This window comes from Cyprinodon tularosa, unplaced genomic scaffold, assembly GCF_016077235.1.
Source record: "Cyprinodon tularosa strain WSP-4 unplaced genomic scaffold, ASM1607723v1 ctg37, whole genome shotgun sequence".
NCBI classification, from domain to species: Eukaryota; Metazoa; Chordata; class Actinopteri; order Cyprinodontiformes; family Cyprinodontidae; genus Cyprinodon; species Cyprinodon tularosa.
Genome location: NW_024039085.1, coordinates 3,446,578 through 3,648,692, shown reverse-complemented (window position 1 = coordinate 3,648,692; position 202,115 = coordinate 3,446,578). Strand labels below are relative to the sequence as shown.

Sequence of the window (202,115 nt, the reverse complement as noted above, 5' to 3'; positions counted from 1 at the left end):
TTTAAAGCAAGCGCTCATGCTTATGATTTTTGGTATGGCATCAAAAACTCTGATCTGGATAGGAGGAGTGAAGAAGATCTAGCTTATAAATGATTTTCACTGTAGATGAAACATTTTGAGGCAGTTAAAACTTAAAAGGTATTGTGGAGGATTTTCGGATTTTTTTAAATACCCTACTTTGTCTTAGTGCACAGACCTCGTCAGGAAACATAAAGCTGAATTTAGATAGATATGCATGAACAGGAGTAAAGAACAGGACTGTTTCCCCCAGGCCTGAAACTGGTGGTTGAGTGGAGATAGATGAAGTTGGTCAGTCTGTAGACTGCTGGTTAGTGAGACGGTATGCTGAGATTTATGGGGAGATCCAGTGGACTGCGTGAGCTGATTCTAGCGCTTCACTCAGGGAAGATGAAAGTCTAGCTTGGATAACACAGGTTGAGAGAACCTGCCCATGATTAGCAAGCATCAAGCGACAATGGAGAGGAAAAACTCCCCATTGGGAAGAAACCCATGGCAGAACCAGACTCAACATGGTGGTCTTCTGCCGGACTGGTTGAGAGTAGACAGGGAATGCAGTAAGAGCAGTCATCTGATGAAGTCCCACAGCGCAACCTCCTGCCTGCGCACAGGAGCAGACGAGTTGCGGATCGGAGGCCTTTTAGGATGAACTTTGGTTTGAACTTTGGTTGCCGATTGGCTTTCGTGGAGGTGTGGTTAAAAGCTGATTGGCTGTGTCGCAGATGGATGTAGGAGAGCAATTAGTTTCTTCAGTTGAACTTCTGCCCAGGCTCCATTTCAATGTGAAAAACTCACAAGAAGATAAAAGACAATTAGAAGAAATTTATTTAAACGATTACTTTATCTTTAGCGCTCAGACCTTGACAGAAAACATAGCGCTTAATTTTGATAGATATGCATGAACAGGAGCAAAGAATATGGTCCAAAATTGCAGAGGTTGAGGCCCGATAAGATAGCATGCTAGAAGGCAGAGACTGAATTGAAAGCTAAAAAAAAGTAGAACGGCAGGAGGAGTAACAGAGGAGATGAGCCGCGAAGGCTTACTAAAAGGCCAGTGCCGCGAGGGCTTATCAAAAGAGGACCAGGGCCAGTTGCCGCGTAGGCCTACCAAAAGGGGGCCAGTTGCCGTGAAGAATGAATGATGGAATGGAGCCTGGTATAAAACCATGGCATGATGAATTACAGGATAGATATGAGTGATGAGAATGGGTTATAAACACAACTGAAATAATCATTCTGATCTGATGAAGAATGCGAATGAGTTTTGAAACCACCACCAGTATTTGTAGGTAGCTTACCCTTAAAGACTGAGAGAAAGTTGAACAGTTCGGATGAATGAATGCGTGATCAGGGCGGATATATGAGGCAAAGGCTGAAGACCATGAGCCTCGCTGCTGAGAAACTCAAGGAGACATCTCTGACCACTCTTGTGGCTGCTCCATTCTGAATTAGAGGCCCGGCAACGCAAGCTACAGCTAATGGGTAAATCTCACTGAGCAGAGAATTAGAATTGATGAGAGGTGCATGCCATGAACTGCGAACCAACTATTTGAAAGAACCCCCCAAAACCTATGGATGGGGCATCATCCGTAAAAGTGAAGCATGGCTGCACACAGAATGATGAGTAATGATTATAGTAGAAAGATTGCCGATCCAATCGGGAAGCAGTCTAGACCAAAAGAAAAGTCAGAAGGCAGCCCTTAAACGGTGAACCTGGACAAGGAGGAAGGAAATCCAATAGCCAGATCAAGCAGCCTGGAAATGAAAGAGCAACACTGGGATGATGAGCAATGGCAAAATTGTTGACCAGCAAGGAGACACTGTCACTTGAAACTAACAATGTGGTGATGACTGTGGTGATAACAGCAATGATAGGCTGTGGGTGAGCGCTCTGGTTGCCACAACCACAGATGAGCTTTACATAGTGATGAGCTGAGGGTGCAAGGAGAGAGAACACAGCAATGAGCTGGGGACATGATACGCGAGCCATGATGAACTGAGAAAGAGAGATGGAGATGCGATGATCTAGGCTAACCTGCAGGCTCTGATGACCAAAGACGAACCAGCAAGCCACGATGGTTAAGCGTGATGTTTCAGTTGAGATACATATGCCACGATGTGCTAAGGGGTCTGAAGCGAAGCGCCTTCGTGATGCAAATGCATGGATGGGTTTGGGTGCGATTCGTCTGGAGGAATAAGCTGACGGGATATAATACACCTGCTGCAATGAAAAGAGAGCGCTGCTGTGATGGGTTAAAAGCAAGAAGCGCCTGTGGCAAAGTGCTTGGGCCGTAATGCACTGGCTGTGATGGAAAAAGGGCGCCATGAAGTGTTGCGGCAATGATAAAGTGGGATGCGTCTGCCGCAATGGGTACCGGCGGCATGGAGCGCCTGCCGCTATGCTAGAAGGCTGTATAAAATGCCAGCCACAAAGTTGCCGCCATAAACGCCCAGAATAAATGCCGCCATGAGGTGCACGCTGCAAAGATGGAAAGCGCGATGATGGAAGGCGCCATAATCGCATATAGTGCTGAATGAGGGCGCATAATTGCCTGTAGCGATTGAGAAAGGATGCCAAAAATGATGATTATGTGATTAGCTGACGTTGAGACATGCAGTTGATGATGATCTGAAACTAGAAGAGACTAATGAATGCAGTGGACTACATTATCAACCAGACAGCATGTGCAGCAGACACATAGGCTTCCTACAGGGTCACTAAATGACAGTAAAACATGGTGAACTGCCAAAAGCAAATCTGCAACAACTTTGAGAGGTTTGAAAATGTCCATGATTTAGTTTAAAAGTGATTAAAAATTGAGTGTTTGCTAGGGGATCAATACATCCCAACGCGCCGACGGAGAAGATAAGCCGATAGGCTCTGTAAAGAGAAGGATGCAGCTTAACTTCTCCTTAAGAGTGAGGAGACATCCACTAGGAAATTCACCCCATCTATGCGGTGAAGTGAACACTTGATTGAATGTTACGTGATAAGCCATACCTATAAGAAAGTGTTTTTCTTTATATGTTTTTTTTTTAATATATATATATATATATATATAATAAAGACACAGAGTAGCCTGGTGAAATTAAATTAGTTCACAGATTTATTGAGTCCGATTAAGGGATTCGGGTTCCAGTAATTTAAGATTTATTCATCTAATATATGGATAATGTGGGATAACAGTGTTGCTGATTGACTGGCAGGATAGTTTTCATGCAGTTAGACCTAAGCATTGTTAAATATTAGGTTGAAGATTTAATTAAAGTCAGTGGCAATATAAAATAACTACTTTCCACAAAACTTCAGTGTCTAAATTCAGGCTCTCATAAAACTGAAATCTGCGACAAAGCATGAGTTGAAATCGAAACAGACTGAAAGAAACGCAGGAACGACGGGATTTATCCATCAAAATCAGTGCACAATCTGCTGGTTAAAACGCCATGACATAATTTACAGAGAAAATTTTATAAAAAAAACAGCAGGGGACCTTGAAAGGCAAGATCAGAGGACTGATGTAAATTAACGATAACCCTAACCCTGTGGGCTGGAGAAGCATGCAATATTATTTTATTTATTTTAAATAGCGAAAATAGCTGAAAGTATGAATTAGGAAACACTAAAGCCTTGAAGCGATACGTCTCACCTACAGAGAATCAGTGTCAGCAAGCTGAACGCAGAGCAATCCAGCTGGCTGATGGCTGAAACACAGAAATGTTTGGAGACGGGGTAACAGGGCGTGGCCGGAGCCGCGAATCTCTGCAGAATTACGTGGATCAACAGGTGTGTCAGACGATAGGATCTGAGCAGCAGCCAGAGTGGAGGATCCAAAGCTCACTTCGAGTTTAAACGCAATCATCTGAATGAAGTCACACAAAGCAACCACTGCCTGCGCACAGGAGTAGACGAGTTGCGGATAGGAGGCCTTTTAGATGAACTTTGGATGCCGATTGGCTTTCGTGGAGGTGTGGTTCAAAGCTGATTGGCTGTGTCGCAGGTCGATATAGGAGAGCAATTTGTTTCTCCAGTTGAACTTCTGCCAAGGCTCCATTTAACTCAGTTAACTGACCGTTCGGACTGATGATCATTACTTTTTACTCCCCGCTGGTCATGTAATTCTACTTCAACTGCGCAGTGCTTGTGCCATCTTTGTTATTAGTCGCTGTTGTCAGGTGGTGACAGCGGCTCGCTGTGACAGCAAATTCAATTATGCTTTGTGAGGAGAGCTCTCCACACAAAGTAGGGCTGGGCGATATAGAAAAAAAGCTTATCGATAAAAGAAAATGCATATTGATCGATATCGATAATTATTGAAAAGAATTGAAACCATATTTTATGTGCAGCTCTGCCTGGACTTTTTATAATATTGCTAAATGATTTAATTTTAATAAAGAACACAAACAAAGACTTCCAATTAAATATTTATTTAACCAACTTTTTTAACCATAACAGAATTGTTTTAAAGAAAAATAACTTAAAAGACCTGAGTTATGTTATTAAATACTGACAAAGAATAAACTAAAGTGACCAGAAAAGTAACCAAAATAAATATAACAAATAAATAAATAGAATACCCTATTTGGGTGGGAATAGTACACCACCAGCTTGTGGTAATTAAAAGATTGTAGGACTAAGCTACAATGTAAACTCCACTTAACAAAAACAAAAACCCAAATCAACTCACCCTTTAGCCTAGCATTTCTATGGGGTATTTTTTCTCACCCCTATTCTTCTAGAGGTGCTACTGGCACCTCGTTATGGTTCAGCTTAGTTTCCTGCTTTAACCTGAGTTATTACTTTGAAGTTGCTTGCCCCTCAGCATTTTTCTCTCAATTGTTAGAACTACGTGGGAAACAGCCCAGAACATATATATATATATATATATATATATATATATATATATATATATATATATATATATATATATATATATATATATATATATATATATATATTGTTAAAGAAAAATGATTATTTTTTAGACTTTAATACAGTTAATCTTATGGCATGTGTAAACACTCTCACTTGAACATATTTCTTAATTTTGAACAAGGCTGTGTTAATGATTTAAAACTACTAATGGGTAAGTATTTAGAGCACAGGCCATGAAATGAGTATCTCCTGGGGGGTGAATAACAGTTAAGCCTGCAGGAGAGATTTCTGCTTGGTTTACAGAAGGTCAAAAGTGAGGCCCCCCGCATTCCACAAGCTGTCTGTGAGAGCTTATCTTGTGTTTTATGACCCTGAGAGTTCTAGATGACAGGACAAGCTTTCCGCCTTTTCTTGTTAAAACAAAGAAGCAAATGACCCCAGATGTTTGCAGTAAATTAGGTGAAGCTCAGTGTCAGAGATGGCTCTGGTTGGAGGACCGAGGGCCAGCCCTTTTTGAATGGATTAGATACAAGAGGATAAAGCTTTCTAAATAGAAGTTACAGATCAGATTTTGCTCTTGCAAACTCTCCAAAGATGTCTTGTACGTCTTTGCTTTATTTCCTTCTCTCCATTCATGTCAGGTAATGGAATGTATGTCTCTGTTGTTCTGCAGTTTCTGGTGTAGGTTTGTGCATTGTCTTATTTCTAAGTGTATGCATTGTCTTATATTGGATTAAACTCTGTAATTCTGTGATGTCAACATGCCTTGCTGATTTTCATAGTGACCACACGCAGCTCGCCGAGTGGACCTGGGGAAGGGAAGAAAATGAAAAGCCAACCTTTTTCCAAAGTTAACTATGTTAGAATATTTTCTTCCTTTACAATATATATTCCCCCCCCCGAAATTCCCAAAGATTCCTCGGAGGAGAACCGCGTCGGGGCCTACACAGCTCGTACTCCTGCGGGTGTGAGCGGCTGAGATGATATAAAAAAAGTTGGTTGTGTTATCAGACTTCGTTTTCACTGGTTCCCTACACATTTTACAGATGACTGTGATTTGTTTTTTGTCCGACTTGCCATGACCGAAATACTGCCAAACTGGCGAACTACAAAAACCCTTCTTTGGAACAATTTCCTCCACCACTCCTTGCTGCGACATCTGTGCTCTGTGTTGTGGTTTGAGAGGGCGGCGCTTTGTGACGGCGTGCCTGGGTCCGCGATTGCGATTGGTTAGGAGGAAGTACTGACTAGCATAAACCTACATGATAGGCTACAATGAGAAGGAAGGAAAACTGCGTTTCTTTATCAAACTTTTATCGACCCTCTTTTTTTCTATTGCGCCACATGTCAATCAATCGATATATATCGTTATTGAATTATCGCCCAGCCCTAACACAAAGCATTCTTGGATATATCTGGGGCCTTTCTTTTCTTCTCATACACTTCGTCAACACTTTTTATCTTATGACCCTTGGCCATTTTAAAAGAACATCGGTGCGAAAGGTGAGCTTCAATGACTGGCTGAAACCGTAGCTCACCACAATAATATGCCTCAAAGTGTGCATGTGCAGAAAAAACAGCTAACGAGACGAGTAGGACGGCCTTACGTAAACATATCACCAGAATGGTTGACAATTAGGAAGACCACTTTTTAGATGATCCACATGGAAATAAAAGATTTTCCTCTTCACCTTTAAGATGCAAACAAAGTTGAACAAAATCCAGCTGCCCATCCTTTGGGCCTTTGTCTATAGAGAGATTGGAGGAAATGTTTTTAAATAAAGGCAACCAGGACTGTCTAAAATAAGGTAGAGATTAAAGTAGATTCCTGGAAGAATGATAGACCACTGTAACTATCGTCCTGGGCCTCTGTAACCATCATCCATCTCACTGTTCTCCAGGAAGAGGGACTGAAATGTATTTTATGGTGCAGGCCAAAAACATGCTTGGGACTCCTCTAAATTTTTACTCTATTGTGAATTCAAAACTTAAATTTTATTTTAACATAGCTTTGCTCTTAAGAAAAAGAAAACTTTTGTCTAAAACTAAAAATAATTCTCATATTTACTATGGCTAAAGCTTTATTAAGATGGGTGATTTTAGAGTGCCATCGACAAAAAAAAAAAAAAGCAAAACAAATTTGAAGTAATTTCCTAAATCTGTTCCTTGGTTTAAAGTCTTCAGGCATCTCCTTTCAAAAGGAGCTGCTTGCCTCACCTCTCAGTCTGGCCTCAGTGAAGACAAGTGATGCGGGATCAATGTCATTATGTTTATTCAGTGTTTGGAGGCACAAAGCAGCTTCACCTCTTTGCTCTGATCAGGCTGTGTGAAGCGCCAATCTCCACTCAATGAAAACATGTCCAACAGGCTTGTCAGCATGTCCATGTTCTATTTGCAAACAGCTAAACAGATCTTTTACAAAAACAACCCATTTGCAGGAGAACATTTTTTTTTCTGCATTGCTATATATACAAATTATTTTAAAACAAAAATGCATAAAAAGAATAAATGTTTTTATTAAAAAACATAAAGGGGACATTATTTATATATTTTTTTTAATTCACTACTTTTTTGATTATGCAATATACTGATCACTTAAGTTATGTTTTTCCATAGGTTTTATTGTCTTTTTGATTTTGACAAATAAGAATAAACACTCGAGAAAAAGCTAGATTTATCTTTTTTGTTTGCAACAGAGAAGTGTAGGAGTATTGCACAGTAATGCAAAACATCCAGTATAGGAGGGCCTGAGGTATGTTGTTCTTTTCATTCTTTAAAGCCGATAACCTCAGTCATCTTGTTTGATGCATGGCATCCCATTTCTAAGCTTTTCTGAGGTTTTGAAAAGCCTTGGTGCAGGTAGCTAGAGCATCCACAGTCATCAGTTTAATAACCCTTTTAAATGTTTCCACAAAGTGAGAAAATGAAACAAAACACTTGCTACATTCATGTCTCGGATATTGTTGTGGTTAACAATTTCCCAAGTATTCTGTAACACCCTGTAGAACAGAAAGTTATAAATTAATATGGCAAATGCTTTAAAAGTGTAACCTTGCTGCTGATTCCTAATAAAAGCTGAAGGCAACATAAATATTCTCAAACTGCTGAAGGTCATAGTTCTATACGTAATTTGAATAGTAGTAGTTGGGTAAAAAGTGTTCCATGGTACCTGATGTACCTGTATTTCTCATTTAAACATCTATTGTTTTGTACAACCATAACCTTCAACATTTTTTATTTTGAATTTGTGTAATTGGCCAAGACTAAGCTGTGCTTAATTTTGAATTAAAGGATAACCATACTTAAATTTTTAAAACTTTTTCAGTAATAATAGATAGATTTTATATAGATAGATTTTATTTGTTTATAGATGTTGGAGATCGGCCTGTTTTCCGGTGTGGTCCTGTTTCTCTGACCGTGACTGAGTGGATGTGCTCTCTTCGTCCTCTGGCATGGGAGCTGCCTTGGAGCTCGTCTGCCTGCCTGTGTGTTTCCTGGACGGGGCCGCCTTCTACAGCTGCTTTTTGTATCTCTGCTTCTGTCTCCTTGAACCCCAGTCGGCCTTGGCAGATGGACGCTCACACTGAGCCTGGTTCTGCTGGAGGTTTCTTCCTGTTAAAAGGGAGTTTTTCCTCTCCACTGTCGCTACAAGCATGCTTAGTGTGAGGGATTGTATTTGAGTCAATGAGTCAATGCAATCAACTGGTTTTCCTTAGATAGAAAACTTTGTATCAATTTGACTGTATGATCTGGTTGAACTGTAAAGTGCTTTAAGAGGACATGTGTTGTGAATTGGAGCTATGTAAATAAACTGAATTGAATTGAATTTCAATTACAATTGTTCTTTTAACCCTGGCTTACCCTTAAACTTCAAAGTAAAATCTGAAGTTTTCTTTCTAAAACAACACATTTATTTATTATATTTTTAGATGTTTGTGTCAAATTTAATGTCACTTTAGAATACAGGTGTGTGGACACCCCAGCCGTTTGAAACTGAATTATAGTGAACAAAGATCTAAAGGATCACTGAGCAAGGTCAAGAATAAAGTTCCCAGTTCTACTATCAAACTGTCCATTCCAATGCTTTGAACAACGCATAGGGCAATGTTGAATCCACATTATGAAAACAATAATAAATTGGTACAAGTGTTAACCTGACAAGATGTTTATCTAAACTGATCTTCTTACCGCCCTGCGATAGACTGGTGACCTGCCCAGGGTGTACTCCTACATTGACGGCTGGAGATGGGCACCAGCACCCCTCGAGACCCCAGCAGTGATGAAAAATGGATGGATGGATGGATCTTCTTATCTAAACAAGAAGATCAGCTGAGAAGTGACCAAAACGGTCATGCTGACTCTGGAGAAGCTATCAAGACCTGCAGCCAAGTTAGGACAAACTGTTGAGCACCCCAAAATTTACTGAGCAATAGGCATTAGTGTGCCTATATAATGTTGACCCTACAATTAAAAGTCAGTTCAGACACCATTTGGCAGAAAGAGCAGACAAAGCCATCTTTCATCCATCTACCTACTGTAAAACATGGTTCTGACACCACCATTATTGAATCATAAAATATTATTTGTAATAGGATACCATATTAAAGTAAAAGAAATGTGGGATTTAAAAAATAAACTTTTCCCTGGTTAACCGTGAAAGAAAGGACTATCCCACCTTAGCTCACAGGTCAGAAAAAACGCTGCCATTTTCATATTAATCATGAAAAGCTTTGAATATCTTATCGCTACGCTAAATAGATAGATCCCTGGCATCTGGTTAGGATGCCTCCTGGACGTCTCCCTGGTGAGGCGTTCTGGGCATGTCCCACTGGAAGGAGGCCCAGGGGGAGACCCAGAACACGCTGGAGGGACTATGCTTCTCGGGTGGCATGGGAGTGCTGGAGGAGCTGGCCCAAGTGGCTAAAGAGAGGGACGCCTGGGTCTCCCTGCTGAAGCTGCTACCCCCGCAACCCGATAAACAACCCAGATAAACAGAAGAAGATGGATGGATAAAAATATACAGCTTTTTTTTTTCTTTTTTTAGCTTTACTGCAGGTTTTTTATGCTAATTAGGCTCTATATGAACTCCAAACCTGTTACTATCAAATTCATTATTTGTTACAAATTAGCCAATGTGATTGTTCTGCTGCTATGGCTCAAACAGCATGACCAACTGGTCCAAAGAGCCTAATCAGCTGAGGGGGCCAGTCATCTATCATTCCTTGGTCCCCCTTCTGCCATTTACAAACCTCCTGTGGCACCACTGGGTTTCCACACCCACGACTGGCAGAACCTGGTTCCTATTTCACTGCCTTTAGGAATCACCTTAAAGCCTGTTCCACCTCCACCATGCTCTCCTGATCTAACATCTTAAAAAACTAATTGGGTAACTAACAAACACCCTTTCTGTAAATCTTCATGTGCAGGTCTGTATGACATAAGCCTAAACCACAGTATTCCCTCTTAATACCATTTTTTTAAATAGTTTTTTTAAACTTAGCTTGAACTTTCCATTTCTTCTTACCCCTCTCAATGAAGTGTTTTGGCTTTAACACTTTGTCATGTATTCATTGTGCCAATGCACAACAGCACACATATTTTCAAAAATGTTATGGTCATTGGTCAAAACACTTATAAACTACACTGTAAGACACACAAAGTACAACAAGACAACAGGGCACCATAAATAAATAAAAATCGGACACCTTTAACAGTCGTGTGTGTATAGAGTAATTACTGTACACCAATTATGCATTTTGTCTAAATTAAAATGCTCTCTAAATGCAGACATAATTTTACTAACGAGCTCTGTTTTTCACTTTTTTTAGTGTAGACAATGTGTGAGCAGTCCAAAGTCTTGATTTCAGCCCACTAGGGATTGTTCTGTTTCTTCATCTTTTCCTTGTTCTCCCCTGAAGATGTCACTCCTCCTCCCCCTCCTGCTTGATCTTGACCCCCCTCTACTCGGTGGACCCCTCTATCTCAGATGGAGAGAAGAGCACAGACCTTCCACTCTCACTGAAAAATTGCACAGAGCAGCAGACAAAACAAACAAGATTTCCTCTAAGCTCTGGCAGCTCCCTGCCATTAGTGCTCTGTCTGTGTGGACCTGCCTGTCTGAGGAAACTGATCTTATCATGAGAATCCTCAGGAGAGACAGAAACATATTAGGAGTGGAAATGTTTCCCAGCCACATTTGGAAATTTAATATAGATGGACTGTTGAGGAGACAAAACACAGCAAACCTTTGGCTGTAGTGGGAAGGTGTAAGCCATTTGCTCAACTAAAGAGTCATTATTAATACAGATGACTTATAAGGCACTCTTGACCACTTTTTTAATTATTCCATAGGTTCACAAGTTAAACAGAACCTTATTTAGTTTTTAAATCCAGACTTTTCACAATAATTTATTTTCAATGGGACGTTTTCTTTGAAAGATAGTTCTATAGATTTGTGGTTGTAGGCTATAAACACCTTACCTACAGTAGTTAACCCTCTATAGCATCTTCATGTGGTTGTTTATTCAAATTGGTTAGAATGAAGCTAACATTTTAATGTGGGATAGGCAAAAACAAGTAGCCTGTTAACATGAGTTTTATAAAACCTTAAAACAATATCACTTTCACATTGGACCGTTAATTATAAAGAAGCTTACGATTACTTAAACAGAAAATGGGTGGAGGTGCAACACCTACTGTATGATCTTCTTCAGTGAAACATGTGTTAAGAGAGCAAATTTAAAATTAGCATTTTAAGATCAGCTGATTCGTATTGATTAATAAACAAGTGTGGGTCCTAGGAATATGGCATTAATGATAATCTTCTTTCTTATGGATGAGATCTTGTTACTTTGGTTTTAAGTTTAAAAAAGTGTGATCCAAAAAGTGTATGTATATATATATATATATATATATATATATATATATATATATATATATATATACACACACACATACATACATACATATATTCATAGATAAATTAATTATAGATGAACACTTTTTTGTTAGGTTATTTAATGGTCGAATATTTTTTATAAAGAAAATACTTTTCAACGGAAAATGTTTCAAAGACTTTGTTGTTATTGATGCGAGAACATCAATTATGTCATATATTTTTCTCAAATTGTTCTTTGGATCTTTGTACTGAAATCACTATTTGATGTTTTAATGAAGAAAATATTTTCCCCAAAAAAGTTATTAAGATTCAGTTGGAAATCCTCCTGTCCTTGTTTGATGTTCATTTACTGCCAAAGTGCATCATATTGTGTTTCAGCTGAATAGAAAAATGATTCAGCAGATCTGAGTCATGAATCAAATTGAATCTAATCGGTGCTTACCGCTCATGTAACTCTAATTTATTGGATTGTTGACAGTGCATTGAGATCTGTTGTATTGGCTTTGCCTGCAAATGTTTCAAATGTTCCATTCAGTATGTTTCACACAGGGAGGTGTTTTTTTTTTAAAACCTTTATCTTATGTGCAAAAACCTTCCTTGCATAATTTGCAGATGGTTCAAAGGTTTGTAAAATAGCAGGCTGATGATACCTTTAAAAGTCGTTTTAAGCCATCAGACATCCTCTTTGGTCTTAAATGGACAAAATAGTCTGGAATTACCACTAAATGTAAAAAATGTGTACAGCATCTAGTTTCTGCATACAGCCTTACATCAGAACATCATTTTACAACCTTTGAACTAACCCTGTAACCATTAAGTCCCATTTTCTTCAACAGTTATCATTAGATATAATTTATATTCTTGCTCCATCAGAGTGAGTAATGCATTTGACAACAAACACACAACATAAACTTGACACGACCTCTGAAGCAGTACGAACATATTTCCTCTTTTATTTACATTCCTTTTCAAATGTTAACATTTTTCGCTATAACTTCTGGTCAGGTTGGCATTTTTTTTTTTTTACCTCATAAAATAAATTGGCACAAGTAAAACATATGTAGACAAAAGTTTATTTACACCGTACAACATTTTTTTAAATATTTTATACAGAGCTGCAGATGAGAGAGCTTGCTGGGATCCTTCAAGCAGATTCTGCAGTATTAAAGTTGTGAAATATATTATTTATATAAAAGTGAGTATTATCTTTATTGCATTTAAAGCAATGAAGAATGTAGCTTGACAAACATTCATTTTAATATGACAGAAAAATCCTCTTTGCCTCCCATGTTTTATATTATAAAGTAAAAAGTGTAGTAATGGCCAAACGGACTGTTATAAACTTTTTAAAAACTGCATAAATATATACATTGTGCTCCCAGGTCCAGTTTTAGGAAATCAAAACTAGACCCGATGAAGCTGGGACGACATGGCATGTCATTTGCTTTGTGAGGTTTCATTAAGAGAGTTTTTTTTTCAGCCAATTCCTCCACAGATAATTGGTAACACAGGATGGTAAATATTGTACACCAGGCTGCCCCACACTAAGTACACTAGTGAGAATACAAAAAGTAACACTGATGTTTTTATCCCTTTTTATTTTTCTTTTTTTTCCTCTCTCACCGGTCCATATATTGTATTGGCACATTTTGTCCCTGCCACGCTCGTAAGTTCCAGATATGTTTGCCAAGGCTGTTAGAAAAGTCTGTTGCTTTAATCAGTGCAAAATACATCCCCTTCTCCTCCTTTCCAAGTTTGCATTTTTTCTCCACCTTCTTGACTCTTTACACTTCTGTCTGGAAGTCTCCTTCCTGGACATCTAAGGGTAAGTTGACACACTTCTCCCATTCTGCAGGCGTCATCTCCAGCGAGTCCTTGGTGTCAGAATCTAGTACATTCATAGTGGCGTAGTTCTGGTACTCACAGGCTGGATTGTAGCTCTCCCACGGGTTCTGTTTTGGCATTGCCTTGTCCTGCGAACACGGCCAACAGCAGGTCATGTTAGTAGCGTGACTTCCTTAGTAGGTTAAACAGCTACTTTTTATTCTAAACAGACTTTTTCAGTGAGGTCAGTACAATCAGGAGGGCATTTCATGAGCTTCTAGCATTGCTGATTAAAAATAATGAATTAATGCTGAGAGAAGCATCAAATAACAAAAAGAAAATGGTAGTGTATTAAATGAGAACATGCTTTCTAATAACATGGAGCAGATCTCTCCTTTCTTCAGCTCAGAAACTAGAGCACTGGATGTGCTGCATGTGTGAGCCATTTGTTCTTCTGAATGTGCTCTCATTGACAGTCCCAAAGACATTAGTGCAAATAAGGGAAAGAAGCTGCTCCCCATCAGGGAATATAAAATGAATACTAATGTTTGCTGCCAGCTCTGCAATAGAATCATTTAGGGGAAAAAAGTAAAATAGGGGAAGTAAGAAACTCGTTTTCGACAAAAAAAGGGTACTTGCACGGTAACTAGGCAACAGTTCTGCAGCTGCATGTACTGCAGAGGTGAGTGGAACTGGTGGTGCAATTCAAAGGCTAATATTTACAGTGCTGCAAAGTTTTGATACAGATACTTTTTCCCGTTTTTGTCACACCTGAATGACAGATAGCTCTCCAGGCCACACTGACCCTATATGATATATAATATAGACATTTTCAGAGAAAGGGCAAGTTATAATGATATGTAATATATATTTTTTGAAAAGTAGGGGCTTGGGGGGCACCAGACGAGTGATGAGCGCTATGACGCACAAGATCTTCAGGCTGCATCCATAATCTCTTTAAAGTATTTAGGAGCTTTTGCATGTGTATGTGGGAGGTTAACATCAGAGCTGCACGGTGGGGCAGTGGGTGGTCCGGGGTCTTTTTGCATGGAGTTTGCATGATCTCCTTGTGCATGCGTGGGCTCTCTCTGGGTACTCCGGCTTCCTCCCACAGTCCAAAAACACGACTGTTATCCTATTCTTAGATCGAAGCCTTCCCTGTGGTTCACTTGTGTCTAAAGACCAAAAAAATACTATCTAAAAATGTCTTAAAATAAGTGTATTTACAGATCATTTGAGCAGGTAGAGAAGATTATCTGCCAATGGAATAAGTATTTTAACCCTTATTATAAGATCAATAGATATATATTGCATATAATGTTAGTTATGTCTTTTCTGTTGGCAAAGTGTCTAACTTACCTGGTTAATTCAAGAAAAATTGCACTTCTTTTAATAAGATAAAACTTAGATTTAAATTTTTTGCAATGCTAACAAAAAAAAGGGGAATATTCTAACTTCGCAGCACTGCATCTAAGATATGTTTGAAAAAAGAATCCACCCAGTTCATCTGAGACAGATGGGTTTAGTGTGATGTCCCCATTGTCTACACATCCAGTCAGGAGTGGAGACAGATGGTGAGCCTTTTGGTTTGTGGCAAGGTCATGAGGTATTGCATAAATACCCTGACTTTTTAATGAAGTCGAGTTCTACCTCTCACATAGTTTCAGAGAGAGACTGGCCTTATTGGGCTAATACATACATGCTGATATAATAAATAATCTGCCATGCATTAATGAATAAAAAAATGATGGATTTGCTAAGAAGATAAATATGCATGTAAATAAAAGTGCATTTATGGCCTTGCATTGGAATTGATGCACTCCACTGTAGCAAAATTGCCAAAGGTTCTCATTTTATTTTGATATTCTTGAGATTCGCCTAGAGAAGACAAAGTTTTGTTGCTTTCAAGAGGCAGCCCCTATAATGATTATTAAATGCAGAAAGGCAAACTTTTGCTACATAAAAACTCATTTGCACAATAATACATAAATGTATCCTGCACCAAATGCCTAAATAGATTATTTGGATGTTGAATCTTTAACTAGCTGACAGCCACCCCCCTGGGTTTCCTGTTACTCACCATGCTGCCCATATTTGGTATGTCTCGAAATCGGTCCAGGGTTTGAAATTTCTGATTCAGTTCCTGGAACAGCTCCATGTGTCTTTTCCTGGTGTGCATGACTTTCTGCAATGGCAAGGGTTTTTGCTTTGGTATTGACAGCCAATAATGGAAATGCATCTTCCTCTCCACCCCCTCCACCTCTGATCAATTTGTTAGTGTCATGGTAGTTTTCTTAGAGGCCAAGTCTTAGAAAAAAAATGCTTTCCTCTGCATATACAACAATGACTGTCAAAATAAAGGAAACAGTGATAATTAAAGTTAAGTTTATGGGACACATGATGACTAAACATAGGTCATTTTTGCTATCATTTCTCATTTAGGGTTCTGTTGATGTAAAGGAGTCCTGGTGATCAAAATCTTGGCACAGCTCTTTCATTTAAAGTGTTTGTGTGCATCTAAGCTAAAACAAAATGCAACCAGAGCCAAAATAGCTGCCAGAAGCAACATGTTTCCCATGTTTTGACAGAGATTACAAAATATATATGCAGTAAAGCTTTGACAGTGCAAAAAGAAATATAAAAAATCTGCCAAAGGGGGGTTTGATTATGTACCTGCAAGCCAATATTCATTGCTGACCAATGATAAAATCAGATGTGAAATGTGCAAATGACTTTAAAAGCATACAGTTTGAAAATCAACATATAGCTAATGGATGAAGGAGATGGAGGAGGATAAAATGTTGATGAGAGCTACTGCCCTGTTTGTCAGCTGACAGCCTTGCTTTTACCTTAACTACACAGAAAGTCTATAAATCCTGATGAGTCAAGGCTGTACTACTCCAATAAGCTAAAGAGGCACAACGGACACTAGTAAATCAAATGACTAACACAACAGCAAAAACAGCCTTTTATGCATAAATAGCTGAGCACAACTTCAGAATAAATCTTTTTTTTTCTTACATACCTCAAAGTCCAGATCAGAGTATCTTGACTTTCTTCTCTGTCAGGACAAAAAAAAAGGGATTCAACTAATTAAATCATCTGCATATTTTACCAAAAAGATAAATACTTGACAAGTTGACACTCTGTTCTCTTTATGCTTAATCTAGTGAAAGTATATACCTCCAGGGAGCTCATTGATATTGTTGAGCCAGTGTCACTCCGAGAAAGGCCCCCGCTTTCCTCCATCTCTGCAAGGAAGTTCTTAACAGCTGTGCGAGGTTCAAAGGGCAGGGTTTGCATCTGCTCTGGAGCACTAGGATACTGGTGCTCCAGGTTCACATTCATGTGGTCCATGCCTGACGGGTTGATATTGAAGTCAGGACTTATCTTGTAATGCTTTAGCCTCTCATGGGGAAGCGTATCCATCCCAGCACTCATCTTGGGCTCCTCCTTAATGAGAGTAGGCAGTGTGACTGACCCAGACACTGCACCTGCAGAGGCACGAGGCATCACTATGTAGTCCGTCTCCATCATTTGACCCTGAACCGGATGGCCCTCCATGTCGTGACCGCCCATGTCGTGGTCACTCTGGCGCATGCCGTCATCTGTGCAAAGGTACACTGTACGCCTCATGTCCGCATTGCTCTCAGACATGCATTGGTCTTTCAGCTCCCCCATCCCTACTGGGATGTGCAGAGCTGAAGGCTGCTGGATTATCACTTTGGAGATGATGTTGCCTGGCAACGTGGAGTAGTTGAGGCCCTCAGGCACTTTCTCATCCTCCTCATCATTGAGGGAAATGCGGGAGAGGGTACCTGTTATGGTGGCTGCACGACACGAGCCCATATCCTTGTGGAGTGCTGGAGGGCAGAGCAATACAGGTATTAGTTAGTCTTCTTAATGAAAGGACCTTTAATGTTTTAAACATTGTAGAATAAGAACAAAGAACAAGACAATTTAAACACATTCAAACAATCCTCAAGGGAGGTTGTTCTGTTGAGTGGAAACTGTAATCATAGAATGAGTAACTGTGAAAATACTCAGAGTGTGACATAACACTAAATACAAAAGAATGCAACAGCAAACAGTGAAGTCTTAAGAGACTTCTGCTGTAAAAAAAAAAAGACAGCATGGTTTTAATCTCTCCCAGAAATCCCCTTATCTGCAAAAAGGTAACTTAGTGATTGGAGATGAATGCTATAAATTATTTTCCTGCAAACGCACCTATGATATATGATAGACAGACAGACAGACAGACAGACAGACAGACAGACAGACAGACAGACAGACCAACCAATAGATATATGTTAGTTTTAAGACTTTTATATAAACAACTAAAAATGTAACAGCCTTTTATTCAGCCCCGGTAAATCAATACTCTATAACACAAGATTTTACTCCAAATGCCACAGCAACTCTTTTGTGTTTGTATATCAGCTTATAGAATGTGGCCTTAGTCTATTTTTTCATTTGGAAAAGCTCGGCTTAGTCCAAATCAATGGAAAGCATATCTGAACATCAATTGTAAAATCTTGCAATAGATTTACTTTTGGACTTAGGCCTGAACTTTAGCTGGGCCATTCAAACATGAATACGTTTTGATCTAAATCAGGTGATTACGAATTTGGCTGGGTCAGCAGGGTCAGTCTGCAGAAAAGTGCACCTGTGTCCCAATCTCAAATCTTCAGCAGCTTGTAAAGGTTTTACTCCTAAAACTCTGACCAGCTTTTCTTGTCCCTTCTAAAGAAATACATCCGCCCAATGGGATGCTGCCATGACCATATTTCATTGTGGGTATATTACATTTAGTACACTGAAGTGTTAAATTTCATCCTCACAAAACATTCTGAATGTAAGTCTAACAAAGATTTTATGCAAACTATTTATTTTACCATTAAATGTAAATTATGATTAATAATAATAAGACAATGTTCTTTTACTAGAGTTGAGGGTTTCTGTAGCTCCTTGCTCGGATGAATCTTCTCCAAGTCTACAGCCATGTCTTGGTGGATTTGCAGTTGTGCCAACCCCCCCCATCTATTTTTAGCTAATGGATTGAACAGTGGGTGGCATGTTGGTGTAATTTGTATCACTGTTGCCTTGCAGCAACAAGGTCCTGCATTCAAATCCTATTCTAGGATATTTTTGCACATAGTTTGCATGTTCTCCCCATGCATGTGTCCAAAAAATATTACTCTCAAGTTAACTGTTTACTCTAAATTGCTCTTAGGTTTATGTGTATGGTTGTGTGTCTCTATGCTGCATGTCTAAGGTGTGGCATGCCTTTTGCCCATACTGTATATTTCAGTAGATAGACGAACCTGATGAACAAGCGTGAAAGACAGATTGATATTCCAAAGCTTAGGTTTTAACATATCCTTGCTATACATTTCTCTGCAAACTTAGCTCTGAGCTGTCTGCTGTGTTCCTTGTCTTTCATGATGTTTATTAACTAATGTACCCCTTAACCTCTTAAACTTTGCATAACAAAGAAAAACTTTTGAAAGGAGTTGACTAGAGTGGATATGCCTAGATTTATGAGACCAAAGAATGCTGAATACCTATAGATGTTTATGTCTGTCACATTAAATCCAAATGTATGTATTGAGAATATCTGAAAATCCAAGGGGCACTAATTCATTCAGCCTTCCATAACCATTCAAGTAACACATTTTATTCTGAAAGATACAATTGTTATCTCTATATATAACGATAGAGATACATCCTGCAGACTGAGTGACTTATCTGAACAATTGACTTCTTTTTGACATATTTCCTTTGGTCTCAGATTTAGTCATGATTTATAAATGACACCTGTCAGCTCAGCCCTTTGCTACCAGGTACGTTGCTTCCACTTTAGCTTGCAAGACGGTATGGTGTAATCAAAGCAGACAGCTTCTTTAGTTTCTGTGTCTCTCTGGGCTTTGAATAATGGTCAGTTTAGTAATTCATTTAAGATCCATTTTGGATGTGCCCTTCAAAGGTTTAGAGGAGGCTGCAGACAGACAAAGCTTTAGTCCAGTGAAAGCTGCTATTCCTGCTAATGTTATGTTATTTTCAACAGTTATATCATGTATCCCTTTTCTATGACATACAAATGAAATGACATCAATAATCTCCAAAATTATAGAAGTACTGAAAAAATGTGCAGCTCTTTCTCTGATGTTTTTATCTCATGTATTCAGAACTGTGAACAGTTGCTGTTGGGTATGTTGTTTTTTTGTTTTTTAATCAGAGTTACTTTATGTTATTTTTTATACTGTTTATATCTTTTTTTAACTGGAGTAAGGGAAATTGTGTTATTAGGAAACCATATGTTCCGTACCTGATCGGCAGGCGATGTCCACATCTTTCTCAAAGTCTGTCTGTAGAAACAGGAAAGTTAGTTTTACATTTCACCTCATATGTTGTAGTTTTTGTAAACAGTGTCTATGCAATTATTTTAACATAATTTATAATGCTTTACATTAAATGTATATTTATGCAAAGAATTTGGAAAAAAAAACTGTGACATTAAAATGTTGGCTCATTATCAAAGCACATTACAGAAAAATCAAAAACAAAAACTGCTCCCAATATAAAAATTAAATTAAAGCATTCATTAAATAAATTGAATCGTGTTCAGTTAAACTTTTCCTCCTTTTAAAATAACATTTGAGCCTTTGAGGTACAGTATAAGCTGATAGCCTGCTGTTCTTTTCTGTAAAACATTTTTTCTTTTCTTTTCAGGAGAATATTACTAAAAACTGACCCTGAGAAACCAATAAGATCTGTGTTATTATCGTTTTCTTTATCTTTTATTTAATCATAAACCCAAAAATGAACATTTTTAGGACCCTTAGCTGAACACAAAAATGTTTCCATAGATAGGCAGTATGTAAATGCAATGCACACAGGATTTTGAATTGTTTATATAGGCTAAAAATGACCTGGTTGGCAGGACAAGGTGGAGATAGTCATGCTCTCTTTTTTCATGTTACAGATAGCCAAACTAATAAAACTAGAGGTTTTTATTTTTTATTTTGGTGCGGTAAATCAATATAGATGTTGTTTCAAATGGGGGATAAAAAAACATGTAGCTTTTCTGCTATATATCAACAAAAATAGGAAAGACAACAAATGCTGCTAAAGCAGCTGCAAATATTTCACGCTTACTGTTACCAAACTGGATGTACCCTGCCACTACACCACTCTGCTAATGTGAAAACTGTTCCACAGCGGGATATGAGAATCCTAATGGCAGATCATTGCTTTGAGTCGCCAGTGGCAGGACTGAACAACATGAAAATACTGGTGTCCTATTTCAAAGGCCAGGCAGGTAGCAGACCCCTGTTAGTCCATGAAAAGAAAACAGAGCTGTTCTATAGAAAGGAACGTTAAATAAAAAAAATAGGAACAATTGGGACTTGGGGTCTTTAAAAAGAAAAAAAACTAACACCTTTTAATCAGATGTTCAGAGATTTTATGTTGTATGGTACTTTGGGTTGTAAAAAGGTTGGTTTAGTTAAATCTAAGGGAAATAATACTCTGTGTCAAGTTAAAACTCAAAGAAATTACCACAATAATACAATAGAAGTACAAAACTAAAGTACCGGTAGGCTAAACGAAGATTTGTAAAGAGCGTAAGGAACAGTTTATGAGTTTTCTTGAAAAAAAAAACAAAAAAAAAACCAAGGGAATCATTTGTCTGGCTCAAATATCTAATTTCTAGTTTCTAATGAGAGAGGTAACAGGGTGACTATGCCTACCATTATCTGAGCATGCCCATTAGGGAAGGTTCCTGTTGCATCACCACTGATTGGATCTTGACAGTTTCTAAGCCGACATCTAAAAGCATCTTGGACCTAAACACAAGAGGAATTTCAATTTGTATTAAATGTTATAAATAGTTTCATGAGGTAAGGGGGGGGGGGGGTTGAAAGGGGGCTCTACCTCTCTCCGCAAGATACAGTGCACCATGACAATGACAAAACCCTGCAAGGAGTCAAAGACGGCAAATAGGATCTGGAAAAGGATAGAGCGCTTGTCCGTCATGGCGAGCACGGCAGACATCCAGGTCAAAGCCAGCAGAGGTAGGACGACACAGGAGCTCCACAACGATGCCCTGGAAGAAGAGAGAAAGGATTTTGTGCCAGAGACAAACTACAGTAGATAAGGTCTGGAGAGTTGAGTTAAATCTCCATGACGACCTCTTTCCTCCAGAATGATGGCGAGGCTTTGCTCGGCATACTGATGTTTATGTAAGCTCATTTCAAAAGCCCTTCCACACTAGTTCTGATGTACCATGGATGCATTTGGAAACTGAATTTACCCTACAGTGGATACCCTGTACATAAAGAAACTCCTGCAGCATTGTTTTATTGATTCACAGGCACTGACAGGCACTTACATCGCATTGCTAGCTGTTGTTGCTGATAAAGCAGTTGTTGATACAACACCGCATTTGGCACACTTGAGAGTTAATCCTGTATGCGGCTCACTCATCTGTCTGTGGGACACAAGAGACATTGGGACAACATCATGACAAACAATGCCAACATCCACCTGACTGCACATTTCCTCCATCATGCTAACAACAGGGACTATGACAAAGTGGTTGTTAATATCGTTTTCATTTTTATCCTGGACTCATTCTGACAAAGATATAAAACTAAATTTTCCTCCCAAGAGAGAGCTAACCTCCTTATGCCTCTGTTTCTTAACATTTTTTTTTTTACATAAAAAGTAGGTGCAGATTTGCATGTGTACATGAAATATATCCACGCATACTGAATGCAGTCATATTAAAAATAGAAAACATATAATCATTTATTTAGGCCTTTATTCCTGAAAATCGAGATGACTTTCTGATTAAATCCAATAAAATATAGATTTTTATTGGAATATTACATCAGATTAATAAAAATAAATTAAATGGAAATTATATTTAAACCTGCATGAAGGTTGCTATTTTCAACTGGTTATTTTTATCTGGCAATCCTCATATTAACACATGTTTATTTTTTTTAATATGACTGCACTTTGCAAAATAATCATATTGAAAAATGAAGAAGAAAATCAGGTACTAACAAGGATGTGCTGTCATACCCTGCACGATGCTTCAGCTTCTTGTCCAGGATTCCATCTCTGGACACTAACTTATTAAACACCAATATACCAATCACCATGTTGACCTGTTGACAGAGGGGATAGCAGAAAATTCAGATTAAAAAAAATATCCCACTCTAAAAGATCTCCCTGTCATTTTGAGCAAATGACACCCACAAACTCCCATGTATTTCGGTCAAATTTTACTGATAAGATAAACACAAAGCAGAACATAGTTTTGAAAGAAAATCTAAATTAGACATAAATATGTAATCATCTCTCTAAGAATTTGCCTTAAAATTTGCATCATTTAAATTTGGTCATTCAACTTGAGGTGATTCCAGCTTTCCTGTGAAGGCCTTTGCTATTGAATGCATCACCAAGAAGACAGAAAAAAAAACAATGCTAAAGATGTGGAGAGGGCTCAGCAGGGTAATGTATTCCAAGTATTGGGAAAAAAAAATCATGCATCAATTTTAGATCATCATTTGAAAATTAAAATAGTATGTCATGACCTCAGTCAATCATTGTAAACTGAAAGGTCAGGTACAGGTGCTGGTCATAAAATTAGAATATCATGAAAAAGTAGATTGATTTCAGTAATTCCATTTAAAAAGTGAAACTTGTATATTATATTCATATATTACATACAAACTCATATATTTCAGATGTTTATTTTGTTTAATTTTGATGATTACAAATGACAACAAATGAAAATCTCAAATTCATCATATCAGAAAATTAGAATATTACTGAAGACCAATAAAAACAAAGGATTTATAGAAATGTTGGCCAACTGAAAAGTATGAACATGAAAAGTATGAGCATGTACAGCACTCAGTATTTAGTTGGGCCTCCTTTGGCCTGTATTACTGCAGCAATGCGGCGTGGCATGGAGTCGATCAGTCTGTGGCACTGCTCAGGTGTTATGATAGCCCAGGTTGCTCTAATAGTGGCTTTTAGCTCTTCTGAATTGTTGGGTCTAGTGTATTGCATCTTCTTCTTCACAATACCCCATAGATTTTCTATGGGGTTAAGGTCAGGAGAGTTTGCTGGCCAATTAAGAACAGGGATACCATGGTCCTTCAACCAGGTACTGGTAGCTTTGGCACTATGTGCAGGTGCCAAGTCCTGTTGGAAAATGAAATCTGCATCTCCAAAAAGTTGGTCAGCTGCAGGAAGCATGAAGTGCTCTAAAACTTCCTGGTATGTGGCTGCGTTGACCCTGGACCTCAGAAAACACAATGGACCAACACCAGCAGATGACATGGCACCCCAAACCATCACTGACTGTGGAAACTTTACACTGGACTTCAAGCAACGTGGATGAAGTGCATCTCTTCTTTTCCTCCAGACTCTGGGACCTTGATTTCCAAAGGAAATGCAAAATTTACTTTCATCAGAGAACATGACTTTGGACCACTCACCAGCAGTCCAGTCCTGTTTCTCTTTAGCCCAGGCAAGACGCTTCTGACGCTGTCTGTGGTTCAAGAGTGGCTTGACACAAGGAATGCGACAGCAGAAACCCATGTCTTTCATACGTCTGTGTGTGGTGGTTCTTGAAGCACTCACTCCAGCTGCAGTCCACTCTTTGTGAATCTCCCCCACATTTTTGAATGGGTTTTGTTTCACAATCCTCTCCAGGGTGCGGTTATCTCTCTTGCTTGTACACTTTTTTCGACCACATCTTTTCCTTCCCTTCGCCTCTTTATTAATGTGCTTGGACACTGAGCTCTGTGAACAGCCAGCCTCTTTAGCGATGACCTTTTGTGTCTTGCCCTCCTTGTGCAAGGTGTCGATGGTCGTCTTTTGGACAACTGTCAAGTCAGCAGTCTTCCCCATGATTGTGTAGCCTATAGAACTAGACTGAAAGACCATTTAAAGGCTTTTGCAGGTGGTTTGAGTTAATTAGCTGATTAGAGTGTGGCACCAGGGGCCATCAATTTTGAACCTTTTCACAATATTCTAATTTTCTGATATGATGAATTTGAGATTTTCATTTGTTGTCATTTGTAATCATCAAAATTAAACAAAATAAACATCTGAAATATATGAGTTTGTATGTAATGTATGAATATAATATACAAGTTTCACTTTTTAAATGGAATTACTGAAATCAATCTACTTTTTCATGATATTCTAATTTTATGACCAGCACCTGTAAAGATATTCATAAAGGCAGAAATGAAACCCATGGATACTCTAGAGCAACTGAAGTTGCTGAAGTGGGAAGTTTTTGCCACCCTAAGGTGTGGCAAAAAGATCATTTTGTTGAAAGAAATTCAAAGTCATGAGTAACCTTTTGCCAGAACCCTTATAGAGTGCATGCTACGCGCTGTAGTCAGAATCCGTTTAGCCTGTGTGTAAATCAACACAGGTGGTTAGAAACTTAAGATGGTGCATCAATATGAACACATCAGGTTATAGGATAGGAAAACGGACTCAACAAACTTAAGGCAAATAAATATTACGCCTTGTAGCAAGACAGCTGCCCGAAACCTACAAAGGTGAAACTGAATATTTAGATCAAAGCACATTCGGATGTTAGCATGACCCAAACAAAGTTCAGACCTGAACTGAACTGAGAGTCTTTGAAAAAACTTGAAAACATTTTATGGCTGGACTTCAGCTAGTTTGCAGACAATAAACCCAAAATAGTTCTAACACTAAACCGAAATCTTCATTGAAAAGGGATTTGAAAAATCTTTGAACCAGGGAGGCAAAACCAACTGTGCTTTACTTTTCTTTTTCTTTTTTTTTTTATTTGCAATACCTTTAAATGCTGAGTAAAATGTTACCTCACCTTCACAATGATGCTCTGCTTTGTGGTAATCTAAAAATATACTGCTTATGGTTGGAACATGAAAAAATCTGAAAAAAGGTATGAATACGTTTTCATTCTTCTAAAAGGCAATATGTTCCGACATATTAACAGAGATGCCAATTATTTTAAATATTTGACAATAAAATAAAGTCAGTATGAATTATTAGGAATATTGGATTTGGCTGCTGGAAGAAGAAATGGAATTAAATTATCAGTACTGCTATAACTTGATAACTGTATGGCATGATATTCTCACTACAGATGGTCAAACGGGAGCTTGTGTCCTTCTAACGTTCATCACAAAGAAAAGTACAGCCAAACAAAAACTTCAGGGATTTTTTTTTTTTTACTTGTAACTAGAATAATTTAGTTATTTTCATATTCCGTAAAAGAATGGAGAGCCGACGGTGAAAAATGCCATTACGAATCTGCTGTCTTGGTGATTTAGCAATCTGGATAATGACCAGACTTCTGGGAATTTCCTAATTACCAGTCTGCAAATATAGAGCAATTACATTTCCATCCTATATAATATGCTGGGCAAATCTAAATTATAAATACTTAATAATTCTCATAGTTACATGAAAGACTATCATGTGATAAATACAAATGGATTATTTGAGCCTGATGGGATGCTTATTACTTAAACTTTGAAAAAAAAAACATACTGTAGCTAAAAAGCATCATATTAAATCTTGATTTAATATGATGCATCATTGCAAACGATAATGCTTTTCATTGCTAATTAAATTATTCATGAAGTATTACATTTTTTTCTTACATTTTAGATACACTGTATCGTATAAAAGAGAAGTGTGGGATAAAAAGTAGACATCGGTAACCAAGACATACCAAAACAACAGCTGCTGCAGGTCCAACGAAGGCATACAGGAGCCCACCCTCTAAGGAGAGCCAACAGCTGTGGGGGAAACAAGGAAAAAAACAATTAACTCCCACAACAGCATTAACTTCTACGTTAATGGTGCACAAACACACTATTGTTATTTTGCCCAATTGTCAGAGGAGAGGTGCCATATGCTGTTACTCCACACCCAAAGTTTCACAGAGCAATAAAATGCTAAGGAGATTTTAAGCAGTGTTTATGCGTTTGGTTTCCAGCAGAGTGGCAGCTCACATGAAATTGGGGTCTTGCTGTGCTATTTTGAAATTTGATGAAGTTAATGGAGTTTAGTTTATGGCTTTATTTAGAATAAGTAAGCAAATGTAGAAGAATTTGATCATTATTCTTAAAGGGGCATTGCCATTTTATATGTCAATACAAAAAAGTCCAAAAACGTGTTTTGATAGTTCTTTGTGAGCCTAAATAGAATTTCAACACTAGTTGCAATGAGCAGACATAAACAGATATGTGCACTATCTGCTGGTAGTACTGTGGGGCTACCAAAAAAGCTAGATGGTGACAACTGATGCTGCTAATTAATAGAGCTGACTTGCAGAAAGGCAATGTTTTTTTGTGGTCGAAGATCACCCAATATAGATTTATATAATAAGCTAACCTACAGCATCACTAAGATCTAGTGAGTCCTTTCCAGAGCCTCATATCACAATATTGAGGAAAATGAAATATCCTGTTCGTACCAAATGCAAACAGATACAAAGCATCAAAGTAGGACAGTTCAATAAAAAATAAGTAATTGGATAAGACATATGACTATGTATGTACTGGGGAAATAGCATTTCCCCAGTTTGAATTATTGATGAGCCCTCCACTCCTAAAACTCCACTCCTTGCTCTATTCATTTAACTCAATTAATCAATCTTTGTTCATAATGTTCATAATATTGTTTGTACAGTAGAGACTAAGAATAGCATTGCTATGAGTAGTATCAGTATTAATAAGGATGTCTACTCATACATCTGCAGTGACATCTGAATGCTACAGCTTTAGCTTAAGCTTCAGTCAAACTGAGCAGGAGCAAAACGTAACACTCAGAAAAAACAAATGATATGCCAGCAGAACACAGTCTATACAGGCAAACCTTTATGTATGTGTTGGAGTGAGCTACTGGCATATGAACTAAAAAAATATTATATAACATGACTAAGCCGCTTTGAGTGTTTCCATGAACCCAGGGTGTTGGTGTGCAGAATTTTAAAGAAACATGGAAATAAAAAACAAAAACTTACTATAAGGGCGTCCCGTAGCCCTTTGTTTTAGTGAATCCCATTGAAATTGCGACAACTAAAGCTGGTAACCCTTTAAAAGACAAAACATTTAATAGTTACTTAAGCAGTTAAGGTCACAACAACAAATAAACTCTGAAAAAAGAACAAAGTCTATGTACCTTCCATTCATTAAACAAAGTTTAGCTAAAGTAATTCCTTCAGAGACCACAGCCTGAGGCTATGCAGACATCTGAGAGTATGTGATCAGCTATACTGCATATTTCATCATTTAACTTGTGTAGTAAAAAGTTCCATTCAGAGGGGATGAAAAAATAGCTGCATGGTGCTTTAACAAAATGGCAGCAGAGCATTGCAAACAGGAAGCCATGTACAGTAGCTATATTTCATCACTGTCTTGTGAATCGCCCCCCACACACACACAAAAGCACACACACACAGTAGGAATAGAGCTTTTTTGCTATGTGGCTCCTCATTATAGATCAGTGTAATTGATTCAGTCTTCACTATTGTGTGCTCTGAATATTAAAGCGTTTCCTCCCTGAGTGGCGCGGGCAGGTGCTATTGATGTAATCAGTTTCCTGGAGGCACGAGCCAAAGACCCCGAGGCCATCCTGTGCCTCTCTGCAGTGCTGAAGAGGTAAAGTGTGCTGAGTGCTCACAAGCACACTATAAATCAAAAGGTAGCAACAGCTCGGTGCGGGTTGCTGTACTGAAGCCGGCTGAATTAAGATTCCAACGTAAATCTTTGGGCAGCATGTTGCTTCATAGATCAGCTGTGTTCATATCAGGTTCACCTGGTTTATTTCATTCAAAAAAATGTTTTACTTTCTAGAAACTGTATTTGCATGCATTCATTTTTTTCATGTTTTCTCAATTTTTACTTGCATATGAGTTGTTTATTGACAAAATGACTGCTATGGTTTTAAACAAGAGAAATGCAAGTTATAGTGGAACAGCCTTTGTCCATGTTTTCCAGCAAGCAGTGGCACTGCAATGACTAAGAGAGCCTTGTTTGTTGCTAGGTAACAAGAAGAATGAGAGTGGGCTCTTCATAATCAGATTGATTTTTTTTTCTTTTAAGTAGAGATTTCTCTTATAGTCTGAAAGAAGCAGCTAATCGGACATAGGATTCAGACTGACATTGATCACATGAAGGAGAAATCTTGCATTTTGATGCAGAGGATTTGGAATTATTAATACATGTATGTGTGTGCTGGTATTTTGCATATCATTATTTTATCATTTTCTGCCATATTGTCCTTTTTGAACAACAGCATTTATTTTATCAAATGTAAATCATAAATAAGAAAATTTACCCCATACTTAATCCTGCTTTAACATTCGCTTTTTATACCTTTTATATGTTTCAACCCCAAACTTTATTTTGCTCCAATATACTGCAACTTATTGGTTACACAACAAATATTTTACAAGAAATAAAGGTAGAAGAAAACGGCTATATATCCCCTCCCAAACACGTTACACTCTCTGCCCAAGGCCGGTCTATTTATCCAGTCCTCAGAGAGCTTGACTGATGCACAAAAGAATCTCAACAAAGAGGCTGACAGAATGAAGATCCAGCCACCCTATAGAAACGACGAGAGCAGCAAACTGAAAAGATGTACAGTTTGCTGTGTAAAGACACCTTGCCGAGAGCTACTTTGAGAAAATGGCAGCTGCGAAAAGTGACGGGAGCAGTTTGCTGAATCGAGCCACTCACTCACCCCAGCCAAGACACAGGAAACGCTTCCGGATGAGCCTGGTGCGAACCTTCCCTGTCACTGCCATGTATGACTGCCAGGCTTCTGTGAGGACCCAGCAGAAGGATGCCAGAAAGAAGAAGTGCAGGAAGGCAGTTGTCATGATGCACACACCCTGTTGATCGAAGAGGAAAAAAAGAGTCAGATTTTTTTTTTTATGATTGTGGAATACCCCTAATTGCGTCCATATATGCACACTATAATGCAACTCAGACATTGCTGAAACTTTAAAAGTTGATACCTTCCTCAAATATACATGTAAACCAAGACATTCCTTCCAAATATATGGCAAAAATATACTATATGGCACAATGATATCCCTTCCCCTCATGGATGAGGATTTATAGCCGTGGTAAATTTGGTATAGTGATGTCATTTGACTACAGAGTATGTTCAGGTTTTGGATGGCATATTCAAAGCTTGGTTGGGTGATCTTTTTTCTGCTGTCTCTGGTTTTACTTTTAGCAATACCCCAGAGACTGTGGGATGTAAATCATGCAGTTTCCTGGTCAAAACAACATGGTGATACCATGGCAATTCAGTATGGCTACTGTTGGCAGTGTGCGCAGTTGCCAAGTCCTGCTAGAAAATGAAGTCAAGGTTATCAGCAAGTATTTCAGCAGAAGAGGGAATGGCATGCTCCTATATTTATTGGTGGACAGCTGTGCTGACTTTGGACTAAAGAAATCATGGTGTGCCAACACCAGTTACTGGCATGACCCCACATAGTACCACAGGCTCTGGAAACATCCCTCTGGATCCAAAGCAACTTAGAATCTCTGCCCTTCCTCCTTATCTCCACCCTCTGGGGCCCAGCCTTTCAAATGTAACCCGAAATCTATTTTCATCTAAAAAGAGGACTATGCACACAGGAGCAAAAGTCATTTCTGCCTCTAGACCCAGGCAAGACAACATTGGCATTGTTTCTGCTTAGGAAGTGTCCGCACATAAAGAATACAACATATCTTTGCTATGGCCTGGTTATGACCCCAGATGCAGACTATACTTGTTACTCTAAAACTGGCTTTAAAACCATCTCAAGAATGTTTCTCTCTTGTTTTTCTCTGTTATTTGTTTTTACCATTTATTTGTGGGTTCGTAGGTTCATCCATATTTCCATCCAAAATGTCTGTTAATGGCTGCCCGTTGGACAGCTGTCAAGTGGGCAACATTCCTTTATATTATGCTGGCCTCAAAATACAATCTTTGAATTGAAAAACCTTTTTATTACTCTCAAGAGATTCTCTCAGAATCTGAGCACTAGTGAGGCAACGGAGGCAGTTTTACTCAAATCCCAACAAGATCAGCTGGCATAAGGAATAGCATAGCATTCTTTTGCACTAACACTCATTAGTATGCTAAGGATTCCACCTGGAGGCATGTGAGCCAAGGTCAAGTATTTCACACTGACATGAGGTGGGGCTACAACAATGCTAAAAAGAAAAAGAGTATGTGCCTTAAGTGAAAGATCCATTACTTGACAATATAGCAAGGCTATCTATGAGTGAGTAGGACCAAAATGTGTATATAAACTTGTAAAGAACATTGGGTAGGATTAATGACTAAGCAAAAAACTTACAAAGCAATAAAGATGGAGAAAGGGGAGGAACCAATAATGAAAGAAGAAAACCAGAGAGGTGGAATGCAGAGGAAAGCGTTGGGGATTGATAATGGATGCAGGTGTGCTTTATAGTGAACAGCTGTGAACAAGCAAAACAAGGACACCAAGGGAAGGTAAACACTTTAACAGAGAAGGACATTATCTATAGAGGAAGAACTATTTTAATTCTCACTTTTTAGTAAAACTGGAGTATAAAAAAGAAAGGGAATACTTTTTTGTTTATGCTTTATGAAAAAAATACACTTGAAAAGTGCACAGTAGCATTCATCTGTTTAAATTCCCCTTTGATCACACAGAATGTAGGATTTTAATAAACTTGGAAAACATTGTATTGCTTTATTTTAACTCTACAGCTATGCTCAATTTTGGGTTCATCTATCAAATGTTTGACTTGCTCATCAGACTTGGCAAAGTTTTTATTCTGAACTTCCTTCCTGCCAAAACCTGGATTCTAACCCAGGCCAGTCCCATTCATGGTAGTCAGAGACTTAAAGCACAGCACCATGGCTGCCACTGTGAGATTATCAAATGTTAGGGGGGCCAAAATAATATACACTATATTGCCAAAAGTATTTGCTCACCTGCCTTGACTCACATATGAGCTTAAGTGACATCCCGTTCCTAATCCATAGGGTTCAATATGACGTCGGTCCACCCTTTGCAGCTAGAACAGCTTCAACTCTTCTGGGAAGGCTGTCCACAAGGTTTAGGAGTGTGTTTATGGGAATTTTTGACCATTCTTCCAGAAGCGCATTTGTGAGGTTGCACACTGATGTTGGACGAGAAGGCCTGGCTCTCAGTCTCCGCTCTAATTCATCCCAAAGGTGTTCTATCGGGTTGAGGTCAGGACTCTGTGCAGGCCAGTCAAGTTCATCCACACCAGACTCTGTCATCCATGTCTTTATGGACCTTGCTTTGTGCACTGGTGCACAGTCATGTTGGAAGAGGAAGGGGCCAGCTCCAAACTGTTCCCACAAAGTTGGGAGCATGGAATTGTCCAAAATGTCTTGGGATGCTGAAGCATTCAGAGTTCCTTTCACTGGAACTAAGGGGCCAAGCCCAGCTCCTGAAAAACAACCCCACACCATAATCCCCCCTCCAACAAACTTTACACTTGGCACAATGCAGTCAGACAAGTACCGTTCTCCTGGCAACCGCCAAACCCAGACCCGTCCATCAGATTGCCAGATGGAGAAGCGCGATTCGTCACTCCAGAGAACGCGTCTCCACTGCTCTAGAGTCCAGTGGCGGCGTGCTTTACACCACCGCATCCGACGCTTTGCATTGCACTTGGTGATGTATGGCTTGGATGCAGCTGCTCGACCATGGAAACCCATTCCATGAAGCTCTCTGCGCACTGTTCTTGAGCTAATCTGAAGGCCACATGAAGTTTGGAGGTCTGTAGTGATTGACTCTGCAGAAAGTTGGCGACCTCTTCGCACTATGCGCGTCAGCATCCGCTGACCCCGCTCCGTCAGTTTACGTGGCCTACCACTTCGTGGCTGAGTTGCTGTCGTTCCCAAACACTTCCATTTTCTTATAATACAGCTGACAGTTGACTGTGGAATATTTAGGAGCGAGGAAATTTCACGACTGGATTTGTTGCACAGGTGGCATCCTATCACAGTTCCACGCTGGAATTCACTGAGCTCCTGAGAGCGACCCATTCTTTCACAAATGTTTGTAAAAACAGTCTGCATGCCTAGGTGCTTGAATTTATACACCTGTGGCCATGGAAGTGATTGGAACACCTGATTCCAATAATTTGGATGGGTGAGCAAATACTTTTGGCAATATAGTGTATAAACAAAGATTGAAAGGGGTAGGAAAGACACCTTGCTACTGTTCGTTTCATTTGTTGTCATTTTGGATATACAAATACTCGCCTTTGTAATCTATAAATACCAATACACCTAAACTAACAAACATGCTTTTGTAATTATTATGCTATATTTAAGGATATGTAAATTCTGGAATATACAAAAATTCTATTTGTGTATATTTTTAGCTTGGTGAACTCCAAAAACTATATATTTTAAAAATATGTTAAATGATGAGCCCCAATAACAACAGATCCATCATGGTATTGCATATTCCCTAAATGTAGGGACATCATCTCCATAAACAAGAAGTCCAAAACAGCCTTTATTAGAAATAAAGATTATGAAGTTATCACCAATCAGGTCCAGTAAGAAAAACCCTGAAAAATGTGATGTCATCTTTCTGTTTGTTGATTTTTGGGTAACAAACAGACAAAAGGAAGTGAGACCTTGTTTGGTTTGGTTACTATTCTCCCTGCAGACTTACCCCTATAGCTACACTATATTGCCAAAAGTATTTGCTCACCCATCCAAATTATTGGAATCAGGTGTTCCAATCACTTCCATGGCCACAGGTGTATAAATTCAAGCACCTAGGCATGCAGACTGTTTTTACAAACATTTGTGAAAGAATGGGTCGCTCTCAGGAGCTCAGTGAATTCCAGCGTGGAACTGTGATAGGATGCCACCTGTGCAACAAATCCAGTCGTGAAATTTCCTCGCTCCTAAATATTCCACAGTCAACTGTCAGCTGTATTATAAGAAAATGGAAGTGTTTGGGAACGACAGCAACTCAGCCACGAAGTGGTAGGCCACGTAAACTGACGGAGCGGGGTCAGCGGATGCTGACGCGCATAGTGCGAAGAGGTCGCCAACTTTCTGCAGAGTCAATCACTACAGACCTCCAAACTTCATGTGGCCTTCAGATTAGCTCAAGAACAGTGCGCAGAGAGCTTCATGGAATGGGTTTCCATGGTCGAGCAGCTGCATCCAAGCCATACATCACCAAGTGCAATGCAAAGCGTCGGATGCGGTGGTGTAAAGCACGCCGCCACTGGACTCTAGAGCAGTGGAGACGCGTTCTCTGGAGTGACGAATCGCGCTTCTCCATCTGGCAATCTGATGGACGGGTCTGGGTTTGGCGGTTGCCAGGAGAACGGTACTTGTCTGACTGCATTGTGCCAAGTGTAAAGTTTGTTGGAGGGGGGATTATGGTGTGGGGTTGTTTTTCAGGAGCTGGGCTTGGCCCCTTAGTTCCAGTGAAAGGAACTCTGAATGCTTCAGCATCCCAAGACATTTTGGACAATTCCATGCTCCCAACTTTGTGGGAACAGTTTGGAGCTGGCCCCTTCCTCTTCCAACATGACTGTGCACCAGTGCACAAAGCAAGGTCCATAAAGACATGGATGACAGAGTCTGGTGTGGATGAACTTGACTGGCCTGCACAGAGTCCTGACCTCAACCCGATAGAACACCTTTGGGATGAATTAGAGCGGAGACTGAGAGCCAGGCCTTCTCGTCCAACATCAGTGTGCAACCTCACAAATGCGCTTCTGGAAGAATGGTCAAAAATTCCCATAAACACACTCCTAAACCTTGTGGACAGCCTTCCCAGAAGAGTTGAAGCTGTTCTAGCTGCAAAGGGTGGACCGACGTCATATTGAACCCTATGGATTAGGAACGGGATGTCACTTAAGCTCATATGTGAGTCAAGGCAGGTGAGCAAATACTTTTGGCAATATAGTGTATCTCAGATGTAACTGCTGCTTGTGTGCTGTCCAAAGTGCTGAAAATAGAGCCTGCCTTGTTACTTGGAAACAGGTCATTTGCAACTGTTATGTTTCACGATTCACTTGGATGCCATTATTATCAAGCCTCGTTTTTTCCAAGACAATAAAAAATGTTTTAGGAAGAGTGAGAATGATCCTATATGACCACATCGTCTAAGGACAGACTGGGCAGAGGCAGCATTACACAAAAAAAGGTTCAAACCTTGAATTTAGTTTGCCCTTTTCAAAGGCAAATGCTGGGGGATGTTGTGCACACTATGTTGGTATCCATGGAAACAAAGGCACTGAGGAAAGGCCCATATTAAAACGTGGCAGAGCTGATAGACGCGGAGGTGAGGAGAGGCGGTGACAGGGTGTCTTCAGGCCAGGTTGGCAATGGCAGTTTTAGATGAGGGGGGGAAATATGAGGAATTTCCCTTCTGTGGCCTCAACAAACTAAAGGTTTGGCTAAGACCTTTTAGTCTCTATCTAGCTGAAGGTATATTGTCAAGACTTTCAAAAAAAATAGCAGTGATGTATTACTGCAGCAAAATACAGACAGAGATTACAGTTTTTATTAGAACAGCAGTACTGAACAGTTGGTTGATTTAAGTTGTGTTATTAGATTCTGCTAGTTAAAAACAAACAAGATGAAGATGAGGAAGTCCTAAATTCAGTGTCTACTAGGGTGCACATATCAACAAGAAAACCACATAAGACATAAGAAGTCCAAAACAACCAAAATAACCAGATTTTCATCACATAGGAAATAGTTCAAACTCAGATCTGTCAAGCAATGACTGAGCAACTGAACTAACAGATCAAGCATGGAGAGGATTAATCAGCAAAGCAGCCAAGGGGTCCACGATAGGCATGGAGAACCTGCATAGATCCAATGATCAAGTTGGAAGAAAAAAATTCTGTGGTCAGGGGACCAAAAAATTTACATATTTATCTACAGGGCAAAGACCTAAAACTGGGCACTTTTACCTAAACTTATAACCATTAAGCATTGCTAACAGAGTTCCTACTGTCTATAAAATGAATGAAAGGACGTAAAAACAGGGAAATCCAGGGAGAAAACATGCAGAGGACTCAACAGACCTCAGACTGAGCAGAAGTTCACCTTCCAGAACTAAATACTGAACAGAATGATGTGTTGATCAAAGTCTCTTCATAAACAACATGTTCCAATCCAAGTCCACAACTTAGTCAAGTGGCAAAGCCTGAAAAGCTGAAAAAAAATCTTCCTTAAACTGAATGAGCTTGAGCTACTGTTTTGCAAAGAGAAAAGCTTGACCTTTTGCTGGACATCACTTGTAGAGGTAAAGTCTCCAAATAATGACAGTTGCATTGAAATGTGGATCCACACATTGTTGGAGCAGGTGAGCTAAATACATATCTGTGCCACATTTGTAGTTTTATTTGTCAAACCTTTAAAAACAATAAGTATTTTTCATTCCTTTCATAAAATACATTGGAACCTCGAATTATTATTTTACCAAACATAAAAACGTCCAAGCTGTATTTATGGTACTAAAAATTCTAATATTTTATCAGGGGGGTTAAGAACCAATTAGAAACTGTTAATAGTACTTATATACTGAATGATTTACAGATGTAAAAACTAGCTGTTAAATGGTAAATTACAGCAATGCTGGATGTTAGATGTTTTAAATGTATCACATTAAGATTTTCTTACTTGGGAGGAAATGGCAACTCAATTTTAGGACATGCAACCTTAACTAAAATGCTTTAGAGTTATCTGAACCAACTTCTTTAACTTTACTTAAATATTCGAATTTTTTTTGTCTCGATGTAGGTTGAAGAGGCTGGTTCTTCTTTTGGCTAAAGCACACTCCCTTAGTGCCTCAAAGAATAGTTGTTTGGGTGGTAACCTAAAAAAAACAACTTAGGTAGCAATAGTATAAAATGTTGTTAACAGGAAAAATGCAAATATGAACAAAATATTTAGCATTACTATTTAAATATTTAAATATTTAGTCCCTCATAACTTCCTCATTACCTAATTGAATATGTAACACTCCAAAGTTATACACAATGAGTTGAACTACAGTAAATATAGATGAAGGATTTCTGTTTAAGATTTATGCAGTTATAGAAATACTTCTAACCTCTAAAGGAGTAGATAAAACATAGAATAAAGTCAGGATTGAGGCATTTTTAATGCGATAGACAATAAAAATTAGATTTTACAAGACTCAGTCATAAAGTTATATAGTAATTATGAATTCTCTTTTGAGATGAAAGAAACATTATTTTGTTTTAAATCTTATCAAAAATGGCCATAAATGTTGTTCAATTTTTCATTTGACCACAGATACTGTATCAGAAAACAGATCTGTCCAATGTACTTAAGATGGCTAGATTCTTTAGTTTGGCAACTCTTACCAAATTTAATAAGCCATTACATACTAAATATTACTTGCAATTTAGTTGAAATAAGGTTCTCCTTTTTGTTCTTTTTAGAATTTAATTGCTTTCTGTGTATTTGCCAGTTATAGCAATTTTAAGGGATCATCCTAATGCCCGCTGTTAAATCTCAAAGCTAAATGAACAAGGATGGGACAGCAGAACAGTGAAAACGCACACGCATGTGACTCACTGACTTCCTGCTCACAGTGGACACCTCCACAAAGAAGAGAAGATTTCTATTAGATGACGAGTAACTCAGAATCCACAAACAGAGGAGCCAATTACATGCATATCTTGCAGGAGATGGAGGAAAAACAAGTGAAGCAATGTTAGGCACTGTGGCAATTAAACCCACACAGGGACTGTTTTCTCCTGCTGGCCCACCGCTGAAACATTGAGCTTGACTGTATGTTTGATCAAACAGATCAAATATTTCTCAAATATTTTTGTAGCTGGATTTTCAACATGGAGCAAAAGAGGATGTGCTGATGAGTTCAACGCCCTGGAAGTTATTTTCCCATAGCACAGTTACAGCTAAATAGATATGCCATATTAAGCTACTTTTTACAAAATAAAAGGATTCTTTAACTTTTTGAAACTGTCAGAATTTAAGAAATATTTTTTTTTAAACATAAATTGGAAAAATGTTTTACTTAGCAGAAAACATCAGCCTAAACAGAAAGAAAGGTATATAAATAAATAAAAAAGCCAAGACTAAATGTGATGGTGTAGCATAATGCTATGAGGATAATTTACATTGTAAAGGACAGAAAATATAGTTACACTTAGAGCTATAGTAGAAGACGTTCTTTTTCCGTGTGGATATTCTAAATAAGTGGTCCTCCTATTTGCCAATCATTCTGGTGATATGTTTACGTAAGGCCGTCTTATGTACTCGTCCACATTTTCACTTACCGGTGGTGAGTCTGACATAGTGCAAAAATTGCAAATCTTCTTTTGGAAAGTAAATAATAAATAATAAATGGTAAATAAATAAATAAAACACAATTGAAGCTCCAAAAGCCTCTATACTAGAGTGAGGGTAAACCTTCTAGCACAAAATCAAATCTGAACATAAAGTCAAGAGCCACAATGGTGGTTTTAGGTTTAGGTCAAAGCAAAGCCAACTCAAAGTCTCTTCTAAATCCAACTAAATATCAATTTACTGAAACAATTATCGATGTCTCACGTATTCTGTTGTCACTATATCTATTGATGCAAATATACCATGCTTGCATGTTATACATGTCAATATTTAATCTTAACACAGTTTGCCCATTTCAAGTCACTTGAATTTATTGAGAGTGCATCAGCACCTAAACCGTTCTAGTATGACATTTAAAATTCCAAAAAGTGTGTCATCCTTTTCTTGATTTTATAGACAGATATCAAATTAGAAGCATGCAGAGTAAGTATTCCATGTTAAGCACTGTTTCTTATAATCAACAAAAGGTGGATGAATGAAGGCCTGATTAAATCTGACAAGGCTTCAAATCAGTTCAGCTTTAAAACAAATGCCCTAAGGGCTTCCACATTCATGGAATATGCTGCAACTGTGTGCCAGTTATACAAGGGCCAGCAAGTAAGCAGATGATCTCATACAGTTTCTGATATTTTGATTGGCATGAAATGAGTCATTTTGTTTCAAGCAAATACTAATATGAATTGTGTCACATTTAATGTACTGTGTTGAAATAAAAATGTACGATTCACCAAAGGTTTTTTTTATGTTTACTTCTTATTTTAAGTCAGTTACTGATGGAAAAATCAGCAATATTGTCTGTATTAAGTTATCAAAGTGCTCTTGAGTCTATCAAACACATCTGGAACCAGAAGAGTTGCACATTCCCTCAAATTTCGATCATCACAGTATTTCTTTCTGCAATATTGAAAATGACTGCTTTGACACAACAGTGATAGGCTACTAGGGTTGTCAAAAGTATCGAAACTCAAAAAAGTATCGATACTGAAATGTTGTATCCGGATACAATACTCGTTTTTAAAAGTATCGATACAGTGCCGTCACCAGTGGCACCTAAGAAGTCATTCATCTAAAGTGCAGAATAGTGGAAAATGCACTTTCAGAACACTGTGTGATTGAATAATTCTGTGCTCTTTTCAGTTTCAGACGGGTTTTTTTTGTAACAGGTGCAGCTGCTGAGAATTATTTTTGTTTCTTAACTGGTTTGGCTAGTGTCATTATGTGTGCAAAGCATAGCCAAGGAAGGAACACTTAATTTGAATTTTATAAGTTTTTTTATCAAGCTTGCTTAATATTGTGCACAGCATACAACATCAAAATATTGTTTTTATTGTTTATTGTATTTATTTATTGTATTTTGTGTATTAATGAAAATATTTCTGTAGAATTTTGGAGTCTTTGTTTTTATCATTGTGGTATCGAAAATGGTATCGAGTATCGAATATTTTCCTTAGTATCGATATCGAGTTGAAAAGTTTAGTATCGTGACAACCCTATAGGCTACTATCATTTACTGAGAGTTTAATTAATTGCATCATTTTTAGTATTGTGCATCCTTAAAAAGAATACAGTACATGCAACCATAAAATCTTTTGTTTTTAAATAAAATTACCACACAGAGTAACTTGCTTAAAAGCTAAAATGATTGCACTGTAACAAAGTCCAAACAGTAACAAAAACCAACTTGCTAACAGAGCAAAACACTAAGGCCCAGAGATTAATACAAAGAACCTTCAATATGATAAAAAAACAGAATTCAAAAAGCATTTTTTAAAAGGTAAAACCACACAGAGAGAAGTGTTATACAAGGATAAGTTAGACAATCCAGCTTTCTGTAGTGCTGCTAGATGGCTGAGAAGGGCATCTGTGTGGGCAGTTTGTGAATTCAAACAAATTCTCTCTGACTGATATAAAACAATCTTTTATATCAGTCATTTGTTTACTGGCTGGTTACAGTACTGGAAACTGGTAGTGAGATAGTTTAGTAAGGGATGTCATTGAATTATGGAGCACCAGATGTCTCTATGTTAACACTATATTTGAATCCATCCTTGCTATTGCTGTCATTGACATGGCTAAGAGCATGAGTTTTTATTTTTTTAATAGGTTTTATAGATGAATAAGTTTTACTTGCCGTTGAATCATTCTTTCAATAAACATACATTGGATTCATAAAGTTTGCCAAAGGGCAATTGTGTTGAACAAATTGGTGTGATTTCAAGGCTTTAGAACAGTCCTGCTTTTGTTGTAATTCTAAAAAAGAAATACTTGCAAAAAGGAGAAACTGTCATAAAATCTATGTAACTGCAGTCTCCTCTCCTACTCTCAAGGATCACATTTTAAAGCAGCTACCAAGTAATAAAGTGGAGTGATCAGACATTTTGAAAGTACCAACAGGGTTTTAATGTAACTTTTACTTCAAAAACTCACAGTAAAATTAAATAATTTATATATTTTATATTTATCTGGAGTTTAAGCAATGAACTTGATTTTTTTCAGAAACTTTTTACATTTCCTGCTTTGAACAATATCGTTGTACAATCTACAGTCTGAGGTTTGTTACTTGGTTTGTTTGAATCATTCTACAGCATGAAAAAAAAACAAAAAAGAAAAAAAAAACCAGCATGATTATAGCAGGGGTTTTCAACCTGTGGCTCTAGAGCCACATTTTTTCATTCTTTCTACACATATTTTTGTCCCTTTAGACTCTTACATAGTGAGCAACAATATCTGAAAAGTAGTGATTTTAGTTATAAAAGCACTTGAAAGGAGCCGATTTGGCAGTTTTTCTATATGGTTTTATAAACACCACAAGGAACTTCAAATTCAGCATTACAGTAATGCTACAACATTTTTTTTTGTTGTTTTTTTTTATGGTATTAACACCAAAACCAGATATTCCATCTCTTAAAGTGGGGTAAATGTTTTGGATAAATACAGACAGAACTTAAGAACTTGGTATTATTCTACATAAGATATCCATTTAATAGTTAAATGTTTTTTTGTGCAAGAAAAAATTTCAAATAGAAAAACAAAGCATGTGTTTTCACTGTAAAGTACACTGCATATATAGGCATGTAAATATATACAAGATGTTTTTTGGTTATACACAATTTATATTTTGTAGCTGCAAGAGACAAAGGACTTGGAATTGGTGAACCCTAAATTATATGTTAAAACCATAGAATTTACAGAAAGTGCACCTTTTTTTTGCCATACTTGGCCAATTAATAGAGGAACGTGTTCCTTGAAGATTTCTTTCAATAAGCAATATAAGCTTAAAAGTTAACAAGATAGACTAAAACAGAATTCGGTGATGAAACAATTAGAGATGCAGTGATCTTGTCTTTTCCCATCCAGTCCGACATCAATACCTGGGCTGAGCATATTGGTTGATATCTAACACCAATCTGATTCAACTATTGAATGAAGGGATTTTATATGTAGCCATGTGAAGGCTTTAGCCTTGACATGAACATTGTTCAAACAGGTAACAAATTAACAAGGATATAAATATTCTATTTGTTATTTACTAAGGAATAAGTAGCAAAAAGACAGAAATAACAGATCCAAGTTAAGTGGATTGGATTTCTGATATCCAATAACAAATCATCCACATCTGATCTAGCTAATTAATCAATATTGGAGCTGATATCCATTCCAGGTATCGGATTGGTGCATTTTAAACAAAAAATACTCTTAAATCTTTCAAAAGGGTCACTATTCTCTTTTAAATAAAAATAACACAGACCTGTTAAAACTGTCAAACTGTTCCATAATATGAGTGGGACTTACCACATTGTGGGTCTGTGTTTGTCCAACAAGGATTAGTATGTTTGAGCAGACTATAGAAAGGCAGAAGTTCAGCAGAATAATGGATCGTTCAGATCGGATATATCTAAACAAACAAACAAACAAACAAAAAACAAGTGATGTAAGCAAGTATACTTGTGCACTTTTTGATGGCATGTTTTATTAAAAGACAATAATGTTTAGTATTACAGCATTAAATATGTCGAAAGCACACAACTTTAACTTTGAGGGTTGCATTTACCTCCATAAGACAATGTAGATGACTGCCAGTGTAATCAAGGCGAGGCAAGACAAACCACAGCCAACTATCAGAGTCACAGATGGGACCCCTGAGTACTCCATAGTCTGTGGAGAAGACACATACAAACAGAGACAAGCCAGTTGGTGGGAGGCTGTCTTTGTGGTATATACAGGACAGTAAATCTTTATTATAGCCTGAAGTGGAGAAGCAATCAAAACAACCACCACCAATCTAAAAACCTATGCACAATGGGCTCCTTAATTAACTAAGAGGGTTGAGATGCATGTGGGGGCTTTGGATAAAGAGCAAAAAACTTTGCACGCTATGATAGCAAGAGATTAATTAAATTCACAATAAAATCCCACGAGTAGCACAACATTGCCAATTGAATTCTGCATACTTGCATCTCAAATTAAGGAAGGCAAAGTTAACAAATGAATGATTACACATTTATATCTATTGTATCTGCGAATGCTTGAGGCCTGCAGAAAAAAAAAGCCTGTAACATATTTTATTGTTGCAGTAGCTCACATCAAGGTCCCCATGTATTCAATATTGGTTAATTTCTCTTGAAATGACAATTTTTCTGCTTTCATTGATGTTGATGGGAAATGTTTTGCTGTGCAACATTTTTGTATTCGTCCCTAAACAAATTTGATTGATGGGAAGCAAAACGTGCCTCAAGGGCCTTAGCATGATCACACCCTTACCCACATCCATGTTCCTACAGTAGCCTATGAAAACCTGAGCAGAAACTATAAAATATCCCCACACAGTCTCCATGCACTGCTGAATTACTATTTAAGGGGATTAGCACGCCAAAGATTCAATTTTCGGTAGTCACCATTCCTCTCTCTCTTTCTCTCTCCAACACACGCACGGATGCACGCACGCACAAACACGCAGGTTTTCACCTTTACATTAGCCCATCAAACCCACACTGAATAACAAATCAATATGCTACTTACTATTCCTCTCGGTTGTTGAGCCAAAATGGCGAAGGTAGATACACGATCACACGAGCATTTTGTATGGGATGCATCTGTGAGCACCGTTTTGCATCCTTTCGCGGACCAGGCTCCCCAAGAATCGTTCCTGCGAGGAGGAGGCAAAGGCAGTTAGAAATTTCTTCTTTCAGTTCCTCTTTTTTTTCTAGCGGTGGTGGCACGACTACTTCACAGGACTCACTGGCATCTAGCTTAAGCGTTTCTAAGAAGGAGATAAAATAAAGCACAGAAGATCCGCAGAGATCGAGAGGACAAGCGAGGAAAAAAAGGAAAGAAAGGGAGAGCCGAGCAGACAAGACACGGCTCGTTGTGCGGCTCCGAGCAGCGTTTCAGCTGGAGCGGATAGAGAGAGGCAGAGATACGGGGGAGGAGGAGGGAGGAAGCGCGGAGCTGTCCAAGCAGACCGGTGCTGATTGATTCGCTATACGCGCATAAATACCAACTGGCCTTCTGATATCAAAACACTAACCCCGCATACTGCTCAAGCTGAAAACAATTACAATTACCTTAAATTTCCATTCCTATAGATATTTTTCTTTAATTCAAACGACAGTTTTCTTTTTCTCTCCCTCAATTTTCTTATCACTTCTGTTTTTTTTTCTTCCCTTGACTGTTTTAATTTGTCGCTTTTGAAAGCTTGGGGAGGAGGGGTGGTGGGGGTCACCCTGGAAACGGTGGACAGCATCCGATTGGTGGTATAATTTCGACCTTTTTAAGAGCAGGAATTTATAATTTATAAATGCTCATTAAACTCATCGCATATAAAAGTTGTCAAAATCCAGAAACAAACCACTGCAGAAGGCAGACCACCCCGCAGAGACGGAGTAAGTGGTTGCAGCCAATCACACTTTACAGCGCTTGATAGAGAAAAGAAAGGAGCTTGTTGATCTGGCGGATTTCAAGCCCTCCAGTATACACCACTACGATAAGATAAGCTTATTTTATATACAAAAAGGGTGATCTGAGTGAATGAGGTATCAGGTATATTTACTGCAGCCTGTTTATAGCTACTAACACCTGTTGTCAGGGGATACTCCAGAAAGTTTTGCAAGAGGTGGTTGGATTGGAGCCACTAACAATTTCAGGTTGGCAAACCAAATGGTTTAATTTAAGCAAAATTAACTTTAAAATTTGCATTTCAATAAACATGATTTAAGTTAAAGTGTGAAAGCAATTGCTATAGCATTTTATAGTGCAGCCTTCATGTTTGAACAGCCCCACACATAGCATTGACTTCATACACTAAAAAGTGAAACAAAGTTTTTGGTCTCCTTAAAGGGGAACGCCGTTTTTTATTTTTTTATTTTTATTTTTTTTTTATTTTCTTTAAATTGGGCCCTTGATTTGACTTATTACAACGCCAAACTGGAGTTGTCACAGGCGGCTACGCTCTACCCCTTCTATTCATTTGGCGAGCTAATCTGAATCGTTCAATTCCATTTCGAGAGCGAGATCATCTGTGGTAGTAGCACTACACATCTTCCAGGCATGTGAGTAAAACTAGCAGCAGTTCAGGGAACAGGATGAATGATCGGTAGACGGCGTGTGCGGATGACGTCATACACACTCCGCTTTGTTTAAAAAATATATAAATATAAAAAATATAACCGCAGATGTCTGGGGGACAGTGATTAGCCTACATGTTATGAATGCTCGCGTACCATAAAGAACACATTATGAACAGTTTTAGTTTGTGTCTTCAAGTCGTTGCCCATAGACTTACTTGGATATAACCTAACCAAATATCTCCAGAACAGCTCCAAATGACACAAAACTCATATGGGTGAGTAGAACATGATGTAATAACGTAAAACCAAGGGCCCAATGTAAAAAAAAAACAGCGTTCTCCTTTAACTACGATAGAGACCACCTAAGGGGGGCATCCGGGAGTGCCGGCCTAGTGGTTAAGGCATAGAGCTTGGAATCCTGAGATTCTGAGTTTGAGCCCCACTCCCACAGACTGCCACTCTGGCACTCTGAGCAAGACCCTTAAACCTACACTGCTCCCCAGGTGCCCCACGATGGCAGCCCACTGCTCTCCAAGGGATTGGGTTAAATACAGAGATACATTTCTCCACTGTGAGATCAATAAAATTTAATTATTATTCATTAATATCATTATTAATGCAACTTGGCTAAATAAAAAAGTTATAAGACTATTGCTTAACTGTTTGATGTCCTGTTTCCAGTAAAATGCTAAAAGATGAAAGTAAAGGAGCCTTATGTGTTTTATCAGAACCAAAGTGGTTGAAGTGCAGCCATGCACTTTATGGCGATGCTGATTTCATTTTCCAAGAGGACTTGATTTAATCTAACACTGTCGAAAGTACTCATAAAATATTATCACTGTGGTTAATTAAAAAACTTTATTGACTTTTACTCCAGTGATTTTGTAAAAACAATGTCAATACATTTTAGCAGAATGGGTTTTATTTACTGATGTTTTGATATCTTACTGTGCTTTTGTAAAAAAAAAACTTTTTCAGTCTTTAAAGGAGATCTTTGATCTCAAGAATTCTTACTCCAGTTAAATAAAGGTTTATGATAATAATGATGGCTGAGAATATATAATTTTTTATTAAAAAGAAAACAATATATAGAGTCAACAATGCAGCTAAGATGAAGTTGCTATTAAAGCAAGCTAGGCTTCCTTAATGCCTTCAGAGAGCTACAGAATATAATCTTTATATTCAATTTAGATCTAAACACCAAACCCAAACTGGTATTATTAGAAGGTAATGCCAGAAGTAAGTAAGACATATTTAAAGTGAAGGACAAAAGAAAAAAGGATACTGGAAAAAAGAAATTAATATAAAAAAATGTATATTCAGTATATGCATTTTTCTATAATGTTTCTAAGGACACACTAGAAATGGTTTGTATATTAAAATTTGTTCTCCAGATGCGGTGGTGGAAGATGGCCAGCAGCTTAATAGGTATGGCCATTACCCTTCTGCCCCCCACACACACGCAGCTGGTAGCAACACCGACTGTCGTCTTGTAAAACATCTGACTGTGTCTCTACTCTGCTCTGCATTCAAACCTTTTTTATAACAAAAAAGTCAAAACAAGATGCATGCGCCTGATTTACAATGACAGAGAACATACTGCATGTTGATTTGTTGGAGCAGTGCGGTGAAAGGCAATCCTGCTTTGTCATTTGATCAATATGGCAGCAGTATTTATTATTCCTGGAAGGAACCCTGGGATTGGTTGCAAATTTCAAATCCTTGCTAGGGGTTTAAAGCCATAAATGTGCACACACTTCCACCCATTACCACTATCCTTTACTAAACTGTGTGGCCGACTGATACATATTTTAACCCAGACTGGATACAAACAGCAAGCAAATACCTTTTAGTTTATATCTTCAATTTGACAGAATCGTAAAGACATTTTAGGAGGACATTTGTTTAATTAGACATTAGACTTAATGACTATAAGCAGTAAGTAAATTAAATACACTAAATTCTCTAAATGTCTTGTTTGAAATGCACTTTATTATCCATGCATAATCAAGTTAATTTATGAGGCCCATCTCTACTGACAAAGTGGAGGAATAATTTCACAGAGGAGAAATCAAGAGCTATAATCCATGAAATAAAAGCTATCAGAATTTCAAAGATTGAAGATTTAGGTGATATTAACTGTTTAAATTACCTTATCCATTGTATTACACACAGAATATAACAGAGATATAGCAATATCTGTGTCTATTTAGAAACAACAGATCTAAATATAGCTTACATGAGAAATATGGGGGGAAATGAGAAGGGCAAGGGGTTGTGTGTAAGCCATTCAAAAAGCAAAAATGTGTAAAAATAAATATAATTTTCAAATAATACAATAGATAAAATATGCATATTTGGACTCAGAAGTATTTTATTTAATAATAAAATGCTTGATCATGTTTTTCAGAGGCTTGAAATCTTAACAGTCATATGTGAATATATCTCTAGCTCTGCATGAGAGAGTGACATATTTGATACCTCTTTGTCTTTTAGATGTAAACTTATCTCCCCTGCTAAATAGTCTCCATATAAATTTTGACTTGTTAAATAATAGCTTCCCCTTTGTTCACCCCACAGGAAAAACTGACAGGAGAGTGGTTCCTGACTAGGGACCTTTCTGCAGGCGACTTTTGATGTGTTGCATGACCTTATGAGGGCTCAGTGGCCTCCAGAATATAAAATCTCCCCAAGAGACCGTGTCAGTGTTGATGTTAACCAAAGTGAAACTGATGACATGACATTCATGATATACACTTTGCTGACTGCATTTCTATGTATTTACTCAGTGATGCATATAAAGCTGTATGTCAAAACCTATTAGACTTGGAAACTGCAAAGAAACTGAGTAATTCTTAATTGTTTTTGAATTTATTAGAAGATAAGATAGCAGTAAAGAAATATTTTGATTCATTGTAACCATTAAATTGTAATTTGTTTATCTGGGTTATGTTGATATACGTAAAACCAGTGTATAACAAAAATGAGGAAGTGAAAGGAAGTGGAAACAAGAATGATGCATTGATTTCAAACATAGTTTTCTAATCAAATCTGAAGTGTAAAGCAAATTTGCTTGGTACCATCCCAATTCTATACTTTCTTGAAACAACTGCCGCAGTAATAACCACTTCAAATGGTTTGGTCTGTCCTTTCAGGTTTAAATGGATTATTTTTTCTCATTGCAAAACAGCTCAAGATTAATCAAATATGGCAATCTATAAACATCTATGTTCCAAATGTTGTTGTTGTTGAAATTTTGATGTGTCCCCCCCTATTCTAACACATTTATGTACTCTTTGATGCCTACCATTTCTTTGTAGCCCTACCGATAAGTTTTAGGGTGTCCCCTGACTTCATCCCCAGAATCATTGTTTTTCCAGTCTCTAACAGGTCTTCTTTCCACATTATCTTATAAATATCTTCATCAATCATCTCATCAATTCTTAGCAGTTCCCCTGTCCATTCTGTAGAAAAGACTCCTAACAGCCTGATACTGCCACTACCATGTATCACTGTGGGGATATGTTGGGATAAAAATTTGGATTAAGGTTAAAATTTAACAAACCTTTTACTATAGGTTCTGCTTGAAGGCATGAGTGTTTTTCAGCATTAAATCCCGCAAAAAGTAGAATTAATTGCAGTTTATTTCCAAGAATTGTATCTTTTTCTGAAAATGGATTCCACTTACAAGGCATGTTCACTGCCAAAGCTAATGTCTGTTTAGCTTATGAGTGGTGTAGGAGCAAATCTAAATGAACAGACTAAGCAGCAATCCCTTACTCTGCCTCTCCAACAGCACATGAGCACTACTCCCCACATACTGCATACTTTCAGGCTTGTAAAAACATCTTTGAATTCCTTCCATGCCCACATCATATTATCCAGACACTAAGGTGGGGGGCTTGGAGAGTGCTTCCAGCTATCTTCTTCTTAAGGCAATTTTATAAATTCTTGAAAGGCTGACACATGATGGTAGGCAGAGGGGGGTAAGGAGCCAATGCTGAAAAAATGATTCCATCCATCTTGGATATCTTGATGATGGGCAATTTATATTAGCCTGTGAGCCACTCTGAGTGTTTTAACTGGAAGGGTAAAATGAAAAATTAGGGTGAATTTCCATGTAGCAGAAAAGATTTTATTAATTCAAAGTGAGAGAGAGCTCTGATGATGTAGCAGACATATAATAAAATCTACAGTTTGAATATTTAGAGGAAAGCCTATTGGGTGTGCAATTATAGCAGTTGGTCTGCAGCACTCTTTTCACTTACCGTAATATAAATCTAAATAAGCTTTTCTCCAAATGTAATAAAATGTTGATCATTTTTGTTGAGTGAAAGTTCTCAGTTAATTACATTAATTCAATTTGAAATGTCAACAAAACATGTTATGCTGAATTGAACTGGTGGATAAAATATAAATATAGGGTACACAAACTTTGTTTAACTCATGATGCTTTGACACACAACAAGATACATTTATTTGTCACAACAAGGGTGACGCTTATTATAACAATCAACATAATTAATTTATTTAGCATACCCTCTTTCCCATGTAAAGAAAATTCAGCATAATACTGTATATAACAAACATTTTTTTTTTTATCTTAATATCTGCATTTCTCTTTGTCAAAAAATAAATAAATAAAAGGATCCAAATTTTTTTAACCTAAACTGATGAAGCAGAGTATCTAAAACAGTGTTTATTTCAAGTGAAAAAGTGGCAGTGTAAATAATACTATTTTTTATTCTTGGCTCAGTTTTAAGAACTTTAATCAGTGTCACATGCAGGTATGAGTCAGTTACCAACAATAAGCTATGTCAAGGTATCAAAAAGTTATGTTTTAAAGCTGCTTTCCTCCATACCATTTCTTCAGTTTAAAGTGATTTTAATGAGATGAGAGAGATGTGGATACAGGTTTTGTGGAGCAATGACTAAGACTCTCTCTGGCACTTTTTGCTGTATATTGTTGGGAATTAAGCTGAATGAGGAGATTCTTTTACATATAAAAAATATTAATTAGAATATTTGAAAACATTTAAAGTGAAAAATCTAGGGTAGACCTAGGACCACTGTTTGATATTGTCTGAAATTACAGCTTGTAACCTAAGGGCAGTATGTCTATAAAGTGCTGTAGCAGACATTTTTTGAATGTATTTTATTTCTCTTTAACAATTTTTTCACCTCTGTTTTTAGTGAAGTTGTTTAGTCTTTTTTGGGAAAAACATTTAATTTCGTATTTGTCCTGAATGTTATCAGCACATGATTATCTCCTACTGGCACTTGACTCAGTATTTGGACTAAAATGAATTATTTGAAGTAATGAAGCAATCATTAATATAGAACAATTGAAGTAAGGGTTCAAAAGAAAATAAAGCATGACTAGGTGATGTCAGTGTAGCTACTTTCTGTTAATATTTGAAGCTTTTTCAGGGTTATAAAACTACAATCTTTCTTTGATGCAGTTAAAGCTTCAAGCTCCTTATTGGCGTGAATGCATATTCTAAATATACTATTAGGTCGGAATTTGAATATCATTTTATCAAAATGAGAATAACGTGTTGTGACCTGTTTGGATCAAGTCCAAGATCTCCAGATGTTTGGGGAACCTGACGCTGAGACTGCTGCTTTCACTTCTTGCAATATTAATGACTAACAGGATTTGATTTCTCAAGAAGAAAATAGCAGTGAAGCATACATTACATTTTTTTTTCTTGTATAAAAACGATCAGTTTTTCAATGTCACCTTTTTTGTACCTTATTTTTGTTTTGTTTTCCTGCATGATGATCATGGTTTCTTTTTTATGGTTTCTGTGCATCTTGGTTTTCTATTTTATTCCCAGTTGTTCATTCTCTGTCATGCCTTATTATGATTAGTTATTTTCTGGGTTTATGGTCCATCATCCTTTCTACAAACTCAATTCACCTCATAAATCTTTAGCACCTGCCTGTTTCTCATCAGTTGTCAAGTATTAAAATACTTAGATGATTTTTCTGTTTCTAGCCAGGATTTCATGCCTCCTCTACTGTTTTTTTTTTTTCCTTTGTGCTTTGAATATTTTTATTTAATTATGTTGAAGTGTTAGATATATTCACAGTAGTATATTTTCTTTTATTTTTTTCAACTGTTGTTTTGCTTTACCTGCAAGTTTTTATTTGTCTCATGATCTCCTGAGCAGTTCTATTATTTAACTGTCTTTTTCCATCTAATATTTGATCATGATGGCTTATTGTATAATATAAAGAAATTTTGAAAGGAAAGTTTTCATTTATGAACTATATGACCACTGAAAGTGAGGCAAGGCAGGTTTATTCATAAAGCACCTTTTAGTGGTTGTCCATGAGAAAAAAAGAAAAAGAGAGGTACACTGCATTGGGATAGAGGAAAATACATACATAAAGAGAATAAAAAAGAATAATTCAGATGAGATGATTATATTGCAAAAAAAATAAATGATTGATACAAAAACTGAAAGTTGGATTGAAACCTAACTAATTACGTTTAGGTAGAAATGTCAAAGGCCCCTCTAAACATATCAGTATAATCTCTATTGAAAGCAATTTAAGGTTTCACCGCTTTTACAGGTTTCCAGGAGTTTATTTCAGAGTAGTAGAGCATAAAACATAAAAGCTGCTTCTCTATGTTTGTTCTGATTCTGGGTTTGCAGAGACATAAGATATCTAGGGGTTCATAGACTGACAAGTCTGTAATGTAATTTGGTGCTAAGACATTCAGTGATTTATAGAGCAAGTATTTTAAAGTGTATTTAAAAATATGAGGGGACCATATTACGATTTTTCGAACTTGGGTGATGTGCTCTACTTTCTTAGTTTTGGTGAGGATATGGGCAGCAGCATTCTGGATCAACTGCAGCTGTCTGACTGACGTTTTAGGCAGACCTTTGAAAACCCTGTTGCAATAATCAAGGATGAACGTCTGACAGTCTGTTTATTCTAAAAATTAGAAAATGTATGTCTTCAATCTTTTTTCCCTTTATCATAAACTAATGCATACTGTATATTTAAAAAACATTAAAGATAGAAAACATGTGGCATAGAGAAATATGTTATTGGAAGAAGAGGTTGTTCAAAGGCTAACTTTTACACACAAAATGGATTTTAGCACCATTCTCTCAATGTGGCATTTAACTAGAAGACTAGAAGACAATTTTTTTTTCCTTTGGTGTTATATGCTTTGTTAAAATCTAAATCTTCACAGCTGTAGCATTTAAGGTGATATGATTTTTTCTTTTATGGTCACGTTTTGGTTTATTTTGTTTTTATTTCCTCCGGCATGACTCTTAAAATGGCTTGAGAGCTAAAAACATTGACATTTAAACATGTAATAAAAGGTTGTTTATTTGTAGTGTTGACTTAGGGGGATATTAAAAAACAAAGGGGATGTCTCAGGTTAATCCATAAGCTTTCTCATAGTCGCCATCTAGGAAAGCATATAGATGAGACCAATCAAAATATTTAAACATGTTTCATAGCTATTTTTAATTTTTTTTTTACAAAAAGGAAAAAGATATACAGCCTAATTTTTTTTAGGATTTATCGTAATATGTAGAATAATAAAGAAAATAGCTGCAGTTTGCATTTTTCTACCTCATACATACCTATACCAATAAAAGCAATCATTATTACTTATGTTTTTGAGGAGCTTTATCGCTGCAGTGTGCTCTTACACTCAATAAGGACATTGCTTACATAAAATCGATGAATAACAAAAAAAGTAAAATAAATAAAGATGATAAATCTGTATCTTTCAGGATCCTACAATTGTCCAGCATTTCTGAGTAGGTAACGTCTGATTGCGGTCTTATTAGTAATAGCTTATTAATTAAGTAATTTCCAAACTTTTTTATATTCAAGTCTAAATAAAATTGATCATTGTTAGGCTGATCCACTACCTGCGTTTGGTTTGGTTTACTTTACTTTTCTAATTGTTCCAAAGAGCACCCTGATATGATTTAAACCAAAGTATTTGACAGATGGTACATTGTCCCATCATTGGGTCTTGAGAGCGTTTGCTATTGGGTAATGAGGAGTGCCAAATGTTTGAAATGAAGATGATTACAGTCCTGTGGAGTCTTTCAGCGCTCTGATTAGAATGACTTATTGTAGATCAGAAAAAAAAGCTGATCTGAAAGCATATGGTCCGGGAGTCATAAAAAGAACGGAGACGAATTGTCCTAGTTGTACCTTTGCGGTTCAAAAATAGACTAGTTGCCCTCAAATACTGCAAGAGAGAACAAAGCAGGCTGAATTCAGATGCTGCTTGAAGATGTAGTTTACATTATCAGCTATAAAATATGTTACACAAATAATATGAAATTTAAACCCTTTTGTTCTACCAGGTTCTACAATCTATTGATGAATTATTCAATTCTTAATACAAACTTACTGTGGTATTCTATAATATAAAATTGCTTTTCCTCTGAAGGCAGGTAATTCCCTATAAAGAGAAGTTTTAGAATAATCAAACCTTGTATGTATCAATCTAAATTTGAGATAACTATAAAAATATGATTTAATTTAGTATTGAGGCAGCAACAAATACTTTTTTGTATTTCTAGTCTACTGAGGGGAAATAACATTTTAACAATACATGAATGCAATGCAGTTTGCTATACCACTACAATGCTGCAGGTATTGAATTTAAATCATTATTCCTCAACCTAATTGAATGTACGTCTACTTAACATTTTCAGCGTAATCTACCTCAATATTGTAACTTTCCAGGGAAGATACGTTTATTTATTTTGTAATTTGCATTGTTAGTAGTTATAGGTAATTATCAAAAGGTGGCCACAGTTTTTTATTTACCCTGCACATTTCAACTTGGGCACACACACATAAAAGCATGTCATGCTATATATAAATATGGGTGAGATGAAATCCATCCGAGCGACCGTCTTATCATTGTGTCCCCGCACCTTCTCGATGAGAAATGGGCTCGTGCATGCTCTCACACACGTTCAATAGGCGTTCCTTTCGGGAGCATGTATGGGGTTGTGCATGTGCATATTTTTGCGAAAATCCTCCACCATACCTTTGAGTCTAGATTTTGAGTTTTTTTGTAGCAGATTAAGAATGACTCAAGTGTAAGTTGTGGGTATAATCATTAAACAACAGTTAGCTGAAACTGAAAAACAGTTTGCATTGCAGTCACCATTTATTGCAAGTTTTCTAGTTTGGTTTGAAGTGTCTTTCAGTATCCAGGTTCATTTCTATTTTTCCAGGACATTAAACTGATTGAGGGTAATATTTTGACAGTCATTTAATTGGTGACCAAGTCCAGCTACCATTCTGCACTTTTTAGATGCATCCCGTCTCGAACAAACTTCAATCAATTCAAATAGACACAACACAAAAAAGGAACCAGCAAAATACCACAACTTTTAGTTGAATGCATCATGCAGTATTTTCAACAAAACATCAAATTAAAATATGAATTCATGTGAAAAGAAATAGGTGAACTACCTCTTCGTCAATAGGTACAACAGTAGTCTTAGGCTGTGTCTGAACGTCCACCCAAATCCCTTTATAGGGCACTATATAGTGATTACACCATTTTTGATGAGTATCCAGACTATAGGATGAAAAATTCGTGGACTCAAAATTTTCCACTATGCTCTTAGAAAAGTATGCTGATGAAGGTTCTCAGTCATCCAGGTCATCGTCATTCCGTAAAAATAAAAAAAATATCCACTGGACAATTTGAAGACGTTTCGCCACCTCTCCAGGAAGCTTTCTCAATTCAAATCGGTTACCATTTGCATGTTTCCAAGCGATACAAGGCTTTGTCTATATAAGACTCAAACTCACTGCGGATCCAGACATTTGAATTGAGAAAGCTTCCTGGAGAGGTGGCGAAACGTCTTCAAATCTTGGAAACCAAGTCCAGTGGATATTTTTTGAATTTTTACGGAATCTTAGAAAAGTAGTGTACATTCATGGTCACTAGACGAGCAGATATATCCCAGAATGATTTGTAAGAGCTCAACTCGCAAAGCATCATATGAGTTTTTGTGGCGCCAACAAATAAAAATGATGGTACAGGCATTGATCATCTCTCTGAATGGTAAGTTAACTGGGTTACCATTAAGTCTACTATATAGACCCCACTCTTTACAGTGATTGAGGGATTTAGGGGTTAGTGCGGACATTCAGATACGGCATCAGTGATCATAAAAATAATTTGCTTAACTTTATATCTGTTTAATTTATTGTTGGTCTTCAGAAAGGCTATTAATCACATGCTTTTGAACACATACACCAGTTGATTTATTTTGTTGATGATATGCTTTTTGATTAAGATGCTATTAATTTCAATCAAATACATATAGACCTGTAATTAACTTGCTAGAAAATTTTTATCTAGTCCCACCACTTATAATATATATATATATATATATATACATACACACACACACACACACACACACACACACACACACACACACACACACACACACACACACATGGATTAAATCATTACATGCCCACTTACATTATGTTGCTGTCCCAGAGTGCACAGTACGGCTTCAATGTTCCCTGGAATACAAGAAGAGGGTAACAAATCTCAATAAATCACAATGATGACATTATTTTTATCCTCACAACCTTCATTATTATCACATAATTGCGTGTTTGTCCAGTGTTGATCTTGTGAACATGTGTTCCATGGATCAAGAAAACTATAAATTAAAGCATGGACAGCATTATCACAGCACTGCAAAGCCAGACACATTTCATGATCATTTCATGATCAGATTTACATGCTCTGTATCTCTAAGATGCATAAAAAGGGGATGGATCACAGAAACAGATTTGTCTTTGTAATTAATTGACAGAGCTCCTGCCATTCGGTGCTTGCAAATTATTTATCAAGCCAATTAACCAACACTCTCTCTTAAAGGAAGAGGATAGAAACTGTGATCTTTGTAGAAGATTAAATAAACAAAATAAAAAGTCAATTTACATAACACCGGGTACATGCATGACATTTTGGAAATGAAATTAGAATGTTAGCAACAACAGATCCAAACTGTGCAAATAATTTATCATTTGTCTTCTAGCTATAGCGGTGGTAAAAGTTTTACACCTGGGCATAAAAGTTATATTAGCTTTTAGCCTTAAAGAATAGTAAAGTTTGCAAGTTGGATTAAATGCCCATCAAACTGCTATAATGGTCTAAAAAAAAACATTACTTGGTTGCAAAAATGTTATTTGTCTGCATCTTGTCTGTATCAAAATAATACAGACAAACTCAAATATATATATAGGCCAGCAATAATTCTGGTTGGGTATTTGATCATTCTTCTTATAAACAACATTTTAATAGGGTGTCCCCTGGTATATTCAAGCAAGTTACCAAGGGAGCTAAAGAGCTCCGTTGATAACACCGAATTGTGTTAAAGTTTCAACTCATAATCATACTTGAACCCATTCTAAGACCGGCTCACAGAGACAGCAGACTCAGCAGAGGTTTCCAGACTTTCTTCTCCCAAGAAACCTGGTCTAGCTCTACAAGGGAAAGTCCCCAGTTCCCAGCACAGCCAATGGGCATAAACCTTCACTTGGCCACATCAGGGTGGGACATGCCTGGAGCACCTTCTGAGAGAGCCTTTCAGGGGGCATCCAAAACAGATTTTAGAGCCACCTTTGACGAGTTCCCTTGATCAGAAGGAGAATCAACTCTACTCCAAGCCCCTCCCATATGACCATTTATCAAGGGGAGTGTCCGGCCACCCTGAAGAGAAAGCTTGTTTGAGCGGATTGTATCTTATTGTCTGTAGGCACCAAACAGTTTGCCACAATTGCTTGCAGGGTGACCAACAGTCTTTGTTGATGGTCTCTCCGAAACTCCTCCCAGGCCTGTTTTTGTCTCTGTAACTCACTGGGCAGCTGCATGCTTGGCCTGACGGTATTCGGTTGTTGCCCACCAGCCAACGATGCTACTGTAGATAAGATTCCTTCTTCAGCTTAACAGCATCCCTTACTGCTGGTAGTCAACTACTAGATTTAGGAACTGCCCCATTACAAGTACCGCAGACCTTAAGGCCATAGCTACAGGTTGCTATATTGACAACAGAGGCAGAGAATATGATTAACAGAGTCCATGACCCCTGCCTCCCCTTGGAATCTGAGAGAAGCTCTGTCTGCGGTGGGAGTTTAAGGTCTTTTAGTCTTTTAGGTCTACAATGTCTTTCCAGTTTTCTCTTCTTCCAATATATCCAACACAGTACCAGGTTGTGACTGGTTGACAACCCTCTCTTCACCCAAGTATGAAGGACATGCAGCCAGTGATAAGGATGTCATGGTGCCAACCAATATGCTTGAACATGGATTTCATTATGGGCATATGATTGGGACAGAAGTCCAAAAATGAAACACAACTTAGGTTCAGACCTCGGGGCCCGTATCTTCCTGTTGTTTCCCACATAGACAATGAAGACCCCCAGCAGAATTATGGAATTTCCAGAAGCACCAGGGGTGCTAAGAAGGACTGTCAGAGACCTCTGCCTACTCAAATGCAAAGGGATGCAATCTGAGCTGGATTCCAGAGCCCAGGCTATGCACGGAGGTGAGTCCAACCATTTCTAGCCTGTATTGCACCATTCCCTCTAGGCTCCACCTCCAGGACGTGGGCCCACTGGGTGATGGCCTTGCGTCACTCGGCTAACTTGGCAGAGACAGGTCCAGTGAGGAGGAACCTGACCACCAGGTGCCCACCGACCAGCCCCAGTTTTTTTTATTTCAACTGTCTGACTCGCACTGTACTACAGAGATGAAAATAATAATAACTTTGAATGTACAGAAATAACTAAGGAGTCAGCTTCACTCAATCTGACTACATACCAGAAGATGCTACAATCTCAGTGTGACTGTCCACATATAGGATTGTTTTACATCACAATAGACTATGTTATAAACCTTTACAGGAATTTGCTGAAGGAACACTTTCTCAGGTAAAGTCTGAGAGAAAGATTGAAGGACTTGTTCAGAATGAAAAGAGGTAGGAAGAGTCAAGGTCAGGATTTCTAAACCTTTAAAAACAATATCAAGACTTTATTCCACACTAAACATGGAGAGAAAGACAGTTAAGAAGATTTAGAATATCTGGTGCTTACATTTGCCAGGTGAGCCAATTCAATCTCAAGGTGGGAGTCTGTTGACTTGTACTCAGGTCTCACGGTCACAGCGATAACCTTGGAGTTCACAGCGGTGTGATTCCTGCGTAAAATACACAATTGGTAATTGCTGTTAGCACTGCATGAAAAGTGGGATTTTCGTCAATATACGGCACTGTAGATTGTCGTGGAACTTCAGGTTAGCGGCAGTATACGGCAATTTGCAGGCTTCGACGAAAACTCCCGTAAATTGTCAGAAATTGACGTGGAATTTCTTAGGCAGTGTTCCCCCCATGCCTCCCCCCCATGGAATTCTAGGGGAGGCTTTAACATGTAAATGAACATGCTGTGAGCTATACAAATGCAAACCAGGGTTGCAGGGGGGGGTTTTACCCCCCCCCCCCCCCCCCTGCAACCCTGGGTAAGAAAATCTCTGATACAAAGAGATCAGGTATAGCCTCTTACATTTTAGCTTGAATTGATTTATTTAATTAAAGTATAGAGACCAAAACAGATCTTTAGCTGACAGAGCAATACATTTAGAGCAGTAATTATTTTTTTTTAAATTTGCATTTAAGATAAAAAATAAAATGTTGTCTGTCAATATGCTCAATTCACAATTACTTAAGTGGAAAAGTTTCATGAAATGATTCTGAGATGATTCACTTTATAACATGGCGCATTATCCTGTTGGAAGTAGCCATCAGAAGATTGGTACACTGTGGTCATAAGGACATAGGTCAGCATGCTAAATTGGTTTTAAGTGGCCCAAAGTGTGGCAATAAATATCCCCCAAATAGATGGTAGAAATAGATCAGGCTCAGTATAGCCTAATTATAGACTCTTACATTTTAGCTTGAATTGATTTATTTAATTAAAGTACGCTAGATTACTGTGTATGCAAATGTTATGTAAAAAAATACACAAAATAATTTACTTCAAAAATTAGTTTTAATCAGAATCAGTTGGCTGTAATGGTTAATTTTTTTTTTTTAGATTTCCACTTTTTTTTTTTTTTTATTGAATATATAAGAAAACAATAACAATCTCAAATAACAAGTCAATAACAAATATTTCAATACAAGAAGAAATATCACAACTCCTGCTTTTGAAAAATAAAATTAAATGCACAGGCTGGAACAAAGTATAAAATAAAATAAAATAAAATAAATAAAAATAAATAAAATAATAATAGTAGTTAAAGTAAATTAATCAGTGGGGACTACCAACTGAAATTCTTCAATTAACTCAAACAATTTAATTGCATTTAAATTCTGCATCTTTCTCAGACATCTTTTGAAAAGGTAAAGTTCATTTTTGAGAGCAGAGATTGAGAGGGAGCATTTTGCATAGCGACATTTATGGATATAATACTTTGTTACAATTATTAGAATATTGATTAAAAATTCCAAATTTTTTTTTCTTTAATGGATAAATCGAATTGAATGTTTTGCCAGGAAATAAAATCTAAATTTATTGTTTTAGTTTTTGGGAATATATACAAACTATGCTCTAATTTCTAGATACCGATCTGTTTTTACTATAATTTAATTTGACAAACCGGGTCTTCTCTACATTCTTTTTTCTGTTTGGTGCGATTGCAATAGCGGGTCTTGATCTGGACGGACCGGAGGGGAGCAAAAAATAGCTCAGCTCCGTATTTTGACGGTGAAGGACGGAGAAGACGTACGTGGGCGGTGACGAGCGGAGGATGTGGAACAGCTCTCATTGATTTACATGACAGACAAGTAATACAGATAGTAGGATGGACATTTTATTAGAAATAAATCATACACTGTTCAGAATACGAAACATGGGGCTGATAGTTACATTTGTGTTGGTTCCAGCACATATTGGGGTGGAAGGAAACGAGAGGGCAGATAAAATGGCAAAAAGGGCAATTAAACATTCTATTAGTTTTATAGTTAAAATAAGTAAATCAGAAGGAAAGAGTATTATTAAAGAGAAACTTATGGAAATTTGGCAAAAAAGGTGGGATGAAGATAAAACAGGAAGATGGTTTTATAAAATTCAGAAGATGGTAGGAGAAAGAAGAAATGGAAGAAGAAATAGAAAGGATGAAAGAGTGATAACAAGGTTAAGATTTGGTCATACAGGACTTAATCATACACTTTTTAAAATACAAAAACATAAAACGGGCAAATGTGATTTCTGTGATAAATATGAAACCATAGAACATGTTATATTAGAATGTCATAAATATGAAAGAGAGAGAAGATATATGAGAAGAGAGTTTGAAGACATTAAGGAAAAGGTTAATTTATTAGATTTACTGAGGAAAAATTTAGGGAGTAAACACATACAAATAATTATTCGATTTCTAAAGAAAACGAAATTATTCCATAGAATTTAATTATAATAAGTGTGTTTGTGAGTGAAGGAATGATATACAAAGCTGTGCACAAATATGTTTATATTTTTAAGTGTGAATGTGTGAATGTATGTTTAGAAGAAGTTAGGGTAGAATGTATCAGGATCAATATTTAAACCATCACGAACCACACTCCATACCAGTAAGTGGCGGTAATGCTACTAACAGTTTGTTGCCAACCGCCATAAAACTCGACAAGAAGAAGAAGAAGACAGACAAGTACTCCGTACGTGAGCGGGGCGGAGCGCTGACGGAGTATGTGGAATCTGGGGGTAAAGGAGGACAAATACACGTCCGGCTGGGTGCAGCGCCGGACAGTGCAATGAAAATCCGGACTGTCCGCCCTAAAGCCGGACATCTGGCCACCCTATCTGCAGTCGAGCAACTTTGCGGGATATACGAACTCGAGGAAGAGAAGACGGGTGCACAACGCCACGCTAGCGGTAAATATATGTTCGATTACTGGTAGCTATGCTAAAAGCAGCCTAGCTTAGCTAGGCAAGCTAAAGACAGCCTAGCCTAGCTAGGTAAGCTAAAAGCAGCCTAGCCTAAAGCTTTACTAAAGTGTATTTTTTGTGATTCACAGGAAGCATTATGCCGTCTTAACAACTCGGAGACTAATTGCAGGCGCTATGAACCGGCAGGGGTAAGGTTTAAAGAATATGCTTTCATTCTGCGGTAAAAGGACATGGATACGGATGGATACCGACCATAGCTGTACTTTTTTTTTTTTTCACAGACTACAGTCGCCTCACAATGAGGCGGTGACCTCCTATTTGCTCGGATTTGCACGATGTTGATAAAGACGACATTGTGTGTAAGTGACTTGTTTTAATGTTTTCTCCTTCCTTGTTACTGTGACTTGCGTTTGATTTTTTTTATTTTTTTATTCATACCACTCTCATTTAATTGTTTTCCAGCTGCCTGTAAGACGTATTATGAGACGGTATGCAGGAGCTTCAGATACACGCTGCTAGCCAGCACGCTGCGTGCGGAGGCCGCCAGGCTATCTGCTCGGAGTCGGGCCAGACGAAAGAGGGTAAGACTTTATTTGGTGACTATTTTTCAGGTGCATTGATAGATGTGTTGTGTCCATATGCAGTGCGCTGATTCATGTTTTTTTTTTTTTTTCAGCTGCTGAAGGCGAGGCAGAGTGTGCTGGCAGATGAGGAAGTGGAACTCTGTAAGTCCGCCACCGTCGACCTCATGTCCGACGAAGAAGATGGCGTCGTCGGCGGTGTCTCTGGATGGATTGTACGGTCGCCGCCATTTCGTAGGCCGGATCTCACTGAACTCTGTGTTAAGCTGCAGTCCCGGTTAGAAGCAATGCCGAAGTACAGGGCCACGCACAGTAGGCCTCTGCACATCGGACCTGCCTCGGAGGGAATGCTGCCAGTTACCTCCAACCCCGAGGAAGCAAACGGACCGTTCACGGAGTTGTAATTTTTAGATACGCATGTGTTTGGATACGCGTTGTATATAGTTGTGTGTGTTTTAATAAAGCTCTTTCTTTGCATAAACAGCTTCCTGGCAAATCTTCATTTCCTGTATAAATTCATTCATGTCCTTGATGGTAGCATAATAATTGTGTAGTAGTGTAGGATAACATAAATACACAGCATATGAATGAATAAATATATGAATGAATAAATATATGAATATATATATATATGAATGAATAAATATATATATATATGAATAAATATATATATATGTAAATATATACAGGTGCTGGTCATAAAATTAGAATATCATGAAAAAGTAGATTGATTTCAGTAATTCCATTTAAAAAGTGAAACTTGTATATTATATTCATACATTACATACAAACTCATATATTTCAGATGTTTATTTTGTTTAATTTTGATGATTACAAATGACAACAAATGAAAATCTCAAATTCATTATATCAGAAAATTAGAATATTGTGAAAAGGTTCAAAATTGATGGCCCCTGGTGCCACACTCTAATCAGCTAATTAACTCAAACCACCTGCAAAAGCCTTTAAATGGTCTTTCAGTCTAGTTCTATAGGCTACACAATCATGGGGAAGACTGCTGACTTGACAGTTGTCCAAAAGACGACCATCGACACCTTGCACAAGGAGGGCAAGACACAAAAGGTCATCGCTAAAGAGGCTGGCTGTTCACAGAGCTCAGTGTCCAAGCACATTAATAGAGAGGCGAAGGGAAGGAAAAGATGTGGTCGAAAAAAGTGTACAAGCAAGAGAGATAACCGCACCCTGGAGAGGATTGTGAAACAAAACCCATTCAAAAATGTGGGGGAGATTCACAAAGAGTGGACTGCAGCTGGAGTGAGTGCTTCAAGAACCACCACACACAGACGTATGAAAGACATGGGTTTCTGCTGTCGCATTCCTTGTGTCAAGCCACTCTTGAACCACAGACAGCGTCAGAAGCGTCTAAAGAGAAACAGGACTGGACTGCTGGTGAGTGGTCCAAAGTCATGTTCTCTGATGAAAGTAAATTTTGCATTTCCTTTGGAAATCAAGGTCCCAGAGTCTGGAGGAAAAGAAGAGAGGCACTTCATCCACGTTGCTTGAAGTCCAGTGTAAAGTTTCCACAGTCAGTGATGGTTTGGGGTGCCATGTCATCTGCTGGTGTTGGTCCATTGTGTTTTCTGAGGTCCAGGGTCAACGCAGCCACATACCAGGAAGTTTTAGAGCACTTCATGCTTCCTGCAGCTGACCAACTTTTTGGAGATGCAGATTTCATTTTCCAACAGGACTTGGCACCTGCACACAGTGCCAAAGCTACCAGTACCTGGTTGAAGGACCATGGTATCCCTGTTCTTAATTGGCCAGCAAACTCTCCTGACCTTAACCCCATAGAAAATCTATGGGGTATTGTGAAGAAGAAGATGCAATACACCAGACCCAACAATTCAGAAGAGCTAAAAGCCACTATTAGAGCAACCTGGGCTATCATAACACCTGAGCAGTGCCACAGACTGATCGACTCCATGCCACGCCGCATTGCTGCAGTAATACAGGCCAAAGGAGGCCCAACTAAATACTGAGTGCTGTACATGCTCATACTTTTCATGTTCATACTTTTCAGTTGGCCAACATTTCTATAAATCCTTTGTTTTTATTGGTCTTCAGTAATATTCTAATTTTCTGATATGATGAATTTGAAATTTTCATTTGTTGTCATTTGTAATCATCAAAATTAAACAAAATAAACATCTGAAATATATGAGTTTGTATGTAATGTATGAATATAATATACAAGTTTCACTTTTTAAATGGAATTACTGAAATCAATCTACTTTTTCATGATATTCTAATTTTATGACCAGCACCTGTATATATGCCAACCAATCACGAGCGACTTTACTTGTTTAAAAAGAAGTGGTTCCGTCCAATACTCAGTAAGAAAATTAAAGCCTGGCGTGGCCACGTGTGGTTTTGCTGCCAATCACGAGCGATTTCATTTGTTTGAGAATAGTGGTTTCAGCCAATACTGAGTAGGTTATTCAAGCCAGACCTGGCCAGCCGCGCGGGTTTGCTGCATTCATATGCTAATTAGGGCCATTAGTACAGCTGATCGCTCTCCACCTACGTCACTGTCCGTTTCCGACAATTTGTGGCACGACAAACGCGGACAAGCACGGGTTGCAAATTGTCGGAAACTGACGAAAATCAGGCAGATCTGCGGGAGTTTACGGGGGTTTACGGGGACGAAAATCTCACTTTTCATGCAGTGTAGGAAATCTGTCCCACCGTGTTTTTGTTAAACTTGTTTAATACAAAACATATACATTTACTTACATTTATGCAAGTTACAATATTGCTACAGTTAAGAAAAAATACAATTTTCTAAGGTGAAAAAAAATCACAAAACACAAGGCTTCTAGAAAACTTTCCACTGAGAATAAAACTGCCAGCTGCTGAAAGAAGAATGAAGCAGAACAGCTTGATATAAAAAAAAAATATAGTTTTGCTTCTGCTTCTTCAAAGCTCTAGGCTTTAAATTATAAATAAATTATATGCTATGATTTAAAATTTGAAATTGATAGGCTCCATACAAAATACATGTAAAACTTTGACATTTACTGACATTAAAGTGAGGTTTTTTTTGTCAAAGTTTGCACACTGAAAAAGTGTCAAAATGAACATTATTTTTGCGATAGGCTTTTTTCACGTCATTCTGAAAAGGGCAATCTGTAGAGTCCCATTATGATTTTGTTTCCATACAGGCACCTAGGGCTTCTGCTGATGCTTTTGCTGCACAGCTTGCCTGACATGTCCTGGAATCACCACTCTGTCCTTGGATATCAGTGCCAGAGTCTTGTTGACTTGCAGCAGACATCTGCGGTTCTTTGGGCCATTCCACGGAGCATTTCAGACACTTATGTCGGTCTAAATTAACAGCATACTCAATGCTACTGTGATTGTATTTAAATTCCTAAATCAGTGCCAATGAAGTCCCCAAAGGCTTTTGGACAATGCACAACAAACAAGATGTTAGTTCTTTCCACAAAGTTTTCCCTCTATCACCTGGAGAACATTTCCTGGATTAAAGGGCTGATGTGCCAGCATGATCTTAAAACAGTCATTTCCATATCATTAGTTTTAATGAGTATTGCAATGTGTCTAAATAGGTGCCTATAATAAATCTCACCCTAAGGTCTTATGAAGTGACACTCATAAGACCTGTTTAGATTTAAGTCAGACTCTTACCCAGTGACTGTGTAATTAATCAATATGATGGTCTTCACTTAGTGAATTAGGTTCAAATTAGGTTAGGGACTTCAAATGAACTTTTCAATAATATCTAATGGTGTCATGACTCTGCACTTTTGGGTTCTGTTTAAGTTTTCTTTTGAAGTTTTCAGTTATACTTAGATTCATGTCTTTCTGTGTGTTCTAGTTTATTGGTTTAATTTCCATTTTGTGTTATTCTAGTTGTTGTTGGTTATATTTTTGAGTTCTTATGTATTTCTTTTTTACCCTCTGTTGCATTCTCCTTCTCCTAACTCCCTTCTAAACTCTTCTGTTTACACCTGCTTCCAATCTGCTGATACAACTCATGTTCAGTCACTGTTTCCTGGTTCCTCATGTGTGTTTTCCTGGATATCTCCTAGATTTTGGTTTTCTGCATTTGCTTCAGTTGCCACTTTTTTGGACATTAAACCTACAAGAACTCATCTCTGCCTCCCTAATCTCTGCATTTGGGTCCTCTAAAACCTGACAAATGATAAACAATTATTGAATATGCATGACTGTGCATAGTTAATAGCAGGACTTCAAACTGTATTCTTGATTTATGAAACTTCTACTTATGAAAACATAAATTTCCCCAAAAATATAGTCAAAATCTTCTCTTATTTTACTCTTGTAAGTCAAAAATTATATGAAATCCTGTCTCATGAGCTGGATGTAGTGTAACACTCCTAGATCTAACTATTAGTCTATTACAGTTTGCAGCCTACTTTATCTCCAACAGAATAAGGTTCTTGGGGGCCATGAATTAAGTGCTCACAATGCAAAAAAAAAAAAAAAGGTTTTTAAAATAGCCTCATCCAACCTCTTACAAATTTCAGCTCTATAGTATGTTTCCTTTTTTGTCTTTGTTTGTTAGGGGTAAAACATGAGGTGAGACAAAACCTTTAAAATGACTTAAACCTAAGAGCCAAATGTAAGAGAGGAAGAAAAATGTTAGCCTTACTTTGGTGAAGGTAGCATGAGTCCAAGAGTTTTGTAGAGAACAGTTCCCAAAATGAACACAGGCGACCCCTCCATGTCTGAAAAAGGAAATTGTTTTACAGGATGATGAATTTAATAAAAGAAAATAATTGATCAATTTCCCTGCAATTAGAACATTTTTGAAACATGACTCCTTTATTACTACCATAGAGTCTGACTTACAGTCTATCCCAAGGCAATTGGCATTACATATGCCTCCATTTTGATAAGTAACTTCCTTTATTAGCATGGTTTATAACAGATAAGGCTGATTTAACCAGTTAAAAAATTTGCCTAGGATTAGAATATTAAACGTACACTGCATTTTTTTAAACACATAATATAAAAAGAAAATGATTTAATGATTGAAATAGCAAAGAAATTTCATTTTTTCGTGCATTTTCAAAAAATGCCTATAACATAAAAAAACACAACAACTTAAATAACGTAAATCTGTCATAAAGTTATTTAAAACTTTACTATTACTATGCGATTTTAAGGTTTGATAAATGATCAATTTTACCCATAAAGTTTGTCTGTGCAAATTTGAGTCTTGCAGAAAAAAACTTATTTGGACAGGGTGATGTGGCTTCATGAAATACTGGACTTGCTCAGTGATATACCTGCTGACTGGGAAACAAAGAGTCCCTTTGGGATGACCACTTTATCTTCTGAGTTCCTGGCCCACTCGACCATGCCTTTACGACCTTTCATGGGGAAGTTGATGTCAGTCATCACAGACACTGCTGGAAGTCTCTGGATGCTGGCCACTGCAAAAACCAATATGAAATATAGATTACAGATGTACTCCTGGGTATATATGAGTCAGAAGATCATTACATGAGCAGCTGAAGCAGATAAAAAGAGAAGGACTAAAAACATGCCAGTCTATTTTGCTTTAAGATTTTAAATATAGAATAGAAGAAGCAGGCAAATCTAATTAAATACTCTATATACTGTACTATGAACAAAGATTTGGATTTAGATAAACCTACATATCCACAAGAAAATGTGAATTATACCTAAAGCTGGCCAATCACAGCACAAAGACTGGTAATTTCCCTAATCACCTTAAAAAAACAAAACAGTGTTTACTGTGGCATTAACAAGAAAAATATACCTAGGATTAACAAAAATAGAAGCCCTAAATTTGCAAGAGGGAGGACAAATCTGTGCTGTTCTCAACCTGCTATCATATCAGGCCCCTGTCAGGAGGTGGCTCAGCAAAGGGGAATTTCCAGATAATCCTAGTATTGATGTAAAAACTCCATTGTTCATTGTACTGCTCTGGTAGTACAATTTATATCCTGGCAAGACTCCATGACTGAGGGAAATCTGTGACAGCGGAGGTGTGCCTGTGTGTTTGGGATGATCCAATAGAAAGCGTGAAATCAGCAAGCACCAGCAGGCTTGTTCCCAGTGCCAGATGTTAAGAGCAGCAGTGGTTAGAGCATGTTTATTTTGGCTTGTAGTTTAAGTCACAGGGCATCAATTGAAAAATCACAAATTCCTAGGATATAGTTCAATTTCAGGATTTTTTCTAAGGCAATTTTGTAGGTTTATATAATTTCTCATCTCTCACTGAGTTTGAAAAGTAATTAAAACAGTCAGAATATTCTACATTCAGTATTTTTGAGACAATATAATAACTGCTTTACTTATACCCAAACAAATCTTGATAAAAAAAGTACTTATTACTGATTTTCCTTTGTAAATGACATTATTACCCACATTTTTTTTTATCTACAAAGGTCATCTTGACAAAAAAATTCAAAGTCAATCTGATTTTAAATGCATACTAAGTTTAGCATTTAATTTTCTAAGATGTTATATCTTTTTATGTGTCCTCTAAAGGAGTGTGCATATGTTTCTGGATTGGAAAGCCTTTTGCAATTAAGGTTATTTACCTAAAAGTAGCAGGGCAGAAGACAGTGCAGGAGTGACAGTCACTATTTATCCAGGTGTCAAGAGACCCCCATAAATAAGTGACAAAAAGATGCAGCAATTTCTTACTCAGCCAGATTTTTTCCCCCATTTGGCTTCCACCAATGGCCTACAAAACTCTCCATTGCTCTAATCAAAAGTGCTATGTCATCAAGGAGATAAATATGTTTGGGTCGAAATTAACATGACAAGTATGCAGGAACCCAAAGTTTACTTCCCTAGACACTATACTCGGTATGTTTTATGAATTCACATGATACGTTTATGTAGAATACATGCTAGATAAAGTCCCATACAAAGTTATTACTGAGACATTTTTTTTTAAATCAACCACTATAGTACTATAGTACTGAACGGTTTTGTCATAAATCAAAATTTTAATCAAACTAATGCAATTTGTGGGGGGGGGGGGGGGGGGGGGGATTTTCCTTTGCACTAATCACAAACATCTAAATGTTTACTTTCAGGGTTTCAGTTTTTTAAGCTTGCTTGTCTAGTGTCCATTGTTGCAGGACTTTACTGTAACCTCCTGTGAAAAAGTGTTTACTTCAATTTGCATGGCTGGATTTACATGCTAGCTTCAATGCTTTTCCACACTGTGTGGTGAGAAACCCACTGTAAGCATATTACAAATATCTAAATGGCTGAAGCGACACATGTAATGTCTTTCTTTAGTTAATTGTAATCTGACCAAACTGAGTGCATTTGAGATTTGAAAATTGCATGTTGATAATTTGTGGTTATATTGCAAAGGCAAATAATTGCCCAGCCCTGTATAGTACAACAAAAAACATCAGTGAATTGTATTGGAATTTTATTGTTATGAACTCTCTTGTTTATGGGGAGGATGGTGTGTACAGTGATGTGTAGTGTTTGTTTCCTGCCATCTATGCTGCAAACTTCAATTTGGTGTCATTTGTTTGTGATGAATTTGAACAGAACATTTTTTGACTTTGATTTAAAAGCTGATTATGTTATGCTAGTTTTTTAGTTGTTTTTTTTTTCCACATTTTCTAATGATGAAGTCAACAACTGTTCTGTTAGATTTTCAAATAAGAAAGGGAGGAAGAGCGTTTCATAACCTAACAATGCCTTGAGCTGCTCCACAGTTTTGTTCCCCCCTTAAAATCCTGTGTTGCCTGTTCTTCGTGATTCTGTTTTTTTAGTGATTTTTTGTGTACTGAAATTGAATTTTAAAATTTTTATGTTGAAAAAAAATTTAAACTTTTGGCTATTTAGTTAGTAGTCAAATTCTGAAGACAGTTGTCGACACCGAATTTTATCACGGGTTGTAGAGTGGCTGAGTTAAATATTTGTTTTAGTGGTCGTTTTGAATCAAAATGAAAACACTGAAATGTGGGAAACTGTATCTTTTCCTTGTGCTTCTTGTGTTCCTCGTACTGCTTGTGTTGGTGTATTATAAAAAATCTTCAGTGTTGTGGTTGCCTTATTATATCATTTTTGACAGTCTACAGGGTAAGGTACAATTTCAATGTCTCATACCAGAGCAGATGTTCAATATGCAAAGATATACAAAACAAAAAGATTATTTCTGACAAATGCATGAGAATTTTCACCCATAAATGTTTACATTTCTATCCAAAACTGCCGTGATCTTGCCACTGATGACTGTCTTGATTGCTCATTTCATTCATCTGTGCAATTCCTCATCACTGCTCATCATATCTACCTGTCCCAGCTTCTATTTAAACGACTGGCTCCCAGTCATCAGTGCCAGATTTTTCTCGAGCCCTTGGAGAGAGTATTTCTAGCCATAATTATTGTGTTATGATTGCCTGATCCTGACCTGTTTCTGTCTATGGACCCTTGAGCCTGCCTGCCACTGTTCTGATCTGTTTGCCTGACCTGTCTTCGGATTCTTTTGGATTATACTTTGGACTGAACCTGGATCTGCCTCCTTCACCCTCTGGATTATCATGGCTTCCTTAGTCTGTTTGGATTTGATCTCCTGCCAGTTCTGTGTTCAGTTACCTGCCTCGGGCACCCTAGCCGCTGCTGCTGCAAATCAGCAAATGTTCTGTTTTTAAATGAATGCTTTTGAAGTTATCCCACTGTCTGTGTAGTCTGAATACTGGGTCCCTCTGTTCTGAGTCATTACAAAAACCCCAAATCTAAATAATGGCCTGCATTTGTTTATTCTAAAAATTCTTCATACCATATTCCTAATATTTACATATTTTTGTAAGAGAGCTTTACATAATACCAACAAGAATTTGAGACGCAGACTAGACTTAATCTTTACAGCTTTTAGATTATGCAAAATTTTTTACATTTATAGTATTTTATTTACTTTTCTTAAGCTTATTTTAAGCTTTTAAAATTGTATTTTGAATGTAGAGTATATTCAATGCAGAATAGACTCTTTATAATAACCCCTCACAATATAATTTTCTTATTTGTTATCGGATAAGACCAATAGAAGCTTGTAAACAAAATAAAGTCCTCCTCCACGGGAAGATGAACATCGTATATCTTTAAAATCGGATTAGAAAAAAAGTTGCATCACAGAAGACACTGTATTACATATGCGCTGTGAACCTGCCACAGAATCACACCCAAACCACTGACTGAACACTGGACATGAACAGACAGCTCATTCGAAGTAAATACAGCAACATAAAGGTGAAGAGGCACATGTGGGTTACAAAGGTAGCTGATGCTACAAGGTCATCACTAAAAAAAGATGCAGTTTTGTGTATACAGACAAAACCAAACATGAAGCGGCTTTCTATGATTTTTACCAATCTGGTCCCTAATATTAAAAGGACTGTTTACGCTCCCCCATAAAGCTGACTCCATGTGGATACACAGCCTGAAGGACAAAATATCTTTGTGGTTACATCAAATCTCTTTTCAGAGTGCATAGAGTTAAGTTTCATTGTTTAGATCCCATACCTGACAGAAATCTTTTAGAGTGATGTTTGCATTTCTCCCAATGTATTACTGATTATCTTTGGATCCTCTACCCCTTTTGCCCTTGATTAAAAACATGTATTGATTGCATTTTTCACAAGAAACTAAATTACAACTGAGGTTTCTAAGCAGGTAAAGGCTTTTTTCTGTGTTCACTCTGTAACTGACCAGTTATATACCCAGGTAGTGGCCAAGAAACAGGGCAGAAAAATAATTATTTCCAAAAGTTTTTTTAAGACAGTTTTACTTTCACGTTTTCAAAGCTTTGCTTGAATAACAGCAGCTCCTTCAAAATATTTACTTTTCAGTTCACAATTTACACAGTGGAAATAATTGCTGGAAAGTAGGTTAAATGTTGGCTATTGTTTGGAATCCAAGTGAGAATCCACCCTCTTGAAGCCAAACAGTATACAGTATGTACCCATTTACATGCATGAATGAGTTAAGAACACAGTTCTTCTATTCCATGGCACTGAGACACCATTCACTGAAGAAAAAGAGAAATGAAATGAGACCGCAGGGACCTTAGATCATGCACGGTGCTATGCAATAGAAATTAAAAAGAACACAAAGGAACTCAAAAGGAAGGAAATATTGCATAAACTATGTAGTTAGACTCTAGAGACCAACAAGGGGATATGTTAAATAGACAAAAATCAGTGTAGCAGAAAAGCTCATTAAAGCTGCAAAGAATAACTTTCCCAATTTCTCTTTCAATTTAACGGCCTTTGATCAGTAACTTGCATAGTATGTTTCTTCAAGAATGTGGCAAGGAATTGACAAAGTCTTTTTTGTGATGCTGTGCTACAGCAAAAACATCCTTCAGGGTACACATGAGCTTCATTGTGTAAAATGTGTCACAGGCGGGCCTGTGTTCCTATTGGCTAGTCTCAACAGATTTGACAGCCGATTGGTGATAGTTTGTGGAAAGGTGGTTACGCCCCCGCTTGTCTAGACTGCCTAGACTCACCAGGTGCATTCGAGATTAGCAGTGCCACACCTGGAATGTGGGCGACAGAGAAGGCAGACGTTTGTGTCATCTAATTTAATGGTGGAAAATAAACAATAAATACTTATTAACACAATAAGTTGCATAGGACCAATGTGGTGCCAGCCATCCCGTTCAGTTGTCACCTTGTTCAGTTACACACAACTCTTTCCCACTTTTTAACAGGCTGTTAACCCCGCCCAACAGCACAGTCCTAAGCACTAAGTATCACCACTCAGCTGTCTTTTCTGTTGAGACTGGCCAATAGGAGCACAGGCCCTCCCATGACACATTTTTCACACCAAGAGAAAAATCCTGACGCAGGAGCAAAGACTTTCGAGAGAGAAAAGACAAATATTTTAAGAGAGAAATCTATTTTTGAGAAAGAAATGTTATTAGCCTCACGGCAAAAAAAGAAAAACCAAAGTTTATTTTTAAGAGCTGTTTGTCCTTTGGAAATCATCTTCCAAATGTCAATTAATCTTTTATTTATCCTATGACAAAATGTTTTCCCTCAAAACTTTTTCTTTCTTCTCAAATAACATCCGTTTTTGCTATCAGTGTGAAAATTTGTAATCTTCATATATATTTATTTTACTTTTACAATTATTTTCCCATTTAAGATCGATTTTTTCTTGTATTTAATAAAAACACAAAAATAACTCCATATACACAATGCTTGTTAAATCTCACTCAATACGTAGAATAATGGGTCATGTCCGACAGAATCAATTTTAAATGCACAATTAATATTTTGTTCACCTTGATATAAGCATTGAAAATAAGGCATTTACATAAAAAGCCATTTAAGTAATTTTTTCGAATGTGGAATATTTGGTGCCAGGAAATTAGCACATTGAGACCAAAAGATCAGTTTTAATTAAGAATATTGATTTGCCATAATTTTACTCCCCTCAACCTTACATCCACCATTTCTCCTAATTTAATTATTGTGGGGAAATTGAATCAGAGAGACAGCAGAGTGCTGGGATTAAGTGTCTACGGCGAGAAGAGATAAGTGGTTAAACAAACTCAAAAGGCAGTGGGGCTGGGATAGGGAAAAGGAATATGATCCTTACCTAAGTTTCCAGTCATTAGATAGGCATTGTGAAAATCCTTCATGCCCAGTCCAACAATATGGATGAACTCCTCTATGACCTGCATGAGTTCCACTGCTGCAGGATAGATCTAAAAAAGATAATGACAAAATCTCATTAAAGATTCCTACATTATATTACAACACATCATTGGTAAAGTTGGTGTAGAGATCATGAGGATCAATAAGCAAAATGAGCAAAATTTGGATTTGAAAGTCTTACTTCACATGATAAAGGAATGATTTTACAAACTGCCAAGTGTACAGGTAAAGGTAATTTCCAAAGCACCTTGCTAGTAGTACAGTGGGATTTTTTGTGTCACTCCCTGCTATCTTGTTTTATTGAAAATAAAATTCAAAGTACATTGATTTAAGCATTTAAACTTGTGTTTGTTGACTTTTTCTAGTAACAGGTGTGGAAAGTGGAATTTTGTAAAACAAAATTTAATTCATAACCTTGTAAAAGCAGACACATTATTGTAATATTCTTCATAGCTTAAATCTTTATCAGTAAAACAAAAAATACCAAAATTATAAGACCTCTAAAAATGAGAACAAAAAAATAAGCTACAACTGGGATTAAACATTAATGTCACATAAGCACCAGAACTGTATTTAGCATCTTTTCCAGCACAGTTGCTGGCTGGTTTACTATTTTAAAGACCCAGCCAAGTTAAGGGCTGTTGCCTTTATCCATGTGCCACCCGACGTGCATTGGCAGTAAGCGAATGTCTGCAACATGGACAGGGATATGGGATGACCTGTAGCAGGACTGGTCCAGTCAGCTCTGCTTGACAAATACAAAAAATTAAAGAATGTTATTATAAGAGAGGTTTTAAATAACTGGACCTCTGTTCTCAAAGAATGAGGGTTTGTAAATAGTCCAGTTTAAATGCAGATGTGCTGTGCCTGAATATGCCACCAACCCCCATAAGCACAAAACGGTGATGTAATATAAGCAATTTTTAGACGAGGTACATTTTAAGCTGAGGAAATATTAGTGCATGACTTCAACAGATGTGTGAGGACACCCTCATGATGCCATGAGGTTTAAAAAGCCTTTGAGTGGCAATTAGCAATTTACACCCCGGTCTAAGGTGATACCGTGCAAACACCTGAGGTAGGTATTTCAGTCCTTTCTCTGTATCACCTTGTGCACCATGTATAAGCACGTGCCTCCACATGATCTGCCGTTAAGCCAGCTAAGTTGTTCAGAGATGCTGATGTCAAAGCCTCTGACAGAGCAGAGCGAAAGCCATACTGGGATTGTGGGGAGGGGGGCATCACATCGCCCCTTCCGGCACGTCTGACGCAGAGTGCAGTCATGCTCATTCGGCTCGTCTCTATGGTAACCTTAGAATGTGAAGGCGGCATGGGGAAATGGCTGCAGTGGAGGTTGTGTAGAAAGAGCTCTTCCTTTGCTTGCCATGGTAACAGTGACAGGAGGTGAATATATAGTGATCTCTGCACAGAGCCAACCCTGCAGCTAGTAAAAGCTCATAGTGAGGTGTTTCATGTAAGAGGAGTTTTAAATGTCCACAGTGTGCAGAGCGTGTGTGGGGGCTGTGGAAACCAAGCTCATTAATGCAAAACCCACAAGTGAGAAGAACATTTAGCCGTGAAGTCATAGCGTCGTCTGTTGAAATCAGGCAACGTCGCTGTCCAAACGCTGAGGTGATGAAGCCAGACAGGGACATTAATCACTAAAGAAATCATTTATCTTGCCACATCTACATACTCACTGCTCAATCAACCAAAATCATTTCCATAGTCTACGTTTTTATAATCTTTCTGTACGCTTATTTGATGCATTCTAACTAATACAACCACTTGTTTATTAGCTTTTCTTTCAGACAACACTTCGATCTGTGATGATAAACAGAATCTCCAGTATGTAAACACCTAATTACTACCTGCATCAACAGCAAAGGCAGGCTTTCTGCGCAGTGCTTAAAACTGCTTTTAATTTTAGCTGAAGTAGTATGATCTACAGCCAATCTGGGAGTAAATGCAGTGGAGATGTTGCATATTTTAGCTGATTAAATTCTTTTTATGCTTCAGAGCAGGTGACGTCCTGCTTCAGTCAGTTTACCACAGAAAGTGACACCTGAGCAGATGCCCTTTGCAGACCTGCGGTCATCGCAGATGGCATCTCTGTTAGAGTCTGGATATGTGTGATGCTAGAGTGGATGCCTCAGAAACCAGGAGCAGTTTTCAAAAGATATGCCACCTCTCCAAATGGGAGTGGATTTGCAGGGGTACCAAGCAAAATACAGATGCATCTCCATTCATTTCTAGGCAAATTACTGTTTTATGTTACTGGCTTGCAGTACCAATGTCACACAAGTCAGACAGGAATTTGAGATGTGGATGTTGTGCCTTAAGCAATAAAATATCTGAATTGAGCGTGCATTTATTAAAATTCAACTTAAGTACTACTCTTATCACATGATGATCTGTGTGGGCTAAACCAATGTGCATGCAGGAGGAAAAAATTCTGCAGTGTTAATGGCTGAACAGTTTCTGTGACTGTGTTGCTGCCATCAAGTGGAGGTCTGGGGTACTGTATTATTCTTTTTAAATGAGGCCAGATGTCAAGGCAGCTGAATGACCTTGCATTCATGCAGGAAATACATTTTTACAGTACATCTGACTTTTATTTATCTGTTGTTGATTTTTGCTTTATCCACAGAGTTCAGATGTCATGAACACAACTTGTCTAACTCAATATTAATGCAGAAATCTAGATTATTTAAGGAGCAGTGCACATTTGCTTACCTTTTGTGCATCTTCCCATTTCTCCTTATTTTCCTCCTCCAAGAGGTTGCTGATGATTTGAAAAAAGTTCTGTGGAAAAATGATGAAAGGGGAAAATACATAACTCACCCACGCAAAAGTATTACAGGCACTGCAGCAGCCTTGCTTTTTAAGCTCATGACATTAGCACCATGCACTTAAAAGAACTGCTCTGAATAATATACAGATATTTGAGAATGTGAGATGGCAAAACAGGTATTTCTATAAGGGGATAATGATGGTCCCTGCAGGGCTCAATAACACTGTAAAAATGTGCAACTGGAACCATGTGGGTAAACAAATGGGGGAAAGATGAAATTTGAGTTTTGGCCACAGCAGAGAGAAAAAAAAACCTTCCAATCTCCTGCAGCTTGCAGAGAACACTTATTGCTACAGGAGACAAGCACAAGCTGCAATAAAAAAAAGAACAAGAAAAGATGAAAGCGAATGTTTGAGCAGCTGTGCAGATTGTCTTCTTTGGCAGGGAAAAGCAGGGCCTGCCCGGGGTGCATGCCTACAGTAGTAATAGGACCCCTGTCTGATCTTTCGCCTTGTTATTTTGTCTGGTCTACAATATGCCTGAGGGAGTGGCGCTCTCTCTCTCGCTCTCTCTCTTGACACAGGCTATCTTGTTTTCTACTTGAATGCTTATGCTCCCTCTGGTGGTAATGTGCCCACTTTAACACTGCATTAGCGCACAGGCACATAGAGGGGTTGGGCTGTCTGACTGCTGTCCCGCCTGCCCACACATATACACACTACGGAGCTCCTCTAATAGCAAGAGATAGGATGCTCTCCTCATCTCATGGCTTTTCCAAAGCATCAGGAGAATTGGCTGAATAGGGCCAGGTTCCCCATCCATGGTCAGGACATTAAGGTTTTATTTCCACAGAAACTAATAGGCAAAGCATTTCTTACAATGGAGAAAGTGTGTTGATTAAACAGAAGCCTTTACAGTGTATTATTAATCTGCAACTAGCAAATTTTACAGTGCAACCACTCCAAACTTGAATGCATTTTTAAATGTATTATCTGCCTGACAAAAATTTGGATATAACGTTGAAGTGTGTCTTTTGTTTAAATTAGAGTGAGAAACAATAAGAAAATGTCACGTTTTAAATAGATTCAATTTCTATGTGATTTTTACCTTATTATCAATTTTAGGTTTTTGTCCAGATAACTAACCCACCAGAGAGGCTAGGGATAAAGTTTTGGTGTCATGATTTGTAAGACCTTGGTTTTATCTTCCACAATTTGCATTCCATGGAAAGGCCCCTTTAAGATACTACAGTAGTACCTTTCTCCAATGGTTAATATGTCAGTGAAGAGGAAACCCCAGATATTATTGGAGTGTTATTACAAGGAAATGGTAACACACACAGAAACATACATGCAAGCACACACTCTTAACTGAAATTTGGAAATAAACTATTGATTTAGCCTATGATAGTTAAAGTCCAGGTTGATGAATACAGAAGAATTCTTAAAGAAAATGTGAAAACTTGATCAACTTTGCAGTATAATAAGGATTTAAAATTAAAGCTGTGATGACATGGTTTACCCCAAAAAAATAATTATTTATCAAAAAATACTGCTACTTCAATATTTTGCCAAAGAAAATAAGCAAGAATGAGCAAACATTCTCCAAATCCCAAATTCATTAGATACATAATGAAACCTAAAAACAGTGCAGCTCTATTTGCAGCAAAATGGGACTTTACAAAGAATTTGCCCAAGGAGGAATTTAACCACACATTATCTTTAATGTCAACTATTCCATTTCTTTTTACATAATTAAGCACTACATTAACTTTAACTACATAGTGTGAAAAATGCATTAAAGTGTGTGACTGTAATGTGAACAACTGCAAAAAAAAAAATAGGGACAAGAATACTGTGCAAGAAGGTAACTGCCTACATCTAAACCTGAAATAGAAGTTTTCTTTACATTACTTTCAACACTTGAAGCTCCCCAGTTCTGGTATAACATAAAACTAACATGTATCACTTATAACCTAATATATTGCATATTTTTAAATAAATTATAAAGACTGCGATGGGAGATCAAGGACTGTGTAATACAGGGCTGTGATATCTAGTTCTAAAATATTTGACCATGAATTATTTCTACACTTAAAAAAGAAAAAAAAACTCCAGAAAACCTTGTGATTTCATTCTCTCTCACATCTCTATGGGGAACAATAGCATTAAAAAACTTTCCAATACAACAAAGTTAGATAAGAACCCCATAAAAAGGAAGGCTAAGAAGAAATGAATTCCCTGATTTACACACATTCATTTCTACGCAAAATTTGCTTTCTTCTACCAACATATATAGGATAATTATCTCTTTTCCTCTGAAATTTCTCCTTGATAATAAAATACTATTATACATCTCAAGGTGTTCAACAAAGCATGTACAAACTGCAAAATATATTCAGCCAGTAAGGGGCCTGAAAAGCATGTGTCTGAAAATGCTACAGCATTTAGGGCATAAATGATCTTATTGGAGATGGGGGTGGAGCTTTAGCTATAATCTCCATCATCCTATTGACAAAAAGAGGATCAGACTGCAGTTAACCCCAACATAATGAGATGAAATAGATTAGAATGTATCAAGATCTCTTGATATGATAAAGCCACAAGGGGTATTTGTGAGCCTTTGTGTTATTTCTGACATATTAGAAAATGCTTTATCTAATGCCAGGATTTTAAGGCTGGGAATTCTTTACTTTTCATGTTAAATTGAAGTTCCTGAAGCACTTACTTGAACATCATCTGAGGAAGGCTCGTAGCTTGCCCTCCTGAAGGTCTCTGTCACATTGCGAAGGATCTCCACTGATGAGAGAAGGTCACCAGCGTAAAAGTTCCTGCGCTGGGTGAGATCCAGGAGGTTCTTGGTAACCTGGGACATCCCATCACCCGCCAGCATCCTCTGGCCCTTTGCAAGATGACCCTGAACCTCCAAGAACAGCAGAAGAAAGAACTTGGGGCATCAGTGTCCTCTAGCCAGTTTGTTAGATACATATCAGGCTTCACATTTGGAGTCAATGGAGTGCAAAAAAAACTCCATATTGCTATTTGACACCTATATCCAAGTGGTTTGTGCTTCATGGATGTTTTGAAATGAACATATCTGAATTAAAGGAGGTTACTAGAGCAGGAGATACATATTTACGCAGAGACTGCATGTTGAAATGACATTTCACATCATTGCACTGGAATTATGTCTATAAATACACATTCACATGTGCAACACCATAAGGAAACATAGAACCACCACCCAGGTGGAGGAAATACCGTAGAGCTACTACATCAGGTTATAAAATTAATACTTTTTTGATGATACACTTTTTAAGTTTTTAAATTTATTGCATTTATTTGTCAAAGATAAATTTTGAGGGTTAACAACATTTAACATAAAATTTTGGGTAACCTTTTGGCCTTTTAAATATAGGCCTTTTGCATCCTTGGTTAACACTGTATGGATCTAGATTTCATCACAGTACCCTGTGTGACTACAGAACCCTCCTAAACGCAGTTAAGGTGGTGCAGATTGAATTCACATACAGCACATCCAATTGATAAATCAGAAAGGTCGCCACTTCAATCAGATCACTTATTCTTTCCAACATCAAAATCTCTATAACTTAATCCAAGTGTTATATAAGAATTTTAAAAGATAAAAAATTGTCCCAAATAATTTTTTTAACTGTTATGAACATATTTTTGTTATAAGGAAAACACACTGTACAGTATATTTATTTGCAACTATAAAAGGTGATATTTTTTTAACAAGAAAATGTCATCATTGATACAATATGACATTAACTTTGAAGTGTTATCAGTGTCACCTCAATATAGTATTTTACATTAGTACATATAGATATCTTTTTAAATAAGGAGCTAAGAATGCATATTGTAAATGAAATGACAGTATAGTGTACAAAATTTAGAAGTGTTCTCTTAGAAAAGTGAAGTTTTTATGTTATATGATACAGCTTTACATTTATTTTGCCTGGTGGACATCTCTTTGCTTTTTAAGGTAGGTTCTATTTTAGCCTTTGAAAATTATTATTATGTTTTTAACACTGAGAGGGAAGGTAGAAGAAATAAAGGATGTACTGCTGTATTCCAGGCTATTTCAGCTAGAACAATATAAGATTATAAGGTTTAAAAAACAAAATATTGAATGTGGGAAAGGAAAACAATGGTTCATTGTCCATATTTCTTAAGCTTAAACGCTTGTCTTAAAGTTAAAAACATGCAGTTATTTTCTTTTAGCAGATTATATTCTGCAAAGAATAGAATCTGCCTGTTTGGGGGAGTTTAGCATTAGAACAATAGCACAGATAAGAACATGCCAAAAAACAATAAATCAAACAGATTGTTGCCCGGACATTAAAAAGAGTATGTATTTTAATTTGTCTCACTATTGAAAGTGGTTAATCTTTGGCTACCTCATGATGAAGTAACAGGGGCGGGAAAACACTGGGGAGGTAATTTATGATCTATTGGACACAGAGGCTGTGAGAGGAAGCTGACTTTGCACCTACTGATTGCTGCAAGTATCTGAATTCATTTGTTATGCATCGAGCGTAGCTTGGCTGCTCCCAAAAGGCCATGCCGCGTTGATCCAAAGAGCAGCGTCGACTAGTGGTGCCTGCAAGAGTGGAGGGGGACAGCGACAGATTTGGAGAGGGGAATCAGTGAACAAGGGATGAGAGTAGAAATGAGTAAGCACAGAGAACATAAGGAGAGGTAGGGTATTAGGAGCAAAGTAGAGGAAGTAAAAAAGGCAGTAGACAATGGTAGAATGAAATGGGGAGAGACAAAAAGAACAGAAACAAAACAGTTTTTGTGAGAGAATTCATTTTACAACGTCTTATTTGCACAGAACTCAACATAGAGGTACCATGTTTCATAGGATGTGTGCAAAAAGGAGAACAGGTGATCTCCTAAAATAGTAATCACATGTATGAAAAATATTACAATAAAAGACACTATAATGCTATTGCTTTTATTTTGTACTTTTCAAGGTGTGTTAATACAGCTGCTTAGAGCCAAACATCATGAGAGTTATCAATATACTGGTAATAATAATAAAAAATCGCTCGCCTATAATAAATTAACAGTATCCCGTGTAGACAAATGTATTTAGAAAACAATCATAGGAAATGAAAAAAATATATTTCAGAAAATATATCTACACATCTGCATACCAAAACTTAAAATACAGTAAAATATGCTACACTGTTAAAAAATTATTATATATTTTTTTATTATCTGTAATGACATTATGTTTACAGTAGGAAGTGGCAGAACCTGTTGCAGAATTTAGAACATCTGTTACCCTCTTTGTTTATGATAAAGCACCTGAGTTAGCTTTATGTCAGACATCAGTCGATCTAGGATGGGTGATAGTAACTAGCATTAAATGTAATTCATTTCAGGGCCCCCCCAAATACACTGCTTGTCCTGCATTTACATGTAAGCAATGATAAAATAACAAAAGAGATACCTAGTGCACAACTAACATAGGGGTCCACTATTACTTAGTATAGTTTACAGTTCATCTTACTGCTTCAGCACAGATGGTTGATAAACAAAAGTGAAACTTCCATGTTACAAACATTTCCCTGGGCAGAGACACTTCACTCTCTCCTCTCCTTCCACACACAGGCAAAAAGAGATCCAAACCACATGGAATACACACACTCTTCTCTGCAGTCACAACTTGGAGATATGTCTGAAGGTTTGAGCACACAAAACACTGTTACATCCTGAGATCACCCATGCAGCACCATGAGCCTGCCCAGAGGGCAGCATCACATGCCTGCTGCTTTACACTGGGTTGAGCATCTGTCTCCCTCAAAACTGGCTTCTCCTGGGTGCTTCATGTCACATTCGCAGTCATCAAAAGAATACTCTGAGGCTCCATGGCTCAATGAAGCCACCAGAGGTATATCATATCACAACTAGATACCTGGAAATTAGGCATTTATTTAGTTGTAGTCTGACATTATTGAATTTAACAGCTTACTAAGAGAGACAAAATGCTATTCTCTGTGACAATTGTCAAAAAAAATAAGAGTCAAACTGTTGAATTCAGTCTGTTTTTCACTTAAAACATAAGTTTAAATGAATAATAAAAATTGGTATAATATGTACTATTGTAAAAAATAAATCAACTTTTTAAATCATTGCTGTTACTATTTCACTGTTTTTTTTTAACAAATCCTAAGCTGTAAGATGCAGAATTTTAAATATGATTTCCACAATAATAGATTGAACATTATTACTATTTTGAATTACTTTAATTTTTTTAATAGGACAAACTGGTATACAAATCACATATAAAAGCTTTGCAGACAAAATAGTATGTATAAAAGCATATAAATAACCTTTTAGCACATATTTGCATTGCATTACGTATGGCAGTGCATTGTCTGCATTACTGACAGTGGATGAGGATACGTTTTTTTTTTCACTTATGCAAAAATACATCTATTTTCTTTTAATCTTTTTCATGGTCGATAGAGAAAAATTGCTCATTGGTGGAGCATGTACAGTCGCTTGTATATGCATTATATGTTACAGAAGATGTGCTTGATCAAATGCAAGGCTGCACTATACATACATGTAGACACTGATCTCTCATTCTCTTCAGCATTGGTCTTATTAGGGGACCTTTTGTATAAACAGCCTCTTCTAAAGATGAAAAGCTCAGTCAGAATTTATTAACAGAATAGGGGGAAAGAGACCAGTCACATTTACACTCTGCTTTACAAAAACCTATATACTGTATATTGCCATACAAGTATAATCCATAAACCTTAAATTTCTTTTTTTTTTTGAATAAAACTATAAACTATAAATTTCAGTAAAATTATCTGAGACTGAAGTAGAAGCAATTTTAGGAAGTGAAAGGAAACTTCATTCTTCTATTTTTGTTTACAGAAAATAAAAAAAAATTGGGAAACAATCTAAAATTATAGCAATCATTTGTATTCAGTCTCCTAAGGTCAATACATGTAATTAAAATCTGAGGTAAAGATGTGGCTCAGAAGTCAAGAAATAGGTAACAGAAAGAATTTTTGTACAACTTAATTGCTGCATGGAAAGAGCTATTCTATGAAGGGATCTGAGGTTTTTAAGTGATGTGAAGAAGGTTTAAGTTTTTAATGGAACAATGTTTTGAAGTTTAAAGTGATTACTTTAGTTTAGAAAAATACATCTCATGCTTTGAACATTTAACTGTGAAGTGTTAAGTCATCATCAAAAAATAAAAAATTGTATAGTAAAACTATAAATATATTACAACGATGTTTACATAACGCTCTCCTTTAGTTAGGAGAGCATTAATTACAGAAAAAGTCAAAAGGCCCATGGTAAAAATCTGTTGACAACAAAACCTTAATTGTGCAATATAATAATCTGAAGATTTGTCGAAAGGTAATCAAAATAAGTTCAGCGGGGAGTCTTATGTAAAGCCTTTTAGGAGCCACAAAAAAACGTACTGTATAATGTGGAAAGGGTGCTTAGGTCAGATAAGACCGAACAGAACATGATGGTGTTGATGCAAAATGTTTTGTGTGGAAGATCATAGTTATTAAACAATCTGCTAATATTTTGTTGTTCATATTGTGCGTATGATATTTCCTAACTGTTAATGTATAGAGTGGTGGCAGTATCATGCTGTGGGGAGGTGACTTTTAAAAGGAAACAGTTGAACTTAAGGTGGGAAGAGCTAAATACAGCACAATATTAGAAGAACATTTTGTAGCTGCTAAAAATTGGAAACTGAAGTAGAGGTTAAACTTCATTAGGAAAATGATTAAAATGGCCTAGTCAACTTTCAGGTAGCTACATCTACCTGTAAAGACAGGAGAATGAAAACCTGAATCTTCCGCTGCACATGGGGTCAGACAATCACTCTAGAATATGAAATTAATATAGAAGTGGTCTCATGAATGTCAACAAAGGAATATGCTTCAGTCTGCAGGTAGAGTCTAACTTTGAATCTCTGTCATCCTAAAGACAGGCCTCTCTGTGAAAGCTATCATCAGTGTGTAAACCCTGGATTGGGGCTAACAAGCTCAGCAGTTTCTGTCAGGTATCTATTGTGTAACTTTCCTATATTAAGTAATGATTAGAATGGGTCCAATAGATATCGTTGTGCTGTTTAAAATTTGCTTGAGTCTGATTCGACTGCCAGGCTCGTTCACAACAGCACCTGCAGGATCAGGCTGGAGGTGAGCAGACATTAAGCAAAAGAAGATAATGTTGTTGAACATCAACCTCTAAAAAAAAAAAAAAAAAAAAACAGTTCTGAACATAAATCCACACTTCACACAATCAGAGGTCTATAAATAAAAACTATTGGGCTGCATCAATATGGAAAGCAAAAAGTGCTATAAATTCAATCCATTGAAAATTGAAAATATTTCTTAAGAAAAATCATTGTAATTTGAGATGTATGTGTCAAAGTGATTAAAATATTTTTTTCATCACAAATAAATAATAGTTTCAATTTAAATTAATATTTTTATTTAAACTATTAGTAATCATCTAATAATAATTATTCTATAATAATGTATATAATAATATTACAATTATTCTAGTGATTCATTCTAGTAATAGTTAAAATAATTACTTGATTGCTATGGCCTGGTTAGTAAAAAAAAAAAAGTATCATAATTGGTAGAGGCCCATACCCATATATTCTGTCCCAGGCCCATTCAAGGCTGTCAGCTGTCATGTCCTATATCTATTCTTGTATAACCAATGTTAACATGTCATTAACTGCAAAATATAGATAGATACAGTATTTCTTTTTCATTATGATTTACCAAAAAGAAAGCAACTTTAGTTAATTTTTAAGGTTTATTGATCCAATATATAACATAGCACATGAATATCAATTGAAATGTGTATGCCACATCTTGTTTTTCTTTCAAATTTTGTTTTTGCTTTATGTTTCACTTGTCTGTGTATTTCTCATCGTACCTCTGTTTATCTCACATAAGTTGATCCAGGCTGGAATTAAATTTTCTATAGCAAGCTTTTTAGTAATATTTGTTCAAGGGGCTCAACACAAACAAATATCTGTTTCATGTTTAATTCCTCACATTTTGTCCTTACCTCCTGTCTCCAAAAGCTGTCATCTATTATCACCCAGGCAGCACTGATGGCCCTGCACTCGTCCTGTGATGACCTTGATGATCCTACAGTCAGCGGCTGAGGATGTGCTAAAGCCCCTAAACATATTTGTTCTACATTCACTTGTTCATTTTTTACACTTCAGTTGTTATGCTTGTTAAGTCATGTTCTCAGCAGCCATCAGAAAAGGTCAAAGGTGGTGTTTTTCTTTTATGGATTCACAATGAGGACCCGTGTGAAAACCTGCTGAGACTGCAGGTGTAATTACTGGCTTTACAAATAAATATGACCTGAACTCAGCTTTAGTTAGGTATGATATTTTTTATGTTGTGATGTGCCAGCCTTGAAGACCAGAGGCGCTGTGCTTAAATATTAAACATGTCTGCCTTCAGTACAATACAATACTTCTCAGAGATGGCATAGCTCTTTGTCAAAGAGAAATCCTAATATTTAGAGCTATTTTTTGTTTTCTTTTTGTACCGTGCAAAAAAAAAAAGAAAAAAAAGAAAAAAGTTAGCATGATTTTAAACAAATTTAGCATCAATTTTCATATTCATTTCTCTAAAGACGCAAATCATAATGCTCCTCAGAACTTTCAGATCAAAACGAGGGAGGGAGGGGGGGAAGGAAGGAAGGAAGGAAGGAAGGAAGGAAGGAAGGAAGGAAGGAAGGAAGGAAGGAAGGAAGGAAGGAAGGAAGGAAGGAAGGAACAAGCGAAGGAACAAACAGGAACGAAGGAAAGAATGAAGGAACAAAGGAAGGAACATAGTAAGGAATGAAGGAAGGAATCCTTTCTTATATAATTGTAATATTTTCAGAAGAATAAAAGCTGCTAAACAAAATAACACTTAAGTGTCATATCTTGTCTAAACTTGGTTAATTTTTTTTTTCAAACAAAGCTTTAGTTTTCCTTCAAAATATCACCAATAAGTAAAAGCAAACACACATACACATCCATAGCCTTTGCAAGCACAGTGTCAAGCAGTTATTGACCATAAAGCTAATGTCAAGCCTGAAAGTTAATGTCATTCTAGTAAATCTTCCTGTGCTTAACTTTGCCGCAGGTGAGCCATCTGTGAATAACAGCGGGTTTGCAACAAGTCTGCCAGAGTGCCATTTCATTCCAACAAAATAAATGTCATGTAGGAACACAAGAGTAACAGCTCAAACATTTAACCTCAGTATTCATTCCTCCCCTCATTGCTCTGTTGCATGTTTGTTAGCAGTTTGACCTTCAGCATGAACAAAAGTAACCTGCATCACAGTACTATTATCAGAGGTCACATTTCTTCTTATCATTTCATTTCTTCCCCCTCTCCTCTTCCTTTTATGCTCTTCAATTTCTCACATTCAAAACATGCTTTGCCTCCTCGCTGCCTGCTTCATGTTTGATAAGACATCTCAGTGTGGCTTTCCTCAACCTTTAACAATGCCTTTGGGATTAAAGTTAACCATTTTAGCCATTCAGTGCTCCACACAGGCTGTGGAATGACAGGGGCAGCCATGGAATAACCCTGTTGTACAGGGATAAAGAATGGATGAATAAGTGCTCTTTTCTCAGATGAGGAAACATGTTCTGGTATATAACCACAGGGATACTATGCACTTTTAGCTTTAACTATAGAGAAGCTTCCAAGTGAGTTCTTTCTTAAAGATGGGGATAACAATTAGGAAAGTTGGTCATTTTCATCAATAACTGAAATTGACAAATTGTCCTTCAAAGTAAATAAAAGTGACTTTTATATAGTGACTAAATCCCATGCATATTTAAACTGTAACGGAATAAGATATGTAGTAATTTTAGCAGTGAGCTTTAGGCGGGGTTGATGCAATATTTTAAAGTTTGTTAACATTCTTTCTGTGCTTTATAGTAGACTTTCAGTTCTTACCTGTGGCATTGGGTGGGCATCTATTAAAGGCAAGCTCTCCCGACGGGGTCCGTCTCCAAACCATCGACATTGCATAGTCCTCTGGACAAATCTCATATGGCGCTGGAAAGCAACATGATACAAGTGATGCTACAGTAATTCAAAGAGCTTTTTTAGGATTTCCAAAATGATGCAATAATTTCTTCATACTTCATGCAAGAATGTATGGAGACATAAGGGATCAAAGCTATGACAATGTCTGTGAATTTCAGGATGTAATTTAGTGATTATAATATAACAGGTGCTGCTTAAATGATTCATTTCTTGCAAAAGTGGGCACTACAATGTTTACATGGTTTCAATGTAAGTGTTCTTCAAATTTTTTGTGTCTTTCATCAGAATGGTTGCACTAACATTTTTTCTGCAGACTGCAGTGCAGAAAGACAGAATGCCAGCTGATGATTATTCTGTCTCTCATTCTGTCCTTAATGCATGAAAGCATACATATTCATACTCCGTTATGCACGACACTTTATCTCCATCTCTTTTTGATTCTGCTTTATCTTATCTTGTATAACAAGACGCGTCACTCAATCTGTTCAGATAATTATCAACCTGCATTCCCTTTAGCTTCACTCTGACTCCTCAGACTTAAGGCTTATTATCCTCTGACTCACCTGGGCAGCGTTGGTCACTACACTTTCGTACTTCCTCTCCTGTTCCATCGCACTGCTGCCCGGTCACTGCAACCCCCTGACACACCCTGGTACGCCTCTGCCATCCTCCATCACAGGACTTAGAGCAGCCGCTCCACAGGCCCCAGGGATTCCACTGGCCATTAGCTAAAACAGAATCAATAGTGAAAAACTGATACTTATAGGAAAGAAGAAGAGAGAATGCAAAGCCAAAGATACAGTGCTTTAGGGTATATTATTATTTTTTAGCCTTGATTTCACATTTGGAACATATTTGATCTATATTTTCAAATTAAATATTATTTTTGGAATTAATGGCAATTTTTCAAAAGCATTGGAAAGCTAATGTGTGTCTTTGTAGAGATATTTATACTGTTGTATTCACATTTTTTCCTTAAAATTCAATTACTTTTGGGGGGATTTATGATAGTTCAACATTTAGTACATCATTGTGGAGTGGAAAGAAGGTTAAACATATTAAAAAGAGGAAAATCTAAAACATTTAAAATGAAATTTAATCAGTTCCATTCCCAATTACCTCCCTGCATTTCTAGATAGATAAACAGATAAAAACATGTACCTTTTTCCTCCTAGTTAACAATTAAACACTACTTTGTTGGTCCATAGATTAAAATCCCAATGTAGAAGTATGTGGAAGTCACATGACATAATGACCAAAACATTTTTGCTTTGTTCCTCAGATATCTTTGACAATTATCATGCAGAAAATTCTCTGTTCTTGTGGACAATGCTGTTAAACAACAAAAACTCCTTCCCTTCAGCAATGCGTTCAATAGCATGCCCTTGTCTGAAAAGAGGCAGAGCAACCTGCAAGCAGGAAACATGCTCTGCTTTTATTTTGACCTCCACTTATTTCTTATTTAACACATTTGAACACATTTCATGTCCTACCACTAACCTATGTCAGAAAGGCTTCCAGATGAGACAAAGAAGCAACCCTTGTGACCTCTGGGCCAAAGTTCTTCACGGACATACATAGGGAATGAGATCCAGATACCTACTTGTGGGTCAGTCCACACAGGAGTGATCGACTCCTCACACAGATACATGCTCATGTACGAAAAGAGTTCATTGTTGCAGCAGTTCAAACTTTTTTTTCTTGTATATTCAATAGACTATTAATGCCAGATCTGGCTGAGTCCTAAGTTTGGGAGTTGTTTCCTGAAATGGTCTCTTTCTTAATACAGTAATTACTGGGTTCTACATAATTTGCAATTAATATCTAAAGACTAATTAAAAATAAGGATTTTAATTACAAATAATATTTGAGAAAATGTAAGAATTGTTACACAGACCCATTGTATATGAGTAAATAGTGCAATTGTTGATTTGTTCAGAGGCCCAACATTCTAAGCATAAATAAAAGGTAAGAATCCTTGAGTGTTAATATCTACTGGGTCGAAAGGAGAACAAGGTCAGCCGGCTGGTAACGAATTTTAGACTGACAGTCAGAAATAGAGAGATGAACACGTCGTAGACATAGACACACAAACGCATTCCAGTGAAACACAGCACTGAAACCTCTGTGTTTTACGTTGGCTCAGGGAAAATTGCATCAGGAGATTATGGGAGCGCTCAGACCCTTCACATGATCAGACAATTCAAAGCCTGATCGAGCCTATTAAGCTGACTTCTTTGAGCGTCTAATACATCCACAATGTTGACAGTTTGGCAGCTAACCCTGAATTATGTGAAATGCGTGCCGTCTATCTGAGAGGATATTTTCAAATTCAATTGATAGAGCAAGGTCTTAAACATTTTTCTTGATTTGTACGACACAGCTCTAATTCATGCTATTTAGGGTTTTTTTTCTGAGCAAAGTAGTGCATAAGCTAGGTAAAAGCAGGTTAAAATTCTATCCAAACTCTATTGTTATGATACAACTACTTCTTAATGATTCCATTCAGTATTAGCCTACACAAGACAGGCATGTTGACTCTGCTTGTGATCATTTCAAATTTAGACATTAAAGTGGATAAAGAATTAGGAGGCTCAGGATTTTTACCTGTGCAGTCAGGATTATGGCACTCTCTGCTTTCTGCCCAGTGACCGCGACACTCAGATCCCCCATGGGCGGCTGCTGAGCACTGCCTGGTCCTCTGCTGAGTGCCATTGGCACAGGTCACCGAGCAATCGCTCCAAGAGCTCCACTCCTGCCACTGTCCGTCCACTGATTCACCAACCACAACCCAACAAGCATGTCCCAAGCGAGGGGAAAAAGAGGGCAGACAGAAACGGGGAGATATTCAGAATTTTGTCTCCTCTCTCAGATTGAAAGCCAATAAAACAGATCTCAAGCACTGAGCAAACTGTTACATAAATACTTGTCTCTTTCAAGAATTGTGCAGACTGGGATTCTGTTCCGCAATGCCTTGCAAAGGAAAAATAGATTTTGAACATTTTTGCATTTGAACTCACTAAAGAATATGTTTTCTTCCATCTTTTAATAGTGCACAACGTTTATTACATTAAGAGATGATTATTATTATTTTTACTCTTTGTCAGAAAAAAAATGCAAAACTTGCTGTGTGCAAGTACATTTAGCCAGGCCTTTTTGCCACAGTTACACCTGTAAGTCTTTTAGAGGACATTAAATGCCCTCTTCTGTCTTTTTTTTCTCCATAGTTTGTAAATAGATAAAAAATAAATAAATAAATAAATATATATATATATATATATATATATATATATATATATATATATATATATATATATATATATATATATATATATATATATATATATATATATATATATATATATATATATAAATATAAAATAGAATTAAAAAAAGAAAGAGTGATTGCAGTACCACAGATTAGATCTGGAATTTCACTGGGCGATGCTAACTCGTACAATGTTTAGATGGAAGGTAAACCTCTGTTTCAGTCTTCACTTCTTGCAGTTTGCTGTTTGTTTTTTTCCTGTATTTAGGTCCATTCATGTTCTCATCACCCGCAACAATGCCAATATAATAAAGCATCCCCACAGTGTCATGCTGACACCACCATGTGTCAACCATGGGATGCTCTGTTTAGGGGGATGTGCGTAGATAATTCATCGCATATAACATTCTGCATGTAGTTTTGGTTTTATCAGATCCATGCATCTTGTTTTTCACATGTCTAGTACATGAATAATGACAATTGAAATTTAAAATGTTTGAATATTTTTGCAAGGCATTGTGGTTATTTTTGTTAACTTGATTGAATCTGAATTAGCCTTTGGGAAATTTTACTCAAACATGATAATGATAACATTTTTTGAACTATTCCTCATATCAAAACTTATCTTATGAGGATTAATAGATTTCTGGTAGCTGTTTCCAGAAAAAGAGCTTTAGAAATGGAAGAATATGCACAGAATCTGCTTCCAGTGCACATTTAACATTCACTATGTGAAAAAAGTAATCATCACTAATCTGCTTACCATTTTCTGTCAATTTCAACTAAGTGATTTTGATGTCGGTTACAGTCTACAGTCTTCAATCTCAACAGGGTTCCTTAAGCTGTATCATTGTGCAAGAAAGCCTGAATGCAGCACAAGTCCTCTATGCAATTCTTCTGACTTACCTTAATAGTATTTCATTATTAAAGATGGCACAGCTCAAACTGTGTAATTCAGATGAACTGACCTATTGAAAGAAGCTTTTCAATGTTTTTAAAGCCCATTTTGTGTCTTTAAAGAATTTAGTTAAACTTGTAAGATATAAACATATTTAGATGGCGGACAGATGGTACCTGGGCACAGGGCAATGTTGCAAAGTTTAGTCTGGGTCTCAGGTCCATCACAGGCCCTGCCACCGTGCTGGGGAGGAGCACACATCCTAGTCCTAGTGCGGTGACCCCGGCCACATGTGAATGAGCAAAGGCTCCACGGTGACCACTCCTCCCATACACCATGTACTGCGGGCACAGAAAGGGCGTCAGGCCTAATCAATGTCTATGTCTCTTTTACAGCATACAGAAACCACTCAAACCTCACTGAGCCAGAAAAGAAAAGAAAAATCAATCACAGAATTTAGCCACATGTTAGTAAAACACGCAACACACAGTGCTGGATTCGCTAAACTCTGCCAGGGGTATCCATCTTCTCTGCTCTATCTGGTATTTGCAAAACCACAGAAAATGAAATAATATGAAGAATAAAGGAAGTAAATCCTGCATGGTTGTTCTACACACATCTAGGACTTAGCCTATCTCTTTTAGCTTGAGGCTACTGGTTAGACAGGGAAAATAAAAGCTGTGGATAAATGTGACTAGATGATGGTTCAAGGAATCTGTCAAGACACCACAATAAATATCCTGGGGTTCCCTCACAAGTCAAAATATGGCTATATTTTAGAGCTTTTCAAGTAGTAACCTTTCCAGCAAATTATCATGTGAAATCTATTTTATATTTATTCTAAATTCTAAAGCATTATGTGTTTCTATTTTTAGACTCTTATGGCATACCGATCAACCCCATGATATATGAGGTTAGAAGAATCTATAACAATAAAAATAAGAACCTTTATATCTCTTATTCTAACATGTACATTTGCCACAACTAATCTAAAGCTGTTTCCTGTTATTTGATGAAGTTTTACCCAATAACTGAATATCAAATGTAATATTTAAACTTTAAAAGCAAATAAATAATTTTACTAGGTAAACATAACTGGTATGTCTTTTTCATAGACCATTTTTTCTAACTATTTTTTGCATAAAACAACCTTTTTATGAACAGCAGCCACTGAAATGCAGCATCACTGTGGAGTGTTGAAACTTAACCATCTCTCAGTTGAAATATGGAAATATGGTTATTTTTTCTGTGCTTTAAACAATTTTTTCACAGGATATATTTTCTATTTGTGGAAACCAAAACATGGGAATCTGAAAGGCATAAATATGCAGCCTCCTGTTTTGCCTGACGCTTCGAATAATTAAATACACTTCTTGTTAAATGTTTGAAGATCCAGCAGACTTATTAATGGAACTCAAAAATGCGTTCACAGATAAAAACTGAACTACAAAAAATATTTTACTTTTGCATATCACTCAATTGTAACTCAATAGAAATAAAAGGAATGTATTGATCCAGCTGTGTAAATAAAAAAAAATATATATATATTTTCAGATCCGAAAGATAAAAAGCATCTTAGTTGTGCAATTTTAGGAAGGTTGAAACTACATATATCCAGGATCTCCATTGGCCTTTTTCATCTTTTAACTGGTAATAGGTTTTTCTCCATAGGGAATGGATTATTGCTCCTCAGAAGGGTCACTATCCATAAAGCACAAATCTTGGGATCAGTGTGATAGTTGGGAGGCATGCTATCATCTGTCCCTGCCTCCAGGTAATGCTTTGATGCTCTAAGCTAAGATTCCCCTTGTGGTTAATGCGTTTACTTTGAAAATTTAGGGTTCAAAGCGGCCATTCAACACAACCTGATGAAACAGGTTTCAGTCTCTGTCTTTTTTTTTCTTTTTTTTCTTACTACAACCACTATTATGGCAAAAAGTAACAATGTTGTGAAAACCATAAGTGCAAATTTTAAACCATATTAAGACCAGGGTCAAAACATTTACAAAACATAATGTAATATTTTTGCATTTAACATGAATATTTTGAAATCAAATAGATTTTGCACAGACTTCTCAGCGAGCTACGACCCTGTTACCTTGTTATCTTGGAGTCAGACAACAGGGATTTCTAAATCAAATACCTTTTTGCCTTCATAACTTTCTTTTTTATTGGCAACAAAAATGCTCTTTGCATTACAGTCTGGGAATTTATTTATGTACATAATCCACTTCAGAATGGAACAATAGTTGTTGATGATTTTGATCATAGTTATGATTTTGATTATCATCAACATTAGAATATGATGCCTCTGGTTATGGTTTAAATTTGCAATATAAACTTTACACAATGTTATAAAGTATCCTGAATCTGGATTACAGGTTCAAGGCTACTGTTAGAAGATTTAAGCTTAAAAATGAACAAAACCTCCAAAGTTTACTACGTGTGGGTGTTGTGTGGGTTGGTTTCTGATGTAAAATATATCATAGGTTTAAAAACTCACAGGTTCCAAACCACCAAAACTGTCCATTATACTATTTCTGTAGTTTACATTTTGGTTGAAGTGATAATATAACCACCGCTCAGCATTTTCTAGCCATTCTTCTATTTGTGACCATTTGGCTGCTCCTTTAATCAGGAACATCTATGCATTATGACTTGCTCATTAGACTTACCAAAGGTTTTCTGCTGGATAAACTTCCTTCTATAAGCAGGAATCAAACCTGTGTTCCTCCAAAATGACAAGCAGATACTTAAACCACTGCACCATGAGGGACTTCTTTCTGGCCATATGTAGCTTAGAGTAAAACTGGGTTCCTTATTGTGTGGGTATAGACTATCATAACATAAATCTTTTACTCGTTAAAGACAATATAGTAACTTAAAATAACATTGAGCAGTGCTAGGAAATTATCAGGAAAATAATTGAAATGTATTGCTGCTGAAACCGACATATTAATATTAATGTTATGTCGCCAGGACTGCGTGCACAGCTGTCTACTGTAGTGAGGAACAGTTGTCTACTGTTCCTCACCTTTCTATTGTGTGTTTCTATGTTAGTATTCTAAAATTGACAGCAATAATGACATTTTTTTTATTTCTTGTAGAATGATTGCTACTTTGCTGTATGTTCTAGCATTAATGTGGAAGGGGGTAGAGATAATCTTTAAATATATTAGGCTTACATTAGTCTACAGCATCTCTTAGTCCTTTAACATTTTTTGATATGGCACATTGTGTGGCAGCACCACCCTACCTGCAAAAAGTTTAGTTTTGAATGTTTTTTCAGATGTAAACAGCAGAGGCCATCAGTGTTCAGTGCATTTATGTTTTTGAGATAATAGCATTTTACAAATTAATACAGCAGGCTAAAAGATAGAAGCAGGCTGAAAGAAAACAACTAAATGACATCTATCCTTTAGGCCTGGCATTATTTTTCAAAAATGGAATGTTAGAAAAGCATAACTTTATGTACAATAAATGCATCTATTTTGAAATCCATTGGAATTTAGCAAGTCTATTTTTTAAAGTAAATTTATTGGCCAGTCAAACATCTGTATTAAGCATAGAACTTGAAAGTGATCTTTGAATGTAATTTACTTTTTCTTTATTATTAGTATTATAATGTTCTAATTTAATCTTAATTATCATTTTAAAAATAACATTTTTGTCCTTGATTGTTAATTTTTAAAATGCTACTAGTGAATAAGCTAATTATCTGAAGCCCATTTTGTGATTACTGAACAAATAACATAAATTTTTCATTACCATGATTGTAATTTATTACAAATACCATTGTTATATGTATGATAACAATGATATTAAAAAGTTATGATATTCTTTGACAGTCTAGTTTAAAAATATATAAATAAATGTGATAAATTTTTTTGATCAATGCCATATTTTTAATACTGAGAATAAATGATTAAATAAATTGTAGTGGCTTTGCTTATAATCATACCGTCATAAGAACAGATTAATTGCTACTTTAAAATATAAAAATACATGTTTGCTCATCTTTTTATTAAGCTATATTGTGACATTTGTCAGCATGGATAAATATGCACCTCAATAAAAAACTATTTAACATTGATTATTAGTGTTATATTTAGCATAAATTATTGGTAAAATAGTGCATATCCTTCACGGTGAAAATCTGGGATCAAATTTCTTGTTTTCCTTCTGCAAAATATAGGGAACACTAATCAAAGGCAAAGCAAAATCTCTGTCACTTCATTTCTAAAGTAGACTAGTGAATCAAAGATGATTTTTCATGAAGAAGAAATGTATTTTGGCAGATGCATTGTTTTGAGAGCAGCATAAAAACTTTTGTGGGAGCCTCGGTTTTCTAACAGCATGTTTGATTTCACCCTGCAGTGCTCACCAGTGCTGTTGCTGTTTTCACTGATTGTCACTACAAGACATGAGTTTGTCTTAGACGTGAAGTGTTACATAAAAATATTTATCCATTATTGGGTATATTTCCATCCTGGTATACAACTGAAAGCTGAAGGAAAGATACACGCACACACACGCACACATATATATATATATATATATATATATATATATATATATATATATATATATATATATATATATATATATATATATATATATATATATATATATATATGCTATGTCTGTATCTCTGACTAAACTAAATATCAGCTGAATTGTGAAGATACAGTGGTTTCAGAAGATTAGGTCCTGATTTTATTACATTATGTCATCAAATTATCTTTATTTTATTTTGCTACAGTAGGACTTACAAAGAAAGAAGCATAAAAAAATTTATACAGCTAAGGAAACAGAAAAGATACTGAAAAACACTAGGTCTTCATTAAACAGTTGTCTTGAAGGAAAATATTTGTGTTAAATCAAATTATATTGCTACAGTGTGAGAATCTGCATTTTCTAGGGGTTTAAATAAAAAAAAAAAACTAAAATAAACAACAACATAAAAGAAATACCTGCCTGGAAGCTACTTATTTCTTACTTAAACATGCCCCATCTGGAAAAAAAAATGGTTTATCAAAAATCTTAAAAGCTTTCAGAGGATGCAGCTTTTAGTGTTTTTTTAATCATTTCAATTACTCTGGTGTTTGCAAAGTAGTCTCAGAAGCGCCGTACTTATCAGCATCATCAAACTAAACATGAGTGCAGAATCTAATTACTAAATCTACTTATTTATCTGTGTAAATATTTCCAAAAATGGATAATGGTGACAAGGGGGCCTGTGTTCCTTTCAGATGCATACTAACAAGCATTAGAATGCTGCAATCACTAGTCAGAAAAGCTTTGGATTCTGATATCTGGCTGCCAATGACTCATTTGCCACGCCATCATAAGTTTATGATGAAATGCCTCACAGCTGTTTTAGAGAAACACTCGAATGCTATCTTAAAACGCACAGTTGACCCTCAAATTACGGTACAATATCAATACCTACAACTCCCCAAGCTCCTTGGAGATCCACATGTCATAAAACCATTTTTTGATGCTGATGTATTGCTTTACACTTATATGGACTATGAAAACACAAAAAGTGGTGATGGAAGAAAGAAAAAAACAAAAATAATTACAAAGTATTCACAAAAAAGGGAAGTTTAAATTCATTAATATCTCTAAATGATAAAAAACAAAAACATTCTTAAATAGACACAATTAAAGTTTTGTTAGAACAGAACAATAATATTCCTCCCATATCAACAACAAAGAAGCAAAACATTCATAGTCAAGAATCTGCGGGCTAACACTACCTGGACAAGGGGCAGTGTTATTGCAAACCCTTGATTCTCTTAAAGGGCCGCTGCAGTGTGTTCCGTATGGTGAGACACATGTTCTTGTTCGCACCTGCGACCCTTGACCGCATGTTACAGAGCATGAGCTCCACTGGGACCACTCCTCTGCACCTGATTCACCTGTGTGGGAGAAGGGTGACACTAGTTAAATGCAGCAATACGGTCCTGTGGCGCGGTTTAAGGAGCTAGGATGGGGCAAGTTGGGCTGGGTTAAGTAAAGCTGAATAGGGCCAACAGGATTTACGTTAGGGTTAGAAAGGGGAGTCTAAGGATTCAGAGGACCTCTATTAAACAGTTTGGCCACTTTTTTGTGATCTTTGATGAATACGCGAGCTTAAATGATTTGGTTTCATATTCAATTTGCATGCAGCAAATATGTGTTTTTGCAACCGCAGTTAGAGTAGCTGCATTAATTATAATTGCAGTTTCACATAACTATGTAAAAAAACAAAAAACAGACTTCTTTGGGAAAATGAAAATGTGTATTTATACAAAGATCACAGAGAAGGCATTATAGTAGGCATTGATTATATCTAATTTCACTTCATTTATTTTTGAAAATATGCATGCATTTAAAAAAAAGGCTAATTGGCAGATCACTACCAACAAAAGAGTGTGGTGACATGCAAGAAAGACAACAACTGAAAAGAAAGAAAGAAAGTGGAATATAATGGGTGTTAGTTTAGGAAAAAAAGGGTTTAGAGGAGGATTCCCTTGCACTGCTTAGAGCCATTTAGATTTGACGACATTAGACTAAGTTTGTTTGCCTCTGTTTATTTTTAAAAGTATAACCACCTTATCACTGAGACTACATTTTATTGTTTTTTTTATCAGATCATACAATTTTTAGGCAAATTTTCTTTGAATTGTGGGTGCCCCAAAATCCACTCAACAAACTGTCTTTGAATCATAAAGTAAACATTTTGTTTTCAAGGATCAAACCTTTAAGTCTGGATAAATTTAATTAGCTGATTTTTAATTTCTCAATTGATTTTTTTATGGTCCATAAGTCTGTGATCAAAAATAGGATCCAAAATGCCCTAAAATACTGAAAATGTTATGCCTGTACAGATTATGAAGTAAATAACATTATAATATTACAATGAAGCATTAACATGAATTCCAAATTGATGATTATCTACATGCACAAGGAGTCATTTAGTTGGAGTTGTGGAGACAAAATCTTTCACGAGAGTTGTCATCGAATAATTGACTTCTGATTATGTCAAACCCCCAGGTGAAATATTAATTTGCTTTGAGGCTTAATATGCAAGAGAAACAATTTAACACAGAGATGAACATTTTTTTGTTGCAGCTCTGAATACATTTATGTCATTGCAAGTCATCAGACTGGATCAGAATAACAAAACAACATAACATTGTATGCTTTAAGGTTGTGTCAAGGGACACAATTTCCGCCTTAATAGAAGCTTAATCCTGGCTTTATTTTTTTGGAGATCATAAAATAAATTGAAAGGTGGATCAATTTGTTCAATGAGGCAGTATAGGGAGAGTAAATTGGATGCGAATGAGAAACAGAAAAGCCCAGCTATGTGACCAAACAGGGGAACAGACACACCTGCGGCAGAGGAGAGATGTTAATGGGTGTATATTAGTACAAGCAGGTATGTATTGGATGTAGAGTGTTTTGTAAATAAAAACAGCAATGAAAGGAAAGACAGTTGTCAAACAACAACAATAATATAAATGGAGCAACACATGACAAAAATAAAAGCAAAAATCTCATTAATGATTAGATATAAACCCACCCCTGTCAAAAACGATCTAACTTAAAAAACAAAACAAAAACTTCTTACAACTAACCGATAAACATTTAGATTTCCTATTGGCCTTATTGGATTTTTTATTATATTGAGAAATAGGGTGACATGTCCTACAGATCATTAAATAAATTTAGAAAACTTTAACAATTAATTTGATGCTACATGTGAAGAAGCCATAAAGCTTTGGTGATTCCCTAAAGGCATCATCTATCAGTTCATTTTTAGAAAGGTTTTTTTCTGGTGGGGCTTAAGGGGTGTTTTTTACTATCAAATGACATTTAGTTTATCAAGTCTAGAACAAAACGCCCACATCATTCCCTTAGTTTGAACTGCCATTTAATTAGATTAACTATTGTTTAAAAATGCAGTGTGCATAAGCCACATGTCACCTCACTTTATGAAAATAAAACAAACACTCACACAAACCCAATTAGCCTCTAAGTCCAAAGTAAATACTCATGAAGGGATGGGGAATTTTTCCGTCCTCATTTTTATATGTAGCGTTTGAGAATGGGTAGGAAAAAATAAGAATGCAAAACATTTTCACCTGAAAAGTGCAGTACAAGAGAGAGCATGCATGATGAAATTAAGTTTAGTTGACAAAAAAAAATAAAGAAACATAACTATTGCATTACCAGTTTGTGCCATAAATTTAGCAGATTCAGCTTGCTCCTTCAGGGCCTTTGTGTCATGAACTGATCGTGGCCGCTGACTTTTTACAGTATGCTCTCCGATCATTCCATATTCTATGGGACAAAATAGAGGTTCATATGAAATCTAAGCTTAAACATGATCTTATAGAACAAAAGCTTATTACATTCTGTTTTCAAGATATCTGAAGCAAACTGCAAAACATGGCTAGAAACAAAGACCACACAAGTTTTTTTTTTTCCTTTTTATATAAGTATAGAAATATATATATGTATGTATTTTGTTCTAGCATAGAACAATGAAACAAATTTTTTAGGGTGAGTTGGAAGTATTAATTAAACTTGAAAGCACAGCGAAGACACATAGCAAACATGCAGGTAATCTCATTTTGGTTTAGAAGACTTTAGCAACTTATTCGACCAGCTACAAACCCACCCTCCTTCCCTCCCTCCTATAAACCCATAAAAGAAATATATAGAAATGAAAGTAAAAATGTGTAAGCCATCAGAAAGCCACATAGGAAGGGGTCATGGACATAGCATGCTATTGATCCACAGTTTCCTCAGTAAACTTACATTTTCATGTCCCTTCTTTTTGTTTGGAGAAAACCCCAAAATATGACCGTGTAGAAACGTATTCTGAGCTGTATACATTACAGGTAATGTCCTCTTTGTTTCCCACACAGGAACAAAGACACAATGAGAACAGTGCTCCGACACTGAGAAAAGTGATGCTAGAAATAATGCCATTTGAATTTGCATCAGCCGTTTGAAGTAAATCTGGGAAACTAATCAATACTTAAATAGCTTATGCAAATTATTTGTTACTTCAAGTTTTGATTTAAGACTAGCATTACTTCTGGCAGTGTGGGCCTAATGAGATGGTTGTTTGCTGTTTGATATTACACGTGATGCATTAACAACAGATTCACACATAACTTATGTTAGTACATCAGACAATGCAATGCATCAGCCAGTGATATGGAGGTTTTAAGCCTTGACTCTTCTTTTAAGGACTGTTACAGCATTTTTAAAATGAGGTTCTATCAAATTTTTTTCAGCAGTAGTGAATATCTTACCTGCAGTAGATAGTTCTCTTGGTCTGAGAAAGTACCAAGACCAAAACAAGCATAGATTGGTTTATATAAAGGTCCGCTTATTAACATTTAAGCCATTGTCATGTTTAGACTGAAAGGTTTTACAAATGGCATTATGAATATTTGCACAAATGGAGGCAGAAGAAGTGCAAGGGCAATTCTCAAACGGTGTGAAAAACACTTTAGTAATTAAATTAAGAGGTTTTTTTTTTCAAAGAAACCACTTGAAATGTTAAAAAAAATAGCTTAGACTTAAACCACTAAAATCTGATTCCTTTTTTACATTTAATTTAAATCTGAAAATTACTTCACTATAAATGATAACATTTGGTTAAAACATGTTCCATTTTGGATAGGTCCACTGCCTCCAGCATCCTCTTCTTTGCATTCAATCATTAGCTTCTTTGTGAATAATCATAATTTGCAAATATGTTGATGTTTTCAAAATTGGCAACATTTTGCTCAAATAAACTGCTATGATTTATGTATTTTTTTTATTATACAATGTTTTGTTTTGGTCTTGGCCCTTTCTTTGACTGACTGTTAACTTTAGCTGCTGGGACAATCTATTCTGAACTCATGCTAAATAATAATGCCTAGAGAGTAATCCATTGCATGAATGACATTAACTTTTCATAACGCATTCAAGAGAAACTTCCTTCAAAGTTTAGATCCATGCTTTAATTGTTGGCCTCGAAACCCTTGTTGTTAATCTGATTGTGTTTTAGGAAAAAACGTTTCATAAGGTGAGTAGGACTAAAGATTACTATCCAATGTCTAGCTTCTGATTATAAGCATCACTTCCCTGGGGTAGCACCAAGAAAGCTGTTTTTCTGTTTGCATAATGAACTATAACATTTAGAAAAGGCTATAATAATTAAAGAAAAGGGAGAAGCCGCCAGGTACCTACAAACACCATAGCACTTTTGATGCCGATAACGATCTTCAACATCATAAAGTACTCCTCTTCAAAGCCTCGTTCAATAGATCTTTGAGTCTGAGTTAATTGTGTCCGCATCTGTTTGGCTGAAAGGAAGCTGAAAGCTTCTGTGTGAACCCTTGTGCCCAAAGAGAAATGTACAGCTGTCTTGAATGTAAGAAAAAACAACATTTAGTTAAGCTAATGGCCAGATGTGACCACTAGAGTCATGCTATCTCTTCTATCCTGCTATATCTGCTGGTGTCCTTCATTATAAACCTTTTTTTTTTATAGAAAGAAAATCCTAGTTGGTCAACTATATCTTTTTTTTAATCTTTGAAGGTCATCATAAAAATAACAGCACAAGGTTTTCAGGTTTAGGTTGAGTAAATAAACTAATTTGTGAAAATATTCTCACTCCATTATTTGGTCTGAGCTGATCACCTTAATTATTACACGGTAACGGTGTGAAAAAGAATAAATAAGCAAACGTAGATGCTTGGGCCAAAAGCCGTACATATGAATGTAAACACAGAATACCAAAACTCAAAGATTAGGTTTAAATAAAACTCCTGCATTAGTCACCAATATAACAGACAAAGTATGACCCTCTCAAACGTTTCTCATGTAAAGCTCTACTTACCCAAAGGGATGGAACTGCCAACAAATTAAAGATCTTTGCTCCACTTTTCTGCACAAATTCTCAACTTCAGTCTATTTTATTGAGAATTTTACACTGAATATTGATATTGCTTAGCTCATAACTGTCTACAAGAAGGAACATGATATTGGGTTTTATGGGTTATAATCTAATAGCATTTTTGGTTTGTTTTACACAAATAAAATACATTAGCATTTGGATTCAGCCTATTTTCTACAACACCTCTAACTGAATTCACAGTCCTAGAAATAGCTTTAAATCAGTAAATAAAAACTTGCTAACGTGTAATTTGGTAAAATGCATCATAGATATCAGGAAAATTCCATTCTGAAGTTGTTAAAAAAATGAAGAAGGGCTACTTTATGAAACAATAGTTTAAAAATCTCAAAAAGCAAAAAATAAGTGATACAAATCATTCAAAGTGACATCACTTGTTAAAAGCCATTCGAAGTTTGCAGAGGGCACAGCAAACAAATAACAAGAAGACACATGCTTGCTGTGTCAGATGAAAATGAAATGTAACCTTGTGGTCTATAACAGAATAATACATTTTGCAAAACACTAACACTGCACTTCAAAGAGAAAACCCTTTCCAATGGAGAAAATTGTGGAAGGTATTGCGTGGCACAATTTTCAGATCTCTTGGCAAAATTATTTCCACACATATTTCTTTCTTAGCCCTAGAAATTATATGGTAGTTTGTTTTGGCCTGACATATAAATCGAAATAGAGTAGATTACAGGAAATTTGAAAATATGGATTTTGTAAGGGTTTTGTAAAGAAACATTTTAATGTTTATGCATGAAGAGATTCAGTTGCATTCTATGTATTTGCTTTAATACATAGAATGTGTTAACCAACACCACCGGGTTAAGAATATTATTATTAATTTCTTCCTAATTTATTCGCCTCTGAAAATTATTGATAAACGTAATCTACTATCAATGTTACATTATGTATATGGTCAATCCCAAAACAGTCTATTATAAACAACATAAAAAAAACAACATGCCTTGTAAAGCCTCACAAAGTTTGTTAGATATTTAGATCCCAAACAATTATGACAGAGCACACCGTGCATGAATTAAAGGCTCTGACATTTAAGTTAATATATCTACAGCAGTTTGGACAGGAGGGTGTTAAAGAGTTCAGTTTGTTGATATATAAATTAAAATGAGTTAATGTGGGACACAATATATCTCAGCTTTAGCTCTCAGACTAGAGGTACTTTTGATGCCACACAACTAAGATGTTTTCAGAAAGCCTGCAGTAGAATGAAAAGAAAGACATGTGAAAACACAAAAGAAGAAGCAGTGTAAAGCATTGTTTAATTGAAGTACTTTGGTTGTATTTATACCTGTGGCCATGTGAGGGTAAACATGAAAGATGAACAAGAATTTTAATACCCGGAGGGGTGAGCTGTTGTCATTTGTCAAAGCAACATAAGAATGATTCCTCTGAGCATTACAAGGCAAAAAGCGCAGATGATGCATATAGTGTGAGTGTTACAGAGGAACATTTCTTCTGATCTTAGCCAGTATTCAAAACATATAAATGATGCAGTTGAAAAGAAATTAACTTTAAGATTTATGAGGTGTCTGTCATTCAGTCAAAACTAAACAGAATACTTATTATCAATATCCATCAGCCTTAACACTTCAGCAACAATGGAAAGACAATAAGTTTTAGACAAATCCATCATATAGAGCTTTCTTTCATTTTGTGCTGTAAAAAATGATTTATTTACTTTGTTTTGCTTGCACTTTACCTCAGTCATGAATCATTATATCACAGAAAGTCTCTGTGCTACAGTGGTTGTCCCTGAAAATGTGTTTCATTAGGCAAATTGAGAAAAAGAGGGATTGCTCTTTGATGCTCATTTACGTAGGATTTTTGAACATTTTGAGAACCGTGTGTGTAGCAACAAGGATTCCTTCAATGGAAGGTATGATAATTAACATGCAATTAAGCTCTTGGTAAATTATGGCAAAACGCCTCTTCATTTAGCAGTTTTTTTTCATGCAGAGAAACATTCTATGAAGAAAACCTATGCCCTTATTGTATAAAATTTTGTAAAAAGAAATCTGAACATATCTAATAATTATTTTTAACAGATCAAATTGTTCAAGTATTTGTAATAACTTTTAAGATATTAAGTAAAAAAATTCTGAATCTTTTACTAAAACTGCCAGTACAATTATAAAACTACACGTTATCCATTCACTCATGTAATTAAAAGACAATTATATAAAAAAAGGGATATTTACTCACTTTAAAATTTAAAGTTGCCTTCAAAAATAATCTGACCTGTACTGTAAAAAATCCTGAATACCTTTAGTATGAAACAAATGGTAATGAGAATAATGGACAATACACTTCCTCTTAAACAGATTATTTCTAAAAATAACTAATTTTCCTTTTTCCCTCAGGGTCTTATTTATTACCATTATTACTGGAACATAAAGTAGAACAATAATTTATACTCATGAACAACAATGGTTCATGGACTTTTGTGGAAGGTAATAGTAATTAAATAAGATGTTGTTTTGCACTAGACTTTAAACCTAATAGGTTTTAAAGCATAAACATAAATGTTGATTTTTTTATCTTTATTTATTTTTTCCAGTTTGGCTCTGCAGCAGAAAGAGCCTGTGACTTAGACTATAACAAATATATACATACATATTGAACAGTGCATCATTTGTTTGAACAGTAAATTTACAAAATAAACAGCCTACTGAATATATTTTTCTTTGTAAATTTTAGCAAACACCAATATATGTTTGACACTTACTTGAGTTATATAAAGAAAATGAAAACATTATATTAGATATTCTTTTAATTGATTGCGAAACGTATGTTATTGATGCAATAGAAAATTGAAAAAATATCATAAATCATTTTCGAAAAGCTAAAAATATTTTTGTTCATTTTTCCTCTCTCATATGTTTTACCTTTTCTAAAGACCCTGATTTGCAAAAAGGAGCATTATAATTGGCTCTTAATTCAGCACGCAACTCTCTGCCTCATCAAACCTGCAATTACTTTCCTCAGAGATGAATAACTCAATAAAAGGATGTCAGAAACTGCAAGTCAAAACGTCCTCCTGTCACCCTGCTGTGTCATGGACTTAAAATGGCAGACACTTTGCTTCTTACATGAGCAGATGAGTAATAAGGATCCTGGGGATTAGATTTAGCAACCTGAAGCAAAATTTTGTGATTAAAATGCCTTCAGAGTTACCCTGTTATACATACAGTTAGCCACTCTAATAAGAAAAAAAGGAACTAATTTATTCCATTAAGCTTTATAAGTTGGTCATCTGTAATGATTTTTTTTTAGCAAAGTTCAACATGGAATGCTGAAACAACAAAAACTATTTCCACTGCTCCATTGTGGAGCATTAAAAAGAATAATAAAAAGAAAAAAAAGTGATTAACATATCAAAAATATATGTCTGTTCAGATTACTTGCAACCTAGGCCCAGCAATAATCTAGTTCCTGGTGAACTTTAAAAGCAGCAGATGATCTTGCTGTTGCATAGTAGTAATGTCATGTTGGTTGGTAGTTTTTTGACCCACATGCCAAATCACACAAAGAACCAGTGCATTTTCATATTTTATTTACAAAAGCAAAAAAAAAGCTCAAAGTGGAGAAATGCGGGAAGTCATATGAACTTTCAAGTTGGTCTAAAGGGAGAAATCAGATTGATCAGGAAGGATTTGATTGATTACCACTGATGAGAGATTGATTTGCCTACTTAAGGTTCATTGGTTTTTTGGAACAATAAGTCCACAATAAAAGAGATACACAAGAAGACAAATTTCAACATAAAAGATATTCCTGGTTTGGTTCTTTTGTTGGAATGCCCTCAGGGGTTATCATTCAGGGAAGAGAGAGGATCCTTTTCTCTCCTAATATACAGGCTAGTCATTTTGATTGAGAAATGTTCTCTGGTATGCAGCAACACAGGTTGGCCAAGCCCCCAGCAAAGATCCTGACAGGAACTTTACTCACACCAGAAAAAGAGTAAACCACAGAGATCCTAACATTACCCCCTTTCAAGGACACCCCCTTGGTGGTTCAGAAGTAGAAGGCGTAAAGCCCAGAAGTCCAGAAAAAGGTCAGATTTCAAAATAAAAGAACCAGGGATCCAAGACTGTTCCTCATGTGCATAACTTCCCAATTGAGCAGATATTGAAAACCCCTTCCTCAGTGACAAGTTATCAAAATCCTTCACACATTGAAGCCCGGTTGCCTGCCAATCTCTTGGGCAGAAGGAGAGGTTGCAGAAGGAAGGCAAAATGGACTACACAAGATTGGCATCATCATAGAGACATGAAAACTGGAAAAACTGGATAAATGATCCAGCTGCTTAAGAAGAACCTCAGAGCGACCGAGAACTGCCTAGATTTTAAATGGACCAAAGAATCTGGGAGAGAGTATGTGATTAAAAGCTTGAAGCTTTGGGTTAATGTCTTGAGTTGATAGCCAAATATTTCCTGGAAAGCAGGAATCATTCAATTTAAGAATGGAGACATGCCAATTTTGGACAGTTTGACATACAGTGGTTTATGCATGACTCTACTGTATTTCCAGTTCAGATGAGGATTATAAAGGGTAAGCCAAGATTACCCTAAAGCAATGGGAGAATGAGCTGAGGAGGACAGGAAACATTTTTTTTTCTTCAATATGATTGCCTGAAACCAAAATTTTTATTGGTTCCATTTGGTGTGTGTTCACATGCACTTTCATCTAGAGCCAAGACCTGGAGTGTGTCAGGTAGGTGTACAACAGGAAGAATTAAGCTAAATTGTTATGACAACCAGAATCACTTAAAGCAGACGAGGGAAAATTATTGATTTAACGGGTAGAGAGAGGGGTTATGTCAAACAGAAGGGTCTGTTCTCAAAATTGCCCACTGGTCCCTTCCCTACAACTGAGGCCGCACTTTTAGTTGTTTTGGACAGGAAGAAATGAAGTGACCACTATAATCGCAATACAGGCAGAGTCCAGTATTCATCCCGCTTTGTCTTTCCTGGGATGACAACATGGCCAAATCTTTCCTGGAAAGCAGCAATCTTTCTCTGATCAGCCATTGATTGATTTGTTTCCACTGACTGGTTTAAAGCAGAAACCACCGATTGTGGTATTTGACTGAGGTAACTATAATGTCCTTCTCGTCAGAAAGAAATAGGGGAGGTTGTAGGGGAAGTTTGACAATTATGTGTATATCTGACCCAAGGCAAATGATTATTCCATGAGTATGTGTGTGATGAATAGAGGCAGTGGAGGGATGCCTCAAGCTCCTTGTCCATGCGTTCGGATTGACTATTTGCTTAAGGGATGAAAACCTGAACTGAGAGCAGTCTTGGCCCCCAAAGTAGTACAAAACTCCTTCCTGACCGGGGAGATAAATTGTGAACCCCTGTCCGACAGGTTTCACAAGGGAGTCAGTAAAGGCAAAAAACATGCTTAGTCGGGAACTGAGCTGTCTCAAGGGCGGCGTAAAATGACAAAGATAGATGAGGTGGCAGGTTTTGGAGTATCAGTCGATTATAGTGAGGATGGTGGTGAAACCCTTAGATGGTGGTCGTCCAACAACGAAATCCAAGGCAATGTGAGACCATGGACATTTAGGAATAGGCAATGGTTGAGGAAAACCACTGGAAGGCTGGTGAGTTGTTGTGGGCACACACTTGACAGTCTATAACATAACTTTTAACATCCTTATATATCATAGGCCACCAGAGATTTTGTTTAAGGAGTGCGAGAGTTCAGTTGATTCCAGGATGGCAGGAGAATTTTGCCTTATGGGCCCCGTAAATTAGGCAGGACCCTCAGTTTCAGATGTCCAGTGTCAGGGACTGGATCAGACTGTTGAGCCTCCAGGACTCAATGGTTTAGTTCTCACAATAAGGCCTGTACAATGCAGGAAGATTGATTGGCACTTGAGATATTGGTTCTCTGGTTACTGGAGTATTGCCTAGACAGGGCATCAGACTTTGTGTTTTTAAGGCCTGCAAGCTAAGAGGTGACTCTTTAAAAGCCATTTATATGGGTAAGAGCTCCCTATCATCCCCATGGTAGTTTAATTGTGCTTGAGACAAATAGAGGTAAAAGAAGGGACATGGGTAAAATGTATTACTGTCAGAGGAAATTTGAGAAAGGACTGCAGGGTCTCTGGATCTGGACGAATCAGAATCGGTGCAGTGGCAAACCTTTTTTGAGACCTTTTAGCTTCAGGCAACCAAATGAAAGGTCTTCTGAAGAAAGTAAAGCTAGTAAGTGGTGGAGTAGTTTGATCATAGTTTTTAATAAATCAATGGTAGAAGTTGGGGAACCAGGGAAAGGTTTACTGCCTTTTCATTTTGTTGAGAATTTAAGAATGGAGACACGGCCAATTCCATCACTTCCATCTAAAGCCAAGAGCTGAAGTGTGTCAAGTAGGTTTACTACAGGAAGAAGTAATTGTTCAGCTAAATTGTTATGACAACCAGAATCAATTAAAGCAGAAGAGGCAAACGGTTGATTTAATGGGATTGAGAAGGGTTATGTCATACAGAAGGGTCTGTTCTCAAAATTGCCCACTGATTTCTTCCTTACAACTGACACCGCCCTTTTAGCTGCTTTGGACAGGAAGAAATGAAGTGACCACTCTAACCGCAATACAGGCAGAGTCCAGTATTCATCCCGCATTGTCCTTCCTGGGATGACAACATGATCTGGTCTGTAAGACTCCAAAGCTTGTAAACTATCTGGAAGATGAGGTTGGGGAAGCGGTAAATGATACCATTGGTTTGCCCAACTTCTCTCCCAAATTCAGCAGTCAAAGTGAATAGCCAGGGAGATTATTTCCTCTCAAGTTTTAGACTTCTCTTTGCATGCTACTTCATTCATTCAAGGCTTGAAGAAAAGCTCCCTTTAACGCTTCAGGGTTCCAAGCTGAAAGGGCTGTTAGAGTTTGCAACTTAATGGCATAGTCTTATACTGGCTACCCGCTTGTAAATTCCATATAATACAGGGAATTTCAGAAACGGACTCAGTGTATCTGAATGTTTGTTTGAACTCAGAAGTAAACTGTTCCAAGGAGATTTGGAATTGAAATTCACTCCCAAATCTTGCTTCAGCCAACTGCAGGGCTCAACCTCTCAATAATCCAATCACAAATTAGACTTTATCAACAACAACAACAAAAAACCTAGGGGATTGACTGAAATTTAGTGAACATTGTAACAAGAGTCCACAACACCTTCCAATTTCCCCTGCCTAAAGCTTGGGTGTGAGAAAATTGGCAAAATAAAACTGAGAAGTTGTGGGAGGATTTAGTTCAGGAGCAGCGATTGTCCTGGCTATAGAGGGGGTAGACCCGTGCGGGAGTGGTTCTGTTAAACAGCTAACAGTTAACATTTCAGTAAACTGCTTCATCTGTTGGTATGAACTTGCTGTCCAGCCGAAGAGTGGATTAGCTGATCATTGTGATGAAGTAATTCACATTCAGTGGAAGGAACCAAGGGAGATTATCCTGGGTAAGACTGGCTGGATGAGTCTGTCATGTTTGTTAGTAGTTTTTTTTTTTGACTCACATGCAGAATCACATACAGAACAAGGGAACTTTAATCCCTTATTTATAAGAGCAATAAGAATCTGGAAGCTGAGAACGGCAGGAAGTCAGTTGAACTTTCTGGTAGGAGTGAGGGAAGAAAACAGACTGATCAGGAAGGAGTTACCTGTTGACAACTGATGACTGATTTTCTTTACTTGAGACATGAAAGGGAAGTAGCATGGATCTGTAGGGGTTTGATTTCGCGGGCTTTGCAGAATGTACCCCAGAGTCCCAGTAGAATATCAGTATGATCCAACAGCACTGGTATTTGCAAGATAAGTGTTGGAGAGCAGGGAGGCAGGTGATGAAGACTGAGAACCTCTGCACACAGGTAAGACCTTCTCAATGAAGACTGGAGACAAACTGGGGTTCAGTGGTTGTCTGGAACAATAATGGAGTCCAGATTAAAACCCAAGAGGACAAATTTCAACAAGAAAGAAATTCCTGGTTTAGGTCTTTGACTGGAATACAATCAGGGATAATCATCCGGCGAAGGGAGAGATGATCCTTATATACATGCTAGTCATCTTGATTAAGAAATGGTCTCAAGGTGTCCAGCAACACAGGTTGGCCAAGGAACCAGCAAACATCTCTGTGACAGGAAGCTCACTCACACCCAAAAAAAAGCAAAACCCCAGACACCCTAAAAGATAACAGGACTCAAAATTTTGGGCAATATATTACATTCACTACGCCCACATAAGCTGTCATTCTATTTCCAGGGTTTTCTATACATGGTTTCTATACATTACTAAACAGGAGGATTCCTGTTATAAAGAAAAGGCAGGTCACTATTTTCTTCCTTTTAAAATTATTCCTTACCTATCACAGCTCATTTAATTTTTTTTACTGATTAGGATCAATAAATAAAGTATTATCTGGGCTTAATGTAGTTCATGTCATGCTAATTAATACACAGCCTATGTTCAAATTAAATGAAGATTTCTTGGGTATGTGGCCCTCAGTAAAGCTTTGATCACCTACGTGCAGCGAATATTAAACTCAGTCTGACACCGACCACACCAGGTGCAGAGAATCCAGATGTAGACATTTTATATCCAGGTTCTACTTCACCTTGTGGACACGTTCCATGTGTAATTTTATTGAAAGGCAGTAAAAGCCAGCCCCATGTCCAATGACTGATGTGTCTAACCTTGCATGAAATGAGCCTTTACTCAGAAGCCACGAAGGGTAGCTTCTATCTGGGGCGCTTCGCTTACTGCCTCCCCATGCATTCCTGACTGACTGACTGGCACAAATGCAGGTTTTAATGAGAGGCACTTCATTGCTACTGCACTTTGAAAAGGTAAAGTCCCTGGAAATAGAGAGAATAGTGCATGCTGATAGCAAAGAGTAATACCTCCTTAACCTCTGCTTGTCTGTAATCCATTACTCAACCCTTGCTAAACTACTGGGAGTAGCACAATGTTTTCATTTAAAGTTATTTTTGATGTCGGGTGTCGAAGTACATTTTAACAAACACTTACCAACATACAAACACACACGCACACCCCAACACCCACACACACACACATATATATATAAAACACTGCTTGCTTAAAAGCTGCATCCTAGCAAAAATGATGCAATCATGCATGGGTCAGATTGTGATTTATGATAAATCTTTATAAAACATATGCTGGTTTTACCTAATTTTGATCTAAGCACAAAAAAGTAGTACAATCTAAACATATCTTCTTCCTCACAGATTTCTTTTGGTTATGATGTTTGTCATTCTCAAATATTTCTGATGTATTTTTTTATGTCAGAAACATAGTAAAAATGATCAATTAATTCAGTACTATAGTAACTGTTATCAAAAACAGACCAAGCAGACCAATTTCACCATTCGAAATTGTAACTGGACCGTTGTTGAACAATGAATGAACCTGTCATTATATGCAAAAGATATTTCCAGTTAAGAAATCTGCACAAAAAAGGCAAAATACTGCCACTTTGAAGGCTTTTGGAATATAGCAAACAACATCAAGCGACTGTACTTCCAAAATGACTCCAAGATTACCTAATATTCATCCAGAAGGTCACAGGAAAAAACAAACAAACAAAAAAACACCAACAAAGAACTATATGTAAAGTGTCTCACACGTCTAAGTTGTATTAAGTAGCTCAATAAAGAAAAAAAATGGTGTAAAAGGCATCAATGACAGAATTTTAAGGGAAAAACATCTGCTGCCTACCAAAGCAGAAAAGCCCATCCCATATTTTCAGAAAAAGCATGTACTTATCCTCTAAGACTTGGAATGTATTCTAAATATGGAGGAGGAAAAAAAAACGAACACTTTGGAAGATACTGTACATCTCCAGTAACATCCCAACAGTCAAGAAAGGTTCATACAGTTCTGACACTACTTCTGGCATCTCACTTGGAGGATGTTCAACTTTAAGAACTTTATTAGATAAACCACCTTTAAAAACACTTTTAAAAGACTAGTGTAGACTTACACCAGTACTCTGCCCCTGGCAACAATAAACATATTAGAAGAGTCTGCCTTGCAGTTTGTGGTTTGAAAAAATCCTGAGAAAGAAGTCTTAATTATTATCAACACCTTAATTGAAAATTTGAAAAATGATACACTCAGACCTTGCTCGAATCTTCCCCTATAAAAATGAATGCACCTATATTTGACAGAAAGAATAACCTCAGACTAAGTGACAAATAAAAAATTAAACATGTTCCATAGGATGGCAAATTCAAACGGAAATATATAAATATGCATTAAAAAAAGTGACTTATTAAGATTATGATTGTGAATATGACTTATTACAGATGTCAGCTTATCAGTGCAATTATGATTACAAGAAAAAAAAAAAGGAAAATAGTTTGGGATGAAAAAAACATAAACAATATGACGGACAATGTGATTATGATGTGATTAAGACCCATGATATTCTGGCATATAAGTACACTTTTACTTCCATACCCTGTATTAAATAACCATCCAAGCATAACAGTCAAGACAGTTCATCATGGTTTCCTCAACATATCTCTTTCCTGCCACTTTTCTATCTAGCCAGGACCATATGCTTGAGCCAATGTAAAAAAAAACTCAATTAGTCCCTCATTAAGAAAATGAGGGGGTTGCTCGGAATCAGATACAAATTACGAATTGTCCTCTGAGACGTACAATTATCCATCATATTCTTTCTACCATCTGTTTGCTTCCTGTTGACTCTCCTAATGACTGAGATTGAAGCCAAATTAGAATTCTGTGCAACTGCCACTGCACCTCATTGAAGTCATGTGAACTGCCCCCAAAAGGGAGGATAGAAGACCAGAATATAATCTGCTCTATGCCCAAAGTATTTGTTTTGTACAAGTGAAGCCCATTCTATTCAGTAGCTATGGGAGATTGCATTGATAATTTACAGCACCATCTAAAATCACAGCGTTATTGAGCAGTACCTCACACAGCAAGCTAGATGGAGCTCTGACGTTATCAAAGTACTGCATCAAGAAGCACTGTTGCTGGGTGCTGTGAGCAGATATCTTTTTTCCTCACACTTTGGCAAGCAGTCTATTTTTCTATCATTTCAACACAACCAAACATGTATATTCCTGAGAAAATCAAACAGTTGAGGTACAGAATCCAGTCCAAACATTTCATTTAGTTATGCCATAACAAGCATCCATTCAAAAAAGCAGCAACAAATTAATGCAGCTGTTATCAAGTACTTGTGAAATATAAACTAGATGTTGACTAAATTCCTTGTCAACTGTCCATTATTTATTTATGTGATTTTTTTCTTCTCTGATTCAAGAGGCTCCAGAAATATCTGCCTTGTAGAATGGTAAATCTAAAGCAGTTCCAAGACAGCAGCTTCTAACTTCCAGAATTACTAGCTCGTTTAGAAAAGCTACGCTGCTGAACCACCCGTGACTAAAAGTAAGGCTGCTGAGGGGCAGACACTGAAAGGACTTACTGTGCACTGACAGAAACAAAGATGGAAGTGGATTACTAATGAAACTATTTCAGAAAGAAGCCCACTTACATTGATGACGTAGAAACAATTCAGCAACTTGGACAGAATTGGAGTACTGAGATGTTCCAAATCTAGGACACTGCTGCAAATTTGATGGAATACAATTATATATATATATATATATATATTTTACTTAAATTATACATTTGGTTAAGCAGTATCTGGACATGTTTGACTATATATATATATTTAAGTATATACACATATTTCCTTTCATATAGCACGCGGAAAAAAAATATGGCAAAAGTTCCTGGCAACAATAAAGAAAAACACAACCCTAGCAAATAACCTGGAAGTCACATGTACTGCCAAGCTCAATGCCACCATGCCAAGCAATGCATCTGTCAAGTGAGAATCCTGACACATTTTTTAACACCTTTACAATTGCAGCCAATTTCCAAAGAGCATACCTGTCCTTTACTGAGCTATTTTGTCTGGCAGACCAGACAGTGACCTTCCATTTAATGGAGTCATGCTTTAATGTCCATGGAAATCCCTTACTAATAAATTGAAAATTATAGACCTAAAAAAATAAATGAGCAAAACAAAATCTGGACCCTGTAACCTTGGTGACAAATGTGGTTGGATGACCATATTTTGTGATATGATAAATCATTTCCTACAGCCCGTAATGAGACTTTCATAATTCATGCTGTCAGCTTTTTCTACAGCACAAATCATGTCTGATCTTTCACAGCAGTGAAATCCACTGCTTCAGACTGCCACCCTGCATCTATCAGCGAAGGGAACATTGTGTCATGTGCAAGTTAGTCATGAGGAAGATGCCTGCAACATGCCCTGTCGTGGCTCATTGGCTAAGCTCATGTTAAACCAAATACATTCTCCAAAATAATTACAAGGACACTGACATGATGCCGCAACATCCACAGACAAATCAGAGCACAAAAGTGGTCCAGTAGGATTGGCCTTTAATGGATTCTGATGCCTTGTCTTAGAGCATGAGAGCAATCAGGGTTGTTACAAGCTTTAAGAGCCATGCACGGATGCACTGCAGCATAATTCATTTCTTATATTTCTTTCTAATTCATGCATGTATAGTTTTTAGGCTACACTTATTCAATTAAATTGTGCGCTGTCACTACAGTTCATATTTCATTTCCCCCTGAGGTGCATCAATATATGAAATTGATGATTTCATTAAATGATAAAAACACTTTTTTTTAGCCAACTGTTAAAGTGGAGATTTTTTCTTGTAGTGCTATTGTTTCAATTAAATGGTTGATCAAACTTTTTTTTCCGAATGTTAAAAGTGATCAGCTCCAATGATCTTTGAAAGATTTTTCTTTTTTTTTTAAGAGCAGGTCTTGATGCATTTTCTACCCACTATATAGACTGCACTCAGTTATATACAAGTTTTCTTAACCCCTAATGATGTGTGAAATATTTATCACCCGAGGGTAACTAGCTTCTTTACATATCTTTATTATCAAGCTAAATTATGGTTCATTAACCTTTGCCTTTAAGTCACAACAAAGATTCATATGTGTAAAATAATTTTGCAATATGACTAAACAGGGTGGGCATTTCCAAGTTTAACTAGAATAAAGAATAAAGCATATCGAAAAATGCACAAGCTTTATGCTGTTTTTCTAATGCAGATGCTGAGTAGTCTAAGTGTTTGAGCAAATAAAACTGATAATTCAGATATTTTCACATATTTAATTACTTTGTAATTTGCCAGGATGTAAACACCTCTATTGTCAATATCGTTGGACAACAACGAAAATGAAAACACCAATTTTATGCAGTTTTCATTTATTCTAAGGGACTTTTTAAAACTCAGATAAGCACCCTGCAACTAAACAATAAATTCATTTTAAAGTATTATGATTAAGTTATTTTTGCCATTATTGATTGGTTTCATTAAAATACACTGCAACTATCTTAGAATAAAAGCAGTAAAACTACAATAAAGAAAACATGATGAAGTGTGATAAATCAATCTCTGAACTAAAGAAAACTCTGTTAAACTTCTTGCATAAAATATTCAACAGAGAGCTATATTGATCAATCATGTCCTTGTTTACCTGTTTTTGTAGAGATTTATCTTTAGAAAACAGCTGCGAAAGGAACTGGCTAACTTTAAACTTGACTGATGCCAATCGTTTATCAATCAGTTCAACTGAAAGTTCATACATTTTCACTGCAAGGTCACAGAGGTAAGATATCACTGAGAAGGCTCAAAGTGAGTTACTTAGAGTAAAAAATAAAGGAAGCAAACCAAATCTGCTTAAAGTTTCTGGAAATTCTTTTTCGTGATTTATCTTATCTCCTTTTTTTCTGTCACAAAAGACAGAAACTAAATAAATTGCAACAAATTCTTATGATTTATCACTTCTGAAGAGTCCAGTAATAATATTTCTTTTTAAAAGTTTCAATGGGTCTAAACATATTAGATTAGGACATTTTAGCATTCTCTAAAAAATCTCACAGTTTAATAGATATTCTTCTCAGTTTAGAATATGGAATGCTCTTTACAACTAACAATGTTTTCCCAACTAAGCACGGTACTTTATAATTTACTCTTTCAAAAAACTCTGAAAGGCTTTTTATCTGCAGTGCTTTGCAGTTCTTTCATACTTTTTGTACTTAAGAAAATATTCAACAAATTAAATTTCCCTGAAGTGTATTTGAAATGAAAGATAAATCATTTATACACGACAGAAATAAAAACACATTCAGTAACACAGAACAGCTAGCTTTTATAATCACATTGTTATTTGTTACAAATTGAATAACACTATCTTTTAGGCTTTACATCAAAGTACATTAACCACCTAAAACAACTTTTTAGCTGAAAGAAAAGTCAAGATGCAATTCTTTCTGTTGGGTCCATCAATCCCAAATCTGGTTTAAATTATGATGCTGTTTAACAAGTATGTTTTGCTTATCAATTAATTTTCCAGCATTTGATCTTTGTTCAAATTTACTTTTTGGGTTTTTATTAGTTGTAAAGCCATAAACAGAAAGAAGGGCTTGAAATATTTTACTCTGTTTGCAATGCATCTATAATATATAATTTTTTTCCTTTCTAAAGTGACTTACTTTCCCAATTATTTTCTTTTTTTCTTGTCCTATAATCTTAGGAATATATCATCTTAATAAATTATCAGGGATAATTAACATTTGTTTACTACGAACATGTTTTGTTAAGTTATTTCAGTATTTTTTGTATTAAAAAAAATCTATATATTTTTCTTACTAAAAAATAAAAAATTAAGAGAACCAGCTATAACTAATATCTAGAAACTTGTTGAAAAATGAACCCTGTCCTTTGAACAAATCTGACTTGCAGGAATTATACAGAAATAATTATCATTTACCCCAATACTGTCTCTTTGCAGGTAAAGGGTTTAAGATGATCTTACAAAGTGACTCTTGACAGAAAACAAAAACACTACAATGTTCCTCAATCCAACAAAAAGCCCCCTTGGCATTGCCCAGCCTGGATCAAATTGCGCTTTAGATGGAGTGTGAAATGACTTATCACTGACAGCTACTTGTTATAAGCAGCGGCAAAGCCAGCCAAGAGTGACAGTAGTATTGGAAATTAATTGTTTCTTAATGTGCATGTCTTCATTGTCCACCACCACGCAGCTATGCACCATTACTGTGGTCAATTAGCCATTCAGCATCCTACCCTTGGCCAATGTATGGAATTGATTACCACACCACAAGCTTTCCCTGCAGTTCAACATGTCTGGAATATTAAGTGCTATGTAAAAAAAAGGTGAACATAATCAGCTTTAACATAGACAGGAGTCTTTAATTACTTTACTTAAAAACTGTAAATAATAATAATTAAAAAAAAAACGCAATTGACTGTTACACATTTCATAGCTGCTACAAACAGAAAAACGTTTGCATCAGCTGCCCAGAAAGTATTTATGTGCAAACCAATCACAATTCCTTGCCCCATTATTAGACATACCTTCGTTTCCCAGGATATAGAGGCCTGTTCAGTTGACATTAAGGATGACTGAAGAGTGTTATCTGTGAACACAATGATAGCTGTCTATCTAGCTCTGCTCTACAGAGTACTGAAATAGGCAGCTGTTGTCATACTGACTGTAGAGAAACGTTGAGCTGTAAAGGCCTACAACGCCAAAAGCCCAGATAGCCTACCGGCCTTTAGCAAGTTTGTGTTATTGTCATATGTATCTTACTGATATGCAGTCTATGCATTTAAGTAGTCTGCTAATATGCTTGGTGAGTTGCTATAATGATGAGGGAGGAGGGTGATGCTGATTTAAAACATGTCCTTCTTCAAATCACTGATGGAACCATTGGAGACTATTAATCTAAAGGAAATAATGTGTCTGTAATGGCTATAGCAAGTACATAATGTCTTCCAGTTTATCTAGGTCTTGCATGCATGGGTTTAACAGAATAACTTGCCTTGTTAGGCAGCCGCTGCGCCCCTGGCGGCAGCGGCTGGCATACAGCTCCGACCAACTTGCGGAGATTTTCATAAAAATATACCGCCAAACCCGCTGCAAACTGCTTATCTACCTAGCAGATCATCACTGGACCGCCAGCGCCTGCTGGAGTTACGATCATGCAGTGTATTTGGACTTGTAACCACCACTACGCTCGACTGTTTACGTGACTCCGGAGTGCTCCGGGATCAAGCCCCGGAGGCCTGCGATGCAGCGGACCCGTCGAGCGGCTCACGCTGGAGGAGAGCCAAGCGAAAGCGGTGCAGCCGGCCGAGGAAACGCGGCTGTCGCGGAGGTTTAGCAGCCAAGCTAAAGGCTAACCCCCACAGACCATCGCTTCCATCCATCCTGCTCTCCAACGTACGTTCACTGGATAACAAAACTGACCATCTTCAACTCGAGCTCTCAGCAAAGAGGGAGTTTAGGGACTGTTGCGCTCTCATTCTGACAGAGACGTGGCTCACATCATCAACCCCGGACAACGCCATTAGCCTGGAGGGGCTAGCTACTTTCCGCGCCGACAGAAACAAAGAACTCAGCGGTAAGAGCCGAGGAGGCGGACTCTGTGTTTACATCAATAACAACTGGTGTAAAAATGCTAGAATAGTCTCAAGTTTTTGCTCTCCGGACATAGAGCTTCTGACTGTTAGCTGCAGACCCTTTTACCTGCCCAGAGAGTTCACTGTTGTTACCATCACAGCGGTGTATGTCCCCCCCAGCGCTGATACAAAGGAGGCCATGAGTGTTCTCTATCGGACTGTCTCTGAGCTGCAATCTACACACACAGAGGGCGTTTTCATCATTGCTGGAGATTTTAATCAGGCGAATATGAAAACTGTTCTCCCTCATTTTTATCAACACGTGGATTTTGCTACTCGTGGAGAGAACACTCTGGACTTAGTTTATACAAACATAAAAGACGCATTCAGAGCAGCCCCCCGCCCCCACATCGGCTCCTCAGACCACCTTTCTGTGATGCTAATTCCTGCATACAGACCCCTGCTGATCAGAGCAAAACCTACAGTGAAGCAGGTGAGGGTCTGGACGGAGGGGGCCATGGATGCACTCCAGGACTGCTTTGAATGCTCTGAATGGGACATGTTCAAATCAGCAGCAACATATGACAACAAGATCAATGTTGATGAGTACGCCATGACTGTTTCAGCCTACATCAACCACTGCATCGAGGACGTCAGCACAACAAAGACCATCACCACCCGAGCCAACCAACGGCCCTGGATGACTGAGGAGGTCCGCCACGCGCTAAAAGCACGGAACTCAGCCTTCAAGTCTGGTGACAAGGAGGCACTGAGGACAGCTAGAGCCACCCTGAACCGTGCCATCAGGTTAGCAAAGCGGAACCATAACCAGAAAATCCAGCATCTGTTCCACGACGCCAACAACACCAGGAGCATGTGGCAAGGCATACGGGCGATCACAGACTACAACACGCCCCCTGCCCCGGTGGATGAAGTTGATGCTGACTTCCTAAACGGACTAAATAACTTCTTTGGGAGGTTTGAGGCACTAAATCGCACTCCAGCAGTGAAGGCTGTCCCACATCAGGAAGAGGAGGTTCTCTGCCTTGACACAGCCGACGTGTGGAAGACTCTGAGGAGGGTCAACCCGCGGAAGGCCCCAGGTCCCGACAACATACCTGGGCGGGTGCTCAAGGAGTGTGCAGGTCAGCTAGCTGGTGTCCTCACGGACATTTTTAACACCTCGCTGGAGCAAGCCACAGTGCCAGCATGCTTCAAGTCTGCCTCCATCATCCCAGTGCCAAAGAAACCTCAAGTCACCTGCTACAACGACTACCGGCCCGTCGCACTGACTCCCATCATGATGAAGTGCTTTGAAAGGCTGGTAAAGGAACACATCGTCTCCAGTCTCCCCCCAACACTCGACCCGTTCCAGTTTGCCTACCGGCGAAACCGCTCCACTGAGGACGCCATCTCCTCTGCTCTTCACCTGAGCCTGGCCCACCTGGAGGAGAAGAACACCCACGTGCGGATGCTGTTCCTGGACTTCAGTTCAGCGTTTAACACCATCATCCCACAGCACCTGGTGGGAAAGCTGGAACATCTGGGCTTCAACACACCCCTTCGAAACTGGCTGCTGGACTTCCTCACCAACAGACCTCAGTCAGTCCGGGTCGGTCAGAACACCTCTGATGTCATCACCCTCAGCACGGGCTCCCCTCAGGGCTGCGTCCTGAGCCCCCTGCTGTTCACCCTGATGACATATGACTGCGTCCCCAGGTTCACCACCAATCACATCGTGAAGTTTGCGGACGACACCACGGTGGTGGGCCTCATCAGGGACGACAACGACCGGGACTACAGAGAGGAGGTGGAGCAGCTGGTGGACTGGTGCAGTGAAAACAGTCTGATCCTGAACGTGGAGAAGACGAAGGAGATCATCGTCGACTTCAGGAAAAACCGCCCCCACCATGCTCCACTGCTCATCAACAGCTCAGCTGTGGAGGTGGTCAGCAGCACAAAGTTCCTGGGGGTGCACATCACGGACAACCTCACCTGGACTGTAAACACTTCATCTCTAGTGAAGAGGGCACAGAAGCGCTTGTACTTTCTGCGGAGGATGAGGAGAGCCCGCCTGCCCCCGCCCATCCTCACAACCTTCTACAGAAGCACCATAGAGAGCGTTCTGACCAGCTGTCTCTCTCTGTGGTGTGGAGGCTGCAGAGCTTCTGACTGGAAGAATGTGAGGAGGGTGGTGAGGACAGCGGAAGGAATCATTGGGGCTCCTCTTCCCTCCATTAAGGACATTTCATCACAGCGCTGTGTCCCGAGCCCGTAATATCATCAAAGACCCCTCACACCCCCACCATGGACTGTTCTCCCTGCTGCCCTCTGGAAAGAGGTTCCGCAGCATCCGCTGCAGATCCACCAGGTTGTGCAACAGCTTCTTCCCCACTGCCATCAGACTGTTGAACCTTTGATCCACAATCCGAACTCTGCACCTATTGCACATTATCGGGCATCAAATGCTGCTGAACTTTTAACTTTTAGCCCTTTAAATTGTTCATCTCATTGTATTTTTCAATAACGCATTTTTTGCACAAATGCCATTTTGCACTGAACCACTGCAACTTGCACACTGTCTCTTATCCTCTGCACTGTTCACACTTTGACCACTGCTGCACTTTTTGTATTTTTCTATAACTCGTGCCATTGTGAAATATCAATGCAACGTTCATAAGCTGTATGTAACGCAATTTCGTTCTGTATGCACCCTGTGCATACAAAATGACAAATAAAGAAGTCTAAGTCTAAGTCTAATTAATCACAAAGCTTGCAATAACACAGAATTCTGAAAAGTAGTCATGTTAAATAATTCTGTCTGTATGCTGGCATTGAAAAAAAATCTAGAGTTATTTTTTTCAGATGTTGCACTAGAGCATTAAACATTTCCTTTATGTGGAAGCAACCATATGTGACTTCTGCTGCACACACATCAAACAACGCATGATCTGTTGGTTAGCCTGGGTAACAAACCAATTTTTCTTCCACTTCTGTGAAGGCAGCTTTAATGAGCTTCTCGGTGCACAAAATGTTACCACATGCATATGTTTTTTTTTTTTTTAGCTCTAATCAGCATAAGAGAAAAAAAGAGCTGAGCTCACTTGCTGTAATCTAATTAGCATTTCTTAAGCAAGGCAAAAGGTTCTGAATGTTGTTCTTCACACATGGAGTTAACTTTTTTTGATGAGAAAAGATGACAGTTTAAACAAAGAGGTGTAGCATCTTGAATGGCTAACTGTTTAAATCATGACAGGATTTAAAAGAAATAATAAATGTTGTGTATTTCCCTCAATTCTAAATCATGCATTAATCAGCAGTAACATAAATTACCAGAATCAACCCAGTAATTGAGTCTCCACGGACATAAGATAATATTTAAATTGAGGTCATCTACACGGCAAAATATATTATGCGTGGCTGCAGTTCAAAAAAACAAACTACCACTTCATGGAAAATCAAGAATATATATGTTTTTGATTAATGCGGCTACTTTAGGTTTATCTCATTATTTAGTTTTGAGCCTCTGTTTTAAGTAATGGCAGTGCGACGGATTATTGAAAGCCAGCAGCGGAGAAAGGAGTTTGTAAAAAAATCTATTTTGTAAACTTATAAGGCAAAACAGATGTATAAAAAAAAAAGAAATTCTTTGAATCCTTTTTTTTTGGTCCTGACTAAATGTTATAAATGAGTACTTTTTTAAAATTATTATTATCGTATATGACATGTATTATTAAAGTGAGCTTAAAAACAAAAGTTAATGGATTTTATTAAGTAAAAATATATTTCTTCAAAAAGCACTGAAGACATACATAAAACGTCACTTAATGGCAAAGCAGTGCACTTGACTAATTTAAATACTTTTTGGAATACAAATTGGACTCAAGCATGCTTTCAGCTATTTGTTGCATGCTTCATTTGTTCATAGTATCAAAGATGTTCACTATGACTTTTAATGGGAAAAAAATATAAATTTACATTAAAAAAAATTATTGCAGCAGCTGTGTTTTTTTTTTTTATATTTTCTCTAGTAAAAGGCTCTGTCAGAGATTCAAATGTGTATTTTAAAGATACCCTTAAGCAGCTTTTTGTTTTTAACATTTTGTAACTGTTTTAGTTGTTGATTTGACATATGAAGCCTAAGCTTTAATTTAAACGATAAGGCTCTTACCTGCCTCCAGTCTGCATATCATGTGCCTCTGATCCGGCCTATCAGCACAGCTCCATGTCTTCATATCAGCCCAATCGACCATCCTCCAGCCCTTTACCACCTTCATTCCACCGGTCGCTCTATTTCTCCCCTCGTTCTTCAGCCTTCATTCCACCCCAAGTATCAGACTGCAGGGGAAAGACGTCTCTAACCTAGATCTGCAGTATCTGCTCATGCAGATCAGCTGCATGCACAACCACCATCTTCTGCTGGGGTCTGAGGGCCAAAGTATTTTTTTCATTTCTACATTTATAATAAACTTTTCCAATGGTTGATTTTTCTATGTGTGAGTCTCTCCAAGTTGAACTACAATTAAGGGAAAATTAAAGTTATATATTATTTTCCTTGTTTGCTTATCAACAAATATATTATTGAACTTTTTATTGATCTCACATTGGAGAAATTTACCTCTGCATTTAACCCATCCCCTTGGGGAGGAGTGGGCTGCCATTGTGGGGCGCCCAGGGAGCAATCAGGGGTTAAGGGTCTTGCTCAGAGAGCCAGAGTGTCAGTCTGTGGGTGTGGGTTTTGAACGGATAACCTCAGGATTTCAAGCTCTATGCCGTAACCACTAGGCCGCCACTCCCCTCCAGTTATTCTCAATCCACCTAACTTAAAAATACAGATTAAATAATTTTAAATGATTCAAATCCAGTTTTGTTTAAAATTGTGTTTAAATCCAACCAAAAGATTCTGTTACATTTATATTGACTTACATCAACCGTGTTGTTCTCCATCCAGTTAGAATAGGTACATCTTGCTAACCTTTTTTTTTTTCTATTTGACAATTTAAAGATTGAAGCTCAAGTTCTTTTACATAATCATTAAGTACTATTAAGTTGCTCAGACTTTATCTGCTGGCACCTCTCCCAGCATCAACTGTGCTAAGGTGAGTGAGTACGTACCACAGTAAAGACTAAAGAGAACAGCATATTTTTGTTTGACATTCAGAAAAGTTGCATGGGTCCATTTTTATGACACTTATATTGAATTAGTTAATTAGTTAAGTGAAAAAACAATATGCGTAGTACAAAATTATACGGAATAAATTGGAAAATGATTGAAAAGTTGCTTTTACCTATCAGTTCTAATCAAATAACCATGCTGCTCAAACAGTGAAGGTAAATCACTAATTTTGTACAGGAACACCTTGAGCAGTACCCGGCTGAGTAAAAGTGGCCATATATTCTGCAAATAGCTAAAGTATAAAAGTCTTCCCTTCCTGTGTTCATGTTTTAGGAAATAAATTGATATATAAAATGTGTATTGTTTGCTGGATCCCCTCTTTAACCAAACATGCTGGCAATGCTTATAAGGTATATGCATTTGTGGAAATAATTAATTTTGAAGAAAGTTTAATCATTATTCTTTTGTTTCCAAATCAGACCAGGGCATTAGTTTAACTCACTGCTAGTCTCAAACCAATAAAATAATAACCATGGGTCTCTCATTGGGAAGTTTAGATCTGTAAAATATTATTGCAAAATCATTTTGTTCTGGAATTAAAGCAGAAATAAAAACAGAATTGGTAGATTTATTATTTTAGTCAGAATTGTGTTTGCAGAAAATCTTAAGGATATGCATTATTTAATATTCAATTTGTTTTTTCTACATGATGACTCTTTTTATCTTTAATCCCTGGTTGTAATTATATATTATAACAAAACACATATTATGAATGAGCAATCAATATAAGAAAACTAAAATAAAACATGATTTGTGGCCTAATGTACATGTTTTAAACTCAAAAGTTGGACAAAAGCTGAAAGAAATATTGAAAAATGTGAAAATGGTTGTACTAATGACAGCTGCAGTCTATCCCAAAATAGAGAAATACCATGCCATCCCATTGCATTGGCATTTTTATCCACTGCTTGTCAGAACTAGTCCAAGAGCTCCCACACAGCTCCTGTTCTTCAGTCTTTTCTCCCTGACTATCTCATACTTCGGGTCCAAGTAAGCAACAGCCATCTCTCATCCACAACGCACATGTGTTCTGTCACACAAGATGCTCCGTAATTCAGTCTTGGAGATAACAGATGCATCACAACTACCAGCTGCTATAAAGTACTGTTAAAATACAACATTAACAGCTTTGCAGACATTTGTGCTTATATAACATACCCAGAATATTTATAATCATGTCAGTAAATTAACTTTTTTCTTTCCTTTGGTGTGAGATTTAAAACACTTTACAGATAAATGCTGATTGCATATTAAAGAGTTGTTTTTCAAATATATTAAAGGTTTACTTATGTAACAGGAATTTGTCTAGACAAACGTCTGGGTTTGCCTCATTAAAAGAGCTCCTACTGTCTGTATTTATCCAACATTTGCAGATCTGCATGGTAAATTATAATACTAATCCTACCCTGTTGGTGTAAGGAGGGATTTTCACATGATACAAGAATGGCCGACTATATATATATATATATATATATATATATATATATATATATATATATATATATATATATATATACGGTATATATATATATAGATATATACCGTATATCTATATATATATATATATATACTTTGTGTTTGATGTACACAAAGAAAGTACATTATTGCAACATCAGTTATTTACCAAAGGTAATTAAAGGAGATATTTCTTTGCATCAGTATCAATAAATTGTTTCTTTGGTATAAATTACACTAACATGTGCTTTGGTTGTAAACTGAACTGATGTGTAAAGTACGAGCACAAAATTGTAAATCTAATTTGGTAATATGCCTTTCAAAGCTAAAAAATAGCTGTCATTGGTGTCTGTCATGCCATGTACTGTATGATGCGGAATTGGAAAACTAAGAGAAATTTTCAGAACATCCAGTCCTGTAATGACTTTGAAGGATATATGTGTCACGTTTCATGCACTCCTGTTCTTAAAAGTGCATGTTTATCAAGGTCAGGTTTGTGTGTTGAACTTAAAATCTTCTGATGGGTTTGGGAACCTTAGTTTTTAGTGATTTCACAATCTTTATTTGTATATATTTTCAGAATTTCTTTATGTGTGGTAGCATTAACTGAGTATCTTAAAATTCAATTCAGTGCTCTAAGAATGCATCAAAATCAAAACAAGCAACCTCTGTTTAATGATTTTATGCACACAGCATGTCTTTAAAGCATCTTCATACTGTTGCCTGTCTTTAAATCATGGCATTGCTCGGTCATTGCTGAGATATTTGCAAAGCAAATGTCTAAATGAATAAGCATTTGCATACATGTCCAATATACCTTTGTTAGTACTAATCAAAATGTGCATGCTACAGTGTTAAATGTTGAAAAATATCGCATAAATTTATATTAATATTTTAATATGGTATTGTTTCCTTCTATGTCAATGAAATATGTATAATGTACTATAATACCGGAAATTGTGGATATACTGTATGTGTGTAGATTTTACTTATTTAACTTTCTCCCAATAAAAAAAAAATCTAATACTGATTAACCCAGACAGTTTTTCCCTGACTATTTAAAAGTCAATAAAAAATGCAGAATGAACATTTGAAGATGGAGTAATCAGTAATTCTTGTGTCTCTGGACACCCTGCAGAGATGGAGGACAGGATTCATTATAAGACATGTTCAATAATTCATCACAAATGAGACATTCCTATTTCTCCTTGTTTTAAAATCCTGGCCAACCAGTGCTTTGCAGTCAGCACTGTGTGACCTCCTTCATGATCAACTTATGATTAGCAAAGAAAGATCCAATGCTCATTTTGACAACAAATTCAATTTTAAATGTAGGCATGTGGCACACATCAGAATATAAAGGGAATTCAGCGAGACAAAAATTTGCCTTGTTTGAGAATCTTACTTTTTATCTTTCTGTCTCTTCCAAATAGCAGGAATCGTAGACCCAGAATATTTTCTTGTTTTCTTTCTTTACTGTTCATAGTTTTAGAGATTTGGATTAACGTCATCAAGTCATGTTTGCTCAAAGTACAAGATATAACATGGTTTGGATAAAACCGCTTCCTTAAATTACTCAGCTGATGACAGCCATTCAATTCAACAACCCATTCTGTCAAAAATAAGTATTACAATGGATTCATAAATACGGATAAGGTTCAGTTTGAACCCTAATACAATACTGCACCAAAGATACAGTAGTAGTACCATATGGAAGGTTAGACCATAAGAAGAGATATAGAACAGCAGCTTATTTAATCTTTGCCTTTTAAGGCTTTTTTAAATTTGTTGTGGGCAGTTAACAGGTTAAGGAGGGAACCATCATGGGATAAAAAAAAAAGAACACAGAGTGAGATGTGTCCCCAACAGATAGCTTATGTGGCTGATATGACCAAATCCTACCAATAGCTAGAGAGGGTCAGACTGCCGGACAGCATGGAAGCTCTGATCATGGCAGCACAGGAGCATGCCTTGGACACCAGAGCAACAGAGGCCCAGATCTACCATACCAGGCAAGATCCCAGATGTAGAAACAATCCAGCATCTCACAGCAGGGTGTAAGACATTGGCAGTAAAGGAATACATGCAACATCATAACCAAGTGGCTGGTACAGTATAGAGTAGAGAATACAAACTGGAGTCCTCCAAGTCAAAATGGTAGCCACCTCCCAAGGTAGTGGAGAATGACAGAGCTAAGACTCTGTGGGACTTCCAGATACATATAGACAAAATGGCTGCGACCAACCAACTGGACATTGTGATCATTGATAAGCAGCAGAGGGCAGCAGTAGTGATAGATGTGACCATCCCCAATAATGGAAATACCAGGAAAAAAAAAAACACGAGAAATTGAAAAAATATCAGCGATTCTTGGGGAGTTGAAAGTGTCGGGAAGGAGTAGGCCACTGTGGTGCCCATGCTCACTGGAGCGGTCGGGCAAGTAACCCCCACACTGGAGAAGTGGCTCCAACAGATACCTGGGGAAACATCAGACATCTCAGTACAGGAGAGCATAATCCTAGGAACAGCTAAGATACTGCAGAGAATCCGTCAAGCTCCCAGCAGATGGGCTTGTGATGAAGAGCAACCAATGAAGATGTATTTGCCAATAAAGCAAGTACATTTAAATAATCAGATAGATCCAAGCAAAAAGTGTTTCCCTAACATCCTCACTTAATATTTTATCCACTTCCTTCCATTTATAGTCTTGCCAAAGTCATGCCAACTATCTATTCAGAGCATATCAAAAGAGGTAAAGGGGGAATGCCACAAAGACTGCTGCAATGAAGACTGCTTTCTAGAGAACAAGAGCACTGTTGTTTATCACGGCAGTGGGCCTCCATCCTCTGATGTCTCCCTTGCATTTAGCTGATACTTTTAAAATTACATTTTTTTCTTAATAGAAGAAATGAAATGGGCAGCAATACTTTCACTTTAGTACAACAGAAATCAATAGGCAACATTTATGAAGGATTGCCAACATTTTGTACTGATCCTTTAGCACTTAGTTTAATGCTTGGGTTCCAGTTTCTGATTTGTCTGATATTAACTTGGGTTTGTTCAGAATGAAGTAACCAACCTTTCTCTTAAAGAACATAATTACATTTAAAACGCCTGAGAATAAAATGAGATTTTTGCTTTCTTGTTACTAAGCAACTCAGTCAGAACCAACCCTCATTCCACTTTGTCCATATTAACGACAGCATAGGGAGGAATTGGAGAGCTGTGTCTTTTTCCAAAGCTTTCTTTGGATGTATCCTTTTAATGGACACAGCAATAGGATTGTGGATGGAAGACCAAGCTTAAGTAGGGTGTTTGGAATTCCTTTAATGACGAATTGGGTCATGTAGAGGCATTATGGAGACTAGCAAGCTGATGTGTCTGGAATTCAAAGCAGTTGGCCTGTGGTGCCTAGGGTAATAAACTCTCTGCAGAGTTAAAACAAGGCAGAAGATGATGATGGGTATAAATAGGTAGATTTGGGAATTTCTTTAAGAAATTCAAAGGGAGAGGATGAAAAAAACAGCAACTATTTGTTTTTATAACTTATTTCTTTTCAAGGTTAAGAATACTTATTCAGATATAACCAAGACTTAAAAATTAGATGATTTTCATAAAAATCAAAGCTGAAACAATTATTTGGGCTTATCATGATTAATAATATAATAAAAAAATTATCATCAATTAATTAAGTAATCAATTAATCAATAAATGGAGCCATTAACTATAAGAGAAACCCTCATAGAGCAGTAATAATAACTAAATTGTAAACATTTCGCATTCAGAAATGTATGTCAAAATGCTTCAGAACCAGTGGAATCAATAGATGGTGTTAGGGCGCCGCATCACCCACCCAATGAGCATGATTAAGACATAAAAAATAAATAAATAAATAAAATAAAAACAGTAGCTCCCCTGCAATACAGAAGTATAGTATAGGATGGCCCAGGGCTCAGCTAAGCATGACCTGAGGTGACAGGACTTTCTGTGACCCCAGGTCTCTGAATCAGATCTTCTTAAGTAGATTAGTTTTAGCTTTATCTTTTTAAACTTACGTTTAAAATCTTCTTTAAGGAACCTTTTGCAATCCGATAATTAAAATAAAATTTATTGATTAAAATTATTAATAAAAAAAAAATGTAATCCACAAAACATATAGAGTTTTGCAAAATCAAAATATTAAGTTTGCTGAAATCCATATGTAGTATAACAATTATTGTTTAGTATATTATCACCACTCCAAACTGCATAAATATTTACTTCTGTTATAATGCCAACATCGACATCAATGCATTCTGCACTAATAGTGGGTTGAAGTCACTTGAGACAGGGTCCAGGCATTGCCAGATCCTTTTGGCCTCTGTGATAAGAGCAGAGAATTACTTCTTCTTTGTTTTACATTTTTTTTTTTTTTTAGATTCAAGCCAAAAAAAAAGCAAAAAGAAGCAAAATGAGGGGGGAAATCAGTCATATTTGAGTGTTTATTCTGCCTAAAGGAAGCAAATGGGCATGCAGAGGTTTCCAGTTCTCATCTAAACAAGTATATGTTTGGTAATGCTAGCATTAGTGGATCTGGCAATTGGCTGACAAATGGTATGGAACAAGAATGGGCGAAGGAAGGTGCATAAAGAAGACAGAGCATATCTATAGAGTCATGTTAATATTTTTTTTGATAAACTATTCTTAGATGTACCAATTCATATACCATATAAACGAGTTTGAAAATTTGCATGAAGCTCTAATCAATGCCAATTAATAAATTGGTACTTCGTGAGTATTTACTACATTTTTTCGTTTTGATTTTTGTGATATGATTCTGCTTAACATTTGCTGGAATGCAGGTTTTTGTAAATGCTGACTTGTGCAGTTTTTTTAAACTATACAGACATCCCTCAATTCCAAGAAAGAGTGCAGTTGCCGATACACAGTCCTTAACTCATAACAAATATGTCCCTGGTTTGATGCTTCTGCCTGTGTGTCAAATTCCTTTATGTTTAATAGAAAGCAAGATACACAGATAAGCAACCCCACTTGCTATAGTGTTTGACAGTCCTTTGGGTGACAGATGACAGAAACAAACTGCATTTGAATAATGCACAGATTCTCTGTGCTTTGCAGTAAAACAAAGTAAGGTAAGGGTTATAAGACATTTTGATGCATATACTCTGTCCTGAGTGGTGCTCCAACAGCTACATGTGCTTACAAAACCTCAGCTATTCATAGTTTATTCAGTATTTTGGATTCATTTTGGAAAAGATTATATTACTATAGAATCCAATTCATCCCTAGGCTCCAATATGAGTGTGTCATTCAGAGGGTAGAACTACTATTTTATTTTTGATTGAATTTATTGAAACAACTCCACCTTAAAATTTTCTTTAAGGTACAAAGACTAGTTATGTAGGAGGATAAAGAAAGTTTCATTCAGTTTAAAAAAGATGTTTCTGACTTTACTAAAACACATTCTACAACATTTTAAATAGATGGCAAAATTACTTCTATCCACTAGTTAAAGTGGGTGGTTAGAATGCTTAATTTTAGAACTGCAGGGGTGGAAATGGTAGTGCCCTAAAAGAAAAAAAAAAAAACACAGCAAACTAAAGAATAATGTACCTCAAACCAAAAAAAAGACCATTACCCTGAAAGTCAACCACCCCCAGGAGCTGATCAGACGCATCCGAAAGAAATTAGGTAAAAACAAATTATTCAAAAAAATAAAAAATTTACGCAAGTACAAAAGATTAAAAGGTTTGATCAAAACTGCAAGGATCAACCAAGCAACATGAGTCTAAGGCATGTGATCGCAGTCAAGGGTCTCAGGTACGTTGGGAGGAACTACCTCCTTCTCTTTATTTGGGTAGAATGTTGAATGAAAACAAATCGGGCTTGGCTTTATTTAATAAATAAAGGTAGAGAACCCGCCATTAGAGGCATCGGCGCCAGTCTGGATACACCAAATACTTCAGAGGCGTTCAGTTGGTGGAAAGTTTTTGTCTCACATCAAGAAGCAAAAAAAATTCCCATTAAAGCGTTGGTTGCTTATGAAGCACCTCAAATGTTTAAATTCTCATAAAGTGTTTTTCCAGCTGCTGAAAATGTGCTGCGGGACCTTCTGCTATACCTTAATATGCATCAACCATAAACTTTGCATGTAAACCGGCTGCTTCTACTGCTCAAAGTGCGTTTGGTGTGAGTGCAGCAATAGACTGAAGAGTGTTAACCTTTCCGAACTGACAAGTTGTGTAATAAATACTCATGCTGTAAGTCAGTCAGGCTGGAATCCCTTAGTTTTGATATACCACATTAGTGACCAAACAGCATCATAAAGACTTAGGAAAAAAAGCAGAGAAGTGAGACATTAAATGTTTAAGAAGTCCAAAGCAGTACCGGTAATAGGTTATGAAAAATATACAAAGTTTTTAAATCTAAGGCTCGCACTGTTAAGTACAACCTCTTCAGATGAAAAGAGTGTTTACCAACTACAAACCCAACTGTAAACCTTAACTGGTTTACATTTCAGGCAATGTTAGCATTAATTTAGAGAAGCAGCTAAGAGGTGCGTGCTTTCTGGGAGAGCAGAAAGTATCCGGATCTCAGGTAGGAGAACTAGACTGATAGCACAGCTGTTGATTATGCCTGTATAAATCTGCAGAAAAAAAGTGAATGACCTTACAATTGAAGTAAATGCTTTAAAATTAAATGCTTTGCTCAGATAACAGCAAAGTTAAGGTTTCTGACCAAACTACTGAACATCACCTCAAACACACTGCCCCCATGATGAAACAGGTGGCATCATCATGCTCTGGTGCTGCTTCTCTTCAGCATAACCTACTAAGATTCTTCAAGACAAGTCACATTATAACTCTTTACAAAAAATTGACCAAGAACTCTTTGATCATGATTAATTAAGGTTACATACACCAGGGGTCCATCCTGATAGTGTTTTATTAGCCCTTTTTGAGCCTAAATGGCATTCCAGAACCAGGCATGATGGGCGGACGTATGCTCCAACAACCAACAGTAGCCAAGATCTTTCAAGTGACAATTGACACAGCCCTTTAATAAAACCCGACTGAGCTTACGTGTGCTGTAATGAACTGCAGTACAGTGTCTGCTGAGCAATGCCAAAAACTAACAAATATTTATGAAATAAACCAATCTACATTTTATCCTCCCCAGAGGCTCCTACCAGAGCATCAAAGAGAAAAACAGCAAAATCAAGGATAGAGCATCAGGGTAAGAAAAATATGCACACACACACACAAAAAAAAAAAACACTGGCATACACAAAATACACACACAACACACAAACACAAATTAAATGCAATGAAATGTAATTTACCTGGTAAGAGTATGTTATGAACATTGAAAACCTTGAATCTTATTTTAGCCTGACAAAAACCTGCACCGCCCCCCACCCCCTGTTCTGTATTTTGATCTAAATTTATGATGTTGTTTTTACTCTGACTGTAGAGGCTGATTCCTCTTAAAATATAATACTTTTTTGAAATTGTTCACAATGGATCTTGGATTTTCCTAATTATTACCACAACTCTACTGAAGGGGCTAACTTGTTAAATCCTTTACTTTCTTGTTTACCACCTGCATGCATGGACACTATCATAATTCTGTTTTTATTGTAAATATAGACAAAGATCTTTATTTACTAACAAACTGAGTTAAAAAAGCGTAAAACATAAAAATAACCAATAATATGTCAGCAGGACGCGTTGATTTTTTAGAAAAACTGGAGGGAGGCAGTTGCGAATAAATTTAAACAATGACTTATAAAATGACTATGCCCCGTTAAATCAACTGAGAAGTTATCTGAAACTAGCTAAAGTCAACTTCCACTACTTATGCTGGACATATGGCTAAGTTGGTTACCGACACAGTGGATGGAAGCAAGGGTAGGGTCCTATAATCAAAATGACGCCATTGTCTTTTAAATAAAGTTTGCACTGGCATGACTTGGAAAATGAAACTACCCCATGCCTTTTGTTCCCATCACCTTCATTAACATTCCTCTGTGTCTGAAGAGCTGGGCTGTCAAAAGCTTTGCAGAGCTCCTCAAACCTCCCACATGCCATTAATCTAAATTAATGCCCTGACAAATATGTCATAATATTAGGTGTGAAATGTGATAGATGTTCACTCAGCCCCATCCATAATTAAATCTCTTTAGCAAAATGGCAAAATTTCAAATTGCAGAGCTGCTATGGCCTCTGGAAGTAACAGTGGCGACCTTCTGCTTTTGTTCTAAATAACCACCAAACAATTGAGTTTGCCCTTTATAAAGGCCTGGCAGGTGAGTGGGCCATATGACTGTACAGCGGATGTGAAGTCCATACAATTTCAACCTGAAGCCTTACATTTTTTTTTGTTGTTGCAGTTTTCCATTAACAGCTTCTTTAAACAGAATGCTGCTATTGTAATGTTAAATAATATGACCAAGAAGTTTGACACATACCTTATGATTAAAAAATACTACACTGTGTTTTGTTTGCTATTAAGAATTTAATGAGCTATGACTACACTTAATGTACTCAGATCAGGCTCACGGACCAAAACAAATAGCAAGCATTATCACAGAACAAATCATTATGTCATTAAATTACCAGCTTAATGGTGCAAATGTTTCAGAGTCGTGTCCAATGAGGGGTTTAGGGAGTGTGCATGAATATTCTTTGAAAAACTCGCCTGCTTTAAATATATTTAATGTAATTTATGAGCAGAATAATTTCCAGTCAATTGTTCAGAAGGGATGCATTTGCAATTTGTGAAAGAAACTATTAAACCTCAAAATAATGATAAAAAATGTCTCCTGCCGAAGAGATAAATCCCTGAGGACGATGCTTTGGTTCTTAGTTTTCTCAGGTAAAGTACTGAAAAGCTGCAGGTGTTAACCTCTAACTAGAGTGTCACTTCATTCTTTCCACTAATGAGACAAGGGAGAGAGGAAGCCTGTGGACAGATGGGAGGCCTAGCCCACTGATGAGTCAGTCAGAGTGTTATAGACATAAGTGTTGACATGATGTGAAACGGTTGAAGATACGGATGATGATGGAGGAAAAGCTAGAAAATATTTTGAGGTATCAAAACACACGAAGCTAGGTATATTCTTTTAAATTTAACCATAGTTTAAACCTCTCTACATCTTTATATCTGACTCTTCTAATGTGTCCTTGCTGTATATGATACTGTTTATCCTCTAATGTGCTCTAAAAAATATTTGAAGCATTCATGGACCAGCTGTGTTTATTGACAAAATACACTAAACACAAGCTGCCATGATCATATTGTATAACAAGATAACTTTTGTAGAACAGTGATTGCACAACATGTTATTTAGGGTTTCAAAGTAAAAAGGGGTGTGGCTATTTTTTTTGTACATCATAGCAACATGGAATTGGGTGATTGTGTGGTAATGTGGCCTTTTTGTTTAGTTGCATGTATTCTAATTTTTGGATTTTCTTTATTTTTGAACTTGTTTGCTTGTTTTCAATTTTGTGTATTGCATGTTTTTGTTTGGATTTTGTTTGGAGGCCACATTGCCACTCACACCTGGACACGCCCACAGCAACGGCACAGGTGTTTCCAATCAACCAAGCAGCGTGCCGACTGGGACGCTGATTTAAAAAGGGCTGCTGGTTGGTTGGGGAGAGACACACCTGACATGGGAAGGTTTGACATGGGAAGGCCGATCATGGAGGGAGCCGGACGGAGCGGGTGAAAGAGTGAAGCAGCGGGAGAGGTTTGGGGACTGACGGCAGGAGGCCCGCTGGAGCGAGGTGCAGAGACGCGCACCGGAGAGACAGACGCGCACCGGAGAGGAGCGCGCCGGAGAGAGAGACGCGCACCGGAAAGACGCGCACCGGAGCAAGCGAGGTGCAGGGACGCGCACCGGAGCGAGGTGCAAGGACGCACGCCGGAGAGACGCGCACCGGAGCGGGGTGCAGAGAGGCCCGTCATGGAGCAAGGCGCAGAGGCACGCTGGCGAGAGGCGCGTGTTGGAGGAGACCTCGCAGGCCAGCTACGCTGGAGAGGCCCACACGCCCAGCGTACCGGAACTAGGATCCAGTGCTGGGGTGGACGGTGCCCTCCATTATACCCGCCAAGAGTGCGTCTTTTAACAGACTTGCCCATTGACTCTGCTGCTCTCCACCATCTGGATTTTTATCTTTCTTTTAATCTTTCCCTTTTAACTTATCTTTTTATCTCTTTTTTTATTGGATTTTAATCCATTAAACTTTTTAAAGCCCTGCTCACAATCGCCGCAGTCTGTTTGGTTTTTATGGTTTGTTTTTAAGATGATCGCACCTCTCGGGTGCCACAGAATCTGGCGTTGCTGGTAGGAGTGCGAGATTGTGAGCAGTGTTTTAACGAATTTTATTTTCTTTATTTTTTTTTAGATCAGATGGGAAGGTGCTCTCCCATAAGACTATGGATCGGCCGGGACGGGCCTTGTTAAAGTGTGGGAGGATGTGGTAATGTGGCCTTTTTGTTTAGTTGCATGTATTCTAATTTTTGGATTTTCTTTATTTTTGAACTTGTTTGCTTGTTTTCAATTTTGTGTATTGCATGTTTTTGTTTGGATTTTGTTTGGAGGCCACATTGCCACTCACACCTGGACACGCCCACAGCAACGGCACAGGTGTTTCCAATCAACCAAGCAGCGTGCCGACTGGGACGCTGATTTAAAAAGGGCTGTTGGTTGGGGAGAGACACACCTGACATGGGAAGGTTTGACATGGGAAGGCCGATCATGGAGGGAGCTGGGTAATTGGGGTAATCACTGCAACCTTTTGTGTTATTTGATGTTTCTTTTGTTATGATCATAATCTGTGTGTAATATATGTTTTTTTATTTCATTCAATTGTTTATGTTACCTATGACTATAGGGATAACATTTCTACATTCTTAAACATTACTAAAGTTGGGTAATCTGAAATGATGCATTAACAAACAAAGAATTGCTGTAGCAGGTCAAAAAATACACAATATGCATTGTCTTTCAAAAGTATTGATGCTCCTTTTTTATTCTTCTTGTCTTGTTTTTTTGTCTTGGTACTTTTTAATAGATTTACACAAAAAAAAAAAAACTAAAATATTAAATAAAGATAAAAGCTACTTTTCTTGCAAAAATATTTTGCAACTTAAAAACTGAAAAGGGTGGCATGCGTTTGAATTTAGCCTCCACTGCACCCATACTGTGTAGGCTTATTTTAAGTTTAGTCAGATTGGACGCAAAGAGAATTTCAGCAGCAACTTTCAAGTCTTGCAATTAATGTGCAATTGATTTTAGATATGGACTTTTACTGGACTAGTCTAACAGATAATTATACCAAAATTTACACTTCAGTGTAGACTATAGGTTTAGGGTCTTTGTCCAAACTTGTGTACTCTGTGTTTAGAGATGTATTTATTTATTAAATGTTGTATTTCTTTAACCCGAGTAAAAAATCTACTGAAACATGTTTGTTAGGTCTAACATAAATTTTGTGGGGTGTTCCAATAAGGGCCTCTTACTGCTTTTTCTCTGCACGGGCTTTCTTCCAAGTGTTTATGAGGATAAATACTGATGCAAGGCAATGTGGCATTTCACCATTATAAAAAATGTTTTCTTGTCTTTACCCTATCTTACAGTTTACAGCCACAAAAAATTGTACAGTATAGCAGCAAAATAACAGCACACTATAACTTTGTATGTACATGAAAATAAATTAAAGGTCACGCTATGCCAGAATCAACATTGTTTTTTCTCTAAAACCATGTATTGTACTGAATTATGACAAGAAAACCACACAGTTACAGTGAAAAAAATCTAGTGAATTTGAAATACTACTATTACTCATGTAATAGACACTAAAATCCACAGCACTCTAATCGCAGCAAAGGCAACGTCAGTATCCAAAAGGGGCTTTAAGTAATACTGTGTTGGGAACAAGTTAAACTTCCTCATAGACATTTAATTTACATTTTTAAGTCTTATGAGAAAATATTGTGTTTTCATTCCAAGATTGTGATGAAATTGTGTGGGTGTTTACTCTGTCGAAGCCAACACTGACATTATCTGGTGGCATTTTTTTTTCCCCAGACAAAGTCTTGAATAATTAATTGGTGTTGACTCACTCCTCTTTTCTGTTAAAGACAGCAGGTATTGTGACAGTTCTTGTTTGACAGGCTTTGGCCCTCTAAGACTGTGAGGGGCCTTCTAAATGAATCTTTTTATCTGTGCATTAAAATGAGACAAAGAGTATCCAGATCAAATATCTCTTTCACTCTGTTCACCAATGCTTTTCTGTCCTGAATGGCAGACTCTTCTAGAAATCTCATTGCTTGCCTTAGATTTGTCCGTCTGGCCAGCACTGATGGCTTCAGTCCATCAGGGAATTCAGTCAAGTTTCAAGTTACACACCTGACAAGCAGGAGTAATGAATACAAACCCGAACTCCCCCTGAGATTAAATTTGTTTTTTTTTTCCACTGCTAATAAATCAATGCATTTTCAGAGTATCTTGTAAAGACACTGATGGAGGACATTTGTAGGACGGGGGAAAATAAAGTACTGGCCAAACATCCAAAAATGCCCCCGTAACCACAAGGACAAAAAAGAAAGAAAATGATTTCTCCTCCGTTCTCTGTGAACAATTTTGGCCTTAGGGCAGAAATCATACAGTGAGATTCATTCAGGGTTTCGTGTTCATATAAAGTATCTCTCAGGAGTAATAGAGTCCCCTTAATGCTCACTTGAGCATAAAGGAAGAAATAAAGGAAAGAAAAAAAAAATCCCAGTTGGTAGTAGTGGGACTGAAATAAAATATCTGTCAGTAAAATCAGTCAGGGGCCAGAAAAGATACCATAAGCTTTGGCTAAAAAATATTTTACAAATTGAACATGCATAGAATTAGACTGAAGATGTCATGAGAAAATCACACTTAAGATAGAGAATATAACAAAACGCACTAAATTCTACATTTTAAATTTTAGCAAAAAAATACAATGTGCATTTCGACTTGACTTAGATTTTTACTGTTCAAAAGGTTTCCAACCTATAACTTCAACTTCCTACATATTTATTTTTTTGATATCACTCCAGCCTACACACCTTATTTCTACAGCTCACTGAGTTAGGTGATACCTTAAATAAAGTTTCTCATCGACAATATTTCCTCAAGATAAGACAGCAGACGTGTTGAGAATCTGGCCTGTTAAAACAACAGCACTCTATAGCGACTAAAATATTCACACCTTTTGACATTTAATTTGTTTCATTCCAAAATCCTGAAATACTTTATTTATTTTATTGGAAATTAAACTCTAAAAAGAAAATGCTGCTTCAACTTAACTGAATTGCTTCAACTGATAAGTAACTTAATCAGGTTCATCCAACTTAATTTATTGAGCTTATAAGTTGAAAACGGAAATAAAGTATGTTGGTCAAACTTAATTCAATTAATTCAAATTCAGCAATTCAGGCAATTCATTTAAGCTGGAGCAGCCTTTTCATTTTAGTGTATTTACAAGTTGATGGTGGGTGCTTGATAAAGTAGAAGTATAATTATGTTTTGGGGTTTTTTTCCCCACAAAAATATGGAAAGTGTATTGAACCCCCTTTTAAAACCTTAATAAAAACTCAGTTGAACCAACTGCAGTCAGAGAGTCACGACTCCATCTGTGTGTAATGTGATCTGAGCAGTATGAGCAGAAAGGTCAGAGATAACGTAATGGAGGCAGAATTAATCCCAGAAGCAGCCAAAAAGGCATTTTAGGTGGAGGGATTTAGGGGGCAACCATTAGACTTTACTCCACGGATATGAACTTTGTGGAAAAGAAGGGCTGGAAAAAAACAAAACAACAACAACAAAGTTGAACATACAATTGTAGTTTGCCAAAAGCCATTGAAAAGAAACCAGCATATATGTAAATATATGTAATTATATGATGATAGAATTCTAAAAGTGACAGAATCCCAAATGCTGCTTATGGCAAAGGAAACACCATACTTCCACTGGCCAGATTTCTGCACAATGAAACTCAGTGTTGGCAGTACAGTATAATTCTGTGGAGAGGATTTGTTTTTGCAAGGACAAGATCATCATTAGAATTAATGGTACTGTCCTTGCAAAACAAAGAAAAAGAGAGGAAGAAGAGGTTTCCAAATTCTTATAGCTGGGGGAAGGTTCCTCTTCCATCCGGACAAAGGAACACTGCTTTGTGTAGATTTATCAACTAAAGTACAAACACATAGTAGATTGTGGTTGTAATATCAGTAAATGTAAAAGGTTCAATGGGTATGAAAACTTTTGTAAAGAGGTGTAGCTACAGCATAGTTTATTTGTTTTTGCTTAAGCATAATATCTGATGACTCTTTAGATGTGAAACAAACCAATTTTAGACCCAGGCTTAGCATCTTAGTGCAGCATTGGTTGCAAATCAAATCCCCACCCCATCCCATTTTTATTTACTTCTGCATTATTTGTCAGTTCTTTGTGACTCTGAATGTGATGATCAACTGCTGTTAGTTAGAATTCATGCTCCACTTAGTTTCCTTGTGCATGCCTGCCTTTACTGGAAGGGGTAATAACCTCCTTACTGTATATAAAACTGTCTAAATTCAACTGTGAATAATTTTAGTTATTAGTCTATCACATACAGTATGATTCAGAATGTATTTCGGTTTAATAAAAACATATTCAGATTATTTGTTTGCCATAGAATTCAATAAAAGTCAAGTAATATTCAATTTCCCCTTAATTTACAGATCCATATTTAGATAAGGGGTTGATAAAGCAAGATTATTTCTCAAGGCATTTAACTTATAAATTTATCTCTATGTATATTTAGTTCTCAATTGTGTTGCAATACAGCATTAAAGATGCCACTTTTTAAATCCACTGTTTTTCATTCTTGTCACAGCTACAGAAAATATATAACAGTTTAGAAAAGCAGTTCCAGTAAGTAATCTGTTAACTGGGCACAACAAAAGCAGCACAGCAGATGGACAGTCAACACTATGACAGCAAGTAAGGGATAAAATTCACCTCAAGGACTCAACTGTGAGGCTTTTGATGGATACTTATCATAACAGGGCTGTGCAGACATGGATACTTTGCAGCAAGCTGCTGTGATAGGAGTTGACATTAGGGATGAGCAATCTCTTTATCTGGCTATAGTCCCTGATCTCACAGGGTTATTATAAAGCCAGTGTGCTCAATGTAAGACAATAAAATAAGCATATTTTCTTCATGCGTTCTTTGATACAAAACCTAGATATAAAGCTGGATTTAACTGTGCAGATTACTATTCAAAATTCATGATCTGTGTCATTTTCAAAGAATTAAGCCCAAAGAGTCTATAGTTTTCATATGAAAGTGTAACCATGCAGTGCTGCTTTGTGAAACCAAAAAGAACAATTCTCACAAAATCCTCTATTACAGTATTTCCAACAGTTTTGTGCATGTTCATGTTGCCAAATGGCAGAAATGTTTCTCGCTTTCACAGCTAATGTTCAACTTACGCCCATTTTCTAATTGTCACCTCATTTCAGAGAACAATGCTGCAATTATTGCACTTCAGTAACTGTTGAGACAACATCTCAACAGTGGAACTGTGGACTCCGCTGAGCTGATGGTTCAGCAAGATGGTCTATAAAGCAGAGCTCTGCTGGAGCATCTCCAAACTCGAAGGCACCTGCAAAGCGATCACTTTTGATCACTGCTTGAGTGAATTGTGTTGTAAAGAAATTTTTATATAAATGTGCACAGAGAGCTGAACCTCCTTGAAGCCTTTCCAGGTGTTTGAAAACCAAGGGAAAGCTTGAAGTGCCTATATCAATGCCTACATTCATTTTCACTTTCAATAATGGTACCAATTTTGAATGTTAACTATGTTTCCATATAAACACTTTTTATATGTGCTACTTACCTGATTATAGATATAAGATTGAAACGGGAAATAAAATATATTTTTTCCTCATATCAAATAAGACTTTCAAATCAGATTTTCTCTCTTAAGGTAGTCAATAGTATAAAAATGTATGTTAAATTATGAGAGGCACTTTTTGTATCACTTTATTTTCAAGTATGAGGCCCAGTGGGAGATAGTAGTATTTCAGTATATTGGAATCATTATATTTTAAGGTAACATTTTAAAACTTTGAATTCCTTAAATGACATCATGGCAGAAGTGAAATTGGCGAATTTCCCCAAATACACTCAACTTCAAAATGAAAATCAGTTGATGTAAGTGCTTTACACATCTTTAAAAAAGCTAATAATCTAAAATATAACCACAAAAAAAAAATAAAGGCAGAGATAAATAACACTTATAGAGAGAAAGCAGATTAAAAGTAACTATAAAAACAACAAAAACCAACATCTCAAACTGGTTTTAAAGCCAGAGAGAACTGTGAAATATCATGTGGGAGTATCATGTTGTGTGTCTTTTTGGGTTGGTTTTGGGGACTTTTTCATAAGGGTTGGAACACCATGTCCAGTTTAAATTACATGTAGGACTTATATGAGTTACTGAATGAGACCACAGTCAATATTATCTGTGTTATAAAGGGTGGTTCGCACAGCAAAATAATCTTCCCCTTCTGAGAAACCTCGATATGGGGGCCTCTCAGGCTCAAATATTGGAAGAATAATTCCTTGTGATTTGTAAAGAGTGATCAAATCTGTTCAGTAGAATGTCTGGCTCCTCCAATTGCAAACAAGGGAAATCTAACAGGTTGGATTCACTTAGCCCCATATTCTCTTAGGCTTCCCCCGAGGACAACTGAGCAACCATATATAACAGTATCATAGCTATTCTCTCTTCATTATGAACATGAGTATTTATGCTCATTTTGATCTGCACCAGAGTCCTGCACAGGTCGGATTTTTGAAACTCATACCCACCTGTAAAGCTCTAAGTTGAGAACCAACTTGTTTTGTCCATTGTCCCCATTTAAAACCCTGCCCACACCCATGAGTGATTAAGCACAATACATGAGCACAGTGTATACAGACAGCTACTAATTTCCATTAAAGGCTTTTAGCCAAAAAGTGTTTTATTTTTGTAGCTTCAATGGCATGCTGTGAAAAAATTGATAAAAGCCGTACTATACCTTATCATTCTGAGGGGAATGTGCAGTTAGAGCATTTTTACTGCACAGTACATAACTTGCTTTGAACTCTTCAACCTGAACAGAAACATAAGTGGCCCTGACATCTTTCTCAAGTCACCTTTGTATATAATGCAACTGTTAATCAGTCTAATGGTATGATATTCTATTTTTGATGTTTGGTAGGAGATCACAGTTGCCTGTGGATTTTTGGTGGACTGAGTGAAAACAACGAGGGATCCTGACCTGCTATTGGGACAGTGGGTAGAAGGCCACCAAAAATCACTAAATGCACCCTATGACATAGTACAACAAAAACTAGAGAATAGAATAGTTTGAAAAAATCAGGATGTGGATGTTTCCCTAGATCTTTAGGAAAGGGACCAGGTGTATACAAGAAACTATTCAGTAAGGCATTGCTGCAAACTCATTACTTTTATGACCCAACTCCCTATGAAGTAGTTTGGTCACTTCCTGATTAAGGGGTACTGTATTCTATAGCCCCTGTGGGGCAAGAAGGATCCCTTCATCAGGTCCACAGGTCCATGCTTAGAGGTGTGCCTGATAATAGTGGGGTGGAGGGGTGTTAAGAGAAGAGTTTGGAAGATGTTGAGACTTATTTTAGGATGGGACATGAAATGGAGGATTACTTTGAAATGTTAGAATATGGTATTGCTGAAGATGCAACTTCTGATGTTCATCCTCTTCCTGACCAAGAATCAACTGAGAAAATTGACACAAGCGTCATTCCTGAGCATAAGAGGTGAGCTAGAAAAACTGCAGGACAACATTCCAACCATTATAGGCTGCCCTGTTCCAGGCAGAAAATGTTGTCTGTTCTTTGATACATCGTCGGGTTGCTGATGCACGGCGGTGTAGGCAGAATCTAATAGTTGGTACCACAAAGTGAAGCACACTCTTTAAAGCCAAAGCTTCCATAAAAGGGTGTGTGACCAGGTGTGTGTTGGGCCCACACACTACATTGCTTGGTGACTGTGCCAGGTTTGAAGGAAACCTGTCAGTTTAAACTGAACATTTTTATCCAACGTGTGCTTCTGTGGTGTTTTTATACAGGCCACACTATTGAGGTTGCTATAGTAGCATTGCCTGAGCGTGTGGCTTCTTAATGCTGCAGGTAGGCTTTATAAATTTGTGTTTATAATAATTTTGTATTGCATGTTTTTTACATCGCTGATTTTGTCTGGTCTCTGTGACTGTTGGCTTATGTCAGGCATCCCCAAAGTCGGTCCTCGAGGGCTACTGTCCTGCAGGTTTTAGAGGTTTCCGTGCTTTAGCACGAATGCCAAAGGGCTTTTTCTTTCTTTCAAATACGCATATACACACTGAGACCTTCATGCAGACAACACATTAATTCAAAACAAGTCTTTTTTAAACAACTGTTTGATTTCACATTGATACAAAATTGTTATATGAATAAAATTTACATCTTTGAGTGTGCAAAATGATGCTTTCAGGAGCCCCATAAACACCTCAAATCTCAAATTGTAGGGTTAATGTTTATCTGATTACCTATTGTGTTTACCTGTGCAGAAAAAGAGTAAAGTTGTTATCATGGAACTTTATTTTAACAGACTTTATAGAACAGAATTATTACTTTGCAACAGAAGTTGTCTTTAATTTGAGTTATTTAATACTATTTTGTTAGGAGGAGGGGATGACACAAAAGGAGATCTTAGTTCATATTTAAAGAAAAAAATACTAACTTTAAAGGCACACTATGCAACATTTTTCAGTTAATTAATGTGTTCCATAACGTTTTGGATGATTAAATGAGTCATTTCAGGTTGAACAAACGTATTCTCGGCCGCCCTGGTGGTCTGTGGGGGAAATACTGCACTTGCAATTGCAGGAGCACCGACCCGCACCCACAGGCTCAGAAGTCTCGTGAGAGTCAGTCTTGCTTTACGGCCGAGAACTGCTACACCCCCCAGTTAAAAACATTCTCGTTGCTAGCACAGTGGCGATCCTTGTGCAGTTATGCTACGTTCACACAGCAAAAGCAGCAAAATCGTGTCTGCTGCTTCATTTTTGCTGCTTGAACCAGTTAGTTCTGACGCTCTGGCTGTGCGGTGCAAAAGTGTGTCTGACGCGCGTTGGGCGGAGCTTCACTATCCTTTCTCTGCCTTGCAGCTATATTTGCTGTGATCATTTGGAATAAAGTAGTTTTAATATGTGTTTAAATGAGAAAATACACCTGAAAACGTAATCAGTGCCGTCAGTTCATTCAGATTATTATCCTGCCTTCAATATTTTTTCTGTCGGAGCCGCTCAGACCCCCACATACCAGCGGTGCACCGACAGAAGGAACCCCTTCATCAGCAGCCTCTGGCCAGGTCACGTCCTCGCGGTTCACCGCGGCAGCTGGTAGGTGTTTTTCATCTAAATAATCCAAACTGCATATTCTGCCGGCAGATTTCTGCATTTTAAGTTAATTTAAGCGTCAATAAACTGTTTAAGAGGAGAGAGATCATAGCCTCTGATCATCAGTGCTGTGTCTCTCTCCCTGCTTCAGCTGCTCAGACGCGCTGGGCCTGCTGCTCCTTTGCTGCGCCTTGACGCGCGTCAACCATTGACTTTGCATGTAAACTCGCCGCTTCTGTCGCGCCAGCTGCGGTGTGAACGCAGCATTAGTCATTCGTTGCGTTCGCCTGTCTGCTAAGCTCAAAACAACCGCGCCTGGCTTGACGGTGAAACCAGGAGAACAGCTGTGCATATTTACGACAGTGCACTTTTACTTTCGCCCTCTGGGGGGAGTCTCGCTGGAAAATCAACACCGGTTGCATAGTGTACCTTTAAGGGGTACATGTAAAAGAAATATGATTTACTGTATCAACAATCCACTTGACCATATGGCACTGAAAAGTCAATGATCTATACATAGTGTTAGAATATCTATGTGGTCAAATGCTCATTAGCAAGATTATGTAGAAAAAAAAAAAAATTTGTAGGAGGTCCCCTGGCAACTCAGCCAAGTATTTGTGGTTAGTGATTCCACATGGATAAAGGAATTCTTTGTTAAGAATATGGATGCATGGCATTACTGGCAGTTCATTAGTATCAGCGAACATTACCTTTATAACTAAATATTGGCAATTCCATATAACAAGTCTCCAATATAAAAGGCACTGCTTTGTATTAGATAAGTGAGAATTATGCCTGCAGCACCACTGGGTCACTTTGACCCAACTGATGCATTAGTTTCCCACAGGAGAGATGCTGCAGTAAAAATGTCGGTGGTGTTGATGTCTTTGAAAGTATCGAAAACAGACAGCATTACTGCAATTTGCAATGACACCACGGGACACGAGGGAGGCAACAGTATATTTAAGATGAACTAGGAGTTTCTAAGCAGCTACTTTCATGCTTTTTAATGAATAAAAAACCACATTCGGATTAATGAGTCTTTATTCCTGTTTTAAAAAGATCCATATATCCATTTGGTACATCTTTTGTATACTTTTTTATGTTTAATATTAACCATTAAATCAGTAGTTCTTTACATATCAGAGAGCACATGAGTACCTACTGTATTGAGCCACAAGAACAGAGCATTTAGACAAAACTGTGCTAATGTTTTAGTCAGTATAATTCAATATAGGAGTAAATTTGATTTGGCTGTTATTTTTTTTCCTTCTTAATTCAGGAGTCAACAATGAATCGTGAGTCATTCCAGATAATTTATGACATGCCCTTCACTTATAAGGGCAGAGTGGCTGCATACAAAACTGGAACAGAAAAAGGAACCTACATATAAAAAAAAAACAACAACATCAATTTATGATAATTTTTTTTAAATTAATTTTACTTTTAATATTTTTTTCCTGTTCAGTGGTCATGTGAGAAGTTAATTTTTGTTTCATTGTCTAAGTCATCATAAAGCAGTAGTTCAGGATTTTTAAAAAATTATATTGACAAAAATTAAATACAGCTCAAAGAGGAGAGTGGAATAGCGCAATGAGTATCCTCCTCATCATTACTTTAGTGCCATTTGCTATTCATTAGCTTTATAAAACACTCAGTCACACAAACACACACATGCACACAGAGCAGCTGTGTGTCACATGATCTCTTTTCATAGATTTGTTTTTCAAAGAGGCAAAATCAAAGCCTTGTAAAAGTGCTTCACACGTAAAAACGGTCTATTAATGTTTCCTTTGGAAACAAAGGTGCCTTTGAATGCACCAAATCAAAGACTAAACAGATTACACAAGTGAACACTGAATTTTCATTGCAGCCATTTTTTGTTTAGCTCCCCCTCAGTGAGGTAGCAGACAGCTTTCTGGGATACAGGAAATACAAAATAGAAAGTACCTTAATATCAACCATTATGAAAGGACTAATTCACACAAAATGTATGAAACACCAATGCCTCTCCGCACATCCATATTCAAATATTCAACTGTTTTAGATATAAATATCACATATCTTTTGTTAATTCTTAATTTGCAATTAACTTAAAATGTGTGACTTTTCTGTGTTTTGGGAAAGCAACTGCCATACTGACAAGTTTTGCTCATTTTAAAATAATTCTAAAATGCTCTTTTTGCTCACAGTATTTAATAAATATCTCTCCAAATGTTTTTATCTAAGAACAAATTTGCAATATCACAAGTTGTTTTAGTCTGTGTCTGAAAAAAAATATGACTCTCTAGTTGTCATTGCATTGCAAAAGTATTTATACCTCTTGAACTTCATATTTTGACATGTTACAATAAAAAAAGTTGATGGATTTCATAGTTAATCAACACAGCGTAGCACACATTTGCAGAGTGGAGGAACATAATTTAAAGATTATTTCACATTACTTATCTTTTTATGACCACCTTGATCCAGAATTCATTGAATGATATTTTTATCTAAATCACACTCAATTTCTTGGTGCCTCTAAACACACAAAAAAAAAAAATTCTAGAAGCTGTTTTTAGTTAGCTTTTCTTCCCATCTACTTTAAGGAGGTTCCCATTTTTCTGTGAAGAAAAGCATTTCCATGGCTCGATGCTGCCATTGCTCATTAAGTTAATATGTTGTCTATGATTGCCTGCACATAAAGGATTTTGCAATTCACTAGAGCACCCTGCTTGGTATGTTCGCTGTGTCCTCCAGTGGCCAAAAGCAAAATTGGATGTGTATGGCTTTTGCTCAAAATTTTCTCCTTCTTCTTGTTATTCATTTAGGCCAGATTTGAGCTAAGCACAACTAACAGTTTGGGTTTTGAGTAAGGCCAATGTTGTAGAACAAGCATTCTAGGCCTTCAGTGTAAATTACTCACAGGTAGAATCTATTTACAACACCTCATAGCAATTGGTTGCGCTGGATTTTATGTAGGAGTAAACCATCTATCCTGTCCATTTCACATCATAACATTATGCTATTTTTAATAAAGAATGTTGAAGTTTGTTGTTATAATGTAAAAAAAACAAACATTTTACTATGCCTCCTACATAGCTGACACCTACACAGATGCTACAAGCCATCTTAATTCCCAATTCATTAATTCTTCATTCCCGACCTAATCTTAGGTGCACCCTGTTTATCGCCTTACTGCCTTCCAGTCATACCATAATACAGGGGCGTGCACACATAGACACTAGGTGGTGCTAAAGCACTAGGAAGTTTGCCCTCTATCAAAGAAAATGCCCTTTTGAAACTCGTTTTTTTTTATTATTATTATTAATATTATTAAGATTTTACTGAGGTCGGTTTTGAAATGATCTTTTGAAAACCTGAGCCATTAAAAACGACTGAAACAATGCCCCGAAATGACCGACCTACTTGCGCACAAACGACCAGCCTCTCTCTCTTCCTTGGTCACGTGAACTCGCTCGGTCGCCCGCAGGGCATGCCAGATGCGCAGCATCATAGCAGTTTTCAGATAGCAGGAACGGTCGCTGACAGGCTGCTTCTCCCGTGCCCCATTAGCCAGGTAATATACAGATCAAGCAGAATCTTGCATTTTGTTGTGCATTAAAATGTCTCATTCAGCAGCACCAAACACGCATTTTGCCGACTGGTCACCAGATAAACTAGTTGTCTCCTTGTAAGATGCTATTTTACTTTTTATATTTTGTATCCATATTTTTTATCTTAAGTGTATACATTAGTCTATTTTATTGCATGACGTATACCCACAGTTTTATATGTTTCATGTTGCACGATTGTACCATAAAAAATTCCTAGTTTGTGAACTCCTTCACTAACAATGGCAATAAACCTGATTCTGATCCTGAAAGTTTTACACTGTAGCCCAAGTCAATGACAGATAACGTGAGGACGACCACATAGGCTACAAATAATTTTGGTAGAGTTTGCAATTGCAAATCTACGGAAGAGGATTAGGGCCACTGAAAAAAAAAATAAGTTAACTGATTTTTAAATTTTATTTCAGTTTAGTATGGGAAAAAAGTCAGAATGCTGACTTTAATCTCATAATTCTAACTTTTTTCTCATAATTCTGACTTTTTGCTGAGAATTCTGACTTTTTGCTCAGTATTCTGGCTTTAATTATTATTATCATTATTATTATTATTATTATTGTCATGATGGTTATTATTAATATATTGTAGCCAGTCACAGCAGGGAAGCTCTATACCATCAACATATAACAGGACAGGAGATGAGGAAGAGTTCAGGGAAGACACAGAGACAGAAAAAGACCAGGATGAGGGAGAACAGATGGGTGAGGGAAAACAGGGAGATGAGCCAGATGAAAGAAGTATGCTTTAGTCTGTTCCGTTGGTGATGTGACTTTTTTCCATTGAAAACTCACGTTTAGAGAATGTTACAAGTAAAAGTCAAATTTCATTCAACATGCGTTTATTTTTTTTTTTATAATTAAGTGTTACACGTGCGCTAAAAAGTGCCCCCCCCCCCCCCCCCCCCCGAGCACCTGCCCCCCAAAATGTCTGTGCACGCCTCTGCCATAATATTATTCCAGCAAAATAACAGCATTTTTCAGTGAGTGAAATTAAAATGTTGTCCAAACACAATTACCGGTATGTGCATAAAAATTTAAATTGTGGTACAAGACATATTAAAGGAAATATCTACAAAACTGACTAAAGCCTTTTTCCTTCAGGCTTGTAAATCAGATTAAGCAACAAATTTTTGACTGGGTTTGGCAGGACAATATGGATCCAGTAATTAAAAGCCATTTCCCAAGGTCTTCTCATTTATCTGTCACATTTCATTAGGCTTGTGTGCTCTAAAACCATATATTTTTATTTGATGCATTGCAGCAAAACATTTTACCATATAATTAATCATCAGTTTTGGCAAAATGGACTGGTTTTTGCAGCAGGCTTGCTCTAAGTTGATGAACAAACTCGTCAGTCAAATATTGGATGATAGGGTTGGAGATTTGAAGTGGGAAAAAGGCACAAGTAAAAACAATACAAGATGAAAAACCATCCATTTGTAACAAAAGCTATGCTGCAAATTGATACTCCAGAATTAGCCTGAAAAGGTGTGAGAAGGAAAAAGAACAAGGTTTAAATGTTATATTTTGTTACTTTAATGTAGATCAGATTATATATTCAAAATATGCACTCTACAAATTACACTCAGTGTAACAAACACATAGCAACAAATATTGTGGCTTTTCATGCCAAAAGACCCAGAGCTGCAATATCTGCTAAAAATGGTTTAACTTAGAAATATGTTTTTTTTTTAACAAATATACTGCTTATTTTGAGATTACTGCTAATATTTTCTAGACATGTTTTAAATTTAAAAATAGGACTGAATTGAAAATCCCTCTATTGTCCCACGATGGGGATATTGGGAAAATGAATAAGAAAAGATAAAGGAGAGGGAAGACTTTTTGTGAGATTTAAGGAACGATGTGTAGACTTGTCATTTGTTGAAGCCCTTTTTGAAATGAACAGTCTGGAAAGGGCATAAGATGTTAATCTAAGATTAACATTAAGATAAACTTTACAGACAATATGACTTGAGGTCTTGAAACTTTGGCAAAAAAGTGCATATTTATGTTGGAAATAAATAATATTTTTATAAATAAGGATATAAAAGGTTATAACCATGGTTGCACATATGTATGGTTATTTTAAAGGCTTGTTTTTAGTTTTTTACATTTTAATAATTATACGTTGCCCCATCGCCTACAAAATAAGTTGCCATGGGATAGGTGAGGATAGTTTAACTATAAAAAAACAAACAAACAGAAAAAAGTGTTATAAATTAATTGAATACAATATTAACCACATAAAAGATTATATTGAAGTATGCCTTAAAATCAACAAACAGTAAAGTTTGAAAAAAAATATATACTATTTTTTTGTGATTTCCAGCATTTGTCCAACACATTTCTCACCACTGTTTATTTATATTATATAATTGATTATAAATATTATAATATTACAATATTATAATACAATGTATAAATACTCATATATTTCTAAAAAGCTATAAAATCAGGAGACTACAAGGTCATCTAGGTTCTGAAGACCTAATTTTCAAACCTTCTGCTCTACTGCAGGTTCTCTCAAGCTTCAGTTTTTTTTTTTCTAAATTTGTTCATAATTTTTTCATTGTTGTTGTTACAACCATAACACTATTTTACCAACCATCAGGCTTTTATAAAAATATTAAATAAGATTATCAAACAAATGTCCTGTTTTTAAAAAGGGTTCGAAAATGCCTAGTAATAGAGGAGAAACAAGATGACTAATGTAAATTAATCGTACATACAATATGAAAAAGTATGTTTTTGTCACCACCATCAGAGACCACTGACAGATTTTTTTTTTATCAAACGGCAGTGGCAAACATCTCCAAATGGTTCTTAAAAGACGCTGGAATATATTTTTTCTGTCAAAATAATTGAAAATATGACCTATATTATTACTAACATTGATAAACTATTCCATCAGCCTATTGCTTAACCTTGGGGTACGGGGTGTGCCCTCCCTGCATGTTCATTCGGCTTACATCATTGCGGATGCATATAGGACACAGAGTACCAACCCAATCTCCAATATCACTTTAGAAAGTATGACATTACAACATTTGCGTCCTTCACTCAAGTTTCAACCAATCAAAGACATACCATACCCTCTCTATAGCCAATCATTTCTCAAGGCACTCTTCATTAAGATGAAGGCAACAATTTCTCATTCAGAGCTTCAGCTGAACTTTGACCCACCACCACTTCATCTACTCCCTCTCTCATAGTCCACTCTTAGACCCTCTCATCCTGTGGCTCACTCCACCACCACTGTCCTGGCCCCGGGGAAGACTACCATAATCCTCTCCCTAAATCATTCACCAAGGCTCATGATGACTTAACAGCATAATGTCTGCAGCCAGGGTCCGAGCACCAAAGAACTTATTTCAATCATGTCAATATAATTTTTCTAAATTGCTTTTTTCTCTGTGTGAGTGTCTCTGGGCTAAAATCATAATTGGTATACAGTGAACTGAGTTATTCTCACTTGAAGTTTTTTTTTTTTATTAAACCAAATTTTACATTTCACAGTGTAGAATGAAAAGGCAAAGATTGAAGAAGAGTTTAGAGGAAGAGAAGCTAAATTTTATCAGTGACTTAAATAAAAGGGAAAAGATAAGTCAGAAGAACCTTTTATTAAACATAATGCTATTTGTGGATTGTATTCCTTGAATAACATGTATCATAGTGCTCAAGATATTATGAGAATAATATGTTTTCAAAACATTAATCAAGTTGTTATGCAAACATTTTTTGACTTCAGTGTGGTGAATTTTGGAGCAGTGTTTTGCCAGCGTGTTCACCACCATAAGACCTAGAGTCACACCATTATAGGTAGTTTATTTGCTTTGGATTATTATTTCTACAATATCTTTTCTACGTCGTTAGAGTATAGTAACTCTTTTAATATAATTTTTTATACCTGAGAACTTTCTTTATTAATACTAAATGTAAGTGATTGATATTAGATATTTTAAGAGGGTTTGTTTTGAAACAGTATAAAAATGAACAAAAAGTAGTATACAAGTTTTGATAGCGTGGGTGTGTCATAATACTGCTAGAAAGTAATTTCAAAACTTTAAATACATTAACGACTCCACAAACAAAATAAGATTTTAGTGCTGACTGATGGTCGATGGTTACAAAATAAAAAAATACTGGACTTACTTTAATAAAAAAAAAAAAAAATGGAAATTGCACCTATGCATTGCTAAACAGCAACGACATCTGTATACATTGACATACTTTTAGTAAACTTGTTTTTTCTAAATTAAAACCTGTCTTGTCAAAATTCTAAAAAAATAAGTGAAATAAATAACTTTATAATTACTTAGTTTGTAATTATCTTAAGAACATAATTAAATTCAGTCATATGCTGTTAGAAAACAATGGGTAGGAACTATTGCTTTGTCAAACATAATTTGAGATAGATTGGTTTAGCATGATGGCTGCCAGGACAGGATCCCTGGGAAAATGATAAATGACAGTTACTTGGCATCCTCCATAACTTTCTCCCCATCTATCATCATCTCTTTTGGTAAAGGATTTTAAGAGTGGATCCATAAAAAGGAACTGGAAACTAAAAAATGAAGAAGAAATTGTTTATGGTAAGAACTGAATCAAGTAACCAAGGAAAAAAAGGTGGTATGAAAATAAAGTAATTGTATGGTCCATATAAACAAGAATGGATATGAAGGACTGTATTCATATGTAAAGGAAATAATATGAAAATCATTATTTATCAAATACAACGGTGAGTATTTCTCAAACAAAAAGTAATGTATTTTGACTTGCAAAGACACTTTTGAAATAGTGAAAAGAGGATTAGCCAGTCAAACACCCCTTTGGCACTGGCCGAAAAACATGTCTAAACCCAGGAACAATTAGCTTTTAAAAGGCCTGGGAGCGGCTCACTGACCTGTGTGAAATGATTTGGCAATCAACCCGGGTAAAAATCGCCTTCAAGAGGCTGAGCTCCGATCAGCATACAGTGAGAACATCAGACACCGGTCGACCTGCTGATTTACGTAATACCACTGAGCGCAACCTGTGGAGGTGAACATACTGCACCAGTCTTGTCTGATCTGACAAGCTAAGTAAAATCTGCATGTCGCAGAACTGGTTCAGAGATTCAAAGGGTCAAAAGAAAAAAAAAATAACATTTACGCGCATTGGCTTAGTTCCATTCTGCTCTCCATTGTTTACTTTCCTGATTTATGTTGCACTGGTGTCATCATCATCGCTAACCCAGGGTAATGGCATCACCTAACCTGCAGTGGCGGGAGAACAGAGGCCACACAGTTTGCCTGCAGGGGTCAGACCCAGCTTTTTTGCCTATGGGAAGGGAGCTAAAAGCCAACTGTTAGCGGGTCAACTCATCTTTGAAAAATCTGTGTTAACCTGCTATTTTCAGTGGGAAAGAGGCTTAATTGTAGCAAGAACTTCTGTCTCCATAGACCCTTTGCTACAGGAAATTCTCCAACCATGTGGGCTACCAACTGTGGGGTCTAAAAAAGCCAGTGCTCTCAGAAATACAAGTATGCTTTATTCTGTTATATAGAGTAAACCTCTGAAATTGACTTTATCTAACCTTTCTCTTAAAAGTTGCCACTTTTTGACAGTATTGAGTTAAAAAATCATTCAAAAATTATCTCAAATAAAATTGTTATAGGATCAGGTCCTTGTTTTGCACAACAAAGACCCAACTAATATGAAGCTTAACAAAATTGGTTTGAGACCTTTTTTCAGTGCTTGCTGGTTGACTCATTAAAACAACCATGTACGTTTATTTTTTTAAATCCCTTTCACATACAAAAGCATCACAATGCATTTTACAAAAAACCCAACATTTAAATGCCTAACTTTCAATGGTCATAAAAGAAAAATAACACATATTACTGTAAAACACACAATAAAAAATAAGCATTTACCAGAAAGCCTTTTTAAACAAGAAGAGTTTAATTGCTTTTGAAAGGAGTTCAAAGGCTGGGATGATTATTATATCAATATGCTTAGTTTATATGTTACAGGTTTTAGATTTTCCTTGAAATATGGTCTTATGGACCAACGTCACATTCCCTTCCCTGCACAATATTTCACTGCTACTGTACTTACAAGCCTTTTTTTTAAGTTTGGAGATTAGGTGGGCGTACTCAATGGCTTGCAAATTGTGCTACTACCTGCCCTTCCAGCCCACACACTGGACTTTTGGATTGTTTTGTTTTTTTGTTAAAATGCATAGTTTAATTATGTTAGGAAGTGTGAGATAATTGGAGCTTTTATCTTCTTAACACCAAAGCTGCTAGAAATCGAGTTATTGCAACTGGTTTAAAATGTTCACGTTAATGTTAATTTACCTAAATGCAAATTAATTTACCTTTTGTTATAACATGATTAAAGTACTTTTTATTGCAAATCGTTTTTAAGTGATGTAGCATAAGACAAGCCTCAACGTTACATCAGTTAAACCAAAACCTGATTGTGATTACCCGGTCAAATCTCTTTATATGCTCTAAGGAAATATGTGGGCGTAGACAGATGTTTGTTGGGTTATATACCATGCTATTAATTGCTTGAGTAGAAAACAATCAACCCAAAGAAACCTCTCTTTCGGGGCTCATCCAACCTCCAAACTGATCATGGCTGCAGAAGCAGTGTTCTCTCTGAGTTTCAGTAACTTAAGAGACCTGGGGACTGGAACCTCTGAAACAAAGAGGAGATTGCCTGCTGTGGGCCTGCAATGCTAAGTTGGTAAATACTGGAAACAACTCAACCATTTCCAAAACTGAAATCACTATAGCTTACAGGTCTGGCCAGCAAGGGAACAAGTTTAGATAAATAATTAGGATTTTTGATGATTATCATTTCATGTGTCTACTGTTGTTTAGGTAGGATAAGCTTGAATCACATGGTACACCATGCTGACATGTTTTGAGCAGTTTTTTTCATAAAGTTTAAAGAAGCTTTATTTCACTGAGGGTTTCATTTAAAATTAGAAATCTTGTGTTTCTTTATATGGTCATTACTTTTAATTACCAAAATATGAAATAAAAAAGATAAATAATAATAAATATATATAAATAAAAGAACTTTTAAGATGAAGACCCTGGTGCCTTCTAGCTGTTAGCCCAATCAGAGAAGGTTAAGAATCAAATAACTAAAGGTTAATGAAAAGTTATTTTGCCAAATAATGTGTTATTTACAGATTTGCATTGTGAACATTCTACTAGCTGTAAATTAGTTGAAAGCTAATTTGACCTCATTCCAAACTCTTCAAGGTAAACTTTGGATCTCAAACATATAACTGAAATACGTTTGTTTGACTTAGAGCTGTTAATAAACTGTATTTTGAATAGAAGTTCTTAGGAATATATTCCATATATCTGAACAGTTATGATATGGTTCTAACCTTTTTGATTTCTATTTGAGTTTCTTTCAGTTATCTATGTCATTGTTTATCTATGGCTTCTTTACCATTTTGTGTTATATTTAAGTTGTTGCATTTTTTTTGAGTTACTCTCTGTTGCTCCCTTGTGCCAGTCTCCTTTCCTCTAGCTCCCTTCTAGTTACTTCTATCCTCAGCTCATTAGCCCATTCTTTATTCTGCCCCCATATACACCCCTCCTCTCCAGTTTCTCATTGTTCATTTCTCATTGTTACTTGGCTCCTCATTTGTGTTTTCCCCTGTTTTTGGTTTTCTGTATTTTGTTCTTTGCTTTTTTTCTGTTGCCTTTTTGATTTAATTAAACCTGCCAGAACTCATATCTATCTTCTCATCTCTGCATTTGGGTCTTCAACCAATCTGCACCCAACCCAGACATGTTATCTGTTTGACCGTGGTTTGAGCTCGAATCACACCTCCATTTGTTGCTGTAACACCCAGCCAGTTGGGCTTGCAATCTGAATATTATTTGATTAAATAACATATCAGCCACCCCTACTGGGTTGGACATTTAATATATCATAATTGAACAACAACTGCAACGGTCTATTGACAGCCTAAAAGGTTTATCAGACAGCTGCAGTTGATATAGCATTTTTCTACCTGTAAAATCAGCAAAAAAAAAAAAAAAAAAAACACAAAATAGTAAACACCAAAATGCATTACAGACTTGTTGTCATCGATCAACCGCAGAAAACTCTCAGGTATTTTTGTTCAAGTCTGCTCTGCATATCCAGAACTAGAACCAAACATGGAGAAGTGGGTTACATTTTTATGCTCCAGTAATCTGGAATCACCTCCAAAAAAAAACATAAAAGCACCAAAATCCTAAAATGCTTTACATTTAAAGATTATCTAAACAGTATTAGTAAAGATTCTAGTCCACCTTTACTTTCATTTGTTTAATAAATATTTTTTTAATACAATAATTTTATTTTAACAATTCATTTTTATTTGATTTAACTATTTGTGTTGCACTTAAACCCTGGGGTGTACATTTCTGTTCTTTTTCTCATGCACAGCACTTTAAAGGTTCTTGCAACTTAAATATGCTATACAAATAAACCCGCCTTGCCTTCTGTTTGAATGAATGCTACACCAAACCCTACAAAATATTTTTTATCGCTGCACCTGAATACAAATTGGAAACAATGTCTAGTCAACCATTCTGGACTCTCATTAACTAGGTAATAGGTTTTGTTAAAAGCGCAAAAAAAAGAACAACCAAACGAAAATAATTAATTTGGTTTGTTAGTTTAAGTAGACTACAAAAGGACATTATCCAAAAATCTAGTCAACAGTCTTGCCCCTCTTCAAATTTACTCATAGTTTTAAAGATTATCAGTTTTTGTTTTGTTTTTATTTTTTGCTTGATTTTGATTATTAGTAATTTAGTGTCTAGAGAAGTAATTCATATATTTTTTAGCCCCACTTTTCAGAAGTAAAAATGTTATAGTTGGTTAGTTAGATGGCTGGTTTGTTTAAATACTTTAAAGAAATCTAATGTAGGGTGTTGGCATTTTGACTGGGCAACTGGACTATAAGCTAAAGGCCAGTATATGGGTTCATTCCATAGTAATATTTAAGCGGTTTAGAGCTCCAAAACTCAGCTCAACAGCATTAATGAATGACGAGCTCAAGATGTATCGTGTGATCATTGCTTGGAAGAATGGAGAAAAAGGTGAAATTAGCAGAGATATGAGTACATTCTGTTATCACCTTATGGTTAGGCCAAAACATCTAGTTACAATTTAAAGGATGATTTGATTAAATGGTTTAATCACAGCTAATGTGCAAATTAAAAACAGAACAGTTTGAGATGATCGATTGTTTCCAGTGGAGGTTTCTTTTTCACAATAAAAAAAAAAATCATTAGTCCAGTGTTATTGACAATAACCCCTGCAGTTCAGGAAACAAAAAGATTAACTATTAAATCTATATTTCATTCTGTTGATGGTTTTATAGCTGATAATATTCTAAACCTTGTGTAATAGGGAAGCTGCAAAGCACATAGGTCTCTGAAAGGGACCAAATGCTTTGACATTTAAGTATTTTAAACTAAAATTAAACATCCAATAAAAAAAGTGAAATAACTGGGTGATCGACAAAGAATGCTGCACAAACTTTAAAACATGCAAATAAGGTTGGCTCGGTTCTGCCCACTAAAATGTGCGGATTGCATGTTCTACAAGCAATTGAGAAAGGCTATAAAGGAAAGATGAGTTTCTAAATAGGTGGTTGGACCTTATAGTGATTATTATGAAAAATAATAAAATCACCTTTATATTATTTTGTTATGTTTTATAAAATAAGTGAAAAATCATAAAACATAAGCAAACAGCTGCAAATGTATAAAATATAACCATGCTTTGTGGTTTGTTGAAGTGAGGGAGAAAGAAAAACCCTGTTCTGAGGGGTAAGAGATGGGCATTTTTACCTCACCACCCCAACATCTCTTTGCAGGCTCTTGAGGTTATTTTCTGTATATAAACCTTCCACAATATTTAAATTCAGTTACTTTTTTTATTTATTTCAGGTTTATGCATAAAGATTGTCTGCCATCCCGATGCGTTATTAGTGTACAGCGAATATATATTTTTTTTCTTTACTATTATTGTTATTTATCGTCAAAACCTGTTATTATGCACACAGAATCTCTCTCAATCACGTGCTATTGTACTAATGCCTCCTTTGTGACAACAATAACTGCAGCTACTTTTTGCGAGAAAGTTTGCACCCGACCATCAAAATTACAAAAAATACGGGCTTCGACAAGTGAAAACCAAAAATGGAAAACATGTCAGAATATATTTTTACAGCTGACTAATCTTTAAGTCAGACAAGTCAGATCATTATTGAGAATATATCGTGGTTTATTAAAACATGACAACATTTTTCATCAAAGAGAAGTGTGTTGAGCAAAAGCACTATGAAGTCATTTTTACCATTCATGTGAAGCATGTAAACAGAAAACCCTAACCAACGGATTTTTGAACCTAAAAAAAAATATAAGAAAGTGATAGATTATTTAAATTGTAGTTTTTGATTTATGTTATCTGTAATTTAGTTGTAAATGAAAAAGGTATATCTTTAGATCCCCGTTGAAAATTGCTAAATTTTCATTTCATTTTTGAAGAAGCTGGTGTCTGTTAGCAATAAATGTAAAAAAAAAAAAAAAAAAAGCAAAGATATGTTTTGAGCAGACAGGACAGCTTCAATATCCTGCTAACTCTTGAAGCAAACAAGTAGGCCCTAACCTTCAAATAATCCATGTTGCCAGGGTTTTTTATTTTGAAAAGCACAGCATGCAACCTGTTACATGCAAGGATAGATTAGGATGATATCATGGAATGACAGAAGGAAGGTCAGACAAAAAGGTAGAAGTGGTAGAAGCCAGGCCCTAGGAGCTACACAGGGACAATGAGCCACAAAAACATAGTGTTTAAAAAAACTAAAGTGAGCAAAAACCAGAACAAATGAACCCCTTGGGTTATTTCAATTATATTAGAACCTGCATAGCTGAACAAAAATAATAATACAAAAAAAAAATACAGAAAACATTATATTTCTTTAACAAGCAAACCATTCATATTCCATAGTGAAATATTCAATGCTTCCAATGGTTGTAAAAGAGAAGCCATTCTAAGCCAGCTCATGTAACCCAATCTAAAATTAGCCAAATCTTTGAAAATAATAAAAACTCTTATCATTATTGAAAAAAAGCTTTATGCCCTAATCCTAACCTCAAGTACTGAAATCAACATACATTATCTCAAAATATCTCTATGTTGATTCTTACAGATTTTGTCTTTTGAAGTAGGATAAGACCACACATAGATTTACGCCTCCTCTTTCGAAAAATAGAGAAGCTGTGCACAAGCTGGCACAAGAAAGTTGCAAAAGGATGCCCTTACTGCATAACATAACAGCCCATTAAAGAGAGCAGAGCTAAACGGCAAATGACAACATACGGGCAATGCTAGCGTGTATGAGCTGTCTTGGTTCATAATGGCTTAGTTACTGAACAATCCCACCTTAAAGCTGTTAGGCACAGCTGCTGCAAAGTGAAAAGTTAACTGTACAAAATGTTTAAAATTGCATTCCATTGTTATGATTTAAGTATTACAAGAATGTTACTCACAAATATTTTTCTTCTTAGGCTTTGCTTTACCAACTTTTTTCTAAAAGCTAATCAAAATGTATAATATTGATTTGAGTCAGTCAGACAAAGAATAAAGGAATGTGAAAGCATAAAAGCTAAAATAATAACAATCTTGGTGTAATGATATTTATGCTGTTTATTTATTCATACAGCTTTTGTTTTAGATAGCTCATTTCAGATTTGGTGTATTATTTATCAAATTTAATGCATTCCTCCTTTGAAAAAGTCAGTACTGCGAAAACCTCTATCTTCCAATGGTTTTACACAATGTTCTTGTTTGCCTTATTTTCCTTCTATAGATTTTTTTTTTGACATCTTAAAGCATTTTATGCCATTTCTGGTTTGTTTTAATTAGAAGCACATATGTAACCTTCAAACAAACGTCAAGAAACAAGCTTTGTTTATCAACGAGAAAATCCAAAAGAAATATTGTGCAGTGTGTAGACAGGTGCAGAATTAATTGTCCTTCCTTATCTTGACAAATAGGTAGGAATTTACATATTTGTGGAATCACTGGGGGTAAAAATGTGGACCTCAGATAAAATTTGCATTTTTTCCTCATAAAATTCAGCTCCGGACTAAATGCTTCAAACAGTGGGTGCAAGTACTTTGGGTCAAACAGATGTTACATTATTTACCTAGAGCCACATAGACTGCATGTTATTAGTACATGAAGTGATTATGTATGCTGCCCTAGATCACAGCATACCCTGTAAGTTTAAAGGCAACATCCATTACAGCTAAATAAGGACACTTTTCTCTACACTGTATAAGGTTGCCTGTTAAATCAGCTAGAGACCCCTTGAGATAAAAAAAAATAGAATTTTGCCTCCACTGTACCACACAGACAGTGTTTTTGAGTGACAGAGCCATTTGCCAGATTTTGTGGGTGGATGTTTATGCAAATTTATCCTCTGTGGGTTGAAATAGCCATCTAGTGACAGACCAAAACTAACTGTGATGAAATGCAGTTGCCATGCATTTCAGAGGGCTGAAACCTGAATATTATTCACATTAAAATCTCTACCTGCAAATATCGAGACCTTCATAAAATATGCTACAATGAGCTTCCCTACATAAAAGTGGACATTATGTTTTTGATTTGTTTTATTTTTTGTTGGAAAAAAAGATTGAGAAGATATTTAAGTGTTTATCCACACAAAGAGCTACTGAGTGCATGCCCTCTCATCAAGGCTTTGGGGTGTTACAGCAGCAGACTCACATGGATGTTGGTCATGCTTTAAAGAATGAATAGTGACTTGAACAACTTAGCATTGTAAAAGAATTTGTCATATGAGAATCACAACTGTTGTTGTTCCGAATTCTATTTAAAAGACAAGCTGAAATGCTTCCTCTAGCTGTTACGTAAGTAAAAATATCAATCCGCTTCATACCAAAGTGCTGCCTCCAAGCAATAAAAATTCTGATAATTATGTTCCCTCCTCTATTCCAGGCAACATTGGGAGAGTTTTTGTTGCTGAGGCAAATAATGAGACATCATTGTATTGAATTGTGCATATGAGGACAATAAACAATCAGCATAACCAGAATATGGACAAGTTGTACTCATTATAGGGGTAATTTACTCATGAAACGTGCAATAAAAAAATATAATTTCTTTGATGTATACATTTTTTTAATGTTCTTCTGAAACATAAGGTCTCAAAAGGTCAGTTAAAGTTAGTGTATCAGTGGCAAAACAGTGCAGCTGCTCTTATCACTGACATTAGCTGGTCAGAAATTTTAAAAACCTGATCTTGCAATAACATCACTGTTCGGTGTGGATGCTGTTGCTAAGCAAAGATACCTGTCAGTAAGAAGACTTATTATTAACTTTGTTGAGCAGAAGTGAGGTATTTAAAATGAAGTCTGAGAAAGTGTAAAAATTTAAGAAATCAGTCAAAAAACGCCATCTTCATTCAGGCTTCAAGAGTAAGTGGATCTTTCAACAGATAGCAAGACAGCTAAATGGAGTACATCAAAGATAACCAGCCTTTTCCTTTTTAGTTTTCTGAATGCACGCCTTTCAATCAACATGCTGAATTTGGAAAAGCTGAAAGCTTTTTGGAAATCTCAGTTTAAAAAACATTCTATGTTCACCAAAATATCAATTTCTTATTCATTTCTTTCATTTTTTTTTTATGTTACATAAACTAACAAAGACGCAAAACCCTGTTTAAAACATTATCTTTGAAATTAATTTTGGGTTCTTTTCAAACAACATAAATACCCTGTTTTTAATGGACCACAACAAGTTTTTGCCAATAATATTAAGACAGATAAATAAATACTGATCACAACAAGAGGGCTCTAAAATGTTCCTAATTCTATTTTAAAATTTTCTAATACTATGTTATTCATAAAAAAAGATGTCAGAGCATTTTCAGTAAATTTGTATTAGCTTTATTCTTTTGAAAAATATAAAATAGTAACTATTACCAATATGTCCATCAATTCAAGACCAATCAAATGGAAAAGTGATCTTCAAAGCAATATGGAAAAATTACTACTTCTGTGAAAAATGAAAAAGCTTAAAAGAAAAAAATATATCTAAAATATTCAATTTTGACTTCCCTTGTTTTGAACTCCAAAACATTGTCAAGACAGGCTTATGTCAAAATATTTTCATGTCACATATTTTTCATGGTGGATGTCTATTACTTTGTTTCACGGCTGTTTTAACAGCACAGCTGGAAGAGCTAAACAGAAACTTCAAAGCAAATCTGATAAATCTATGGATTTTTAATAATGATTTGTTGCAAGATCTTTGGAGCACATAAATCTAGCTCCGATTCTTAACACCAGAGATTTAAATCTGTGCGATACAAACACAAAAAAAACAGACTTGCACAGTTATTGATTGCTCCTGGTTGATTTTACTGGTTAAGAGGCCCAGGGTTTAGGAGAAAATTCATTGTAGCATTACATCACAAATTAAAGTCTATCACATACAGCAGTACTCCCATTACAAATCTTGCTGTAATATGACATTATTATAGGAAACAACCACCTCTCACAATATTTATTGCTATTTATTTTGCTGAAGACAATAAAGGTGAAAAGAGAGGGACATATTACCTCCATGATGGTAAAATAAGAAAGAATAGCAGGTTCATAGATTAAATCATATAATCACGCTTGAACCTATTTGGGCAAATTTATGACTGTTATTTCAGTAAGTAATGCCTTGTGATGGTAATACATAAAGTAGGAAGATATTTGAGTTCTTTAGCCACTGCATTGCCTTTGAAAATAATCTTACTGCATTTTTTTCCATTTTAGCTAAAAGTGTTCTTTAAGTAACGGGATTTCACTTAAGTTATTCTGTGATGGCCATTAAAAAAAACATCTCACAAAGGCACTAATTCAAAAAACAAAAAAGCAATGCTGATACACTGTGCGCACTTCTGATTTTTTTTTTTTTAAAGGGTGAGAATCACCACAAAACAGACCTAAGTTTGAGGCAGCTGTACCATCAATAGGTTTTTCACGGGTAGACACGTACTGTATACACTGGGAAAAAAAATGAAATCTAGATAAGTCATTTTTTCTTAAATTAAGTGCATTTCATCTTGGACTAAGGAAGTAAAAGAGACATTTTGCCAATGGAACAAGACAATATACTTTTAAAATAGGAAAACGCAATTGTATTGTCCTATTTCAAGTCCATGTTATCTAATTATCTTATTTTAATAGTAAAAATACTCTTCCATTGGCAAACTATCTTATTTACCTACTCAAATTAAGGGTAAATAAACAAAATTTAAGAAATTTTTTACTTATTTATAGATCGTTTTTCCAGTGTAGTAGTGGTCAGTACTCTGCATTGTGGCCGCAGCAACCCCGGTTTGAATCCTGGTCATCTGAAAGCTGGTTAAATGATCATGCCGAAACCTTTTTTTTGTTTTTTATTTGTGGTTGGTGGTGGCCTAGTGGTGAGAGCAGTGCGCTGTTACAAGTACCCAGATCCATCCCCAGAGCCAGCACTCTTGGTCCGTGAACAAGACCCTTAACCCCAGATTGCTTCCCACGTGCCACACAGTGGCGCCCCACCACTCCCCAAGGGGATAGGTTAAGATGCAGAAGTGGATTTCTCCTTTGAGAGATCAATGATGTTCAGTTATTATTATTATGTTTTTCTATAAATGTTTCGAAACCTTCCCAGGTGCCAATTTTTGGTGGAGCACTGGTGTTTATAAGTACCTGCAGAGCCATCCTTCTAAGAACATTCCAAGTCAGATTCAAATCAATAACCCAGCTTTGTTTTCCTGAGTTGTTGGAATCAGTTTTGTATGAGTGTGACCAGGGTGAGGATCACAGTTCGAGCTCCCGAGTATATACGTACGTATAAATCTGTCTGGAAACTCCTTTCACATAAAGCACAGGTGCTTAAAATAATCAGCAGTCCAACGAAAGGTTCCTAGCGCAAGCTGACAGCATTAACAAAGACTTCTGGATACTTGTCAAAACATGTTCATGTAAAACTGAGTGAAAGTCTGAATTGCCTCCGTTTAAGCTGTTTTGTGGTTGCCATGACCCGGATGACTGAGAATTTCCACAGGCATGTGTGAGAATGTTCTAGCTTTCTACTTTACAATATTTTATTTCTTTATTTAGTTGTATCACACACAATTTTGATTAAAGAAAATCTGTTTATTCATAAAGCAACAGCTCAAAACATATGCTGGCTTAATCTGCCAGTCCTCTTATTTAGAAAAAGAAAATCAGGAAAGGACCAGGATGTGTGTACAGAGGAACTATACAATACCAATAATTTTACAGATGAAAAATGAGCACAGAACTAAACTACTCTTCAATTTCTGAATTATTCCCACAACATAAAGCACAAACTTTGTAAGCTCAAGAGACTTTTGTAGCTGGACACCTTTATTTATGGCTCAGATCAACATTACATTGTGAAAGCTATGACATTTTGAGAGGGATATCTTACAAGCTTAACACTGAAATTTAGGAATAATTCATTTAGACATATTATTGGAAAACATAAGCGGAAAATGCAATTTATATAGCTGTGTCTTGCATTTGAAGGGTACCCAACTCATGGCAATCAAACAGTTGAGCTCTAGAAATCCAGGAAAACCTTCCAAGAACTACTCACAGCCAGACAGGAAAATTAAAAGGCCCTGCTTAAAAGCATAAGATCTTAAGTAAACTCAAATGACTTTTGAGGTTTGGTGCCTTGATCTACTAAGCCACATACACACACAAACCCACACACTCACACATAAATAGAATTTTCATGAAAAAATCATCTGAAGAGAACCTTATCTTCATCGTCGTCTCATAATTTACCCTCAGTACTTCACAGCAGTACACTGGCTGGTACATTAAAAAGAAAGAGTCCCGTGAGTTGATAAAGTTAATAAAGAACTTTTCAGCCGCTTTGAGCAAAGATCTGTTCTGATAAAAAAGTAGAGAAGTTAACAACTAAAGAGTGGTAGGTAGAAAGAAGGAAATATGTGCTTAAATACAAGTAGGTGCTAAAATCAGACTTCTGTGCATAACCAAATCCTAGACATCTTCAAAATAAACACATTCTTAAGAGTTGCACACATATTGCATACAGATGTCTTCAAAGTGAGTATATTGAGTATATGTAGAGAATTTTAATAAACAACATAAATCATGCACTGTAGGCTGACCTTATGCACTGTTTATAAGCTGATAACAGCGCGTGATGAGGCGTTGACACAAAGCTCTGATCTCAGAATGTCAATGCTTTTGCTAACAGTTAGTTTTTGAATCTTTTTCTTTCTTCCCTATTTGGAACTTGTGAATTATTTGCCAATCCTTAATATCCCTATATTGCTGAAAATCATCACTACCATTTTGTCTTTTTATATCCAGAACTCCCACAGTACCTTAGGTATGTCATTCTTCACTACCTTGGGAGGTAACCCATATTAATACTTATTGTTTTCTGTACAGATGTTTCTGTACACAATAGCATGTTATGGTGTTCAATGTATGGTGTTCAATTTCCAGCTAGTATCTTACATGATGCTGTGCGATGCTGGATGCTTTTTGCAAAGCCTGCACAAGGGATCTTGCCCCGGTATGGTATATCTTAGCCTATATTGCTCTGGTGCTCAAGACATTCTTCTGTGCTACCATGGTCAGTACTTCTGTGGTGTCAGTATGGCCCTCATTGCTAGGATTTGGTCATATCAGCTAGGGGTGTAAATCACATCCATCATGGCGATTCGATTCAGTATCGATTTTCTGACCCAACGATTCGATTATTTTCGATACTCAAGAATACACCACGATTCGATTCGATTCGATTAATCTGTAATTATTTATTTATTTATTTTTTTTACACCTTACAGGCTAAACAAAGTTTCAAGTTTGAAATAAATCAATGAAAGCTGTAATATCGTTATGCATTTTTTTTTTTAGAAACAACAGCAAATAACATAAGTAGAAAAGTTACATCAAAAAATACTGCAAAAATACTGCAGAAAATCAGTGCAATGAGTGCAATGCAATACCTCAGCTCCAGACATCCCCGCCCCGTTGAGAGACGCTCCGCTGCACCTCTCCCAAATTGTAGCTGACCGCAAACAGTGCCGCAGACAGGAGGCCAGCTTGTTTTGTTTTTATGACTGAAATTTGGGGAAAACAACTCGTGAAGTTTGACCCGCTAGAAGAGTGAGGTGCGCGAGAACGCTGGGACCCTTTTTCCTGGATCTCCGCTCTTTTTGGCCCTCATGTCCCTCCGTCGTCGGACTAAACTCGCCCCCACTTCCTCACCGCCTCGGCCGTATCTAGACCCACAGTGTTTAGCACAGACCACGCTTCAATATTGAGCATAATTTAAAAATGTCTGTGTCAAGCTTACTGCAACACATTGCTGTAAGAGTATAACCAGGAAGCGAGGTAGGAGGGAAAAATAGATTTAGCGCCACCTCAGCACGGGAGGGACAATAACGCCGAGGAGCAAATGGATAAAAATAGACAGGAGAAAAAAATAAATACATGAATCGATTATCTTGCGGACGTGTCGATGCATCAGATCGTCGGCTTTTGGATCGATGCATCGATACAAAATGATTATTATTTACACCCCTAATATCAGCCAATTCAGCTATCTTATGGTGATCCATAACATGCAGGATTTTTTTTCAACCCAAGATGGTTCCTTTGGTTCATTCTATTCTAGCTTTCATTGTATGAAACCTTTATTTTCTTGGAGACTGAATCTCTCCTTTTCTGATGTTCACTATGTCTATGTCTACGTCTGTGTGCTTAACGTATGGTCTGTGGATATTAGATTTGAAATGGAATCAACCATGCATGGTAAATAGCTTTCATGTTTTAACACCAGTGGTCTAAATGTTCTCCTTTAGCCAACTTAATACCCCAGCAGGATATCTGATTACTAGCAAGACAAAGCTCTTGATTGCCTAGACAGGCATTGAGCTTACTTCTCAGAACTTGCCTTACTCTGCAGTTTTCTTGGTGTTCTCTTCATGGTTGCCATTTGCCTATTCCAAGGTACTTATAGCTCTCTTCAACATCTGCTAATCTCCCTTCTCTGAGTGCAGTCCCTTTGTGTGAATTGCCTTCCACAGTTGACAGCATTACCTTCCACATAGAGGGGACCAACTGCCCAGCAGTTTTGCTGCCCACATGACATTGCGATGTCCTTGCTGTAGATCAGCAAGTCAATGTCTCAATCATTCATTGCATACAGCGTGATCTCATCCATGTACCAAGTTGCCATCCATAGTCAGACTTGTTGATTATTGGGCTGGGTAAGATTAAGGACTGTGCAAAGCATGTTCCTGATATAGCACATTTGAGGGAGTTTTGATTTTCACAGCCTTGTAGTGTGTTCAATGAACGTTCTCAGAGTGTTGTTGACCTTGTAGAGCTTCAGGGATTCAAGGAACCGTATGGCATTCTTGACCATGCATAGAGTTGTTTGTAATCAGTCCAGGCAGTCCAAGGTTTATTTTTCTCCTTAGCTTTTTTTTTGTTTTCAATGTCCTTCTGCACCTGCTATCAGCTGTTGATCCACGTGCCTGCTTATAGGTGTGGTACATGTCCAGATTTGCTGGTATTGGGATCCTTAAGCATACATGTAAAATATATACCTCATCTCATCTGCATTAGCCAAACTAGCTTGGTTTAATTCTTAAATGGGGCAACTTAATTTGCGGTTAGACAAAAAATTAATGATACTTTAGGCATATTTAGGTTTTAAGTCATTGTCTAAATTTGCTCAAATGCTTTGTCCAAATTTTGAGAAATCCCCAGCTGGGGACCTGACTTGAATCTGACAAATAATCTTTGGAAAGAGTAAAGGATGAATTAGGTGCTGGCAGGAATACCTTCTAAACCTCTAACCTGAGACCTTCACCAAAGATAAATGGTAAAACTACCAGTGGAAGCATGAAAAAATTTGGTTACCAATTCCAAGAAGTGCTTGAGTATTTTAAACAAATATATTCATTAATAAATATATGAATATTAAGAGGATAACTCATCTTTGTCATTCAATTTTGATAAAATATGATTAAAAACAATTAAACAATTAATTAATACACTTTGTTAATGTTTTATCTTCTGAAAGATGCATTACTCTTTGCTAACTTCTAGGGTAAAGTATAAGAACTTTATATCAAAATCTGGCTTAACTATGAAAAATTCTGGACTTAGTAACTTTACTGTAAATGTAAAAGGTAAAAAGTTTATTTTGTCATTGTTGCCAAATACATTCCTTAAGTGATACATAAAAGTATGTTTTAAAAACACACAAAAAAAGAAAATGAAAATGAAGCTGAAGTGAAAATTCAAACAGGAAGACTCTTAGCCTCACCCACATTTAAGCTTCAGACAAATAATGTCAGGAATAATCTTTCAAAATCCTCTTCATCTACCTTTTGTCCTAGCTTGCCTCCTGCACGCCAGGGAACTTTCACCTACCTCTGCCCCATCTCCTTCTTTAGTTTCAGGCTATTCTGAGTCCCACTCATCCTCCAGGTTATTCCATCACCACCGACAGACTCTGGGAGAGAAGACTAACTCTAATCCTTTTCCAAGGTTGCACATCCAAGCTAATGTCAATTCACAGCATCAGTGTCTTCTGCCGGGGCCAGTTCACCAAAGAACCTACAGGTGCTGGTCATAAAATTAGAATATCATGAAAAAGTAGATTGATTTCAGTAATTCCATTTAAAAAGTGAAACTTGTATATTATATTCATACATTACATACAAACTCATATATTTCAGATGTTTATTTTGTTTAATTTTGATGATTACAAATGACAACAAATGAAAATCTCAAATTCATCATATCAGAAAATTAGAATATTACTGAAGACCAATAAAAACAAAGGATTTATAGAAATGTTGGCCAACTGAAAAGTATGAACATGAAAAGTATGAGCAAGTACAGCATTCAGTATTTAGTTGGGCCTCCTTTGGCCTGTATTACTGCAGCAATGCGGCGTGGCATGGAGTCGATCAGCCTGTGGCACTGCTCAGGTGTTATGATAGCCCAGGTTGCTCTAATAGTGGCTTTTAGCTCTTCTAAATTGTTGGGTCTGGTGTATTGCATCTTCTTCTTCACAATACCCCATAGATTTTCTATGGGGTTAAGGTCAGGAGAGTTTGCTGGCCAATTAAGAACAGGGATACCATGGTCCTTCAACCAGGTACTGGTAGCTTTGGCACTGTGTGCAGGTGCCAAGTCCTGTTGGAAAATGAAATCTGCATCTCCAAAAAGTTGGTCAGCTGCAGGAAGCATGAAGTGCTCTAAAACTTCCTGGTATGTGGCTGCGTTGACCCTGGACCTCAGAAAACACAATGGACCAACACCAGCAGATGACATGGCACCCCAAACCATCACTGACTGTGGAAACTTTACACTGGACTTCAAGCAACGTGGATGAAGTGCCTCTCTTCTTTTCCTCCAGACTCTGGGACCTTGATTTCCAAAGGAAATGCAAAATTTACTTTCATCAGAGAACATGACTTTGGACCACTCACCAGCAGTCCAGTCCTGTTTCTCTTTAGCCCAGGCAAGACGCTTCTGACGCTGTCTGTGGTTCAAGAGTGGCTTGACACAAGGAATGCGACAGCAGAAACCCATGTCTTTCATACGTCTGTGTGTGGTGGTTCTTGAAGCACTCACTCCAGCTGCAGTCCACTCTTTGTGAATCTCCCCCACATTTTTGAATGGGTTTTGTTTCACAATCCTCTCCAGGGTGCGGTTATCTCTCTTGCTTGTACACTTTTTTCGACCACATCTTTTCCTTCCCTTCGCCTCTCTATTAATGTGCTTGGACACTGAGCTCTGTGAACAGCCAGCCTCTTTAGCGATGACCTTTTGTGTCTTGCCCTCCTTGTGCAAGGTGTCGATGGTCGTCTTTTGGACAACTGTCAAGTCAGCAGTCTTCCCCATGATTGTGTAGCCTATAGAACTAGACTGAAAGACCATTTAAAGGCTTTTGCAGGTGGTTTGAGTTAATTAGCTGATTAGAGTGTGGCACCAGGGGCCATCAATTTTGAACCTTTTCACAATATTCTAATTTTCTGATATGATGAATTTGAGATTTTCATTTGTTGTCATTTGTAATCATCAAAATTAAACAAAATAAACATCTGAAATATATGAGTTTGTATGTAATGTATGAATATAATATACTAGTTTCACTTTTTAAATGGAATTATTGGAATTAATCTACTTTTTCATGATATTCTAATTTTATGACCAGCACCTGTATTCCATTCATGTCAATAAAACTTTTCTAACATAGCTTTTCTCTGTGTGAGTCTCTTCGGGTGGAAATAAGTTAGACAAAATTCCAAGAGGTAACTAAGAGGGAAAATATGTACCATAGGTTTTCCATACATTTGCCTGTCTTATTTTTAGCTTTTTCACACTAGCTGTACTGCTTAGTTCATATTAAAGAATTTAGAAAGGAGTTGCTATTATTGTGTATTTCAATTAAATATTTAGAACATATGTATAAATAAAGATGGATTTAAGCATACACTTAAGCAAAAAAAAGGTTATTTGTTAATAGGATGATTAATAGCATATGGGTGACGTGGTATCTTGAAATTATAGTTTTTTTATTTGTATGAGAAACAGAGACCTATTCCTAAATGTTAATATTGTTTGCTTGTTTATAGTTATCTTGGTAAAGGGAAGCATGGCATTATGGAACCTAAAGTAATACAGTTATTTGGTGTTAAACTTTATTTTTGCAGTCTTTTGAAATGCATTAAGTTTGAAATATTATAATATAGTAACAATACGAGGTGCAGCATATTTCAAACATAAACTCAGCTCCATATACAAGCAAAAGATACTAAATCTAAGATTGAAAGTAAACTAAAACAAGAGGGATTCCTGGTGAAACTTGGACACAGGCTATTTGAGATGCCTACTGTAACTAATGACAGATAATACATGTAAAAGACAAAAAAAAAATTGTAGTTAATCTGAGCGCTTTACATCACTGAATTGGAACTAAAATGGCCTCCAAGTGTACTGAACAATGGAGAGAGCATAATGCAGTGTGACTACTGAGTGACTTGACAGAGATCCAAAGTGAATAAAAGACCTCACTATGTGCAGCAGCCAGGCTAAGCTGCTGCAGTGCTCAAGACTTTGACGGGATGACGGTGCATCATAACGTCTCATACACATTTAATGTGCTAATAAATCCTATTGTCATTTTCGACATGGCACACTATCTGCTTCCTAGAAGCTGTTTCAATAAAAACCTTCTGTTTAAAGTCTTACTGATTTCACATAATACAATTAATGTCATAATACAATTACTTCAATAGAAGTAAGATCTGACATTGAAATCATACTTTTCACTGCAATAGTTCTGGTTCCAATAAATGAAAAAGAAAGAACCAACATATGTGACGTCAGAATAAACTCCTGCTTAGGGGATGTTGCCTGTTATGTTAAATTGTTCTATTTTAGCAGTTTTGGAAATCCGGAAATCCAACATGACCTTTTATTATTCGTCATTACTTTAAATTTTGTTTTGTGAAAATACTTTGTTGTTTGGGGAAGATATGTGGTATTTGTGGTATGTTTTACTTCAAAACCAGCACAAATATGTTCAAAGTGACACAAATTCATGTTCAGGTTTCTTTAGTTGCTTTTAATGTCAAACATTGACCTGGGGTGAAACTCAAGACAACATTTCTCCAAGACAGAGTGCCTTACTATTTCTGATTTACTAACTTCCAGCCAGAGAAGGGGGATGTAGAGTCAAAATGTCATCTGTATATCATGTTCTACCAAACCACTGAAAGAAGGTGAGTCCAATCTGCACAGGTTAATTCACTGTGCAGATTTGACTCACCTGCTTTCAGTGACTGAGCAGATAAAATGCAACAAATAGAGATTACTTGTTGACTTTAAATCCCCGATCTCTGCTTCCAGCTGAATGAGAAGATTTAATTAAAATACTTTGCAACATAATGGTAATGGATGTTGACTTCCAGCAACTAAAGGCATGAAAAATAAGTGTAGCAGGATAAAAAGAAATAAAATTTGTAGTATTTCATTGGTTTTAAGTCTTTTTTAATGAAATGGCATAGACATTACCAAAATGACCATAGATTTTTTTACAGCTGAATGGAGCATAAGGTAAAAGAGTGTTTTTCCGTTATCATATGATGTTCTTTTACTGTAGTCCTGCTGGATAACGAGAAAATTAATCCATTTTGAAATAATTCCAATCAAAGATAAAATCTGTCATTGTATGAAATAAGACAGTAAAGGCACATGTAGTCATACCAAAGCTTTTTGCAGTAGTCTTTAGATTAACATATGTTTGCTGCACTGTACTAATGCAGAACAAAAATAAAGAACTTTAAGAAGAGTCACTAAAAAGATTCGAAGGGTTTTAAAATACTGAAGTCTTAATTTTAGGATGTTTTTGTCAAAAGAGACAATGGAGAAAGACAGGTACACTAAACCAAAACTTTATGTCAGTAATATTTAAAATTACTTTACTATGTTACTTGATTAAAGTAACTGTTTACACAAAGCATTAGTAAAATAAAATCAATGCTAAAGTGTACCCTGTGTCGTGAACTGCTGCTTTGGGTTTTGGGTTATGTTCAAGTTTTCACTTTAGGTTTTCAATTAGGCTTTGATTTATGTCGTTCTATGATTGCTGTTAAGATTTGCATCACTTTTGACTTACTTCTTATTTTAACTATTCCTTTTTGATGGGTTTTCAGTTATCTTCTATTCAACATTCTTTAGTGCTCTAGATTTATTTTTCCATTCATTGTTTACAGTTATCTTTAAGTTATGTTTCCCAGGGCATCAAAGTTTTCTTAATTTATCTCCAGTCTCTTTCCCTATCCTCTAGTTTTCGCTGGGTCATTGTGTATTTTCTAGTCATTAGTTTATTTCCCCTTTAACTTCATTTAAGTTCTTTCCTAGTTATATTTAAGCCGTGCTGTATTCCCTTGTTGCTCTCTGTTGCCCTCTAGTGCCCCTCCCCTTTCTCCCTAGCTCTCTTCTAGTTACTTCTGTCAAGACCTGCTCCCAATTAGTTGATTTCTCCATTAATTGTTCTGTTTGGCATATACAGTATAGTCCTCCTCTGCAGTTACTCATCACTGAGCCCTGTGTTCCCCTTTGTTCTGGTTCCTGTGTTCCCTGCTTAGTTATGTCAGGATTTATGCAACCACCCAAATATTAGATCTGCAAGAAACCACCTCAGTCTCTTTATTTGGGTCCTCTACAAACCTCCCACTCGCTGACAACTGAAGCTCATGAAGTATTAAACAAACCCAAAAGGCATGAATTTTTTGTTTTGTTTCTTAATTTGAAGAAGCATTAGTACTGTGTTGTAAATAATCAATTTTTCAAGAGGCTTTTCAAAAACAAATATGCTAGTTTTTATTTCAACACCTCAGCACAGCTACTGTAAGTGCAATTTTTAAAATCTATTTTGAAACAACATAATATTTTTATTTACACCCAATTTATCATCAGATGTCAACAAAGTCTTCGGAAAAAAAAATCATTGAAAGCCATTTTAAGTGCATTTCTTTCTTTTGCTAAATTATTTTCAATTAAAAAAATATCATACTCCTGCCACTGTTATACTAGATTATGGTAGGAAATAATATTTGACAGTATTGCCAGAAAATTTAAGTATTCTTTTTTTTTACTGTTTAACAAATAAATACGCATTTTGTTTTGCATCTTTATTTTATTGAGGAATACACAGCTAATTGGAATATGACCAAAAAAAATGCACCAAACATTGTAAAGTCATGAATTATTACATCTCTGAAAATTAGCCAGTTAATGTCAGGGATTTCCACAGTGTTAGTTCTTAAAAATTAGAATACCAAAAAGGTCTATTAGTAGGTTGATTAGTCTTATATATTTCAATTTGAATCTGTCTAAAAAAAAAAAAAAAATATATATATATATATATATATATATATATATATATATATATATATATATATATATATATATATATATATGTATATATATATATATACGATAACATATATTTTGTGTTTGTAGTTCCCTAAAACTGATAAGCCAAAACATTTTTACACAAAATGATCGTACAGTGAGAATTCTGAGAATTTGGTAGGTGTGTCAGCCCATGTCTAAGAAAGACTTTGGCTACTGAATGTCTGCTTACTCTCACCTTGAATTTATGTTAAAAGTGGAAATCTTTAAAACACTTTAAAGCCTGCCTCTGCTTAAACCAGCAATTACCTCCCATGCTCCAAAATTCAGTCACACTAGCTTGAGCTAATCCGAGCATTAATTGGATTTCAAAGCAAAAGGAAGAAGAGGAAGAAGAATACCGTCATTCACTTTGCAGGAGCTAAGAGTCATCATCTTGATTTTGATTGTAAGGGATGTGGGAGGAAAAACCCACACAAATAGAGAACACCCAGGAAAAAAATGGAAGATTTTTAATCCTCCATGCTGTGAATGCCTCTGTGCCTTTTTCTACAACTTTTTATTCATGAAAGGGGAATGCATGACAGAAAACACTGAATAAATGAGTAACCCAAGTGGTGCATCTGGATTCTGTTTGCCAGTATAGCTTTAAAAAAGACACAGTATCAAGGTATAGGGTTTATCTTTTTGTCTGTCTAATCATCTTTACTAGTTAAGAGCTTTAACCTTTAAGTGCTATCCTCCTCCAACATGGAGGACCATTGGGGTATTGCTGTGGCAATAGCTTGAGTATACAATCTCCAGCCGAGCTTTCCTTTGATGTGAAAGCCATGGTTTACAAGGAACTGAGAAGATTAAAGACATACGATTTATATCAAATGTAGCTCTTGTTGGCTGTTTGTAATGCTTTATTCTTCATCAGCAGCACACGCTCTATCACCATGATGCCACAGGAAGCACAGTGCTCTTTTAAACCCAGTGGTGATCTCACGGTTATCCAGATGAAAAAGGATTTATTAAAACCTCCCATCAACCAACTCTATAAATAGAAGCTAGCAGAAAATCTTTTGAGAGGAGGAAAAAAAATAAGCCGTGCTCTTAAGCTGTTATTAACATGCAAACACAGAAAATATGTGATATGTTATTTTGAAGCAGCAAATATTTTTGTGCAAGTCCTATCGGTATTTTTGTCACTACATCAGACATTTAAAAAAATAAATAAATACAAAGCTGAGTCATACTGAGTCTTAATGCACTTGCTCCTTGACCGTAGGCTGAATTTTAATAGTAATTTACATCAGATACTGCATGCATTATTGCTAAAGAGATTCAAATGGTAGGTGAATTGTAGTCAAAGTGGTTTTGTCATCCATACCTGTTACATCATGCAGACATTTTAAGCAAGAGTGACTCATTATAGTGTTAAAGTTCTCTCTTAATAAAACAAGAAATTATGATTCAGGCTTGTTCCCTAAGATTTAAATGCTTAAAGAAATTATCAGGTGGAGATGACAAAACATCTTACATCTGCAATCAATATTGTACTATTTGCTTAGATAAGAAAACCACCAGCTGTTCTCAATGATGCTGGTTATTACTGTAGGTAAACTGCATCAATTTCTGCTAACAACATTTTTCAGCCAAAAACTTAAAAGCAGATTTATTGTTTATGGCTCTGTCTACTGGAATAACTCCCCATGTCTTACAGCAAAAGAGCCTTGCTGAGCTGTGCTGCAAATTCATCCAAGTATTCTTTTTTCTTTTTTTTTGCTATCTAGTAAATCATAACCATGCATAGGTCTAAAATAAACTTCCCAGAAATCAAGACAGAAAACTATGTTTGTTTGACAGCTTCAACTACTCTCTCTTTTAAGTATGCAAACCTAATTAAGAGGCTTATGAGGACAGTCCATGTCCCAACAGTTTATTTAAGTGTGAATGTATATAGATGCCTGCATATCATCTGCAAGTGTGAATATCAACACCAAACAAGTACCATGATTGTGACATTTTCTTCAGCAAACATTTGACAGCACAGACTGTGTCTGATTACTAAGAAACAATAAAGATTAAAGTGCTCTATGACAACAGTGAACAGCTCTAAAACTGTGAATATGTTGGGTTTTTTGTCGGACATTGTAAATTACAGTCTCGTGTAAAGTATTAATACCCCTAGTTTTTAATTTTATTTTCTACTGTCACAAATACAAACTTTAATTTAGTTTCTTGGTATTTAATGTTATAGATTAATACAAAATTGCACCTAATTGTTACAAATTATTTTCTATTTTTTTCAGTTTTAAAACCTGTAAACTGTTGCATGTTTTTTAACACCATCTTTCTATGTGATTATAGTTGTACATGCTTTAAAAATCTATAGCGGAACATTGTTGGCCATTTTTATGACAAGATTTAGGTCTACACTGTTCTAACAGATTACAATGCTTTGACCTTGACATTACCATTGAAACGTGTTGGTAACTCTAGCGTGGTTGCTGACAACCAAGTTCCACACAGTCTCAAGTCCTTTGCAGCATCTACATACCAAGATTTTTTTCAGGAGTTTCCAGTGTTTAGCTCCATCCATCCATCAACTCTGACAAGCATCTATGTCTGTGGTGGATAAAAGAAATCTACACAACATTAAGCTACCAACACTATGTTTAAAAAAAAAAAAAAAAGTATTTATTTCCTTTCTCCAATAAATCATAAATTATGCTTGTTGTATTTTCACAAAAATATCCAATTTAGAAATGCTATGCTTTGTGTGTATTGATTTTACGAAATGTTCAATAGTTCAAGGGGTATGAATACTTTTGTGGGGCAAAGTATTATCTGGTTTATGTTACAAAGCAATGTAGTTTTAAGTCCTATCTTAAACAATATATGCCAATTGGACACTGCTGCATCAATGATCCCATTCTTTGCCAGTGGCTTTAATGCCAAATAATAAAGACAATATTTCCAGATTACTGTAAATCTTTGAAAGGATGACTTTGACATAAATGTATAAACAAACACAAACAAAGTATCTTTGGATTTGCAGCCATTTTAACTTTGTGCTGATGTGCACAGAAAACATCCATTTTAAATTCACTGCAATGCGTTTTTAATTCAGTCTGACCAAATGAAAGAACCCCTTTAGGTAGCCGGTTTTTTGCTGGCGTGGTCTTTACTACACCCAACTCCCCTGTCAGCTTTAGATCTGTAGTTGACACATTACTAAGACAACTGCAGTCCACATATCTATGTGTGCTCTTTGTTTCATGGGCCATCACAGTTCAAACATGCATTAAGGGCAGAGGAAGGAGTGACAGACGTGCACATTTCATTTACATTTTTACTAACTTATCTATGCAAAGATTAGAGTGCATTACATCTTTCACTAATTGGGCAAAAGGAATAAGATGAGTGGATACTTACCTTCTTTAGGAGGCCGCCTTACTTCTGAACTCAGATTGCAGACCTGACCGACATGCAGCTGAGGTGACAAGCAACCCTCCGTTTGTGGATTTAGAGGTAAAACCACATTATTGAGCATGAGCATGCTCTCTGATTCTCCATCGCCTAAATGCTGGGGACATGTGCATTTGGTGTACACAATCCCACATGCCTCCACTGTCCCTTTCTCTGCTTTCAGGCAGTTTTCCAGCCACGTACAAAGCACTTGACACCCAAACTGGCTAGGGCTCGCCTTATTCAATATTAAGAACTCCAGGATAGACTGCTCCTCGTCATCCAGCTTCTGCGGTGTCAATCCATTGTAATCGTAAGGAAAAACCCTTCGCAGCTGAGCAAAATTTTTGTCGTACAGCAAAAATATGTAATTATTCTTTGAATCACACAGATACACAATAGATGCGTTCACTTTGAGCAACTCATTAATCTTCTCATGTGAGTAGTGATCAAACTGATAAGCAAGCAAAGAGTATTCAGAGCAGCTCAAGTCTCGCTTGTATAGTTTAAGGTAGATGCTGTATTTGGTTGGGTCTGGGTTCTCCAGCGTCCATGTACAGTTTGTGTAGTTCTTGGGAAACATTTCAGACACCGAGTATGATCCATAAATGACCCCCTTGACCAGAGTGGAACACCAATAATCTTGGGCACCAGTAAATCCAAACATAACCAGAAGATAGGTGGAAAATATATAAATCAACAGGTTTCGAACAGCCTTCATCCTATGTCATTTGGCCTGCAGGGAAAGATGAAGAACATCATGCAAAAGGAAGATTAAATCAGAGCATAGACAAATTATGGATGATTTCTGTCAACTCTAATTTACATGCTCCATATAGTTCTCGCCAAGTCCTTCCATGGAAAGGGTGAAAAAACACACATTAACCTCAGCAGCATGTCTCTTGCAACCTCATCTTGTCTCCCTTTTCAACTATATTTTGTGCAAACACTGCCACCTTGTGGCTAACTTCAGCCCTTTTGTGTTTTATATTTATGTATTTTTTAGGGAGGTGGGCACAATAATATGAGTCATTAAGACAATATTAATTGGGTCATATTTGGATTGGCACCTTCCCGGGAGATATTGCCGATTAGAATGGCACGCTGGTGAAATAAAAATGCGAATAATGACATGGCAGTGCTCAAGAGTTGGAATATGCGACGATTTGTTTCTTATCACGCAGTAACCAGGATCCTTTCCTATTAAAGTCAATTCTTTTGAATATGGTGTTTTAAATATATGCATGCATATAAATGCATATTTAAGCTGATGCATTAAGTCCATCCGAATGTATAATTGTTCTTTATTCTGCGCGCTTTAAAACTTGCGCACCAACATGCGTGTCAGTCGATTTCAAAGTCTGACATATTTGATAATGTAATTTGATAAAAGTCCAGTATTTGAGTGGGCTTGAGCGTGTGTGTTGGCGCGCGCGTGGGTTTTTTTTTTTTTTTTTTTGTACCGCGCGTGAGAAGGGAGAGGGAGAGAATGCAATGCGATGTCCTGATTGCTTTAATCCTACAGGCAATGCAGCTGTGAGCAGTGTCACAGCAGAATGTGCATGCGCGTGCGCGTCTCTCAAACCGTGTGTACCCCTGTGGGTGCGCGCGCACGTGTGTATGTGAGTAGGCGTGAAAAAATCCCAAAGTAGGCTGCAGATTTCAGTTTGTTTTTTGCTTTTTACAGGACGAATACATTTGCGTCTCTAACTTATTTTAGGATAATGAGAAAAAAGAGCTCTCCGTCAGAGCATGATAATATGTGTCATGTAAGGATTTGCGGTAGCTGTGCAGAGTTAGATCAGCTTTTGCAGCGATATGTAAACCCATATGATCCCTCCTGCAAGATCCGTAGCCATGCAAGGGTTTCACTAAAAAAATCAGTATTCCGGAGACGACTGATCGAGAGTCTCGATTTTACTGCCCACATCTCAGAATGAAGCACTTTAAAGTGAATTTTGCATTTTAAAAGAGAGATCAGCTTGAAATGATTTGTTAAGCGCCCCAGACTGATGCGATCGGGTGAGCCCTAACTGGCACATATTTTAACAACTTTACCAGAGACATGACACACTGTAAAAATAAAAAATCACAATTAATATGGTCATTATAAGAAAATCTTACCTTACACTGCGGAAGCTATGGCTATTTTTCCAACACTGACCACATCCTTATAAATAAATTCTGCAGCCCTTCGGTGAATCAATACTCTCCATTCCCGACGACAGTAGTCCGGCGCAACAAGATGGTTCAGTGGATGGGAATAAAATGCGTTAGACTCCGCTCTGCCCGCTCATATCCTCCCTGTCCTCTCCTTCTTCTGATGCTGGCTTTTTCCCATCAAAACCGGAGCGCACGACAGCCACCGAGCAGAATAGAAAAATATCAAGAGAGAAAAAGAGAATAAAAAAAAATAAATCTTGTAGTGACGAAAAGAAGCGACCGTTTCCCCCCCCCCCAAAAAATGTGTTCCCATAAATTAAATCGACAGACTCCCAATTCTCTATTCACCCCCCAATGATTTCTTCTCTGGTAAAGTCGGTTTTTTCCTCTGATTTGGGGAAAAAACGGGTAGAAGAGAAAAAAAGAAAGAAGAGATCCTTCTGGTGGAGGGATGTGGAGATGTTTTACCTGGACTTGTGAGTTATAACACAAAGAGAAATAGACGCGCTTTTGCTTGGTGCTTGCAGAGCTCTGGAAGCAAGGCTGCAATATCACGTCACACTCAGCCGCTAAGATAAAGCACGTACGCACGCTTCTTACTGCCGCTGCGTCTCCACCACCACTTTCTTTCCTGCCACCCTCCTCCCCCTTTTTTTTCTTTTTTTTATATAAACCCAAACACAGCCTTCTCTTATTTCGAGTCAAAAAAGGTTCCCCCCGTGAACTGGACCCTCCTCAGTGCGCAGACAACACTGCTGCTCTTTCCAAGCAGGAATATTCTTGCGGAGTTTTATTTGTGAGATTTTCTTCTAGGACAGGAGGAGTATAGATATAATCTAAACTGCTTTCCATAGCCTAAATGGGACCTGGTTTGTCTGGCACATCTCCCCTCACGCACCCCCCCTCCTACTCTTCTGCTTTCAACTTTCACGTTGCTGGAATAACAAACGCTTGTGGGACAACTTGAGCTGTCTTCTGGAAGAAAAAAAAAAGTTGCTGCGCGTTGCTTGTCTCTTTCTTTGCAGGTGCAGTTTCTCCATTCAAGCTCTCAGGGGGAGCGCTTATGTGTATCCTACGCTCCTATTTATCCACCTCGAATATGTTGTTGACCTTTGCCATTTTTTTTTATCTTATTATTTGCCCTTGTTTATCTAACAATTATCACTCATTTAAATCCCGCATAAGCTCATGGCTTCAACAGTTTGTCATTGGCAATATTTTATCCGTGCGTCTCCATGAACCCTCTTTGCTCCTTGGCTGAACTCATGCGCAATGGAAACAATGGACACGGGGATGGATCTGATTCTTTTTTTTTTTTTTTTTTTTTTTTTTATTAACGATGGAGGGATTTGTTTTTATAGGTGGGTGGTTCTTTTTGACAGGTGGCAAAGGAAAAAAAAAACATTTAGGGCATAATTGTCTGTATTATAGATTAACTTCTATAATCTATAAACATAATCTGTAAACATTTGTGTTATAGATAGCAATGGAACGTTGTTTGTTTCCAAAGTTTTTTTTATTGCTCTGTTTAATAACTGCTTTACAAAAGTATTCAAACCCCTCGAAATTTTTAACATTATTAATGATTAATGATTCATTTCAAATCCTACCATCAATTGGAATTTAACTGGGGTATTCTAAGAAATTAACATGCTTTACATTTCTGTTGAGTTTTATTCCTTTTTATTTTGGGTTTTATCCCTGCTGTAACATAAACCTGTCCCTTGGCATAAAGTATTTTCTCACCTCTAACAGACTGACCTTTAATTTTTTTTAATCCTTCTATAAAGTCTGACCTTTTTCATTGTCCTCTTTGAAAAGAAAAAAAAACACTTAGTATGATGCTGCCATCGCCATGATTTATTAGAGGCATGGTGTACTTACCATAATGTCCTGCATTAATGCAAATGCAAATATAAAGTTTCATCTCATCTGAGTAGTGCATCTTGTTGCACATGTTTTCTAAGTTTCCTAAATAGAACTTAAAAGAAACAATAATCAAAATGTAAAAAAGGTTGAATGTATATGAATACTTTGGAAGGGAGCTGTACATCCTTTTCTTTTATGTTCATCTGCTTTAATCATTGTTACAATAAACCGTTAACTATCACCAGCTTTGCCATCTCTTTTAGTTTTTCAGTGAATTGGTTCCATCTTAGCAGATGCTGCACAGGAAAAAAACCCATTTGTTGATTGGTTTCCAGAAAGTTTCAGCCTGAAGTGTTTGTGAGCCAACTTCATCAAAGAATGGTCCAAAAACGTTCAGAAAGCATAACCAGCCACAGCATTGTGAAGGTTAAGAACATGTTTTCATCCACAGCTTTTTGCAGCACACAGTATTTACAGCAGTGCTAATTTGTTACCAAATTTATAACAGAGATTGTAGTCATTCAAACACAGTTGGGCTCCATGTCGTGTGACTGGCAGCTTTTCTGGGGCCTTTCCCAGGCAGCCAGTGGGGCATCAGGGGTGACCTCAGGCCAGCCCACTTTTACAAGCCTTTATGAAGATGACTGCATTCATGGTTCTCTTGGCTCACAGCCAGCTTGTTGGTCGACAAAATTCACACAGAGAATGAGAGCAAAATACAAATCTTTTAGCTGATGCACAGGGAGGGCTTAAGGAATTTAACCACCAGTTTCTTGAGTAACACATTTTAGAACATGGATGGTGCTCTGCATGTTTGGGCTCTTTAAGTATATATTTAGAAAGGAATGTTTTACTCAGTGTGGAACTACTACAACCAAACTAAAATAAAAAGGTAACTGCAGTGGATTATTTATACCCATTTTGCATTGCAATCCTGCCTCACACAAACCTAGATTATATTTTGTTAACTTATGAATTTTGCTGCATGTGCTGCAACTCAGCTGTTGAAGTCCTAATATCACTCTTGTTGGACCCAAGTATTGGATAGATAAAATACTGATTTGCACACAGAATAAAAAACAAAACAAATAAAGGAAAATGAAGCAAGTAATATAAGTATATCACAGTTTAATTTCAAAATCTAAATCTGGAGCAAATAACCTGGAACATTAGAAACAATCTTATCTGTTACTTGCAGTAAAATCAACTATTTTAGGTGTGAACTGCTTTAAACGAAGTAGATTGTGTTGCAAACGTAAACACAAATAGTCAAAAAGACTCTCTAAAATATCAGATTCATATCATCTCATTTAATCACTCAAACTGCATACAGCAGAGTTGTATATCCCATTTGGAATCTCTACAGCATCTGAGATATTTCTCATCAACCTGTCATATTACTCTGTCAAGTTAAGAATCTGTTTTGGTGTCTATATTTAAATTATTCATTGCTCTGCATAGAGAATAGCCCTATTATCACCTGCTTCTATTTGTGTGAGTCTACAGTCAGGCATGTGTATCCGTGTGGTTGACTGTCTGTTTTTACTACTCTTTGATATAAGAGTTGTTTTACAGCATCAAGGCTGACAATAAAATCCTTAGTGATTAATGTCAGTCTGTTGACCACATGCTAAACATCAGTTTATAGATGTGCTGTATATGGAATTTTGTTCATCCATTTAGTAGCAGGGATTTATGTAGATATTACTTTTTCAAAGAGTTTAAGTGAATTTTAAGAATTAATGTAATGCAAACATGCAAAACATTCTTTGAAGCAGATGACATAATACAGTAAATGTTTCTAAGGCACATTTTTCTGAGCACTGTCATAGGACTTCTTAGTACTTTAAGCCCTGATGCATGACTTAGAATTGACTCACAAAAGAGCATGTCAGTGTTGTTTTTCGTTTTAATCAAACTTCTTTGTAATTGGTTCAAAACATTCTCAGGCTTTAACACAGAAACTGGCCTTCACTGAAAGATGCAACATAATGATGAAATATTTATATGTTCTATTTCTGGAATTCGAAATTCCTTAGGATTTAGTTTGAAAATCCGTTATGGCTGCCTTGTTTGTGTAAACCACCACAAGCAGCCAAATATTTTGTGGGGCCCTAAGCAGAATTTGTTTTTGGGTCCCGTCCTGTTGAAATCCAATTTTTCACCAGTTAGTACAGCACTGAGTAGCATTTCTGTTACATTACCTAAACAAAGGTTAGGGCTAGGTTGATTCCCTGTTGTAAATTTAAGGCTCCTAAATCTAGAATAGTGGAAGAATCTGGATTTTGTACTTTTACCAGAGTTTGAGTTTAGTGGTACAATAGCTAGTGAGTAATAAGGTTAATTTCAATGCATAAATGACTTGTTTTTCATACTGTACTTTAGAAAATATTAGTAGCCTCCAATATAAAGAAGATGAGAATATTAACTCAGATGCTTCTCAACAGTATATAAACAACATCATGTTTCATGCTTTTTCCCTTTTTAGAACTATTGTATCGTAATTTTAAGCAGGGGTTGGAAAAATATCAACTCATATAGTTCAATTTGATATATATTGCTAAATGTGCCTTCAATGCACTGCATATGGAAGTGTTTTTTGCTGAGATTTACTTAGAAATGGAAACCCTACAATCAACAAAATTGTCACATCAAATTTATCAAAAATAGTTTTACAAGAATGTATTTGGAACCAATTTGGAATACAAGTTAGAAGTGAAAACCATATTGTTATGCTTTGTTATTTAGTGTTAATAAAAGGTAACTATGTTTAGTTTTAAAGTAAACCTGAAATCAATCAAACTTTTACAGACATACATGTCCATATATTCTTTTTAATAGCTTCAGATAGTGATCAACATTTTCCTTTTTGGCCACCATTACGAGTGAAAGGTTTTACAATTGTTAAATGAACTAATGTTTAGCCCACATATTCCCCTCAAAACAAATTTCAGGCTAGTATTGTGGGCGTATATAATCTCGAGATATTAGGACGATTATCAATTCCATGTTCTTCGAATCTGACCTTCTATACCAGATATCTTGCATATTAATATTATGACTAATGCTCCAGGCATGCATGTAGACTCTTAGTTTCATTTTTTTATTACTCATGAGCCTGTAAAATGTTTCATTGTCTTAAAGCTTCTTGTAAAAACAATAATCTTACTGAAAGAACTCCCAGATGTTCTAATATTTAGAGCAACATGATTAAGTAAAGAAGCAGTAACCTACCCAGGGATATGAACAGAGAAGCATGATCGCTATCACACATGGCATCACACCAGTGAGACTTATGAGCATATCTAGACCTATTGTGAGGCTGCTGGTATCCACAAACACTTAATGTGTGCCTGCCTTAACAGCCCCATAAACTGTTATGAATTAATGCTTCTAGTTATAGGTTTACTTGATTTGTGTCATATGAACTTCACTACCGGTGTAAACAGGCGTGACTCTTATGATTTAACACAGTTATTATGATAATCATTTACTACCCAATTACCTAATTAAAGTGTGTGTGCTTACTTTGCACCATTTTAAGGACTGTTTTTTTTTTCTCAAAAAGTATCATTTATTTAATGAAAAGCTGTCCTTGAAATTGCAGGATGCTGATAAGTTGAAGTAATCTGAAGTGTTGCCTTTCTTCTTTTGCAAACATAAATACTAAGAGTAACCATAATAGAAAAATGTATGTCAACTGATGCAGATAATCAATGCTTGTCTGCAAGATGCATCTATCTATCTATCTATCTATCTATCTATCTATCTATCTATCTATCTATCTATCTATCTATCTATCTATCTATCTATCTATCTATCTATCTATCTATCTATCTATCTATCTATCTATCTATCTATCTATCTATCTATCTATCTATCTATCTATCTATCTATCTATCTATCTATCTATCTATCTATCTATCTATCTCATGTGAGTGATCAAGTTTTGAAAAATATATATATTTTTAAATTTTCTGTTGTCTTATCAATAAAACAGAAATTTCCTTGCCCAAGTGTATCAAATTCTGAGAGAGTATGAAACTTTTAACAGCCGTACAGCATTAAAGTTTAAACACATTATTATTTAATACAAGAAATGTAGTTCAAATGTTTTCAAAGACTTTGTGATATAATTTATTTGCAGTGACAGGCTTATGTGTCTCCACTTTAGAACAACCTTGCGTGATTAATGTGGTGAACCATATATTGCACTACAGTTCGCTCTGATACCCGTTGCAGTAAGAAAAGAATCTTGAAATATCTTTGCTCTGAGAGATTGGACTAAGGTCTATCTCATATGGTGTTTTTAGTCTGAATGTGACTGTGCTTCTGACCCTGGAGCGTCTTCACAGCAATCTGGGAAATCTAAAAGTCAGTTAGCCAAAAGTGTAAAAATGTTTTATGGGGGCGATATGATCTCATCTTTTTCACAGCAGCTACTTTGCTGCCTTTAAGTCTTTTTCCTGCTTATTGTCAGGCAAAGGATGTTAAGCAATAATAGGCATTAAAATGCACTGAAAGAATTGAGTGAGGCTTTGGTAAAACCTTGAGACCATAGAAATAAAACATATTGCCACAGTGGAAGAACAATGCAATATGAACTAGGAGCATTTATTGTGTTTTTCTTCAGGAAAGATTTTGCAGAACATGCAAAATAAGGCTTGCAATTCTGCTTTTTATATTTTACTCAACACCACATTTAATGTTATTTGTTGGCTTAGTTGACAGCATTTCTACAGATGATTAATTTCCCTCGATGAAGACCATCCTTGACAGATTAAAAAAAAAAAAAACATAATCATAACTGTGATCATGAATGAATGGTAAGTTTTGTTTTTATTCTGGTTTAAATGATTATTTTTGTGTGTTTTTACACACCAGGGTTTATACATCAACAGTATTTTTCTAAGGACAACTTGCTTTGAGGGTCTTTTTTCACTCACCAATGTTGGTTTGTTTGTTGATGGAAAACCCACATAACAATCTGCACTGCATGAAAAGTGAGATTTTCATCCCCGTAAACTCCCGCAGATCTGCCTGATTTTCATCAGTTTCCGACAATTTGCAACCCGCGCTTGTCCGCGTTTTTCGTGCCGCAAATTGTCGGAAACGGAATCTGACGTATGTGGAGAGCGATCAGCTGTACTAATGGCCCTAATTAGCATATGAATGCAGCAAACCTGCGCGGCTGGCCAGGTCTGGCTTGAATAACCTTCTCAGTATTGGCTGAAACCACTATTCTCAAACAAGTGAAATCGCTCGTAATTGGTAGCAAAACCAAACGTGGCCACGCCAGGCTTTAATTTTCTTACTGAGTATTGGACGGAACCACTTCTTTTTAAACAAGTAAAGTCGCTCGTGATTGGTTGGCATATATATATATATTTACATATAAATTTACATATATTTATGAATATATATTTATTCATTCATATATTTATTCATTCGTATGCTGTGTATTTATGTTATCCTACACTACTACACAATTATTAGGCTACCATCAAGGACATGAATGAATTTATACAGGAAATGAACATTTGCCAGGAAGCTGTTTATGCAAAGAAAGAGCTTTATTAAAACACACACAACTATATACAACGCGTATCCAAACACATGCATATCTAAAAATTACAACTCCGTGAACGGTCCGTTTGCTTCCTCGGGGTTGGAGGTAACTGGCAGCATTCCCTCCGAGGCAGGTCCGATGTGCAGACGCCTACTGTGCGTGGCCCTGTACTTCGGCATCGCTTCTAACCGGGACTGCAGCTTAACACAGAGTTCAGTGAGATCCGGCCTACGAAATGGCGGCAACCGTACAATCCATCCAGAGACACCGCCGACGACGCCATCTTCTTCGTCGGACATGAGGTCGACGGTGGCGGACTTCCAGAGTTCCACTTCCTCATCTGCTAGCACACTCTGCCTCGCTTTCAGCAGCTGAAAAAAAAACAATGAATCAGCGCACTGCGTATGGACACAACACATCTATCAATGCACCTGAAAAATAGCCACCAAATAAAGTCTTACCCTCTTTCTTCTAGCCTGACTCCGAGCAGATTGCTTGGCAGCCTCCGCACGCAACGTGATGGCTGGCTGCGTATATCTGAAGCTCCTGCGTACCGTCTCAAATTACGTCTTACAGGCAGCTGGAAAACAATTAAATGAGAGTGGTATGAATAAAAAATCAAACGCAAGTCACAGTAACAAGGAAGGAGAAAACATTAAAACAAGTCACTTACACACAATGTCGTCTTTATCAACATCGTGCAAATCTGGACTTGCTGATATGGCTCCGAGCAAATAGGAGGTCTGTGAAAACAAAATGTACAGCTATGATCGGTATCTATCCGTATCCATTGCCTTTTACCGCAGAATGAAAGCATATTCTTTAAATCTTACCCTTGCTCCGGTTCATAGCGCCTGCAATTAGTCTCCGAGTTGTGAAGACGGCATTCTGCTTCCTGTGAATCACAAAAAATACACTTTAATAAAGCTTGTTCTTGCAAGGCTACTATTAGCCGTAGCTTTAGGCTAGTCTGTTATTAGCCGTAGCTTTAGGCTAGGCTGCTATTAGCCGTAGCTTTAGGCTAGGCTCCTGTTAGCCGTAGCTTAGGCTAGGCTGCTTTTAGCTTAGCAGGCAGTAATCGAACATATATTTACCGCTAGCATCTCTTCTTTGAGTTCGTCTTGTTCGATGCAGAGTTGCCATCGCGTCCAAGAGGAGTTTTACCCCGAAATCCCACATACTCCGCTCCAGACCGCCTGCACAAAGCAAAGCATACATCCAGACCGCTCCGCTCTGAGTTTCTTGGAGATCGTAGAGAGCATGCGCGAGATGAACCAGGGTTTCCGCGGATCAATAAAAATAATTAAAAAATCATTCATTTTTTTTTTTAAATCAAGGCCTTAATTGGCACTAAAATTATTTAAATATGTTTATCGAAGTATTTATAATTCTTTAATAAAAAATGCTTATAAAAACAATTTCGTCAGATATATTATATCGCTCCAGGCAGAGAAAAAGCTAGAGGATATATATATACGTATATATGTGTATGTGTGTGTTTACATACATACAGGAGTCATGGAACTGTGCTTACAGCTCCTTCATATTTCATGTACACTAATAACTTGTGTGCATGGTTCTTGTTGATGGCATTAAAATCATTTCTAATAGCATTAAATTAGAGTCACTCATTCCTGTATGAACCCTGTGAGCGCTTAATTTAATATGACATATTAAAAAAATCCCACCATCATCCAGCATATGTTCAGTTTCTGCCCAAATATATATATATATATTTGTAGATTTTTGTAACGGGGATAAGGATAATTCAAAACTGCTTTTTTTGAATGAACTTGTTCTCTACTCCCAAACTCAGCATCTCTTTTCATTCCTGTAATAAGAAGTTTCCTTTGAATGGATTTGATTAAAGTTTAAGTCCCTCGGTATAAAATAAATATTTTGATGGAGATGAGAAATCTGCTTCCTCGTTGGTGAATAACCAATAGTTTGGATCCAATCATTTAAATAAATGGTGTTAGATTTTTTTTTTATATATATATATATAAGAATTGTGCTATAATTTCTAGTCACCGATCTGTTGCTGCTATATTTTAATTTGACGAACCGGAATTTGTCGATGCTCTTTTTCCTGTTTGGTGCGATTGCATTTGCGGATCTTGACCTGGCCGGACCTTATGACCACAGTGTACCAATCTTCTGATGGCTACTTCCAACAGGATAATGCGCCATGTTATAAAGTGAATCATCTCAGACTCATTTCTTGAAAATTTTCCACTTAAGTAATTGTGAATTGAGCATATTGACAAACAACATTTTATTTTTTATCTTAAATGCAATTTTTTTTTTTTTATAATTACTGCTCTAAATGTATTGCTCTGTCAGCTAAAGATCTTGATTTTGGTCTCTATACTTTAATTTTGGTCTCTATACTTTAATTAAATAAATCAATTCAAGCTAAAATGTAAGAGGCTATACTGAGCCTGATCTCTTTGTATCAGAGATTTTCTTACCTTATAGAAAAATGTCACTTGGAGTAAAACTCCCCCTGCAACCCTGATTTGCATTTGTATAGCTCACAGCATGTTCATTTACATGTTAAAGCCTCCCCTAGAATTCCATGGGGGGGAGGCATGGGGGGAACACTGCCTAAGAAAGTCCACGTCAATTTCTGACAATTTACGGGAGTTTTCGGCGAAGCCTGCAAATTGCCGTAAACTGCAGCTAACCTGAAGTTCCACAACAATCCACAGTGCCGCATATTGACGAAAATCCCACTTTTCATGCAGTGCTGCTTTGAATTTATTATTTTTTTTTAGACGTCAGGATTTACCTAAATTACTATACTTTAGTCAAAATGCAATGCCACTTTCCCAATTTTTTCATTTTCAGTTTTGTTGTTTCAGATGATCAAACTATGATTTAAAGAAAAAGTAAAATAGCTGAATTAGATGCAAACAAGTTGTTTTAAAATGAGAATCCCATTGTTACTATGAATTAAAAAGAAAGATCACAAATCAAAAAGAGAGATTATAAACCTCTTAGCTTCTTGTTCATTGGGTCTCAGATTACAGATCTTTAAAGGTCATTCTAAGAGTTTCTAAAAGTAGGATGGGATGTAGATCATTTCAAGCTCCTCTACTGAGGAACCAAATCCCAGTTTTAGTTAGACACCCTGGGTACTTTTAAGACAAGGCTTTCAGAATTCCTTTGCTAAGTCTCATATAGTGTTTTAGGTTAACCCTAAAACACTACATCTCCTATCGGTTTATTTAAACAAAATTCCCATGTCTGCTATTCCTTCCTATGGTAATGTTGTTGGGATGCACTTCTGCAGGGGAGGGCCGCATCACTTCAGAACAAATCAAGATTGTTGATTAGTCATTTGGTGACGAGTCTCTAGGATTAACTGACAAGTGATATCACATCAACTGTAATGTATATGATAGTCTCTGAATTTGTCAATGATTGCATTGCATTAGCTATGTATATATGCACATCAAGTGGATGGCTCTTTATTTTTCTTTCGTGGTTGCTATTTTAAAGTGCCGTGAATTCTGTTGTGACTTGGTGGTGTCCCAATGCAGCTGTCAAGAAATGTGCTTGTTCCCCTCGTTTAATGCAAAAAAAACCCCACAACGGTCAAAGAAATAATTAGAATCTGAGAAAAATCTAAGACAGACATTGCTTTCCATCCATGTTTCAATAGAATGGTTTAAACAAAATTAACTCATGAAACAGGCATGGACAGAAATTATAGTGTCCTGTTGTGAAAATTTACCAGAAGATTATGAATACATCAAAGAACTAGAAGTGAGAGTTTTAGTTAATTAATATGCCATTCAAATCAAAGATAAAACCAATTAATGATTATGAGTTAAATGATTATAAATGTAATTTGCTTATTCAACAGGGTTCTTAGTCTTTTACATAAAGGTTGGACTCTGTATTGCCAAGTCATCTTAAAATGAATCTTTTACAGTTGGTTGGATAAAAGTCTAATGCTACGTTCACACCGCAAGCATCACAGGCAGCCGAAGCAGCTACTTTACATGCAAAGTCAATGTTTGATGCGCATCTTGATGCAGCAAAAGGTCCCGCAGCGTTTTGAGAAGCAGGGGCAGAATGTCTGAGCAGCTGAAACAACGCGTCGTGAGCTTCTGAGGATCTGACGCACGTGATGCGCTTCAGAACCAGCAGCTGCTAGAGTTGGAAAAATGTAACTTTTGCTGCTGATCTGGGAGCCGGCAGGTAGACAGACACAGCACTGCTGTTGCAGATCGCTATGATCACTCCTCTGAAACAGTTCATTCACCCCTAAATTAACTTAAAATGTTGAAACCTGCCAGCAAAATATGTTCAATGTTTTTATTCTTGTGCCTGCAGTTTGGATTACGTACATGAAAAATGCCTTATAGCCGCCTTGAACAGTAGTGGAAAACCACAATGAGGTGACCGGGCCAGAGGCTGCTGTTGAACGGGATTCCCAGGGACAGAGCACCCCAGATGTACAGCGGTCTGAGCGGCTCTGACAACAAAACTATATTTGAAGGCAGGATCGTAATCTTGATGAACTGACTGCACAGTTTAAGTTTTCAGGCAGACCTTCTCACACATATTAAAACTACTTTTTACCCACTGATCACAGCATATATAGCTGCCATTGTTACAGGCAAAGAAAGGATAGGGTAGCTCTGCCCAACACGCTTCAGACCCACTTTTCCACCATGCAGCTGGAGCAGCAAAGATGCTTCAGCCGTGCGTCAGAACTAAACTTGTACAAGCATCAAAAATGAATCCGTACCCGCGTTTTGCTGCCTGCGGTGTGAATGTAGCATAAACCAGTAAACAGCACTGTTACTTCAAGGGTATAGCATTTTTATAGAAAAACTAAGAAAAATACACAAGCCATAATTTACAGTGTTAAATGTATGGATCTAATTGAGTAATACACTTGTAGTGAAAAAGCAAGATTTCTCAAATGTTAAATCATTTAAGTAATACCTGCTTAATTCATCATACTAAAGAGGGAGACCATCGTATTGGATGAAAAAACCCTGGAAATACCCCCTCTGCAGTCTTAATGTAGTGAGATGCATCATTGTTAATCATGGAGCTCATAGGTCACCTATGCAATTATCAATTCTAAATGTGCATAATAACAAACTATCTTTCTGACAGATCATCTGCCACATTTTAATTTCCTGTTCATAATTTATTTTACCCTGTGAGGAAGTCTGAACTCCTGCACTAGGAGATACATTGAAGAGAGATGTTTGGTCATTAATAATGGAGAAAATATAAGTATAGCATTAGGATAATATACTTGTAACTCAAATGTCTGCCTGCGGTGCAGCTTATCAATTATAAGCCATTGATCAGTCCGTTAGCTTCAGTATTAACCCCCTCTCTGCACAACTTTTAAAAAGTACAGTATTTCCCTGAGTACAGGCATACTTAACCAATCTGGGGAACGTTAAGTTGGAATTATATATGATCCTTTCTTTTGCCCAAATCTTTTATCCCATTCATCTTTTCTTTCTCACAGCTGTAGGTAGAATTATGGTTTTAGTGAGTCTTTTACAGCTTAAACATTCATTCAACTAGTGGGTTGCTTTGTCAGGCACACTCTGCATTAAAACAGACATTCCCCTAAAGCTCTTGTCAGATGTATTGCAATATACTGTGCAGAGAATATTTGAGCATAACAAGCACTATTTTGCTCTGACAGCCTGTTCAGGCCTAGTTCTTTGTACATTTTTGTCTGAAGTATAAAACCCCAACACAGACCATTGACTCTATCTGGCTTTTGTTGCCCCTTGAACAACATTGAGATACTACTAATTGGAATTTCTACAATCAAATAATTAGCTTCCTTGGCAGACAATAGAGGCTGAAATTCTTACATAATTGCTAAATTGAAATGATAAAGTTTCAAGCATCAGCTGTTGATAGGGCAGTGGGAAAAATAATACCATAAAAACCTGAACTTTTGAACAAGCAACATACATACTGCAGTTATTTTTTCTAATGTCTAAACCTCTTGTATATTATATTCTTGATAAAAGTGTATTTTTTCAGCAGGTCTGGTCCTCAGCATATTCATGCTCTGCTCCCCACTTGACAAACATGGCTGTGAAGTTTATGGACAACTCCACTGTTGTGGGTGCCACATCTTACAACGATAAGACCACATACAAACAAGATGTCTTGAGTGAGACTACAGACCTCTAGTAGTGGTCTCTTTTCTTCTCTGCCTACACGGGAAGGGAGTTGAGCATGTGGACAGCATAAAGTTTTTGATCATGCATTTCTTCTGACCTCATCTGAACACAGAACACTTTCCACCTGCAAGAAAATGGAATGGAAGCTGCATAGCTAGGTAGATTTTTGGTTATTTTGGGTGCAGTGGATTTGTTTTGGGTGTGGTTTCTTTGGTAGACCTCATATTGTTTTAATTTTTGTAAAAAGGTAACTTGATTTAACAATATTTTTTGCTTAACTATTTGTAAAAGGGAAACACATGAATAAAATAGGTAAAATATCAAAGTTCATTGTGAAATACTCACCTCTGCTGTTTCCCTCTCCAAGCAGGTGTGCAAAGGACTGCACCACTGGAGAATCGATGGGGTTTCTATGTTACGTTTTGAGTATTTGTTTGGGTTGATTTAAAATATTTCTGTTTTGTCTTGATTGGTAAACATATTTCTTCATTAGCTGTTTATTAAATTTTTTTCCTGTTATTTTGCAGTTGATATCCTTTTATAATGTTTCTTCCAATTTAGTTTCACCTCTATTTAAAAAACATGTCTGCCATTGTTTTGTGTTGGTGAGGTTGGGTTGATATGTCAGCTGAAAACTCTTTGGAGAATGTTTTTCTTTCAACCAGGTTGGGTCCCACCCCCTAGACTCCATGGCCTCCTTACCAGCATGTAACAATTACATAATTGCAATAAAGACTCTTTGATCATGAGTTACCGAATAATTATAAAAAGCATTGGAGATAATTCTTTGTTAAAAAATAGATCTCTGTTAATTTTACACAATAGGAATTTTCCTTTGAGTTGTACACCTTTGGCTACATGGACACAGTCGGGGTCCTTTACTAAGGGCCATACATTTTATTTACAGGTGGAGCAGGAGTTTGGTCCACATTTCTGGCCTTAGGTTGTACCTGTTCCTGGTCCATGGTGGACTCTGGTATTGCTATTGTCTTTCCCCAGTCCTCTTCAAAATCTCCATGAACAGGATTTCTAGGTGCAGCTAAGAGCTAGAGAGTTCTGGTTTCCTTCCAGCCAAGACTTGAGCTGTGGTGGTTCGCAACTCAGTATAAGATGGATGGCATGAAGATCAGCTCCTGTTCAAAAAAGGGTGCTTTGTCCTCTTCAGGTCTGAAGGGAGTACCAGTCTCAAGTGGATTAATTCTTATCTTGTGGTCCAGTACACAAGTGATGACACAATTGAGATTGATAGGCGGATTGGTACAGCTGCTGCCATGCAGCAGGTATTTCACCAGGTTGTTGTGGTGAAGAGGGAGCTAAGCCAAAAGGCAAAGCTCTCAAATACTGGTCGGTTTAAGTTTCTACCCTTACCTATAGTTATGAAATCTGGGTCATGACCAAAAGACTATATTGACTGAAACAAGGTTTTTCCACATTGTGGCATGGGATTCAGGGAATTTAGGAGTAGAGCCAATTCTCCTCATCGAAAGTCAGCTGAGGTAGCTTGGAGATCTGTTTTTGGAGACCCCCTAGATACCTCCCTTAGGAAATGTTCTAGGCACATTCCACTGGGAGAAGGATTGGGGCCAGCACATGCCACTGCAAGAAAAAGTGGAAGATAAAAAGTATGGGTAGGAGTAAAAGGATGAGTACAAGCTTATTGTTTGGTCTGCAATGGGTGTAATTGTCAGCAGCAATCTAAAAAGGACAGTTAGATTTCGATGAAAATAACATTTTGGCAATTGGCAAGATTATGCAAATAAACTTTAAGAATGTATTATAAAGTAGTCTATTTAATAATTAACCTTTATGTTGAATATGTGGATCTACTAAATAAAAAAAAAAAAAAACTTCTAAATTTCCTAGAGAAGTCAAAATATTTCCCGACTCACCTCCTTGCTTGCTTGTGCCTAAGTACACTGAGAACAATGTAGCATACACATGCCCCATTCTACTCTGATAAAAGCAAACATCCTAATTATTAACTGTCATTTCTAACACTAGAGAGCTCAATCATTATTTTGGAGCCCGCCTTGTTTGAGGAGCAATTGCCTGCATCACTGCTTTCCTGCAGCCCAGCTGTCCCCTGTGATATCCATATCCTGAGTCTGGTCTGGCTTGTCAATCTGAGCTTGAGGTAGACTACGCCTCTGCTGATCGCATCTGCTCCAAGAGCTGCTTTCAGCAACAGGAAAAGTCACAGTTAACTGTGTTTGAGTCATCGCAACCAGACAGTCAATTTAAATAGCAACACACAACTTTATAGGGAATTTCCTCCTCTAGCATTTTGGGGATATGAGATGAATGTGAGTATACTGAGGGTTATTACAGTTAATGTGCTTAAAAGTTGCATTGTTGGGATAACTATTAGTTTTAAAAATCTAATAAAAGTGGAATCTTATTAATTGCAAGGCCATACAACCTTATTGCATCCTATTTTCAGCTAAACATCTATTTTAGTTGTTTCTGCAACAAGTGACTTTTATTGAATAAGAATGACAGCTGGTGCAACTCACTTCCCTTCCGTTACACATTAGAGCTTATCACAACCTGTCCATCCCTGGAGTTAACATGTTGGAGTACAGTTAAATGATTTGGTAACAGTGAAATGCATTTTCTCTTACACTACAAGTGCACTTTGAAATATTGTTAAAACAGTACTGATAAAGTTTGGAAGTGAAATCTACAGAATGCTCTATCTACTGTAGTTTCACATCTCTTTTTAACTCTATAGGAGGCAGTCAGTGCATTTAATCTTTGCCTATTGTCCTTAATGTCAGGAATTGGGGAGACTGGTTGAAGACCCAAATATAGTAGTAACGAAGGTAACTGCAGTTATTCTAGATGTATTAAAGTGGTGGCAACAAAAGTAAAAATCCAATAATTAACATGCATATAAATGAGGAACCAAAAAAATGAGACTCTGCAGAAACATGCAGGGGGGTGTAGAGAATCCAGCTTATATTCACCTTAGAGGAGCACTATATATGCTAAACAGAAAAATGAATGTAGTAATCAACTAATTGGGAGCAGGTCTGGACAGAAGTAGCAAGAAGGAAGCTAAGGAGGGAGGAGAGGGTCACTATGGGTTAACAGAGAGTAACCAGGGAATACAACAGTGCTTAAATATAACTAATAAATTACTTAAATGAAGCTAAAGGGGAATGATACTAATGACTAGAAAATACAGAATTACCAACAGTAAACTAGAGGATAGGGAAAGGGACTGGAGATAACATAAGATAACTATGAGGCAATAGGGAACATAACATGAAGATAACATTAAACAATAAACAGCAAAATAAATCTAGAGCAAAGCCTGAAGAATGTTGAGTAGGAGATAAATGAAAAACAACAAGAACAACTTAAGATAAGAAGTTGTTTAAAAATTATATAAATCTGAAAAGCAAACACAGAATAACATAAATCAAAGCCTAAATGAAAACCCAGAGTGTAAACCCAGGGCAGCAGATCATGACTCTTAAAGGAGAATTCCGGTTTTTAACACTTTTAGCCCATTTTCTGTAGTGTCCAGGATGAAATCGAATGATCGACACCAAAATTTTGACAATTGGTCCTGTCTCTGCTTTTTGGCTCATGCAGAATCCCCCCCCTGGCTGCTTCAGAATGGCTTCCATAGTGCATGTCCGATAATATCCTTAAAGAACCTTAAACGTTCTTTTTTAAAAATATGCTACTCACCGGGTCATCAGCGCTGTTCAATGACGTTCCAAAAAAAGTTTCGTAAAGAAAAAACGTTCCTGTAGTGTTTTATTTAGCATTTTGTAAATCCCATTGAGTTCTGCTGGAATAGTCAATATCCCTCCGCCACCGGAAACGGAAATGGGGCCTGTTTACCCTTAGTTGTAGTCTTTTCGCAAGGCCCAAGTGTTTATGCTTCACTCTGTGTACTCCGACGTCGAGGTGCTAACGTCTCTGTTAAACACTTTAAAAAACTCTGAAAATGGAATACGAAAGGTGGATTCTTGAGGAGGACATATCGGACTTTGAGTTTGACGGTAGAGGATACCGTCGCCAACTAGTGGTCTGGAGTGTGCAACGCTTCAGATTCGAACCAGAAGCGGAAGTTTATAAGCGGTTGTGATGTATCGGAAAAAATAGTTTGGGATTTACAAAATGCTAAATAAAACAAGACAGGAACGGTTTTTCTTCATGAAACTTTTTTTGGAACGTCATTGAACAGCGCTGACGACCCGGTGAGTAGCATATTTTAAAAAAAGAACGTTTAAGGTTGTTTTAAGGACATTATCGGACATGCACTATGGAAGCCATTCTGAAGCAGCCAGGGGTGGATTCTAAATGAGCCAAAAAGCAGAGACAGGACCAATTGTCAAAATTTTGGTGTCGATCATTCGATTTCATCCTGGACACTACAGAAAATGGGCTAAAAGTGTTAAAAACCGGAATTATCCTTTAATACTGAAAACATATATCTCCAACGAGCAATTCAGTTCAGTTTCAATTCAGTGTATTCATGCAGTGCCAACTCCTAAAGCGTCATCTAAAGGCGAAATGAGAAAAAAAAAGAGAAAATCAAAGCATACAAACACATTGGTTTAAAGTTTTCTATCTAAAGCCGTGCTGTCACACCTTGATGATTTAGCCAGTGTATGTCTGACCCAAAATCTTCTAAATCTTCTGGCATACACTGAACTTCCTACGCATTTTTTCAATTTTGGGCGTATACATAGAGTATTCATAATAAGTCCAGAACTTATTTTCTACAACAGCCTAACTTATGCATAACGCACAGCAGTGTAATGCCCATTAAATATCACAAGCCAGTGTCCTGAGGGGGCAGCAATGTGCCTGGAGGCGCCCGCCTTCATAAAAAGATTTCTTTGATTCCAGTATGAACAAAATAAAATAATAAATAAAAAAAGAATAGATAAATAAAAAATAAAAAGATAGAAAAAGGGTTTAATTATTCAGATTCTGCAGAGTGGGAGAATAGAGACAGAATGAAGCAGAATGATGAAATAGGTGTCCCTATGTCCTCCAGCAGTCTAAGCCTATAGCAGCATAATTATAGAGATAGCTCAGGATAACCTGAGCTACTCTACCTAAAAGCTTTATCAAAAAGGAAAGTTTTAAGCCTATCCTTAAAAGCCATTGTAGTGACAGTAGACATTTACTCCCCTTATGTCTTTGATTCTCCAGAAACCCCTCATACAGAGCATGAATGCAATAAAAGTGGAGAGAAAAAACTCAGTTTTAACAAAAAGAAACCTTAAGCAGAATAATGCTCAGTCTGAGTGGCCTTCTGCTGAGGCAGACTGGGAGTTCAAGAAGACACAAGCAGATGCACAAGGGGGACATATAGATAGAGAAATGTGCACATACAGTGGGTTGGCCGTTAGATTTCTGTAAAAATATATTAATGATATTGGATTGTTAGAATATTGTTAAATACTTAGAAATATATTAAAGAATCGTTCTGAAAAATATTCATTATAAAATGCACAGACTATATTTCAACCCATCTTGGCTCCATAGATAGGGTATGCTAACTAGTTATTTATGAAAATGGCTAGGCATGACAATTTGTCTACTATTACTCTAAGTTCATGCTTACTGATTGTGCAGACAGAGAACCGTATTATACACAAACATGAAAACACAGTAACACAGATATAAGTGGTCACAGATCCAAATTCAGATCAGAAAACATGCTGGAAATTGCGTCAAAAATAACTAAAAAAAATCAACCAATCCTAGGTAAACATTTTTGTTGACCCTGTAATGTGCCTAGGAGTCACTCACAATTTGTGACATTTTAGCAAGTGTGCAAAACATGGTACACTTGTACCATGTTTTGGACCCACCAACCCACCCACCCACAATACCTTACATAAAAAGTTTGAATTTTGTCACATCCCCATTTTTATAGCAGGGACTAAGAATATATGAATGTGTGTGGCTATTGTAAATAAAATTTATTGTTGATAAATATTTACAAAGTTGCTTTCTTAAAACATGTTCAAAATAAATACATCAAAAAATAAAACAACTGACTGAACAACAATTTCAACACCCAAGCACAGTTAAAATAAAATAACTGACTGAACATCAATTTCTATGCCCAAGCACAGTTAAATGTGCAATAGCGAGCTGAAAGGTTTTAAAAGAGTACACCAGCTTGACAAGTGTAAGTTTTGTACACAAAAAATGATGAACATTTTAAATGACCCCTAACTCTATTTTTCAACTTTATCTGTACTTGAAAAACAACCCAAAAAACTTAACTTTGTACTCTGCAATACAAGGCTGAAAAATAAGAAGGTTACATGGTGCATTTAATTGTACAGGGGCTTACTAAGTCAACAAGGCAAAACAAGATTGTTTTCAACTATGGTAAGTTGGTCAACTCTTACAAAGTAACAAGGGTATTTCATGGTAGCTTTCAGAGTCAAGGCCACCTATGTTGTCATTCACATATGCATTAATGGGTAACTACCTACTCCCAGCCTTGAGACCCCCTTCTAAATACTATTGAGTTGTGGGATGTATTAATAGGCTAATCTCCTGAGTACATCTCTAAGGAATCTGGTGAAGAACAACACTAAGAAGTCCCATCCTTTCCTCTAGGGACTTTTGCAGGTGTGCTAATAGGATATTGCAGCTTCCCAATGAATTTAGTTAGCAAAATAAGACCTGCAAAGATGAATTAGAGGGGCCTCTCATTTTAACGACCATTCATACTTTCCATTTCTCAGCTCTCCAGTCATGCAGACAACTAGCTACACATTTACTCCAGCCAGGTCCCCAGCATGAGAATGACCCATAAGTCTGTCATGCATCAAACAGGCCAATCTGTTGGGATGACAAATGACAAGCAGGACCTCAGTGCTGCTGAAACTGTCAGAGAAAATCTTGGATGGGAGGTATGATAGGTTTGCCACACCAAAGTGTGGTGTGGGCGCACTGTAGGTACAAACCAATTAATGTTTGTCTCCCTGCACCCTGGATTTCTGGAGAGTGCACACATAGCTGCCCTGGCAAATAACAACTGAGCAAATGAGCTTTACTCCAGGGAACTTGAAAAAAAGATGCAAGGTATTATGTGGATATCAAACAACCAACAGCAACAATTAGTCTGGAGTTCCTTTGGGAACTAGAGAAAAATATTTTGAATGGACACAAATGAGAAAATAGCTTAACTCTGTCCTTATAGCTATATAAGGACATCCTCTAATGAACCAACACCATTCAAAAACTGTAAATCTAAATTATTTACATCTCACCCCAAAAAAAGAGAGATGACATTAACACTTATGGTGAGTGCTCTGAGCGTGATAAACCTTAAGGCCACACAAAGAGAAGTTATTTTACCTTTCCCCCTCTCTCTACTAATTAGGCTCCTCATTTTGCCCTCTGCTATTTCTGCATCTCTATAGCAGCTTTGCTGTGTGTAAATATCAACCATCTGGAGACCCGTAGACAGCAGAGGGTGCCAAAGCTTTGCCATTTCAGTAAATTTTGCAGACACACAGAATCTTACTATCTTTAGAGATCTGTTCTTCTTTGCAATATTTTATTTCAGTCACTTTAAGCAACATTAAACATCTCTATCAAACCGGCTGAAGAAAGTGGACAGAGCGAGGGGAGTCTCTTGCAAATACAACAAACTGCCCCTGCCTTTAGGGCAAACTATAAAAACAGCATTATGTAATCCCAGTGAGGTATGATCTATTGTTATCTTTGTTTTTTTCCCCATTTTGTCTTGATAGTTTCATAGTTCTAGAGGCATCTTAATTTATTAAATTGCCATTGTGAAAATATTTATTTTATTATTTTTATGCATGATTTTATATTAAAATGAAAAGTTATATAATTAATTATACAAAGTGGGACATTTCAATGTGTGTGTTACTGTTAATGATGGTTGCAGCTTACGCAAAATAAGAAATGCATATGACAAGAGAAAAAAAATTTGTACAGCAATAGAAATATATTAGAGTGCTGACTGGACTGTCCAGCAGCACATAGCATTAACACCCACCCTATGGAATGGTGGTCAATAAAGATCTAAAAGTACTAAGAAAGCCGAGTGTTTGCAGAGTGCTATATAAGGGCATATTAATACAAAACTGAGTGGAAGGAAAAAAGTGTGGTCAAAAGGGTTCACAAGCAACAGGGATAAACTTGCCCTTGAGAGGATTATGACGGGAAGCCCATTTTGGCTAGATTTGCATGGCTTGTACTTCAAATAGAGACAGTACATCAAGAGTCGGCACACATGGATATATTTAGGACATGAGTAACAACTTTTACATTCCTTGCTTTAAACCATTTCTGAACCAGAGAGAAGGTCGAATCATCTTACCTGAGTTAAGGAGAAGAAGCACTGAATCAAGTACCAAATAATCAAGTAATGAAGTTTTCCTTTAAGGTAAAACTGAATAAAAAATTTCAGAATAAAATTCAGGGTCCAGATTTGGGAAATAAACCGAGGAGGCTAAGAATCATAGTTTAATGGGCATGAGTGTCATGTTTTTTTAAATCAAAATTTGGAAAGCCATTTTATTATCTGTTCTTACTGGCTAATTGTGTTTCATCAAGTCCAAAGTCAGAACACAAATTCACCAGAAAAATGGACAGAAGAGGCCAGAAGTACT

General features: G+C 36.8%; 1 protein-coding gene across 10 annotated transcripts; it reads right to left on the bottom strand.

Moving 5' to 3' along the window:
- Window positions 1-12,714: 12,714 nt before the first annotated feature.
- adgrb3 (adhesion G protein-coupled receptor B3) lies at window positions 12,715-180,448 on the bottom strand. Of its 10 annotated transcripts, none has more exons than XM_038296377.1 (31): window positions 179,821-180,445; window positions 177,664-178,432; window positions 99,162-99,272; window positions 96,701-96,862; window positions 91,115-91,279; window positions 89,380-89,544; window positions 87,336-87,500; window positions 86,680-86,781; window positions 80,185-80,291; window positions 78,396-78,599; window positions 75,611-75,679; window positions 72,816-72,924; window positions 66,494-66,640; window positions 65,854-65,929; window positions 57,769-57,871; window positions 55,146-55,189; window positions 43,086-43,212; window positions 42,118-42,221; window positions 41,859-41,961; window positions 29,400-29,550; window positions 27,676-27,745; window positions 26,380-26,446; window positions 22,686-22,789; window positions 22,006-22,104; window positions 21,549-21,720; window positions 21,365-21,460; window positions 19,942-19,981; window positions 16,797-17,476; window positions 16,639-16,674; window positions 15,694-15,798; window positions 12,715-13,762 (listed from the first exon to the last, which is right to left on the bottom strand). In XM_038296377.1, the coding sequence occupies exons 2-31, from the start codon at window positions 178,415-178,417 to the stop codon at window positions 13,574-13,576; spliced, it is 4,626 nt and encodes a 1,541-aa protein (XP_038152305.1). In that variant the 5' UTR covers window positions 178,418-178,432; window positions 179,821-180,445; the 3' UTR covers window positions 12,715-13,573. The 10 variants fall into 10 exon arrangements, with proteins under 10 accessions (XP_038152305.1, XP_038152311.1, XP_038152313.1 ...); XM_038296381.1 differs by having other exon boundaries at window positions 13,574-13,762; window positions 22,704-22,789; window positions 179,821-180,446; XM_038296378.1 differs by having other exon boundaries at window positions 13,574-13,762; window positions 78,396-78,590; window positions 179,821-180,446.
- Window positions 180,449-202,115: the final 21,667 nt, after the last annotated feature.

What these genes read in the sequence shown, in the direction of transcription:
- adgrb3 (XM_038296377.1), bottom strand. Translation starts at nt 178,417, where the DNA reads ATGAAGGCTGTTCGAAACCTGTTGATTTATATATTTTCCACCTATCTT. An exon ending in CTTCCTCAGATGATGTTCAA is followed by an intron (nt 75,680 to 78,395) that starts GTAAGTGCTTCA and finishes ATTTTTCCACAG; the next exon opens with AACTTTTTTCAAATCATCAG. An exon ending in ACTCTGATCTGGACTTTGAG is followed by an intron (nt 15,799 to 16,638) that starts GTATGTAAGAAA and finishes TTGCCATTGCAG; the next exon opens with AAAGTCATGCACACCAGGAA.